The sequence below is a fragment of the Cololabis saira genome, chromosome 15 (genome assembly GCF_033807715.1).
Source record: "Cololabis saira isolate AMF1-May2022 chromosome 15, fColSai1.1, whole genome shotgun sequence".
Lineage (NCBI taxonomy): Eukaryota > Metazoa > Chordata > Actinopteri > Beloniformes > Belonidae > Cololabis > Cololabis saira.
In genome coordinates, this window is record NC_084601.1 from 24,733,544 (window position 1) to 25,021,901 (window position 288,358).

At 41.5% G+C, this 288,358-nt stretch overlaps 1 protein-coding gene across 3 annotated transcripts; it reads right to left on the minus strand.

Annotated features, from left to right (window-relative positions):
- Nucleotides 1-30,434: 30,434 nt before the first annotated feature.
- Nucleotides 30,435-149,196, minus strand: phf14 (PHD finger protein 14). Of its 3 annotated transcripts, none has more exons than XM_061741157.1 (18): nt 149,127-149,196; nt 147,374-147,490; nt 144,687-145,444; nt 141,417-141,549; nt 131,790-131,949; nt 129,565-129,676; nt 128,407-128,544; nt 127,553-127,699; nt 125,669-125,939; nt 122,208-122,314; nt 115,634-115,729; nt 109,188-109,294; nt 108,002-108,133; nt 106,882-107,032; nt 91,194-91,256; nt 88,847-88,968; nt 60,720-60,837; nt 30,435-31,104 (listed from the first exon to the last, which is right to left on the minus strand). In XM_061741157.1, coding segments are annotated over exons 1-18 (2,865 nt in total). In that variant the 5' UTR covers nt 149,128-149,196; the 3' UTR covers nt 30,435-30,972. The 3 variants fall into 3 exon arrangements, with proteins under 3 accessions (XP_061597141.1, XP_061597140.1, XP_061597142.1); XM_061741156.1 differs by having other exon boundaries at nt 106,870-107,032; XM_061741158.1 differs by lacking the exons at nt 30,435-31,104; nt 60,720-60,837 and adding an exon at nt 80,591-81,865 and having other exon boundaries at nt 106,870-107,032.
- Nucleotides 149,197-288,358: the final 139,162 nt, after the last annotated feature.

Consider the following 288,358-nt stretch of genomic DNA (forward strand, 5'->3'; position numbering starts at 1 on the left):
AGTTGTCCAGGTTCCAGACCATCATTCCTCCACCGCCGTGCTTGGCTGTGGGTCTGAGCTGTTTCTGCTGAAAAGCTGTGTTTGTCAGGCCGAGACTCAATGCAGGATTCAGATGCAGAGATATTAGATAACAAAAGACTTTTATTGAATTCACCGGAGACCTCGAACCGAGTGACAAACCAATGGCTATAAACAAAACTAGACACTATATACTCTGACTATAGAGAGAACAATAAACACTCCAAGAGGAGGGAAAACTAACGAATAAAAAGAAACAAATAAACACAAAACACTCCGTATGGAGGAAAAACCTGCCTATATAAAATAATTTGGCTACAAACACAAATCACTCTTAAAGAGGAAAAAACCAAGAAAGGAACTATGAATTTAAGCTAGGATATAAGTTAACAAACAAAAAACAAATCACTCTTTAACGAGGAACATACGGGTCACTATGGCGGTACTACGGCTGTGGACACGGACCAAGGCTCTGGTGCAGGACAAGGACGAAGACACTCTGGCACAAGACAAGGGGAACACAAACTATTTAAACACATGGAGGGAAATAGGGGACAGGTGGAAACACTTGGGGCAATCAGACTGAGACACATGAGGAAGGACAAGAGACCTGAAACGAGAGGAGAATTACTTTTCAAAATAAAACAGGAAATGATAGGACAGAACAAACCCAAGACAAGACAACCTCACCACGGTGTGACAGTGTTTGGTTTCCTCCAAACATGGTTCTGGACATCAAGACCAATCATCTCCACTTTGGTCTCATCTGTACAGAAGTCCCAGAGGTCTGCTGGTTTGATCAGATGCAGTTGTGCTTCTGTGTCCTTTTTAGACAAAACCTATCCAAAGAAGTCATTCTCGCTCAATCTTCTAATCGTGAACATTTAATGTCCTCAGGGAGCCTTGTAGGCTCTGAACTGGAGCTCCTGTTTTTTTTTGTTTATTTCTTTGAGCATTTGACAGTCTGACCTTGAAGAAAAATTAGCTGGGACGTCCACTGGTTGAAAGATTGACAGATCAAGTGTCACTGGAATGCTCCAGTTCAGCTACCAAAACATCTACTTTTATACACATCTCCTGATGAGTAGAAAATGATGACTAGGGCTGCATCTCAGATCAGAGGGGGTGCACATGCCTGGCACGTTATTCAACACTAAATTATGCATTTTCCCATAATTTCAAGCGGAATGATACTAGCAAAACAAAAATATTTAAAGTGTATTTCAAATGCTTTATTGCAGCAATATTGCTGCAGAACAAAGAAAATGCTACGTGTACTCTGGGCTACCTCCCCCATCAGACAATCTAGCAACATATGTTTCTTACCCCGAAAATAAAACATAAAAATTCAAACTAATTTTATCTATACAGCTGGTGTAACGCGGAACCATAAATCAGCCTTAACGTGTGCGCACTTGTCAGTTTTTTTTCTTCTTTTCAACTGAGGATGCAAACACATACCGTAGATGACCAAATAGTTGCCCGCGCGCAAATACGCGCCTGTGCTCTAATAACAGCCGGGGTCCGAGCCCATTTGGCATAATAAACGCCGGTTCAATTAAACGCCCGGGCGACTACCGGTAATAACCTGGTAATAACACTGTATTTGCATTGTATTGTGTACAGTATTGTTCATACTGCTCTGATCAGCTCTGTGTGTCGCCGTTACACAGACAAACTGTCTTTGTATATCAGAGCATGTGAGCGGAGTGAAGCGGCGAGGGGATTCTTTATTATTTTTTATTTTATTTTTTTATATATTAAAATCCCAAAATATCTGTACCGTTTCTGATTGGGTGTGTGAACTGCAAATCATTTTTAGACACAACAAAGAACACGTACCGCAAAAGTTGTGTCTCGGTGGAGGAACCCGGCGTCCAGCAAAATGAGAAGAGAAAAAAGAGTTCAGCAGACAGCGCACACACTGAAGGCTGATTTATGGTTCCGCGTTACACCAACGCAGAGCCTACGGCGTAGGGTACGCGGTGACCCGCACCATACGTGGAAATGCGCTCTTTTTTTTTGCTATTAAAACATGTTGTAATGTGAATTTGCAAAACTTAAACTACAAATAATAGTTTTTGACGTAACATCAGAGATTGTGCATGCTCTCTGTGAAAGGATGAGGCAAATCGGGTCGCAGCTGCTTCAGCTGTGATTCCTTCATGAGGAGCGACCAGGATTTCAAACACGCTTGATTTTCTTGCGAGCTCACGATTTGTGATCGGGAGCTCGTCGTGAGGTGTTGTGTTGTGTACAGTGTGTACAATTTTAGTTCCAGTGGTACTATGGTGATCTCATATGTTCTTTGTAAGTAATGGTCTGGTGCTGCTCATTGCAAAAATAAATTGTAGCCTGGTGCAAATACCCGCCTGGTTCTTATAAACGCCTGGGGTCCAAGTGGATTTAGCATATTAAACGCCCGGGCTACTAAATGGTCATCTACGGTAAACTGAGGGTGCAATGCATGCTTATGCACCCTCGTAGAACCAGGCCTGGGAGTACTTAGGATTGCCCGAAGGATTTGTTTTTGTTTTTTGCTAATTTTTTCTCACATAAATAATGGCTTGGTTAAAGTGAAAAAGACATTTGCATAACACCTTCAAAGTGGCTATTTTGGCACTAGAAATAAGGAATGAGCTACTGCATTGCCATTTTTGACAAATGAGCTGTCCAATATGAGCCGAATGAGCTTTTCTGTGGGGGGGGCTTTGAAGAAATGGGGGGTAGAAAGAAGCACTTCAGACGGAAGATAACAAGAAGTGCTGCAGCAGAGCTCAGACCGAGGAAGAAATGTTCTTTTGATCATTAAAGCATTTAAACGCATTCTGGTAGAGCCCTAAATTCAAATTACAAGCCGGTAAAGGCTGTAAAACGGCGCCTAAGACACATGCAGGGTCTGTGGAGCCAAACACACAGAAACATACAGTAAAGTTTCATCCTTTTTTCTATTTAAATGAGTTTATTCCCAGCGTGTCCACAGCTCTGTGAACTGAGTCTAATGTGTCAAATCTGTCAAATGTTCGGTACAATGCTGAAGGAGGCTTTTGTGACGGTGGGGGGAGTCAGCGCCAATCCGCCGTCTCCGGAGACGGCAGCCGCCGCCTGGACGGACCGTCACATTCAGCCCTTTTCTGTGTCCGTCTCATCTTCAGGCGTCCATTGTGGAGGCTGGACAGGCTGATCCCACCTCGGGAATCCAGCTGTCCTCCCTGCCTTGTCTGCATGTCAGGGATTTCATTGTCCTGACCTCCCCCCCCCCCAGTGCAGTCCCCCCTCTCTTGAATGCTACACTGATCATGGAAAAATAATCAACTGCCCTTTTGTTTTAGCCGCCGTTTCAACGCGAGTAAATAAACTTATGGTAATGAATCGTTATCGTGGACGGTTCAGACGGTGGGGGAGTGGTTTTCCTTCCAGCTGTATGAAGTCGTCCAGCTGGGGGGGGGCTCAAACCTGAAACCAGGGCCTGAAACAAGCTAACAGGGCTCCGCAACGTTCAAATGCTCAGGTGCTGCTGCTTCCGCTGTGTCCACCATCCGGCTACGTCCCTCCGGCTAGTCCAGTGTTAGCGTCGCTCCATTGGCTACCCGTAAAATTCAGAATCCAATTCAAAATTGTATTACTTGCGTATAAAGCCCAAAACAGCTTAGCTCTGCAATATTTGCAAGACCTGATAGTACCTTATGTTCCTAACAGAGCTCTCCGTTTTCAGAGTGCAGGTTTACTCGTAGTTCCTAGAGTATCTAATGCCCCTTTTGCACTAGTATCACTTCAGCTCGGTTCTACCCGTTTTGCGCTTTTGCATTAGGGCTGAGGCGGGCAGAGCCGCTCCAAGCCGATACCTTTTTCTGTAACCATTTCAGCGAGGTTCTATGCGGGCTGAGCAGGGACTATTTCTGGCGTCATCACCCTCCGTGCCACTAATTGGTCGGGAGGCGGGGCCGTCAAACGTTTGAATCAGGAAGCGGGAGTCAGCGCGAGGCGACTCGCGGCTCGCGCCGACACAAACAAAGGTGCTGCGCAATCGAGTACGTCACAGCAGATTCACCCCAACCCCCCCACTTCTCCCCCTGGCTGTGGAAAAACACACGTGTCGAGCCGCGCCGCGCCAAGCCAGGCTGAAGCGAGACTAGTGGAAAAGTGCCATAAATGTAGATTTGGAGGGCGGGTTTTCTGCTATCAAGAACCATTACTACGGAACCAACTTCCAATCTGGGTTAAAGAGGCTAACACCACCTCCACCTTTAAAACCAAACTTAAAACCTTTCTGTTTAGTAAACCTCTAGTTAGTGTTAGTAAACCTCTAGTTAGTGTAAACTCTAGTGTGTTAGAGTCAGTAGTCATAGCTGCATCTATAGAACAAGACAATAATAGTTAGTCTCAAACATAGCTTCGTTAAGTAAAAAATCCTTTCCAGTATGTTTTTATTTCTCACAAAGAGAGGTGAGAAGACAAGACATGATATTCCTTTATTGTCCCAGCATGGAGGAATACACACTGTCACAACAGCAGTACAACATAAGACAAACTATGATAGAAAGAAATAAAAAGTGCAGCATGCAAAATGTTATTAAAATACGAGAAAAATAACACACTCAACTATTTACAGTTCAAGCTACACAGTACTTGTTTATGGTAAAAGCAAAACTATACAACAGAATGAGCAAGTTTGAGCCAGGTGCTGCGCAGCTTAGCATCGGCCCTCGCTGACTTGATCATTAGCAGGTGAACAGAACTCTGTAGAACAGATGTTTTGGTAGTTTTCAGGTTTGGGCCACAGTAAGTTACCACAACCTAGCTAGTTTAGATTAGCGGAGCTCATGCTAATCTATGACACTGACTACTGTGACCTTTCACTGATTCTGGTTTAATCAGAAATGTCAAAAGGGAAACATAAATAGGCATTTATGGAGCTGGAGGAGCTGTCAAGAAGGGATAATCAAACTTTGACTGTAGACAGTTGTATCATTAAATACCGAATAGCCACATGACAGTTGATATATGAGCTGTATAAAGGCTGAATTATGGTTCTGCGTTAAACCTACGCCGTAGGGTACGTGGCCATGCGGGAGTCTCTCCGTAGCCTACGCCGTAGCCTGACGTGCACCTTCCAAAAAATGTAACTACGCGTCGAGGCGACGCAGACCCAACGCAGACCGAGAGGGCTGTGATTGGTTTGCTTGGTAGCAACGCTTTTCCCGTTCCGGTTCTCTCTCCGTCGCCATTGTTCACAGTGACCGGAAAAGCCGGAAGCTAAACAAAGAATCAACTAGAGACGACGATAACAATAAAATTGTTGTAATTCAGCCACATTGGAGGGTTTTCAAGCATGAATCGCCTTTTCTTTTCTCCGGAAAAGAACGCAACCCCCTAGCGCTCTGGGGGGGTATTGCACAGCGGCAAAATGGAGAGACGGAGAAGTCCGGAGGGTTCACGACGGCGTCACGGCAACGGCGTAGGCTCTGCGTTGGTTTAATGCAGAACCATAAATCAGCCTTAAAGGAGCATGAGGCAGGATTGAGGCAGGATTTATGAAAAAAATTTGTATACGTTTTAAGTTTTCTAGTAATAATGTCAGATGAAGCGTTCCAAACCAAAACGAATGAGCCCTCTAGTGTATCTCTCTGTTGCCTTGAACAGGCTGTGTGCTGCAAAATGTGCTGCAATTCGGACTCCGAATTTCCCGCGCTGGGCGGCGGATGTGACGTCACATGACGCTGCATGCGCGTTCTCCCCGTTGTCCCGTGCCGGCTTCACTGTTGGCTGCAGTACCCCCGACGGCCGTCGTGGCGAAGGGTGGCGCTAGAGAGTCTCATTTCTTAAAAGGAGCCTCATGCTCCTTTAAGTAGCCTACGCACAAATGTCAAAAAACATCTACGATCTGCAGCAACTTTGAAAAGGAAAAGAGGCCAATATTTCTCCTCAACCTTATGAAAGACTGATTAATTTCTTTAATTCTGGCCAACCTGTCTGAAACTGCTGAATTAACTATTGGAGGTACTTAGTATTGCCCACGGTATATGAAAGAGGGGGTACTACTTTTTGCTCACGACGGTAGATGATGTGGTTTATATTGAATCCACTTCCTCCTCAGCGCCACAGCTACCATGTGAACAGATTTATTAGCTTCTCTGGATGTTTGGGCCTGTGTAAGTGTCGTTGAAGGTTGCAGCCCTGAGTTACTGTTCGGAGGGTTTTCTTTAGTGAATGAGTGGGGTGACGACCCCCAAGAATGGCCTCATTTAAATGACGCTGCTCCGTAACGTGAGATTACACCGTGAGCTGTGTAGGACATGCTCACACTGCCCGAGAAGATAAAGATGAGAAAACGCTGGGAAATTACAGTGCAGCCCTCAGCTATCATCCCTCTGCAGAGCTGGAGGTGAGAGATAGAAGAGTAAAAACGCCAGGCAGAGAGGAACGACCTTTCATGATGTTCTACTGAGGCAGCAGGCCGAGCATCAGTATCTGTCCTCGCCGCCGCTCGGCTTCAGAGACTGTTTTCCCTCAATGTCAGCTCAATGAGACATCAGGGAAACAAAATTCCACTTCAGCCTCCCCGTGAGACAGCACCGCATCACCCTTTCACCTGAAGAATAGAGATTGAAACTCATTCTGACATTTCGTGGACTTATTTTAGAGAGAATGGGACCACCATCACATTATTACCGCCAGCTTTTTTAGTGTATCTTAGCCCCTGCTGACCAACGATGCTAACTAGCAGTAGCTTGCATTTGTTTTGAACCCGTCCATCCTTATTACAGATGTTGATAACCATGACTGCTACAGTGGGCTCCATCAAGTTTTCTCGTCTGACTTAATCAGGGAAGTCAAGATAATTTCAGTTGCAGTTCCTGGAGTGACCACTAGGGTACCAAACATGAGTCATCTGTGACTGCGATGTTAGCTGTTGCTATCTGTTTTTTCCGACAGACTGTGTATATATGTATATATATACATATATATATATATATATATATATATAAAATCACCTCTTCAGAGCAGCTTTTAATGTGTGATTTGTTTCTTATCCTTTATCTTATCTTATCTCTTATCTTTTTTATCCTGTAGTTTTTAATTTTAATTTTCTTGATCTCGATGTTTTATCTTTGTGTCTGTGAAGCGTCTTTGAGATCTTTTAAAAGTGCTCTATAAATAAAATTGATTATTATTATTATTATTAGGGCCCGAGCACTTACAGTGCAAAGGCCCTATTGTATCTGTAGGAATTTTTTATTTTTTTTCCTCGTTTTTTTTCCCTCCTTCTTCCGACAGAGTGAGGGCCTTTTTGCCCCCCTAAACGTGCCCCAAAAGTCACCAAATTTTGCATGCAAGCCAGGCCTGGCGAAAAATTTGATATTTAATGGTTTGCATTAATGGGCATGGCCTAATGGCTCAACAGCGCCCCCTAGAAAACTTTGTACCTCAAGCCCCACAATACGGTTTGACGTACATGCACGAAAATCGGTACACATCTGTATCATGTTGCAACTTAAAGAGAAGTCTCTTGGCGCCATGGCTGAAACCGAACAGGAAGTCGGCCATTTTGAATTAATCGTGTCATTTTGGCGCAATTTATGCCATTGCTTCGGCCGCTTCTTCGCCCGAACCGTAACTTGCACCCAGGTGTGTTATACATCAAAATGTGCGTCTCGATCCTGCGACGATGCGCATTACTTTTCTCAGTCAAAAGCGTTACCGTGGCGACGATAGACACCAAAAAGCGCGCCCCCCCTTCATCTGATTGGTCCATATTTGATAGTTCCTACTTTCTGCCATAACTTTTGAATGGTTTGACATAGAGAGTCGTGGGTGGTGTCATCGGACTTAGTTTTGAGTACTAGACCTTCATTGGCCCGAATTAGCCCCGCCCCTTCTTCTGGTTGGTCGATATCTGATAGTTCCTACTTTCTGCCATAACTTTTGAATGGTTTGATATAGACAGTCGTGGGTGGTGTCATCTGCTAAATGTCCAGGCCTGAAGAATCTACATGCAAGTCATACAAGCGCTTCCACTGCAGCACGCCTGATCGTGCACAAGGGTGCGAGGGCCTGTTCATCGCTGCTTGCAGCTTTAATTATATATTTGTGCTGTCAAGTGATTAAAAATGTTTTGCGATTAATTAATTAAGATTAATTAATCTAATCAATCTCTTTTTTAATTTCACCTAAAAGTGGCTGAGAAAATCCCTCAATTTGAGGTGTTTTTCCTTTGGATTCATACATTATTGTGGCAGATCAAAACATTGATATATAACAAAAAAAGTGGCTTTATAAAGTCATTTATTTATCTTTTTAACAGACTTGAACAGATCTTGAACAGATGCAGTCCTAGCTGTTTGGTAACATCATTACTGTGGTAACATTGTTGCTGCTAACGTGAGCTGCAGCTGCAGCTGCAGCTCACGACCGGGTGCTCTGCGTTTATCTGGCTAAACTTGAGCTGCTTTGGTGGTGAACAAAGTCCTTTCCACAAAGACACATATCACTGTACCTTTATCAAAGGTGCCGTCAGAGTGTTTTAGAAATGTAAATTCCCCGTTCACTGGACCGACAACTTTCACCTGCTCCTCCATTTTCAGTTCTCTTCTCCGCTACGCCCCCAGGCCTGTCCAGCTACGGTGGGAGCCTAGCAGCGTAGCTAACCACGCCCAAAAACAGGGACACAGTGGCGATTTTGGTCTGTAAATTTTGGTGGGGCCATGCTGGAAAATCTTATGCAATCGGTATCAAGTGAGAGAAGGGACCACAGCACCTTTGACCACAAAATTGCAGCTGAATAATGCCATCATCACACAAACAGTGCCAATCTAACGACATATATTATCATATCAATAGCGCTACCAAATGGGCAGTGTTCAACAGCTCATATCAAATACTCAAGATCGAAACAGCAACGTGACAACAATAAGAACACAATGCACAAGCACGACGGCGCACATACAATACACAGCAATTAATATACAAAGCCACCACACAGAGTATACCACAGCCAAACAGCCATTTCAGCACCACAGACAGGTAAACAGCTCCATCAGCGTCGGGGAGCCCACGTGAGGTTGTGTCGCCCCCACACCCACACCCACACATGTATCGCCAGTTGCACATTACACAAAGTCCACTATAATTCAAAGAATATAAGTACATGGTCAGTTCCACTATAAAAATCTGTTAGACTCACCGGAACTCACAAGGAAAGCAGTAGAGCGCCTTTTTTGACGAGCTCCCGGTTAACCTGAGTTTCCTTTTGAACCATTCCTTATTAAATGTCCTCGTTTTGTCTTTTCCGGCTGGACAAATGGTTAAATCATCCGGTCGATGTGGTCCCAAACGTTTTATTTCCAACTTCTGCTCAATTGATAAAGTGCTAAATCGCACACGCACCAAATAGTCAACTTCATTCATTTTGAAAGAATGAAACGTCACCTATCAATCAAAGTACGTAGCCGGCGTACGGTGTGCGTCGCCGCGTAACCTACGCCGTAGGTCTGCGTTGGTGTAACGCAGAACCATAAATCAGCCTTTATTCTGGCGCGGTTTGAAAAAGACAAGCGAGTGATTATGTACATTCACTGAGTGAATATTATGAAAGTAAAATATTTATTTCTCGCTAGAAATAGTTTTTTTTTTATTCAGTCCGCAAATGACGGCGAAAAGCATTCTGGGATATTCTGGGAACAGCCAATCACAGAGTGAGCTGTTTGACCGCCGGCCGACGCCGATTCAACATGTCTGCTTCAGTTCAGAGCATGGTTCAGAGCAGCCAATGAGAGGCGCTCTGGGGCCCTGAGCTCGCGGCCCCACTGTCGAAGCTAATGTGTGCGCTGTACACGCGCACGCGCGCGCAGCAGTTCACCAGTTAACAACATTACAGGCAGAGGGGACATCTCCGCTGTGCCCCACCGAGCGGAAACAGAGGGGCTGGATCAGGCAGGGCGAACTATTTACACACAGTTACACTACAAAAAGTGTCAGCAGATGAAATTAAGTTGCATCAAATGAAAACTGCGGACATTTCATTGGAGACAAATTTATTATGAACTTATGTTTAATGACACATAATCTTCCCCTGCGCAGCAGCGCACTCTGGTGGGGCCGTGCCCCACCGGCCCCTAATGCAAAGACGCCACTGCAGGGACATATACATGGTGTATACATATACAGTATACAGGGCCTAGCATAACATGGCCATAGATTAACAAATTAATATAAGAGAAAATACATGAAATATACGGGATTGTTTCTATTTTATTAGTTTTTTTTTTTGCACTTTCGGTACTTACTTAACCTTTTTTGTTTCAGGGTTTTGTTTGAGACTCGTTTTACAAAATTCAGGAATGATGTTACTTCCCTTTGGCTTTGATGCCTTCAGACGTGACCTCGCATGGCCGGAATCGAAACACAGCACAAACAGATGAGTGTGAAGTGAAGGAAACTGGTTTTATGAACGTACAGGGTACAAAGTTTAGTGGTGTTCCAATAAAGTTTCCAATAAACACCGACTTTGCAAAGTGATTTACAGTTTTAAATCAAACTAAAGATGACATAAAGAGTTATAGGTGATTCCAGCCAGCTCTAAAATGTACAATGAAAGGAAGGTAATAGGAGTTCTGTCTCTTGATGCAATGCGTTGGATTCCTTTGTAAGTTTTTATGAACTTGCATTTTCTAAATAACATTATATTGAAGTGGACCGTAACTAGATGGATTGTATTTAATTATAGTAAATTGACTACCTAGTCTACTTTCTTGGTAAAGAGCCCTGAGATGACTTCTGTGAATCGGTGTTAAATAAATGAAGTGAATGAATAGCTGTAGGGAGGGTGTTTCCTGTCCTCTGGTGACTCATCTGAAGGCATCTGCTCCATCTGCAGTCTTTAACGTGACGGATGCGCCGCACTGTCAGGCTGCAATTAACCAGAGCAAAGCTGCTGGCTGCACAAAGCTCAATCAGCGCGGAAAAACAGCTATTAACTTAGAGATAAATTGTTGTGTATCGAACACATTTTAACCACTAGGTGACTGTAATATCTGACTAAGACTGAAATAATGTAATAGCACTGTAAAATAAAGACTTGGCAATATGGCTCCTCATAGTGACGTTTTTAAATGAGTTTCAACGCAGGAGGGACAGAGTCTCCAGTCCAGCAGTCGTACAGAACAGAGTCGCTGCTCTTTAGGCAAAAAAACCTGCAGTCCTGAAAACGACCATCTTTGCAGCCGTAGGAAACAACTAAACCCGAACTGCACAAAAAACACTGGCCTGACCTGAGCTGCGTGCTTATCATGAACTCACAGAGCGACTGGAAATAACGTTTCCATCACAACAAGACAATCTTTACTGAACAGAGCTGTCAGAGCAGAAAGAATACTGTTTCTTTCTGTTGTTTGTTTAACAGATCAGAATGAACTGAGAAAATACTGAAATATATATTAAAATATACAGTATATACCGTCACAGTAAAGAGCTAAGTAGCACCGTAGTAACTAGTCTTTTGTTGTTAGCTGTTCAGTATCTGATTGATGACCAGTGTTGTGAAAGTTCATACTTCTCATGAACTAGTTCAAAGTTCAGTTCACATAGTTTAAAAATGAATAGTTCACATTCATAGTTCACCATTTTCATTTTGAACTAGTTCAAATTCAATTCATTTCAATATTTTTAGGTGAGAAGTACGAATGAAATGCCACACTTTCCTAAAACTGTTCCCTATATACAATCATGTATTGTCCTGGTGACTTTTCAACTTTACTCAGAGGCTGTAAATTTCCAACAATGTAGTCCATTATCAGTTTGTCTACCTGTTGCTGAGAACCTGAAGGTGCAGCAGTGGGACTGGGGTCGTTTGGGGCGTTTGGGTCTTCTTGGTCTTTCCTGATGACTTTTTTTGATTATCAAGGACAAGGATATTTTCTCACACTGGACAGATGCTTTAACTCCACATGACATTTCAAATGTGAAGTTGACGAGGCAGACGCTCTTCCTTGTTTTCTCAGTGCATGTGGACATAATTTTCACAGAAAGGTTAGATTTTTACCGTCGGACTCTTTGGGAGACGATTTGTAAAATTCCTGCAGGATCATAAGCGGATCATCATCTGACGGATCGCTGACGGTGCGTCCACAACGTCTCTCTCTGCACTGGTCATGTAAAGACTGCACCGGGCTCGGGCCTCGTTGCCATGGAGCTGGTGCCCGTTGCTATGCTAGTGTGTGCACTGCATTGTGGGTAATGTAGTGAGAAGTCGTCATCTCGTCGAGTATTTTGAATGTGCGCCGCCCGCTGGTGAAATGTATTCCGTAATAATTGGACCTAAATAGTGAAGCTGAAACTCACATAATCTGAACAGTTCAAACTCCAGTTCGTGATCTGCAGATCTGAACAAGTTCACGTTCAGCTTCTTTATTTGTAAATATGTTGCGTTCAGTTCAACGTTCTCACAGAAATGAATGCGTTCATTTGAACTCTTGATGGGTAGATAATGTTTAAACACATTTGTATTTGTTAGTTAAGCTTAAATGGCATGAACAAATATATTTAACATAATATCAAATTAAAGTATGACCATTTGTTGGATGAGAAGAGAAAACTTCATCACGAAGGATCGAATTAGCAGCGTTGTAGCTAACCTGTAAACTGTGAATTTAACAGTTTTAGCTTTCTTAAAATTAGGATGATGGCTAGCAAGTGTGAAAGTATGTTATTTGCTCATTAAGGTTTAACCTCACAGATCAAATATCAACCTTGTAAAACCACAAAAATGTTATTTTTGAGGGCAGACACTCTCAGCCGCTGAGGAAGCAACTCCAGCTAGCTCACACCTACAGTAGCTTAGGCTATATGTAGAATCACAGTTTTACTGGAGTCACCAGAACTACTATAACTGTAGCCTATAAAAACATTCTGTAGTATTGGTTAAGTTTTTAACATCATAACTCAAACACATTTAATCTATACTTACATCGAAACAGGTTTAATGTGACATTAAGTTATAAGCTTGCAAGTTTTTGGTATCGGCCTAAGAACAGAAACATCAGAGTAAGCATGGAACTAGCGTCGCGGCCGTCACAGCTTTTACTCCAGATTCCTGCTCATTTCCAGCCCCAGCTATGCAGCCATGCTCCATCTCTGACTAATTACTGACTCCTTGTGGTAAAATGACGTTGCCATAGTAGAATCATTGATCTTTGTTACTTCGATTTGTGGCTGCAAGTATATGGTGACGTTGTGATGAGTGGAAGCGTTGTCGTGGACTTAGAGGCATCAGCTGCTTCACGGGGTACAAGCCCCTAATTTCATTGCATTAATCTCCACTCTGTAGTCCTCAGTGTAGGACGGTAAAATATGAACAGGCAGTGCGTTGAAATCGATGGTGTATATCAGTGCGTACCCCCCCAGCCCACCCCTGTACTGGTCGTGGTTGCTTGTTAACGAACAGCAGAGCGGCTGGACATACGGCCGGGAGAGGCAACATAAGCAATGTGTGTGTCCTTGGAGGATGAAGAGGAATGGCAGCAGCAGGTCTGCCGTGCTCAGCATCCATATCTCTCAGATGGATGTTTTATGTGACGCGGGGAAATGATGTGGCTGACCCGCCGCCATGAGCCTCTGCCCTCGCACAAATTCACTTTACCTCTGTGGGTTTAATACGCCGTCCCGCTCACACTCTCCAGTTCACTTACACATAGTATAGTCAGTTCACAGAGCCTAACATCGTGATTTTTCAATCTGTTAAAGAGACAGTATTGTGTCAATCAGACACTTATCAATGAGTCGTTCTGCACCACATCAGATAGAGCCAATAGAGGTGCAGTACATCTGCCGTGAAATTAGCACATTGTGTCAAACTGCATCCCCAAAACAGCAAAAGCTGGGAAGGTACCAATAAAAAATGACTCACCAAATTTTTAATTGACTTTGACTTGTATTACTTTACTACGGAAGAGTATTAGGGTCAGGCAGGAGAAAAATAAAAACAATATTTTAGAGGAGGAAGATTTTTTTTCATTATGTACTTCGATAAAAAGTCGAAATGTCAAGAAAAAAGTCGAAATGTTGAGAAAAAAGTCAAAATTTCGTGAATAAAGTTGAAATGTTGAGAAAAAAGGCGAAATTTCAAATTTATTCTTGAAATTGTACTTCAATATTAATCACGGCATTTTTCTCGACATTTTGACTTTTTTCTCGAAGTGCATAAAGATGCATAGCCCTAATACTCTTCCGTAAGTATTTAATATCTGTCCAGAAATCAGGATTCTGGGGCGCTTGATAGTGCAGTAGGTTGAGTGGACGCCATTTATAGAGGCTATTGCCCTCGTGCAGGCTGTGCAGGTTCAAGTCCTGTCCTGATGCTCTTTCAATAAAGGCCACTAGTGCCACAAAAACTTTCAAAGAAATTGGTATTCTTGATCCTTTTGAACACACAGCAGAGACCTGTTTCATGAAGGAACCTCTGTATGGCAGGGCTAACGCTGGTGAAACCCTGTCTGTGAACAACGCTGATTAGAGGTTGCGCATGTCCACGGTTTATGCAAACGTCAGTTACTGTATGCAAACGTCAGTTACTGTATGCAAACGTCAAGTTACTCTATGCAAACGTCAAGTTGCTATATGCAAACGTCAGTTACTCTATGCAAACGTCAGTTACTCTATGCAAACGTCAAGTTGCTCTATGCAAACGTCAGTTACTCTATGCAAACGTCAAGTTGCTCTATGCAAACGTCAGTTGCTCTATGCAAACGTCAAGTTACTCTATGCAAACGTCAAGTTGCTCTATGCAAACGTCAGTTGCTCTATGCAAACGTCAGTTACTCTATGCAAACGTCAGTTACTCTATGCAAACGTCAATTACTCTATGCAAACGTTAGTTGCTCTATGCAAACGTCAGTTACTCTATGCAAACGTCAGTTACTCTATGCAAACGTCAAGTTGCTCTATGCAAACGTCAGTTACTCTATGAAAACGTCAGTTGCTCTATGCAAACGTCAGTTACTCTATGCAAACGTCAGTTGCTCTATGCAAACGTCAGTTACTCTATGCAAACGTCAGTTACTCTATGCAAACGTCAGTTACTCTATGCAAACGTCAGTTACTCTATGCAAACGTCAGTTACTCTATGCAAACGTCAGTTACTCTATGCAAACGTCAGTTACTCTATGCAAACGTCAAGTTGCTCTATGCAAACGTCAGTTACTCTATGCAAACGTCAAGTTACTCTATGCAAACGTCAGTTACTCTATGCAAACGTCAGTTACTCTATGCAAACGTCAGTTGCTCTATGCAAACGTCAGTTGCTCTATGCAAACGTCAGTTACTCTATGCAAACGTCAGTTACTCTATGCAAACGTCAGTTGCTCTATGCAAACGTCAGTTGCTCTATGCAAACGTCAGTTACTCTATGCAAACGTCAGTTACTCTATGAAAACGTCAGTTACTCTATGCAAACGTCAGTTACTCTATGCAAACGTCAAGTTGCTCTATGCAAACGTCAGTTAATCTATGCAAACGTCAGTTACTCTATGCAAACGTCAGTTACTCTATGCAAACGTCAGTTACTCTATGCAAACGTCAGTTACTCTATGCAAACGTCAGTTACTCTATGCAAACGTCAGTTACTCTATGCAAACGTCAGTTGCTCTATGCAAACGTCAAGTTACTCTATGCAAACGTCAGTTACTCTATGCAAACGTCAAGTTACTCTATGCAAACGTCAGTTACTCTATGCAAACGTCAGTTACTCTATGCAAACGTCAAGTTACTCTATGCAAACGTCAGTTACTCTATGCAAACGTCAAGTTACTCTATGCAAACGTCAGTTGCTCTATGCAAACGTCAGTTACTCTATGCAAACGTCAAGTTGCTCTATGCAAACGTCAGTTGCTCTATGCAAACGTCAGTTGCTCTATGCAAACGTCAAGTTGCTCTATGCAAACGTCAAGTTGCTCTATGCAAACGTCAAGTTGCTCTATGCAAACGTCAGTTACTCTATGCAAACGTCAGTTACTCTATGCAAACGTCAAGTTGCTCTATGCAAACGTCAGTTGCTCTATGCAAACGTCAGTTACTCTATGCAAACGTCAGTTGCTGCTCTATGCAAACGTCAGTTACTCTATGCAAACGTCAGTTACTCTATGCAAACGTCAGTTACTCTATGCAAACGTCAGTTGCTCTATGCAAACGTCAGTTGCTCTATGCAAACGTCAGTTGCTGCTCTATGCAAACGTCAAGTTGCTCTATGCAAACGTCAGTTGCTGCTCTATGCAAACGTCAGTTACTCTATGCAAACGTCAGTTACTCTATGCAAACGTCAGTTGCTCTATGCAAACGTCAGTTGCTCTATGCAAACGTCAGTTACTCTATGCAAACGTCAGTTGCTCTATGCAAACGTCAGTTACTGCTCTATGCAAACGTCAGTTACTCTATGCAAACGTCAGTTGCTCTATGCAAACGTCAGTTGCTCTATGCAAACGTCAGTTGCTCTATGCAAACGTCAGTTGCTCTATGCAAACGTCAGTTGCTCTATGCAAACGTCAGTTACTCTATGCAAACGTCAGTTGCTCTATGCAAACGTCAGTTACTCACTGCAAACGTCAGTTGCTCTATGCAAACGTCAGTTGCTGCTCTATGCAAACGTCAGTTACTCTATGCAAACGTCAGTTGCTCTATGCAAACGTCAGTTGCTCTATGCAAACGTCAGTTGCTCTATGCAAACGTCAGTTGCTGCTCTATGCAAACGTCAGTTACTCTATGCAAACGTCAGTTGCTCTATGCAAACGTCAGTTGCTCTATGCAAACGTCAGTTGCTGCTCTATGCAAACGTCAGTTGCTGCTCTATGCAAACGTCAGTTGCTCTATGCAAACGTCAGTTGCTCTATGCAAACGTCAGTTGCTCTATGCAAACGTCAGTTGCTCTATGCAAACGTCAGTTGCTCTATGCAAACGTCAGTTGCTCTATGCAAACGTCAGTTACTCTATGCAAACGTCAGTTGCTCTATGCAAACGTCAGTTACTCTATGCAAACGTCAGTTGCTCTATGTAAACGTCAGTTACTCTATGCAAACGTCAGTTGCTCTATCCAGGGGTGTCGGACTCCAGTCCTCGAGGGCCACAATCCTGCATGTTTTAGATGTCTCCCTGCATCAACACACCTGATTCAAATTAATGGTTGTCACCAGCTTGTCATCAAGGTCTGGACAGCTCTGTTGGTGACACAGCTACTTTTATAACGGTGTGCTGAAGCAGGGAAACATCTGAAACATGCAGGAATGCAGCCCTCGAGGACTGGAGTCCGACACCCCTGGTTTAGAGGGTATGCATTGATGTCACTTCCCCACTGGACCACGCCCCCTTACTGAGTGGCAAAACTTCAGCAAAAATGGCTGCAACTAGTGGAAAAGACGGGATAACAGCTGATTATCAGCTTAAATTAAAGGCAGTTGGACTTGACAGTGACCAGTACAGTTACCCCAAGAACCAGTGGTCCATGGACATTAATATTTGGCCACGAATCCAGTTTCCTGATATTTATATGTACTTAATTTCTACGCCGGGGAAATACACGAAGCACACACCACTTTATGATTTGACTGTTTAACGTGAGCTACCCAACAATCCAACATTATCTCATACAAAATGGGAACCTCAAATCCACGTTTCGGTGCCTGGAATCCAGTTGTTTCTACGAATTGCAGCGATCCATTTGTCTCTCTTAAGCTTATTTTTCGTCAGTCTGTAAAACAATAACTCCGATTTCTTGCTAAATCTATGAGTACAGTCGATCACACAACAACTCTTTCCCATTTTAGATGTTTTCGAGTTGCTCAAACTGAAAGTTTACGCTGCAATTCAGTCTTTCTACCACTCAGTGGACGTAATCCGCTGTGAAGTCGCATCTGTGACGTCATGTGCATTCCCTCTATTGACTGAACAACCATTTTCGTCCCATCATGAACTTAGCAACAGAACTTCCAACGCAGCAGCAGATAATGTGAACGCCACATAATTCTCCGCTCTCTTATCCGGCCTTCGGTAAGAACTCTGGCGGCTGAGGTATTATGGTGTTACTGGATGTGGGATGATAACTTTCAGAAGGAGACGATTCTCGGTTGAGGCGTGCTGGTGGATGATGTCTGTATGAATTACACCGTCCATAAAACTGTAATAGGAAGGACAATCAGCAGCTTGTATCTGTGCAGCCTTGCAGAGTATTTACCTTTTTATGTGGGTGTAAATTTGATGTGATGTGCCAAGGACACGCTTCTCACCAGATATCTTCCCTTTTTGTTCGCCTCAAAGGTAAAACTTACACCATGAACAGAAGAACAAAGCTCTGGGTCAGACCGGGCGATCTCCGAGGTTCATTATTTGATTAAAACAGCGGACTTAAAGATACTTTGTGTTTATATAACCTAAAACGTTGTTACTCGACATAATCCATGGCTCATGTGATATGAAAACTTCAGACATGAGACCAGATCGGTTGTTACTTGAAACAGTTTTTTGTTTAAAAATGACAGGAAATCATCATCGTAAGAGGTAATAACGCTTTTTTAAGCGGTTTGCCACTTAATTGCACACTGAAATTACAATAGAAAGCGTATTTTTAAACCAATGTTAACTTTGAAAGAAAATTAGAACCAAAAATGTTAACTCTGTTTTAGCAATTTGAAGTAATGTAGCTTCAGTCTTGTTTCAGCTAGCATGCTAAAGGTCAACATTAGCTTCAGCATTCCAGAGCAGATATAATATCATTTATGCTAAAACCAGAGATATGATTTTCATATTAATGTTATGTCTACAGAACAGGAGTCTCAGGAACACGGTTCTTTCTGAAGGGGTTAGTTTTATCCATTCATCATAATTTCTTTTTTTTTCTTGGCCCACTCTGAAACTCTTTGTCAATATGTAATATCCTATTCTGATAAGGTTTAAAGGATTTACGTGATAGCTGATATGGCTGTCCTCAACCCCCTCAACGTTCAAAGAGTGGAGTGTTGCGTTAAAACTAACAGGTACTTGAAAATGCCTTCAGAAGTGCAGAACTTTTTCAGCTCTGCAGATAAAGGAGCTCATATAAAAAAAAGTAGAGGCATCTATAATAATCCTGCAGAGGCAGAGCCCATATCTCCAGCTCTGCTCATATTTAAAGGTCATTGGTGGTTTTACAAGTGGAGGTAATGGCGTTCCTAGATTTCCATGAATTGGCTGATCTGTCACCGAAAGCTTGTTTATGAGCAGTTTCTTCCTTTCTGCGCTTCTCTGCGACCACGCTGCTCATTTCAGCTGCCATAAAATACACAATTGCTCCAATTCATCACTGCATTAGTGAAACGGTGACAGAGCCCTCCGAGCTGCCGCCTGATCGCTGATCCAGGTGCAGCCCTGAGCTATTATTGTATTATCAGATCCAGAGTGTCATCTGGAGGCTTTATACTCTTCCACTGGCTTTAGTCCATCGATAATGATGATAATGTGTTACAGAAGCTGCTGCAAAACGCCGTTCCACCTTCTTACACTGGGAAAATTCTTGACCATGAACTGCTAAAAGGTAAGAAAACGATGTGAAAACCGACGTCAACCTGAAAAATACAGGAAGTGCAGTTCCTCTACTGACCACCAGGGTGTGGATTCAGACCTGCAATGTAATTTCCCAGCGTTTTCTCATCTTTATCTTCTCGGGCAGTGTGAGCATGTCCTACACAGCTCACGGTGTAAATCGTAACACAACGTGCTTTAATTTTATGTTGTAAAACGATTAGCCAGTTACCTTGCAACAGCTAACGCACCAGTCTTGTCTCGGTTGTCAGAAAAAAACATTAGTGATAGGCAGAGGTGGGTAGTAAACAGTTACATTTACTCCGTTACATTTACTTGAGTAAGTTTTGGGAAATTTTGTACTTTTAGGAGTAGTTTTGAATCACTATACTTTTTACTTTTACTTGAGTAGATTTGTGAAGAAGAAACTGTTACTCTTACTCCGCTACATTAGGCTACGTTGAGCTTGTTACTTTTCTTTTATCCCTTTTATCCGCGTACGCGTCAATCTCATGACATCACTGAGTGATTCTTTGGGAACATTTTTTGTTTTTGCATGTTTTCACACATATACAGTACACATGTACATACTTGAATTTTCTTTAAAATTATTTTAATTTAAGCTATTTTTTATTAATTTTAATTGATTTTATTATTTTATTGATTTAATATGCCTGAAGATGATTATTTTGTACTTTTGTCTGTTTGAATGGTTGTGTTAAAAAAATAAATCAGACGTTACTCAACAGTTACTCAGTACTTAGTAGTTTTTTCACCAAGTACTTTTTTACTTTTACTCAAGTCATTATTTGAATGACTACCTTTTACTTCTACTTGAGTCATATTATTCTGAAGTAACAGTACTTTTACTTGAGTACAATTTTTGGCTACTCTACCCACCTCTGGTGATAGGTAAGTAAGAACAGTTAGTCATTAAAATGTCTAACCAGGACTATTGCTTTGTCATCCTGACCTGACTATGTTTGTAGCTACAGGCCAGACTGTGTACGAGGCCCACCCCGGGAATCCTCACTGATTATATACTAGTTATGTATATATATATATATATATATGTATATATATATATACATATATATATATATATATATATATATATATATATATATATATATATATATATATATATGTATATGTATATATATATATATAAATAACTGTATATAGTTATACAGAGTGGACTAGTTATCTAGCAGAAGAATTCTAGCTGCTAAGTAGCTACAAATGTCTGGATGTCTGCATCTGCACTTGTCTCATATTCACATATAGGTGACAAGTTAAACCTAGTAAATATTTGACTGTTTTATCTCCTAACTCAAACATCTGATCTAAGCAAGGCGGCTAACGACCCTAACAAAGGAAGGGGAAGCTTCTTTTGACTTTCAGCTCTGCTTTCTTGCTCTCTGCTTTCTGTAATCTATCTTTCCACTTTTTTTCAAGATCAGACTTCTTTCAGATTTTACTGTTTGCTTTACAAATGTTAGCTGCTCCAGAGTGGGGCTAGATAGCTACCGCTGAACTGTGCAGTGTTTATACAAGTTAATGAAACATTTCTGTCCTCATATTTTTGGCAAGTAGGCAGAAATGAGCCGAGGGTTTGCAGCAGCTGTCCCCAATTTCAAAGATAGTTAAAACTGCAGTTACATTTGGGTAATTATGACACTATAATGTTCAAACTACATTTAATAAAAATACCGTTGGCTGGCCTCTTATTGGACGGGATAATCCTAAGTACGTCCTTACTGTTTCAGCAGGACTTGGGAGGATGATGCTGATCATGATCATTGACTAGCTGATCGTCAGCAGGAGTACAGACCTCTATAAAAGCACATGTTTAGGCTGTTTGCTAGTCTGGAGCATTTAGGCGTGTGTTAACACAAGGCCAAGAGGAAAAGACCTTAGACGTCTTGTAGAAGCAAAAGTTGCTGTACATAAAACAGTAAAGGGTTATAATTAGGGTTGCCACCTTTCAGAAATAGAAATAAGGGACCCCCTTATTTCAGCAGCGCAGGAGCCAAAAAAAAGCCCCAAAACTTCTAAACTGAATAAAAATGTGTTTATTTTATATGAAAAAACAAAATGCTTTGATTTAAAGTTTAAAGTGCTTTAATAGCATTGAACTTGCATGACTGTACAGACAGACAACCATATAGCAGCTGAAATATCCTCCTATGCTACGTATGTCCACATCAGCCCAGATGTAACATAGCCTACAGGTGAAGAATATGTTGTAAAAGTTAATTTATTTCAATAATTCAACTAGAATATGGTGTAAAAGTTAATTTATTTCAATAATTCAACTAGATTATGGTGTAAAAGTTAATTTATTTCAATAATTCAACTAGAATATGGTGTAAAAGTTAATTTATTTCAATAATTCAACTAGAATATAGTGTAAACGTTAACTTATTTCAATAATTCAACTAGAATATGGTGTAAAAGTTAATTTACTTCAACAATTCAACTAGAATATGGTGTAAAAGTTAATTTATTTCAATAATTCAACTAGAATATGGTGTAAAGGTTAATTTATTTCAATAATTCAACTAGAATATGGTGTAAAAGTTAATGAAAATACGGTACAAATCGTGTCCCGTGTTAGTTCAATACTGGACGCAACATTTTTTTCTCAAATAAAGGACAATTCCGTATTTTACGGGACGGGTGGCAACCCTAGTTATAATAACAATTTCCAAACTTTCTGGAATTCACTATCCTCATTCTACGATGAGAAAGGTTATTGACAAGCGGAAAACTTCAAAACAGCTGCCAGTCTTCCCAGGAATGGACCCCCACAGAGTTTGAACATGGAAGCCTCACTGAGGTTCACTAAACTGCATGTGAACAGACCAGCAGACGTCCGGACCAACGTCCTCTGGACACTTGAGACCAACGTGGGATTGTGGTCCAAATGTCCAGAACCATGTTTGGAGAAAAAAAACAAAGAGCATTTTTAACATATCATACCCTCTGTCAAACACGGCGGTGGAGGAGTGATGAGATGGGGTTGCTTCGGGGTATGGTGAAAAAAAAACACTTTTGAGGTTTTATTTCCATAATGCTTGTTATATTTTCACACAAAGAGGCGCATTAACTGTTGGGCAAGGATGTAAGTGATTTAGTTTTGAAAAATAATTGTCTTTGAACAATGTTTTTGTTCCGTCCATCTTTTCTGTTTGCAAATATGTCCACATTTTCCAGTTTGGTCCATGAATCAAATAAACCACCCAGCTGTAGTAAACATGTTGGTGCCTTCAGGGCTTGTTCAGATTCATGCTGAGGTTACTCAATCTCACTTAAGTCTTGTCCTACCAGTCTGTCTGAGCTCTCTTATCAACTATCCGTAGCGTTGTGGCTCTCCACGACCTGCCACAGATAAAAAATCTGTTTACTGTAAATTGCACCCAATTCCCTCTCAGATACCATCTGCTGCCCAAACTCACTCCTCTCATGGCTGCTAAAAATAGACTTCCTGATTGGCTCCTGAGGAGACGAGGGTCCATATCAGCCTGGAAACCCCCAGCGCCTTTTCAGTCCACTTCATTACTTATGACTATTGTCATCTCCTTCAGTGCACCAGTCTGCTTCATATCAGGTAAAGGAGGTGTATCTACTCAGCATTTATCCAAGATATTTAATCTTTCTGTTATTCTTGTTAACGCTGAAGCCGCGGCTCTTCAACAACAAAGATAAAACATCCATAACGTGACACAAAAATGCTACAATGGCTGCTTTTACATGGGAAGTAGCAAATCTGATTCATATCTGATTCATTCTCATATCCGATTTTCAGGGCTGACTGTCCACACTGTTTTTAGCAAATGTCCATATCGGATCTGGCTCTGTTCAGACTGGGCCACATCATTGACTGATCTGACGGGTTGCCGTAGCAACGACGTCGGAGCGGAGGCGTCACCAAGCGCGTGTATTGCGTGAAGTCATGTAATTGCGACATCAAAAACAATAACAATATGGAGCCAGCTCACATGCTGTTCCATACCTGTAAAGCTGGGCATACACTGTGCAATATTTTAAATCGTTTGAGACTGCCCCATCTCACTCTAATCCTCCCGTCGGACCTCTGTTACTGGAACTCGAGGCTGGTTTTGGGGCAGGGGTGAGCTGTGTCCACCCAAACGTGCGTCCTGCCCACCCGATCAAAGGTTATGGGGATCCTTTATTTTTTTATAATTTTATTTTTTTATATATATAAAAAAATTCCAAAATATCTGTACCGTTTCTGATTGGGTCGGCACTGCACATCATTTTTAGACATAACAATGAACGCATACCGCAAAGTTGTGTCTCGGCGGAGGAACCCGGCGTCACAGCAAAATGAGAAACAGAGAAAGGTGTTCAGAACAAAACCACCAGCAAACTAACAAACCAACCAACAAAGCTCAGACTTAACAAAACGAACCATCAATGAACAACTGGCAGCCTGGCTCTTTAACCTCCTCCTGATGAGCTGACGGGCTGCAGGTTCAGGCTCACAGCACGACTGAAGGCTGATTTATGGTTCCGCGTTACACCAACGCAGACCTACGGCGTAAGGTACGCGGCGACCCGCACTGTACGTGGAAATGCAGTCTTTTTTCTGCTATTAAAACATGACTTGTAATGTGAATTTGCAACACTTAAACTACAAATAATAGTTTTTGACGTGACATCAGAGATTGTACATGCTCTCTGTGAAAGGATGAGTAGCTCCACAACTGGAAATGGGCGGGTGGTTTGGAGCGTCTGGGACAGTCATATCCGATCTGAGTGTTTGGAGCTGTTCAGACTGACACGCATCTGCCCAAATGAGATATGGATCGGATATGAAACTACCTCCCGGAGGTGGTTTCCATCTGGTTTGCAAAAATCGGATCTCATGTGGTTTGGGACTGTTCAGACTTCAAAAGAGTCATCCAGTTTCAATCTGGATGGGCTAAAAATCGGATATTGGCTGGCAGTCTGAACGCGGCCTTATACACTCATTCCGCTTTAAATTAATTCCGGTCTTTCTGCGCTGCTCGTTCCCTTGCCTGTCGCCATGACGCTTATATTCCGCTTTGGGCTTGTTTTCCAAACAAAGTTTCAAGATGGCAGCACGCAGTAAACAGTGGTCAAGAGCAGAGACGATTTATTTAATAAATAGCTTGGAGGACCTGAAAATAATTAAAAGAACAGATGGCAGGAACCAAAAATTGTGAGCTTTTCAAGGTTGTAGCGGCTAAGTTTGTTTTTCTTCCGGTAGACGTAACTTCCGGTCCGCCCCCCTATCCAATCAGAACCTTCCCAACCCACAGACCTTAAGCGGAATTGGATAAAGCCCATCAAACGTGTTTTCCATGTAAACCTCAATTTGTAATTACTATTTCCATGCAAACTCGAAGGAAAATAGTTTAATTCTGAATTATTTAATTCGGAATAATTAATTCCGAATTAAAAAACATCATGTAACCGTGGCCAGTACAAGTTTTATCAGAGGGACAACATCTTTCAAAGGCAGCGTAGAAGTACCGAAGGTTGCAGTGACGGAACCCCCGCTAGGAACTAACGCTAAAGCATCCACCCACCTGGTCACCTGGCTGGACTACAGGAAGCCTCAGCCTCAGGTTCACCAGCTGCTCTCTGTTTCAGATGTTGACGTCTGAGAAGAAGGTTAAGTTAGTGAGCATCATGCGTTATCAGTTGGGCGGAGTAGGCTCCTGACAGGATGGCAACGATCAACGCGCAGGAAACCCGTCGATTTCATCACGGGCGGTTGGTCCGTCCCTCCTGACACTCTGGTTTAATGTCTTCTGATATCAGCGCAGATTTTTATTTATTAATTTATTAAATAAATAAATAAATAAATAAATAAATAAATAATTTATTTATTTATTTATTTATTCATTTATTACGGATCTCGATTTGTCCTCACTGCAGTAAAGACTATTCTTCCTGGGGTCCAACATTACACACATAAAACAATAAAATACAATCCTTACAATTAAAACATAACTAAATCTAAACAAAAATTATCCAGTATGTAATGGAATTCAACCCTTATTGTTGAAACCAGCCAGAATCAAACAACAAAAAATATTCCATTTTACACACTCAGAATTTCAGAATAAACCAAGAATTTCAGCATAAACCAACTAACTAAAACTGACTTCCTTGCTAAGTACTGCTTTTCTTGATTTATTTTTGAATCTAGCTTTATTAGGTGACCCACAGATAAGACACTTCATCATCACACAAAGCATGATGGGGAAAAAACAGCTTCAATTGCAGAAAGATCAAGTTAGCCTTCAGCTACGCGTCACACTCATGGATTTATTGTATTAACTGGATACCGGACCGGAAAAATGGCTGCCGTTCATTTCAATGGAAGTTGCTCGCCCAGCGCATACTCTGAAAAAGTTCCTGACTTCCGGGTTTACTTCCGCGTTGTGGGGCCCATAGAGCATGCGCAGTTGAGTCACCTCCCATGATGCTCTGGGGCCTCCCATCATGCCCCGGGGCAATTTAATTTAATTTAATTTATTTTATTTAATAGGGACAATGCAGGTTTACATGTGATCACATTCACTCATTACAAACAAGCCAATGTGACTGATGTTCTGCATACAGAGATTATAGCTATTGCTAGTTTCCATCTCCTGTCCCTAGTTAGGCTTTTAGTAAAAGAAAACGAAAGAAAGGAGAAAAAGAATACAAAAATACATTACATTTTCAACATGCAAAGCTATATCCTATTTACAATTCTCAGCTTGCAAGAAAGCACCCTATTAGCGGTTACAGGTGATTAAAAATGCGTACATTTCGGCCGCACGGTGGCGCAGTGGGTTAAGCAGCGGGCCATATACTGAGGCTACAGTCCTCCTCCTGCAGCGGTCGCGGGTTCGAATCCAGCCCGCGCACCTTTGCTGCGTGTCTCCCCCGTTCTCTCTCTGTACCCCTTTCCAGTCTGCATCTCCAATAAAGGGCCACTAGAGCCCAAAAAAACCTTAAAAAAAAAAAAAGCGTACATTTCTGATTTTGCTTCACCCAGTCTTTGACATTTTTAGTAAAAACCTTAAAATCTTGAGTTGTTTTTATCTCAGTTGGCAGTGTGTTCCACATTTGAGAGCCCTTTATAGAGAACGCTGACTGCCCAAAGGAGGTCTTACGGCGTTCAACCTTACAGTTACCACTTGTTGTTCCCCTGGTGATCCTACCACTATTCTGCCTGCTAACTAACTTACATAAAACATCTGGTGCTAGGTTCTGTAGACACTTAAATGAGAACGAGTATTAATATAATATGTATTAATATAATATATGAATTAATGTATATTATTGCATATATTATTAATGTATTAATATTATATAATATGTATTAATATAATACATCCACGGAGTGCACGGACACAGCCGTGACGTCACGCCCAGAAAGAAACTTTTCTTTGACTTTTCTGGCCGTTATAAAACATTTTTGACGGATATAAAGTCCATGACTTAAAATATAGAATACAAAGATTAGTAATTGCCGGTGATTACACCTGGAGGTGTCCTGTGAACAGTTGTAGAGGCTTCTCTTTTACTATTGCGGTCTATGGGAAAAAAGCTTTCTGGGCCCCATGGGATTTTTTGTTGCAGTACCGCGGTTGGCCACTGGAAAAAATCGGCCTGCCTTCTGAGTGCCAGACCCGGGGGCCCGGTCACACTACAGTTGCTAACGGTGTGAGGTTAAAGGTTAAACCTCAGCAATCCATCCAGTCTGTTAGATCTGATCACATCCACGGGGTTCACATACTTTCTCCCGCCACTGTGTGTGATGAGCATCGCGGGTCCTCAGCGGAGACAGAGAGGCTGTAAAATGTGTGCGATTAAGACGGACAAATGAAGCGGGACCGGCGTCGTTAGAAGCGTGCGCGCCGTGTGTGATGTCGAGGGTTTCACAGAGATGTAAAGACACAACAAAGTCGGCGGTGTTCCGTTTGTAGCTGGCTGTTAAGCACCGCTCCACGCTCCGAGTGCTCGCCGCCTCATCAGAGGCTGTTTAGTATTCCGGGGATGTAAATAGGACTTTGGCGGGGCGCTGGGTGGCGGAGCGGGCCACTCCGCCATTAATGCGCCCATCGCTGTTATAATACGCCTAATGACATCGCTCTCAGACGGCATGCTGGGAGCTGGACCGCAGGGAGCCCGGCTCCGACGCCTGCAGGCTCCAACGCATCCCGTCATCAATTCCACATGTCTTTTCAGTGAAATCTGAAGCCCCCAGATAATGTCTTTCACGGTTCAGCGCTCTTCCAGGGTTCCCTTCCTGCCAGGCCTTGAAATGGGCAAATTAATAGTTCCTTTGAAACAAATTGGAATTACACCCCTCGATGCCTTAATGTCAGAATGTGAGCGCTTTGACGTCCTCGCTCTGACTGTTGATGGAAAATGAAGATCTGTTTTTGGGGAGGGGGGTGGTGCAGGATACCCCCCCCCCCCTCCCGGCTCAGCATGGGCCGCTGCAGATCTGAACCATCCGAGGAAACGCAAGCAGGAAAAGGTTTCATCTTAGGAGTTAAATGGGAAACCCCTCAGCCGGTGGAGGACGGTGGGACGTTTTCTAACTTCAAAGGAGTTTCAATAAAGATCCAAATATGGTTTAATGTAGAAATTAGGTATCAAAAAACACATTTCCACAACGCTCATGGTAAGAGGCAGTTAAAACTTCCCCCACCTTTCTTTTGCTCTCCAGCTCCAGTATCAGATCTTCAGCCCCGCTGGATTTAGGGTCTTCTGGGATTAAACCCGAGTCAAACTCTGGTTTAAAATAAAAGAAGTTAGAAAAGCTACATGTCCTCTACTGACCACTAGGGTCTGGATCCAACAGCCAGTCAATCTGCACTGACTTTCCTGTTAAAATGTTCAACTTTAGATCAGAGACAAACATATTATCAGTTTGGTACAAAAACACTTGTGATCTCCAGATAGATTTCACATCCATGACAAGTGTACGGGGGGTTTATGTGGCTCATCAGGTAAACTTATACAAAACAATAACTGTGTGTAACTCTACTGTCAACTCGAGGCAGCAGGATCTGGGAGGTGCTGGCCGACCAGCGCCGGGTGGATCTTCTGAGCGTGTTTGGGCTTCGGGTCGACCAGGAAGATGTCCGGGCGCCCCAGCGGCAGGTTGTTTCAGTGATGTTATAGTGCTTTTCCATTCGTACTTACTCATCCCGACTCGCCTCGATTTGGTTCTTTCCCACTAAGGGTCTAACGTGCCGAGTAGATACTTTTCTGTTACTAATCTGCCGAGGTTCTAAGCGGCTGAGTCGGCTGTATCTGACATCATCACACTACAGGCCACCGATTGGTCGGGGGGTTGGAGTCAGACGTCTGAGTCAGGATGTGACATCGGCGAAAGAGCGACTCTGACGGCTTCTTGTTCATTTTATTCAACATCAATGGCAGCACAAAAGTCTGTTTCATGATCCAACTCTGAGGTGCAGATGTTCATAAACCTGGTGGCTGAGGAGAGAATTAAAAAGGGATGTAGACGGGTAAGAAATGACCAGATCTACCAGGAGCTCTGTCACTTCATAGCTGCTCGTGGCTCCCAGCTGACTTGTCAGCAGCGCCGAGACAAACTAACAAAAATTTAAAAGCGTCGCCGCTTGAAGCTTCTCTCACTCTCGTTTTTTAACTTGATATCAAACACAAGCCACAGACCCAGCAGCACATATATCATCTCCTCCAGGTTCTACATCTTTAGTGTTGTTGTCTTCTTCATTTAGATCACACAATCAAATACGTCACAGCAGCTTCACTCCAACCTCCTACTTCTGCTCCAGGTGCTGAATTGTTATGGAAAAGAAACGAGGCTGAGTTGAGTCGAGCCGATGTGGGGTTGTTGCATCAGTCTTCATCATCCATTCCTGCATTCCTCCCCTGATTCCTCTGGATCAGACTTGGGTTTCCAGGAGAAGGCACTAATGTGAGCAGAAGGAAGTGGCTCCACACACCCCTGGACAGAAACCACCCAGAGAGTCATGTGATGTGGGCGGAGCTACCACCAGACTGGTTCAACAATGGCGGGGCAGATGTTCTTGACATCATACGATCAGTTTAGTAGTAAAAACCTGTTGAGCGAAGGTTTTAGTAGTATATGGAAGAGTATCAGGGCCAGGCAGGAGAAAAATAAAAATAATATTTTAGAGGAGGAAGATTTTTATTTCATTTTGCACTTCGGGAAAAAAGTCGAAATGTCGAGAAAAAAGTCCAAATTCCATGAATAAAGTGAATTGGCTTTACGATATTGATTTGAAACACATATCACACATATGCAGTTGCATAACTTCAGAAACGTACCCTTAACGTTCCACTCCAAGGATGTAAGTTAGTTAGTTAGTTAGTTACGGCTGCTGCTGCATAGCTGTCAGTCGCTCTGCTAACTGGATTTGATGGGCCAGAGGAGACATTTCCACTTTATTCACCAAATTGTATTTCAATTTTATTCTCGAAATTTTGACTTTATTCAACAAATTTCGACTTTATTCTTGAAATTGTATTTCAACATTAATCTCGACATTTCGACTCTTTTCTCGAAATTGTATTTCAACATTTATCTCGACATTTCAACTTTTTTCTCGAAGTGCCAGATAAAAAAAAAATCTTCCCCTCTCAAATATTTTTTCTCCTGCATGGCCCTAATACTCTTCCGTAGTAGTAATTCTGCAGCCATCTGGGTTATTTTAAATGGTCGCTCCGGGACGCTCCGGTATGATCATCACATAAGGTCCGGGAGGAGATGTCTGAGAAGGGAAGGAGCTCCTGACACCAGTCAGGCTAAGCTGATACCGTCTCTGAAGAATTTCAAATCCAATAAAATTAACAATCACTGTGGATGTTTTTTTTTATTTGTATTTTCTGTACTGTACCATCTTCTTCTCATTGAGGGTTTTACATGTTTCAACACAAGAACAAAGCAAAATACTGTCACTGTGAAAAATTAAGTGTGAAAAGAGTTAAAGAGTTAAGTAAGAAGATAATATACGATACAAAAATAAAACATTCCAGTCAAATATTGAGTAAAATATATTTAAAATGAGAGGAAATAATTTCATTAGTGATGACGGACAGGTATGGATGTTCTCCCGGGAGAAGAAGAAGAAGGGCTCTGTGCTTCATCTTGTAAATAGTTGTGATCATTAGTGTATGAAAATAGATTACATGGAAAAGTTTGTCAATGAAACACGTCCATCTGCCCTCCACCGTCAGTAAAAAATACAAACTCATTTCAATAGTGTTTTCTAAAATACTCCTCCGGCGGCTAAACTGTTTGGGGTGAAATCTAGCTGCTGGCTGCGTACGAACTTTGGGAGTCTTGTGGAAAGTTCTGGAGCCCGAACGGAAAAGGCAAAAGCAGCGGTCTGGACTGACGTCCTAGTTTGGGATCTCCTGCTCTGCCACTTCCTCTTTGATGGAGGCGTCCTCCTCCCGGTGCTGCTCCTCCTCCTCCTCCTCTTCTTCATCCTCCTCCTCCCCCTCCCCCTCCTCCTCCTCCTCGTCGTCCTCCTGAAAACAGAAAACACACTTAACTTCAGTGTTCGCGCCCAATGCTGGTCCCCAATGCTGGAGAACAAGTTGCAGTCGTCTGCAAACGCCAGCAGCACTTTTTATTATGTAGAAACGATTAATTTTTTTTTAATCGCGATTAATCGCATGTTGTCCATAGTTTACTCGCGATTAATCGCATATTAATCGCACACTTATTCACACATTTTTTGCTGTTCTAAATTACCTTAAGGTATTTTTTTATGCTTTTAATACTGTTAACAACATGAGAAAGGGCAAATATGCTGCTTTATGCCAATGTTTAATCAACTTTGCACAAAAAAAAGCTTTTGACCTGAATGTAACATTCCTTCATAAATATAAACACAATGTAGTCCCCAACTTTACACTTGTAAAGACTAACTTAAGATTCCTTGTTTTTTTTAGGCAGCTCAATGTAAAACAATGAACCATATGTATCACAAACATTGTACAATAAGTGCATTGGTCAGTTAAATTTTCCATGTGATTATGTCTAACCTAAGGCTCAAATAAAGGTTGTCTGCTTTTGACCGGGGGGGGGTGCGCTCTCTGCATCGGTCGTGTGTTTGGCTGCAAGTGGTATTTGAGACTCGACGTACTTCGATGGTAATTCATTTCAAATCGACAGTACATGCAAATAACTTTAGTCTGGTCCAGGGAACCATCTGGCAAAAGTTTCTTTTCATTCTCCATCTTCGCTTTTCCAAAAAGTTCACGCAGTAATCCACCATACTTTTCCCCAAGCTATGGGTGCCGACAACTGCCAGAAATTATATAATGCGCGTTTTTTTTTTTTCATTTATCCTGCACGTTAATTGTGCGTTAAAAAAATTGTCGGCATTAAGAGGACGTTAATTTAACGCGTTAACTTTGACAGCCGTAATTATTATACAAGGCTTCAAATTGCGGGGATCAGCACCGCCCCACTGCGACTCGAGTAATTGATCTGAACGGGAGAAAATGAAATATGATTATGAAAAAATATAAATATGAAAAAGTACAGTAAGACAAATAGTGTCTGGCTTGTATTCCACTGCTCTTCTGATGCTGCTGCATCCCGACTTGCTCTGTAGCGTCTCTTTCTCCTAAAGCCTGCGGTGCAGGTGTGTATTTTCCAGAGAAGAACATAGTTATGGGTCGTTGTTGTCACTCTTTTTTCTTCTGGGCAAAAGGATTCTTATAAACCGACATGCCACCATTGATTATATCTGAAACTGTAATGAACGATTCATCAAAGGCTCCCGTTCTTGAGCTGCTGCTGAAGCTCATTGGCCGTTCTCAGCATCGTTGCTAAGCAACCAACGTTATTGACACAGGAAGTGAAGAAGCGCGGAGACTGTTTAGCCAATCAGAATGTAGAACACGATGCAAAATGCAAATCCATGAAGCAGCGAGACGTGAAAGGTGAACCGCGTTATAGCCAGGGTTTACTGTATAGAGGTCCACTCAGTGTTGTCCAGGTGCTACAGCTAAAAAACTGCCCAAATCATCACCCTTCCACCACCGTGTTTCTGCTGATGTGGTTCTTCTGAGGTTGCTCTTTAGAACCACCATGGATGGACGGGAGGCTCCGTCCCCAGACGACCCCACCACGCAGGAAAACAAACATGGTTTCAGTTTAAAGCCGGCAGGTTTGGAAACCCCGTTAAAAACAACCCTATGAACCGCAGGGAGAAGGCACCGGCACACACACTGAAAATGACAGTGGTGAGAGCGGCAGCAGTGATTAACCAGCTCTGACAGGTACAATTACCCCTCTCTCCAGAGGTTAATGGACACATCTCCACACCAGAGTCACCAGGTTAGGATCTGAGCTCCCCATGAATCCTCCTCCGCGTCCGAGCAGACGACGGCTGATTCTCTGACAGTTCACCAAAGCTGGAGCCCCTAAACTCACTCAAACCTAATATTTTATTTCCTTAACTCCGTACAGATTGGGCCTGTTTTTGAGGCGCCTGAAGTGACGTTCCTGGTCTGAACCGAGCACATCTCAGGAACAAAAACGTATATCTGCATAAATATTGCATCAAAATAAAGCTAAACACATCAGATGTGCCAGTAAATGTTTGAAGTCTTGCCAGAGCTGTTGTGGGTTTGATTGTGTCAGCTGACCTCATCAGTCAGAGTGCTAGCGTCTCCATGTGCAAGCAGCTCGATGGAGTTGGATGATTGACAGGTCTAGAAACACTTTACAGCCGATACCATTTATGGACAGTTCACGTATTCACATCAACTTAAACAATGCAGATTTCTAAAATGACCACTCGGCCGACGTGTTTGAGATGTTGGTAATAAAATGATTTTAATGTGAGCTAGGGCTGGGCGATATATCGAGTATGTTCGATGTCATATTTCCGAAAGTAAGTGAAAGTGATGCAAAGTAAAGGAGGAGAGGATGAAACATTGCAGTCCCTACACCTACAATAGTCTTGATATAAAGGTGCTCTAAAGGGCCTCCTGCTCAGAGCAGCTCATCCAGGTAAAACCAGGACCAGAAGATGTTCTTAGCAGATGTTCTTTAGACGGGGAGTCAGAGATGCAACGTGCACTTTCTGTTTTGAAATGACAATTTTTATGTTTGTGCCACTCACTGCTTAGTAACTGTTTAATAAATACAGTTTTGGTAAATTTGACTTAGTTGTGATTTCCCCCTTTTTGCATGAAAGTTTAAAATGAGCATATATGAATGCATTATGAACAAGAATGTTTTAATGTAGACATATAGAATCATCATACTGGTGTGATTGTAGGCATCAAAGTGTTGCCTTGTGTTCCCTAGTGTGAGCTCTGCTAGCACTCATGGCACTAGCTCAAAGCTAGCTGAGCGCAGCTGTTGGGCCATCTAGAGCAGTGATTCCCAACCTGTGGGCCGCGGCCCTCCAGGGGGCCGCGGAAGGTATTGCAAGTGGGCCGCCAAATCATTTCCAAAAAAGTATGATTTTTGTGGAGAATAAGGTTTTAAATGTTAAAACTCAGTTATGTTTAAAATGATATTAAAAATGTTTAAATATTATGTTCATTATTTTGTTTTGTTTTCCTTCAAGTATTAGACATGTGACAAGCAAATGAGCGATAGGAACTTTTGTTGTTATCGGTCGGACCACTTTGCAGCGGGACTGCATTGCACTTGACTTATTTACGTTTGATGCCGATACCTGAAACTGGAGTATAAAGATGGATAGCTGGCTAGCAACAGGGAGAATTCAGAAGTTCGGAAGTGGGCCGCGAACATTTTTGAGACATAAAAGTGGTCCCTGAGTTGGAAAAGGTTGGGAACCACTGATCTAGAGGGTTTATGTGGCGAACGTTGCTCCTCTGTAACAGATGGAGCAGCTCGGTCTACAGCTAGAGCCTAGTTCATGTTAACCTATGATATTACTGACAGTTAAGTTTCTTTCATTCTAATCTAATCTGTCCATCAATCCTTGTTTCTTGTTACAGAATAAAAATCTGAAAAATGAACGACCATTTGATGCGAGACAGGTGACTCCTGCAGTCCGGCTACGTAGCTCAGTGAGGCCCTTTGAGGACTAAACTAGCAGCTAGCTGTACATGTGATGGAGGTTAGTGTAATATGTTAGCATGAGCTAAGCAATGCTAAAAGGAATAGACTGATCATGCTGAACCCTGGACATGTCTGCTGCACTCAGTTGGTACAAAAAACAAACAAATAAGATGCTAAGTAGCAAAGCTAATAGTGAAGTGTCAACATTTTAGCTTCTGGTTTGAAGGTAATGGGGAAACAGGAAAACCTGCAGTTCCTCTACTGACCACCAGGGTCCAGATCCAGACCTGCAGGACTATCCTGATGGTGGGAACAGTTTCACTGAGGATGTGTAATATCAATTAGCATCTAAGGTTAGCATAAGCTCAGCCAGGCAAGTGAAAATGTCAAACTTTGATTGACATAAGGTGGGTGTATCCCAGCTGTTTGTTTTGACATTTGCAATGTGGCGCCGAACAGAACGAGCGAAAAGAAGCTTCAAAATGTTCCCAAGCCTCTGGATGATGTCATGGTGGGTTTAGCTGGGGCGGAGAAAGTGGAGTGGTTACTTTTGTTTTCCTAAATAATACTTCCTGCAAAGATCGTCCTTCACAGCTGGCACTGGGGACGCATCTTTATTTATTCTTTGTCTGCTCTCTAATTTAAAAAAAATTGTTTTTGAAAGGACAAACTTAATTCACCAACAGATTTAATCTAATAGTGGACTCCTGGGTTTATTTGCCGTCAACAGTTTTTAAAACAAAGGCTAATTCATCTTCAGAAAACGTGATTCCCCAATCATTTGGTCTTAAGAGCCCAGAGAATGTAATTATAACTAGAAAATGATCTGCTCAATAACTTTGTTGAGAGCAGCAATATTTCATTTCAAGCTGTTCAGGACATTTAAGTAGAGAAAAACATCAAAGCAAAAATAAATAAATAAAGAACAACCATTCCATTTTAAAGGAAAGCGAGACTCTTTATTGAAGTTGGTTTTGGTCTTTTCATTGTTTTCTCAGTGCCATCTTTACTGACAGTGATGAGCTCAGTGCTTCTGAACAAACAAACCCGGACCTACCGGAGCAAATACCGAGGATAACAGCTCCGTGCATCAAGGACGCTGTTAACTCTAAACAAACAACATTACTTTTACTTTGATACAACGTTTATTCAAAAACACCTTGTACCTGCTGATATGAGCTTATTTAAAAATAAAATGTGCCCCTGAATCCCCCACTATAGATGAATGGATAGGAATAATATATAAAATATATACGGAAAAGTTGTCATTCTCTCTAAAAATGGAGAAGGAGAAATGTTACCAGATGTGGTCTAAGTGGACTGAGCACATAAAACCTATTAGGTCTGACTTTTGCTAACTTGACAAAAATAAGGAGCGGGATCAAAATGTGTTTTGTAATATGATATATTGATATAGTCTACAGCACAATCTTTACTCATTCTGCTTTGTGCGTAATTTTCTGTATTTAATATTTAAGATGAGAAGTAGGGAGGCCCCAATACCATTTTTTTCACGCTGAGTACGAGTATGAGTATTTTAATTTGTGTACTTGCCAATACCGAGTACTGATACGATACTTTTACCACAAAAATAACTAGGCTAAAAATGCAATGAAAAATGCAATGAATTGGACAGGTTTAATTTGCAACAGATAAATTCAATAAAAATAAATAAAATGAGTAGAATAACTATTTTAAACAAAACTCAGTCGGCTGGGCTTTCCTCCGCGACCCGGCCATGCGCAGTGCCCACAGCCCGCTGAGTCCCAACACGGCCCGTGGGTCGTCTCTTTCCATTGTCTGTCTCTTTTGCAGAACCTGAGCTAATGTTGGCTGTTGTGTTCTTGCAGTAGCATTAGCAAACTCCTTATACTCAGCTTTATGATGCGTCTTGAGATGTTTTATCAAGTTGCTGGTATTAAACAATGTATTCTCCTTTCCTCCTCTTGACACCTTAGCAGCACGTAGCTTGCAGTCTGCCTTGCTTCTGTCGTCGTCCCTTATTTTGAAATATGTCCACACTGCTGACATCCCACTGCATTAATTGGCGCCATCTTGACTGAAACGTCGCTGCCAGTCTCACTCATGGGTATCACTCTCTTCTCATCACCACGCTAAGCTTAGCCGACTACCGGCTAACCGGAACAGCTGGCTGAGCAGCGGCGGCTCGGCGGCTGCTCCGCCACCAGGCTGCACACTCACCCAGGCAGCCTCGGGGCGGCTCAACATCTCCCCCTAGAGTCACTAATCAGTAACTACAACAACAATGAAGTGGTATCGGTGCGTGGTATCTGAGAATTTTTGCGAGTACGAGTACGAGTATATGAGAGCAGTATCGGCCCCGATACCGATACCAGTATTGGTATCGGGGCATCCCTAATGAGAAGCTTTCCATGTTCCATGTAAATATTTTACAAAGAAAATTCTAGGAAGAGCCAGGAGGCAAATTGGACATCAAAAGTTCTAAAAAATGTCATGCCAATGTTATGTTAACTTACTTGAAGTGATTTTGACGCTATATAAACCTGCATCTGTGAAATCAAGCCTTTTCCAAATAAAAGATAAAAGATAAAAATAAAAAAAAAATAAATAAATAAAATGCGGCATTTACGCAGGAATCTAACGAAGGCCTCGTTGGCGGGGTTCACCGAAGGTCAGCGTACTAGCTTCCTTCTTGAATGTGACTGCAGATAAAGTGGATGTGTGGAGCTTCCTCAGAGTCCAGACAGTTCCTCACTCAGGGTGCTGATGGATCATCAGACCAGCAGAACCTTGTCAGGGCTTCTGGACCCGTCTTGATATGCGGTCTCTCCTCAGGAAAAATGTCCTGCGTGGTTCTTTAGCTCTGGATACTTTCTGGTGCCGGTCCACAGGGCTGACATAAATCTGGGAGTGGGTCGACGCCTCATGAACTCCCCCCTCGCACACACTTGTGCCATCTACCAAATCTCAGAGACAAGGCGCCAATTTTCCAATTATCAGTGGCGCCATCCGTTATGGAAGAGCCGCTCAGGTCTTAGATGGGAAAGTGGAGGGGAGGAGGGGCCGGCCCATGCTAACTATCTCAGAGAGCCTCCCCGGCCCCCTCCTGGACTGATTTAGTGATTGTTTCTGGGTGAAGGGGTGGTATGTGCTCTTTCTCCCCACCCCTCCAACCCCTGAACCACCTCCTGTTCCTGTTTCTGCCCGAGGGAAGCAGCGCGGCGGTGCCTCACTGGTGGCGGCATCATCCTGCAGGCCGGCAACTGGCAGAGCTGTGCACAACCCCCCGCGCCTTCATTAATGAAACACTTCATTTAACTGACATTTCTAGTTTCAGTAAAGCCACACTTGAAGATGCATTTCAGAAGGTTACAATGGCCACAGGATAACAGCCGATTATGGGCTTAAATTAAAGCCAGTTGGACTTGACAGTGACCCGTACAGTTACCAGAAGTGGTCAAACCAGTGGTCCATGTACATTAATATTTGGCCACGAATCCAGTTTCCTGATATTTATATGTACTTAATTTCTACGCCGGGGAAATACACGAAGGTTGAAGATGCTTGAAGGCTTACAAAAGTCTTGACGCTTGGTCCTACTTCAAGGCAGGATTTGTTGGTGAAATTAAAGTGATGAGGACACCGAACTTTATGATTTGACCGTTTAACGTTAGCTACCCAAAAATCCAACATTACCTGATACAAAATGGGAACCGCAAATCCATGTTTCGATGACTGGAATCCAGTTGTTTCTGCGAATTGCAGCGATCCATTTGTCTCTCTTAAGCTTATTTTTCGGCAGTCTGTAAAACGATAACTCTGATTTCTTGATAAATCTATGAGTACAGTCGATTGCACAACAGCTCTTTCCCATTTTAGATTTACGCTGCCACTCAGTCTTTCTGCCACTCAGTCTTTCTGCCACTCAGTCTTTCTGCCACTCAGTGAGCGTAACCCGCTGTGAAGTCGCATCTGTGACGTCATGAGCATTCCCTCTATAGAGGGCATAGTTCACATACTTACCACTCACACACACACATGCACATAAGTACACCTCCCCCACCTTCCCCTCCCAACACAGTGAACCAGGTTGAAGCGCTGCGCCAGGAGGCTATGGCGATTACTCAGGTGGCCTGTGCCGGGAACTCCCCCCCACCTCCACATAGGCTAGTATGATGTTGTTAAATTGATGAGTATGTTGCTTTTCTCTGTGCTGAGGTGTTTTTCTGCACCTTCATGCCGTGTCTTTACCCAGTGTCATCCTATCTATCGCTGAAGGAAACATCTATTGGAGTTCATTATTTTTATTTTTTCATCTTTTTTGCTCCAGTTTTTTAAAATAAAGTAAAAAAGTCATATGTTGTTGTAAATTCAAGGTTTTATTTCCCAATACTACAACAAAAATGGACAAAAAAAAAGGATGAATTGAGGGGGTAAAAACTTCTACAGGACTGTATCTCAGGTTGTGTTGTCTTTATAATTGCTAGTCTGGGCTGATTTCTCTCCTTTTTTTAGTGATCAAATGTTTTTATTTATATTTTTTTATTATAAACGGTGGCATCCACAATGATGTCAAACAAACATTATACACATTTTTCACCCCCTTCCAAACCCACCCCTCAGACCTAAGCATTCAATGAAAACAATTAATAATTAATAATAATGAAAACAGAAAAAAGATAATACAACAATAAAAAACAAACAAAAAAGGACAAAATAAAACAAAGGCAAAACATAATAATATCAAAAACTGGACAAGGATAGCTGCAACAAGGTAGTCTATATCAATTTTAAATACATCTTTCAAGTTTGGCTTTAATTTGATCTGCTGCCATAAACCAAAATAAAATATTTAGTTGTTTTGCATTATGTATTCGGGCTGTAGATATTTCCAGATAGATAATATCAAGAAAAGTCAAATACCAATGGGAGATGTCAAAGCCTGATTTAGGGTTCTGCGTTAAACCAAAGCAGAGCCTCCCCACGGTGGGGAGCTTTGCATGAGCGACACCCTACAGAGATTTGTTTGGTGGAAAGGAAAGCGAGGGATGCTTCCCCTCTGAAGAGCCTTCAGGAGCTGAAGTGCTCTGACATGGTGGGGGATCTCCGTCCTTCTGGGGGGAGGGAGGAGGACCGGGAGGTTTGTCTCCACGCTCCATAGGCTGACAGCCCCCTCTGGCACCAACATATACATATATGATAATGAAATGCCACGTCTTTCACTGGAACTGAGCTTTTAAAGGGCAGCAGCAGATGGGCGTCCATCTTGTGTGATGCAGAAAAAGAGGAAGCGGGGGAAAGTCCTTGCTCATCATAAAGTTACTCACTCATTGGCCACGGTTACATGATGTTTTTTAATTTGGAATTCATTATTCAGAATTAAATAATTCAGAATTAAACTATTTTCCTTCGAGTTTACATGGAAATAGTAATTCCGAATAGAGGTTTACATGGAAAACACGTTTGATCGGCTTTATATATTAATAAAGTTTAAATTTTGAGAATAAAGCAGAAATTTCAACTTTATTCACGAAATTTTGACTTTTTTCTCGATATTTCGACTTTTTTCCTGAAATTGTACTTCAACATTCATTTCGACATTTTAACTTTTTTCCTCGACATTTCGACTTTTTTCTCGAAGTGCATGATGAAAAAAAGGAACTTCTTCCTCTAAAATATTATTTTTATTTTTCTCCTGCCTGGCCCTAATTCTCTTCCGTACTTCATCCGTTGTCTAGGAAAAAAACTGAAATTTGTAATTATTTTCGGGTGACCTTGTCACTTGGACGGCCCTAATGGTGACGTGGCTCCTGTAGATCCAAGTACAAGTGCGGCATATAAAAGAAACAACTCTGACTATAACGTACACCAGTCGACGTACTTCAGTGCTCATTACTATCTTTATCAGGTTGGTACAGTCCTCAGAATAATTAGAAGTTAATTAGTGTGAGCGATTATCATGTTTCTGCTTTCATTATATTTATTTATGAGTGTCTGACTCTGCAGAATATGACAGAAGAGGCTCAACACTGTTGTTCCTCCTGACCTTTCATGGGTTTTCTCCTCTAACAGCATCGTTAGCCTGCATACACCAAAAAACAATAATCCTCATTACTGTGTTAGCTTTACAGAGGCAACATTATTCATTTATTTCCTCGTGAGTTCAAGACGTGACTTTTTTTTTCTCTGTAGCCTTGAATATAGCAGTTGTGGGGAGCACATCTACAATTCTAACTTGCTAGCTGCTAGTGTACCTTAACATTTATCAGCACCACATGTCTTGTGGTGTTGCAATCTTCCTAAAGGAAATAATTCACAGATTTATTAAATAAATCGCTCTATCAAATTATTTCATGTTGTAATGTTCAGGATTGTTTCTAACTAGTGAACATTGCTGCTTTCACCATGATCTTCAATCTTCATATAGACATTAATAAAAGTCATGCTGTTGCACATCCGTTTTCCTCTTCCTTGTTGGAGTAGTAATAGTAGTGATAGCAGTAATAGGCGTGCTTCTAGCAAGTGAATACGTCTCTATTTCCGAGCAACTAGTGCTACCAGCAACTTCCTGACTCATTTTTTAATCTTTCTAATTGAGTTTTTAGTTGGAACAGACACATTCGCAACAGGTGAATGTGAGCGCTTTAGCACCTTGATAATAAGTAAATAAGTAAACTAAAGGTTAAAAAAAAAAAAAAAAAAAAACCCATTTGAATTGGAGCTTTGTCACATAACTGAAATGCACTGATTACCAACACTGATGGAGAATGAAAAAATAATTAGTATTTGGTCCGTTTTTAAAACTCCGCTTCATCACTGCTGTGGTTTAAAAACTCTCCCATGTACATTCATCTAGTCGCAGCTCAGCTGCTACGCTGATAATCACATAAATTCACAATTTCTAAATGCTGAGTACAGCATCTTGAAGTTATTTGCAGAGCAGTAAAGCATGAATGTGCAGTAAAGATTCTTCCTGTTGTGTTTAAACTAGTGTCATACATCAGTGTTAGCCGAGTCTCACACGTCAACATCACAAATTCGTCAACAAATCACTCTAATTACCTTAAACGCTCCGAGCCCCTCTTTAGAAGTACTTCATAATGATCATAATTTCTTTGTTATGTAGTAAATATCGACCATCTGTGTGTACTGTTACCATGCTAACTAGGTATATTAGCAGCAGTGACACTTAACGTATAATGAAAACATTAAAATATGTACTCATGAAGTTTTATTGTTAGTTTAGTCTTTATGTACCTATAGGCCATTATTGCTGTCATTAACAGTGTTTCTCTGTGTTAGTATTAAAGCAAATATCAACGAACCAATCAACAGAGTGATTTATAATGTCCTGAGGCTCCTGAGCATTCTAAATATCAAATTCTACTTTGGCCAAAAAAAAGGACAAAAAAGACTAGCATGGTAGTATAAAAGGACCATACACTCAAAAAACTGTACAACAAAAAAATTAGTGACCTCGTCTGTTTCTTGATTCCCTAGAATACAAGTACGGACTTGCGTTCTTGGGAAGTCCGTAATTGGCAAGGAGGAGTCAGGAGAAGGTACTACGGAGAACAGGCTAACACTATTGCTCCATGCATGTAACATCTACAATGTCTTGCTTATAAAGCAAACACCCTCAACTCTAAGGGTGCTTTCACACCTGTCCCGTTTGGAGCAGTTGTTCCGAAACAGGGAGCGTTTCCCCCTAAAGATCGGTTCGTTTGGTATATGTGAACACAGCAATCGCGCTCGGCTGCGGGACAAAACAAGCGAGCCGAGATCTCCTAGGAGAGGTGGTCTCGGCTCGCTTCCATTCCCGACCTGGAGCGGTTCGTTTGTAGTGAGAACTTAATCCACACAGCAACCGACACAACTCACTCATAAGCTGCTTTCACATAAAAAAGAGACTTGGTTTGTGCCGCCTCCACTGCCGGGTAGGGGGCGCAGAGCCTCCACCCCCTTCTCTCCTATTGGACGCGCCGAGATGCCTTCACAGCGCGGCACGGTGAAATAAAAAAATTTTCAATTCGGGCAGGCGCCGCTGAGCTCGGCAGGAGAGCGGTCTGCTCTTGCACCGTGGCAGCACATACACAATGAATGGGATCGGCGGAGGCGGTCTGCGCTTTTCGCCCTCTATGTTAAAGGGGTTATAACCATTGTTGTTTTTCCCGGGGTACGGAAGAGGAAACACCTTCTGCGTTCATTTCTGACCAATGAGAGAACAGTTGGTTCACGCATGGCATTTGTTAACAGCTTTGAACCGCTACAGACGGTTGCCTTGTGAACACAAACGCCACAAATGAAAAACGAAACAACTGTATCTATTTCGCCCCTGAATCGGAACAAAACAAATGGGCCACAGGTCTGAAAATACCCTAAGATATAAGATAACTCAGAAATTGTGACTTCATAAATTTGGACATTTACAAACTCAGACTGTAATTCTGTAAAATGGAGATCTCAGAAATTGCGACTTCATAAAATTGCAAATTAGAGATTAAGCCAAAACTGTGACTTTAAAAACTCAAACATTTGTGAGAAAGTTAGAGTTGTATACGGTGGGCGTGTTCCTGTCAGCTTCCAGTCAAAATGGCAGCAGTACGAAGAAAAAGAGGCTTTACAACTGCTCTTCAGAAAGCAGTGGGTCACATGACTAATGCTCCGTCCATTGTTGTTGCACTCTATGATCTGTATCGTCATTAACCAGAAATGGCTCCACTTTCAATCTGTAAATCCCTCCTTCCTGTCCTCAAGTCAGACGACCTCCTCCCTGACTGGGTTCTGATGGAGGTTTCTTCCCATTAAAAGGGAGTTTCTTCTTCCCAGTGTCGCCGTGTGCATGCTCACGATGGTTAAATGAAGAAAAGTGGAGATATATTGCAGCCTGTTGGGTTCTTTAGGAAGACTGCTGATGTTTTACATGACTTATTATGTGAGGTTGAATTGGATTTAATTAGACAGCAATGAACTTGTTTATTTTTCCGTCTAAATTGCATTTAGATGGCTTTTGTCGGGACCTGGAGCCATACAAATAAATGGAATTGAATTGAAACTCACATTTGCTGTGCTGGTAGAAGTGTGTGTGTGTGTGTGTGTGTGTGTGTGTGTGTGTGTGTGTGTGTGTGTGTGTGTGTGTGTGTGTGTGTGTGTGTGTGTGTGTGTGTGTGTGTGTGTGTGTGTGTGTGTGTGTGTGTGTGTGTTCAGCGTGAGGGCGGCCATCTTGTTGCTATTCGAGGGCCGCGGCGGCCGCGGCGGCTGCTGTGGGTCATAAACAGCGGCTTCATTAGCCTGTTCAGGCGGCGCGTTACTCGCTACATTTAACCACCTCCGTCCTCCGAACCTTCGCTCCTCAGCACCGCAAACCAGCCACCAGAGAGAACAATTAAATTTGATGACTGCTCATATTTGCAATTCCCATTTCATTTATTACAAAGGGCAATGTTTAATGTCCTTTTTCCCCCAGAAACAAATTTCCATTTTAGTGAGGCATGACTGATACTGAAATGAACTTACCAGGCGACGCCTAATTTAATCAGAGGTAAAATGCACAAGCAGGTTTTCTTTTTACTGCCTTGTCAGATGAGCAGAGAAACCTCCTGGAGGAGGTTCGGTGGGAGCAGGAGGACTTCTCCAACCGCAGTCTGAATCAGAGCTCTCTGTCCACCAAACCATAAAACCCCTTGTAAATTTTTATTTACTGACCTGAAACCTATGATGGATTATCCGGAGGACCTACATGAAAAAAATAAACTACTTTAAAAAAAAAAAATAAATAAAGTTGTAATGTAATGTAAAATAAGGTTGTACCATAATTTGGCAGAAAAACTCTGAATGAATGAACTTTCTTTCAGATTCTCTTCAAACTCTGAAAGATGAAGTATTTGTGAATCATCATCAAAGTGAACAAACAGATTAACGGTCCTTGCTTTATCACTTCTTACAGCTTTATAACACTTACAACTGGTCACTTGTAATGTTAAAACCTTTTTCCTTCATAAAACTACAAATTCGTTTTCATATTATTACTATTATATTTTCTTAAAATGACACCTTTTTATCATAAAACGTTTTCATCAAAAATTACAGATACATTTAGTTTATATTATCAAGGCTTTTTTGTAACACACATTTTTTTAACTACTTTTTTCTTATAACAGAACTTTATTCAAAGTTAAAATTTGATTCTTATGAAATTAGAATTGTCAGGAAAATCCTGAAATTGTTTGTTTTAAATGAAATGATAAATTCAAAAATTATCTTCTCCTGGAATCATAGCTATTTTCTTAGATTACTACATTTTCCAGTAATATCATGAATTATTTTTAATTTCAATTTTAATTTGTCTTAGCCTGTGCGTCTTTCTTGGTCCCAATATTAAATATTTTGTAAAATCTGACATACAAAAAACAAACATAACTCTTTCAAATTCGTATTACCTTAATTGTTTTGTCAGTTTAAACTTTAGATCTTGAGATAGTAGATATGCTGGTTTGTGGTGTTGAAGTAATATGGAAAAAAAGCATTAGTCATATTATTATCAGTCTGTATCTTGTATTTACTGGCTAAATTAAAATATGAAAGACTTAAAACAAAGATGCCTAGTCTTTGGAAGAAAATTTTATATTAAATGTATATAATATTGTGTAAGTATTAAAATCATCCAGAATGTTTCATTGGGGGAAAAAAAAAAAAAAATCGCAACTACAGTAGATTATTTTCCAAAATGGTTCAAAATGGCACCTAAGCTGCCAAAAGCACAGCCGGCTCATTATGTGAATCTTTTGTGATTTCGATAAAGTTTATGGCAAACTTATGCAGAAAACAAGTGTCTGGGATCACCAAACTCACCAACAACAACCCTTCATTTGAGGCAAATTATTCAAAAACTGGATGCTTGAAAATGTTCTTATTTGTAAAAACACCTCTCTGAGGAATCTTGGAAGCATCTGCGACGCCCCTTGGATAACTAGCATACTGATTATCTAGAAGTGCCAGCAACCAACCTGTCTGAGCTACAACCAATGAGAGAGCGAGGAGCGGTCAACTGTGGTTTGTTTACAAAACTAGAAGTTAGTAGAGTTCATTATGAATATTTATTGAGGGAAAGTGTCATTTCTCCATCCAGAATGCCATTAGGATACGGCATAGTTTGTGCCCACGCAGCAGGAGTCGGGGACTCGTGGAAATGTTGCTTTAACGAAGGCTTGTTCTGCTGTTTCTCACTCTTCCAAACAGTTTCTGACCATAAAACAACGAGAGGTCTGACAAAAGGGCCGCCTGGATGTTAAGAGGGCTGTTAGAATAGCGCCGCGGCCAGAGAAATGGACTCGTCAGGCACCTGGGGACCCCGGCAGCCATCGCACACTCCTGTTTACTCCACAAATTGGCCCCTGAGAGGCCCCTGTTGTCTGTGGCGCCTAGTTAAAGTGATTGAGGTGACTCCTGGCCATTGATTTTCCCCTTCATCTCCGGCGTCCCGCCAGGCCACCGCTGACCAGCCCCTCTCGCGGGCCGGCGGCTTAATTTCACCTTTAAATCACATTAAACTGTGGTTACACTTTGGCCAAAGGACAAGCGTCTTTGAGGAGGTTATCATACTTTCTTACGCTCGAGTAAAAGCTTCAAGTATCGGTTATTGACTGTAATCTCCCCGGTGCATCCTGACGAGGCCTGTTTTTGAGATTCTTCCTGGAAATGACATGAACCTAGAATGACTAGATCTCAGCAGCTGAAAGTATGAATAAATTTGGCATGAAAATAAATAAAACATGTCAGGTTACAGCAGAAGTGAAAAATGAAGAATACTTATTACCAGGGAGTTTTTAAGGGTTTTTGGAGAGGAACATTTTAAAAGGATTTTCCAGGTTATTCAGGTAGAAATCATGCAATAAAACTTGGTTAATTTGACATATATGTAACCAAATGTATTAATTCCTTTCAAAAATAACTATTTTGGCTTTGTTTGCATCAGCAGAGCAGTTGCTGAGCTATGGGTGTTTGTTCAAGCCATATCTCAGTAACGTCTGGATGGATTTGAATGAACTGCGTCTGAAATCCCATACTTCCACCCTAATGAGTAGCAAAAACAGTATGTGGGATTTTTTAGTGCGTCTGAAACATTAGTACGTACACAATAGTATGCACTATCCATACTCATTCTAGAGAAATGTATTAGTCTGGATTGATGGATACTAGCTAAGCAGAAACTTCTCACAATGCAATGCAGCGGTGTTTGGTTGCTAAGTGCTGCGCAGATACTTAGCAACCAACAAAAATGGAGGATAACGTTACCAAGCAAAGCTGCAGCAGCAGCTCCACCACCATCACACTACAATTCAAATGTGAGGAATTAGGTGTGATTTCTCTTTGGTTTCCATAAGATATTAACCAGATGAGTTCATCATTTATCACTTTATTGTGTGGATAGATTTATTTGCAAAGTTTACGAATGTGCTAGCTACAGGCAGCCAAGGATAGCTGGTGCTAATATTATTGTTTTATGGCATAACGTTGATGTTAAGTGAGAGGGGGTAGGGTAACACAACTATCGTATCCAATCAATTTAAGAGCCTTCTTCTTCGGTTTCTCGTTAGAAGTTGAAGAAGTAAGAATAAAACCACACAGCGCAGGAGAAATGTCATCTTGTTTGGGCCAGGATCAACGGGAAAGAGCGGAGCGCTGCTACTGCTGCTGTGACAGGAGTTGTTACCATGGTAACAACTCCCCCTCCCAACGGCAGGAAGTGCCGTGTGGCTCTGAGTAGTACGTCTGAATTAATGCATACTACTGATATTCACTCAAAAGTGTGCCGAACTAAAGTATACTTTTTGAGTATATACTGTTTTGTATGGACTTCTTTACAAAATCTTGACAGCCAATAGAATCAACAAATACAGGCTGTGAAAGAAAGGAAAGAACTGAACAAACTCTGTGATGTGGCTTATGTTTCTAAAGCGTGATTCTGTTTTTCAGACATGAGCGGGAGGCTGACTCTGCCCATCCCGTTAGTCCAAAAATAGTTGACACCCCAGTGAGCCACCTTTTAGTCAGAATAAGAACGGTTATGCTCTGTTAATTTGTTTTTACAGCTTAGAAGTCAAGTTAAAAGAAAGTGCATGGTAGCTTAAGTGTTGACAGTTAGCTGTCATAGTATGAAGCTGTCACTCATGAAACTTTATATAATTCTATTATAACTTTATATTCATTCTTGTACAGTTATCGTGGATTTGAAATCTATTCATGGAGACCAAAACAGTTTTTTTTTTATGTTCCAGACTGTAAATATGTTTATTTCTGCTGTAAATTTGGACAGCAGAAAACAAAGGTTTCCTGTTGAACTTCAATCTGCATTTGTGGATAGAACTGTGGTTGTAGTTTTTATTTTACGCAATTTTACTTCCACAACCCGCACCATCAATCAGAAGCTTCATGGCTGACCTGTGAAAGACTGTAATTAAGTCAGCCTAATTAACTTAATGAAGTGTCTCACTCTGCTGCGTTTGCTATATGGAGTAAATTGAAAGAAAAATAGGCATCATTACTCATCAGCTGCTCTGCTCTTTTGAGAGAGACCCGAGGAAAGATGCTCATCCTGTAGGGTTTATCTCAGTGGAAAATTCTAACCTTTAGCCTGATTTTATTTTCTCTTGAAGCATTGTTCAATAGGGGTCTGCCTGGTTTAATCAGCGTCATTGGTGCATTTAGAGAATGAAGATAAATCACAGAGTCCGATTTGAATTTGCTGTCCTCTACATTTTCTTATCTGTGTTCAAGTTTAAAGCTCCACAGACTAACAGTACAGGATGACCTCTCCACCTAAAAACTGACCACAGTTGAAGAAAAACAAAAAGAGAAAAAAACAAATCAAATATCACAACTTATGACCCAGCTCTGAATCTACTACCCAAAACAGTTATATTTGACAGGACTTAACGCATTTGGTAACATATAGGTTGCAAAAACGAGTGGTGAGAATCATTCGCCTCTTCGCCTCTAAAGGTGCGGGTATGGTTCTGCGTCACACACACGCAGAGCACACGGCGCACCGGTGACGCCGTCACGAATTGTTCAGAGTTCTCCGTCTCTCCATTTGGTCGCGGTGCAGTACCCCCCGCGGCCACTAGTTAGCGATCTTTTTCTGAATGGTTTATCCGACTTTTTCCGGTCACAGTAAATCAAAGAAATAAGGACAACTATTGTGCAAAAAACAAAAACAAAAAAAAATCACACATAAACGAAGAAAAAAGCCCTGGAAGTTCACTACTGATTCAAACCGGAAACCGGAAATGCTTCGCTTTCAAACGAACCAATCACAGCCCACTCGGTCTGCGTGTGGTCGGCGTCTCCTCGACGCGTAGTTACAATTTTCGGGAGGTGCACGTCACTGACGGCGCATGTGACGGCGTGTCCTCTGCGTGTACAAAAACCACACGCCGTAGACACGGCGTCGTTTTGACGCAGAAGCATAATTCAGCCTTAAGAAGTCACTCGTTACCTTTGTTTTGTAAATTTGGCATCCTTAATATCTATCAGATTAATTACCTCCAAATTGCTCAATTTGTATATGGTTCTTGAAATAAAACTCTTCCTAACTTTTTTCACGATTTCTTTTCCCCCGAATAATGAATTTCATAACTATTCAACCCGTAAAGGATCCCAGCTTCGGCCCCCACAATCGCAAACTATTACATTTAAACTTAAGATCTCTTACAGAGGTTCCAGGATATGGAATTCACTTCCTCCCCACCTCGTCAAACTTTCTCATGAATTATTTAAAGAATCTGTGAAACATATTTTGCTATATCAATAGCTTAATAATATGATGTCAACTTCTACTTACTCACATTTGTCTTTTTTCCTCATTTTTATACAGTATTGTACTTTTTTCTTTCTTTCCTTTGTCTTTTCTATTTTTTGGATATGTACTTTTTTCTTTTCTTTTCTTTGTGTGTGTGTGCGAGTGTGCAGTGTGTGAGCGTGCTGTGCGCGGGGGTGTATGTGTGTGTGTGTGCTGTGTATGATATGCATTTATGTCCATGATTATGTCCATTTTTATGCTCATTTAAGGAAGTCCTCTTGTCAAGCCCCTAGAGGGTTTTTTGGACTTCCTTGTCTATTTTTTTTTTTATGGTAATTATATTACTGACTTTTTAATATGTGCTAAATAAATAAATAAAAAGAAAAATGTCATGAGTGTTTATGGTTACGACAGTTTTACAGCACTACGGTAAGTGTGACGTCAGCATAGGCATCAAGGAGGAACTGGATACACGTGTGTATTGGATGTAATAATAATAATAATAATAATAATAATGTCTGCTGCAGTTGGGCTAAATAAACAAGAGTTTTGCAAAGATTGAAGACTCGTCAATGATTGTAAATCATTACAATATATATGAAGTAAAAGCAGTTTAACTCCCAGTCCAGGACTTTACTATGCCAGAAGTGACATGGATTTATTCAGATATGACAAACTTACATTGCAGGGTTCAACTGAGCCAATTCAGATGTTTTCCTTCAACGTGGCACAGATTGGATACAACCAGTGGACGTGTTAACAACAACCAAAAAAACCCTCATGGACCATTCTCAGATTGGTTTCAGGCCTCATCCATAGGTGTAACTGTTCATTGGCCGTCTAAGTGGATGGATCAGATTTTCCTCATTAATGTGAATCATTAGGGGTGTAATGGCTTCTCCTAAAGCCATTCACTTTAACTCAACCAACTGACAGCTTCATATAAATGCTCACGTCTGGTGTACTGAAGACACGTGTCACCAGCAGGTCCATGTTTGACACCTGGTATGTCACGTGTGTTCATCGAGGTCAGAGCCTGTTTTTCTTCTATTGGCACTTTTCCACTAGTACCTACTCGGCTCATTCCAACTCGGCCTGGTTTCTTTTCCATAACAATCAGCACCTGGAGCAGAAGTAGGAGGGTTGGAGTGAAGCTGCTGTGACGTATTTGATTGTGTATCTAAACGATGAAGACAACACTAAAGATCTAGAACCTGGAGGAGATGATGTATGTGCTGCTGGGTCTGTGACTTGTGTTCAATATCAAGTTAAAAAATGAGAGTGAGAGAAGCTTCAAGCGGCAACACTTTTTAAAACAATTTTGTTTGTCTCAGCACTGCTAAAAAGTCAGCTGGGAGCCGTGAGCAGCTATGAAGTGACAGAGCACCTGGTAGATCTGGTCGTTCCTTATCACTCGTCTAGATCCCTTTTTAATTCTCTCCTCAGCCACCAGGTTTATGAACATCTGCACCTCAGAGTTGGATCATGAAACAGACTTTTGCTGCCGTTGTCTGTAGAATAAAATGAACAAGAAGCCGCCGTCAGAGTCGCTCTTTCGCTGATTTCCGCCTCCTGATTCAGAAGTCTGACTCCAACCCCCCGACCAATCGGTGGCCTGTAGTGTGATGACGTCAGATACAGCCGACTCAGCAGCTTAGAACCTCGGCAGAGTAGAAACAGAAAAGTATCTACTCAGCACGTTAGACCCCTAGTGGAAAAGTGCCAAACCGAGTCGAGTCGGGCTGAGTAGGTACTAGTGGAAAAGCGCCATAAGCTGCCAGGAGCCCAGTTCATCTGCCTCATGAGGTCATTTCCTCAGCATTTAACCAGTTTAGATGCAGATATCAGATATGTATCACCTTCAAAAGATGATATGAAAAGAAACGTCTAAATTAGTTGTCAAAAGCAACAGCTTCTCTGTGTCAAAACATCCAATTTGTAAAGTCCCTCTAAGTATTTGTCTTCAGAAACCTCTAAAAACTCTCTGTTCCAAACCAGGAAAACTAAACTTGGTACAACATTCTGAGACGTGCTGGAATGGATTTCAAGAGTGTTTAGATTTTCATTTACATTTTACACAGCTTCACAACTTCTGAACTGGTGTCGTACTTTAAGCCATCAAGAGGAACTGAAGTTCTGAGCGCCTGCAGCCTCCAACTTCACTGTTAGCAACGCTCTGAGCCGAGCTGAAGAATCAGTGAAGTTCAAACACAGACGCTTCTCTGAGTGGGAGGAGGCCGACGGCGCTGCTGGGGTCCAACTTTTATGGACCTAATTTCAACCGTTCCAGACCTTTTGATGACAGCGAGTGTGAGAGAGCAGCTAAAACAGTGTATCCCACACAAGTTCCATGTCGACTACTTTAAACACTGTTCTAGCAACTTTAAGAGCTTTTGGCGATTCGAACCTTTTATCAAAATCTCCTAGTTGGATTTGCCGTGAAGCCCAGCATGCTGGCAGCTCTGCGAGGGTGTAAATAAAGCCTTAAACAATCGCCTCCTGGCACGCCAGCAAGGCTGAATTTAAAGGCCATCTGTATATTACGGCAAGACTGTCACTTTATTGCTGAAATCAATTTAGTGAGGACCTGGAGCGAGAGGGAAGTGGCCTTGGTCGAAGGGGGTTTATCTAAGCTGAGCAGGCTGGGAGAAACATTGCCACTGTAATGAACTCGAGGGTGTCCAATAAAGCCTTTTATTTCTTCTTCCAACAACAGAAACACGAGGCAGCGACGTTCGCCCTCTTCTGCGGTGCCATAAAGCAGCGGCTCCTTTGTAATTACAACTGCAGCACAAATACTTCAACAACACCAGCAAGTCAGAGCCACAAATCACCATCAGAAACATATAGTGCTTTTAAAACAACCTGTGACACCAGACGCTGTTGACGTTGACCTTTAACACCGAGAGAGACGTCCAGACGGACGGCAGGAAGCATAGATGACGTCATGTCAGGTCGGGGGTCTCCAGCTGAGCAAGGCCGACTCCACCCAACCGAGGTTCATCCAGAGCTGAGTGAACGGAAGAAACGAGCCTGGAAGTTCCTTAGGACCCGTCCACCTGCCACCACAAGCTAGCCGTTTCATCTTAGCTTGGCTTGTCCAACTCATGATGCTAACTAACGCCGGCTGACCTTTCACCCCCGAACCCCTCCGGTCCAGCCCAGAGTTCACCAGTCATTTTATCTTTAAAACAAGAGCGACTATGCTGTAGTACCACTTAAACTCAGTTCACTAAAGCTTGGAGCTTTTCCACTAGTACCTACTCAGCGCGACTCGACTCACCACGCCCCCGTTTTTTGCGCTTTACCAGGGGTCTAACGTGCCGAGTAGATACTTTTCTCTAACTATTCTGCCGAGGTTCTAAGCGGCTGAGTCGGCTGTATCTGACGTCATCACACTACAGGCCACCGATTGGTCGGGGGGTTGGAGTCAGACGTCTGAGTCAGGAGAGTGGCTCACGGCTTCCTCATTTTATCCGACAGGCAATGGCAGAGCAAAAGTCTGTTTCTGATCCAACTCTGAGGTGCAGATGTTCATAAACCTGGTGGCTGAGGAGAGAATTAAAAAAGGATCTAGACAGGCGATAAGGAACGACCAGATCCACCAGGAGCTCTGTCACTTCATAGCTGCTCGTGGCTCCAGCTGACTTTTCAGCAGCGCCGAGACAAACAAACAAAAAAAGTGTCGCCGCTTGAAGTTTCTCTCATTTTTTAACTGGATATGGAACACAAGTCACAGACCCAGCAGCACATATATCATCTCCTCCAGGTTCTACATCTTTAGTGTTGTTGTCTTCTTCGTTTAGATACACAATCAAATACGTCACAGCAGCTTCGCTCCAACCCGCCCACTTCTGATCTTGGTATTGAAAAGAAACGAGAACAAGGCGAGTCGCGTCGGGCTAAGTAGGTACTAGTGTAAAAGCGCCAGTTGTGTAGCTCCATGAATACTGTAGACTCAGTAGGGAACATATCAGAGCCGGGCCGGGGGGGGCGGGGCATATGACCGGGCCCTTTGCAGCTGCTGAGTCCCTATTATCATCGCTACAGCCGACAGACGGAAGGAAATAAGCTAGGCGGCCGGGCTACTATATCAACAATTTACCACAAACTCCCATTTTCTTGCTGCCAGTGTGTGTCTGTGATTGTTCTAACTGTAGCTACCTGTAAACCTGCTCCCTGACCATGATGCAGCTTCTGGCGGCCCAGACCCGGGGATGAATCGCTGCTAACGTCAGGTTCATCTCCCAAAGGAGGAGGATTAGGGCCAACAAAATATGCGTGTAGCTTGGGCAGTGTAGCTGTTGACAAGTGATCAATGGTGACGTTGATAGATGGCTGTTGATGACCAACGATTTTACCCAAAATACATTTGGACCCTCACTTGCAATTTTTGTTTTAATGTTAACTGTGAGTGTGAAAATTTCAGCACAACATATTATACGGCTTATAAGGCTTTATACCTAATATGAACCAAGTGGTGCCACAAAAAACAACAAAAAACTAGCGGGCCCCGGGCCGGGGGAGTACCGCCCCCCCAGCCGCCCCTGAACCCCCGCCCGTGCGTAGACTTCAATACAGCTGTCACTCAAAAGCCACACCCCTAACTATCCAAACATTTATGGCTTGATGAGATGCGGAAAGATTCACCTCTGTACAGGTGTAGTTGATGTGGAGTCTGTCTATGGAGATGAAAACCGTTTGTCTGTAAACATGTTTTGTATTTCTGCTGTAAACTTTTGAACACGGCGGTCAGGGGACATCCACTCCCCGTTAGTGCCAGACCCTCGTGGTCAGTAGAACAACTTCCCCACTGGACCAGCCCCCTTACTCACACTGAGTGGCAAAAATGGCTGCAACTAGTGAAGAAGACGGGATAACCGCCGATTATCGGCTTAAATTAAAGGCAGTTGGACTTGACAGTGACCCGTACAGTTACCCCAAGAACCAGTGGTCCATGGACATTAATATTTGGCCATGAATCGAGTTTCCTGATATTTATATGTACTTAATTTCTACGCCGGGGAAATACACGAAGCAAAGCTTGAAGGCTTACAAAAGTCTTGACGCTTGGTCCTACTTCAAGGCAGGATTTGTTGGCGAAATTAAAGTGATGAGGACACCGAACTTTATGATTGGACGGTTTAACGTTAGCTACCCAAAAATCCAACATTACCTGATACAAAATGGGAACCGCAAATCCACGTTTCGGTGCCTGGAATCCAGTTGTTTCTGTGAATTTGCAGCGATCCATTTGTCTCTCTTAAACTTATTTTTGGGCAGTCTGTAAAACAATAACTCAGATTTCTTGCTAAATCTATGAGCACAGTCGATCGTACAACAGCTCTTTCCCATTTTAGATGTTTTCCAGTTGCTCAAACTGAAAGTTTACGCTGCCACTCAGTCTTTCTGCCACTCAGTCTTTCTGCCACTCAGTCTTTCTGCCACTCAGTGGGCGTAACCCGCTGTGAAGTTGCATCTGTGACGTTATGCGCATTCCCTCTATACTACTTCAAACATTTCAATCCAGATCCAGGTCTGGACTTTGACCCGGGTCATTCCTAAGCCTTGATCCCTCTGATGCAGATTTGCTGATGTTTGACCCAATTGGACAAATCTTTTTGTCATCCCTCCACCTCCGTCGTCAGGTTTGACGTTTACCTTCCTTTAGTTCGTGAGAATGTGCTGCCGCAGTAAGTTAAGCTGATTTTGACCGGAAGCCCCGAGTCACGTCTGGTGGGCGGAGCTACTGGAACTGTATCCAACCGTCTCCGGCTGCATTCAGCTGCAGTCATTCTGCAGATCCTCATTTCAGACCTTTTTCCTTCCCCCCTCCGCTCAGTCTAAAATTTATTGATCTCTTTATTGATCTTGTTTCATTGGGTCAGTAAATGTTTGCATAAGTATTTGAATAATCATATAACTATATTGGTGAGCTCTCATTGTAATTCACTGTATTTTGTTAATATTCATACTTTATTGTTTTTTTTACAGTTTTACAAAAGGCCCAGTAAACTTCCTGGAATAAAATCATCCGTCTGCTGGAGTTTTCGAGAGAGTTTATGCTGAGTGGAAGTATGAGACCACCACATCTGTGCCCCCCCACCGCTGCTCCTCCAAAACCCCCCAGCCCACTCCCTACCCCACCAAATCCACCAACTCCCCTCCCTGCTTTGATGTGGAATCTTTTCTAAGTCTACTGCTTATGTCTTACTCTCTCAGCATTGTGTTAACAGACAACAATGCCTTTACATGGAAGAGAACCAAAAGAGGTGCTACTAACTATTGGACGGCTGCACATCCTCAGCTGTGAGCTCTTACGAGTGACTTCCTGTAGAAGCAGACGAATCTCCAACGCACAGATCAGGTAATATTCTGCACTTAATGCTGGCATTTAAGAAACACCCCCCACAGGCAGAGCCGTCGCACGGCTTGGCATTTAAAAGCAGATAATAAGACTTTCCTTAAATACAGCTCTCATCTCCGAGAGCTTTTTAGATGCCCTGAGTGGAGTCAATTATCTCCCCACACTTGCTATTACCGAGACTCTCTGAGCACCTTGAGCCTTAAAAGGTTTGGACATCAGGCTTTCTCAAAAATGTCACATTCCTAACAGCCTCTCAAATTGCAGTCCCTGCAATATTACAAAATGGCGTACACGTGTTTTTTCTTCCTTTATCATTTGTTACTTAAACATGCCTCTTCCGTTTGACGGATGGACTCACAGAAAAACCCCTCACAACGGGCAGACGGGAGTCACACACAAACCGCATTGTTAGCATCTCAAGAGATCATTTAACAAGCCTCTGAACATTTATTAAACATAGTTTACTATGGGAGGAGGAAGGTTTATACGTATTTGTCACTAACGAGGCTGAAGTGTGAGATTCCTGTTGGAAAATAACAAGCCTAATTTGAAATGTGTATATTTCAGCAACCACAAGGTGTCTTTGAATAAATGTACTTGTGGAAATAAAGCTCAGCCCTGGGAGACTACAGCAGACGGGAAACATTAAGTGAACATAGGACCTGAGAGCGTTTCAGAGAGGTTTCTGGAGAGTACAAACACCCACAAGCCACTAAATATCTCAATGCAATGCCAAGAAGGTAAGACATCATGAGTGGACTTAGAGAAGCAAACATATCATTATGGAAAGGGTTATGAAGCCATTTTTAAACTATTTGGACTTCACAAATCTACTTCACTCCAGGTACTACCCAAACAAAACAATCAATCCTCAGTAGCTCGGCTTTTATACGTTCCTGCCGCTAAAGCGAACCGTCCGAAACCTTAAAAAATGTCCTTGGTTTGATCACAGAGAACTCAGTGGGTCTTTGTCTCCTAACGGTTGTCCTTACACCGTTACAATCTACTGAAACTAAGCTTTCAACTGGTAGCGGGTGAGTGTTTGGTGCATGTAGCACCTGGCCACTGGTTTTAGTTAGGTGGGGGATATCACATTCTAGTCTTTTTACATTATTTGATTAGATACAATATGTTAAACCGGAGTATTTTTTAGTTTTACTGCCTTGAAATTGTTCTCCCTTGAGTTCTCATTTGAATGTCCCTGTGAACTGGTGCCACACACGCAAACTGAATTCAACTGTCCACTCAGCGGCTTGGTGTTGACTCGTGTTCTGTTCGGGTGGAAATGGTCTTTACAGCCCTGACTCACATCAGCCCTGAATGCAGGCATTGTGACGTAGAATTGTCAAATTGGTTTGATTCACCGTACGGATTGTTACAGATTACTTTTGTAATACTGTATTTGACCCGGTCTTTGTACGTTTTGACCGTATAGAAACGTAATTCTTGCCATTGTAAGAATGAGATGTGTTCCTGCTGTACTCTACTGCCCTTACTTTTTAACAACTTGTGCTTTTTATTATTTTACCTCTTTTCTTATCATTTTATTTGTTATTTACTGTTTAATTGTGTCTTGCTACTTTTAATGTTGATGTAAAGCACTTTGAATTACCTTGTGTTGAATTGTGCAATACAAATAAATTTACCTTGCCTTTACAGGACTTTAAAGCGTTTTCCTGTTTGTTCGGTTGCCATGGTTTGAGTGATCTCTGTGTTCCTCGTTATGAACATGTTAGCAGAGAAAACGCTGTTCTGATGTCAGCAGTGAAAGGTCGTCTTGCTCTGGGGCAGAGACACCTGAAGGCTGGAGGCTCTTCAGTCTGATGTAAACGAGAGAGAGGAAGGAGGAGGAGGAGAGCAGCTTCATCAGGACCAAATACCCAGGAGACAACCAGAAACATTTAATCTGAGCGGATGGAGAAGCAAAATGAGCAGGAGAGTTGGGGAAGGTAGAAGCAAGTTAGCAGTACTTAAATCTGTCATTATGATTATATCATTCAAAAGTTAAAGTGAGTATAAAACTGTTAAGCCTGAATTATGGTTCTTTAGTCGCCGTCGCCGTGACACCGTCGTGAACCCTTCGGACTTCTCCGTCACTCACCCGCCCCGCGACCGCTAGTTAGCGATCTTTTTACTGAATGGTTTATCCAACTTTTTCCGGTCACAGTAAATCAAAGAGATAAGGACAATTATTGTGCAAAAAACCAAAACCAAAACAATCACACATACACGAAGAAAAGAGCGCTGAAAGTTCACGACTGCTTCAAACCAGAAACCGGAAATGCGTTGCTTCCAAGCGAAGAAGTAGGAGGTTGGAGTGAAGCTGCTGTGATGTATTTGTAAATATGTGTGATCTAAACGAAGAAGACAACAACACTTAAGATGTAGAACCTAGAGGAGATGATATATGTACTGCTGGGTCTGTGGCTTGTGTTCGATATCAAGTTAAAAAATGAGAGAGAGAGAGAGAGAGAGAAGAGAGAGAGAAGCGGCAACGCTTTTTTTTTTGTTTGTTTGTCTCGGCGCTGCTGAAAAGTCAGCTGGGAGCCGCGAGCAGCTATGAAGTGACAGAGCTCCTGGTAGATCTGGTCGTTCCTTATCGCCCGTCTACATCCCTTTTTTAATTCTCTCCTCAGCCACCAGGTTTATGAACATCTGCACCTCGGAGTTGGATCATGAAACAGACTTTTTGCTGCCATTGCCTGTCGAATAAAATGAACAAGAAGCTCTTTCGCTGATTTCTGCCTCCTGAGAAGTCGATATTTTAGTTTTTCATCATCTTTGCTTTTTTCTTTGCTTTGAAAGAATCAGGGGGAGCAGGGGACCAAAGTGTGATTTCTCTCACACTTTGGTCCCCACAAGGACTAGTGGTCCCAACAACAACGTCAGTGCAAAAAACAAGTCCACACGACGGGACAAAAACCAGATCTCTCTCACACACAATCAAAGCTTCAAGGAAAGATAACACGAGCAAGAGCAGTTGTAAATGAGAGCGTATCTTCAGCATTTCCACGGTCTGTGATGCAGATACTCTCTAATTTCTGCAAATCAATGTCTTTAAGTGGAACGGAAATCATGGTCTGAAGAGAATATTTAGATATTTAAATTAAGTCTCTTCTGCAAATACTAACGGATACTTTGTGTCAAAATGCAGCTAGGATGATTTAGGTCCCAGTGTTTAGTTCCCACCATGATGGGCACCGAACAGCCAACAGAGACTCCAGGTGACAACAGATGAGTCCTTGTCCATTTCCTTGTGGATGGAAACCCTCTGTCCAACCAGGCTGTAATCTCCTGGGGTCCTTGATGGATTGATCACCAGCAGGTGTGCAGACCTCTATGAAAGCAGATGTTTGGCTGTGTTCTTGTCTGCAGCATTCAGTTGTGTGCTAACCGCTGTGTTCTTAGAGAAGGAAATGTTGCTGCCAATCAATCTGTAAAGGGTCATTGATAAAACTCCCAAGCAATTTTTATTTCAACACTCTCCAGTGAGAAAGATAATTCACAAGTGGAAAACACTTGAGACAGTTGTTAGTTATTCGAGGAGTCCCAGGGAGTTTGCCTCAAGAGCAACCCAAGAGCCCCACCTCTCCTGTGGAGGTGGATTCTGTGTCCACATGAACACCGGTTGGTGAACAAACCTTTAAACATAACAAACTGTTATGTTTATGTAATAATTGCTGGGGGGGTCATGTTCTTGTGTCTTGAAAGATCCTAGAGACAACTTATAAGCTAACTCTAAATGTAAAGAAATCTAACTTTATGATCTTCTGCAACAAAAATAAACCTTATGAAAAAGAAGAAGCTAAAATATGAATTAACGGAACTGAAATCCTTCAAGTGTCTCACACACAACATTTCTGGGTGTTGTTTTGGATGAAGGTCTAAATTGGAATAATTATATTAATCAAGTTTGCAAAAGATCAATGAAAATGCTTGGCATACTGAAAAAGGTTTGTCCCTTGATCCATCCCTCTGCTCACTTGACTGTATTATAGTTTCCTATTTCCATATATGAATTACTGCAATATTGTCTGGTCTGCAACTTATCCAACTTTTCTCAACAAATTACTGATAATCCAAAACAGATTTTTAAGAGCGATCCCTCAGTCTGGTAGACACGAACCATCTGCACCTCTTTTTATGAAATATTCACTGCTCATGCTTGTTTCTCACTCATGCTTGTTTGTGCATAAGTTTATCAATAGAAAACAAGATCTTCCTGTCACTTTCCAGCAGTTTTTTACTTTTTCATCTGATTTTAATTCATATCCAACTAGACACAGTGGCAATCTTCATTTACCCTTCTGTCGAACATCTGGTCATCAATTTAATATTACATTTAGATCCAAAACTCTGGAATGACTTGAATGTGTTGCGGAAGTCAATGTTATCTTTTACCTCCTTCAGAAAGTTATTAAAAAAACATCTTATTCTGTCTTAACCTTCAATGTCTTTATCTTTAATGTAATCCAGACCTTGTATCCATGTTCTCTTTTACCTTTATATTTAAAACATTTTTTAATCTGTTGTACATTATCTTTGTTATTTCATCACAGTTGTTGATGGGAGTGGAGCTCTGTACAAGCCCTTCGGGCTTCGTTCCCTCCATGCACTGTTTTTAAACAGAAATTGTGCTAAATATATAAATGAAAAAAATAAATGGAAAAAATGAACTTCTGTTGTAATAGACGCTATATAAATAAAATTGAATTGAATTGAAAACTGTACAATGGTGAATAGCCAGTGCTGATGCTGCTCGAATCGAATCAAATCGTTTTTTTCTAATCCTAAGTATTGGAATCGATTCTTGACATTTGAATCGATCGCCAACCCTAGCCTGAATATTTGATGCAATTAAATAAAGATTTAATTAAGAAAATCTGGTCCTGAATACCGAGGAGAAAGAAACAAGCCATGTGTAAAGGAAAGCCTCTGACCTTGGATGAAGACGTGTCACACTCCTGGCAGATCCAGCCGTACCCCGTCTGCTTGGGAGATTTCTTCAGCGGGGGGTCCAGACATCCGAAGTGATAGCAGAGCTGGCACTCGTCACACCTGAAGACCAGAGAGGGAGAACACGACATAAATAAAGCTGCTGCCTTCCTTTAGCCATGAGAGCAGCTCAGGAGCGAAGACAGATGATGGCATGACTGGCTGTCACTGATCAGCCTTCATTAATGCCCTTGTAATCACTCCACTCCCTTGACCTCGGACAGCCGTTGACTGTCCAGCGGTTTTTGTGAGCAGCCAGATAAAAACGAGCCTTGTTAGTGTCAGATAAATGCTTGTTAGACATCCAGAGGCAGGATTTATTTGCCATCCTCAGAGGACACACTAAAGAACCTGAACTGACTGTTGATCCCCAGAAGGTCCTAATCTTCATAAATCTGCACATAACCGTTATCCAAGAGCAGTTTTTTGTACACTTGGAAATCATTTATGGTGAACACAAATGGGAATTAAAGCTTAATTCACGGCACTCCTTCCATCATGCTTGACTATTGCGTTGATATTTTCATGTTGCTAAGCTAAATAATGCTGAGTGTTCTTCTTGAATATAACCAACTTTTGTTTCATCAGTCTATAGAGGTTATGCATTGACGTCACTTCCCCACTGGACCAGCCCCCTTACTCGCACAGTGGCAAAACATCAGGAAAAATGGCTGCAACTAGTGGAGAAGACGGGATAACAGCCGATTATCGGCTTAAATTAAAGGCAGTTGGACTTGACAGTGACCCGTACAGTTACCCCAAAAACGAGTGGTCCATGGACATTAATATTTGGCCACAAATCGAGTTTCCTGATATCTATAAGTACTTAATTTCTACGCCAGGGAAATACACGAAGCAAAGCTTGAAGGCTTACAAAAGTCTTGATGCTTGGTCCTACTTCAAGGCAGGATTTTTTGTAGAAATTAAAGTGATGAGGACACCGAACTTTATGATTTGACCGATTAACGTTAGCTACCCAAAAATCCATCATTACCTGATACAAAATGGGAACCACAAATCCACGTTTCGGTGCCTGGAATCCAGTTGTTTCTGCGAATTGCAACGATCCATTTGTCTCTCTTAAGCTTATTTTTTGGCAGTCTGTAAAACAATAACTCCGGTTTCTTGATAAATCTATGAGTACAGTCGATCGCACAACAGCTCTTTCCCATTTTAGATGTTTTCCAGTTGCTCAAACTGAAAGTTTACGCTTCCACTCAGTCTTTCTGCCACTCAGTGGGCGTAATCCGCTGTGAAGTCGCATCTGTGACGTCATGCGCATTCCCTCTATTGGACATTGTCTCTGCAACATTGCAGACTCCCAAGGTCATTTTTTCAAACTTTGTCTTCTGCTGTGCTGTTCTGCTGTGGACATACTGCTTGTTAAATGTCCTCCGTGTTGTGGACACATCAAGTCCATCCATCGATCCTTCACCTTCTCTACATTGGTGACCATCAGAGCTCTCACAATGGGCTTCTAGATCACTTTTCAGTAACCTATGGGTAACTTAACATAAGTGTTTATCCAATTGTCTTGATACAATGTATGGATATTTCATATTTTGTCCCATTAACTCCATAGCTTATGTTGATAAACATCCATTTTTTGCATTTTAGACAACGCACTCAGTTAAAAGGTTTTCTGGTAAAGAGGAGACTAAGCAATGATGAGTTTCAGATGGTATTTTGTTCCATTTGTCCTTTAAACAAGTCTTTTTATCTGTGGTTTATAGCACAGTAGCCATCCCTTCTAAAAAGCATATGTGATACAATTGGCAAGATAAATCAAGATAAACCAAAGAGTGTTGGGAACATAAGTCAGAGTGCCAAAGAGTGTTGGGAACATAAGTCAGAGTGTCATCTGCATATTAAGGTTCTTTCTGCTCTTCTAAACAAGATGATGCTGACCGGGAGTGTGTAGAATTAAAGAAGCAGAGGTCTTCATACAGAGCCATGTGGTACTCCTCAGCTAGTGCAGTACATGGTTCCACTATGTCCAGAGACGTCCCCTCAACACTAAGTTAACACAGTGTAACGGTTACCGAAGGTAAGTTTATAGATTATGTTTATTGAACCAGTATCAGTAAGGTCTAGGAACGACTGAAGAGCCTGAAAACCTGTGTCAGCAGAATTACCACACACACACACACACACACAACAGAATGGTTTGAATTCAATGTATTGTTCACAAAGTAATAAAGATGAGTTTACAAACCCTGCCTACCTAAGCCGGCTTCCTAGTGTGCACAAATGCACAATAAATGGGCCCATAAAAATAAATAAAATAAAATAGAGCTTCCTTCAAAATAAAGAGTTCAATGTCCAATGCGTACTGCTCCTTTAGGGAAAGAAGCAAAGGTCTTCTTGTGTATGAGTGTGTGTTCTTTGATGTCTGTGTTCGAACTACCCGGGTAGATTTTGAGTGTTAGTCTTATCTGTCTGTTAATGAAAAAGGAATTGACGAGGCTGTGCTCTGCAGATGGATCCTGCGGCTGGCCACACCGCGTTGCTGGTTCCTCCACAGTCAATCCTCAATTCAAACTGGCTCGCCACTGAATATAAAGTTCAGATCCCGATCGACTCGGTCTGGGTAAAAAAACCAATCGGAGCTAAGGCCTGCTAACAGAGGCTCTCCATTCCAGCTGAATCCTCACACAATGTAACACCCGGGAGTTCTCAGTTGGTAAGCTGTGTGCTCTTGGCAATGACTTCTGCCGAAAAGAGAGTGAACACAGGCTGCGCGGTTTACTCATAGCGGACGCGCCACCTTCTGGTCGGCCATGGAACTGCACCGTTCCACAACATTAACTTCTGAAACCCAGGTGGGTTACAACAGCATATTAGCTCATGTTACACTTCCCCCTTTTCTTTTACACACTGAAATTCCCCCTGATTCTTTCAACTGCCAAATGGTTTAGTACACTGTATAAGGAGAAATATTCAAATCCTCCCAATCTGTCTCTGAAGAAGATTCTTTAAACATTTGAATGATTTTCTGGCACATATGTTGATAAAGTGTGCTACTTTCTATTATCATGGTTGTGCAATTGACTAATGTTCAGCTCCTCTCATTGGCCTCAGTGAGGGAGACGACTCGACTCGTTTGACCTCACGTTATCTGATTTTCATTGGAGAATGTGAATCTCCCCCATTGATTAAGACATAATTGGCTCTAATTGTGAAGTGTGTGTGTGTTTACAACTCATGGGGAGGTTATTGGCGGGAGTCGACCTCCTAAATGATTGTATTTCAGTTACAGGTCAATCACATCTTGTTATACAAGACTTGTGCTTTTAATGTATTTTATTCCACGTCAATATAATACACTGACGCTTTAGCTTACTAGTTTGCTGTGAATCTGCTGTATTGACTCTCCTGATGATGACTGTAGTTTGATATTTCTCTTTAACAACAATCTAAGCCAACAGTTAATGGACGGCTTTTGCATGTAAATGCAATGACACAGACTTCATAAATGAATAAGGATAATGGCTGAAAAACACACACCGAGCTCCCGGGCTGCTGTGTCCACGCTGCCTAGAAACGCACGTGTAGCCAAGAGCAGACAAGGTCATCTCAAAGTGTTCATGCATCGCTCAGTCCACAGTTAGGTTAACAGTCTAGAAGTGGTTCAGGTCTGTGGACCTCCAGCCAAGATGAGTCAACGTGACCAAGACAACACAGAATGTGTTCTCTACGGTATTAGGAGTATTAGGGCCAGACAGGAGAAAAATATTTGTGAGGGGAAGATTTTTTTTTTTTTGTGCACTTCGAGAAGAAAGTCTAAATGTTGAGAAAAAAGTCAAAAAAAGTTGAAATCTTGTGAATAAAGTCGAAATTTCGCCTTTTTTCTCAACATTTCAACTTCAACATGAAATTTTGACTTTATTCTTGAAATTGTATTTCAACATTAATCCTGACATTTCAACTTTTTTCTCGAAATTGTACTTCAACATTAATCTCAACATTTCGACTTTTTCTCGACATTTCAACTTTTTTCTCATAATGAAAAACAAAAATCTTCTATTCTATCTATTTTTATTTTTATCCTGCCTGACCCTAATACTCTTCTGTAGTTCTCCATGTTTTATTGCGAATAACAATGATCGTCTGGCTGCTGGAAATAAAATGCTACACGGTCAAATATATTTGATTAGTGGTTTAAAACTTTAACTAAGAGCACAACAGAAATGGTTTATACAGCAGCGGTAAATTATTATTATTATACTGTAAATGTGAGAAACAACATGTATTTACACAAACTGTATATAGATTGGTATAATATTATTTTAATATCATAAAATTCTAGAATTATTATATATATAAGTACCACCAGCTGTGCTTGTTTCGCCCATGTGAGTCTGGATTAACTCGGCTTGAGCGGAGTCAGGAGATGTTTTACTGCCATTAGTTCAAAATAAACTAATACTTTTCATCAAATGGTAAAATGTCCAAACATGGTATTTTTTCTGTGTTGTGGAGTAAAGTATGGGTTTATGAGATTTACAGATTATTGTTTCAGAGAGAGTTCCAACATGTTTCTGATTTGGGCTGTAAAACTGAACTGAAGTGACACCAGAGGAGCAAATATTATCACTGGGAATGATGGTCCAAGCTCCAATAAACCAGTCAGGCTGATGCCAGACAACAACACACAGGGGTGACTCTGTTTAGACCGACTGTAATGAGTCTCTAGTCGGTGTGATATTACACAGCGCTGCCCTTTGGCACCAGTCCGACAATACCTGGGAAACTGCTGCCATAATCCAGTGAGGTATTTAGAAATTAAGTGCAGCAGATTCAGTGAAAGCAGAGTAAAATTTTAATTGGCACGGATAATTGGCATCTTATGAGTTGTAGGGGTATAACCCGACAGCTGCTGCACATTAGCACAAACACACCGCTTTCACACACACATAAACGGTGCGCGCGACGGCTGAGCAGGCATATCTGCCTCAGAAACTAAGGGAGTTTAAAGTGCCCTCCAGCCGCCGGCTGAATAAAAGACAAATGACCAAAGTGTGTGTGCTCCGCTAATGAGCTCGCTCCTATTGTTGCGTTCAAATTGATTTTTACATGAGTCTCCAACTCGGGCAGAAATGAAGGACCAAAGTGTTCTGTTTCCCCGCTGGAGACACTTGAAAAGCTTCCAGATTCACAGGAGGACTTGTTTTATTGGACTACGGCGAACACCAGTCCCTGATCACCTTCCCCCCATCTCTGCCAAGCATCCAGGGCAACATCTCTGCATTTACCCCCTCCTAACAAGACTTATCTTCGAGGTTACTGGTTCCAACTAATTTTAGACAATAAATATTCATTTAATCAGGCCCTAATAATTAAATTAAAAATGACTCCTTCAGACAAAATCCTCCACTTTTAAAGCGCATATCTGTTCATGTAGTTAAAACACAACGCTGTAGAAATCCATTTTACAACATCACACCACTTATTTAACCAAGACTGACTTTCATTTTGTACAACAGAGAGTTTTTAAAGATGTTTATAGAGAGGAATGTTTAGATGGATTTTCCAAGTTGGCCATTTTGGTCCATTTCTTGTTTTACAAATGTTTTTCATCTAACAAACTGTAAAACTGGCTTTATTTATCATAAATATCATTAAATGTATTCATTCTTTTCTATGTTTTGTACGTTTTGACCGTATAGAAACGTAATTCTTGTCAGTTGTGTGAAATAAGACCTGGAAACAGGCATTGTGGCATAGAATTGTCAAATTGGTTTAATTCACCGTACGAATTGTTACAGATTACTTTTGTAATACTGTATTTGACCCGGTCTTTGTACGTTTTGACCGTATAGAAACGTAATTCTTGCCATTGTAAGAATGAGATGTGTACCTGCTGTACTCTACTGCCCAACTTGTGCTTTTTATTATTTTACCTCTTTTCTTATCATTTTATTTCATTTTATTTGTTATTCTCATATCTCAGGAATGGTCAGATAGATCTGGATGATTGACAGGATCAATATAATCAGCAGAATTGATGGACAGCTCATTCATTCACATAACTTCAGACACTGTCCAATCAGAGCAAAGCAAAGAAGACGGTGACTCTGTAGTCGTCCATCGCAAACAGAACAGACCAAAGAGATTAAAAACTATTGTGAATTGTCACAGATGCTTGTAATGACATGAATCTGGTGGATTCTGGTGAATTCAGAGCTGGGCTGTCGAAAGTGAAGTTTTTTTTGTTTTTGTTCTTTAGCAGCTAGCTCAGTGAGTTGTAGTTCTTCCAGCGCTGAAATCCTAAAAGTTGCGCCCTCCCTCCTCCACCCTAGTTACAGTTCAGGTAGAGCATTGTTTTACACACGCACGCACGCACGCACGCACGCACGCACGCACGCACGCACGCACGCACGCACGCACGCACGCACGCACGCACGCACGCACGCACGCACGCACGCACGCACGCACGCACGCACGCACGCACGCACGCACGCACGCACGCACGCACGCACGCACGCACGCACGCACCTACATGCTCACTCCACAGTTTTGGGGGACAGATAATCGCAGTAGCCTAACTTTATATTCAGCCTCAGGGACCTGAAATGGTTGCTGTTTGTGTCTCTGCCTGTTCTCATGTCTGTTTGTTTTTTCTCTTACAGATCTCCAAGGCTTGTGTGCTCGTTGTGCGTTTCCCTGTTTTTCGCGTTTTAGACTAGCAGCGGATGTAAAGAAAAAAGAAAGAAAAAAAAAATCCTAAAAGTTCTCCCATCTGGTGCAGAAAGAAAAATTTTGGTTTGTATTCATGGGTCTGTTTTTTTTTTTACACATCAAAACACATTAGCAACGATGAATAACTGACAAAATCAAAGTAGTGGAACGGTAAAAACTGCATTCACACGAAGTCTTTCACTTGCAAAAGTCACTGTGAAGCAAGTATTGATGGAAAACACGAGCATCTGAAAAAAATGTGATTGGTGCGAATGTTACAAACCATAATCCCACTTTCTGTTGCCAAAAAATGTATCGTCACTTGGGTCTAAACTTGGTTTAAGTGCTGAAAGGACAAGCTCATGTGCGTGATGCATGTAACGACTGCATGTAACAGGTGGTTCAGTTTCCTCATAAAACAACCTTTTTACCAGGGAAAAAGGAAAAACAAAAATAAGCAACTATAGAAATAGTGTCCAGCGGCTAGGTGTAAATCTAATGTAGGTGTTTCCTTCACCTGCTCTGGAGACCAGAGTTTTCACTCAACACAGATCAAGTTTTCATCAAAATCTCTCGTAATGTAACTCTTAAACGCCGGGGGAGATGATCGCAGTGGCAAAGCTGACATTTTTATTGAAAAAGCCACAGTTTGACACCAAGTTTTAGGGTATTTAGAGCCTTAGTCAGATAGATTACTGCTCTTTACGCCAGCAGAGCAACCTGGGCTGTCACTCAGAACTTGTCACCATAGAAACCCTGAGCTGTCACTCAGAGTTCAAAGCTCAACACCAGCTCCTTTCTTACAGAGTTTATCTACACACAATTTGACAGATTCACTTGTTTGAGCTGGCTACCTGGTGCTTTCCAAAGAAAACTAGTAAAAACGTTTCACGATTTCCACCTCCTGAAACTCCTGAAACAATGTCCCTGAAAAGATGAGACCAAAGTGGAGATTTCTGGTTGAAAACCAAGTTTTTGAGAAAATCAAACATCTGCATTTCAGCAGCAACACCTCCTAGCCACTGACAAGCATGGTGGTGGAGGGATGATGGTCGTGGCTTGTTTTGCAGCCGCAGAACGTTTAGGCTTCAGTTTACTTATATTCTATCAGCATTTTGGCAGAAATCTCTCATACCAAGTGTCAGGCACGGTCAGAGGTGGACAGAGTACTCGACCCCAGTACTTGAGTAAGAGTACAAATACTACTGGTCAAAATTTACTCCGTTACAAGTAAAAGTAGCTCAGTCAAAATATTACTCGAGTAAGAGTAGAAAAGTACTTGCTTTTAAAGGTACTTAAGTATCCAAAAGTAAATGCTTTTAAATTTACTTTAAGTAAAAGTAAGAGTAAGAGTAAGAGTAAATTTCTTATTTTCCACATCAGTAAATTACTATATTTTTTCTAAATTAATTTAAGGATCTTTTAACTCTTGTTTCTTGATACTTTGGCGGTATCGTTTTGAGGAGGCTTGACGTATTTCCGCTTTACGTACATCCCAGTGGAGAGCGTGCACTGTGATAGGTCTCCTCCTTTGACAAAAACAGCTTGTGTCCAATAGGATTTTAGGGAAGAAGAAAAAAGAGCAGACCTGAAAGTAACGAGTACTTTTCAGCCTTCCTAGAAATTTACTCGAGTAAAAGTAAAAATATTTGTCTTGGAAATGTATTCAAGTAAGAGTAATAAGTACCAAAGAAATCTAATACTCAAGTAAAGTACAAATCCTCTGGATATGTACTTAAGTACAGTACTCAAGTAAATTTACTCCGTTACTGTCCACCACTGGGCACGGTGGTGGGGGTGTAATGATTTGGGGTTGCTTTACAGTCATGGTACCACAACATCTTTGGCTTCAACTCTGTTAAAATAATCATGTCAATAAAAGTGGTGTTCTAATCCATCTACGGTTGTATTTGCCTAATGCTAAAACCCACTGCGATCAGATGATGTTTATGACGCCTTTAAACACAAAAACAGTTGGACCTCCTTCTGCATGTGGCTGTAAAACTATCCATAATACTGTACATGCCTTGAGGTGGAAACACAAGCAAAGTCAGGACGTTCTGCTCTAAACTCAGGGCGTTGCTTTAGTGTGCTCTCCTACCCTTGAAGTGGGTTTTATATGGTTTTAGTAACAGTCAGCAATGAACAACATGGACACAGATCCAGGATTCGGTTGGTTACATTACAGTGAAATTATCAGCCTTCTGCAGAGCCCAGTCAATCTGGACCTTCATTGGCTGCTGAGCATCAAGTAGCCGGGTTGTTGTGGCCGTCGGCGGCCACGACCAGCTGTTATCTGCTCCAGCAATGCCCTCACCCACCCAGACACCGCAAGGTCCTTGATGTTATCAAGCAATTTGGCTGTGCTTTAATCATTGGAAAAAAAGTGAGCCCCCCACCACCCCCACCCTTTGTACTTTGGAGGCAGACAGAATCCAATCACTCATACGAGAGGTTATTGATTGATGTAATCTTATTGGAGGTGAGGTGTTGGAGGGGACATGACAGATTGCTTTTGTCTGCTACATGTGTTGCTCTCAGTTGGCAATTCATGTCCTCTTTCATCTGCCGTTAAATCTGAGTGAAGTTCTTAAACGGCTCCCTCCTCTCTGGACACCGGGAGGATGACGCTCCGCAACAATCGGACCACGAGTCTGAGATGGCTCCATCTGAATTCACACATCTGGTAGAAAGTGCTGTCACATTCCTGAGCACATCTACTAACCAGGAAGCGTCCAGGGGTCTCCATACAGAGCCCCCCCCCCCCCGCCCCTCCAAGTCACCGGGGAGCCCTCAGATACAGGATTCATGAAGAAATAGCCTGTCCTCATTTGTGGCCAATAGGCCGACAAATGAGATTATACCGCGGTCTGTGTGAATACTCGATTCTGATTGGCTGGCAGGTGTACATTAAAAGTGATAATCTACACCTAGAAAACAAGTTCGGTCAAATTGCCTGATATCTTTAATATTATTGCGCTGGATCAACTGCCAGGTGGTAACCACGGCAACGGAGATTCAGAGAAGAAGAGCTGGCTACCGCAAGACAGCGACATGAGGGATTTTGTCATTTCTTTTAATTTATTTGGTGAATTTAACAATTTTAAATATATTTACTGTTTACTGTTTGACCCTCACGTGTTACCAAGGAAACTGAGTTATGGCTTGTTAAAAAACTTTTTAACTTACCAGGTTCCAACGGCTGCAGACGAGAGATTAAATAGTCCGCTCAGCCGCTCAGCTGTGGCTTGTTATAAAACTAATGATTTCAACTGAAAACACATTAAAGCATGAATAACTTATTTAATATTTATGTTTTTTGGAAAGTGACCTTGGTATAAGCGGGATAATGCCCTTCGAGGTGTACATTAACATAAATATATGGACTTCGTGGAGGCAAACCGTTATTTAACCCGCGTCGTCCTTACATTTCTGATAATGTACACCTCGTCGGGCATTATCCCTTACTTATTTTAACTAAATCAAACATCTACCTGAACAACTATATTTGGTGTGGTGTGTGTTAGTCGTGTGGTGTGTGTTAGTGGTGTGTGTTAGTCGTGTGGTGTGTGTTAGTGGTGTGTGTTAGTCGTGTGGTGTGTGTTAGTGGTGTGTGTTAGTCGTGTGGTGTGTATTAGTGGTGTGTGTTAGTGGTGTGGTGTGTATTAGTGGTGTGTGTTAGTGGTGTGGTGTGTATTAGTGGTGTGTGTTAGTGGTGTGGTGTGTATTAGTGGTGTGTGTTAGTGGTGTGGTGTGTATTAGTGGTGTGTGTTAGTGGTGTGGTGTGTATTAGTGGTGTGTGTTAGTGGTGTGGTGTGTATTAGTGGTGTGTGTTAGTGGTGTGGTGTGTATTAGTGGTGTGTATTAATGGTGTGGTGTGTATTAGTGGTGTGTGTTAGTGGTGTGGTGTGTATTAGTGGTGTGTATTAATGGTGTGGTGTGTATTAGTGGTGTGTGTTAGTGGTGTGGTGTGTATTAGTGGTGTGTATTAATGGTGTGGTGTGTATTAGTGGTGTGTGTTAGTGGTGTGGTGTGTATTAGTGGTGTGTGTTAGTGGTGTGGTGTGTATTAGTGGTGTGTGTTAGTGGTGTGGTGTGTGTTAGTGGTGTGGTGTGTATTAGTGGTGTGTGTTAGTGGTGTGGTGTGTGTTAGTCGTGTGGTGTGTGTTAGTGGTGTGTATTAGTGGTGAGGTGTGTGTTAGTGGTGTGGTGTGTGTTAGTGGTGTGTATTAGTGGTGAGGTGTGTGTTAGTGGTGTGGTGTGTGTTAGTGGTGTGTGTTAGTGGTGTGGTGTGTATTAGTGGTGTAGTGTGTGTTAGTCGGGTGCAGTGGTGTGTATTAGTGATGTGTATTAGTGGTGTGGTGTGTGTTAGTGGTGTGTATTAGTGGTGTGCAGTGGTGTGTGTAGATAAGTGGATGATGTTTTTTACAAGTACTCTGATTTGTTCAAGAGCTGAAACGGTCAAGCGTTTAGGACAAAACAAAGGCCATGTTTGGAACCACATATGAGGTTCCATACAGTGAGAACTGCATGCTGGTCCAGCAGTCATCGTCAGTGCAGTCTCCAGTGAATGTGAATGATTTTCATGAAATATCGACGGGTCCATGGACGGGTCCGTAAAGGCACGTGGAAAGAATGCACCAAATTTAAAAGCAACTGGCCGATGGAGGCCACGATTATTCTTGGTTTTGCCTCTAGTCTTACTTCCGCTTTTCTACTTAATAAATAATTTAAATAACAATCTGAATTGAACAGCACAGATAAAAAGTCATGAAAAGTCCTGGTCCTTGAAGGCTCTATGAACAATGTTTTCTGATGTACAAAGTTCAAATCTCAAGAAAAGCCCTCAATAGATCATTCTGACATTCCTTCACCGTTTGACAAATTTGATAATTTTAGAAAATCACTGAAGACATAAGGAGGTTGGTTTGTTGGGGACGGTCGGCCCCCTGACTTCTGCATGGTCTCAGGACCAGCTTTTAATGGTTTGGGTTTGCGGCCGCAAAAACTTGAAACAAGGCAGTGAATTTATCACAAGTGGGCAGTGCAATTACCCTGGGAGTGTCCACGTGACGGAAATCAATACAACACAAAGCTCTAAAGCATCGACTCCATCCATGACAAAGTGCACCAGAGAAAGGAGTGGATTATTGGACTTTGTGAGCCTCCTACTTTTTGATCTACTGTTGGGCCGCCGAAACATTATAAAAGAGTCATTGTTTTACAAGACGGGATGTAATGAATGACTGCTGAAGCTGCACCTATGGATAAGTCAGAGCAGCTACTTTTATGAGCTGATCCGGACACTATTCATGCAGCGGCACAAAGGACAGGAGTGATTTGTTCACCCCTCACGCCTCTAAATGGCTGCAGTTGCACATTTCCCCTGCAGGGGGCTCCAGTAACCTGGATACCGAGCCGCCGTGGCCTGAGGCATCTAACCCACAGATTGTTCAAACGTCCACCAAAGAGCTAATCAATTAAGCTATAAGGCAGCCGTAAAGTTTTAGGGCTCATGTTCAGGGAGTAACGATAAAGAATTGACTATTTGAGGGGGGGGTGGAAGGAAAATCGTGAACCCCTGGGAGTGTTCAGGCAGAATCAGCGGGATAAGGAGGCAGGGGAAGCGGCTCGGTGGTAATAGATTTTAGCTGCTTGGCCACTCATCCCACACAGCTCCGACTCTCCCGTTTTCTGTTTTAATGGGGAAGGGGAGGCGGCGGAGGTGGGAGGACAGTGGGGTGAAGTCAGCAAAAACAAAATGCCGCCATTAAATCATCTCCCCCAGATCTGGTGTCAGAGCAGTAATGGGAAACGCACTCATCATCCCAAAGGTTACTGCCTTCCAGAAACCTCCGCAGGAGCTCCTCTCCCTCTTCCTCCAGCCTCCGCCTGGGACTTTTCCTGGACCCCGAACCTTAATCCAGCGGGACGGAGTTGATCTCACATGTGCTGCAGAGCAACTCAGCCTCCGCACTGAAACACCAAACCTTCTGTTCAAGAGAGCCACATCTGACAGACGCGCTGGAGTCCTTCCATGTAGTCTCACAACAAGGGATGGCAGTATGAGGAATACCGCCTGAAAATAAGAACCAAAAAAAAAAACAATTGCTCTAAAAGAAACGCATCAGTGTTTTGTTTGAAGTAAGTTTGATTTCACAAATATTCAAGATTACAGAAACTTTCAGCTATAATGAATCTTTTCCTAAAGTATGGATGAGTATTAGGGCCAGGCAGGAGAAAAATAAAAATATTATTTTAGACCAGGAAGATTTTTTTTTTTATTATGCACTTTGAGAAAAAAGTCAAAATGTTGAGAAGAAAGTCAAAATGTTGAGAAAAAAGTCGAAATGTTGAGAATAATGTTGAAGTACAATTTTGAGAAAAAAGTTGAAATGTTGAGAAAAAAGGCGACATTTCGACTTTTTTCTCGAAATTGTATTTCAACATTAATCTCGACATTTCAACTTTTTTCTCAACATTTTGCCTTTTTTCTCGAATTGCACAATAAAAAAAAATCTTCCCCTCTCAAATATTTTTTCTCCTGTATGGCCCTAATACTCTTGCGTACTAAAGCACCCTACATGTGAGACTCCTTCTCGAAAACGACATATCTAAATCAATGTGATCTCAGCAACTGCAGGGAGTTAAAAGAAATGAGTCAAGCTACAGATAACGTGAGATTATATATGTAAAATTGTAACTAGTCCAGAGTAAATCCAGATGTAATACAGGAAAATTCCTGAATCTCCCACAGTCAGAGGTTACGTCTCTTTAAATCAGACCTAAAAACATTACTGTTTACTGAAGCGTACTCTTAAATTAAATACTTACCTGCTGTACTCTACTGCCCTTATTTGTAACAACTTGTGCTTATTATTTTACCTCTTTTCTTATCATTTTATTTATTTTATTTGTTATTTACTGTTCAATTGTGTCTTGCCGCTTTTAATGTAGATGTAAAGCACTTTGAATGACCTTGTGTTGAATTGTGCTATACAAATAAACTTGCCTTGCCTTTTGGACCTAAACCTGAGGCCCTGTTTCCACGTAGCAAAAATGGTGGTGTTTTTATGCGTTTTGGCCGTTCGTTTAGATGAAAAAGAAGCTCAAAGTCACTAAAAATGATAATTTCTGAAAACTCCGGCCAAGGTGGAGATTTGCAAAAAACCCCACCTTCACGTTTACTTGTAAACAGAGGGAAACAGACATTTAGGCTTCAGAACGTCACATTATGAGACAGAAACGTCACCAGCGTCATGTTTGCGACCTGTGTTTACAATTTGTTTGGCCCTCGTCAATATTTTCTTGTATTTTACTTGTTTTATATTCTAACGTCACACTTAAAAGTAACTCCACTTCTCTGTCACTCCAAACGAAAGCCTCTCGAAGTAACTGGAAGTTACTCGTGTCATTTGTTGATCTTTTTTTCCAGGATTCTGATTGGCTAGCATGACTTTATGCTTCTCTACACTGCCCCCTGTAGGTTTGGCTGCTCATATCACCCCTTAACAGCGTATTTATGCAGGTTCGTGTAAATGATGGTATTTTTCAAAACGTAGAGGGGGAAATATCCGTTTTTGTAAATATCCGGCTATGTGTAAACGTGGCCTGAGTTTCAATTAGTGAATTTCTAAAGACGAATGCGAATATGTTGCGCATTTAGAGCATACCTGCCAACACTCCCGATTTAAGCGGGAGTCTCCCGATTTTCAACCATTTCTCCCGCCCTGCTCCCGATTTGTAATATCTCCCGCTTATCTCCCGATTTTAAAGTGAAATGAGTCAATGGTGTTTCGCGTGTCGGGGTTCCTGCATGGATGTATTATATTAACGGGTTCCTGACAAACCTGGCAACCCAACCCAAAAGCACTGCCTACGTCCAAGCTCCGCCCCATGGAGCCGCCAATACGTCAACGTCGCCGCCATATTGGATGTGGCAAGACTGCGCTGTAAACTAATACAAGTGAATGGACTTATTTTCATAAAGCGCCTTTCTACAAAGAAATTTACGTTTTACATCTCATTTATTCATTCACACACGCACTAATATACTTGGGAAACAGCTAGGCACCAAATATAATATGTTTAATTTTCTCAGATGGCAAAAATAAGAACTTTATCGATCCCACAGTAATTCATGTTATATCAGCTATAGAGAACAAGGTAGTGCCGAAAAACAATATATCCCCCTCACAAAAACAAGAAAAATAGAGAAACATATTCTCTCATCAGCAAAGCATTACATAAACATATTTTAAAAAGTTCAAGTTACAAAATAACATATTTGAACCATTTTTCAGATTTTTTCAGTTATTTTATTGTTTGGAAAATGGTTAAAATATGTTATTTTGTTATTTGAAAATTTGAAAATTTGTTTTGTTTGAGAAAATGCTTTGAAAAAAAGCTGAGGGAAGAGTTGGTGGAGTATCAAGTCATAGCAAGCAAGGATCTCCCACAGGAAGAGAGAGTTGAAGGTTCTGGGTTCTTCTAGGGAAAGAGGAGAGCTTTACAAATCTGACATCACTGGTGAAGGCAATGGTCTGCATCCCTCACAGCAATGCCAGCTCAGAGAGGTCATTCGGCATGGTGAAAAAGATCCTCACAGAAAACACAATGAGTATGGATAATTCTACTCTTTGCGCACTCCTTTCTTGCTAGATTAACCATACCAGCCCTGGTCACAAGTGTGTACCCTCCAAGAAAGTGATTGAAGCTGCAAAGTCTGACACCTACAATTACAACAGGTCCTTGGGTGACAAAGGGAACCTGGAAAATTCTACAAATATTGTATTTTATTGTTATTAATAGGCTACTAAACTTATTTGGCTCCAAGAAGGCTGTAGAATCATTTTGGGAGGTACATTTTAGCACATTTCATTGTAGCTATGGATTTAAAGCTCATTAAAAGTCGCCTTGTTTATATCAGGGCGGGGATGTTGTGAGTGGAGCATTCCAACCGCTACCCCAGAAAATCTCCCTCTTTTTCACAGCCCAATGTTGGCAGGTATGATTTAGAGACACACCTCGAACACACATTTTATTTCTGGGATGGTGCAGAAATGCCTCAGCGCTCTCCTGGGCCTTTCTGCTAAGCCTGCAGCCCTCATGACCTGAACCCTTATAGGCAGATGAGAGTGAAGGAACGGATAGATGGATGGAAGCTAGTCACATCTGTATCATCAAGCTCTTTCAGGTATCAAACTATAAAACTAGTTTTATTCGATATAGTGTGCACCAACAAACACAGAGGGAACAGTAGCTCCTTTAAATCAGGCCTAAAAACATTGCTGTTTACTGAAGCGTACTCTACTGCCCTTTTTAACAACTTGTGCTTTTTAATATTCTACTTCTTTTCTTATCATTTTATTTCATTTTATTTGTTATTTAAGCGTACTATTAAATTGAATACTTTTGGATTTTTGAAAAATGTGCAAAGTTATGGATAAGCCCTGAATGCAGGCATTGTTTAACATAGAATTGTCAAATTGGTCTGATTCACCGCACGAATCGGCACAGATTACTTTTGTAATACTGTATTGACCCGGTCTTTGTACGTTTTGACCGTATAGAAACCGCCCCTTGAAAAACTGAATCGTCCCGTATTTATAAACTAAAGTACGTGTCCCCGAGCTTTACTGTGAGAGTCAAAAAATAGTCAGAAATTGCCAATGGAAAATGGCATTGAGCTGTTAAGTTCATAAGTTATTTTTTTTTCTGTTTTACTACAACTGTAGCCTACAGTCATGGCCTTTGAGGCACAAATATGTTTATAAGTTTTCTACAGACTTTCTGTTTGCACTTTTGTTATTGCATTAAAAATGTGCACTAATACAGAAAGGATGTTCTGCTTTCTTTCTATTGTTTTATATTAATTTATACAATTATAAGTTAAGCAGGACAGGTTTCTGTTTACGAAAGATACTTATTTTATTCAGTTAATTTTGTTATTTTGTATTAAAGTGAATTGCTGGATGATAATTTGTTATCCATGTGTTGATGGCATTCAAAAATATGCATCGCATTCAATTCAGGTTCGAGTCAGTTAAAAAAATTTCACTCACAAAAAAAAGGGGCTAAAAATCTTCACCAGGCCAGGAAGGGTGTGTGGCAAAACTGGTTATTGCAAAACTGTAATGGAAACGCTTTTACTTTTCTTTTTAATGCAAATAAGTGTAATGGTAATGCAACACAACCAGTATTTTTGTTTACCTTGGGAGGTGGGGAAAAGAGGCAATCATATTTAAAGCCTCTCCAGAAAGCAGCTTTTACGTACAGGACCTTTACCGTAAAGGGGGAAAGGCTCCGCCGAGAGGAGCCATTATGACTACGTTTACATGCAGTTCAAATTGGGGTTATGGTCAATATTCCGGTTACTGAAACATTCGGAATTATCTGTTTACATGCGTGAGAAAACAGGGTTATCCCTGTATACATGGTAATTAATCATTCAGGATATCTGGATCAAACCAGCGACGCACGGAGAACGTGATGACGCAATTCCCCTCATTTCCGCTTCTTCTTCCTGTATCCAAATCCAAAACCACAACAATAACCAGCATGTTTTTGACGTCTTCCAGTCAAGCGTCTTCCAGCGGGGCTTGATCTGGTCTGGCGTTCGTACAAATCCTGCTTCGCGCAACCTTTCGCTCACCTTTTTGTAAATCTCGCTATCCCGGTACTTCCTCCTGTCTATGCCAAAATGTTCATATCTTTCATTACATTTATGAAGTGATTAGTCTCCTCCTGGTCTCACGTTTCTCCATGTTTATAAGAACGTCCTGGACTCAAAAGACCAAGCTTCCTTGCAAAAAGAACATGCGCAGAAAACAAATTCCTGTTCCTTTTGATGGGGATATCCCGTTAGGCTATACATGACCAAATATTCGGGTTAGAAAAGTAACCGAGGGGTCATTTTCGGGTTTTTAAAAACCGGAATATCCGATTAGAAAAGGGTTATTGACTGCATGTAAACGAAGTCAGTATATATGGGCCCCATGTTTCCAAGATGCTGGAAAGAAAGAAAAGTCAAACTGCATTTTGTTATTTTTGTTTTCCATTTTGTTCAGACCTTTTGTGATTTGGGGTAGTAAAAAAAAAAGAACCTTGAACGTGGCGGCAGATACATTTGAGACTTTAATCTGAGTGGGTTGAGAAGCTGCCTCCGCAAAACAAGAGGGCCACTTCTCAGGTGATAAATCACTGATGACAGAGGGCATTACACGCACAAACGGACCGCCGCTGCCACGTCTTCGCAACAATTAATTAGCTGTCTGACACTCATTTATCACCACAGCAATCAGGTGAAAAAAAAAAAAAATCAAGACTTTATTAAAGCTCTGCTTAATTTCTAAGAGGCCAGAAAGGGAGATACTTCACATACACGACAGCAGCAACATTCACGTTGTTGCTTCATAGTACAGCACACAATAATCAGTTCATGGCAAACACAGTAACAAAAAAATGAAACTCCATTCACAAGCTTATGATGTAGTAAACAATGTTGGCACAAAACAGAAAATAAATACTGTACAATTGGTCAGCTACCTGGCATTCACATTACTATCAGATCACTTGTGTGCAGGTTTTATTTACACCAACAGATCTGGGGGAGCAGACGGAGTCATGCGCCGACGGGGAATGATGGCGAAGGACTGCAGGGTGTTTGATGACGTGTCATTTCTGACACTGGAAAGAAAAAAAGCTGTGAACTCTGTGGGTTTTCTGCTCCCAAAAGCATGCGGACGGCAGCCTGGAGTGACATGCAAGGTCAAGAAGTGACGCCTGTCTGGCACCCTGACGGAGCAGGAGGACAGGGGGCCGTCGGGGACCGGTACAAAAACCTGGACTTCCTTCGGAGGATGTCAGTTCACTTGTCACTTGGAGATGGAGGAAGGGGTTTTAATGATTCACAGCACGGAAGACGATCTACGACTGCTAACTACGCTAGTTCCCTGTTACTACGGACGCTTTACGCTAGGATCATAGCATTGTTCCACTTCTACACTTGTTACATACAGAACTTTTGATACGCAACGCCTCCGTCTTTTTACAATATTGGACTAAACACACAACAGACCTCAGACAGCCTTAGTTGGGTGTGCAAACTTACAAAAGAAAAGACGACTCTGTGGAGCGGCCAATTCAACTGCCGCTGCAGGATATGAACGAAGAACTGAACACAGACAAACACGCTAGTTTCCTGTGACTACGCTCGCTTAGTTTACACCGCTGCCCCTCTCATCTTCAGGCTTTGAGGCATTTGAGATTAAAAAAACCTACCAGTTACTGATTTTTAAAGAAAAAAAAAAAATCAGTATCTACATTTTCTAAAAAAAATAAATACATAAAAGGAGTCAGTTTAACGGCGACTTTAGGATGTGCAGGAGGAATGAATTTAAATGTTTCACAACACCAAAGAAAAATGGACTACTACTGCTACGACGACGGCTACGACTAACTATGCTAGTTTCCTTTGAGTACAGATGCTTTATGATAGCAAACTTTATGTTATACATTCATTATACCAGACAGTTTTTGTCACAAACACACAGGCAGTAACACTTCTGCCCTTCTGACAGTCACGGAGGCGACCGCGATGGAGGATCAACCAACATGAGCTCATTGTATCTTCAGATGAAGTTATGGACCAAAACTAGTAGTTTCATTTTAACATGCAGTCTGAAAACTTCCATCAACTTTATACCAACTACAGTGTCAAAATGACCCAGAACAACCAATCAGAAAGCAAATCTGTGCAACTAGATGAGTTTCGAGACAACTTCAGGTTTGTTTTTCAGCATGAGACCACATCATCAGCATGTAGTGACAGAAATGTCGTCTACATTGGCTCAAAACATTCCGTTTGAACAGTTGTGTTAACAGAAAGTGTAATCCTACCAAAAATGTTTTATATCAAAACTGCACCAGTGTGGATATGACCAGGTTTGTTTCTCTTTCTCACATATTTGCAAATTTATCTCACAAATAATGAATTTCTTACAAGTCAGTCAGAATGTTTTCCCAAGTTATATTGTGTACTTCGAATTACTTTACTAATGCTTTTTCTCACAAATTTTCCAATTTATAAACTTTCTTCAATAAAAATTACATATTAATATAAGCAAGCTTATCAAATAAGAATTTAATATTTTTTTCCCTTGTAAATCCTTTTGGTCATAAGGTAAGAATTATTGATTTTTTGACTCAATTTTTACCTTTATACTTTTTTTTTTAATTATTGATTTTGAGGCTTGTGTTTTTCAATTTTTCCTGCAAATTTGGGAGATTAGAAAATTATAATTGCACAACAGTTTCATAATTTTATCCTAGCGTTTCATAATAGGTCAAATAACGATCAACTTTATACATAAAGTGAGAATTTATGTTTTTATTAAAAATTTGTGAGGTGATTAAGTAAACCTTCTTAGTGTTTTCTCACAAAGTTGCAAGTTTATAAGTCAAAACTTAGGAAATGTTTCTCTTGCAAAGTTGTGACCGAGTTAGAATGTTGCGTTTTTATCAAATCCAAATTTTTGTTTTGAATGCATATTTTCCACTTTGATTAAGCCTGAATTTCAGATTTTTTTTGCTTTAAAATTATGAACTTATAAAGTCAAAACTTTTTAGAATTTTATTTTTGAACTTTTTAGAATTTATGAAGCCAGAATTTCAAAGTTTTTCCTTGAATATTTGCAAAATTATCAAATGAAAATTCTTCTGTTTTTTGTTTTGCTTAAAAATGTGTGAGTTTAGTATTTGTGTAGCTGGTATTAGCATACAGTTTGAAAACAGCCAGTGTTGGTCAGCCAGATTTGAACGCCATCTCAAAAGTCTCATGTAATTGTTCCTTTCCCAGCACAACAGGTCATCCTCCGCGGTACTTGGGTTGTTGTTGGTATACACAACAAGGAAATCTGGTAAATTCTTCAAAACAGTACCATGTCTTCAAGGAAATCAGAACACTAAGAAAGTAACAATCACATAGGTCTTCCAAGATCCGACCAGTTCTTGTAAAGCTTAACTTGTTGTCTTTAAAATATTCATGAACCTATAGAGATGTGGTGGTTACCAAACTTGTCTTGATGCCTCTGTAGTGACAAAAATGACTAAATACTGTTATCATGTAAAACAAGTCCAAGGCCCAACTCTAACCAAAACATATCGGTTTCAAAGAGACTTTGGGTGATCCTGGATTTAGATCCAGGCGGTTCGGCTCTAGTATTGTCGAGCAGCTGCTGGGTTGGTTCAGATCAGAGGTGGTTGCCAAGTGAGGTGACCATCTTGTTCTTCGGCCCCGACTCAAGTTCCGCTCTTCAAATGACTCAATTTGCCTCTCTGTGTCTCTAAGCCAACGGTCATCGGTCCCCAGATTTTATGGGAGGTGAGGTGGCTGCCCCGGCTTTCACAACCTGTGCAATGCAAAGATAGAAAGAGTCAGGGCAGCACACCTCAAACCCCCGACCAGAAAGCTTTCAGACTCTACAACTGCCCCCGGAGCATGCCTTATAAACTTTCATTTGATAAATACTAATTCACTCAGGGGATTAACTTAATCTGAGCTTAATCTGGATACAGTATGTTTTTCAGACCAGTTCAATATTTCTGCATAGATATATAAACAAAAATGGTGTGGGGGAGCTTATTTTACAGAAATTATGATTTTTATAAACTCATACCTTTGCAGGAACATTTATAGGATTGTTTAGTAAGACAATTGGAAAAAAAAATGTTATAAAAGTAAAATTGTCTAAATTTCAAAAAGTTGATACTATAATTTACTTTAAACTTGAAAATAAAAATAGCATAAATGTATCAGTTCATGAGGTAATAATCCCCTCCTTAAACTGCCACCCCTTCCTTGTGGTGGAGGGGTTTGTGTTGCCCGAATGATCCTAGGAGCTATGTCGCCCCTGGTAGGGTCTCCCATGGCAACCAGGTCCTGGGTGACGGGCCAGACTAAGAGCGGTTCATAAGCCAGACATGGTTAAAAAGAAATCAGGGGCCGTTACGTCGCCCGGATTGGCGTCACCGTGGCCCCTCCCTGGAGCCAGGCCTGGGGTCGGGGCTCGAAGGGAAGCACCTGGTGGCCGGGTCTTTGCCCGTGGGACCCGGCCAGGCTCAGCTCGAAACAGCAACGTGGGCCCGCTTTCAAGTAGGCCCACCACTCGCAGGAAGGTCCATGGCAGGCCGGTGCCATGTGGTCTGGGTAGCAGTCGTGGCGGGATGCCTCGACGACCCTATCCCTGGACAAAAACCCTCTCAGCAGGGACATGGAATGTCACCTCGCTGGGGGGGAAGGAGCCGGAGCTTGTGCAGGAGGTTGAAAGATACCGACTAGAGATAGTCGGGCTCACCTACACACATAGCTTGGCCTCTGGAACCCAGCTCCTTGAAGGGGGCTGGACCCTCCACTACTCTGGAGTTGCCCAGGGTGAGAGGCGGCGGGCTGGTGTGGGCTTGTTTCTAGCCCCTAAGCTCAGTCGCCATGTGTTGGAGTTTACCCCGGTGAACGAGAAAGTCGCTTCCCTGTGCCCTCGGGTCAGGAAAAAGTCTCTTGTTTGTGCCTACGGGCCAAACAGCAGTATGAGTACCTGGGAGGACTACTTGATGGTGCTCCACCTGGAGACTCCATTGTTCTACTGGGGGACTTCAACGCTCACGTGGGCAATGACAGCGATACCTGGAGAGGCGTGATTAGGAGGAATTGCCTCACCGATCTGAACCTGAGTGGTGCTCTGTTGTTGGACTTCTGTGCCAGTCACAGTTTGTCCACAACGAACACTATGTTCAAGCATAAGGCTGTCCATCAGTGCATGTGGCACCAGGACACCCTAGGCCGGAGGTAAATGATCATCGTTTCAGCTGATCTTTGGCCGCATGTCTTGGACACTCGGGTGAAGAGAGGGGCTGAGCTGTCAACAGATCACCACCTGGTGGTGAGTTGGATGCGCTGGCGGAGGAGGAAGTTGGACAGACCGGGCAGACCCAAACGTATTGTGAGGGTCTGTTGGGAACGTCTGGCTGAGCCCTCTGTCAGGGACGTCTGCAACTCTAACCCCCGAGAGAACTTCTCACAGATTCCGAGGGAGGCTGGGGACATTGAGTCCGAGTGGACCATGTTCACTGCCTCCATTTTCAACGGGGAGTTGTGGACGCAAAGCCTCTGGTGTCTGTTGTGGCGGCAACCCCTCAACCCGTTGGTGGACACCAGAAGTAAGGGATGCTGTCAGGCTGAAGATGGAGTCCTACCGGGCCATGTTGGCCTGTGAGACTCCTGACGCAGTAGATAGGTACCGGCAGGCCAAGCGAGCCATGGCTCGGGCAGTCCTGGAGGCAAAAACTCAGGCAAACTGTACAGCGCCTCAGAAAAGAGAAGCAGTACTGGGGACATCGTCGGACGGTGGAAGGAATACTTCGATGATCTCCTCAACCCGACTAACATGCCTTCCATTGAGGAAGCAGAGATTGTGGACACTGGGATGTACTCGTCCATCACCCAAGCCGAGGTCACTGAGGTGGTTCGTAAGCTCCTCGTGGCAGGGCACCAGGGGTGGATGAGATCTGCCCTGACTACCTCATATCTCTGGATGTCGTAGGGCTGTCTTGGTTGACACGCCTCTGCAACATTGCATGGAAGAAGGGGACGGTGCCGATGGAGTGGCAAACCGGGGTGGTGGTCCCTCTTTTTAAAAAGGGTGACCGGGGAGTGTGTTCCAACTATAGGGGGATCACACTTCTCAGCCTCCCCGGGAAAGTCTACGCCAGGGTACTGGAGAGGAGAATACGGCCTATAGTTGAACCTCGGAATTCAGGCGGAACAATGCGGTTTAATTTGCCCAACCAGTCCACATGTGTTTTGTGGATCTTGAGAAGGCATTTGACCGCGTCCCTCGTGCCATTCTGTGGGGGTTCTCAGTGAGTATGGGGTCCAGGGCCCTCTATTAAGGGCTGTCCGGTCTCTGTATGATCGGAGCAGCAGTCTGGTTCGCATTGCCGGCAGTAGGTCAGACTTGTTCCCGGTGCATGTTGCACTTCGGCAGGGCTATCCTTTGTCACCGGTCCTGTTCATAATTTTTATGGACAGGATTTCTAGGCACAGCCAGGGGCCAGAGGGGATCCGGTTTGGGAACCACAGGATTTCATCTCTGCTTTTTGCAGATGATGTTGTCCAGTTGGCTTCATCGAACCGGGACCTTCAGCATGTGCTGGGGCGGTTTCAAGCCGAGTGCAACGCGGCAGGGATGAGAATCAGCACCTCCAAAACCAAGGCCATGGTTCTCCACCGGGACAGGGTGGCGTGCCTTCTCCAGGTGGGTGGAGAAGTCCTGCCTCAGGTGGAGGAGTTCAAGTATCTCGGGGTCTTGTTCACGAGTGAGGGAAAGATGGAGCGTGAGATTGACAGATGGATCGGTGCAGCGTCCGCAGTTATGCAGTCGGTGTACCGGACCGTCATGGTGAAGAGCTGAGTTGAAAGGCGAAGCTCTCTATTTACCGGTCAATCTACGCACCTACCCTCACCTATGGTCATGAACTTTGGGTAACGACTGAAAGGATAAGATCGCGGATACAAGCGGCCGAAATGAGTTTCCTCCGCAGGGTGGCTGGACGCTCCCTTAGAGATAGGGTGAGGAGTTTGGTCACCTGGGAGGAGCTCGGAGTCGAGCTACTGCTCCTTCACATTGAGAGGAGAGTCAGCTGAGGTGGCTTGGGCATCTGTATCGGATGCCTCCTGGGCGCCTCCCTAGGGAGGTGTTCCAGGTATATCGCACCGGGAGGAGACCCCGGGGAAAACCCAGGACACGCTGGGGAGACTATGACTCTCGGCTGGCCCTGGGAACGCCTCGGACTCCCCTGGAAGAGCTGGAGGAAGTGTCTGGGGTGAGGGAAGTCTGGGCATCCCTGTTGAGACTGCTGCCCCCGCGACCCGGTAACAGATCCGAAGAAAATGGATGGATGGATGGAAAAACTGAAATATGGAGTTCCTTTCTCGCAAAGTGAATTTATAAAGTCAGTTCTTGATTTAAAATTTGACTTCATAAAGATGGAAAATTTACTTTCGTATTATTATATAATAATAAATTAATAATAATAATTATATAATATTATGTTCCCCTCCACGACAGATAAGGGGGCCTCCGCTTTAGATGCTCCAACATCGCTGTTTTAAAAGTTTTAAAAGCCATGTATACATCTTAGCCGAGCTGTAGTCGAACCAAACTGAAGCTTATGAGATGGAGCTATTAGTGCCAGATAATGCGTCCTAATTCGAGTTATTCCGGCATGTATACCAAAACACGCTCAGCCGAGCTAGCGACTGCACCGGGACTCCCCTTTCCGGAAGTGACGACACCGCTAAACCAGAATATCAACAAAGTAGGAGAAGAAAAAGACGAACAGCAAAGAAGGAACCAGAAGAACGCCAACGCAAAAGTGCGTGTGGCGCCACCTAGCATCACGGAGTCGGACGCACCTCACTCAATAATCGATTGTCTTCTCGCGCATGTATACTTGGATTTCTCTGAAAGTCCAGTTTAATCCTTAGCTAGATTGTTGCCAATAGCTTGATTTAGATGTGCACGTAACCGCACTGACTGACGGGGCTGATTTGAAGTTTTTGGGGTGTTTTCCTGCAAATATCAGTTTCTACAATCAAATCTTTTTCTTCCCACCGAAAATTGTACGTGTATAAAATCAGAATTGTGTTTTCTGAAACATTTGTTAATTTATACTTTTTTTTCATGAAGGTGTGTAAATGAATGGAGTCAATCGTTTTGAGTTTTCTTCTTCACAAATGTATGCAAAGGTTTACTAAAGTGTGCGAGGGAAAAGCAAAGTAAGAGTAATGCAGAAATTTAGTAAACCAATGAAAAATTTTTCCACAGGAACACAAATACACTGGGATTGTTAAATCAAAAGCATTTTACTCTAAATTGAATGAGCAATAAGGCAAATGTAACACAATAATCAGGGCTGCACATAAGTGGGCCGTCAGAGCGCATGCGCCGTCAAAATCCACAGTGCGGGAGCCGAAAGTATCATGAGGCAAAACTTTTATGTAAGCTTACATAAAACATAAATATTGTATGTGAAACAACACAAAAATTATTGCAAAATTTTTAAGGGGATGCCAAAAAGTTAAAGAAAAGCAATGGAAACATTTTAAGAGAGGTAACGCAAAAGCATTATGAAAGAACATAAACATGTCATGAAGGGTGATGGAAAAGTATTGCAAAGTTCAGCTGAGGCAGCACTAAAGTATCCGGACAGAACTCAAATATTTACTATGAAGGAATTCAAAAACAGTGCAACGTATCAAAAAAAATGGTCAGACGTATTGCAGAAGTTTAATGCATGTCAGCACAAACATCCAATGAGACGTCATGTATTGCAAGGGAAATTCCTACGCGGGGGAACGTAAGTTTTGAGGAAAAAACTATCAAACTATCATGAAAGGATTAGAGATGAACATACAAAATAGAAATGTGAAAAAACACCACAATGTATTGCAAGGAAATGAAAAGAAGTCATGTTTGGTTACGACGTATTGGAAGAAATTGGAAGGTATTTAAAGGCATTGCCAAAATGTGTTCAAGGTGACAAAATATTATGATAGAACACAAAAATGTGTTCCAAGGTAATGTAAAAGTTTAATGTGAGAGAAACAAATATTGTGAGGTAAAGATGTCATGCTTACATGTGAGGTTTACAAGGTAATTAACAGTACTGTAAGAACAGAAAAATGTAAGAGCAGGTTAACACAAAGAGGGACATCTCAAACGTACTGTGGGGGAAGGGAAAATAATTGATTGCTAATGAAAATTTCCATAACTTCCATAACAAAAATGTTATGTTACTGTGGAAATCGAATGTCCACCGTATTTTGATGTAATACAATTGTTTTGAATCCAAAGTAGCGCAAAAATATTGTGAGGGAATGTTAAAAAAAAAAGCAAAAATAATGCATCCAAAGTAATATGGCATAAATAAAAAATATTGCGAGTTCACGCAAAAATTCAATGTGGGGTAACGAAAAAGTACTCCAAGCAAACGTAAACATTTAATACAAGGAAACCAAAACTATTCAATAAAAATGTGATGCTTATTCAAAATGACTGCAAGGTTACTAACAATAATTTGAGAGAACAAAAAAAATAACATCAATTTAACGCATAAGAACTTACAAAATTTACTGTGAGGGAAAGCAAAAGCATTGTGTGAGAATTTATTCCCAAATTTCCACCACGGTCTCTTCCCCCGGTCACTAAAGGTCTCTGGAGGCTGTGGTGAGCATTAAGAAACTTCATCTGTGTTGTTTTTTACTAGATGTGTTTATTTCCAGTGACAGAACATTTACAGTCACAGAAAACAGCAAAGGTATAAAGTGAGTGCGAGTATGGAAGAATATTAGGGCCAGGCAGGCGAAAAATAAAAATAATATTTTAGAGGAGGAAGATTTCTTTTTTCATTATACACTTCGAGAAATAAGTCGAAATGTCGAGAAAAAAGTGAAATGTCGAGATTAATGTTGAAGTACAATTTCGAGAAAAAAGCCAAAATGTATTTCCACTTTATTCTCGAAATTTCGACTTTAGAAAAAGAAAAAGAGAAAGAGAAAAAAGTCAAAATGTTGAGAAAAAAGTAAGAATGTCGAGAAAAAAGTAAAAATTTTGTGAATGAAGTTGAAATGTCGAGAAAAAAGGCGAAATTTCAACTTTATTCACAAAACTTCGACTTTATTCTTGAAATTGTATTTCAACATTAATCTCAACATTTCAACTTTTTTCTCAACATTGACTTTTTTCTTGAAGTGCACAATAAAAAAAATTTCTTCCCCTCTGAAATATTTTTTCTCCTGCATGGCCCTAATACTCTTCCATAGTGTGAGGGATTGCAACAATGTTTAACGAGAAGAAAAAAAAAAGAAAAGAAGAACCACAGCAAAGTGAGCAGATGGAGTTGTAGTTAACATTCCCCATGGTGCTCATTTTCACTGTTATTTAGGATAGATTATTAAAAGAGTACCGCGCTGACAACGGCCGCTGGTTATGCTGAATCTTAAACTACTGATCTGGTTGTGGTTAGATTGAGACGTTTTTAGGCTCCTGTTCAGCTACAGGCCTGATGATTGCAGCAGTTTCTTTTTTAACCCAAAAACACTGCAATACCACTGAAGAGTTGTGTTTATTGGACAGCTGACACATGAAACCCCAGGAAAGGGGAGGATTAATTGTGGTATTCATTACACTCTAATCAACTGAGCAAATGCATGTGGCAGGTCGATATCGGGGTCCCGGGGAAAGCGGACCCTTGGCCTCCTGGACTCTAATGAAGACTGAATTTTCATCATCTCAAGCAGGCACACACACACGCACACGCACACACAGCCTCACCTGACGAGGTTCTCGTTGTCGCCCGGCCCTTTACACGTCGTACACTCCGTCCTCGTGTCGTCGGCTTTGGGTTTTTTCTGCACTGCAGACTGCCGCTGTCTGCGTTCCCGTGGCAGCGGTTCCTATGGAAACACGGCGGATTAGAACTCCGTTTTCACTCCCCGCTTCTGCAATTTACCTGAGATTTTGTTCAGTAAACAATGACACAGAGAATGATGTCATGTACTGCTGGATGTATCTCACTTCAGACGGACCATATGAGCTTTAAAACACTCGTGTCAAATTTGAATCCTGCTATTTTTACTGGAAAAACATTTTTAAAAGGACTTCATCAGTCTCTAACGGGGGGGGCTACTCTTCATTACAGTTGCCTCAGTTCACTGAGGTTTATATTTCACTCAGGTTCGGGTCTGGACTTCCAGAACCTGGATCTTTCTTGTTTCCTTGTCATTCTGATTGTCAGAAAGTGCCAGGTCATGTTCCTTCCTCTCCACTGGGAGGAGGCACCCAGTGGTGGCTCACGGTATCTATATAGAGGGAATGCGCATGACGTCACAGATGCGACTTCACAGCGGGTTACGCCCACTGAGTGGCAGAAAGACTGAGTGGCAGCGTAGACTTTCAGTTTGAGCAACTGGAAAATATCTAAAATGGGAAAGAGCTGTTGTGCGATCGACTGTACTCATAGATTTAGCAAGAAATCGGAGTTATCGTTTTACAGACTGCTGAAAAATAAGCTTAAGAGAGACAAATGGATCGCTGCAATTCGCAGAAACAACTGGATTCCAGGCACCGAAACGTGGATTTGTGGTTCCCATTTTGTATCAGGTAATGTTGGATTTTTGGGGAGCTAACGTTAAACGGTCAAATCATAAAGTTCGGTGTCCTCATCACTTTAATTTCTACAACAAATCCTGGCTTGAAGTCGGACCAAGCATCAAGACTTTAGTATGCCTTCAAGCTTTGCTTCGTGTATTTCCCTGGCGTAGAAATTAAGTAAATATAAATATCAGGAAACTGGATTCGTGGCCAAATATTAATGTCCATGGACCACTGGTTCTTGGGGTAACTGTCCGGTAATTTAAGCCCATAATCGGCTGTTATCCCGTCTTCTCCACTAGTTGCAGTCATTTTTGCTGATGTTTTGCCACCAGTGTGAGTAAGGGGACTGGTCCAGCGGGGAAGTGACATCAAGGCAGACCCTCTATTGGTACCTCCCCCCTATAAATAGAGGCCTGAAGATGAAGATGACTTCCTCCTCTTTGTCTCCAAGCACTCACACCTTGACTGAGTGTTTGCAGGTGTCTGCCATGTGTCTTTTGGTTTGACCTCCAATGTAAGTATTTTCTTTATATTCTTTTAGTTAAAGTGTCTCTGATATGAAGAATAGATAGATTTGATCCAATGAGTTAAATGGTATTGAGAATCATGTGTTTGGTTATTGGAGAGATTTGTGGTAATTTAATATGTATTCAACATGCTTTAAAGAGTGAATTCATGATTTATTTGTCAATATAATGTAATTTGTTATTTTCTTTATTTAGAACCACGGCAATAATCCTGTGAATTTAAATAAATTGGATGATTGATTGATTGCAATCCTGTTTCCTGGTGGTTTTGTGGCTCCAGTCAGAACACTAATATTGATTTCATGTTTGGGATCAATGTCCTGTCACATGACCCAACTGCCCAAGTCCTGTGACCGGAAACAACCCCAGACCATCACACCTCCACCACTGTGCTTGACAGTGTTTGAAGCGTTTCTGCTTGGTTTGGTTTGGTTTTCAGGTCTCATCTGGTCCTAGAACCTCGGTGCAGAAGTCGGGTGAAGTTCTGTGAACCTCATTTGCGCCTCCATGTTCTTTTTAAACAGAACAGGTTTTTTCCTGGAACTTTCCCCCCAAAAACATACTTGTTCAACTGATCCTGTGCTGATCCTGTCATGGACTTCAACATTTATGGTGCTCAGGGAGGCTTGCAGACTCTGAGATGGAGCTATTGAGCAACTCTTGGTGTAGCTTTGCTGGGACATCCTGTCCTAGGAAGACTTGAAAGGCTTGAAACAAGGCCCTTGACTTCCTCTTCTTTTGTTCTTGGTGTTTCACGCTCCATCCAGAAGGCATCCTTGGTTTTCAGGAGCCTCCTGGATGGAACCTCTCCGGCCTTGTTTCAAGATTTCACAACTCTTCTCCACATGTTTGTATTTTAGTGAGAATAAAGAGTAAGAGAATTCATACTGAGATGTTTCTAAAACATGACAGAATGTTGGAAACTTGAAAGAGTCCAAAACTCACACAAACGATCAGGACAAGTTTAGAAGTTTTCATCAGCAGGAAGAAACACAGACCTCGACTTTGTCTTTACTGTCTTCAGAGATGGGAACTCTCTTCCTCTTCTGACCTCTGGTTCTCTGTGAAGCAAGAACATTTTCACTTTTAAAAAGCAGTAAACAAAAAGCAGAGCCTTATGTCAACTTTGACATGATACAGAGACGACATCTTTAGACTTAGATCCATCAGTACTTCAGATCTTCAGAAGAACAAACTGATACCATTAAGTATAACGCATAACTTAAAAGTCTGAATTAAGAGGTGACTGGTCAGTAGGGAGTGCTATAAACAGATGGGAAGTTAAGGTTTATGCTCCTATCGTGGCATGCTGAGTGATGACAGATGGTTTAGGTCAGTGGTTCCCAACCTTTTCCAACTCAGGGACCACTTTTATGTTTCAAAAATGTTCGTGGCCCACCTCCAAACTTTTTAATTCTCCCTGTTGCTAGCCAGCTATCCATCTTTATACTCCAGTTTCAGGTATCAGCATCAAACGTAAATAAGTCAAGTGCAATGCAGTCCCGCTGCAAAGTGGTCCAACCGATAACAAAAGTTCCTATCGCTCATTTGCTTGTAACATGTCTAATACTTGAAGGAAAACAAAACAAAATAATGAAAATAATATTTAAACATCTTTAATATAATTTAAACATAACTGAGTTTTAACATTTAAAACATTATTCTGTATATTTTTATATAATTATATCCCCCCCACAAAAATCATACTTTTTTGGAAATGATTTGGCGGCCCACTTGCAATACCTCCGTGGCCCACCAGGGGGCCGCGGCCCACAGGTTGGGAATCACTGGTTTAGGTCATTACTTTTTTGCTTCTATAGTTAAAAGCCAGAAAAAGTACCAAAAGTGACAGATCCATGCCATCAAACCTTCTGGCATCCTTCTGCTGAGTAGCCAGAACCAGGGTATGGTGATCCATCCGTTTATTGGAGTGCAGACCGTTTAAAAAGAGCAGGAAAGAGGCTTGAGTGATGTCAGCTGCAGGTTTCTGAAGAGCAACTCTGAAGCTCATGTTCTGAGCTTGCTGCCATCATGGCAGGATCTGACTCCACCTAAGCTGGTTGGAACATGCACAACCACCACAGCCTAGCTGTTTAAGCTTGATTATGCTATGATTTTTTTAAATGTTTAAATTCGGGGGACATCCTTTTCTCAAATGCTGCTATTGAAACATCTAAAATAAGGTTCCAACGAAGCTCCACCAGAGCTACCTGGCAGCTGGAGTAGTATGCCCCGATATCGATACTGGTCTCATATACTCGTACTCGCAAAAATTCTCCGATACCACGCACTGATACCCCTTCATTGTTGTTGTAGTTACTGATTAGTGACTCTAGGGGGAGATGTTGAGCTGTAGTCAGCGTGGTGATGAGAAGAGAGTGATACCCATGAGTGAGACTGGCAGCGCCGTTTCAGGCAAGATAGCGACAATTAATGCAGCGGGATGTCAGCAGTGTGGACATGTTTCAAAATAAGGGACAACGACAGAAGCAAGGCAGACTGCAAGCTACGTGCTGCTAAGGTGTCAAGAGGAGGAAAGGAGAATACGTTGTTTAATACCAGCAACTTGATAAAACATCTCAAGACGCATCATAAAGCTGAGTATACAGAGTTTGCTAATGCTACTGCAAGACCACAAAAGCCAACATTAGCTCAGGTTCTGCAAAAGCGACAGACAATGGCAAGAGACGACCCACGGACCATTAAAATAATGAGGCTCTAACCCGTTTTATAGCGCTGGATGACCAGCCACTGTCAGTGGGAGAAGACGAAGGATTTCTCTTCTCGACGCACTCGAGCCGTGATATGATGTTTCATTGATATGTTATACGTTTGATATTTTCTTAAATGTGAAGACAGTGCCAGTGTGGAGACTTTTTATTTACACAGAAAGATTATTTTTTGTTTAAAATAGTTATTCTACTCATTTTATTTATTTTTATTGAATGTATCTGTTGCAAATAAAACCTGTCTTCCAATTCATTGCATTTTTCATTGCATTTTTAGCCTAGTTATTTTTGTGGTAGAAGTATCTTATCGGTACTCGGTATCGGCAAGTACACAAATTAAAATACTCGGTGTGAAAAAAATGGTATCGGGGCATCCCTAAGCTGGATCCCTAAGTTCAGTCGGAGACTTGTCCTGGCAGACGGAGCTAGTTGACCGTTGGCTAGCGGTCTAGTTAAGGTGATCCAGGCCGTGGATCCTGCAGGTAGCAGTTTTCCCCCGGGGCTCAGATCGTGTTATTCTCAAAACAACAATGACTTCGCTCTGTTAGGTCTTAATTCACATCTCAGAAATCTAATAAACTAAAAATGCTAAATGCAAAAGCATGACTGAGGCGACAGAAGAAGCTGTTAAAATATTGGTCCTAAAAATGAGGGAAAATAAAACTGTCTTGTGAAATGTTCAGGTATGTGGTCGTTTCGGTGGCATTTAGTTGATATTTCCATGAAAATGAAAATGCTGCTCACATACTGTCAATTCTCCAAGGGGAACAACAGAACACTTAAAAACAATAGACATAACATTAAAATTCAACCGGGAGGACAACATTTCTTAAAACAAAACAAAAAAACCCTACAAAAATCACAAATCACGCTGATGTTCACAGCTGTAATTCTGCTCAGCCCGGTGAGTCCAAGCAGATAATAAGATGTCATCAAAAAATATGTGTTTAGTGTCTAAAGTGTAAAATGTAACGTCCCCTTGAGCCGATGTGAGCCAAACTCAATAATGGAGGGATGAACTATTCTGGGGCTATTTGCTCAATTTCCGCAATGTTTAGGAGTATTCATTTATAGGCCATCATGATGAAAAATTCTTGAACAATTTTGATTCAAAAATGTATTTAAGCGATAGCCATCAAGATACTCTTTCACCTGTTTCTTGTGAAGTCAGAGTTCAAAGTTAATGAAACTCAAAACTGCCAATCAGGATAAAATTCCTCAAACACAACACATTTGGGGAAATCTCATCTGTTTTCATCAATATTTATTAGAGATATTTCATAAAGATGAAAACACCCTAAGCGAGTGGGGCCTAGTTCCACATGTCCTGGGATGTTCTGTCCGTTACGTGCAGACAGCACTGATGAGAGGTTCTCTAAAGAACTGGGCTTTGTGCAGAAACAGCCTGGTGTTCTGTCGATGTCTGCTAATATAGTCAGATTTCATTCATGTGGCAGCGGTGATGAAGTCATTCAGTCATAGGTCTGTGATCCCTCAGTAGGAAGGCTACAATTCTTTTATTGTTATTTTACAATACGAAATCGCCACACAGGTTGCACTGATTTACTATGGAAGAGTATTAGGGCCATGCAGGAGAAAGAATATTTGAGAGGGGAAGATTTTTTTTTATTGTGCACTTCAAGAAAAGTCGAAATGTCGAGAAAAAAGTTGAAATCTCGAGATTAATGTTGAAATACAATTTCAAGAATAAAGTTGAAATTTCACCTTTTTTCTCAACATTTCAACTTTTTTCTCGACATTTCTACTTTTTTGTCAAAGTTGTACTTCAACATTAATCTCGACATTTCAGCTTTTTTCTCAATATTTTGACTTTTTCTCGAAGTGCATAATGAAAAAAAAATCTTCCTCCTCTAAAATATTATTTTTATTTTTCTCCTGCCTGGCCCCAATACTCTTCCGTAGATTCACTGCCAGCAGTGGAGACAAACAAGGACAACATGGGGATATTTTGCCTTTGCCTTTTCAATGATGGTAAGATGGGAAATGTTTGCGAATTGTGGCAACGCCACCTGTTTAAAGTAGCAATGCTCTGTCCAGCAGGTTTACCAGAGCTAATGCCGTTTAGGCTGCCAGACACATCCACTTTTAGTTATATCCAGAGGTATCGACATACTTCCTCTTCGGGCCACAGAGGCATCTACATTTATTGTAAAGGGAGCAAACAGGCTCCAGATCCATCCGGTCACCGCTGTGATCTTTAGACTCCAGAGGAAGGGAACAGATGTGAGGCCTCATCTCCGTGAGTCACTCTAGGACACAACACAAGGAGTGGGAGCTGCTTCCAGAAGGCCGTCCATCTGGAGAACACTGCAGACCCAAGAGAACAGAGGAACCAGCGCAAGACAACCCCACTGACGCTCCAGAAACAAAGACGCTTGGGCAGAGCATTCAGGTGGGTGTTATAACGCCATGCCAAAGGGGAAAGTAGAGATGCACCGATCAGGATTTTGAGGGCTGATCACGATCACCAAAATCAGTATCTGCAGATTCCGATATTGTCGATCACCGATCACAGCGTGAAATCCATAGTCAATAGTGTTGTCTCATGTACACAACATGAGAATGAGAAAGTATCATGAATTGTGTGTTTTATTGCAGGTTGAGGCAATGTGCAATATTTCACCCTCTAGAGACTCTTAGAGACGACTTGGACTCAGCTCACAAAGAGTAAGTGTAGATTACTAGCTTCAGCTTTCCTGTGGTAATAATAATGTACATCAACAGCAGACTTGTCACTCTCAAAAAGTTGATACAAGTTATAAACTATAAACCTTAGTTTTCCTGTGGAAAGAAGAATTAAATCTTAAAATAAAAATTAATTATGAAATATTAAGCTTTGTGAAAGCTTTAGCAGCAGCATCCGCCGCGTATGAGGAAACTCTTGTGAGTGAAACTCTTCACACTAGAACTCCAAATGTCACTCGTGAAGCGACTGACACGACTGTCGTCCTGCATGAGGCTTTGGATGTGACTGTATATAGTTTGGTAAAACTCCGGCGGACATTCATCAGTGAAATATTTACGACGTGGCAGGGTGTACTGCGGATCCGAGCAGCTAAAGACGTGTTTAAACCCGATGTCTTCTACAACGACAAACGGCTGATGGTCAAGGCTTATGAATCCATTGCCTTAGGATGTAGTTCTTTATTTTTCGGCTGATGAGCAAAGCATATGAATTACCGTATTTTCTGGACTATAAGCCGCACCCGCATATAAGCCGCATCTGCTCTATTTTTAAAAAAATAATAAAAAAAAAGATATACAAGCCACACCTGCATACAAGCCGCATCCGCTTTATTTACTACATGTACGGAACGATTTTGAACTGTAAATGATGTACATGTTTGTACCTAAATAGATCCTTTCCTAACAGTGTCTTTTAACACGGCAGCAACTTTGCAACTTTGCAACTTTGCTTCTACCTACTTCTATCTGTTAAAGAAGAAGTAGGGTATTCTTCTTTGCATTTATTTTTTCTTAGTTTTGATTGTAATTCCGGTTAGAGCGCCCCGAGCGGTGGAAGAAAAATCCACAGAATAGCCGCACCTTTGTATAAGCCTCATGGTTGAAAACCTATGAAAAAAGTAGCGGCTTATAGTCCAGAAAATACGGTAATTACCTTACGATATAGTTCTTTATTTTTCTTGCTGTCGTTTATAGGTCCTTGTTACGTTCAGCTGAGTTAGCGGCGTTGCTCCTTTTCTTTCTCTGCGTTAGCGGCAGCCAACTTTGGCAACTCAATATACTCCTTCCTGTGAAAAACTTTCAAATGTCTTATCAGCTTCGTTGTGTTGGAATTATTTTGTAACATTCCTCCTCAGTGTATTTTCTTTGTACACACTTTGCAAATTGCAAATTTGTTGTCCTTTTCAGACATTGTAAAACTCCCGTACCGGCGACGCCATTTTCAGCGTTGATTTCAGTGTTGTTTTGTAGAGACGGCCACGCCCCCTTAGGACACCTCGGTCTGAGATGTGCGAACGCACGCGCTGGCGGCGGTTTGTTGTTGTTAACATAATCTGATCGGCTTTGGACTATTATTTTGCGATCTCCAATCAAAACTGATAGGGCTATTATCGGGCCGATACCGATCGGCTGCCGATCGATCGGTGCATCTCTAGGCGAAAGACATCAGAAACGACTGCTTCACATGGGTCTGGAGTGGATTATGACAAAGTTCTGCAGCGAGAAACCGTTCACCAGTGGAAAACATTCAGGACAGTTGTCAATCAGGTCAGACCGAAACGCTCAGAGAAACACAAACCCCCCCAGATTGTCTGTCACTCTCGACATTGTGTTAACACACAGGAGAATGCTCCAAACCAGGGAGCTGCCAGAAGAGGGGGGACTAACGTTTGGACATGGCTGAACACGTCCTCTCACATCGCTCTGCTTGAACAGTGTCTGAGCTGCTGCTGGGAAAAATTAGACAACATATTTAAACAGATTGTGAAAACAATTCCATCTGTTGCTATGGTGCACCAGCCATCGGCAGATGGAGCAGGAATCATTACAAAATGCCAAGAAAGTCAGCAGTGGGCTCATTCATGACAGGGTTGTCCTGCTACTGTCCCCCCGAAATCAAGAGGTCCGATGGTTCTCCGAGTCTTACGGAAGAGTATCAGGGCCAGGCAGGAGAAAAATAAAAATAATATTTTAGAGGAACATTTTTTTTCATAATGCACTTCGAGAAAAAAGTCGAAATGTTGAGATTAATGTTGAAGTACAATTTCGAGAAAAAAGTCAAAATGTCGAGAAAAAAGTCAAACATTTCGTCTTTTTTCTCGAAATTGTATTTCAACATTAATCTCAACATTTCGACTTTTTTCTCGACATTTTGACTTTTTTCCTCGAAGTGCACAATTAAAAAAAAAAATCTTCCCCTCTCAAATATTTTTTTCCTGCCTGGCCCTGATACTCTTCCGTAGAGTCTGGATTCATTGGGTCTGAAATCAAACGACGGTGTGTATCTGAGGCTGGAGGGAGCTGAAGGAGGTAATCTCAGGCTCTGCTCAGGTGAGGAAATGAAAACTGCAGGCAGTTTTCACGTCCCACGCTGAATCAATCTTTTAATTAAGAACATGAGTGCATCTTTAACGAGCATGAATCATTTCACAGAGGATTAGAGAGTAACAGAGCAGAGCGGCGCTGGTAACCAGACATATTAACTTAACATCATTTTCTGCTGATTAATTACATGTGTTCATCGGGGTTTAATGTTGGCACAGAGCTGATTTAGAAACAGCAGGAATCAACTTCCTGCTGGCTAAAGCAGTTTATTTTCACCTTTGTTGAACTCTTAAACACCGACATATTTCTACTAAAGTTGTTCAAAGAATAACAAACCTACGTGGAGTCAGTCCACTAGAACCTACTCAGCTCGACTCCACTCGGTTTGGTTCTTTCCCACTAGGGGTCTAACGTGCCAAGTAGATACTTTTCTGTAACTATTCTGCCGAGGTTCTAAGTGGCTGAGTCGGCTGAATCTGACATCATCACACTGCAGGCAGTGGCGGAGCGTGGGTCTCAGTACAGGGGGCGGAGCATTCTCCATGGGCCCTTATGATAGTCATTTTAACGTTCAACAACACCTCATCCTACCCATCAAACTACATTTATTCTCACTTTTATTGAGCCAAGCAAGCCCATAGGCCTATGCTGCAGAAAGCAGAGTAAAGTCACACAAACTTGTTCAGAAGAACACACACACACACACACACACACACACACACACACACACACACACACACATAGGCCTGACAGCTGTCAATCACACGGTGCTGCAAACTCAGATAGTGACGGACTGACTCAGTTCCATCTTTGATACAGCTTAAATACAAAAAAAACATAACTGGTCTAAAATTACATTTAGATAGATATAGACACAGCGGTCTATAGCATCATTTCTGAGCTTTATAACAGAGAATAGACTCGGCGGTCTAGTTGACAACAACACAAAGCTCATTCAAATAGGCAGGTGGTCAAGAATACCACAACATTCTGATAAAGAAATTATTTATGAAGGTTACACTGACTCACCAATGGCACTCTTCCATAACCCTTGGCCCGAACAAAATAATCCATGTAACGTGGAAAACAGGGTAACATTCAAAACTTTGTACATGCTTAGTCCTCTTTTAAAGTTTAGCGCTCATCCCCTTCACGGCAGCAAACTTGCCGAGTCGGCAAATTGGCTGTAACTGTTAAGACTGATTTATGGTTCCGCGTTACACCAACGCAGAGCCTACGGCGTAGGGTGCGCGTCGCGGCGTACCCTACGCCGTACCTTGCGGCAAGGCTCTGCGCCGATTTAACGCGGAACCATAAATCAGGCTTTACAGCCAATCAGCGTTGGCTCACAGCCCCGATGCGTTCAGGACAGTTGTAAAGTAGGAATTAACCTACACTGGCCACACAATGCGGCCAGTGATCACCGACTTTTCAGAGAAATTGTGTTAAATAATGTTTATGTTTTAACTTATCTTATGATATGATACTTACCACTTAATACTTGTAAAATTACAGTTTTTCTTCTTGTGATCTAAGACGTATTTTTTCCCTGTTGTAGTAAACTTGATTTTTGCAACAATAAAACAATTGTGAAAGATGTTCAGACACAAGCACGACACGGTGGAGAGCAACGAGGCGTAGAACGAGATAATTAACACGACTTACAGCAGACATGAGTGTGTACAAAGACAGCAGATGGATGTAAACTCCACTTTAACTGAGGCGGCTTTTCTCAATCTTTCCTGATCAATCTTCATTATCGGCCAAAATGTGTGCTCTCCAGATAGAATGATCAACTTATTACAATCAATTTAACTCTTGAATCGGATATTATTTCCACTAACACAGTCCTGTTGCAGAAGGTATTGGGTCTTAACCAATAATAAACACTCTACTGCGGCTTGTGAACAGCCTGACGGGTCTTCAGTGTCGACCTTCCTGCTGATTGGCTGACTGCAGTTCCTCCAGCTGATTGATTGATCCCACCTGACATATTTCCCTTCCTTTCTGGCAAACTTCAATCATTTATTAATATATATTCATTTTTTCATTTCAGGCATTCTAAAAATTGTCAAATGTAATTGCAAAGGCAATGTAGTGGTAGTGAGGATTTATAACATCATCTCCGAGAGTTGAGATCATTAGATCAGTGAAACAATGATCGGAACCTTAACTTCTTCCGTTTTGTCCCCTGATGGATTAAACTGCAGACTCATAGTCTGGATGTCTGGATACATTATTTCAAATCACACTGGTACTGGATTAACACTCACTTATTTGCTGTATTGGAAGGTAAAAAGGTTTCAAAACATCTCTAAAATAAAGTATTATACTTCTACACTGCTGCCTGAAGGTCTGGCATCATTTTAACCAGGTTCGAGTCTGGATTCTTTTCTCTTTCAGCTTCATTCTCTTTTTGATGTGGATTTTCTGCTGCACGTTGTATCCTTTCACTTGCTTTTCTGGGAAGACGGACAACTGTCCTTCAGTGTTTTCTACTTATGAATAATCTAGCTTGGTGTAGATTGTCAAATTCTTTGAAACCTTTATTTTCTTAAATTGGAGTATAACTGGCTGCTACGGTAAATTTGGGAAATTATGGGGCCCATTCCTTCATTTCGTTTAGAAGACGGATCTCCAGCTCACCCCTGACTGATGTGACTGGAGCAGCTTAGAGACCTGCAGATATGTTATTTCTGTTGTGATGAGGGCTGGATGCCGCTTCTTTAACTTGGGATGTCTGTTGCTATCTCTATTGCAATTCACTATTACCTGACTGATGTGCCTTTTTTTTTATATTTAAAATTTAATTAATAATTCTCATTACAATTCTTTATTTATTTTTTGTAATTGTCTATTTCCGTTGTAGTTTTATTTTTTTATTTATCTATCTAATTATTTTATTGTGGTTCTAGTTTTATATAAATTCTTCGGGTATGCTGAAATACTCAAGTGACCACTGTCTTTTTCTGTTGTTTTTCCTAAAAGAAAAATGTATGCTTAACTCTCTGTAAATGTTTTAATATAATTGTATACATCTTCAAAACCCAACAAAAAAAAGTTGGAAAAAAAAGAATTCTTTGAAACCCTTTTCTACGACCGAGTATAAGGGCCAAACTGAAACAAAAAAAATTGGAAATTACGAGAATAAAGTCATAATATTATGAGAATAAAGTCATAAAATCACGAGAATAAAGTCATAATATTATGAGAATAAAGTCGTAATATTACGAGAATAAAGTCGTAATTTATGAGAATTCTAACAGGAAGAGCACATACGTCTTTAGTGGAAGAGGAGCTGTCTGGTATAGTATAGTATAGTATAGTATAGTATATAGATGGTGCTAAATTAACGTGGCTGTTTCACTCACGGGATACAAGATTCACGCAATTATAATTCTGGCTCCCTGCTGCTGTGGGCTGAACGGTGTCTTCCTGCTCACAGTTGCCCCTGGTGGTTGTTTGGCTACACTGCAGCCTCTGGTGACCCCCCTCTCCTCCCCCCTCGAACAAGAGACGTGATTCTCACATGAGATCTTGTGAGAATCATGCGTGAGTGGCTTCGCATGGAACTTTAACCATCTGTAGTATAGTAGTGGTCGACTGCAAGGCTATCGGTGGTTCCATCTGCTGCCATTCAAAGAGGTTTTGTTGTTTCTCAGGAAACAATGAGGATGATCATGAAGTTTTTCGACTTCCACAAAAGATGTAATTTCTTCCAAGTCTGTGTGGTTCCTTCTTCGTAATAGACGTAGCCGTTTGCACAATTGTTTTAAAGTCCTGTAAAGTATTAAAGTTATACTGATAATAATTCGATTCTGATGTGCCAAAAGATTAAGTATTTCCTTATTTGTGAAACCGATACCAAAATATAACTTCACAAGATGCTCAATATTCCTCATTTTAACACAGGGAGAAGATGCTCTTCCTGTTAGAGTTCTCATAAATTACCACTTTATTCTGGTAATATTACAACTTTATTCTGGTAATATTATGACTTTATTCTCATAAATTACGACTTTATTCTGGTAATATTACGACTTTATTCTGGTAATATTACGACTTCATTCTCATAAATTACGACTTTATTCTCATAAATTACGACTTTATTCTCGTAATATTACGACTTTATTCTCATAAATTACGACTTTATTCTCGTAATATTACGACTTTATTCTCGTAATCTTACGACTTTATTCTCATAATATTGTGACTTTATTCTCGTAATTTCCAATTTTTTTTTGTCTTAGTTTGGCCCTAATACTCCGTCCTACTTTTCAGACGGATGTGCAGCAATTGTCAATTTTCTTGGACCATTGCTGATGTCTTTCCTTTTTGGCATTGTATTAACACACACCTAAAGTAGCAAACTGCCTAAACATCTGCCGATGAAGGGATCAGATACCAGAAGTATCTGCCGGAACGTACGTTCTTAAATCCTATGGCGGCAGTGAAAGGGAACTTAGGATTCCTTTTCTTTCTGCAATAATTAATGGTTAAATAAATAATGCCATGAAGTCCCACACACACACAGACACACACAGACACACACTCCGCTGCCTCGCAGGCCAGCGGGCGGCCGATTAGCCGGTCCTGATAAATTGAAACATGGCTTTAGAGAAGTGCGAGCACTTGGGCGCTCCGGTAAAAGCATTAAAAATGCAAAGCAGTAGCCTTTTAGCTGCTGCCATGGCGCGCCTTGCATTTGAAGATAAATGCCGAAGTGAAGTGCCTTGCCCAAACGGCAGAGGCTGTGAGGAAAATCAGACGGCTGCTTAATCCCTGAGAGCTCCGGCGGGGTCCTCGGCACGTGTCAGAGGCCCCGCGTTTACCCAGACTGCCGCTGGGCTGAGCACTCCACTGATTCCCTGAAAGAGTTCAGGGGAAGTGGACCAGAAACTCTGCCTCCTCTCTGCTCCTTTCTGGGGTTTTAACAGAAACTGAAGTCAGAGGAAGCTGAACTTTCCAGGTAAAGAGAGCTGACGTTGGAAAAGAGAAGGGAAGGGAGGAATCCCGACACATGGTCCTCCTCCGAGCCGTCAGATGTACATCTCAAGTGTTTTCTGAGGCACCGGAGAGAGAGAGAGAGCGTGGAGACTCATGGCGCTTTTCCACCAGCACCTACTCGGCTCATCTCAACTCGGCCAAGTTTCTTTTCCACAACAATTCAGCACCTGGAGCAGAAGTAGGACGTTGGAGCGAAGCTGCTGTGACGTATTTGATTGTGTGATCTAAACAAAGAAGACAACAACACTAAAGATGTAGAACCTGGAGGAGATGATATATGTGCTGCTGGGTCTGTGGCTTGTGTTGGATATCAAGTTAAAAAAATGAGGGTGAGAGAAGCTTCAAGTGGCGATGGTTTTTAATTTTGTTTGTTTGTCTCGGCGCTGCTGAAAAGACAGCTGGAGCCGTGAGCAGCTATGAAGTGACAGAGCTCCTGGTAGATCTGGTCGTTCCTTATCGCCCGTCTAGATCCCTTTTAATTCTCTCCTCAGCACCAGGTTTATGAACATCTGCACCTCAGAGTTGGATCACCAAACAGACTTTTGTGCGGAGAAAAAGTGGATTAAAATGAACAAGAAGCCGTCAGATACCCCTTTTACACCAAGCTGGTTCCAGGGCTGGTGCTAGAGCTGGTTCGCGGTTGGTTCTAAGTAAGAACCGTTTGCTTTTACACAAGCCTGCAGCTGGCCAGAGAGCCACGTCATCACGTCACCACTCCCCCTCGTTTTCATCCCTACCCTGATCAGGAAGCAGAGAGCCAAAAGCTGTTTTAATTTCAGCTGTAGCGCTGTTAATATGGCACTTTATTAAGTTTTAATATTTTTTCAGGTAAAGTAACCTTTAAGATCCCCAACCTGGGCTCAGTTTATCCAAATAACGCCTGTTAAAGGAGCTTGAGGCTCCTTTTAAGAAATGAGACTCTCTAGCGCCACCCTTCACCACGACGGCCGTCGGGGTTACTGCAGCCAACAGTGAAGCCGGCACGGGAGAACGGGGAGAACGTGCATGCAGCGTCATGTGACGTCACATCCGCAGCCCAGCGCGGGAAATTCGGGCCCGAATTGCAGCACATTTTGCAGCACACAGCCTGTTCAAGGCAACGGAGAGATACACTAGAGGGCTCACTCTTTTGGGTTTGGAACGCTTCACCTGACATTATTACTAGAAAACTTAAAATGTATACAGATTTTTTTCATAAATCCTGCCACAATCCGGCCTCAAGCTCCTTTAAGAAATTTGCTCTGAAAATTTCTGAATTTCTGGCTGACTGCCGGCTCCGGAGCTGATTTATGGTTCCGCGTTAAATCGACGCGTAACCTACGCCGTAGGCTCTGCGTCGATCGTCACACCATATGAGGAAGCCGACAGTTAAAAGCTGTTTTAATTCCTGCTGTAGCGCTGTTAATATGGCACTTTATTAAGTTTTAATATTTTTTTCAGGCGTAAAAGTAACCTTTAAGATCCCCTACCTGGGCTCAGTTTATCCAAATAACGCCTGTTAAGAAATTTGACTCGAGAGCCGGCAGCCCCGGGGGACAGGAGCTCCTCTCCTCAGGAGCTCCTCTCCTCCTACGTAACCTACGGCATAGGTTACGTAACATACGCCGTAGGCTCTGCGTTGTAACGCGGAACCAGAACCGCGGATTGGGAGGCGTCCCCGCGGGCCGGGAATTTTTATTAAATAAATGTATTGAGCGTTGAAGACGGCGGTTAAGTTAGCAGACTCTTTTATTATTACATCCATTTATTTAATAAAAATTCCCGGCCCGCGGGGACGGGCTGGGAGCGGGCTCGGACACGAGGCTGCGCTCCATCTGCGGGCACGGAGCCTGCCGACGTTACTGTTGATGGATTGTACCGTTGACCACTGCTGCTTCTGTTTTACATCCATTATTAAATAAATGGATGTAATAATAAAAGAGTCTGCTAACTTAACCGCCGTCTTCAACGCTCCGTTGTTTAAAAACGGCGCTCTTCCGTGTTTATTCTGCTTTGGTTGTTCAGTAACACCGTCCCCAGCCCCCGACGTAAAGCAGTTCTAACGCTGGCCCAGCAAAGAGTTGGGGCTGGTGTAGCACCAGTTTTGAGAGCCAGGAGCCGGTGCTTAGGCTGTGTAAAACCAAAGAACTGGTGCTAAGTCTGGCTCTAGCCCAGAACCAGCCCTGGAACCAGCTTGGTGTAAAAGGGGTAAGAGTCATCTCTTTCTCTCATTTCCGCCTCCTGACTCAGACGTCTGACTCCAACCCCCCGACCAATCGGTGGCCTGTAGTGTGATGACGTCAGATACAGCCGACTCCGCCGCTTAGAACCTCGGCAGAGTAGTTACAGAAAAGTATCTACTCTGCACGTTAGACCCCTAGTGGGAAAGAACCAAACTGAGCCAAGTCGAGTCGGGCTGAGTAGGTACTAGTGGAAAAGCGCCATAAGATGCTCCAGCTTCCGTTTTTCGTCAAAAGTTTTAAAAAGTTGGTCAGTTGGTCAGTGCCACTGAAGAATCGTTAGCACACCAAGTTACACATTTTGATGTGTAACTTGTAAAGAAAAACTTGTAGAAAGGACAGCGAACTTCCTACCAACAGTTGGTACCGAGGTTTGTTAAATGTGGATGATGAAATCACAAGATATGGGTCAAAAAGTGAGTCCCAAACTAACGTGATTGGCGTGTGACTGTCTGAGGGGGAATAGTCAGCATGGTCAGAGACTACCGTATTGGCCCGAATATAAGACGTGTTTTTTGCATTGAAATAAGACAAAAAAGTGGGGGTCGTCTTCCATTCGGGGTCTAGACATTATATCCATTCACAACGCTCGATGGCGCCTGATATCTGTAAAGCGAATGCTGAACTTAACTCCCCAGGCCACGCAAACCCCTGTCACAAAAAAGAAAAAGAAAAAATAGCGGTAAGAAAGAAAACAGAAGAAAATAAGAGAAAAGATAACAGAAAATGGTACGGAAGAGAATTAATGGAAGGAAGATTATTTGGAGGAAGATTTTTTTTTTCATTATGCACTTTGAGAAAAAAGTCGAAAAGTCAAGAAAAAAGTCGAAATGTCGAGATTAATGTTGAAGTACAATTTCGAGAAAAAAGTCGAAATGTTGAAAAAAGGCTAAATTTCAACTATTTTTTCTTGCCACTGTTTGGCTTAAGGTTTTTCTCCCACTAGGGGAGTTTTTACCTGCCATTGTTTATGTTATGTTTATGTAAAAATTGCTCGGGGATCATGTTCTGGGTCTCTGGAAAGATCCTAGAGACAACTTTTGTTGTATTAGACGCTATATAAATAAAATTGAATTGAATTGAAATTGTATTTCAACATTAATCTCGACATTTCAACTTTTTTCTCCACATTTCAACTTTTTTCTCGAAGTACACAATAAAAAAAAATCTTCCCCTCTCAAATATTTTTTCTCCTGCATGGCCCTAATACTCTTCTGTAAAATGGAGAAACGTAGCGACAATCTGGAGAAAAGTGGGTGGAAGATCGGCAGGTAAACCGGCAGCTGAGGAGAAGTTATGATACAAACTTCAAAATGATGATTTGAATGAGGCAAAATAACAGGCTTTTTCTCTCGAATATATTGTTGTAATCATTTGTTTCAGATGTACTGTCATTATTTTCTGTATAAAAATTGAATTTGGTGTTCAAAAAGTATTTTTTCAAACTTGAGTCTTGAAAAAGAGGGGGCCGTCTTCTAATCCGGGTCGTCTTATATTCGGGCCAATACGGTACAGTCTGTTCCAACGGCAGTAACGTTCCCAGGAGGGAGTCGTTGAGAGCAGTCGGACTTGTTTCGGCTCTAACCACCTTCTATCTGGTCGTCCATGTTGCGGTCAGATACGACCCGAGCATTAAACATTAAGCTGTGCACCAGGAGCCGCTAGCGGCGCTGAGCTCAAGTACACACCGTGCCTCTCACTTGCTGCTTCTTGGGCTCCGGCGACATCTCCTGCGGGATGAACTTGATGGGTCCTTTGATCTGCCTTCTAGACCTCTTGGTGCCATCAGGCAGCGTTTCCATGGCGATGTTGGCTTCGTCGCTGCTCGCCTGGTCACACTCGGAGCATTGCCTGAGAACGACAAAGAAACTGTTGCTGATTTTCGTATTACTGACTGAAATGTTTGTCTTGAAGAAAAGAAAGAATCAAAAACTGAACATCATCCAGCTGATCAGACATGAAGAATCCTCCAATAGAGGGTCTGCATTGACGTCACTTCCCCACTGGACCAGCCCCCTTACTCACACTGAGTGGCAAAACATCAGCAGAAATGGCTGCAACTAGTGGAGAAGACGGGATAACAGCCGATTATCGGCTTAAACTAAAGGCAGTTGGACTTGACAGTGACCCGTACAGTTACCCCAAGAACCAGTGGTCCATGGACATTAATATTTGGCCATGAATCCAGTTTCCTGATATTTATATGTACTTCATTTCTACGCCGGGGAAATACACGAAGCAAAGCTTGAAGGCATACAAACGTCTTGACGCTTGGTCCTACTTCAAGGCAGGATTTGTTGTAGAAATTAAAGTAATGAGGACACCGAACTTTATGATTTGACCGTTTAACTTTGGGTGCCCAAACAAAATGGGAACCTCAAATCCACGTTTCGGTGCCTGGAATCCAGTTGTTTCTGCGAATTGCAGCGATACATTTGTCTCTCTTAAGTTTATTTTTCAGCAGTCTGTAAAACGATAACTCAGATTTCTTGCTAAATCTATCAGTACAGTCGATCGCACAACAGCTCTTTCCCATTTTAGATGTTTTCCAGTTGCTCAAACTGAAAGTTTACGCTGCCACTCAGTCTTTCTGCCACTCAGTGGGCGTAACCCGCTGTGAAGTTGCATCTGTGACGTCATGAGGATTTCCTCTATACCCTGTTTACGGCTTCTTTTTCATTGTTCTGTCCAAACAGGGTTACGGACCACATCCTGACAGGATGAGTGAAGACTAACTGAAGTGCGACCCCCCAGCTCCTGGTGGACCGGTGTCCCCCTCCTCCAGGAGAAGGGGGGGCGTGTGAGGAGCGTTAGTCTCACCAGTAGCTGTTCTTGGTCTTCTTGGGCATCCGGCTGAGCGGCGGCTCCAGGCAGCCCAGGTGGTAGTACAGCTTACACGTGTCACACAGCACCAGCAGGTGCTGGTCCTGGTTCTTCTTACAGATGCCACAGCTGCAGGACAGTGGGAGAAATTTCTCAAGGTTTCTAGGTGTCATTCTGGACAAGAATTTGTGTTGGAAATCACATATACAGCATACAAGGGTAAAAATATCAAAAACAATAGCTCTGTTACACAAAGTAAAAGATTCACTGGATAACAAGGCATTGTATATTTTATACAACACATATATGACCTATTGCATTGAAGTATGGGGAAATGCTTGCAAAAAATATACTCGGTTTATTTTCATTTTACAAAAAAAAGATTAATAGAAAACAATATAGCCATCCTTCAAATCCATTATTCCTTCAGTTAAAACTTTTGAAATTTCTTGAATTCGTGGACCACAGAATTCTGCAAATGATGTGGAAAGCTCATAAGAAAATGTTGCCAATCAATATACAAAAAAAAATTGAAAAAAGAGAAAATAAGTATAACTTAAAAGGAACAGAGATCTTTAAAAAAACAAAATTCAAGACAAAATTAATGGAACGTTGTGTTTCTGTAAAAGGTATCAGTTTATGGAACAATCTGGATAAAGAAGCCAAAGAATGCAAATCAAAAATTACATTTAAAAGAATAATAAAAGCCAGTTTGATGAAGAAATATCATGATAATTGCTAAGTTAGGTGGGTTTTCTTTTTTTTCTCTCTCTTTTTAGCACCAGTGTCATATTTTTTTCTTTGAATCATAAAAGAATACGACTATCTGTGTTTCGAAATTAGCTATTTTGTGTTATTTTATAACTTTGTTGTAGTTTTGTTTTTGTTTGTTTGTTTTTTTAAATTACGTTTATTGGAAAGTGTTTTTTTTTTATTTGCATTTTTTCATTTTTTATTATTACATTAATTGAAATTGGATTTGTTAGGAAAAAGGGACATATAAAATAAGCTTAGTCTCCTTTCTGTTCCCTTTCATTCAAGGAAAGAGATTTGTTGTAATTATATTGAACTGTTTTTTTTTTTTAATGAATGAAACAAAGAATAAAAATGAAATGAGACGTTATGGAGGGTATCCCTCGATGGGGGGGGGGGGGGGGTCCGAGTGTCCGTCAGAGGTGTTCACCTGTAGAGGATGGCTGGCAGGCTGGACGGCTTCCCCGGCGTTCCTCCCTCCTTCTTGCTGGGCTTCCTCTCCTTTGGCGCTTTCAGAATCGCTGGAGTGTTTAATTTCTACGGGGAAAAACGCCAAATTGAACAAAAGCCGCCACGCAGCGTCAAATGGAAATAAAACCTGGACAGAAGAATTTATTTTTTTAACCTGATTTTTTCCCCCATTTTCCCTCCAGTACTCGTACCTAAGTCAGTCCTGGGCATTGCTCCCTCTACCCCCCCGGGAGGCCTAACTGAGCTCAGGTCTCCTTCTTAACCTGAGGAGTGAGCAGCTTCTTTTCACCAGACAGGGTGGGGTTTCTCTGGCCGGACGTAGGATCACGTTATTCTGGCCAGATCCTCCCCCGTCTGGCGTCCCGGCTGGCCAGAGGGGGCAGTTTTCAGCCCACGACTGATGCATGTTTTTGTGAGGGAAGCTCACATTAGTACGGAAGAGTATTAGGGCCAGGCAGGAGAAAAAATAAAAATAATATTTTAGAGGAGGAAGATTTTTTTTCATTATGCACTTCGAGAAAAATGTTGAAATGTCGAGATTAATGTTTAAGTACAATTTCAAGAAAAATGTCGAGATTAATGTTGAAGTACAACTTTGAGAAAAAAGTCCAAATTTCGTGAATAAAGTTGAAATGTTGAGGAAAAAAGGCGAAGTTTCAACTTTATTCACGAAATTTGGACTTTGGACTCTTTCTCTTTCTTTCTGTACTAGAAGTGCATAATGAAAAAAAAATCTTTCTCCTCTAAAATATTATTTTTATTTTGTTCCTGTCTGGCCCTAATACTCTTCCGTAGCACGTGGCTTTGTCTTACAGATGTAATTAAGAGTGACATGACACGTGGTTCTGTGGTGCTTAGCAACTCTGATCCCCTAAACAATGCCAGCCAAAGCTGTAAACTTACAAAACACCAAAGTTGTGTGAGACGACACAAAAAAGAGGAAACGTGTCATGTGAGGCAGGTGCAAGACGGCGGTGGATAGTCGTTCATTCTCATCTGAATCTCAGCGACGGTGCTGCCATGAAGGTTAATTAGAAAATTTATCTCTCAGGACGGAGTCTGTCACCAAACAGACAAGGTTTTCCCGGAGGACGCTCTAATCGGAGCAGGCCTGCTCCACCTGCGGTGTTGGGGCGGCCCTGCAGGGAGGCCTGATAGATGGGGGGTCAGGTGACCCCGCGCCAGGCCCGGGTGAGGCTATCTCCTCAAGCTGAACGGAGAAAACCACAGGAGAGGGTCTCTTCTGCCGATATGGAGCGGCTGCCGTCGTGTTTATCAGACGGATGAAGTTTGCAGGAGCAGATTAGGAATGTTGACGAGGAGCGGTCGAGTAAAGAGGCTTTCAGCCGTCTGGCTTCCCGGCAGATGGCTTTATCTTCAGGGAAAACTCAGGGAATCAGAAGAATGCAGGTACACACTGTACAGAAGAGTATTAGGGCCATGCAGGAGAAAAAATATTTGAGAGGGGAAGATTTTTTTTTATTGTGCACTTCGAGAAAAATGTTGAAATGTTGAGATTAATGTTGAAATATAATTTCAAGAATAAAGTTGAAATTTTGACTTTTTTCTCAACATTTTGACTTTTTTCTCGAAGTGCATAATGAAAAAAAATATTTTTATTTTTTTCCTGGCTGGCCCTAATACTCTTCCGTACACACTGAGCATGCTCTGTGGTTCAGAATATTTTCACCATTGTAAAGTAAAATACTGAATATGAAGCAGTTTGGGGAGGTACAGACTTTTCGTTTTAGTAGCTTTGTCCGCTTTGTCAAAAACCGCAGACATTTGTCAGTTTTCTGGTTTGGAACATTTGCATCTGTGTTAACACAATGCCAAGCTCCACCAACAACCGTGTTTGGATTAATCGGGGCTCGCCGCGTTAGTTCTGGCCCATATTCAGAGACACAGTAGCAACACACTCGTCAGGAACCTGTGCATGACGTCCAGTTCTTCTTATGGCGCTTTTCCACTAGCACCTACTCAGCCGACTCGCCTCGCCTTGGTTCTTTCCCACTAGGGGTCTAAAGTGCAGAGTAGATACTTTTTCTGTTTCTACTCTGCTGAGGTTCTAAGCGGCTGAGTCGGCCCTGGATCTGACGTCATCACACTACAGGCCACCGATTGGTCGGGGGGTTGGAGTCAGACGTCTGAGTCAGGAGGCGGAAATCAGAGAAAGAGCGACTCTGACGGCTTCTTGTTCATTTTATTCGACAGTCAATGGCAGCAAAAGTCTGTTTGATGATCAAACTCTGAGGTGCAGATGTTCATAAACCTGGTGGCTGAGGAGAGAATTAAAAAGGGATGTAGACGGGCGATAAGGAACGACCAGATCTACCAGGAGCTCTGTCACTTCATAGCTGCTCACGGCTCCAGCTGACTTTTCAGCAGCGCCGAGACAAACAAACAAACAAAAAAAAAGGTGTTGCCGCTTGAAGCTTCTCTCACTCTCATTTTTTAACTTGATATCAAAACACAAGCCACAGACCCAGCAGCACATATATCATCTCCTCCAGGTTGTACATCTTTAGTGTTGTTGTCTTCTATGTTTAGATCACACAATCAAATACGTCACAGCAGCTTCGCTCCAACCTCCTACTTCTGCTCCAGGTGCTGAATTGTTATGGAAAAGAAACCAGGCCAAGTTGAGTTGAGCCGAGTAGGTCCTAGTGGAAAAGCACCATTAGACCACATCTAGGTCAGTGGCGAAAAAAAAATGTCAAAAAATAAGTGTTCAAATATGTAAGTTGTGTTTACATTTCATTGAATCAGCCTCTTATCACAGGTCACAGACGCGACTTTCTTCTCATTCATTCCTGCAGCTTCACAGTAACAGTGCAGAAGCTAAGCGTCTATGGGAAGCTGGAGTGGGTTGTTCCACTGCAGCCAAACAGACCGTCATTGGGCAAATGCTCGGTTTTGTCCCGCCCATCGGAAGCTCAGCTTCTCTGGGGGTCTATGGGGCAGTGGGCGTGGCCTCGGCTGGCCTGGAAGCTGCGCTTCTGCATGATGATTGGATGAACTGTCTGAGGCTTAATCCCTTTCTGATTGACAGCGAAATGAGCGAATCAGCGATCTTGAGATATAAACACTGCCGGAGAAGTTTTGTAGCTTCATTCCGTCATTCCGAGTTGATCTGGAGAGTTTGGAAATCCTCGTAGTGACTTTTGTCTTTGTTAAAACGATAAGCGACACACTCAGCAACTTGTTTCTGGTGTTTGGAGACTGCACTGGTGTTATTGGAGACTCTGTTGCTCTACAGTTATTGTCCCCGTAGAGCAGCGGGTGCTGCTGTGAGCCGCTCCACCGTTGCAAAGCATTCACAGCCGGAACGGAGGGTAGAATTCACACACAAATAAACTGACTCAATTTATGATGTAGGGCGAAAATGAGCTTCCCCTCCTTAAAAGACCAGCAGCCGCCACTGGTCTAGGTGGATCTGCAGAGTTCTGGTTCCAGTTAGCCTCCGGTGGATTCTCAATCAGCCCTGGGTTGTTTGTTACGGACGGAAACTGCTGCCGTCCAGCAGCACTTGGGAAATGTCTCATGAGTGAAGTTGACAGGAGTGTTAAAACTTCCGGAACAAAAGCGCAGCCTGAACTGGATGACTGATGACGGTCCCAGCTGGGGACATCAATTATTGCTGCAGATGCAAAGGCAGGATGACAAATAGAAGACGAAAATGTGGCAGATAGATGACACAAAAGCATGCAGCGCCTTGACTGATGTTACTACTTATACTGTTCGTGTTCATAATTAGGTGATTTATGCCGGTCATTGCAGAATCACTGCCAGTCTCCCACATAGCCGTCCTTTATGGAACCATATTAACGTCGTTTGGCCATTTATCTACAGTGCTCCTTCTCCCGGAGACTGCACTTTTAATTTAGTGTTTTATGGATTTAACTCGAATTATTTCATACACATAATGTAAAACCTTCAGAGAGAAGGCCTTTCTTTGGTTCCGTCATGGATAAAAGACTCAGGTCAAGAGCCAAGTTCCTCCATGCAGAAAAAAGAAGCGTTAGCTGCAATAAAACTGTTTGGTTATTTAAAATGGCTTGATAAGTATCGGCTTTTTTAAGACAACAGAAAATTAATTTAGCACGTTTACAAGTGATCTAATCTCTGCTATCAACAGACACAAACATGTTCCAGTTATGACACAGTGCTGACTTTCGTTATTTGCCTTGTCAACAACAGAAGTCATATTGGTGAGAGCAGACAAAGTAGTGACACCAGTTCAGATGAGTTGACCACACCTGATATTCCTGACATTTAGCACCACAATAAAAAAAACTAAACATCTTCTCAACCTTGTTCTCCTTGATCTCCTTGATCTTTGCATGTTTTGCAGAGAAAGACGTGCCAGCGGTATGAGAAATGATCTCAGACTGTCCAAGAAGAACTGGACAACTCTTCTGCCGAGTCACTGGCAGGTTTCACAGAGTTCGGCTAGAAGCCCGGGTTTTGAGGTGGACAAAGCCACATCAGCTTGACTTCACTTCTCCAACTTCGTTTGATCCAAAAATGGGGAAGTGAAACACCTCTGTTACCAAAACACAGCTATTACAGCTTGGCCTAGCTCATGCTAACCTATGACACTAACTAACGAGACCTTGCATTCATTCTGACCCAATCTGTCCATCTGTCCTCATTTCTGATGTTGGTACCACCACCAACATCCAAAACTGGAGCTGACACAGCGGTCTGCTAGGGTGACTGGGCGCTAGAGTAAACTAGAGATGCACCGATCGATCGGCAACCGATCGGGATCGGCCCGATAACGCCCCTATCGGTTTTGATCGGTGTTTCTCAAAATAATAGTTCGAAACTGGCCGATCCGGATACGTTTACAACAACAACCTGCTGCCAGCGCGTGCGTTCCCAGATCTCAGACCCAGGTGTCCTGAGGAGGCGTCACCAGTATGGGAATTTTACAATGTCCGAATAGGACAACAAATTTGCAAAGTGTGAGCAAAGGAGATACCCCGAGGAGGAATGTTACAAAATAATTTCAACACAACGAAGCTGATAAGACATTTGAAAGTTTCTGACATCAAGGACGATATTGAGTTGTCAAGGTTGGCTGCTGCTAACGCAGAGGAAGAACAGGAGGTGCAGCAACGCCGCTAACTCTGCTGTAACAGAGACCTATAAACGACAGCAAGAAAAATAAAGAACTACATCCTAAGGCAATGGATTCATAAGCCTTGACCATCAGCCGTTTGTCGTTGTAGAAGACATGGGGTTTAAACGCGTCGTTAGCAGCTTGGATCCACAGTACGCCTTGCCGAGTCGTAATTATTTCACTGATGAATGTCCGCCGGAGTTTTACCAAACTATGTACAGTCACGTCCAAAGCCTCATGCAGGACGACAGTCGTGTCAGTCGCTTCACCAGTGACATTAGGAGTTCTAGTGTGGAGCGTTTCCTCACACACGGCGGATGCTTTCGCTAAAGCTTTCACAAAGCTTAGTAATTCAGAATTAATTTTTTATTTTAAGATTGAATTCCTCTTTCCACAGGAAAACTAAGGTTTATAGTTTACAACTTGTATCAACTTTTAGAGAGTGACATGTCTGCTGTTGTCTGTGTTGCTGCACATGTTGTACATAATTATTACCACAGGAAAGCTGAAGCTGGTAATCTACACTAACTCTTTGTGAGCCGAGTCTAAGTCGTCTCTAAAGGGCTGAGTATGGTTCTGCGTCACACACACGCAGAGCACACGGCGCACCCGTGACACCGTCACGAACTGTTCAGACTTCTCCGTCTCTCCATTTGGTCGCGGTGCAGTACCCCCCGCGGCCACTAGTTAGCGATCTTTTTCTGAATGGTTTATCCGACTTTTTCCGGTCACAGTAAATCAAAGAAATAAGGACAACTATTGTGCAAAAAACAAAAACAAAAAAAATCACACATAAACGAAGAAAAAAGCCCTGGAAGTTCACTACTGCTTCAAACCGGAAACCGGAAATGCTTCGCTTTCAAACGAACCAATCACAGCCCTCTCGGTCTGCGTGTGGACGGCGTCTCCTCGACGCGTAGTTACAATTTTCGGGAGGTGCACGTCACTGACGGCGCATGTGACGGCGTGTCCTCTGCGTGTACAAAAACCACACGCCGTAGACACGGCGTCGTTTCGACGCAGAAGTATAATTCAGCCTTAAGAGTCTCTAGGGTGAAATATTGCAAATCAGCCTAAAATAAAACAGTCAATTCATGATACTTTCTCATCTCCTAATTTTTAGACCTAATAATACAATGTCAGTGTTGAGTACATGAGAAAACAATATTTACGAATTTAATGGATTTCACGCTGTGACCTGCAATATCAGGCAGATACTGATCGCCGGTGCATCTCTAGAGTAAACCGGGCTAAAGAGGCGGTGGGGTTGGTGGTACCTGTCCCAGGATTCCCCCCAGCAGAGTCCACATGGCCTGGCCTTCACCCCGCAGCTCTCCGTTCACGTTCAGCAGCTCCTCCAGGAACTCGCAGAGCTGCAGGAAATGGAAAAAGACATTGTATGAAATCACATATGAACATGAAATTAAAAAAAACTAACAGCTTGTGGGTTTAGGTCACGGTCTTGAGTTTAGATCTCATCATGTCTGAAACTGACTCACAGAACCAGGTCAAGACACCACCAGCATATAGAACTCCACACGTTTCACGACGTTCGTTTTAGGGAAACTTACCAACGAGTCAGGCTGAATCGACCTTTTGCCCTTTGTTTTTATTTGTTATGCACATCAAAACTTACTCAAAAATGGCCAACTCATGCTTTGTACAATTTTGTGCTTTGAATTCTGATCTTAAAAAAATCAGAATTCAAAAAATTATTTCTGCAAACATTTTTTGCATAAATCTCAAGTTTTAAATCTCAAAACATTAGCACTTCTTAAAGTATAAATTTGTTCCCCCCCCTAAATAATTCATTTCTATTTAGGGATTAATACAGTATTTTGGAATATGAATTTTAATATCTGCAAGTTCATAAAAATTTGAATTTAAGGATTTGGTTCCTAAAAGTCTATAAGAATTTCAAATTTATGAATATTTTCTCCATTTTCATGTAAAAGTAAGAACTCTCAAACTTGAGAATTTACTCTGAAAAGTCTGAAATACTAAGATTTATCTTGAAATATATTGAGTCTATAAAGTCTCTGTTGTTGAGAAAAACATTTTTAAATCAAATCAAGCAAATTTTGAATATTTTTCTTAAAAATATGCATATTTAAGAAGTCACTGTTTTTATATTCATCACCTTTAACTTGTGAGTTTATTAAACAAGAATTTCTTATTGAACATCTTCAACTGTTGTACCTTTTGATTTCTTTTTGTTTAAAAAGTATTTATGACTTCATAAATTTAAGAGAAACTGGCCTGTGGAAATTTGCTGATTTAAAGGTTCAGCATATCTTCACTTTCTTGCAAATTTATGGAATCAGAATTTATGAAATTTTCCTCCTAAATGTGTAAGTTAACAGTGTTAGAATGTCATTTTCTTTTGTTAAATTTGCACTTTAGAACTTTATTAGCACAGGAATGTGCACATTTCTGGTTTAAAGGTTTTTTCTCAAAGAATTAAGTTACCATTTGTCTTTTTACTTCAAAATCTGCAACGTTAGAAACTCAAAAATGGATAGAATTAATAAAAAATACATTTTTTTAAGTCATATGTCCAAATTTGTTGTCACGTTGTGAACTTGAAAATACAGACCTTCGAAGTTCTTGGCAAAATTTTAATTAGCAAGTTTATAAAGTCTGAAAATGTTTTTTGTATATTGACCAGTTTAAAACCTCAAATTTAAAAAATCAAAAATAAGGTAAAACAGTCAAAACGTTTTTGTTTTTTTAAGGAAGTTTGTAAATTAAGAATTACTGAATTATAAACTCAGAAATGTGTTTTATTGTACATTTTCATTTTATCTTTTAAAGAAAGATCAAATTTGAGTTAATCCAATTCAATAATCGCAGATCAATAATCACAGGGTTTTTTTTTTTTTATAAAATGTCACCCTTCCCTATGTTATTTATTTTGTTTATTTATTTGTGAAATGGCCCTGATACACTACCGTAATGACTGGATCTTGTTTTTAGGACATGGTGGACCAGATTTTAGAAAAACAGCTACTAGCAGAAACTGATAAAACACAAATCGGTTATTATTTATTAACCAGAACTTTTCTTGACGGCCTTTATTTTTTTGCAGGTTTTTAAAAATGTCACCAAGACTTTTTATGTGGTTTTTCTTGCTCAAAGATCAAGAACCAGGAAGCTCTGCCTTCATTTTAGGTTTACTTTAGTAGCCAGATAACAAAGATAGCAGTAAAGCCAAAGAACAGATCTCTTTTGTTTAGCTCGTCCTGGTCTCAAATACTACGGAAGAGTATTAGGGCCAGGCAGGAGAAAGAATATTTGAGAGGGGAAGAATTTTTTTTATCTGGCACTTTCAGAAAAAAGTCGAAATGTCGAGAATAATGTTGAAATACAATTTTGAGAAAAAGGTCGAAATGTCGAGATTAATGGTGAAATACAATGACAAGAATAAAGTCGAAATTTCGTGAATAAAGTCGAAATTTAGAGAATAAAGTTGAAATACAATTTGGTGAATAAAGTGGAAATGTCTCCTCTGGCCCATCAAATCCAGTTAGCAGACTGACTGACAGCTATGCAGCAGCAGCCGTAACTAACTAACTAACTTACATCCTTGGAGTGTAACGTTAAGGGTACGTTTCTGAAGTTATGCAACTGCATATGTGTGATAAGTTCATTTGATATGTTAATGTGATACGAAATTTTGAAATTTTTTCTCAACATTTCGACTTTTTTCTCAAAAATTTGACTTTTTTTCTCGAAATTGTACTTAAACATTAATCTCGACATTTCAACTTTTTTCCCGACATTTCAACTTTTTTCTCGAAGTGCACAATGAAAGAAAAATCTTCCTCCTCTAAAATATTATTTTTATTTTTCATCTGCCTGTCACTAATAAACTTCCGTACAAATACGCTGCTGCGCATAAAGCTGGAAGATTTTTTCTTAAATACTTCTTTTTATATTGCTCTTTTAAGATACAATCATTTCATGACAGGATGTAAAAATGACAACTTTATGGGCAACAGTGTAGCTTGTATCAGAGTAAAGCAGAGTTGTCCATGAGTTCCTCCTCCGAGGTTTTTCTCCGAGGCAGGAGCCAGAAAAGCCCGACTCAGCAGCACAATTAGCAGCCAGCCCATTAATAACGCTCAGCACACGTCCCACGGCTGTACGCAACATTAACTCCCTGACTCCTGCTCTGCCGTTGTCTTCCTCATGTTGACAGATGGAGCAACAACACTTTACAAAAAGGTCACATGTTTGAGAAGAGAGCAAGAAATATAATCATATTAAAATGTTAATACCCCTATGTTCATCTCTCAGTGTATAAATAAAATAAAAATCATCTGATCACTATTATGTCAATGTGTTTCTGGACATTAAGACCAAACATCTCCACTTTGGTCTCATACTGTATGTCCACAGGTACGGAAGAGTATTAGGGCCATGCAGGAGAAAAAATATTTGAGAGGGGAAGATTTTTTTTTATTGTGCACTTTGAGAAAAAAGTCAAAATGACGAGAAAAAAGTCAAAATGACGAGAAAAAAGTCAAAATTTTGCCTTTCTTCTCAACATTTCAACTTTATTCACGAAATGTTGACTTTTTTCTCGACATTTTGACTTTTTTCTCGAAATTGTACTAAAATATTATTTTTATTTTTCTCCTGCCTGGCCCTAATACTCTTCCGTACCACAGGACATCGTTCCAGAATGATCTTGTTATGTTTTTACACAGAGAGGAAAATCATCATGTTTCAACCTTTAATTTTAGTTTTTAAAAACGGCCTTTTCCTGCTACGATATCAACTTGTGTTGAGCTACGACTAAGCAACCTTCTTTGGACATTTTTGTGGACCTTCACCAGTTGGAGACACGAACTCCGAGTTACCGAGGAAACAATACATCAAACAAAAGACATGTAATTTAATCATCATTGGACCGTTTCTATGTTTTAAATTGTAAACCCACATTTCTGGACAGTCACTGAAGGCCACAGTTGAGAGACATGAGCTAGCGGGATATTTTGTGTCCTCTACAGTGTCTTAGCCGGATCACTTCAGGGTTCCTGGGCTGCGATCAGAAAAGAACCCCTCAAAGGTCCTAGTCCTCCTGGGAGCTCCCCGGCACCACCTAGCAACGCAGCCCCCCGCAGAAGCCCCCCCAGCATGGACACGTGCTGACTCTAACATTTCTGTCCCAGCTCTGCAGCTCACAGCCTCCAACAGCCTCCAACATTACAAGCAGCACCAGAAATAGTTGGGACAACGTTGAGAATCCCCAAACTTCTGGTTCTTAAAGTAAATTTCTGTTTTATCGTTATCAGAGTCTAGAGCAGGTCAGCCTTGTCGTCTGTAAATGTGTTACATAAATAACATTTGATCTTGACCTTGGGGGTGCCCCGATGAGAACCTTCACATTCAAAGTCTCGTCTCGAGTTTCTCCGTTTGGTCCGGCGGGATGTAAAAAGATCAGAAATTAACAAAACTCGGAAATGAGAATTGTTACAATATTTTTTTGGAAACATGGAGGTTTTTTTAAATTCCATCCATAGGGGCACTGCAGCTCTACGGAAGAGTATTAGGGCCAGGCAGGAGAAAAATAAAAATGTCCTATATTTTAGGAGGAAGATTTTTTTTTTCATTATGCACTTCGAGAAAAAAGTCGAAATGTCGAGAAAAAAGTCGAAATGTCGAGATTAATGTTGAAGTACAATTTCGAGAAAAAAGTTGAAATGTTGAGAAAAAAGTCAAAATGTCGAGAAAAAAGTCGAAATGTCGAGATTAAAGTTATTCTATGCAACTTCTGAGAGCTAGCAAGATTTGAAAGTGGCGCCTCCTCTAAGCCCCGCCCCCCCCCGCCCCCACACAAGAGCGCTCCGTCCAAAGCCACGCCCCCACAAACACGAACGCGCATACGATTATTAAACATTTTGGACAGCACATTTACAGCAAAACTACCCCATGTCTCATTCACCTGTAAGCAAGGCCGGTTTTAGGGGGGGGGGGCAGGGGGGGGCTGTGCCCACCCAAACGTGCATCCTGCCCACCGGCGTCTCCATCCCGGAGAGCGCCGGTGCGGCTGGCGGAGCGCTGCGGTGACGTGCAGGCTCTAGAGCCACGGCTACGGCGTACCCTACGGCGTACCCTACGGCGTACCCTACGGCGTAGCTGTGGCAACAGAGCCTGCACGGCACCGCAGCGCTCCGCCAGCCGTGCCGTGCACCGGTGCTCTCCGCTCTCGCCGTGATGGAGACGCCTCCATCCCCACGGACCCCCATACAGCTTCCGAGCCGGAGCTGCTGCGGCTCTTCACGGCTGCGGCGGCTCTTCGTGTCCCCGCTGGCGGCTGCTGCAGGAGCTGCTGCTGGGCAGAGAGTCCTGGGCTCCGTGGCAGAGGGGAGGGAGGGGGGTTACACTGGGACACTGTGAGCCCAGGAGGAGCCGTGGGAAGTGGACACGGGGGGGGGGGGGTCTGGAAGCGAGTGCGCGCATGGGACAGGGTGGGGGGGCGTGGTTTAAAATGAAGGCATCTGATTGGTTCTTTCCCTTCCTGGACCTGGACCAATCCGTATCATTCGGACTGAATGGGCGGGGCTTAGAGGTGCCTCTTTCAAAATTGCTTGCTAGCTCTTCCACATCAGGGAGAATACCTTTAATGTTGAAGTACAATTTCGAGAAAAAAGTCGAAATGTCGAAGATTAATGTTGAAATACAATTTCGAGAAAAAAGTCAAAATGTTGAGAAAAAATTTCAAAATTTCAACTTTATTCTTGAAATTATATTTCAACATTAATCTCAACATTTCCACTTTTTCCTCGAAGTACACAATGAAAAAAAAATCTTCCCCTCTAAAATATTTTTTCTCCTGCATGGCCCTAATACTCTTCCGTAGCAACTCAGACGTCAGCAACGCGTGACTGCCCCGAGATCTAAATCTGAAATTTGGAGAACTTATTCAAAACTCCAACGGCAGGATGCTGCTTAACTTTTCACTAGTTGTCCAAGCGTTCATGCGACTGACTCGACTGTACCGACATGAAGACAGGACTACCTAAATCTGACGGCTGGCCTGTGAAGGCCGGTGGGGAAAATGCTTTGCCTCATGTCTCGTATCTATGGAGCCAAACGTGAATGTTCTATTTGCCTCCGATTCCCTTGAAGCTCTGCGATCCAAGCCACATATTTCCCTCATTAACATTTTTCTGGCATATTTTTGGTTGCAGTCCACATGAACTCTTTGAGCTTTCTCTCGTGAAGCAATAAACCAAAGGTAATGAGAGTTGTGCCGACAACCAGTCGGTTACACTGCTCTGTAGAATCTCATCAAATCTGGTTAAATGTTGTTCAAAGGGAAGTCAAAATCTGAAATGTGGTGTGCTGAGAGGGTTGAACAGTTCCCAGGACAGTTCCCAGGACAGTTCCCAGGAGTGTTCCCAGCAGATAAATCACTCACTAGGTGGGTTTCCAGCTGGGAATCTGTCAGGACTCTGTCAGGACTTTTTCCTGCTTTTTTTTTCAACTTGTTTTTATTGTAGCACTTTGAGATTTGCTTCAAATATAAAGTACGTTATAAATAAAATGTGTTATTGTTATTATTATTATTATTATTATTATTATTATTATTATTATTATTATTATTACTACAATGCCTCAGGTGGTCGCCACCTTGTCTTCCTTTTCTTACAGGCCCAACTGTTTCTGATTTGAGGTCATATATCTGATTTTATGTTCCGAGGAATGTTTTATCGAGGTTAACATCTTATACAATTTAAAAATAACTGCTAGAAACATGCTCAGACGATTATTTCCTCTGGTTCAGCTCGTGTCCAGACCTGGCCTCTGAACCTGCCCTCCGAAGGACCGGCCGCTCCTCACCTTGTTGTACTCCACATGCAGCTTGTCCTGCTCGCTCTCCAGTTTGTCTTTGAGGTTCTTCTGCTCGGAGATGTTGTCCTGGATCTGGATCATTCGCATGTTCCGCTCTGAATAACAATGGCACAAAAATCAATGCTGTGATCACAATCTATGTACAGGAAAACGCAGACGGGCGAGAGCACTGATGGATGATAAGATCAATGAAAAAGTCCTTTTAACTTTCTGGAAATTATAGCTACAAACACAATTAAAAGTTGGTAGTACCACCTCTTTCACTATTGAGTAAGAACAACCTCAGACGAACAACAACGTCGAAGTTTTAATCACATTTCCATTAACGAAATGGAATACAATGCCAAGAGGGAAAGACATCAGCGATGGTCTTATCTGAGGAATAAAACTGCATCTGAACAAACCACAGGATTCTGCAACGATGTCCTGTGGACAGATGAGACCAAAGAGGACGTCTGGCCTCAAGTCCAGCACCCTGTTGGTAGAACTAAAGACAGAGCCGGCCCAAGGCATAAGTGAAATAAGCAGCTGCTTAGGGCCCCGTGACCACTAGGAGGCCCCCAAGAGTTAAAAAAATAAATAAAATAAAAAAATACAATTATTTTTTTATGTGTGAGTGATGATTCTACGGAAGAGTATTAGGGCCAGGCAGGAGAAAAATAAAAATAATATTTTAGAGGAGGAAGATTTTTTTTTTTTATTGTGCACTTCGAGAAAAAAGTGGAATGTCGAGATTAATGTTGAAGTACAATTTCGAGAAAAAAGTCGAAATGTATTTCCACTTGATTCTCGAAATTTCAACTTTATTCACGAAATTGTATTTCAATATTAATCTCAACATTTCGACTTTTTACTCGAAATTGTATTTCAACATTAATCTCGACATTAAGTGCATAATATAAAAAAAATCTTACTCTTCATACTCTTCCGTATGATTCATACATTATCAAAGGTATGTTATTGTACAAAAACACAATAATTAATATTATTACATAAACAATATTATGTTAACAGACTAGAGTAGATACTGCCTCTCGGCTCCAGAGCTCCACTGGTCATGTGTTCATTCAACCCTGCATCGTGGACGGCACTTTGCATCTGAGGAGTAGGTTGAAGGCCCACCATGTCGCAAAAACTGACTTTCCACCTCTGTTCATTTACATCATTATTTAAGTATTTGTTTGATTTTATTTGTTTATTCTATTGAATAATGTCTGTTTTTGTACATTTGAATGTATTCTTATATGGAAAACATATTGGCGAGGTACAGTTTATCTAAGTTGAGTGATTTTAATTATAGTTCTAGTTTTTGTAGTACTTTGTTGTTGCACTTAATTGTTGTTGTTCCACTGCAAATTGTTGTTGCATATTGCTGTTGCAGTTTATTTAAAAACAAAAATAAAGTAGATAATGTGTTTACAGTAAATGGTTTATAAATGATCTATTTGCTTATTTTGTTTCTTTTAGTAGGCCTACACTGTATATGACACTCAGTATCACACTTAGTACTATATCACTTTAAATATTAAGTGTAAATCAACCCCAGGTAGCTGAATTTGCTACCATTTCAGATTAAAAACCATGGATGGGTAAAAACATGCCCCCTTTCCAATCAGAACCCTTCCCAACCCCCAGACGTTAAGAGGAATTGGATAAAGCCGATCAAACGCATTTTCCATGTAAACTTCAATTCGGAATTACTATTTCCATGTAAACTTGAAGGAAAATAGTTTAATTCTGAATTATTTAATTCGTAATAATTCATTCCGAATTAAAAAACATAATGTAACCGTGTCCAATAATCAGTATTATTGGCAGTAATAGAGGGCCCCAAAATTACATTTTGCTTGGGGCCCCACGGAGGCTTGGGCCGGCCCTGACTAAACACCTAGAGCTCATTATCAGGCAGGGTGGTGGAGGGGTGATGGTTTGAGTTTTTAGTGATCTCCATCAAAGCAGCACCTCTCAGAATAACTGAAGAATAAAATAATCAAGGTTTTTGAATACCCTAACCCAAAATAGGTAACAACATTCACTTGGACCTAGAGAATCACAATTACATGCCTACACATCTGAAAAAATGCTGTATTGCTTCAGATGCATATCAATAAATGACAATACATGAAGCAAAACACAAGTTTGTAAAATATACAGATAAGTATCACATCTTAAGCTTTCACTCGAGCAGCTCTGAAGGAGAGGAGATAAAAATGAGTAAAAGAAAGAAGGCTACAGTTCTGAAAACTAGACCATCCAAACGGTGGATCTCCTCCTGCAGACAGAAACCACCAACTGGTCCCGGCTATGGTGCGGTCACTCAAAAGGAATCAGAACCAAGGACAGGGTCCAGAAGGATGGGATTTACTGCTATGCTTCACTTCTCACCACCATTGTCAGAAAATTGGGCTCAAACATTTGCAACTGTTCCACTCATTATAGAAATCTCTGCTTTTAACCGTGAAGAAAAGATCAGGACTTTGATAAGGTTCCTGTAGCAGAACAGCTCCCTCTGGAAGTGGCTAAGCTCAAAAAGCTGGTTTATTTATTTAGAATGAACTCATTTTTTTATTTTGTATTTTAAAAAGGCCCCCGTGTACAATAAGTCTACAAATAACTACCACACAAGGACCTCTTAACTTTTACAGCCTTTAAAAGCTGCAAGAAAAAGTGTATACTGCTCTCACCTCATACCACGTCTACGGAAGATTATTAGGGCCAGGCAGGAGAAAAATAAAAATAACATTTTAGAGGAGGAAGATTTTTTTTTCATTATGCACTTCTAGAAAAAAGTCGAAATGTCGAGAAAAAAGTCAAAATGTCGAGGTTAATATTGAAGTACAATTTCGAGAAAAAAGTTGAACTGTTGAGAATAATGTTGAAATACAATTTCAAGAAGTCGTAATTTCACCTTTTTTCTCAACATTTCAACTTTATTCACGAAATTTCGCCTTTTTTCTCAACATTTCGACTTTTTTCTCGAAATTGACACAAAGGCTTCTTCTGTTGTTCTGTTTGATAATTCCGCCACACAATGTTTCTGAAAGCAGTTCTATCAGCATTCTGGGAGGTGATTGGTCCTTACAGTCATCATAAACTGCCAATACTTGCTGTTGAATCTCAATATAATACTAGTATTAATATGCTGCATAACTACACAGTTATAAAATTCATGCAACAGCTCAAAAAACAGTTTTAAAATCACTAACCCAAATTGATATCGGAATCGAATCTGATCGAATCAAATCCTGATAATCGATTCTGAATCTTAAGAATCGGAATCGAATCGATTCTTGACATTTGAATCATCCCCAGCCCTAGTGAAAACCTTTCCAGATTGTAAACCCACTCTCAAACTTGAGTTACGTCAGAGTGCGTAGTTTGAGTTCAGCTCTTTTTCCCCTTCACATCAACTCACACGACTCAACACATTAGCAGTTTGTTCTTTTTACCCAGGTAGTAGTTGACAAAGTCGGCTGTGAGGGCGGGCTGCTTGTGTTTCCTGCGGCCGTCCATGCTGGCGTTGGCGTCCGAAGTGTCCACGGGGAAAATGTCCGTGCTGATGCCCATAAGCTCTGCTTTCCTCATCAACTTCCTGATGGCTGAGGCACTGGAGGTCAGAGGCCGCGGCAGCTTCTCCCGGGGAACCCAGGCCTGAGGCCGCGTGTTCCTGGACAGCTCTGCTTTGGCGCGGTACTGCTGCAGGCGGGTCGTGATCCGGGCCTGGACACCAAACACGGCAACATGGGATTCGTTAGTAACTTTATAGTCAGACGAAAGCTTATATTATCCTTTTCCAGATGTGAATGTGGTGTCAACATCTCAGGATGGACCGTCACACAGCACAAGACAAGCACAAGACTTGCTCTCAGAACTTTTCTTTGCCAAAAATAAAGACAAACTATGAAAGAACGGTGATGTACAGAGCTAAGTCTGCATGGAACCCACTTCCCAAACACTTTAAGTAAACTATTAACATACAAGAATTAAATTGTTAGTAAAGAAACATCTCTTGAATAGATACATATAAAACGTATTTAATTATTATTAAATAAATAAAGAAATAATGTCGATAGTATATTGGTATGTGTGTGAAATTGTTATTTGTGCAAACTATGATAACTATACGTTGTTTGAATTTGTCGATGTTATAAAATGTGTGAATATGTATTGTTTTTATTTATATCTAAATGTTAAACGGAATTACTTTTTATTTCTTCTTTTCTGTTTTTCCTTTCTTTTTTTTAATATGCTACCTCTTTAGGTTTGCTTTTAATTTTTTGTTGTAATGTACTGTGAATTATGTGTCGGACCCCAGGAAGAATATCTGCAGTTTTACTGTAGCTAATGGGAATCCAGATAAAACTATAAACACGGTGAAAACATGTTGCATTGTCCTAACTGAGGAGTCCCACAAGGCTCTGTGTGAGGAACTCTCCTTTTTTAAGTCGACATGGTCACACTCTGTTATCTTCCGTTAAATTACACAAATGTCCGTTTATATGCAGATGATCCAAGTGCCTGATCAATAATGCAGACCTTTTTTTTAAAGAAATTAGAATCAGAACAAGTTTATGGTCAAGTAGGTTTGCACTTACAAGGAATTGGACTTGGTATAGTTGATGCAGACAATATAGATATATATCCAGAATCTAGATATTTGAAAGGACACTTTATAGATGAATCAATATTCAACATGTTCCCACAAAAGACACCAAAAAACATTGGAAAAGTAAAGTTGTTGCCACTTTTAGGGCATTCCTTCTCAAAATGTGTAAATGGGTTTCTGTCATTGAGGATATTAAGTAATGAACTTTTAGTTTTCTTTTATTGAACACACAAGGGAGGCCGTCATCTGAGCAGAAAGGAAGCTCTACATAGCCGGACTACAACTACTTGGCTCCAACTCACTGCTAAAAAAAAAGAAAAGACATGTTTGTCTTACGGTAATCCCTGTCTAATGAAGCATCGTTAACTTAATATTAAACTAAGCCATTTTTACAAGATTTATTTTAAGAGGAATATTCAGACACTTTCCAAATTAGTCATTTTGACACCAGTGTTATTGAGGTTTTTAGATTATAAAACTGGCTTTCTAAACATATCAGTTCCTTTCAAATAGAACTGTTTTGGTTTTGTTTGCATTAGTTGACCTCTTCAGTACGATTGTTATCACCCCCACGTGGAACAGTTGCTGGGCTGTGCAAAGCCATATCTTAGGAATGACTCAATGAATTTGACTGATCTGCCTCTGTGGAATCTTTCTAATCCCAGCTAGATGTGTAGTTGGGACTTTTGTCCACAGCTGATGTAGTAACAGTGACGTATAAACACACCTGAGCCTCGGGGGTGAGCTGCTTCTCTCTTTCCTGCAGAGAGACCTTACAATAAGACTGTAGCGCCAGGTAATTCTTCCTCTTCCACTTCCTGTCAAAGCGGTCTGCATGCTGCTTGCAGTACGCAAAAAATGGATCGGCGATATCCTGGAGAGACACATACACGTGCATGAACAGGTCAATTAACGAGTAGAAGAGAAAAACCACCCCCCCCAAATGTGTTGTTTGACGTCATTATTTAAAAATATTGAGGTACAGAGAAATTCACCCCGCCAACAGTCTGAATGGATGTGAAATGTAGCTATGGATAACAAAACAGTTTTTTACAGAAGAGTATTAGGGCCAGGCAGGAGAAAAATAAAAATAATATTTTAGAGGAGGAAGATTTTTTTTTTCATTATGCACTTCGAGAAAAAAGTCGAAATGTCAAGAAAAAAGTCAAAATGCCGAGAAAAAAGGCGTAATGTTGAAAAAAAGTCGAAATGTCGAGAAAAAAGTCAAAATTTCATGAATAAAGTTGAAATGTTCAGAAAAAAAGGCGAAATTTTGACTTTATTCACGAAATTTAGTCTTTATTCTTGAAATTGTATTTCAACATTAATCTCGACAAATTCAACTTTTTTCTCGACAAATTAAACTTTTTTTCTCGAGGTGCACAATAAAAAAAAATCTTCCCCTCTCAAATATTTTTTCTCCTGCATGACCCTAATACTCTTCCGTAGGTTCTCCAGTGGTCATCTAAGTAATTTCACATTGTTGCATTTCTGTTTTGGCTTCATTTTTCAGGCGGACGTGGCTCCGTGGGTAACTCCTCTGGTCCCTGTTACCAGCATCGTTCCGGTTGCCGGGGTTACCTCCTCGGCTGCAGCCTCAGACAGAAGACCTTCCCTCTGAGCACAGGTGACGTGGAAGTAGGAGCGACACATTCCCGCGTCGCAGCTGATGCAGACCCCGGTCCTGGCGAAGCGGGCGTCTTCGCAGAAGCTGCACTCCTGCATGGAACAGAGACACCACAAGTATACGGATCAGTAAACGTTTCAGGCAGCGCCGAGCGAGGTCCCAGCACATTCTCGTCCACCCCAGCCCACAGTTGAGCTACATCATTTAATTTCATCTTAACCAGTTATTTGTTCAACCTGATTCGGGTAAAACCACTGGACATCATGAGTTTCAATGACCAGACATCCTTTATCAGTAACAACTGGTTCAGGTCCATAAACTCCAGATATTAACCCTTTTCAAAGCGTCTCTTGTTCTGAACTGGGTTGGGACGTACTGGCAGGGTTTGGTCTTCACCCACTGCTCGCTAGGGATGGGAATTGATAAGATTTTTACGATTCCAATTCCATTTTCGATTCTGCTTCACGATCCGGTTCTTTATCGATTCCCTTATTGATTCTCATTTAAAAAAAAAAAGGGACAACAATGAAGCAAATGGAGCTAATATGATAGGCAGCGTTCGTTAGTTAATTAGTTACCTGCAGTATTATTAGCCAAGGACATCCTAACGTTGCTGCTGCTGCTGCTGGGTTAAGAATTACTGGCGTTAGTCTGGAGCGGATCGAAAACGCAACATTCATTGATTAATTGCATGCTGTGTTGCACAAATGTTTTTGTATGTTGGTAATATTTCCTCCCTTTGACGAAATATTTACTTGGCAAGTATTGCAAGTTGCCCTGCTGTCGTCTTTTTTACTGAAATGTAACCAGACTTTGAGGATTTGTATATCTTAGGTGCCATGCTCACTATTCATGGCAGTATTCAGTGATGACGTCATTCGTGCCCATCAAAAAGGGACTTGTTGGCAAAATTTGCAGACGATTCCAAGGTATTGAAAAACTGGGAACCGGTTCTGAACAAGAACCGGTTCTCAATTCCTATCCCTACTACTCGCCCATGTCATTCAGAAGGTTTAGCTGTGAGTGTGTGTGTGTGTGTGTCTGCAGGAGTGAAGCACATCCCTGAATCTCCCAGGACCCAAGCTGCTTCACAAAGTAAAACATCAACTTGCCTTGGCTCCGTATTTGGAATAATTCATTTCTGTGAGCGTCACCGGTCGCAGCTTATCGATGTCTCCAAACGCGACTCCAGGAACGTACAGAGCACAGACCACATGCACCCATCTGAAAACAAAAGCACCACACAACATGTCAGTGAAAAAGCTGCCACATTAAATGGAGAGTCACGTTCTAAAGTTGTCACATCCTCTTGGAATCATGTGCTTTTGGTGTGTAATTTGTGGAGGTATTGAATAGATAAAACTTGTTTTGTTTTTCTCCTCCTTCCCCCCCACATTCTTGAATGATCTGAAGACAGACACCAATACTATCATATCATTATCCATTATTATTTCATTCTCCACCCAACTGAGAATCATGCTATTTTTCTTCTGTATGGAGCTTTTATGTTTATAGTCTCTCTCCCAGATTGTAGAGTTCTTTGTAGTTTTTATTTTTCCTTTTCTTATCTCTTAATATGTTTACTTAAAATGAAAAAACTGGATGGTGGGTAAGAATATTACTGCTTTTACTTTGTGATATACACTGCCATACTTACATAAACAATTAAAAAGTGTGTCAGAAAGACTGAGTGGCAGCGTAAACTTTCAGATTGAGCAACTGGAAAACATCTTAAATGGGAAAGAGCTGTTGTGCGATCGACTGTACTCATAGATTTAGCAAGAAATCGGAGTTATCGTTTTACACACTGATGAAAAATAAGCTTAAGAGAGACAAATGGATCACTACAATTCACAGAAACAACTGGATTCCAGGCACCAAAACGTGGATTTGCGGTTCCCATTTTGTGTCAGGTAATGCTGGATTTTTGGGTAGGTAACGTTTAACGGACAAATCATAAAGTTCTGTGTCCTCATCACTTTAATTTCTACAACAAATCCTGCCTTGAAGTAGGACCAAGCGTTAAAGGAGCATGAGGCAGGATTTATGAAAAAAATTAGTATACGTTTGAAGTTTTCTAGTAATAATGTCAGATGAAGCGTTCCAAAACAAAACGAATGAGCCCTCTAGTGTATCTCTCCGTTGCCTTGAACAGGCTGTGTGCTGCAAAATGTGCTGCAATTCGGACTCCGAATTTCCCGCGCTGGGCTGCGGATGTGAAGTCACATGACGCTGCATGCACGTTCTCCCCGTTCTCCCGTGCCGGCTTCACTGTTGGCTGCAGTACCCCCGACGGCCGTCGTGGCGAAGGGTGGCGCTAGAGAGTCTCATTTCTTAAAAGGAGCCTCATGCTCCTTTAAGACTTTTGTATGCCTTCAAGCTTTGCTTCGTGTATTTCCTCGGCGTAAAAATGAAGTACATATAAATATCAGGAAACTGGATTCGTGGTCAAATATTAATGTCCATGGACCACTGGTTCTTGGGGTAACTGTACGGGTCACTGTCAAGTCCAACTGCCTTTAATTTAAGCCTATAATCGGCTGTTATCCCGTCTTCTCCACTAGTTGCAGCCATTTTTGCCACTCAGTGTGAGTAAGGGGGCTGGTCCAGTGGGGAAGTGACGTCAATGAATGCAGATTGCAGACCCTCTATAGGTGGCAGCATTGTAAGAAATGTCGCATGTTGCTGTATGAGCTTGTATTTAGCGAATACAAAGGTTTCACAGAAGGAGAATTAATTTCTGGACATGCCTGGACTCATTTCTGTGTGTTTACTTGGACCGACGTGGTGAAACTGATTTAAATCTACGCCTGTGGTTTGTTTAAGTGCTTAATAGAAGGAAATGCTGCAGACAATAAGAAACTTGTGAAAGTGGGGACTTCAGAGGGAAATTAAGTCACAGATTAATGCAGCTGCAGATTCTGGCAACAGTTCAGTGTGACACAATTTCAAATGCTGACTTTAGGGAAAGGAATCCGAAGTCCAATATAAAGATATCCATCTCTAGCAAGCAGCCGCTTCACAGTTTAATTTGCTGTGTTTTTCATGCTCTAGTGAAGTAGTAAATTCGGCTGCAGCTTGGCTGAGGAGCGCTATCAGTGATAACGTGGCTCAAGTCTCCATGCTTCACATCACACACTCTTTTCTCTTACTTCTTTTCCTCCTCTATCTCTTCTCTCTCCTCCATCTCCCCCTCTCATTCTTCTCTCTCTTTCTCCCCCTAAATCCAGCTTCCTTTTCTGCTCAGCAGTGAATATACAGTATGAACGGTTCAGCCGGGCGTCGGCTTGGCTCTCGTTTGTTTCCCATCAGAAACTCGAATGTCAGAAACGCTCACCTGCCAGCGTCCGTCTCCTTGAAGATGCCATCTTGGTTGGGGCACAGCTCGCAGCTGGGGGACACGCCGTTCTTGCAGGCGTCGCAGAACCAAGGCTCGGTGGAGTTCTCGGAGGCCGAGCTCATGATGGAGTCGCTCTCGCCGTCCACGCCGTAGCAGCCTGGAATCACACAAAAATGAGAGAAAATGGGACCAAACGCCTCATGGTAAACCTTTCTGACGTATCCGAGCTCGTGGACTCTGGGATGGACCGTCACACGGCGGAAATGTCTTGCAGTCCATCCCATCCCTTAGCTGAACACGAAACCCGAGACATTAATGTCAGCAGAAATCACTTTCGTGAAGGAACTACTGTATGGCAGGAATAGTTTTCTTATGGTGCTTTTCCTGTTTTGAAAAATCGATTTTCCGATTCTAAATCGATTCTCATATTAATTCCTAAAAATCGATTCGTATGTCCAAAGATCGATTTCTTCTCATCATTACATTACAACTTTTGGTATTTTTTTTGTTTATGCCCAAAAAAGGAATGTTTTGTTGGACACAATGTTTTTGCCTTTAAATATCTTTAAAAGTATGAAAAAGTGTTCAGTTATAGTTGCATAAATTGTCTATATTTCATTACTTTATATACTGTTTTGGGGTTACATGGAAAAAATTTAAACGGAATGTTTTAAAAACTAAAATCTGTTTGGTAATTCTGTCCCACGATGTTTCTGACAGCAATTATATCAGCATTCTGGGAGCTGATTGGTCCTTACAGCATCATTAGCTGCCAATACTTGCTGTTGAATCTCAATATAATACTAGTATTAATATGTTGCTACACAGTCATATAATTCATGCAACAGCTCAAAAAACAGTTTTAATAACACTAACGCACAACAATATCGGAATCGAATCGGATCAAATCTTGATAATCGATTCTTAATCTTAAGAATTGGGATCGAGTCTTGACATTTGAATCGATCCCCAACCCTGGTTTCCACTAGTACCTTCTCAGCCCGACTTGACTCGCCTCCACTCAGTTTGGTTATTTACTGATGCTGAAAAAGTACAAAAGTGCAAATGGAGGGATACAAAACCATTTTCTAATATCGTTTTACAACTGCTTCCAGATCAGTTGCTTCTCTAAAACCACTGCTGATGTCTTTCCCTCTTGGAATTGTGTAAATGCCGGCCCGAATTCTCCAGTGCAGCAAACAGTTCAGCAGTCTGGCTTGTTGTTCTCTTAGTTTTCAGTAAAGGTGGATGATGTCAGTGTCCCAGCAGAAGCAGACCCCCCTGCATCTTCAGACCAGGACCATTTCTTCACCTCCCTCTTTTACAGATTCAGAGTTCATTGGTTAAGTCTTTTTTTTCTTTCAAATATAAATTTGGATTCAAGTATTTCTCTCAGTGCAGTAAACTCTGCCAAGCTCGTCATTTCTGACAAGGATAATCTTTCCCTCAGGGATTTTGAAGCTATCCTGTAGTCATCACTTTTTGTCAGCTTAGCTCATATTAGCCAGCAACCGGCGGCTTAACTGTCTGAGCTTAGCATCGCAGTTCAAAAGGTACAGCGCAGATCTGTGGCACCGTTCAGCCATAAGTACGTTAGAGCGGCATGGTGGTTCCTCGCAACCCTCAGGTCCAGGTGCAAAGGCCAGCCAGGAGAGACGGAGCAGCCGGCGACTGGCTGAGGAGGGAAGGTGGTCCGGCTCTGGTCCGGCACTGGCAACTTTATTTCAGACACTGAGCAAAACTACACAAATAATAATAATAAACAGGAAACAGCGATGCGAGTAATTCCGGATTCGGGATCTTGTAGATCCGCCTTCAGCAGCGATAAGTCGAGGTTCTGGTTTCTTGTGTGACTTCAGCATCTCACTGCAAAAACGTAAAATCTTAACAAGAATATTTGTCTTATTTCTAGTTAAAATGTCTCATTTTTAGTAAAAAAAAATCTCATTACACTTAAAACAAGACTCATCACTGGAAAAAAACAACAATTTTCACCTCTTTCAAGTAGATTTTCACTTAAAATAAGTAGAAAAATCTGCCAGTGAAACAAGATTTTTTTGCTTGTAATGAGAAGATAAATCTTGTCCCACTGGCAGATTTTTCTACTTATTTCAAGTGAAAATTTACTTGAAAAAGGTGAAAATTGTCAAATAACAAGTTATTTTTCTGGTAATGACTCTTGTTTTAAGTGTAATGAGATTTTTTTGACTAAAAATGAGACATTTTAACTAGAAATAAGACGAATGTTCCTGGTAAGATTTTGAGTTTTTGCAGCTCTCAAGATATTTTGGCCAGTTCTTCTTTTACATGTTTCTTCAGTTCATTGAGGTTTTTCAGGTTTGACTAGATATTTCAAAAACCTTGATTATTTCATTTTTCATCCCTTTTGAAGTAGATTTGTAGTGAAATGGCCCAAACTCAAGCCACCTTTAGTCAACTATTCTGGTCTACAGGAGTTCATGGTCTAAATCCCCGTACCACCGTGCCTCCACCGCCGTGCTTGTCAGTCCTGGACATGAACACCAACCATGTCCATGGGTTCAGAGATCTTGTGGTTTGTTCAGAGGCAGTTTTGTGCACGTCAGTCGTGTTTCCATGTTCTTCTTAAACAGATAAGGTCTTTTCCTCTTGGCATCATATTTAAGGGCGACATCATTATTCTGGAAATGAGTTTATTTGCCGTCTGCACCGTAGAGGTCTGTACACACGCTGATGATCCGCAACACCAGTCCGTAATCCAGTGGAAGCAGCGAGGGGCTACTTAGGGTTGCCCACATGATTTCTGTTTTGTGTTCAGGGATCCATTTTGTGAAAGAAATAATAATAATGTTGAAAAAGTGATATGTTTGTTTGTGGTTGAACTTGTCTAAGACTAAATACTGCTTTGGACTTCTGGGGCAGCTGTCTTCTGTTTGAAAAGTCAGGACGGCGGCAGTGGCAGCGGTGGCTTTATCTCACCCAGAAACTGCAGATATTGCCTCCGCAGTCAGAATTCACCATGACACACAACGAATGGTCTCTCAATCAGAAAAACACATGCGGCCATCAACAAAGTGCAGAGCTGAATAAACAAGCCGCTCTGCGTTTGATGGGCAGGCCAACTCTCCGGCGCGGCATCCAGCGACGGCTTCGCAGAACATCCAGATTTGATTTAGAGTCTTTCCTGCTGCTCCGAGAGCCTGAAGGCTGCTGGACTGAATTAGGAGCTGGAGTGTTATCTCCCCAGCAGCGGCGGAGGCTGATTGCTGCCCTCATTGGTGGTGAGGAGCACGTCTTCCTGGTGTAATAGCTGCCACAGAAGCTGCGTCGGCCAAGTAATTGTTTGGGGAACCTCAGAAAATTAAGAGGACAACATTAAAATGTGTTCACTTGGCTTCTTCTTCATTCTCTGGGGCTTATTTTTTCTCTTCCTTTCAAATCAAATGTTCAATTCGTGCCACCAGAGATTGACAGCTTTGGAGCAGACGGCAGAAGGACCACATTCTGCTTCCTTTGTTCAGAATACAGATTTGACTGAGCCGAGGCGGCTCCAGGTGACCAGTTAACCCAACAGCAGCAGAGATTCACCCATCAATGCATCAGTTTAATGGTGAACGAGCCGATAACTTCCATCCAAACATCCTCCAGACATCAATATCTGTAATCATCCGTTAGCTGTGCCTTTATTTTGAAATTCCCGTGTCACTTTATCATCGACCTGAACATCTCCAAACTACAGTTACAATACAGACTAGGGCTGGGGATCGATTCAAAGGTCAAGAATCGATTCGATTTGGATTCTTAAGATTCAGAATCGATTATCAAGATTTGATTCGATTCGATTCCGATATCGATTTGGGTTAGTGTTATTAAAACTGTTTTTTGAGCTGTTGCATGAATTATATGACTGTGTAGTTCTGCAACATATTAATACTAGTATTATATTGAGATTCAACAGCAAGTATTGGCAGCTAATGATGCTGTAAGGACCAACCAGCTCCCAGAATGCTGATATAACTGCTTTCAGAAACATTGTGTGGCAGAAATACCAAACAGATCCAGGGCAGCAAACAGAGATAGGGCCGTATGAAATCGGTTCTGTTTAAATTAAAATTATGCAATTATAACTGAAAGCTTGAATGTTTTCATACCTTTAAACATATTTAAAGGCAAAAATATGGCACCAGTTATTCTTGTGTCCAACAAAACATTCCTTTCTTGGGCATAAACAAAAAAAATACCAAAAGTTGTAATGTAATGATGAAGAAAAGTCCATCTTTAGATATAGGAATCGATTTAGAATCGGAAAACCGATTTTTTTCAACACAGGCCTAATACAGACATTGTGGTTATTATGAATAACATCGCCAAACTGTTGGAATGTCATGCATAGGTATTCAGAACAGAGCTTCTGAGTCCTCCCTTAGTTAGCCTGTATCGTGGCTGACTTAGCTTACGAGTGCCAACATTTTTGTTGGTTTAAAGCAACACTACGTAACTTTTCCACCTTAATATCATATTTCCAGAGTCATTGTGATGGTACATCAACTTACAACAGGTTTAATGACACCTCTGTCATGTTCTGGGGGGTCTGTATCACCTTCACTGGCACTATGTAACTTTGAGGAGCATGGTAGGAACCCTGCCACACTAAAAAACTACAATTTTTTACGGCTTTGACTGCTTTACGGCATACGTCACTTCCCCCTCCTTCCCGATTCGTAGTCGAGACGAAAATGGGCGGGGCTTGGAGCGAAGCTCCGCAGAAGCTGGTAACCCGTTGCTGTGTTGTGGCTGCAGCAGCTCCACACAACAGACGTGGGGAAAAGATCCTAATGGTTTAACTTTTCAACGGTTTCCTGCTCGGAGGCAGAACCACGGAGGCCGGCCAATTATCTGAGATAACAAATTAAAAGAGTAAAAGACTCGTCGGCTCGGTTGGATCGTGGCTGTAAAGAGTCCGACCAAACATAACGTTCCTCAGTAAACAAACCAACACGCACACAGACCGGGTCGGATCAAAACACGGGTTTATTAAACCACAAACAAACACTCACAGACCGGGGTCGGATCATTCAAACAGGTTTTATTCCCCACTTCGCCAGCTAAACGCAGTTGTTGGCCAGCTCTCTGCGGTGCGATTAATTTTGTTGAGGAAAAAATATTAACTATTTGATTTGTAGCTGCAGAGGAAAAAAATAATCTCACAAGGAAAAAAAAATATTGCTCACGCCTCGGAGCCTCTTCAAAGCAGTCAAAAAAAAAGAAAAGAAAAGTAAGAGTAATACAAAACATGTACTGTATGTTGTACTATTATACTAATTTATTGAAACACATGGCGAGTCAAACATTTACCAAAGCAGCTGCCAAACACTCCTAAACAAGGTAGCCTAAGACGTGGGTTGTGCAGAACTGCGGCAGTAAATCCTTCTAAAGAGTGGAGCTCCGATGAGGAGCTCCATTCTTTAGTAGGGATTTCATATGGATCCAGACCGTTAATAATCATTATTTTCTCCATATACCGCTCCCTGGCTTCCTTGTTTAAGGTATCCCGGTAAATTCCAGTTCCTTTCCAGCAGTTTAACATCTTTTTTTTTTGCGTTCCGTCTGTTCACTTAGTGAAACAGAAAAGCGTCCCGTCTTCTCTCATAACAAATGCACGCGACGGGACAGGAGTTTTCCGGCAGTACGCGCTGGTGCTCATGGGAAACGTAGTGTTCTTTCTGGTAAAACACTACCGCTTTTGTCCAAAAGATGCCGCCAAACTCAGAAAAGCTGAAAGTTACGTTGTGCTGCTTTAATGGTTGACGGATCTCAAAGGTAAACAGAATGGTTGTTTCCAGGCCTTCAGTTTTAGATTTATGATGAAAAACACTTTAGTCTACATCTACAGTCCTACTAAGTGAATTTAAATTCACAGAGGTCTTTAAAAAACAACAATCAAAATAGCATCTGTACGAAGGATAGTTGTCGCTGCCCAGACACTGGTGGCAGTACGACAACAACGATACGGCTACAGCAGCTGGCTGGACCTCTGGACAGAAACGGTTTTCATATTTATGACTCCATGTGTTCTTTTATACCAGTGCTCTCAAAGGAGAAAATAAAGGATGTTTATCCAAAAGAAAGAAATATGGAGCTTTCTTTTAACAAATACAAGGCTGTTGAGTGAGTTGATAAGAAGTGGACCTGAGGAGCTCTGCTCATTCCTGTCTTTGATCCTGTCCCCAGGTCCTTTTCACCCACCTTTCATGTGCATCTTGCTCTTGGGCTCAGAGGCAGCGATGGTGTTCGGACAGAGCAAGAGTACAAGAACAAAGACGGATGGATTCTCTTTTTGGGAGACAGTTTTTAGAGGTTTTCTTTGAGGAGGAAAGCTTAGACGGACTTTCCACATCGCCCTTTTTGTCACATGTAGTCATAGCTGTGTCGCTGTGCTTTTGCAGGTAACTTCCGTTTAACACTGGTTTGATGTGATATATGTGCCACTAAATGTATTAAAAGAATTAAAATAGAACAGTTTTGCGTTTTCTTGTGTCAGCGACCTCTTCAGCATCTAGAACCTCCATTTATATGCTGCCCCTGGGTCAAGTCATCAAGAAACACAACATCTTTCTGCGCTGCTTGTTCCCTCGCCCGCCTGTCGCCATGACGCTTATATTCCACGCTGGGCTTGTTTTCCAAACAAAGTTTCAAGATGGCAGCACGCAGTAAACGGTGGTCAAGAGCAGAGACAATTTATTTAATAAATAGCTTGGAGGATCTGGAAATAATTTAAAAAAACAGATGGCAGGAAACATAAAAATTGTGAGCTTTTCAAAGTTGTAGCGGCTAGGTTAAATGAAGGATATTTCGCAGATAGAGACGCCACCATGTGGTCCTCCATGTTGTTGCTAATCGAGTTAGTTTGTTTTCTTAAGGTAGACGTAAATACGTAAAGACGTCCGACCCCCCTATCCAATCAGAACCTTCCCAACCCCCAGACCTTAAGAGGAATTGGATAAAGCTGATCAAACGTGTTTTCCATGTAAACCTCAATTCGGAATTACTATTTCGTGTGTAACCGTGGCCAATATGAACAAAATAAGTCAAGCGTTGTGTTTGCAGTGAATGTCCAGCTAAATGTTAGCTGCAGACACCCGTCTCTGGTGTTTGTCAGGACCAGTTCAAGCCTTTTAAAAGGCCCAGAAAAATGAGCAGCATTTACGCCGAAGGACAGGAAGATAAGAGGTGGCTGCCGGAGCTCTTTCTGTCCCAAGCCTCCACTCTCAACCACTTTGTCTTCCTTCAGTGTCTTCTGATGGAGATTAAGAGTGTCTCAGAGGAGGAGAATATCAACCATCGTAATGAACAGGATAAATGTAAGATTTGCTCCTAACATCACAGCTGGTGACTCGTTCCCGCCCTCCTCTGCAGGCGTGTCACTGCCCACAACCTGGGGGGCGCTGCTGAGCAACGTCAGAAGGTTCATGTGCATCATGTGTACATTACAAACATGGTAACTAGTTAGAAACTTAATCAAGATCAACATTTAGAGGAGACCTATTAAAAAACACGTTTTTTCTTGCTTTAACATATATAAAGTGGTCCCCCCTCAGCCTGCCAACTCAGAGAAGGAGGAAAGCAACCAAATTCTGCAGTGTATGTACAGCCGCCCGGATGATCCTTCCAGTGTGATGTGGCTTCTACGAGCCGTTCAGATTCTGCTCCTGTCGTTACGTAACGAAAATGCGATTTACATAGGTTGGCCTCCGATGCGTGAAACCACGCCCACAACTAACTCCGCCGGCCGAAGCTTCCGCCATTTTTTCGTAGGGGTGTATCGCGTCATTCAGGCAGCCAATCAGCACAGAGCCTCATTATCATAGCCCCGCCCACTCAGAATCCCGCATAGATAATGAGGTTAGAGAATGGGATGTTAAAGACATGGCTCAGAGGCTGAATTTCTAATTTATTTAGCAAAAACAATCAAAAGCTTGTTTTTAAGACATTCAAGGCCTGTTTAAAATAGGTATTAGATGCCATAATAGGTCCCCTTTAAGTGAGAAAAGTGTCTGCCTGCATCATTAATGAAAAGCATGGAAAACCTTCTCACTGAGATCAATTTCTGAAATTCTTGCTCCAAACGACAAACATCACAAACTGCAAGGTGCTCAAAAACACTGGATGAAAAGAAACTTGTGTAACCCTAACACTAGAGATGCACCGATCGATTGGCAACCGATCGGTATCGGCCAATAATGCCCCTATTGGTTTTGACCGGCATTCTCAAAATAATAGTTCAAATCAGGCCGATCTGATGACGTTTACAACAACAACCCGCTGCCCGCGCATGTGCGTTCCCACATCTCAGACCCAGGTCTCCCAAGGGGATGTGACCGGCCTCGCTGTTATGGGAGTTTTACAATGTCAGAAAAGGACAAGAAATTTGCAGTTTGCAAAGTGTGAGCAAAGGAAATACCCTGAGGAGGAATGTTATAAAATCATTTCAACACAACGAAGCTGATAAGACATTTGAAAGTTTCTCACATAAAAGGAGTATATTGAGTTGCCAAAGTTGGCTGCCGCTAAGGCAGAGAAAGAAAAGGAACAACGCCGCTAACATAACAGAGATGCAATATATATCATATAAACGACAGCAAGAAAAATAAAGATCTACATCATAAGGTAATGAATTCATATGCTTTGCTCATCAGCCGCTTTCTGTTGTAGAAGACATCGGGTTTAAACACGTCTTTAGCAGCTTGGATCCCGGTACACGCGTCTGCGTCGTAAATATTTCACTGATAAATGACTGAGTTATACCAGAATATTTACAGTCACATCCAAAGCCTTACGCAGAACGACAGTCGTGTCAGTCGCTTCACGAGTGACATTAGGAGTTGTAGTCTGAAGAGTTTCACTCAAAAGAGCTTTCTCACACGTGGCGGATCTTATCGCTAAAGCTTTCACAAAGCTTAATAATTCATAATTAATTTTTATTTTAAGATTTCATTCCTCTTTCCACAAGAAAACTAATTTTACAACTTATAGTTTACAACTTGTATCAACTTTTAGAGAGTGACATGTCTGCTGTTGTCTGTGTTGCTGCACATGTTGTACATAATTATTACCACAGGAAAGCTGAAGCTAGTAAGCTAAACTTACTCTTTGTAAGCCGAGTCTAAGTCGTCTCTAGAGGGTGAAATATTGCTCATTGCCTCAGCCTGCAATAAAACAGACAATTCATGATACTTTCCTAATTATTACACCTTATAATACAATATCAGTGTTGTACATGAGAAAACACTATTGACGAATTTATGGATTTCACGCTGTGATCGGCAATATCGGGATTGGCAGATACTGATTTTGGAGATCGGCCCTCAAAATCCTGATCATTGTATCTCTAATGAAAGGTGGCTCTTTTGTGTCCTTAATTGGTCTCAAATATTGTAAAACTGTAAACACCAATGGATTCTACACCTTAGCAACAGTAACTGAGCAAAAATTGTTTGGCCAACACGTCTGGTTTCTTAAAATGTCTTTTTCAATCATAAGGCTTACTTTTATGGAAGTTACTGAACATGTGGGGTTTTTGTTCCTAAGTTGGTTCCAGCTTCTCTCACTGAAGCGCTGTGTTTTAGAAGTAGCTCTTTCTCTCACCTTCGTGTACGGTAACCCCACAGTTGTCGCACTGGATGATCTCGTCTGCGTCCTCGCTGTTGTCTCCCAGGCAGACGCAGCAGATGAGGATGTGCTGAGTGTTCCAGGTCTGGGAGCGGTCCAGCAGAGCGTCCTGGGGAACCCGGGGACACAACCACAGCAAAGCCACTTATCAATGCAACATCGGACCGTCCTGATCGCAGATCAAGTGAAGAGAATTTAGAAAATCCCGTAAACAATGCACATGCGTGCTAAGTGGATTACAGCAACGGCAGAGGCATTCCCTCTGAATCCCTGATATCTCAACATCTCACTGGATTATACGTGGACTTTGCTGCTCTTGTGTTCTGGTATCAGACTTCCAAACATAGGAAGTTACCAGTTAACAGACCAGCCGTCTGGTTTAGTAGAAGACAAGGACATTTAAGCACAAGATGCTGTTAGAGCCGATGTTTATTCTAGGCCTGTGTTGAAAAAAAATCAATTTTCCGATTCTAAACCGATTCTCATATTAATTCCTAAAAATGAATTTGTATGTCTAAAGATCCATTGTTTTTTTTCATCATTACATTACAACTTTTGGTATTTTTTTGTTTATGCCCCAAAAAGGAATGTTTTGAATAACTTTTTAACTGTTTTGTTTTTGCCTTTAAATATGTTTAAAGGTATGAAAACAAAGTTTTCAGTTATAATTGCATATATTGTCTATATTTCATTACTTTATATACTGTCTTGGGGTTACATTTGCATAAAATGCTAAAAATCAAAGTCTCAAAAATGTTTGTTTGTTGCTGCCCTGGATCTTTTTGATAATTCTGATCCACATGATGTTTCTGAAAGCAGTTATATCAGCATTCTGGGAGGTGATTGGTCCTTACAGCATCATTAGCTGCAATACTTGCTGTTAAATCTCAATATAATACTAGTATTAATATGTTGCAGAACTACACAGTCATATAATTCATGCAACAGCTGAAAAAACTGTTACTAACACTAACCCAAATTAATATCGGAATCGAATCAATTAAATCCTGATATTCGATTCTGAATCTTAAGAATCGGAATCGAATGGATTCTTGACATTTGAATCGATCCCCAGCCCTAGTTTATTCGCAGTTAAAGTCAAAATAATCAGGCCTTTTGTCTCAACTTTTCTATGAAAATGATCTCAACCAAAGAGTTAACAGTTTATTTGACTCCAAAAAAAAAACAAAAAAACCTAAATTAATATATATGACTAATCCGTTCAACTGAAACTAAGGAAGTGAACTAATATCCATTAACGTCCATCTTAAATTGTCCAAGTTTGCATCCGAAACAAACATATTTACAGCCCGATGCAAGAACAGTTCTGGTTGCTTTAACGGCATGTTCCATCCCTGGCAACTGTACGGTGGTGAATGTTGATATCCCTCACAGTTCAAACTATGGAAAGCCACAGGTTGATGCATAACTATGGGTGTAGTTTTTACAGTGGTAGTTTGTGGTGTCAATTGACAGACTCTCCCTTTAACTGCTGAGCCCTTTGGTTTTATTTAAGACTCTGAGCAGTGAATACGAATCTAAAAGGAGTGAAGTCATTCTTGTTTTGTGGCGCTGCAAAGTGTAAGTTTTCATATAAATTTACAAAAAATTTACAAAATGAAAAAATACAAACTGTATTAGAAGTTAAATATCTTGGATTGGTACTTGACCCCCAACTTGAATTCGATAAACATATAAAGAAAATCTCAAAAATAATACAAAGTAATTTAAACTGCTTTAAGTTACCAGGCCGCTCTGCTCTACATGCATGCTATGATTTTCTCAAACATCTCATACTGTATGACAGTTTGGGCTCAAACAGCTCCCACGGCCACCAAACACATCTGTTCTCTATATAATCAAACTTGAAAAATAATGGATAGAAAACCAGTCAGGTACCACCACTGCCACATCCTCAAAAAATATAACTTACTAAGCTTTGAAAGCTTTAGTGATTTATGTTTTCTTAAATTAATTTTTAAGTGTATAAACAACTTAGCACCTGAGCCACTTTGTCGATTTGTTGGGAGACAAAACAGCAACAGAGTCACCAGAACCTCCTCAAACCACAATTGCAAAATCCCGTTCTGCAGGACAACTTTGGGACAGTCAGCCTTCTCCTTTAAGAGCAGTAAACTCTGGAACTCACTGCCATCAGAAATAAAATCCATCTCAGAGTTTAACATATTCATCACCAAAACTAAAAACTGGTTCAAGAAAAATCTAAACTCTACTCATCTGTAAATAGTGTGTATATTTGTGTGGGAGAGTGAGTGAGGGAAGGTTTTATATCATGTAAATGCAATAATGCATTATTGAATTGTATGGTCTTTTTAATTAATGTGTATGAATTTTATATTGTACTGCAATGTTGTGGAAGAGCCCAACTGGGGACTGGAGTTGAGAATTAGCACTAGCTATAAACATGACATCAGCTGCAAGCTTGTATCTATGTTTGACTGCGTTGTCCCTGTCAAATAAATAAATAAATAAACACTGCTGGGACAGCCCTGGTGGGTGGAGCTCAGCTAAGCAGCCAGATAAAGAGAAACTCCACCCCGCCTCCAAAGAGGCCACACCAAAACAGCATGTGTGAACGTTAGCCCTCCCTTTTAGGTGAATCCAGATGATTTTTTCAACCATTTATCTGGTGTCATAAAACACCTTACACATTCATGAAGCAGGAGTGGGACTCACTAGGCCTGTGTTGAAAAGATCGATTTTCCAATTCTAAATCGATTCTCATTAATTCTTAAAGATCGATTCGTATGTCTAAAGATTGATTTTTTTTTCATCATTACATTACAACTTTTGTTATTTTTTTGTTTATGCCCAAAAAACAATGTTTTGTTGGACAGGCAAATAACTTGTGCCATGTTTTTGCCTTTAAATATGTTTAAAGGTATGAAAACATTTTCAGTTATAATTGCATACATTCTCTATATTTCATTACTTTATATACTGTCTGAAAAGACTGAAAATGGAAAAAACGAAACAGATTTCATACGTCTCTGTTTGCTGCCCTGGATCTGTTTGGTAATTCTGACCCACGATGTTTCTGAAAGCAGTTCTATCAGCATTCTGGGAGGTGATTGGTCCTTACAGCATCATTAGCTGCCAATACTTGCTGTTGAATCTCAATATAATACTAGTATTAATATGTTGCATAACTACAGTCATATAATTCATGCAACAGAATCGAATCGATTCTTGACATTAGAATCGATCCCCAGCCCTGGGACTCACCTCGTTGCCCTTTCCCTGAGACATGCTGTCATTGGTCAGTTCATCATCAAAGCCACTGCTGCTCTTCACCTTCTTCTTGGTCTTCTTCACCTCCTTATCACTATCACTAGTACTGTTGTTGTCATCTCCATCCTCCTTGTCATCATCGTCGTCGTCATCATCGTCATCATCATCGTCGTCATCGTCGTCTTCATCGTCCTCATCATCGTCGTCGTTCTCGTCTCCGTCTTCGTTGCTTCCGTTCCCTCGCTCCTCTTCCTCCGCGCCTCCCTTCTGAGGAGCTGCCTTGCCCTTCTTCTTCCCCGCCGTGGGACGCCAGTCGTTATCGTCCTCGCTGTCGTAGTCGTCCATCTCGTTCAGCTCTTCCATGGTGGTGAAGTCCAGCAGTGGCCGGTTCCTACGGAAGTTCCATTTCTTTGGCTCAACGAGGGACTCGTCGGCGTTCCCGTTGTCCTCCGCGGGGGTGGATGCAGACTCGGGTTCTACTGCTGAGGGGGGAGCCGGGTCTGGGGTCTTCTTGTTCTTGCGCTTGGTTTTAGACGAGGTGACCTGGGAGGAATCTTTGGAGGAGGAATCATCGGCCAGCGGCTTGTTCATCTTCTCTTCATCCTCAGTTACGTTGTCTTCAACAGCCGGGTCCTTAGCCTCCTCCTCAGCGCCGTCTTCTGCAGAGGCAGCGTTGTCAGAGTCACTTTCTGAACCAGCGGCACTGGCTTTGGACCCTTCGTCTTCACTACCATTGCCGGTTCCATCTGAGCCTGTCAGAGGACACAATAAGAGTCAATCATGGTCACAAAGGAACCCTGAAATGATTGGTTTCTAATCTGCAGTATGTCAACATTAGGGTTGTCCCGATCAGGATTTTTTAGCTCCCGATCCGACCCCGATCACTTAAGTTTGAGTATCCGCCGATCCCGATTTTTCCCGATCCGATCACTTTTTTTGGCTGCCGATACAATTCTGATACTTTTTCCTAATCAGATACATTTTGGCAATTAATTAAGTAAAAAAAAACAAAAACAGAGGACTAAAACTCAAATTGTCCCAAGTTTCTTTTATTGTCCATTCTCTCCAACATGGACATATATTTCTTTTCACTGACTGCATCATTGGATCAAAACAAAGTTTATCAGCACTGGTGCCATAAAAAGTATAAACATGAAATTGTAAACTAAAACAAAAAGTGCAGAATAGTGAAATAACAAAAATAAATACATTTAACTTCAAAAGAGGTAGTTTACCTACTAGGTTCAAAAGTTGAATGACATCCAGTCAAACTCAATCATTAAGATTCAATAAAATTAAAATACATTTAGGCTTAACCTTAGTGCAGAATTGTCAACAGCATGAAATGAATAGCAGCAGCTATTCATGGTTGTTAGCTGTTATAGTTTTGTCACTGTGATGTAATGATGTTACGCAGCGCGTAGGAACCAAGTGTGGTTGTTCAGAGACGGACCCTTTAGACAGTAACACCAGAGAGTCAATAAAGGATCAAAAGATGATTAATGAGTAACAGATAATAATTTACACAACACTACAGTCACTTTTCTCCAACAGCTTTTCTTTCTTTTTAAAACTTTCAAACCGAGCGTAGCCTAGCTGTTGTTAGCTTTCTGTTAGCCGCGCTTCTTTCCCCTCCAGCACAAACGTCACTTTCAGCCCGCCGGTTCCACCCAAAAGCAATATCTTATAATAAACACACATCAACTGTCTGTATTGTTAAATACAGTTGTTAAATACAATTATAAAACGATTTAATAATTAATATGTATTAAAAACATTAATAACTAAGTATGTCCCGATACTTTTTTGGCTGGTACCGATGTTTTGAAAATGACGTGATTGGGTGGCCGATGCGTCAATGGCGCTTTTCCACTAGTACCTACTCAACCCGACTTGACTCACCTCGGTTTTGCACTTTTCTACTAGGGGTCTAACGTGCTGAGTAGATACTTTTTCTGTATCTACTCTGCCGAGGTTCTAAGCGGCTGAGTCGGCTGCATCTGACGTCATTACACTACAGGCCCCCCGATTGGTCGGGGGGTTGGAGTCAGACGTCTGAGTAAAGAGGTGGAAATCAGAGAAAGAGCGACTCTGACGGCGGCTTCATTTTATTCAACAGGCAATGGCAGCGCAAGTCTGTTTGGTGATCCAACTCTGAGGTGCAGATGTTCATAAACCTGGTGGCTGAGGAGAGAATTAAAAAGGGATCTAGACGGGCGATAAGGAACGACCAGATCTACCAGGAGCTCTGTCACTTCATAGCTGCTCACGGCTCCCAGCTGACTTTTCAGCTAAGCTAAGAAAAATAAAAAAGCGTCCCCGCTTGAAGCTTCTTTCACTCGCATTTTTTAACTTGATATTGAACACAAGCCACAGACCCAGCAGCACATATATCATCTCCTCCAGGTTCTACATCTTTAGTGTTGTTGTCTTCTTGGTTTAGATCACACATTCAAATACAGGCCGAGTTGAGTCGGGCTGAGTAGGTGCTGGTGGGAAAGCGCCATAAGGCCACTGCTTCTATCTTTCCCTCTTGGCATTGTGTCAACACACAAAAAAAAAAGATTTTGTTCACAGTTGATAATAGTTCATAAGAAGTAAATGTGAATCAGGTCAAATAAAAATCAGGTTGAATGTTTAAAAATATAGCTCAAACTTGAAATGACAAAGATGGCATTTACCTGATGCTTCTCCCTCTCCCACTTCAAAGTCGCTGTCATCCGAGCTGTCGTAGTCCAAGGCGTCTAAAAGAGAAGCAGCAAGTGGCTTCACCTGCCGCCTCTTTAAGCTCCGGTCCACTGGCAAAGGAGAGATGGAAAACATCACAAGAAAACATCACAAGCCTGAGAAAAACCTGAAGATATGGTAGTTTAACAACAATCTCAACAGAATCCTAAACAACTACCAGAAAAAGTTCCATTCATTGAAAGAGCTGAATTTAAAAAAAATAAAAGACCTAAAGCCAATTTATGAATCTGAAGGCAGCAAATCCGACTGTGGCTGGATCGAGCTATGTCCTGTAAACCCGATACAAATCATTCAAATGGTAAATTGCTTTTGAGCCTCTGATCATATTTAGTCATAAAGGAAATAGTTGCATTGAAGTGGAAGGATGTTCAGAGTCCTAATTCCACTCAGTGGTTAAAAGAGATGTCGTCACACCTAGTATTGAAGCTTAAAAAAAACTCAAATATCCTATCTCAAAAAATTTGAATATTCTGGGAATCTTAATCTTAAACTGTAAGCCATAATCAGAAATATTAAAATAATAAAAGGCTTGCAATATTTCAGTTGATTTGTAATGAATCCAGAATGTATGACATTTTTTTTTTTTTTTTTTTTTTTTAAATTGCATTACAGAAAATAAAGAACTTTATCACAATATTCAAATTTTCTGAGACAGTCCTGTAATATTATAAAAAATATTAAGTTATATTAGGATATTATTATATGCTTTTATATACATATATTACTTTATACAAGTTTCCTACACATTTTTCAAGGTCAAATTCAAGCACTTTTCAAACACTTTCAAGGGTGATTTTCAAAATCTTCAAGCACCTTATCGCTGGGGTAAAATATCTACAGGAATATATATATTCATTATTATATTTTCCACTGTTTATCACAATTATGTACATTGTATCGTGCTGTAAACATCTAGTTATGTTTCATCTTACTGATTTTATTTATCCTTGTAATAACTAAACCATACAGTTTGATCCCAATTTTGTGAAAGACAAGAGTTCTAATTTCAAGCACTTTCAAGCACATAAACTAAAATTCAAGCACTTTTCAGGCCTTGAAAACACAACATTGAAATTCAAGCACTTTCAAGGATTTCGAGCACCCGTAGGAACCCTGGTTATATTATATCATGCTATATTATATCACTCTATATGATAATTATCTATTTTTCAAATTAATATTCCTAATGTATTTATTTACTTTCATTATATTATTTACACTCAAACATCTAGATACATATCATTGTAACTCGATGTTGTCTTTTGTTGTTGTGTGTCCTGTATGTTAATTAAATAAATGAATAAATGAACCCTCTCTTACAGCATATGTTTTTTGATCTGAACTCTGTCAGGCAGCTAACTGTTGTTAGCATTAGCTCCAGTCTTTCAACAGAAACTGCTGTATAAACCCGTAAACCTCCCCATTGGGAAGTGGGTATAATAATCTCTCTAGACAGCACGGTTCGTGTCACATTAGCGTCAGACTGAACCAGAAACAGCTCCCAAACCAACTGGGATTAGCATCATTAGCAACAACACATGCTAACGACAAAGCACTGCACAGCTGCTCGCTCACACTTTCACTTCCGACAGCTTTTAACTCGTTTTGCTGGTAAAGCCACTTACACAACACATAGGAAAAACCACCAGGAAAAGGGAAAGCGCTATTGCGGACCGGAAAACTCACTTTAAAGCTTCGTGTTTACTGAAAGGAGCGAGGGTCTCGTTCACGGCGGGGTCACGTGGTCAGCACCGAGTGACGTTTCACGCTCCGGATGTTGTTGCCATGGAGACGATACACAAGAAAGCAGGAATATACCACCAAATGTAGCCTGGAACATCATGGCTCATAAACATATGTGAATAAAAGGAAGAGTGCATTGAACACTTTTCCCAAAAGAATATTATTTTATGAAATAAAATGTTGGTGGGATTAATAATGTGAGATAGAGATGCCCAAGCCATGGGGCGTGGCTTGGGCATCTGTATCAGATGCCTCCTGGTCTGGACGCCTCCCTAGAGAGCTGTTCCAGACTGACTGTGTTCCAGTTGGAAAGTCAGAAAAACATAATAAGCTCACAGGAGCTTTACATTAAATTGTTCAGATGCCCACAAGCCATCAGCAACATCAGATGGATCAATTGTAATGGGAACAATTCTATAGAATGAAGCACATTCAAAGTACAGCAACACATCCACCGATAAAAAGTTATTTGTGTCTGTGATGTGTGTCTGACCTCATGTGAATAAAATATGACTGAAATATGAACTAATCCGTAAACTTGTTTAGTATTTACTTTATTGGTCTTAGTAGCCACCATATTGGATTCTAAACTTGGAGTAGGCGAGGTATAAATTTATTTGGAAGACCCATCCACCCATTTATAATATTGTTATATTATTTTATTCTTTATTTCATTCATTAAAAGAAGAACAAAACAGTTCAATAAAATTACAACAAATCTCTTTCCTTAAATGAAAGGGAACAGAAAGAAGACTAAGATTATTCTATCTCTCCCTTTTTCCTAAGAAATCATATTTCAATTAATGTAATAAGAAAAAAAAAAATGACAAATTACCCAATTTAAAAACACTTTCCAATAAACTACAAAAAAGTTATAAAATAACACAAAATAGCATCTGTCAAAGACAGATAGTCGTATCCTTTTTTGATTCAAAGAAAAAAAATATGACAATGGTGCTAAAAAGAGAGAGAGAAAAAAGAGAACCCACTTAACTTAACAATTATCATGATATTTCTTCATCAAACTGGCTTTTATTATTCTTTTTAATATAATGTTTGATTTGCATTATTTGCAAATAATGCAAACACTGTATCCAGATTGTTCCATCATATATAATTATTTTTTTAAATTATCTAAAATACGTCTCTCTTAAAAATGAGATCCCCTGTCTCAACGAGACTGTCCAAATAAATAAATATATTTTTCAATAGTGCTGGGCCAGCACAGGATCAGCCAGCGGTAGCTTCACACATATCCAATGTATTTGCAGGACGTCGTAGAGGGATGAACATCTTCAGCTCTGACTGGAGCATAGAGGAGATGCTGCTGGGCAGCCTTGAGATCGTGCTTTGGGACGGGGGAGTGGCCCAATGCACAGACCCCTCATTGAGAAATAGGTGAAAAGCATATGTGCTTTTGCATTAGTCTCCAAATAAGACAATAAGACTAGAAAAAAGTTGCTAGTTGCTTTTTGAAAAGAAAAAAAACATGTTTGCTAGAGATGTCTGAATACTTTTTAAACATAGAGATAAAGGTGCTAATTTGGAAACACAGTTGGGATGGTGCTCAGAGGCCTGCAGGGTTCCTCTCATCTTCCTCCAAACACAATAACAATCACAGTGATCAAATTGGTCTAATCCAGGGATGTCCAAAGTCGGTCCTCAAGGGCTGGTGTCCTGCATGTTTTAGTTGTTTCCCTGCATCATCACACCTGATTCTAATTAACGGTCATCACTACCTTGTCATCAAAGTCTGGATAGTTCTGTTGATGACCAAGCTCCTTGTATCACGGTTTGATAAAAAAAGGGACACATCTAAAACATGCAGGACACGGGCCCTCGAGGACAAACTTTGGACACCCCTGGTCTAATCAGACCAATTCAATTTCATTCAATTTTTTTTATATAGCGTCTATTACAACAGAAGTTGTCTCTAGGATCTTTCCTGAGAGCCAGAACATGACCCCCGAGCAATTATTGCATAAACATAACATAAACAATGGCAGGTAAAAACTCCCCTAGTGGGAGAAACACCTCAAGCCAAACAGTGGCCACAGGAAACATCTAAAAAAAACTGTGTAGCTACAAACTGTAATCTGACTTTCTAAGGTTGGTTTTGGAGCAATTGCATTTTCACTTCCTGTGAACAATAAAAATCATTTGAAATAAAGTGGCGAAAAGCTAAAAGTTAAAAGTGGCATGTTTTAGCATCATTTTATTGATTAATTGGCTTTAGTATCCCATTAACTTACAGTAACAAACAAAAAATGATATCACTATTATATAGTACAGAATTTATTTTTTTTTTTATTATTTTTATTAGGGGACAAGGCACAGCAGAACAGGAATCAATTACACATTACACAATTACACAGATCATCATTATGTATGTCAATCCACAATACATAGGATACATAGGATACATAGGATACCCGACACCATAAAAATACTGTGCATCTTGATGAAATGAGAAAAAGATATACAGTCTCCTAGGATGTTTTTCTTGATTTAAGAACAGAACATTACACAATTCAACGAAAATAATGAATAAATAACTGAAAATTGTAATATGATAATAAAGTAATATTTAAGTATTAAAGCTACACAGTATAAATTAAAAAATAGAAGAAAAAAAGGAAGTAAAAAAACAAAGCAAAATGAAAAAAAACCAAAACAAAGGAAAAGTAAACAAATAGATAAAAAGGAGGAAGAAAGAGAGAAAAGAGAGAAGAGAAGGCGGGGGGGTCCGTCAACCAGGGGGCAGGGACTGGAGAGAGTGGAAGAATGTAAGAAAGGGAAGCCACTTATACAATTTGTTGAGCTACCTTTCAGGGGGCAGGGACTGGAGAGAGTGGAAGAATGTAAGAAAGGGAAGCCACTTATACAATTTGTTGAGCTACCTTTCACTGAATATCTGATCTTTTCCAGCTTCAGAAAAGACATGGTATCATTGAGCCACTGAGTTCTAGAGGAGCCTTAGACCCCGTCCACACGTAGCCGGGTATTTTTAAAAACGAATATTTCCCTCCTCCGTTTATAAAAAAATTTGCATCCACACGTAACCGAAGATCTGCGTTTTCGACCACTTCATAAGCATTCTAACCTGTAGATCATCTGCAGCTCCCGGGGAAGCTGCACCTCCGCGTCTCTGCGGGCTCCGCGGCTCTGCGGGCTCTGCGGGCTCCGCGGCTCTGCGGGCTCTGCGGCTCCGCGTCTCTGCGGGCTCTGCGGAGCCGCGGGCCCTACACCTAGGGTGCGCGTCGCCGCGTACCCTACGGTGTAGGGTACGGCGGAGCCTCTGTGTCGGTGTAACGCAGTAAGTGGTGGTCAAGAGCAGAGACCATTTATTTAATAAATAGCTTTGAGAACAGATGCTGGATCATCTGTAGTAAACAAAAGGCGCACGTCAGAGCAGATTTGTTGTTGTTTTGGCGCATAATGTGACGTTCGAAAACGCAAATCTCCGGTTATGTGTGTCCACACGCATCTACATAAACGGAGTTTTCAAAAATCTTCACTTTGCCCGGAGTTTTTTTAAACCTTCGTTTATTTGCGTTTTCGTGTGGATGACAGGTCAAAACGGAGGAAAATATCTCCGGTTTAGCAGATATCCGCAGATATCCGGCTACGTGTGGACGGGGTCTTAGTCGACTTCCAGTGGAGAAGAAGGTGGCGTCTTGCCCAGAAAATGGTTTGTCTATCCTCTATCAAGTGCTCCCACAGACATCTCCAGTACCCACCCTAAAGATGGTAATAATACTACTACTACTACTACTACTACTACTACTACTACTAATAATAATAATAATAATAATAGAAATGGAATGAAAGGAATGGCATTAGCCCAGTTTAAATCATATTCATCCCAGTCTTCCTCACACGTCACAACTCGTCATTGTGCTCCACAGGCCTCTGTGCTTGGATCCGTACTTTTCACATTACACATGGCTTTGTTGGATGCTACTGTATTAGTAGACAGCACAAAGCTTGTCTTGAAAAAATGGATTCTCCGATTCTAAATCGATTATCACATTAATGCCTAAAAATTGAAAAAAAAATAAAAATTTTTGGCTCAATCATTTGATTTGACACCCCTGACAACTCTGAAGGGGGCAAACCTTTTTGGAGCAACACATTTATTTTCTAATATGAGTCTTTCCGTCGGTTCAGCCAATGGCTGGCCGCTATCACTTCCACATGCTATAAACCTAACCGAAGCAATTGGAAGTTTATTCTAACCCAGTGTCACTGCGGTAATTTTCGATGTAACCACAGAAACAGCATCTGAAATGGACTATTCCACTGCAAACATCTACCTCTATGGTAGCCACAGCTAACTTTGATTGACGTACGGTGGGTGTGTTCCTTTCAGCTTTCCAGGCAACTTGTCGACAGGCAGTACATGGAAAAAAAGGCCTTCAAAATCACTCTTCAGAGAGCGATGGATCAAGTGACCGATGCGTCGTCCATTGTATTTACCGTCTATGGTGTAAGCTAATGTTATTTAAGTATATAATTAGCATGAGCCGGACTATGCTGAAATAGTTAGGTAAGGGGAACTGAGGTAAGATGGGTGTTTTCCAACTTCATATAGCTGGGAGGGAATATGTCAAAAATCATAAAGATTGTGCACTTGGTGACAAGTTTTTGATATTTGGCATGGTGTTAGGTATGGACATAAGGTTTTCAAAAACCACAGCAAACAAATTGGGATGGCCCCCTAGTGGCTGGTTTGCAGAAAATTCAAATTCAAATTCAGTCCTAGATTATTGTTTATTGTCACTTTCTCTACTTGTTTTGGTGCTAGCAATTCAATTCTGAGATAGATTTCCTATTTCAAGGTCATGTTGAAGGTCAAATTTAATTTTCAAGGTCATTTTTTGCACAAAAAACTCCATATCTCTAGAATTAAGTCACATAGAAAGATTATATAGGGCTCTAGACCCCTATTTTCACCCCCAATGAATGCAATTTTCTGTTTATTGGACAGGTCACTATCACTGTGTCAATCTCATTGGGTGAGTGCAGTGGCATTCATTCAGGCTTAAAGCTAGGGTCTACGATTTTACATATTGTATATTTTTATCAAAATCATTTATAAGGTTGTTATTGCCCAATAGTGTTACCTATGAAATATGATTAGCAAAAAGAACCAAAAGAAAATATTTCTTCTATCTGCTGTAATCCTGCAAAGACCCGAACGGCGCCTATTGGTCAATCTGCTTGAATGTCAGTGATTGGACAGTCCTCACCCCCCCCCCCCCCCCCCCGCCTCCCAAAGTACGGCAACACGAAGGACATTTGAGTGTGATCTGATTTGTGATCTGATTTGAGAGAATCTTTGCCGAAGTGGCGCTTGTTTTTGGTCCTGCTGGCTCCCGTACCAGAGGGCGTGTGTCGGAGGCGGGAGCTTCATGTGAGGCAGAGCACGGGGAAGGGAGTTTGTGTGGGGAGTAGGTGTCTTTTTTTTTTTTTTAAACTCAAGATCATAGACCCTAGCTTTATGATGAACATAACCTCAGAACTAAGTCACAATGAAAGAATAGGATTTTATTAAAATAACACACACAAAAAACATCAGCTGTGCATATTTAAACTCACTTAAAATCTACAATGCCTGCCTCTATGGCCTTGTTTATTGGGCCCAGAGTATGAAATCAGAGCTACTTCACTCTTCATTATTAGTGTAGCCTCCCTCACACTTACAAAAGGTGGTACAGCGGAGTCCAGCTCTGTAGCATTTACAGTTTCCCTTACAGGAAACCACACAGCCACAGTGAAGGAGAAGTGCGCATCCCTTGCTGACATCTTCCAGATCTGTCCAATATGGCACCCACACTTTGGTTCTGGCATTCCATTCCCTACCCCAATCACATGGGTCTGGAATCTTAGGAGTTTTGGAGAGGGATTGCTTCCAGCTTGCCATGCTGGAATAAGGCGTGCTGGGTCGGGGGGATTGAATCCAGGGACTTGAGGCTATGGGTGAAAACAAGCTTCCTGGCTTTATTGACTGACTCTACACTGCAGTCCTTGCTATACATTAGAACAGTCCAGCGTTCGAGATGTCGCATATGCACTGATTCCAGTGTGACGCTGGTTGGGTCTTGGGTGATTTCAATGAGGGTGTTGGTGACTTAAGGAAAAGCTGTCCATGCATTCCATGTGTTTTTTTTTGCCAACTCAAAACATTGCTGATACAACGTTACACCCAGTGAATGCGTGGAAGAAGGGCAGTGCTTGGCATTTTTGAGGTCCCAGCATTTCTGAGATGTGGTGAATTGGAATATCTTTATATGCTTTTCCTGATCCAAAGCCAATCCACAGTTCTGAGAGGCCCGGCTCCTTGAACAGGTTGATGGCCAGCACCACTACATCACTATCTACTGTCTTTAGGTAAGCCTTGGAGCATGGATTCAATGTGCTCAAATACATAAACAAACAAAACAAACAAAAAGGCTTGTAGGTTCGTTGGTTTGTTGCTCAGGACAAGGTCAGCCTTTGTTGTGAGAAGGTGGTAGTCTGACCCAGCTGTGATCTCTTGAAGGTTCTGACTAAGGTACTGAAACAGTTGGTCTTTATTTTGACTGTCCTTGAGGAACTTCTGCCATTGAGCTCCCTTTGGCAGAGGCATCTTAGCAGACACTCATGTTCGACACCCTGCAGTCCCACCCCGCTTGACACGAGTTTGGGATTTGAGACTTGCCTCTATATATTTATTCCAGACCGCATCCACTCTTGTCGTTCTGTCAGTCATCAGGCTGCGCAAGTAGGGTAGCAAGTGCATTTGAGTGTACTCTCCAAACACTCTGGCACGCTGGGTCTTGATGATATGTATTACTGCTGCCATATCAAGCAACTACAGAAGCCTCTTTGGCTGATGGAGAGGGGCCAGGACCAGGCATTCCTGGTAGGCATCCACGAATATCTGACTTGGTTCCTGACCGGAGCTTGCCTTGATCAGACAAGGATGGAGGCTCACGCTGATTCTCGTGCTCAAAGAATTCATCGATGTCTAGATCAGGACGGGCTTGTAGGGACAAGAAGACCTTGGTGATTAGAGCTGCATTTGCCTTGGCAGAGCCCAGCTTGCTTGCAGGCCACCTCAAACTCATCAATGGCCCGTAGGAAACTAGGTTTCAAGAACTCGATGATCTCCTTCTCCTCTTGCTGACCATAGAGGCCTTTTATCCACTATCTTCCTTTAGAAATTTGATGCTGTGCTTCTGACTTTGATCAAGTGCCATTAATGTGAACTTCTTTTCACCACGTTGTACGACAAACTTGCCCTCCATGAAAGCCTCATGTACTGATGGGTGGGTATCTGGTAGACGTGCCATCTTTCAAGAAGACTGGCATCCAGCGGGCATAGTTTGTATGTCCAAAGGCCAATAACCATGGCCACAGATCCTCACAAGCTTTCAGGGTTAGTGGCCAATTGCCCACTCGCTGACCCGGATGAGGCGGCAGTTGATCATCAGGTAGTCTCTCACTATCAGCCAGTAAGAGATTGTTGGAGCACTACTCATAAGTCGATTCTCCCACATCTCCATGGTTTCATGAGGCCCATAGCCCTCTTGGCAGTATTCATCATATGCCTGTATTTTGAGTACATGTAGCCAGGCAAGAGTAAGCTGGTATGCATACCGTGTACGTTTGACATGCTTGCCACTTAGAAGAGATGCTGCAACACCAGTGTTGAAAATTTTGCGAGGGAAAACACCCGGTCCCAGCCAGACCCAGCCAACAGCTTACGCCCAGACTCTTGGGACATCATTTTGATGTGAAGGAAGCCCATGAAGCACACCATCTTTGATTCACCAACCTCATTAGGGAACTTCCACTTACATTTTCTCTGTTGGGCATACAGAGGACAGTCATCCGCTATGTCTGGAATCTGGCCAGGATTCACAAACTCTGTTGCCTTCATGACCACAAGCATTGAGGGTTTCTGCGCCCAATGCTTGACATTTTCATGGCTTTGGCCATGTGAGATGAACCCAGAGTAGATCACTGGTGTATCTTGAAGTGTTCCATCATTTTCTATCAGGACCTTGTGGACATGGTCTAGCCATGCTTTGTCAGGCACCCCTGCTCGGTTGTTTTAAGAAAAAGTTGGTCTGGGTGTTCCAACTAGAATTGATGAAAGCTTGATTTCCCCAGCATAGGCTATTCAGCTATATACGGCACAATGGCAAAGTCATCCGGAAGCTTGATAGTGGTGCCTTCAGAAGCTGAAGGCACCACTATCCCCCCCATGTTGTCACATGTCAGATGGTTAGTCAGGGATATAGCGGTGCCATGGAGCTCAAATCGACCACACTCGTCAATATTATCAACTCCACCAGTACTTGCTTTCGTTGTGGCTTTGTTCTGAAGTTGAGTTCATTTTAAGCCTGAACGATGGCCATAATGCTCACCCAATTAGATTATTGACACTACAGCGATAGTGACCTGTCCAATAAACAGAAAATGACATTTCTTGGGGTTGAAAATAGGGGTCTAGATCCCTATATAAGCTTTCTATGTGACTTAATTCTAGAGATATGGAGTTTTTATGTACAAAAAATGACCTTGAAAATTAAATTTGACCTTCAACATGACCTTGAAATAGGAAATCTATCTCAGAATTGAATTCCTAGCACCAAAACAAGTAGAGAAAGTGACAAGATACAACAATCTAGGACTAAGAGAAGCTGAGATATGACCTTTGGTCTTTTCAGCGGGAGCCATTTTGAATTTTCTGCAAACCGGCCACTAGGGGGCCGTCCTAATTTGTTTGCGGTGGTTTTTGAAAACCATATGTCCATACCTAACACCATGCCAAATATCAAAAACTTGTCACCAAGTGCACGATTTTCATGAATTCCCTCCCAGCTAATATTGCCCCTGCTAATCTGATTCAACCAGGAAGTGAACATAGTTTGCAGTTCCTCAACTGAACACTTTAGGCAGGTTCCAACAGTATGTTGATCCCCATCAACCTCTATCTTAAAATTAAAAACCAACAGAGACTAGAAATGTATACCGTATTTGGTCTTCAGGGCTGAGGCTGGGTTGTGAAGATTATATACAGAGCTGAGATCTTAAAAAAGCTTCTTACCACAGAAATCAGTCAGACTGATGATCCACAGGACAGAACATCGAGAGCAAGAGTAACATGTGACTTAAGAAATAAAAACATTACTGTATGGATGTGTATCACGACAAGTCAGGTTTAAAAGCTTATTTGCAAACGAGTGAGTGCATTGGATGTTATTTATGAATCTTGTGGTAAAATGAACCAACATGTCGGAGTGATCTACAGCTTCTCTCCTCCTCAGGATTTTGCATTTAAATTGAAATATTTATTCATTCCAGTGGTGTAAATAGTGTGACAACATCATCTTTCATGAGACTACCTTTACATTTCACTGTAGATCCGAGATAAGTGGATTGTATCTTGCTAGCGTCTTTTTCACATCTGTCTTAAACAAATGTGATGATTAAATTAGAAAATGTAGGTGGATAAAAATACCCTTTAACAATGTTAGGTTTAGACTCATTGAAAAAGGAGACAGTAAATGGAGCCTCAAATGGATAACATCTTTTTGCTGTCCTGGACAATCCTGAGTGTTCAAATGTCACCTAGAAACACTTCAACAATACAAGTTCCTCTCCTACCAAAATAGTCTGATTAATACAGAGCCAATAATATAACTATAGAGGGTAGGGTCTGCATTGACGTCACTTCCCCACTGGACCAGCCCCCTTACTCGCACTGAGTGGCAAAAACAGCTGCAACTAGTGGAGAAGACGGGATAACAGCCGATTATCAGCTTCAAGTAAAGGCAGTTGGACTTGACAGTGACCCGTACAGTTACCCCAAGAACCAGTGGTCCATGGACATTAATATTTGGCCACGAATCCAGTTTCCTGATATTTATATTTACTTAATTTCTACGCCGGGGAAATACACGAAGCAAAGCTTGAAGGCATACAAAAGTCTGGACACTTGGTCCTACTTCAAGGCAGGATTTGTTGGAGAAATTAAAGTGATGAGGAAACCGAACTCTATGATTTGACTGTTTAACGTTAGCTACCCATAAATCCAACATTACCTGATACGAAATGGGAACCGTAAATCCAGAGCCGCCGCAAGGGGTGTGCGAACCGTGCAACCGCACGGGGCCTCGCGCCCCAAGGGGCCTCGCGCTATGGGCCGTTTTTGAAAAAAAAAAAAAAAAAAAATTTTTTTTTTTTTTTTTCGTTTTTTGTTTTCGTTTTTTCCCTTATAAATATCAACAGTCACATTCCATTACAGACCTAAATGTGTACTAGTCTGTGCATATCAATAAAATATATGTGCAATGATGACGCGTGTCTGTTGTTCAATACAACTGATCAGACCAAGCGCATTGACACAAGCTGCTCTGATCCAGACGGGTGGAGTTGGAACAAACTGTCACACAATGTCGAGAGAACGAGACAGATTCAGGAAATTTCCATCAGGGGATGAAAAAAGAAAAAACTAAAGAAAATGGAGTTTAATGCCTCTCTGAAAGGCTCGTTTGATAAATTTGTCACAAAAATCACCAATCCGACCCAAAAAACCCAAAAATTTCGCGCGCGCTCGCTACGCTCACGCGCGAGGGCCCCCCCAAGCCATTTCGCACAGGGCCTCGCAAATCTCCCAGACGGCTCTGCGTAAATCCAACGTTTCGGTGCCTGAAATCCAGTTGTTTCTGTGAATTGCAGCGATCCATTTGTCTCTCTTAAAAGGAACCCTGGCTATTAAGACATGTAGGTCTTAAAAGATAAATGTTGGTATCAATTATAACAATGTGATATAAAAAACCTTTTTGATGTCTTCGTTTTTATAAAATTTTAAAATATAATTTAACATGTAGGTCGCCATTGTTGTTTACATTCTGGGTAGTGACGTCAGACGGTGGCTCCTGCTAACCCCCGTCCACTGTTTTGACACCCAGAAACAGATGAAAACACAGCTAAACAGGTGACGGCGCACCAGAAACACAGATCAAAACACAGCTAAACATTAAGGTGACGGCGCACCTACAAAAAAGTAAAAAAAAAAAAAAAAAAGTACAGCACCATAAAGCATGAACTATAAAAACACCATAAAACTCAGATAGACTAACAGACCACACGTTTCAACTAGCAGATAGCCGATGCTACAATAAAAACCCCAGCCAGATCTGGCGTCATTAAATTAAATAAAGATGTTCTTGCCTATTTGAAGCGAAGTCTGCGCCTCCCGTTTCGTCAAAGTCCCGGGCCAGTCCCCTCAGCCTCTGGTCTGTCATCACCCAGCACCGAAGCCGGTTTTAGGGGGGGGCAGGGGTGGGCTATGCCCACCCAAACGTGCATCTTGCCCACCGGCGTCTCCACCGGCGTCTCCATCCCGGCCAGAGCGGAGAGCGGATGGCGGTGCGCTGCAGGCTCTAAAGCCCCGCCTACGCCGGAGCCTAATGCACTGGTAAGATGCGCACGACATTGATAATTTTTCCAGATCTCCCGTGCATCACAGAACTTTGATCCAGTTTGCCTGAACCGAGACGTCTTATGGGCTCCCTCGTCAGCCTCCACGGCCGGGAGAGTGCTGCTCATCTATGTTTTAGATACCTGTCCCAGTTAAACTAACGTGGCTTATCTTCCCAGAGCCACCGCTCTACGTCATCGCCCCCAGAATGCATTGCGCAGGTAAAACATGGCGCCTCCCGCAGGTCAAAATATGTGATAAAGATAAAGATTTTTAAAGCAATTAGATTATTTTATGTGTTTCTAACAACATATTTTAGTATAAGAGAACAATTGTGGCTAATTAGGGACTACATGTCTTAATAGCCAGGGTTCCTTTTAAGCTTATTTTTCGGCAGTCTGTAAAACGATAACTCTGATTTCTTGCTAAATCTATGTATACAGTCGATCGAACAACAGCTCTTTCCCAGTTTAGATGTTTTTCAGTTGCTCAAACTGAAAGTTTACGCTGCCACTCAGTCTTTCTGCCACTCAGTGGACGAAACCCGCTGTGAAGTTATATATGTCAACTAACTGACAGACTAACCTAACCTAACTGTCAACATGCTAATCTGGTGGCAGCCTCCGTCATCTTCCTGCTCATTACCTGGAAAACTACCTGTTGTATTCTGGTTCATGACTGTTGTTTTTGACCCTCTAGGAAGTCTGCCTCCAGTCTACCTGCCGAGTGTGAGGAAAGCTGTCCTGCACCCCCGTCACCAGCCGGCCGGCCTGCCTGGATTCAGACCTGCAGGTCCCTGCCCCTCATTTAAACTTGGAGAGGAAACTAAAGCCCTGTTAAATAGAGTTCTAGATGTTTTTTCTCACTGTAAATAAATAAATCACTTCTATTTTACTTGCCAGCCTTCAGTCCTCTGTTGGATCCTCCCTGGAAATGCTCACTAACCTTAACAACCAGTTCAGTTGTAGATTCAACAATAACTTAGAGTTGTAGATACAGCTCTTGATTCTCTTGTTAACGGATAAATAACACTAATATATCTTTGTACCATTGACAATATATCTGTGCCCCTCCTCTCTCCATTGTTGATCCTCTCTTTCAGATCTTCCTTTTCCTGCTCTACCCGGCTGGTCTTACGACTATATTCTTGCAACATTATGACTTTATTCTCGTAATATTACGACTTTATTCTCATAATATTACGACTTTATTCTCGTAATATTACGACTTTATTCTCGTAATATAATGACTTTATTCTCGTAATATTACGACTTTATTCTCGTAATATTACGACTTTATTCTCGTAATATAATGACTTTATTCTCGTAATATTACGACTTTATTCTAGTAATATTACAACTTTATTCTTGTGATATTTTACAACTTTATTCTTGCAACATTATGACTTTATTCTCGTAATTTTACGACTTTATTCTCATAATATTATGACTTTATTCTCGTAACATTATGACTTTATTCTCGTAATTTTACGACTCGTAATTTCCAATTTTTTTTGTCTTAGTTTGGCCCTAATACTCCGTTGTAGATATGGCACAATTATAGTGTTATATAAAATATACAATGCCTTGTATGCTTGTCCAGTTCCTCTCATACATTCTGTGGTCCCACTGAACACTCCCGGAATAAACAAGGGATTATATATTTTTACACAAACTGAAGTCCAGTGTCCACTTGAGCAGCAGTATAATGTATGATGGGATGATTTCTGAGTACAAATAAAACCCGTCCAGTGTTGTGAGTGGAGTAGTTTGGTCCTTCTGACAGGCTGGACGGACTGCTGAGAAGAGGAGCCCTGCACCGGTTCAGAACCATTGATTGACTTTATGTCTCCCAGCAGGTTTCTTTAATAAAATAAGGTGTGGGGGGGTTGGTGGGTCCCCACATGACAGCAGGGCTCGCAAGGAAAAGCAGAAACATGAGCAATCTGTTGACACCTCAGGTGGACTTCCATTACATTCAGGCAAAGCAATTCTGCAGCGATAACGCTCCATCTCTTCCTGTCCGAGGAATGCTCTGCATTCCCAAAGCCTCCAGCATGAATACTGAATTACATTTATATTTACATTTATTCATTTAGGAGAGGCTTTTATCTAAAGTGAGCGGGGAAAAGCTTCAGTACAGCAAGAAACCCTGGCAGAAACATTATTTAACTCAATAAAAACGACAGCTCTATGGTCAGAGCAACATCTTGACTGTGTTTCCATTTTCAGAAAGTCACTTTTCAAAGTGGATTTGGCAGTTTTATTGGTTTGTGCCAAAAGGGACAGAAATCAGCAACAGTTTTAGAGAAGTGAGTGTTGCTGCGCATCGATCCGGAGAGGGTTATTAAACTATTGGGAGTTCAGTGTTCCACGGTGAGAAAGATTATTCACAAGCTGGTAATATTCAAGACGGCTGTCAAAAAACAAATGGGACCACAGCTGAGTTTTTTTGGCGTTCATATCCAGGATCATGTTTGGAGGAAACCAAAGCCAACATTTCAGCAGAAACACCTCACTGGCAAGAACAGCAGACCAAAACAATTGTTGTATCAGCTTGTAAATAGATTACTTTATATAATTTTATATTTATTTAAGTTGGACATTTTAAGAAATGATGATTGTCCATCCATCCATCCATCCATCCATCCATCCATCCATCCATCCATCCATCCATCCATCCATCCATCCATCCATCTTCTTCCGCTTATCCGTTCCCGGGTCGTGGGGGCAGCAGCCTCAGCAGAGATGCCCAGACTTCCTTCACCCAAGACACTTCGTCCAGCTCTTCCGGGGGGGAGTCCGAGACGTTCCCAGGCCAGCCAAGAGACATAGTCTCTCCAGCGTGTCCTGGGTCTTCCCCGGGGTCTCCTCCCGGTGGGACATGCCTGGAACACCTCCCTAGGGAGGCGTCCAGGAGGCAACCGGTACAGATGCCCAAGCCACCTCAGCTGACTCCTCTTGAGCTTGTCCTTTTGGTCACTACTCAAAGTTCATGACCATAGGTGAGGGTAGGGGCGTAGATTGACCGGTAAATCGAGAGCTTCGCCTTTCGACTCAGCTCCTTCTTCACCACGACGGTCCAGTACATCAACTGCATTACTGCGGACGCTGCACCGATCCGTCTGTCAATCTCACGCTCCATCTTTCCCTCACTCGTGAACAAGATCCCGAGATACTTGAACTCCTCCACCTGAGGCAGGACTTCTCCCCCCACCCGGAGAAGGCACGCCACCCTTTCCCGGTGGAGAACAATGGTCTCGGTTTTGGAGGTGCTGATTCTCATCCCTGCCGCGTCCCACTCGGCCTCAAACCGCCCCAGCACATGCTGAAGGTCCCGTTCCGATGAAGCCAACTGGACAACAACATCCGCAAAAAGCAGAGATGAAATGATGATTGCCACATCCAGAAGGGGAACTGCACTTTAACGTACTTCCATGTTTGCTCCAGTTTTGAAAACCCGGAGTCCCTTGAGCAAGGCAGCTACGGTTTAGGTGGGTGTGTTTGCTCCGCCCATTTCACCATTTTTGGATTAAATGCTGGATTCAGCTCCGAAGACGGACACCATCAGAACTGGGCCTCACAATCATTTTTCAGAACCTTCTGGAACCAACAATGAGACCGTAAACCCTGAGTACTTCTTACGGAAGAGTATTAGGGCCATGCAGGAGAAAAAATATTTGAGAGGGGAATTTTTTTTTATTGTGCACTTCGAGAAAAAAGTCGAAATGTCGAGAAAAAAGTCGAAATGTCGAGATTAATGTTGAAGTACAATTTTGAGAAAAAAGTTGAAATGTCGAGAAAGAAATTGAAATGTCGAGATTAATGTTGAAGTACAATTTTGAGAAAAAAGTTGAAATGTCGAGAAAAAAGTCAAAATGTCGAGAATAATGTTGAAATACAATTTCAAGAAGTCAAGTCTTGTCGAAATTTCGCCTTCTTTCTCAACATTTTGACTTTTTTCACAAAATTTTGACTTTTTTCTCAACATTTTAACTTTTTTCTCAAAATTGTATTTCAACATTTTTCTCGACTTTTTTCTCGACATTTCGACTTTTTTCTAGAAGTGCATAATGAAAAAAAAATATTCCTCCTCTAAAATATTATTTAAATTTTTCTCCTGCCTGGCCCTAATACCTTAGACTTTTGGCCCAAAGCTATAAAGTGTTTCAGAAAGAAGACTTTGAGGACGTGTTTTTCAACTGTCAGCATTAAGATAAATGTTCAGAAAACCCAGCGAACACACACTCATTGGTGCATGCAGAAATAAACAACGTGAGCATGGGTAAGGTTAATGGATGTCACGGGAAGCATCCGTTAACTCTGACACTCGACCGGCCCGGGAATTGACTTCTCAGCGGAGCAGCAGATCAAATGGCTTCCAGACAGGCGTTTGCTCTGCCACTTTGTATATTACGATGTTTCACTCATGTTCAAAGAGTATTTCATTACAGATATTCTCCACGCATTTGACAACTTGCAATTTCCCTTAAAAAGAAGAACTATTTATAAAACTTTCAGCCACTTTCTCCTTCAGACACGGCCTCCATTTCTCTGACGGATCGGCTGTCATATTGCGACAGAGCAGCGCTTCTTCCACTTCTTAGACATCTCCATGCTCTTGACTAGGAACCGGAAACTGTCATTTTTCTCCCTTATCGTGACACTGCTACTTCCAGCGTCCTCATAAAGTAAACAAACCGGCGGCAGGGCTCAATCATCGCACCTTCAGGAGCGTTTAGCCTTGGTGCGTAATGCAGCATCTAAGTTAATAAAGGTTACTTACCACCTCATCAGAACCGACAATTAACTCCATTCTCCTGAGGATACATGACTTATATGTTTATGAGCATCTATTTCAGTAACATCTGTACTTTTATTGGTGTAGTCGAGAGTTGAAATGTTCAACATTCTTTAGATCAACCATTATTCTTTATTTCATTCATTAAAAGAAAAACAAACCAGTTCAATATAATTACAACGCATCTCTCTCCTTGAATGAAAGGGAACAGAAAGAACACTAAGCTTATTTTATCTGTCCCTTTTTCCTAAGAAATCAAATTTCAATTAATGTAATAATAATAAACAAACAAAAACAAATGACAAATTACGCAATTTAAAATAAAAAACACTTTCCAATAAACGTAATTTAAAACAAACAAAAAAACAAAACCAAAACCACAACAAAGTTGTAAAATAACACAATATAGCTGTCGTCAAACACAGACAGTCGTATTCTTTTTTGATTCAAAGAAGAAAAATATGACAATGGTGCTAAAAAGAGAGAGAGGAAAAAAAAACCCACCCAACTTAACAATTATCATGATATTTCTTCATAAAACTGGCTTTTATTATTCTTTTAAATGTAAATGTAAACCTCAGATAAACAATAACATGTAATTTATTTTACAATTTTATTTATTTAATAAAAAAAAAGCCAAAAAGTCACATGAGCAACCCTAAGTACCCCCATGAGCTTTTATCTGCAGCTTTGGCAGCAATAACTTCACATTTGATGGTTGACTCAGAGGGTCAGGGGTCGGGGTGAAACCCTTAACTGCCCCACACGATGACCCTTCAACCTCTGATAAATAGTGCAGGATGTTAAGGGTAGAAAATCCACTTTGGTTGAAGAGACCCTTGTGGCACTTTTCCACTTGTACCTATTCGGCTCTACTCATCTCAGCTCGGCCTGGTTTCTTTTCCATAACAATTCAGCACCTGGAGCAGCAAATACCTGTGACGTATTTGATTGTGTGATCTAAACGAAGAAGACAACAACACTAAAGATGTAGAACCTGGAGGAGATGATATATGTGCTGCTGGGTCTGTGGCTTGTGTTCGATATCAAGTTAAAAATGAGAGTGAAAGAAGCTTCTTTTTTTTTTTTGTTTGTCTCGGCGCTGCTGAAAAGTCAGCTGGGAACCGCGAGCAGCTATGAAGTGACAGAGCTCCTGGTAGATCTTCTCGTTCCTTATCGCCCGTCTAGATCCCTTTTTTAATTCTCTCCTCAGCCACCAGGTTTATGAACATCTGCACCTCAGAGTTGGATCACCAAACAGAGTTCTGCGCTGCCATTGCCTGTTGAATAAAATGAAGAAGCCGCCGTCAGAGTCGCTCTTTCTCTGATTTCCACCTCCCGACTCAGACGTCTGACTCCAACAACCCCGACCAATCGGTGGCCTATAGAGTGATGATGTCAGATACAGCCGACTCAGCCGCTTAGAACCTCGGCAGAGTAGTTGCAGAAAAAGTATCTACTTGGCATGTTAGACCCCTAGTGGAAGAGGCGAGTGGGGCTGAGTAGGTACTAGTGGAAAAGCCCCATTGCAAGGACCTCTCACTGGTGCTTAAGGTGGTTGTGGCACACGTAATGAGTGCCCCCCCCAGCCCAGAATTCACCATTTGCTGGGGCCATGGATGTAAATCACAATGTGATGTGATTGGTCTGTCTTTGTAACATGCTGAAATAGCGTGCTTTTGGAACTGAGGTAAGATGAGCATGTTCCACCAAATTCTAGACCCAGGAGGGTCTTATGGCGCTTTTCCACTAGTACCTACTCAGCCCGACTCGATTCGCCTCTTCTCGACTCGATTCGACTCGACTCGCCTTGCCCCTCATTTCTTTTCAATACCCAGATCAGAAGTAGGAGGGTTAGAGTGAAGCTGCTGTGATATATTTGATTGTGAAACACAAACGAAGAAGTAAAGAGATGGAAAACATGGATGAGTTGATATATCTGCTGCTTGTTCTGTGGCATTTATCTGATATAAATTTAAAACAACGCCATTGTTCTTCGAAAAAAATGAACGAGTCGCTCTTGAAATTATGTCACATTCTGACTCAGACATCTGATTGGCCAACCGCCTGACCAATCAGTGGCCTGTAGTGTGATGACCTCAGATGCAGCCGACTCAGCCGCTTAGAATCTCGGCAGAGTAGTTATAGAAAAAGTATCTACTTGGTACGTTAGACCCCTAGTGGAAAGGCGCCAAACCGAGTCGAGGAGAGTCGAGTCGGGCTGAGTAGGTACTAGTGGAAAAGCGCCATTAGAGCGAAGGTTGTTCCACAGCCGCTAGCTCTGGCTGCGGATGAAAGGTGGCTTGGCCAGAGCAGCCCGATCAAGCCACCTTTGTCACTGTCTGAAGGCTGCAAGCCAGAGCTAGAGGTCATCTGGATGATGGGATGTTGGCTGCTAGCTCCAGACAGCTGGGCTCCAAGAGCACTCAGGCATTCAAGAGGGAACATCCAGTTTATCTCTTTGAAGTGACTGCCTTGACCTCCACATTCAAAACTAAGATGTAATGGAGCATAAATATTGATATTGAAAGATAAATTGTTTTGTTGTGCTGCTAATTTAACCAACGGACCACTGATACTAGTTTTGGTTGGACCTGGAAGGGTAAATGGATGAAGCTAAGCTGAATGGGAGGAGTAGTTTTGAAGCCTCTTTTTCTTCATACAGTGAGCCGTCATATTGTCGGGGAAAGCGACAGTAACACGGCCAGTGCATGTCCATCAGAGTTAGCTTTGTTCAGCTGAAACCCCCCCAAAAATTTGGAGCGCTGCCGTCAGACGTTGACAGCGGGATACACCGTTATTGGTTTGATGGCAAAATAAAAAATGGCGGTGACGTTTAGCCGATTTTGCGTTAATACAAACATGATTGCTTTGCTAAGCGCGGTTGCAGGACGATTCGAAAAGTGATAGGAAGTGTTACTTGAACCAGACTGTAAACGTGTATTTCTGCTGGACATTTTAACATGGGAGTCAGTGCAGATTGCCTCACTCCTGCAGCCAGCCTCTAGCGGCAGGTCAAGGAACTGCATTGAATCTTAGGGTGCTTTCACACCTGTCCCGTTTGGAGCAGTTGTTCTGAAACAGGGAGCGTTTCCCCCTAAAGATCGGTTTGTTTGGTATATGTGAACACAGCAATCGCGCTCGGATGTGGGACAAAACAAGCGAACCGAGATTGCCTAGGAGAGGTGGTCTCGGCTCACTTCCATTCCAGACCTGGAGCGGTTTGTTTGCAGTGAGAACATAATCCACACAGCAACCGACACAACTCACTCATAAGCTGCTTTCACATAGAGCGCGGTTTGCACCGCGCCCACCGCTGGGTAGGGCGCAGAGCCAGCGCAGAGCCTCCACCACCTTCTCTCCTATTGGACACAACGTTCTCTCTTCTCTCTTCTCCCTTCTCTGCTGTTGGACGCACCGAGATGTCCTCACAGTGCGGCACGGTGAAATTAAAAAATGTTCAATTTGGCAGGCAGACGTGGCGCAAACGCCGCGGCAGGCGCCCTGTTTCGCGCTGCCGAGCTCGCGGCAGAGCGGTCCGCTCTTGCGCCGCGGTAGCACATACACAATGAATGGGAAAGCCGGCGGCGGTCTGCACTTCTATGTAAAAAGAGCTATAACCATTGTTGTTTTTCCCGGGGTACAGAAGAGGAAACTCCTTCCGCGTTCATTTCTGACCAATGACAGAACAGTTGGTTCGCTCATGGCATTTGTTAACAGCTTTGAACCGCTACAGACGGTTGCCTTGTGAACACAAATGTCACAAACGAGAAACGAAACAACTGTATCGATTTAGCCCCTAAATTGGAACTTACTACATTTCCCGACCTCTGTGACATCATGCTGGTATTATAAACAAATCTCTCCAAAAAGAATCAGCCTGAACATCCTGAAAACGGAGTATTTTGTACACGGGAGTACTACATTATGTTTACTTTCTTTTTCGAGCTTCTGGCCATACCTGAGGTGACAATTCAGCATAAAAACACTGTATACGTGTCAATAGACACGAAAAAGCAAAACGTGACCACTTTAACATATTAACAGAATATATAGGTCTACAACTATTCTAATTCAACTGGGGTACAGTACAGTAACACAAATTATTAAAATGCCAGACACAGAAAATTGGTTTACCCCTGGCATTGGTATCTCTGAAATACACTGACTCAAGCCGGTTAGGCTCCTGGAAAGCTGTATTTGCAGGATTATCCAGACAATTTATTCAAAATGCAGAAGCCAGAGATCTAACATGGAAATATGAGCACATTTCTCCCAACCTGAAGTTAGAGCATCATGATTAGATATATGAGAATTCAGTTTAATCAAAAAGTGGTCTGTAATGAAAGTACACTTCATATTTATTTGACTTCCTTCATAAACATGAAAAAGATGACTGAAAATCATAAATCCAAGGCTAATTTATGTAATTTGTAAGTCCACCAGATGGTAGCAGCAGCTATGCATAATGTTGGAAAGTGCTAACATGTCATCTATGAGAAGAAGAAGATGCCAGTGGGCGCCGCGTGGTACACAGGAGTCTTGTTCATACACTGTATAAAACAATGGACGAAGAATAAGGTCATGTCACCCTTCGGTTTCTGAAGACCAGTTTTTGAAGCCTGTTTTTCTTCGTTGCCATGTCAATGAAAGTTAGCTTTGGAAACTGCCGAAAAATAAGCTTAAGAGACACAAATGGATCGCTGTAATTCACAGAAACAACTGGATTCCAGGCACCGAAACGTGGATTTGCGGTTCCCATTTTGTATCAGGTAATGTTGGATTTTTGGGTAGCTAATGTTAAACGGTCAAATCATAAAGTTCGGTGTCCTCATCACTTTAATTTCACCAACAAATCCTGCCTTGAAGTAGGACCAAGCATCAAGACTTTTGTATGCCTTCAAGCTTTGCTTCGTGTATTTCCCCGGCGTAGAAATTAAGTACATATAAATATCAGGAAACTGGATTCGTGGCCAAATATTAATGTCCATGGACCACTGGTTCTTGGGGTAACTGTACGGGTCGCTGTCATGTCCAACTGCCTTTAATTTAAGCCCATAATCAGCTGTTATCCCGTCTTCTCCACTAGTTGCAGCCATTTTTGCCACTCAGTGCGAGTAAGGGGGCGTGCTCCAGTGGGGGAGTGACATCAATGCATACCCTCTATTGTTCCCTTATGGTTTCAGTATTATGGACACCAAATGGGAAGTCTGTGTGGGTCATATACATACATATATATATATATATATATATATATATATATATATATATATATATGCACTAAAAAGGATAAAATTGTGTGGGAATCTGGAGAAAAACCCAATTAGATTGGACCCACATACATATGCTGGCAGGCTGCTACTGTCTTTCCCCATTGACATTGTCTTAATATAAGCCTGAATGTTCCAGAGCAAGAAACTGTCAAAACATCTGCTTTTATAGACCTTCACACCTGCTAACAATCAGTTCATCAAGAGCTGATGACTTGGGCCACGTTTACGCATAGCCTTGTATTTACAAAAACGGATATTTCCCCCTCTTGTTGTGGTTTGGTTTGCTAGGACCCAAATGCAGGAGAGAGGGAGGCCAGAGGCAGGAGTTCTCAAAAAACAAAGGATTTATTCCAACAAAAGGTTAAAACAAGGCGCTGCAGAGCAGGATCAAAAACACAAGGAACCGGGATCAAAAACTTGGAGCACATGGAGGAGGGAACAGTACGGACCGACAGGGAACCAAGGAATGACAAGACAAGATATACTGAAGGGATAACGAGACATGACGAGACACAGGTGCAGACACAATCAGGGCAGATGGGACACAGGCGGGGCAAGACAGAAACTGAAAGTCACAAACTGGGGGGAAGTGTCAAACCCTGACACCTCTACGTTTTGAAAAATACCATCATTTACACGAACCCGCATAAATACGCTGTGATGGTGCTATGAGCAGCCAAACCTACAGGGGGCAGTGTAGAGAAGCATAAAGTCATGCTAGACAATCGGAATCCTGGAAAAAAACATCCAACAAATGACACGAGTAACTTCCAGTTACTTCCAAGATGGAACGAGAGTCTTTCGTTTGGAGTGACAGAGAAGTGGAGTTACTTTTAAGTGTGACGTTAGAATATAAAACAAGTAAAATACAGGAAAATATTGACGGTGGCCAAACAAATTGTAAACACAGGTCGCACACATGACACTGGTGACGTTTCTGTCGCATAATGTGACGTTCTGAAGCCTAAATGTCTGTTTCCCTGTTTACGAGCAAAAGTGAAGACGGAGTTTTTGCAAATCTCCACTTTGGCCGGAGTTTTCAGAAATTATCCTTTTTGGTGACTTTGAGCTTTGTTTTCATCTAAACGAATGGCCAAAACGCATGAAAACACCTCCGTTTTTGCTACATGTAAACGGGGCATTGAAGTCCATGAGTGGAACTTTTAAATCTAAATGTAATTAGGATTCAAAAATTATGTTATGTTTTAAAAATGTGAAGATTTTCCTTTTAATGTTAAGACTAGAATCTGAGGAAGAAATGCAGCTGATGGCTACATAAGTATAGTAATAGAAATGAGTAGCAGGTGGGGGTTTGGGCTGGTGGACATTGTCTTCCTGGTAAATCTGGTCCCTCCAGCGGGACTCGTGTGAGCAGCGGCTTATCAGCTCCGACCAGAGTCGCCCTCGCCTCCCGACCACCTCCATCGCCTCAGAGGAAAATAAATTGCACCCATGCAGTTAATAAGAATAAAAAAATACATTGTGACAAAGTCACACAAGCATTACAAATTGCACATAAAACCTGGACTGGCGGGGGAGACTGGTTGGAGAGGTGAGAGTCTCTCAGAATCAGGCGGGAGTTTGAAATGCCTCTCATGAGGAACAGCTGAGGTGGTTCCTGACCTCCTGCAACAAGACAAACACATATTTATTTCTTCTGGGTGTCATGGTGCATATTGAATTCCTGGAAGGCAATTACATATTGAATGTTCTTTTGCTTCATTCAGCTCCTGGAGGGGAAAATCCATCTGTCGCACCCCGAGATTGTTGCAGAGAAATCATGTTTCCTCAAGCACTTGAACGAGACCATTTACATTGATATCAAAGCGAGAACAGCCGTCCTAGATAACGCTGCTACGGTAAATTAACTTCTGGTGACGCTGCACATGATGTAAATAAGAAAGGTGGTCCATTTCACACTTCTAAAAAAGAAAAAGATCTCAGTACTTACAGCTCCTGTTGGCAGGGCCTGCTCTGGCTTTTTGGGGACAAAGTTTAGTTTGATGAGGGAGATTGGAAACCTTTAGGAGAAAACAGGCTACATTGGTGAGGCTGGACCTGAAATTCAAGTTGAACTCACAAAAAAGTAACTTGAACTTCACTGAGGCTAACGCAGCTAGCTTGCTGGTGTATTAACACCATTTGGTTTGATTCACTGCACAAATCGACACAGATTACTTTTGTAATACTGTATTTGACCCGGTTTGATTACATCTATTTTTTTAACTTTTTTACCCTTTGTGTGTGTTTTGTGTACTGCTGCTGCACGAAGTGAATTTCATCATTGAGGGGGGAATAAAGGACAATCTAATCTAATCTAAAACTCCAACTATAACTGGCACAGAGGCAATTTAGTGCTTGCAATCAGGTGAAAAAACTTCTGACTGAAAATAATTTGGTACCAAAGGAATATCTAAGAAAGCCTTTGAGGAGCACAGATGGACATCTTGTCAACAAATGCGTGAGAAAAATCATGGAAATGTTTAAAAAAATGTCCCTTAAAGAAAAACTGCGACACATTTGCATATTTCGGCTTCTGTTTCACCTGAACAAGCCGACACGTGGTTAGTACATAACTATTTAACTTGACTTATCTTACGTTAGCTATTTTATATAAAGTAGTTTCATATGAAGTCATTCTGATGAAATCTGTGCATGTGGGATTGTCAGGAGCAGAGCTGGTGCTCCACAGGGGACTGTGCTAGCAGCACTTTTGTTCACACTGATGAAAGATCCTCGTGTTTGTTAGTCTGGTGCACCATAAGAAAACCAGTGAAAAGAATCAAATGTTTATCGCTTCCTACTTAAGATGTCAATCCAGATAACGGATGAGACCCATCAGTGTTAAAACATATTTCTCTTCATTTTCTTCACCTAAAGAAACACTATTTAACAGCCTAGTCATACAACAGGAGTTGTATACAAATAGAGAAAAACCACCAGTGTAGAATCTTATAGAAAAACAATTTCATAAAATCCTAACACTGACTTTAAATCTTTGAATACCACTCCAAGTCCTGTCACCTAAAGAACCTCTCTGCTGAAGCAGCTATTGTGCCTGGAATCAGGAGTACGGGGACCCAGGGGCGCCTCCAAAAATGTTTCATATATATATATATATATATATATATATATATATATATATATATATATATATATATAGCCGAAAAGCCGAAGCTCCAGCTCAAGCGAGTGGAGGCGAGCCGGGCTGAGTAGGTACTAGTGGAAAAAGCGCCATAAGCAAAAACAGGTACTGTAGCTAGGGGTACATCTCCACTCACAAGCCCGTTTTGAGACAACTCTCCCATAGTCTGGCATGAAATCCAGACTTCAGAACCCTGGAGGTGACGTCACAGAGGGTTTGTCCAGTTTTCTCTATACAGCCTATGTTTTGCGTTGGCTGCTAAAAGGAAAACCGTAGGTTTCCCACGAAGGACCCATTTTACTGAAAGGCTGGTTAAAAAATAACAAAAACAGCTTGTAATGCAAATAAATATCTTTGGTGTCGATACATCCTCTGTTGCCAGAAGAATCAGTCACCTCGGTCACAAGAGAATAACCCTGGAATCACATTGAAAGGGTCAAAAATCTCCTGTAGTCGGCAGGACTTTCAAGCTGCGCTGCAGAACTGGAGGGAACAAAGTGCATATAGTCTACATATATCTATATATAGCTGCACATCTTCAGTTTCCATTTTCACCAAGGATCACACTTTGGGAAGCCTTCTTTAGATTTCGGCGTTATTTCCGCGTAGATAAGAGTGAGTTTGATGCTCCTTAACAACTTTGGTCCTGGATCAACATCAACCATCAGAGCCGTTGGTCCCGGTGAAGCTGCAGTCTGTCTGCGGTGAACACTGACACACCGGGTCGGAGCGGATTTGGTCATAATGTTTAAACTGTGTTTTGTGATTAATAAGCACGGTTTTTATTATCATTATTATTATTATTATTTCGCGTTGGATCGATGTAGCAAATAAAATTGTTCGGACCATCCAGCTCCTCAGCCATCAGTTACGTGTTTCACATGAGCAGTTCAGGTAAAAACGGCAGTCAAATCAGCAATCAGTCTGTGATTGGACGCTGCCTCGGCGTCGCCGCTGCTCATTTGGATAAAGTTGAGATTTTTCAACTTCAAATTGACGCTCTGGATGCCTCCGAAGCCTCTCGCAGCGCGCTTCATAGAACCAACCAGACACCTATGACGCCTGTGGCGCTTTCAGTGTGAATCCAGGGTAAAGGGAGCATCCATGCTGTTAGCAGCACAACAGTTTGCACTTAACTGCACACTCCATCTGACGTTTCCAGACTTTTTTTTTTGTACAGTGTTTTCTTATCATTTCTCCCAGAAACTCCACCTTCATCTGGTCCTAACCCCTCCTGGGCGAGACCCTGAGGCTCAGCTAAACTTCTGCTGACTTCAGCTCCCTCAGACTGTGGAAATAAAGCCTTTGTTTTCCAGTGTGAGATCCTCGGCTTCAGCCGGCAGGATTAGCGAGGTTAATTCAGTGACTTGGCAGGGGATCACTTTGGTCTGGCTTGTCTCAGAGCCGCTCAACTGTGTCTTCTGTAGAAGTGCCTTCACAGTCAAAACACAGGGTGGTTGTTTCTAAAATGACACTCCGCCTGACATAAATAATGACGCCTAAAATCAAATATTGGAGGCAGCAGTTAGGGGCGGTACTGAGGTGCTGCTAATCTGCAGTCCTCGATCACTGATCATCAGCAGATGTGCAGACCTCTATAAAAGGAGTTTGGGAGTTTCCGGGTCTGGAGCATTTAGGAACCTGCCTACATAATGGCAAGAGGGAAAGAAATCAGCATTGGTTTAAAGAGGAAAATGTTACTACACATATGGCGCTTTTCCACTAGGACCTACTCGGCTCGACTCAACTCAGCCTGGTTTCTTTTCCATAACAATTCAGCACCTGGAGTAGAAGTAGGAGGTTGGAACGAAGCTGCTGTGACGTATTTGATTGTGTGATCTAAACTAAGAAGACAACAACACTAAAGATGTAGAACCTGGAGGAGATGATATATGTGCTGCTGGGACTGTGGCTTGTGTTCGATATCAAGTTAAAAAATGAGAGTGAGAGAAGCTTCAAGCAGCGACGCTTTTTGATTTTTGTTTGTTAGTTTGTCTCGGTGCTGCTGAAAAGTCAGCTGGGAGCCGCGAGCAGCTATGAAGTGACAGAGCTCCTGGTAGATCTGGTTGTTCTTTATCGCCCGTCTAGATCCCTTTTTAATTCTCTCCTCAGCCACCAGGTTTATGAACATCTGCACCTCAGAGTTGGATCACCAAACAGACTTTTGCTGCCATTGCTGGTCGAATAAAATGAACAAGAAACCGTGAGTCGCTCTTTCACTGATTTCCGCCTCCCGACTCAGATGTCTGAAGGCTGAATTATGGTACTGCGTTAAATCCATGCAGATTCTACGCCGTAGGGTACGTGGCCACGCGGGAGTCTCTCCGTAGCCTACGCCGTAGCCTGACATGCACCTCCCAAAAAATGTGACTACGCGTCGAGGCGACGCAGACCCAACGCAGACCGAGAGGGCTGTGATTGGTTTGCCTGGTAGCAACGCATGTCCGGTTCCGGTTCTCTCTCTCTCTCATTGTTCACTGTGACCGGAAAAGCCGGAAGCTAAACAAAGAACCAACTAGAGACGACGATAACAATAAAATTGTTGTGATTCAGCCACATTGGAGGGTTTTTGAGCATGAATTGCCTTTTCTTTTCTCCGGAAAAGAACGCAACCCCCTAGCGCTCTGGGGGGGTACTGCACCGTGGTGAAATGGAGAGACGGAGAAGTCCAAAGGGTTCACGACGACGTTACGGCAACGACGTATGCTCTGCGTTGGTTTAATGCAGAACCATAAATCAGGCTTAACTCCCAACCCCCTGAACAATCGGTGGCCTGTAGTGTGATGATGTCAGATACAGCCGACTCAGCCTCTTAGAACCTCGGCAGAGTAGTTACAGAAAAAGTATCTACTCGGCACGTTAGACCCCTAGTGGGAAAGAACCAAATTGAGGCCAGTCGAGTCGGGCTGAGTAGGTACTAGTGGAAAAGCGCCAATACTGTAAGTCTGGAGAGAGTTTTAAAATCGTTTCCGAGTTCAACATCTTACAGAGAGAAAGGTTATAATGCCCGAAAGGTTCTATAAAGTCCAGGTCCCGGCCGAGGACTGGGCCAAGAGGCTGGCCACCGGGACTTTCTGGCGGCTCCCTGAACCGTCTCATGGGTCAGGCTGGCCCAGAGCTCAGGTCCCATGAACCCTCTGCCCACCCTGTTCTGAGTTTTGTTTTTGTTACAGTTTTGTTTTGGCACAGATTACTTTAGTAATACTGTATTTGACCCGGTCTTTGTACGTTTTGATCGTATAGAAATGTAATTCTTGCCATTTTAAGAATGAGATGTGTACCTGCTGTACTCTACTGCCCTTACTTTTCAACAACTTGTGCTTTTTATTATTTTACCTCTTTTCTTATCATTTTATTTCATTTTATTTGTTATTCATGTTTTAATTATGTCTTGCCGCTTTTAATGTTGATGTAAAGCACTTTGAATTACCTTGTGTTGAATTGTGCTGTATAAATAAACTTGCCTTGCCTTGTTAGGAACATCTGGGTCATATGAGCCAGTCTCAACTAGAAACTTCAACAAGGAATATTTCAAGCGAAATTTTAAAGGGAAACAGGTTGTATTCCTCTTGAACCCAGTTGAGATGGACCATTTCTTCACTAGTGCTATTTATTTCCATCATAACTGTCAATAACCACAACATCAACACATTTCTATTGGTCGTATCTTTGCTGAATAATTGAATTGTCCTGGAATGATGCCCTTGTGGTTAATTTATTGAACTCCGCCATAATAGTAGGTGGTTTAGAAAATTCAATACAGCTCTGTCTCTCACAAATAACCGTCAATTCAGCGTTGTGATTGCTCTTTTATGAGACGGAGGAGCATTTTTCATATCAGTGTCTGTCATTCTCTCTTCAAACAGCCCGTCTCTCAGCGAGCTGAAGTGGCAGGAACACATATTTTTCCCGCTGCCTGACGTGACACATTTGTACCGCACACCTTCAGAGCACTCGAACACAACGCGCAGAGAGTCAAAGTGCACTCCGGCGACATTCATTTCCTTCTGATTACGTCTTTCTCGTGTCTGATTACTCCCAGACAGGGCGCTGCTCTGCTCATTTCAGAATACATCATCAACAATTTACAGGTCATTAGTTTTGTTTTGATCATATTTGTTTGAAAATGTCTTCCTGCATGGGAAGTGCTGGGGTTATTTACCCCATTTAGAGGTCCAAGAAACACCATGCAGCGTGTGTTATGTGGCATTCTGTGATTAATTTTCATGGGTTTTGGAAGAACTTTAAATTAACCCCTTCTGAACAAGGCCTATTTTTGAGATTCCTGCAAGAATATGACATACCTACTTTAAAATACGTGTATCTGAAGGTAAGGCAAGGTAATATTATTTCAATATCCCAAATCAACAACAGGGTGATTCACAGTGCTTTAAAATGCGTTAAAACATCAATTAAAAAGAATGGTTTAAAATTTAAACAAATAAAAAAAAATCAATAAAGTAAAACATAATAGAATTTACAGAACTCAGACATGAGGCCTCTAGAAGTTTAAAATATGATTTAGTTTTTAAACTACCAGTGTAGAAAATAGTTTAAAAGCAGAAATCAGTCAGACAGACATCAGTTAAAACCAATTAAAAAATGAGATGCAAGAAATAAAGGTTGCAGTGCATGATGGGAGATTACTGAAATGCAGCAGTAAATCAAAAAGAATTTCGACCTTGACTTAAAGCAATTGGGAGTTTCAACAGCTCCGATGCATTCTGGGAGTTGTTCCACAGGTGAGGAGCATAAAAGCTGTGTTTGGTTCTAACTCTGGGTACAGGGAGTAGGCATGACCCTGACGACCTGAGGGTTCTGGTTGGTTCAGAATGGACCAGATCAGTGATGTGTTTTGGTCCGAGAACATTCAGAGATTTATAAACCAGCAGCAAGATTTTAAACTCTATTCTGTGACAGACAGGAAGCCAGTGTAAATACTTAAGAACTGGAGTTACACTCACCGGCCACTTTATTAGGCACACCTGTCCAACTGCTCATTAATGCAAATGATCAGACAATCACATTGCAGCAACTCAAAGCATGTAGGAATGTAGAGATGGTCCAGATAATCTGCCGCAGTTCAAACCAGCATCAGAACGGGGAAGAAAGGTGATTTAAGGGACTTTAAAAGAATGTGGCGTGGTTGTTGGTGGCAGACAGTCTGGTCTGGGTATTTCAGAAACGGCTGATCTACTGGGATTTTCACGCACAACCATCTCTAGGGTTTACAGAGAATCGTCCGAAAAAGAGAAAATATCCAGTGAGCAGTTCTGTAGGCGCAAATGCCTTGTTGATGTCAGAGGTCAGAGGAGAACAGCTAGACTGGTTGGAGCTGATAGAAAGGCAACAGTAACTCAAATAACCACTCTTTACAACCGAGGTCTGCAGAAAAGCATCTCTGAACGTACAACACGTCCAATCTTGAGGCGGATGGGCTACAGCAGCAGAAGACCCCACCGGGTCACTCCTGTCAGCTAACTCAGGCTACAATTCAGGCTCACCAAAACGGGACAACAGAAGATTGGAAAAACGTTGCCTGATCTGATGAGTCTTGATTTCTGCTGCGACATTCGGATGGTGGGGTCAGGCAGCTGGTGGTGGTGTAATGGTGGGGGGGATAATCTCCTGGCACACTTTGGGCCCATTAGTACCAATTGAGCATCGTGTCAACACCACAGCCTACCTGACCATGTCAATCCCTTTATGACCACAGTGTAGCATCCTCTGATGCTACTCCCAGCAGGATAACATGTCATAAAGAATCATCTCAGACTGGTTTCTTGAACATATGATGAGTTCACTGTACTCAAATGGCCTCCACAGTCACCAGCTCTTAGTCCAACAGAGCACCTTTGGGATGTGGTGGAACGGGAGATTGGCATCATGGATGTGCAGCCAACAAATCTGCAACAACTGCGTTGCTATCATGTCAATATGGACCAAACTCTCTGAGGAATGCTTCCAGAACCTTGTTGAATCTATGCCATGAAGGATTAAGGCAGTTCTGAAGGCAAAACAGGGTCCAACCCGGTACTAGAAAGGTGTACTGGTGAGTGTATATAGTCCGCTCTCCTGGTCTTAGTGAGGACTCTGGTCTCCTGGTCTTAGTGAGGACTCGGCAGCAGCGTTCTGGACTAACTGCAGCTGGTTCATGGAGGTTCTAGGGAGACCCGTGAGACCAGCATTACAATAGTCTATTCTACTGAAGATACAGTAAAAGCTGGACCAGTTCTTTTAAGTCCTGCTGAGACATAAGTCCTTTAACCCTCCACATGTCCTTCAGGTGATAATAGGCTGACTTCATTACTGTCTTAATGTGTCTGTTAAAGTTCAGGTCTGAGTCCAGAACCACTCCCAGATTTCTGGTTTGGCTATTGGTTTGTAGCTTTACTGCTTGAAGCTGAGTGCTGACTTTTACTCTTTCTTCTTTGGCTCCAAAAACTTCTATTTCTGTTTTGTGTTCATTTAACTGAAGACAATTCTGGCATATCCATACTTTAATTTGATTAATACATTTGATCAATGTTTGAATTGGATTATAGTCTCCTGATGAGATGGTTATATAGATTTGTGTGTCATCTGCATAGTTATGGTAACATATTTTGTTCTTTTTCATAATTTGAGCGACTGGGAGCATATAGATGTTAAACAACAGAGGCCCCAGAACCTTGAGCAACTCCACATGTTATTTTTGTTATGTCAGATTTGTAGTTACCTAAAGACACAAAATAGTCCCTGTCTTTCAGATAGGACTCCAACCAGGCACGTGCTGTGCCAGAAAGTTCCAGCCAGGTCTGCAACCGAATCAAGATGTTCTGGTCAAATGTGTCGAATGCAGCACTGAGATCCAGTAAGACCAATATTGAAATGTTGCCACTATCCATATTGGAGTGGATGTAATTAAGGACCTTTACCTGAGTTGTCTCAGTGCTGTGGTGTGACCGAAAACCTGACTGGAAAACATCAAAACAGTTATTTAGTGTCAGTAGGTTGTACGGATACGGGATCGCTGTTCATGAGTGACCTGTCTAGAAAAGTAGCTTAATTACGGCTGTTTGTAGGGACTAAGGGAGGACACCTGAAAGCAGAAACGTATTTACAATGTTGAGAAGATCTGATGTCATACATTGTTCAACACTCTTATAAAACCCTGTCAGCAGAGTATCAAGGCAGCGCGTGGTGGAATTCGGGTGGTGTATGATGTCATCCAAGTTCTTATGGGTGACTGGACAGAATTGTGTCCTGCTTTCTCTCATTGGACACAAAGGTGCCACGTATCCTGCTCCTAGCATAGGAGCACTGACTGATTTACTGAATCTTGCCAGTAAAGAGAGAAGCAAACTCATTGCAAGAACCGTTGGACAGAAGTTAAGGGTCCACTGACTGAGGAGGATTTGTTAGCCTGTCAACGGTAGTGAACAAAGTTCATTATTGTTATTTTTGGCAATGATATTGGAAAAATATGACTGTCTTGCAGTCCTCCGCTCCATATTATAAATACTCAGTATATCTTAATAAATATCTGAACAACTAAGAGGTGTATTTGAATAAGTTGGTTTCAAAATGAAGTTACACATGTGAAATTACAGAAGAAGTCTAAAACTAAGTACAGTATATAAGAAGGTATGGAGTAGTGGGTAGGGTCAGTTGTGGAGTTAAAGAGGAGAACAAACCGACCTTGGAGCCGGCTGGAAAACGCCCACCTGATGTCAATCACAGTTAGGTATAATAGCTTAGCTCACTTTGCATAATGCAAACCTATTATGCTAATTCATGTTAATTTCCATTAATTATTGTGAAATACTGTATGTCCAAATGTCCTCATTTCACGTGTTCCTACTGAAACAACAGCTGAAACTAGTGCTGCCAGAGCTGAAATAAAAATAATCCAAAAATACTGTGATGAAGTATAACTCCTCCTCTTTTAAAACGATCTTGTAGCATTTAGTTACTTGGGATGCTTTTTAAATATAGGCTATGATAATGAGGCTATGATAATGAGGCACTGTGCTGATTGGCTGCCTGCTACGAAAAAATGGCGGAAGCTCCAGCCGGCGGAGTTAGTTGTGGGAGTGGTTTCATGCATCGGAGGCCAACCTATGTAAATCGCTCCTGTCGTTACGTAATGACGGGGGCAGAATCTGAACGGCTCGTAGAAGCCACATCACACTGGATGGCTCATCCGGGAGGCTGTACAGACACTGCAGAATTTGGTTGCTTTCCTCCTTTTCTGAGTTTGCAGTCTGAGGGGAGACCACTTTATATATGTTAAAGCAAGAGAAAACGTGTTTTTCATAATAGGTCCCCTTTAAGTTTACTGTCAAGTTCATGTCCTGAAAACCTGTTATCCAATCAGAATGGTCTGTCTCTATTAAGGCTCGGTTAGCTGCTCATTCATTGGTTAGGACTTCATGAATCCCAGGCGAAGGCCAAGCTATGTGTTTTGGTGTGGAGAGTGACGGGCAAATCGACCAATCACGGTTTGATTTCAAGTGGGCGGGAATAAAACAAAAGATCGTAGGCCTTCATGAAGTCCCAACATCAAATCTCTGCAGTGGAAAGAGCAGTTGAGAGACACTGATACTACACTGATACTACGAAAACTCTGTGTGACGACTTTGTTTTTGCATGAGTACCAACCTTTTTTTAATTCGGATTTGTGATTGGTCAGTCGTGTGACTTCCTCAACAGTCAAGCTCTTCAAAGGGTCCATTCCTTTTATCTTCAGTCCATGAGCTTCCCAATAATGCCCTCCTCAGGGAAAACTGTTATTATAATATCTTTTAATCCTGTATGTCCGTATGATAAATATAGACAGCCCACAGCAGGAATTTGTTTTCACAGAAATATTTCTGGGAATATTTATTTCAGCAAGCACGTTAGCTCCATCAACACTCATATAGTTAACTTTAAAGCACACTAAGTTTTACAAGCAACTCCTTCTTGAGGTCTTGGAGAAGACTGACCAGACTCAGATGCACTGTTGAGGATTGATTGATTGATTGATTGATTGATTGATTGATTGATTTGATTGATTTTGTACATGTAAAAAGACAACAATTAAAACAGAGGATAAGAAAACAAAAAAAATACAAAGAATTTCATCCTTTAACACTTAATATCTTAATTTACATGTGCATAAAGGAGTAGGAAGAAGTGTAAACCTATTTAATCCTACCCCCATTCACTAATCATTTATTAACAAGTATTTATAATAACTAACTATACTATAATTATACTCACACACTGTACTCACACACTTACCTATACATACATACACATAGTTGAGTATTTTTATATATTTGTACACACATGCCCATATAAATATTTATATAAATATACTTATTTACACCATACTATCTCTATATTAACTCAATCTGCTCTATATCTATCTACTGACACACATATTGTATACACCTACATACATACATACATACATACATACATACATACATACATACATACATACATACATACATACATACATACATACATACATACATACATACATACATACATACATACATACATACATACATACATACATACATACATACACACACACACATACATACATACATACATGCATGCATACATATACACATACACATACACACATACCTGTATATATACACATGCATACATACACACATACATAGCTGCTCATTTCTGTATATAAATATGAACAAATCTACCCGTTCACCCAATAGTGTTATATGCAGGCCCCTAAAGGCCGCTAAATGATCATGAAACCTCAAATGTATCTGGGACGGTCAGATTGATCTACTAGAAACGTGCCACTGTTTTCTCCCTCTCTGGAGCCTTCTGCTGAAGGAAGCAACGCTCCAGCTCCTCATTGTGGGACGATAGTCACGGGAGTTTGCCTCGGCCATAACCGTGGAACTGCAGTGGCGATAAACACGGCAGGACGAGGGAACGGGAGGGTTTCTGTGGCCATGAGGTGACGCATTCATACAATCAGCCTTGTTAGAGCCAGTCCAGCCTCAAGACGGCATTCAGTTTGATTTCTAACTGGCCTTTTTAGTGGGAGGGAGAACGGCCCCCATGTGACTCTGACATAAGTAATGAAATTACTCCCTGACTTCTCCAGGCAGTTAATTCATTTTGATTTGCTGTGTGTTTCCTTGGCCTCCTTCCTCATTAGTAATGATTAATCGCAGAGTAGACCGTTTGTGTCTGGGGGGTTCAATCTTTTTCTCTTTTACAGTGGCAAGAAAAATTAAGTGAACCCCCGGTATTGTGACATGAAAAACACATTTTTCTTGATTTTTTGTGTTTTGTTGGGTGTCTTGACATCAATTACACCCAAAAAACAACGAACTTTTAACATTCAGTGTATTGTGTGCTTTCTGGGATTTTCCACATAACTATGCAAAAACGGCGCACCTGGTTTGGTGGCGGGCCGTGACGTCAGGGCCCGCTAAATCACCGCCCCCTCCACCCAGCTCCCTGCCTCCTCTCCTCTCCAGCGCACCATAAAGGCTGATTTATGGTTCCGCGTTACACCGACGCAGAGCCTACGGCGTAAGGTTACGCGGCGACGCGCACCGTACGCTGAACCCTACGGCGTAGGCTCTGCGTCGATTTAACGCGGACCATAAATCAGGCTTAACACGGAGCTGTTTAGAGCCTCTTTTGTTCTTATCACCGGAGGAAAACTGCTAAGAAGACCCGCGGCCACTGACTGGACTTAAGATAAGGGGCCACTTTATTTACATGCCTTTATTTTTATGATTGTTTGCTGTGGTTCGCCCTGCTGCTTTTCCGTGCTTCGCCTGTCGCTCCCGGCTTAACTCTCCGACGCCGCTGTGAGCGTATGGCTGGAGGAGGAGGAGGTTTGGAGGAGGAGCGGAGCAATGATTGACAGGAAAGGGGGGAAAGGACGCGTTTTTCACGGCGCAAAAAAACACCATCATAAAAAGCCAGGAATAGAGTACTAGAGTGAAGTTTTTCTTGTTACACTCTTTTAGACACATTTGAGGGATGTGTGCCAAGACTTTTAATAGTGTTAAAAGCATGTTAAAAATGATGTCACAATACCTTTAACTGCTTTTCTGCATAAATCGCCATAAATACGATCAGATCTTCATCTAAGTTACAAAACATAAACAAATTCCTCATATCTATCGAACTCGACCAGTAAACATTCACAGCGCTGAACAAAAAAGTAAGTTAACGCAGAGAGCAATGACTCCAACTGAAGCTAATAACTAGAAGAATTCGTTTTGGGACCATGGGCCTCATGTACCAAAAACGTGCGTACGCCACTTACTACGCTCACAGTCGGGTGTTCAAAAAGTGGTTTGAACGTGGAAAGTTGCGCTCCTTCATGCACCCATCAAGTCTCTTATGCACTTTTCTGAGGTTTTGTCCGTTGGCGACACTCACTGGTGATGCAGTGAAGTGCAGAATATGAGGAAACGTAACGTCAACAATAAGTTCATGACCACACGTGAAGGACACGACAGTCCCCACATCACCAGATAAGTTACAGACAAGTGGAACTGCAACAATCTCACAATCAACAGAGCTACTCTCCCTCTACCTTCACTCCTTCATCCAGAGCTACACTCCCTCTACCTTCACTCCTTCATCCACAGCTACTCTCCCTCTACCTTCACTCCTTCATCCACAGCTACTCTCCCTCTACCTTCACTCCTTCATCCAGAGCTACACTCCCTCTACCTTCACTCCTTCATCCACAGCTACTCTCCCTCTACCTTCACTCCTTCATCCAGAGCTACACTCCCTCTACCCTCACTCCTTCATCCAGAGCTGCACTCCCTCTACCATCACTCCTTCATCCAGAGCTACACTCCCTCTACCTTCATGTATATATATATATATATATATATATATATATATATATATATATATATATATATATATATATATATATGAGCCCACACATTCATCAAGGTTAGCTAAATTAAATATGAAACTACACACTTATAATAGCAGTGGTGTGATAAGTAGGATAACATGTAATTTTATCATGTTTTGTCATGAATCACATTACATTCAGTTAGAAAACTCTAGGATGGCATTTAGACAGCATGTTTATGTTCTCATGTTTATATATATATATATATATATATATATATATATATATATGTATATATATATATATATATATATATATGTATATATGGCAGTCTGAACAAGGCCAAATATAGATGCAGGTTCAGGTTCGGGTAAACAGGCAGGAGATACAGGTGGTCAGGAACGCAGACAAACAGGACAACAAATGCAGGGTTTTCTAACAGAGCGAGCAATAGGCAGGCAGAGAGAGAGAGAGTGAAAAGTAATCCCACGACTTCTGTTTTCCTTAGTTCGCTCGTTTGAGCAGGAGTATGCTGCACACCAGCCCGGCATCCTGATAAGTGACCGTTGTCGTAAGCTTGACGTTCACCACTCCAAGATGGCGGCGCTATTTCTCGTGTTCCAGGAGCCAATGCTCAGTCTAGTGTTCTATATGTCTATGGAACGACCTACCAAACACTGTCTGATCTGCAGGTCTGTACCTACTTTTAAGAGCAAGCTAAATACTCAGATCTTTAAGGAGCACTTCTGCATCTAGTAAACTTCTCTGCTCATGAGAATTAGTTAGAAGATTTGTCGTTAGCATGACTCAGCACTGAGTAAGCTGCATGCACTTATGGCAAGATGATCGCATGATGGTGTCTTTTTAGACGTAGCTTCCTTGGATAAAGGGACTGTTGTGTTGGGCGGAAAGGGAACAAAATACATACATAAATACGTAAACTATCGGCATGGAAGCACCCGTGTCCAACTGGACTCTCAGTCTGACCAGTATTTATCCAGCTGGATAAAAGCGTCTGCTAAATGACAGTAGTAACTTATTATTATTAGGCTATTATTACATATCTTCAATTTCCATCTCAATTCTTAAGTTAAAAACCTTTATATAAAGGGCCAAAAAAGGTGAAACAAAAAAGATTTCTGAATCAAACATTAAAGAAATGCTGGCATGAAATGCTAAAATGAAATGGAATATTACTTTGACAATTCCCAAACAGAAACCCCATGATTACCAGAGCACCATTTACCGGGGCACATGCAATTTGAGAGGCTGGTAAGGGTCAATATATAACTTGGTATGATAAATATTATCAATACATAACAAACTGCAGAGCAGGAGAAGGCCAGCTCCTGCTCTGTCCAGCTGGCAGGAGGCAGGAGGCAGGAGGGTCCCCCCTTATGATCCAAGTCCTGGTCCAGGATTCTTCCCTCCTAAAGGGGAGTTTTTATTGCCACTGTTTGGTTAAGGTTTTTCTCCCACTAGGGGAGTTTTTACCTGCCATTGTTTATGTTATGTTTATGTAATAATTGCTCGGGGGTCATGTTCTGGTCTCTGGAAAGATCCTAGAGACAAGTTCTGTTGTAATAGACGCTATATAAATAAAATTGAATTGAATTGAACATAAACAGTATACTTTATGCATGTATACCATCATTTTATAACAATAACAATGCTTAAATTACATACTATATAAAGGAATTAAACATGAAAATGCTAGTGTTAAAAGGTAAAAAATGCTAGCATTAAATTACAAAATGACATTTGTTTTTGCTACAACAGCGAAATTAAATGACTGAAGGCAAGTAAATAACTTTTAAAATACATATGTAAAAAAGGACAAATGTGAGCCATAAAAGCTTAAACACCATTGTTAAAAGAAAACACCTCTTTTTTTAAAGTGTTTTCACAATTAAGGTTTATAAATGTTCAGGTCATGTACCTAACCATTTATGAACTGAACACGAGTTTCTTTAAACATCTCAGCAATAAATATATATTTATATATATATATATATATATATATATATATATATATATGGGAAGTTATAATCCTTTACATTAATTGCACATTTGGTAAGCTAAACCACTCGCCTAAAAGATTATGTTTTAAAATTAAAGTATAATTAAATATGAAAGTATGTGTATGTTACATGCTTATATACTAATGTGTTCACAATGAATTCTAAAAAAACTACATGACAAAAAAAATATACTACTCCTAGAAAACAGAAAAAAACTAAAAAGCTAGTATTTTCAAACATAAACACTGGTGTTAAATGTTAAAGAATTAGTATTAAATGCCAAATGTCTAGCCTGCAATGCTTAAAAAGTACAATGTTAAAATGTGAAGAAGCTAGTGCCCCAAATGCTTCTAGGCCAATAACTTACATTCTAAAATGCCAGTGTTAATATTGTGACCATAAAAGCTAAAATGCTAGCAATAAATCCTTAAATGATAGCATTCAATGCTAATCTGCTAACAAGTTGAACCTAAAACACTAGTCTAAGGTGACAGAACATGAACCAGCCCATCATCATGTCTTCTCTCAGTGGAAAGAAGTTTATATCAGTGAATTCTGCAGTGATTTTAATTTTTTCTTGGTGACGAATGTTTGAACGAGAAATTAATTAAAATTCAAACTACGAGATCAACTGAGTTAGAAAGCAAAGTCAGAAAGAGAATGAAATAAACATGCTTTCTAACTCTGATAACAGGCTTGGCCAGATCTGGGAAGTGATTGTCCAACCTCCTCTCCTCCCATCATTCCCACTTCTGGGGGTCTCTTCCAAATGAAAGCAGGGGGAGACGAGGGGGAGGCTTGCGAAGAAGAGGAAGTTATCACCAAATTGCCATATCTACAAAGCTCTCCCAGCACGCTGCAGATTTCCCCCCCTTTAATCTGACACATACAGCCTCACGGCCGCTAAAACCCTGCAAGGCGCCACGAAGCTCGGCATCCTGGGATGAAAAAGCGCCAGAGCCAAGAGAGAGGGAAGGATTGACGCAGGAACAGGAAAAGAAAAGATAGGCAGACAGAAAAGAGAGTGTTTTATTTGTTCTTTGGAGCAAACATCCAGCCGGCTTTATAAAGGGAGTTAAATGGTGGAGGTTAATTGAAAAATGAGATAAACAAAGGCTGCAGAAAGCAAAAGGAAAGATTGTAGCTGGCAGCTCAGGCGGGCCACCACTGAACGTTCAGACTGTGCAACCCTGATAAAAAAGCACAGTTAATTGTCTCACAATTTCTTCCACTTAATTTCAATCCAATTAGAGAAAAGAAAAATGTGAGGAACTGTCTTCCTCCTTTCACCGGTGTGTACACGCCGCACCTCCGTGGAAAATAACATTAACCGGTGGATCTTCCTGCGGACAAGACAAAAGCTGCATGAACACTGTGTCCTCTGAAATCTTCTGAAATGCTCAAGTTTTAAGCCGAGTGAAGTTCAGCTCATTTGGTGACTAATAACTCTTATGTGGATAAATGCGGGCACCATATGGGGGCTGGTGTGTCACGTTTTAACGTCAAAGAGGATCACGAGTGCTGTGTTTAGGGTGAAGACCCCTGTCTGAAAGAACTGCGAGAGAAATGTCAAAGCACTTAAAGGTGAGCAACTGTCCTATGAGATCACAGCGGTAAATGTTCCGCAAACCGTCTTAAAATAACACGATGAAGTTCAGAGGCAAGGAAAACCTCTTAAAGTGACTTGCTTTTTTACATTAATTCACCATAAAATGTGAGCTCGTCTTCATTTAAGTAGCAATGACAGGCAAACACAATCTACTCAAGCGGATGTTGGTTGAAAAAAAAACTTTTTTTCAATTCATTTTACTTACAAACAAAATAAAATGTGTTCATCGTAGTGGATCTTTGTACCACATACATTATCAAACGTTGCCAAACAACAGCATTAGTTTTGTCACTGTACCATTATTCAACAAAATAAAGCCAAAAATGACAATAAAAAAGAAACCCAAGCTGACATAATTTGGGCAATACTAAGTAGTGACTTGCAGCCATATCCTGCTCATCGTCAGCCCTTCATGAACTGATCCTCTGCAGTAGTTCTGAAAGCAGATGTTTTGGCAGTTTGCTGCATTCATGTGTGTTAACACAATATCAAGAGGGAAAGAAATCTGCAGTGATGTTTGAGGAGCAGTTGTTGCAGCAATTCAATCTGGAATGGATCATTTCCAAGCAATTTGGAGCTCAATGTTCTGCAGAACTGGAGGAAGAAAACTGCATCTGAGCAAACCAGCAGACTTCTGGACAGATGAAACCAAGGATGAGTGACTGGTCTCAATGTCCACAACCATGTTTAAAGAAAACCAAATACATAATTCAACAGAAACACCTCATACCCACTGACAAGCACGGTGGAGGAGGGCTGATGGTCTGAGGCTTAATGCAGTCACAGGACCTGGACACCTTGCAGTCACTGAGTGGACCATGAACTCCTCTGTATTATGTTATATTTCAGTCAGTGTCACCACGTTTTGTTGACATGTACTGTAGGTTTATATCTCAGTATCATTCATGAGTTTTTTCATAATTCTTCAGTAAAAGGTTGAATTTTGGTGAATTGTTTTAACCATTACACAAGAATTTGCTGTTTATAATCTGTGCAGAGAAGCATTTCAATGGCTCAGTCTGTGTCAATGGCTGTAACAATGTATGGCTGTAACTCAGCCATGCATTGTTTAATCTGGCCCAAATTCGGTCCATGTTTGCAGTCCAAGTCTTATTTCTCAGTGTGAGAAATGCAATATGTGGCGTGAGAGCGTGTGAACTCAGGCTCAATGCATAACACTTTGAGAGCCCTGTTATTTCATTTGCAGTCATTTTCTTGGTTTTTTCTTCTTGTTCAGACTGGATGGGTGGAGTCACGTGATTAAACACACACACACACACTGTACACTGTCTTAAAGGAGAAAGAAAATAGCCTATTAGTACACACAGTCAAAATAATCGATAAGATGTTTATTTTCTTTTTTTTCCAATCAAAACACAGAATTTACCAACATGGGCGTCAGTCATCACAGTGAATGTATGTATCTAATGTTTTGGTTTATCGCTCAGGCCTACACCAAATCAAAAAAACTGGTTTAAAATGGTTTAATTCCATATCAAGAGACTCACTATAACACTCACGTGTGCAAATATTTGGTAAACATGGAGGCATCAGTCTGCTAAAGCTAATCTGAAACCGGGTCATGAGACAGGCCAACAATCTTAAACAGCAGAATGGGGGAAAAATAAAAGAACCAAGATTTTAGAACGACCTAATCAAAGTGTAGGTCCGAATCTTAACCTGATGAAAATATACCTCAATGAGTGCGTTTACATGGGAAGTTTAATTCCTCTTTAATTCAGAATTAAAATTAAATCCGATTTAAAACGAATAAAAATTACCATGTAAACACCTAATTCCGCATGAAAATGGCCATTCCGAATTAAACTTAATTCCAAAGTAAGTGGCTGGTTTATTCTGATTTTAAATCCCAATAGAATAATTCTGTGATCATGTATACACTCATTCTGCTTTAAATTAATTCCGGTCTTTCTGCGCTGCTCGTTCCCTTGCCCGTCTGTCGCCATGACGCTTATATTCCACGCTGGGCTTGTTTTTGAAACAAAGACTCAAGATGGCAGCACGCAGTAAACGGTGGTCAAGAGCAGAGACCATTTATTTAATAAATAGCTTGGAGGACCTGGAAATAAAAGAACAGATGGCAAGAAACATAAAAATTGTGAGCTTTTCAAAGTTGTAGCGGCTAAGTTTGTTTTTCTTCCGGTAGACGTAATTTCCGGTCCGCCCCCCTATCCAATCAGAACCCTTCCCAACCCCCAGACCTTAAGCGGAATTGGATAAAGCCGATCAAACGTGTTTTCCATGTAAACCTCAATTCCGAATTACTATTTCCATGTACACTCGAAGGAAAAAAGTTTAATTCGGAATTATTAATTCCGAATTAAAAAACATAATGTAACCGTGGCCAATGTGACAAAGATCAAAGGACCTAAATCACACAGGAAACCACTACTTCAAGTTATTGCTGGTTGTCCCGGCCGACACGAGCCGGTCACAGTGTTCCGTCTACTCAAGATTATCTTTGGGACACCAAAATGTTTCTCAAAAATTAAATTATAAAGAAAGTGTCTTAATTTGAGCTTTGAGACAGACTTTAAAGATTCATGGCCAACGCAGGCGGAGGTGTGATTAGCATATGTTTCCAGCTTCCAGTGTGAATCTTAGGGGGGATACATACATTAGAGTTGTCCCATTAGTGGCCCAGCAGAACACCTGATTTATGTCCTCTGTTGCCATCACCTGACAGGGACATTAGTGTTACAAATGGCGACAGGTGACGCTGTCAGGACCATCAGTCTCTAGATGACGCTCTGCCAAAATGATGTGGAAGGAGCAGGCGGCGAGGATTATGGGTAACGCCAGAGTCGGAGCGACACCATTTGCCTTCGGAGCACCAGGTGGAAGATTTCCTCGTCAGCAGAAGAGGAAAAGCACTTTTGCAGCAAGACAAATGACATTTCAATAATCGTGAATGGTTTGAAAGTGTCCCTCTCTCTCCTGCAGAACTCAATTACGCTGATAAAGGCAACTAATAAAAGTTCACTGGTTACAAATGATGACAAGATTCATCACATCAGAGGAGTTTATGACTTTTTCATGGCCTATTATACTCTCTGATTGCTATGACTTGGTAATAAATACAGTTGACATCATGTATATTATTGTTAAAGTACTGTTTTAAGATGAAGGCATTTATATGCCAAAAAGTCAGTGAGAAAACATAACTGATGGTTCACAAATCACTGAAATAAGACACGAGGCTTCAAACTCTACCCATCATGTCAAGTTTGATCACTTAACTTTAGGAACTTTGGGAGATTAAAGTCATAAAACAAAGCTCTTTGGCATGCTGTGGACGCTACTCACCGACCTGTAAAGAAGCCATAGCACTCTAGAAATCCACTCAGCAGCTCATTTAATGGGCCAAGATTGATTTTCAAATTATGTAACATTGAGTGTCGGAGAGGTTTATTAGAGGGATTGTTCAGAAAGACTTCCATTTTGGCTCATTTATGCATAAATCCCTCACATCTGAAGTTGTGTTGATGAATTACTTGATTTGTGGTCGTATTAAGGATTTATTTAGTCTCCCAGAAACCAGGGACCAGACCCAGCTCTTTAAGTGCGGGAGTTTATCTTAGCCAGTCAGGAACCGGTTCTCTTTGTTGTGGTGTATCTGGCTCCTGGTCCTTAGCCTCAGTGCTAACAGCTCCGTAGTGACAAAAGCACAATAAGAATCCATAATTCATCCATTCAGATTCAGATTCAGACGACTTTATTAATCCCTTTGGGAGGTTCCCTTGGAGAGATTGACAGTGTATTGACATTGTTACGAAATTGATTTTCCTTTTGTGTAACAGAGGGTTTTACAGAGATTTCTGAAGAAAATGGTTTAAACAGATTTTCCAAATTGGTCATTTTGGCACATTTAGCCTGTGGTTTAAGGTTTTTTCAGAAACCAAAATGCGAGACTTCCATTCAAATATAACTGTTTTGGTTTGGTTGTACCAGCTGGCCTCTTCAGCGTGTGCACTGGAACCCACATGTAGAACAGTTGCTGAGTTGTGGGTGTCTGAGCAGGGCACCCTCTCAGGATTCACTCTTCAAATTAGGATGGCTGACACCGTGGTGAGGTTGTCTTGTCTTGGGTTTGTTCTGTCCTCTCATTTCCTGTTTTATTTTGAAAAATAATTCTCCTCTCGTTTCAGGTCCCTTGCCCTTCCTCATGTGTCTCAGTCTGATTGGCCTAAGTGTTTCCACCTGTCCCCTATTTCCCTCCATGTGTTTAGTCTGTGTTCCCCTTGTCTTGTGCCAGAGTGTCTTCGTCCTTGTCCTGCACCAGAGCCTTGGTCCGTGTCCACAGCCGTAGTAATCGCCATAGTGACCCGTATGTTCCTCGTGACGACTGATTTTTTTTGTTTGTAAACTTTCTACCATAGTTTAGATTCATAGCCCTTTGTTTATTCCTTGTTAAAGAGTGATTTTTTTGTTTTTTTGTTTGTTTGTTAACTTATATCCTAGCTTAGATTCATAGTTCTTGGTTTATTATGGCATTTAATGTATATTTTAAACAGGCCTTGAATGTCTTAAAAACAATCTAAAGCTTGTTTTTTCTACATAAATCAGAAATTCAGCCTGTGGGCCCTGTCTCTAGTTTTACCGCTTCTAACCCTTTTTTCTGTGCTTCATTCTAAGGGGGGGCGAGGCTATGATAATGAGGCTCTGTGCTGATTGGCTGCCTGAATGACGTGTAGGAGGGGAGGAGAAAAAAAACCTCGCTCCGGGGAGAAGAGCCGGCTGCGTACACAAAGCGTGTCCCATGCGAGAAGCTTCTGCGACAAAATAAATTCCATTGCTTTATTTTTTTTGTATTGGACTGTCCTAACTGGCTGCGAGTTTAACGGTTTCAGTGTGGACAGAGAGCGTCCGATGTCACGCAGCTCGACGCGATAGTCGGACGCTCGCATTCAATTACACGCTGTAAACGGATCTTAAAGCCTGATTTACGGTTCTGCTTTAAATCGACGCGTACCCTAAATCATAAACCATAAATCAGCCTTTAGTCACCTCGTCTTCACACAGGAAGATTTAATTTAATTCTAAACAGGTACACCACAGTTATTTACTCAGATTCCTCAAGACAAATGAATCATGTTAACTGTAAAGAAATCACAACACTGAATTTTCACAAATGGCAACTTTATTGTTAAAAAATAAGAACATAAGTTGTATATAAATAACATTTATGCACTATTGCTGGCTCAAGGAAGGACCGTGCATTTCTTCTGAAGGTGTCGTTGAACAGCTTCAGGTGCATTGCTTAGAAGATCTGAAGCCATAAACAGAAGAAAAATGTTTTTAAGGTACTAATAGAGCCCCCGGGGCCCGGTACTCCTCACCGGTCCGGTCCGGGGCTCCGGAGCTAAGCTAAATACTTAGCCCATGCAAAGATCATACTCATAGACAAATATAAATAACTTAAAAAAATAACGTCACTTACCGCTGACTCGTGTGCAGTTGCTGGGTCCGTGCTGTGGGAACTGATCCTTTTATGAGGGTAAATGTCGATGCAAAACCTCATTTTTACTGTCCCCTCGCTGTGGAAGCAGTCACCACTTCTGAACAATGGCGGAGCTCCAGCCGGCGGAGTTAGTTGTGAGCGTGGTTTCAGCAGCGGAGGCCAAACCTCTGCGCCTATGGTGACGTCACCATAGGCGCAGAATCCGAACGGCTCGTAGAAACCACATGACACTGGAAGATTTAGCAGGGCGGGGGTACAGACCTTGCAGATTTTCATGGGATTTCATCTTCCCAATGTTGGCAGGGTGAGGGGAGACCACTTTATATGTGTTAAAACAAGAAAAAACGTGTTTTTCATATTAGGTCCCCTTTAAGAGTGATTTGTGTTTGTAGCCAAATTATTTTATATAGGGAGGTTTTTCCTCCATACGGAGCGTTTTGTGTTTATTTCTTTTATTTTTCCCTCCTCCTGGAGTGTTTATTGTTCTCTCTAAAGTCAGAGTATAGTGACTAGTTTTGTTTATAGCCATTTGTTTTTCACTCGGTCCGAGGTCTCCAGTGAATTCAATAAAAGCCTTTTGTTATCTAATATCTCTGCATCTGAATCCTGCTTTGAGCTGCGGCCTGACAGAATCAGAGGACAGTTCACAAATTCACCTCACTTCAGGTATTATCCAAACAGAATGAAGAAAAAACTGGAAGTTTACTACAGATGGTCCCAAATGATTTGGATTTGTTAGACTTAGGATCACATGACCTGCATAGAGTTTTTGATAGAAATATGATTCATGATGGTGAAAGACCCAAAATAAGACCACATTAATAGTTGGGCTGCAGAATGTGTTTTTTTTTTTTTATCTCAATTTGCCCACTTTTAGGAAATGTCATCCAGCTCTTGTGGTCTCTTGTCCCTAAAAGAGCTACCGAGTTCTTGAAAATGGCACACGGGCAAATTTGTAGGCATCCTTCCATTAAAAAAAGAAAAACCCACAATGGTCACTGAAATAACTTCAAACTGTTAAAAGTAATGCTGAATAATAACTTAAAGGGATTGTGACATGAAAAACAAATTTTTCTTGATTTTTTTGTGTTTTGTTGGGTGTCTTGACATCAATTACACCCAAAAAACAACGAACTTTTAACATTCAGTGTATTGTGTGCTTTCTGGGATTTTCCGCATAACTGTGCAAAAACGGCGCATGTGGTTTGGTGGCGGATCGTTACGTAACGATCCGCTAAATCACCGCCCCCTCCACCCAGCTCCCTGCCTCCGCTCCTCTCCAGCGCACCATAAAGGCTGATTTATGGTTCAGCGTTACACCGACGCAGAGCCTACGGCGTAGGGTTACGCGGCGACGCGCAACATACGCTGAACCCTACGGCGTAGGCTCTGCGTCGATTTAACGCGGAACCATAAATGAGGCTTAACACGGAGCTGTTTAGAGGCTCTTTTGTTCTAATCACCGGAGGAAAACTGCTAAGACCCGCGGCCACTGACTGGACTTAAGATAAGGGGACAGTGCTGCTTGCATGCCTTTATTTTTATGATTGTTTGCTGTGGTTCGCCCTCCTGCTTTTCCGTGCATGCTTCGCCTGTCGCTCCCGGCTTAAAACTCTCCGACGCCGCTGTGAGCGTATGGCTGGAGGAGGAGGTTTGGAGGAGGAGCGGAGCAATGATAGACAGGAAAGGGGGGAAAGGAAGCATTTTTCACGGCGCAAAAAAACACTGTAATAAAAAGCCAGGAAAAGAGTACTAGAGTGAAGTTTTTCTTGTTACACTCTTTTAGACACATTTGAGGGATGTTGGCCAAGACTTTTAATAGTGTTAAAAGCATGTTAAAAATGATGTCACAATACCTTTAAAGAACATTGGAAAAATGAACATCAGGCATTGATTTTGAATTGTGGTTTAACAGAATCATAAAAAAACTACTTAATCTAACCTGGACAAAAATGATGAACCTTCAAAGCGATTGATACAAAAGGTTGTCGTACAACCTTTTGAGTCAATCGCTTCAATCATGTGATACTGTAAGTCTAACTTGTGATAAGTGTAACTCACAAAGAACTTTCTGCAGGTGGATCCGGGAGACCCAGCTGGTCTCCAGCAGGAGGTCCCCCCTTATGATCCAGGTCCTGGTCCAGGTTTCTTCCCTCCTAAAGGGGAGTTTTTCTTGCCACTGTTTGGTTTAAGGTTTATCTCCCACTAGGGGAGTTTTTACCTGCCATTGTTTATGTAATAATTGCTCTGGGGTTTATGTTCTGGTCTCTGGAAAGATAGAGACAACTTCTGTTGTAATAGACGCTATATAAATAAAATTTAATTGAATGGAACATAAACAGTATATTTTAGATGCATGTATGCCATAATTATATAACAATAACAATGCTTAAATTACATACTATATAGAGGAATTAAACATAAAAATGTGTTTTTGATACAACAGCAAAATTAAGTGACTGAAGGCAAGTAAATAAAATTTAAAATACAAATGTGAAAAATGACAAATATGAGCCTTAAAAGCTTAAACACTATTGTTAAAAGAAAACACCTCTTTTTTAAGTGTTTTCACGATTAAGGTTTATAAATGTTCAGGCCATGTACTAACCATTTATGAACTGAACATGAATTACTTCAAACATCTCCGTAATATGTATATATATATAATGTGTGTATAAAAACAAGATGTCGACTTGAAGAAGATGGATGAAAACATCATAGTTTTGGACAAATAATTGTAACCGCTGTCTACTCAAGTTGTGAAAATAGTCAATAAAAGACAAATGCAGCAGATGATCATCCAGATAATGATTCAGAGGCAAAACCCTTATGTGATGCATTATGACTAAGTAATGTTGTAGCACAACTAGATCATATTTATGAGGCCAAAACCAGGGTTTTATTGTGAAGCACTGTGGGATTTTTTATTCGTCAGTGTTTCAGGTGACTTTTTTTGGGGGGGGGGTTCTTTTTTTTAAAATTTCAATGCAATTCAATTAAATTCAGGTTTATTTATAGCGTGTTAAATCAGGATAAATGTCATCTTAAGGCAGTTCAAGAATACAATTCAACTCATTCCAGAATAGTCCAATTAATGCGGAAGAGTATTAGGGCCAGGCAGGAGAAAAATAAAAATAATATTTTAGAGGAGGAAGATTCTTTTTTTTAATTTTATTCTCGAAATTTCGACTTTATTCACAAAATTTCGACTTTATTTTTGAAAATTGTATTTCAACATTAATCTTGACCTTTCGACTTTTTTCTCTAAATTTTATTTCAACATTACCGTAATCACGACGTTTTTACTTTTTTCTCAGCTGGTTGGGAGGACACCACACCAACAAGAACAGATCAGCTGCTGGGAAGTAGGAACACAGGTTACTAACAGCTGTAAGGACATTTTTATGTCGAAATACTTAAAGTAAGCATGGCAAGAACATGAAAACTGAACAGCAGCACAACAACGCACATAACCACGGTTGAATGACATCGTGAATGAATAAACAAAGTAAACAGACACAAACAGGTACCAGTGTTGCTTTACATGATTGCATAAAAAAGAAATGATTTTATCCACCATTTTCCCCCTATTAAATTCTTATTTATGAATTTAGGTTGGAGCAGGACCCAAACGCAGGAGATGAAGCACCAAAAGTGTGCAATCAAAAGTCTTTTAGTTAAACAAGAAGGCTTTACAACCTGGAGAACTCGGAAAAACCCACGGACCCAGGAATAATCCCAGTCAGGAGACAACAGTACAGACTAGCAAACAGGACGGGGAAGACAAGATAATACATACAGAGACACTCCTAGGGGTTGACGAGACACAGGTCAAACCACCAGGCAGGTCTGGGCAGGGGAATGAAATAGGTCAATACAAACTGAGTAAAGACTTTCAAAGTAAAACAGGAACTAATCAAAATTAATACCATGACATTATGATTATCTGAAGCATTTTTGCGCATAGCTACACAACAGTATTATTAAACGTTAATTACATATCTCAAGACAACGATGCAGCCTGGCGACATGATCCAAAAACCTGTAGGCTATATGGATAGATAGCATCTCTGCAGCTAGATAGCTAAATGGTATTAAAGTAAGTAGATAACATCTTAGACAGCATACAAAGAACTGGACAATCACCCTGTGATGTCGTCACAGGTTTCCTGAAAAACAACCGAAAACTTGATATAAAATTGATATTGATATTGATATAAAACTTAGCTATGATGCTAACTCGCATCACTTTTCGCCACCTAGTGGTAAGTACAGGAACAACAGTATCTATCTATCTATCTATCTATCTATCTATCTATCTATCTATCTATCTATCTATCTATCTATCTATCTATCTATCTATCTATCTATCTATCTATCTATCTATCTATCTATCTATCTATCTATCTATCTATCTATCTATCTATCTATCTATCTATCTATCTATCTATCTATCTAAGCTGCGCTGATAAACTCGACTCACACTTTGTAAGACTCGGAGAAAGACAAACAGACAGAAATTGAAGAGGACGGGATGTAGCGGCTTATAGGGGAGGGGGTTGTTTGCAGAGAATGAAAGAGAGCGGGAGAGAAAGAAAAATGAGAGGGGGAGAGAGAGAATCAAACGCTGGCTGAATTGGGCCCAAATATCCAAGGTTAATTTTGTGAGAAAGCTGCAGTGCCCAGATAAGACCATCCCTGCAAATGAGTTCTGCCTGCCTGGATTACAGCTAAATTTATGCAGCTTTCCTTATCCTTTCACAAGCTCCTGTGAAGTGGCATAATTAACTTGCGCACATGAAATGTGCACATTTTCTGCTTGGTGGAAACATTCCTCATTTCATTGCTTTGATTTTTTTTCTTTCCCTCTCTTTTTTCAATGATTCAAGAAACTACAAAAAAAATGCTATTTCTTTAAGTCTGGAGATTTTTCATTGTAATGGTTCAAGATGAGTCTTTCTCTTCCTAATAATGGTAATTATTCAACAGCAAAACTCAGCTGTTGTTAGTTTCTGCTTAAATGCAGAAAATAAACAAATGCAGCAGTCCCATCATCATCCGCCAGCTCCGCGGCAGGAAACTTTACTCTTCGAGAAGCGCTGCGCAGTATCTCTGAACTTGACTGTGAATAGCAACCTAACAAAGCATACTCGTCTTTATTTTAAAGATAAAATGATTAGTTGTAGTGGCCTGGAAGCATCTGGGGCTGAAGGAGATCAAATCCGTCCATTTTAAGTTATCATCATAAGTTAACGTTGGCTAAACTGAGCTAAAGTAGCTATTCTGTTGATCACTGAAGTGAGTTGAACAATGTTTTGTTTGTCCTGCCCATTTTCCCATTTTGAGATGGACAGGAAGTTGCATGGAGTCAGCTCCTGCCAAGATGTTGTCAACTAGAGCTCAGAAACCCACAGGTGACGCCTTAGAAGTGTTTGTCCAGTTCGGATCTTATGCTATTATTCTTTAAAGATAAAAACAAGAAAAAACTATGTTCTCCCCTCCCTTAATTTGTTTACCTTTAGTCGATATATATATCTCACTAAGGGTGCTTTCACACCTGTCCCGTTTGGAGCAGTTGTTCCGAAACAGGGAGCGCTTCCCCCTAAATATCGGTTCGTTTGGTATATATGAACACATATATCGCTTCCATTCCAGACCTGGGGCCTCATGTACTAAGAGTGCGTGGATTTCAACGTGAAACCGTGCATGGAATTTACACATACGCAAAAAAAAATTCAGATGTACAAAACTGTGCGTACGCCCAAAATCCACGCAGGTTGCTCTGTACATACCAATCAGCGTGGATTTGAGTGCACATGCGGGAGCACAAAACTCCGCCCTGTCTCCTCCCTCAAATACATATGTTTGAATATGATAATGAAGATAATCATCCATTAAAAAACGCTCATCTTAACAAGAAATTCACAAAAACAGGTAAAACAAATTAAAAAAAAACATCGGCTGTGAACTGGAGATAGTCCTGTCAAAAGTTGAGGCCTGGAAAAAATAATTTATTTGGGGCATTTCCTCCAATTTAAGCTGCATTGCATTATGGGTAATGTTGTTCTTTGCTTTGTGTTGTGTTCCGTGAAGAATTGTGGTTTTGTGAATGTTTATGGGCAGCGTTAGTGCTTCATTATCCTCTCCTTTTTTTGTTTGTATTTTAAGAACCGACACCAGAACTTAAGTTGGTGGATGAAAAATGGCTCCTCGTTCTGCTTTATTGTCACGCGTATTATATACTGACGATTAAGCCAACGTACATCTGTATTGAGTCTTACACATTTTGGATGTCCGCGATCACCTCTCTCATAAGTATAACAATGTGAACAGTATACATTTATATTTAAAACAGCAGAAATAAAGACAACTTGTGCCAACGGGATTATAGAGGTGCAAACGTGAGAAATAAAGAGCAAAGTCGCTGTAACTCGGAGTGTTGCATCTGCAGGATGAGAGACTGGTCTAGATCCCGGTCCATCACCGGAGAAACACTTTCTGGATCCTGCAGCACCTGCAGCCGACCCCATATCAGACTCTGAAAGTTGCCTAAACATTCAACAAAAACTTTATTCATCATTGCTGAATCACATCAGTTCGTACCAACCAACCTTTCCGTGACATCTTAGTTTCATTTTAAAAGACAACTTTACAGAATCGGTTTTTCGCTGCAAAATTTATTTTAATGTTTTCCTGTCCAGACACAGTTATGGGATGTTTTAGGATCTGGCTTTTATCTTGAGTAGTCGCCCCCTAGGGTCGTCATGGTGACAGAGATGTCCGACCTGTCAGCAGCTCCAGCTGAAAGCATTATGTTGGTCCGAACCGGAGCAGCTGGTCCAGTTCAGGGCAGAGATCCCTAAGGATCCTCTTGGTGACCTAAACCAGCTGATGGTCCAGTCTTAGTCCTGGACCAGCAGATCGTTGTGATCTGATGCATCAGCAGGTTCCTCTAATGAAGCCAAAGCTGCCATCGGGATTTGCTGGTTCCATCGTTGAGCTCCTGCCTTTAGTTGTATGTTCAGATCATGTGGTTGATTGTGAGATTGTTGCAGCTCCACTCTTGTGTAAATTATCTGGTGATGTGGGGACTGTCGTGTCCTTCACGTGGTGGTGAACTTATTGTTGACGTCACGTTTCCTCATATTCTGCAGTTCACTGCATCACCAGTGAGTGTCGCCAACGGACAAAACCTCAGAAAAGTGCATACGCCAGCCTTGGTGTGTGCGTGAAAGACTACGACTTTCTACGTTCTAATCATTCTTTGTATATCCGACCGTGAGCGTAGAAAGTGGCGTACGCATGTTTTTTGTGCGCCGCAAATTTTGTACATGAGGCCCCTGGAGCGGTTCGTTTGCAGTGAGAACATAATCGACACAGCAACCGACACAACTCACTCATAACTCGCTTACAATGCTCCATAGTTGTTGTTTTTCCCAGGGTACGGAAGAGGAAACTCCTTCCGTGTTCATTTCTGACCAATGACAGAACAGTTGGTTTGCGCATGGCATTTGTTAACAGCTTTGAACCGCTACAGACGGTTACCTTGTGGACACAAACGAAAAACGAAACAACTGTCTATTTAGCCCCTGAATCGGAACAAAACAAACGGGCCACAGGTCTGAAAGCACCCTAAATGTATTAGTTTAGGGTTCAGAATGAACATTAGCACCCCGATGTGGAACGGTGGCTGAACTGTGGGTGTTCCGACATGGCTGGTTTGGGTGATTGACACCTCTGTGGAGTCTCCACAGCCAGCGGAGTTGGTGAGCAGTTGATAAACCCACATTATCCAAGCATTATCCAATCAAAAGGATCAAAAGAGCAACTCCTTCCAGAGATGACGACGCAGTTTGCTTTCTTGTATAAGGCTCTACAACGAAAAACAATGATCTGAGAGATGAAATGGTTTTCATGTATCATGGTTTTGGGATTACATGAATCTGGCAGAATAGGATTGTCAAGGTGAAACCAAATTTAAGCTTGAATTCGTTGTTTTCAAGTTGTTTCAGTTGTTTTGTTGTTGTTTTTTGATTGCTAAGAGAGTGAGTTTTTGTCTCAGAGTGATCGTCTTTACACTCAAAGGCGGAGCTAGAGGGGAGGCCGGTGTAGCACTGGACGCCCCTGAAATCTGATTGGTCCCCCCAAGTGCCACCCGAGATGATTGACATATCAGGGCACCGCGCACGTCTTGTCGAAAAGAGTCAGTTGCTTTTTGAAATCAGTGACTCCTGGCTGCTATGCCCCTCCTGTACAGTAGTTGGCGCTGTGTACCACAAAGAGTCGTAATCCATCTTATTAGGAGGACAAGAAGAATCGCCATAGAAGAAGAGGAAGATTTGAATTAGAGTGCCTGGAGCCAAATTTGAACTTAAAAACAGCTAAGAGATTGACAAAATAAAAAGAGGAAGAGGAGGAGACCTTGATGGACAGTGAAGTCCTCAGTCACTTTTTAAAATCACTTTTGTGTTCAGATAGGAGTTCAGATCGTTTTGCTACAAGTCATGGGTATCAAGCTAACGTTAACGTTACATCTCATGGCGTCTACAGATTACCACTGTCAGTTTCCAACGGCCGCTCCACTACATCTCCTCTACATTTAAGTTGGGTTGCCGCTTATATTTAGTGATTTTAACTTGTAATGCACTTTACATTCAATTAATCTCAAAGTGCTACACTTAGGGCCCGATTTACTAAAGGTTTGCGTGTGTTAAAACATGTGCAAACTTGACAGCACTCGCAAACCAAAGTGCCAGCTGATCTACTAACAGCGTGCAAAGAGGATTGCGTCTCTGAAATGCGCTAAATTGCACACGCAATTCAGTTAGTACTTTTGCCCTGATGAATAATCAATATGGGGCGTAACCGCCAGAGAGCGCTAAATACTGGGAGGGGAAGATGCAAATATGTCCATTTACCACGCGCAATGAGATTTACCAAGCCTGAAAGTTTTTGCGCGTATTGTGATTGCGTCTGTATTTAATACGTTTGAAAGGAAGGTGCTAATCTGCTGCTGCCGTTATTGTGGCAAGGAGGCGACATCCAAAATCAAAGAATACGCAGAGAGAGAGTCTTTATTCTGCTGCATGCTATTTTAAAAATGGTTGCACAAGTTTTATTAAAGGCCACTTTTTCTTTAGTTCTCCGCCTTATATCTTGCCACCTTCTTTTAATGTGCCCCCCTCCACTCGCCCACAAGCAGGCCAAGCCTTTGTGCAAAACTTTGTATTTTATTGATTATTTATCTTATTGAACGTGAAATCATCCTTCGTAAATTACATTTAATTAAAACCCGTGCTTATTAATCACAAAACACAGGTTAAACATCATGACCAAATCCGCTCCGACCCGCTGTGTCAGGATCAGCGCAGACAGACTGCAGCTTCCCCTGAATTATGGTTCTGCGTTAAATCGACGGCCATATGATGGTCCCGTCTGTCACATATTTACTGTCAGTGTTTGCTATATAATATATAATATTTGCAATATACTGTGGACATCTGAATAAATACTTAACTCATAAATAGATTGAATCAAAGCGCTCTCCAGCTCTGTGTCTGATGTCTTTTTCTCCTCAGATCATGCCGAGCACCGCGGGGTCACGTAAACCCGACCAATTCAATATTAAAATCAAATTCGGTCCTGTGGCCCGTTTTTCTATTTCGTATTTTTGATGTGTGCCTAAAATTGAAATATGAAAAACCAGACGTTTTTCCGTTTTTTGTGTTACCAACTGCATTTATTCTATCGCAGGTTTTCTCCGATATTGCGTTTCTTTTGGTAATGTTTAAATTTCTTTGCTGTAGTTCATGAATGTGTTTATTTGCCTCTTCCACTAATATCTCTAACTCCAACTCGTCAAATTTCATTTTGCGCTTGTGACTTGTGACTGTGCTTTCCATCCAGACTCTCCATGGCGCAGATCTGCGCTCGCAAACCTTAACACGCAACACCTCATTTAAATACTGCTGTTTGCACCTGTTATCAATTGCGCACGCAATCTTTGTTGATCACCTGCAAACCACACGCAAACAGCACGCGCAAACTTTTTCAGTGCACACGCAATTTAGTACTCTTTATTTAGGATCTTAGTAAATCGGGCCCTTAGACCATTATTCATTCATACACATCCTCACCGGTGGTGGTAGCTACGTTTGTAGCCACAGCTGCCCTGCAGACTGACGGAAGCGTGGCTGCCATATCCACCAAACGGCCCCTCCGACCACCACCAAACATTCATACACATTCAAACACATTCACACGGGGCAAGGTGTCTTGCCCAAGGACACTACGGACGGAGCGGGATTCGCCAACCTTCCGATCATTGGACGACCCGCTCTACCTCCTGAGCTACTGCCGCCCCATCTCATATTTACGTTTTTCTGTCTGTGAGTAACTGTGTGTGTGTGTGTGTGTGTGTGTGTGTGTGTGTGTGTGTTTTTTTTACATTTCGTACAGTGTGAATAAACTTAAATTTATATATACACAAATCTCTGGGCGAAAAGAGCAAGTCTGGTGTCTGATTGGAACACGCCCACCTCAGTAACCACATGGTCTGTATGTTAGCATAGCTTAGCTCATGCTAACATAGTGTTAGTTAGGAAATAGATTAGCATGAGCCAAATTAAGCTAAAGTGTATTACTAGTTTTTCAGCCAGCTCCTAGTGGTCATTAGAGGAACTGCAGTGTGAAATACAGCTGTTGTAATTATAGACATCTGGAGCGTTATGAAATCTAAGAAAATAAACATACAGCAACAAATATCAAGGTAATGCCAGGTAGGATTATTTTTCCTGTCTGTTTTTCATAAGTCATGATATTTCAAACTCTATGAACACATTCAACAGAGATTCCTGCTAACTTATTCAGACCCTGAGAAATCCTTGAATCTTCAAAGCACATGCAGTTGAAATGCAAATATGTTAAGCTGCACTTCAGGACAGGAAGATATACTCTGCTTTACAAAGGTTTTATTTTCTTTTACCCCCAACCCTCCCTCGACACACACCGATGGCAAAGAACTTCCCCTCTTTTACAAAAAAAAGTCAAGAAAACATGATTCATGTCATTAAACCAGCTGACGCCCACTTTGAGGAATTTAGTGTCCTTTGATTTAAACGTACACATCTTTACCACATGATGGAGGTATTGGGGCGTTGAATTACTTATTTTCTGAAGAAAACTCTTAAGATTGGAAATTTGATTGTAATACCCAACTATCAGAAGTGTCAAGTCACTTTTACATCCGGACCAAAATCCTGGAACTCAGACAGGAACCAACTACTGGAAATTAAACCTGCTAAAAGGTGGATCTAAAAGATGTCCAAAGATAGGGATACTTAGGATTGCCCATATTGTTTTTTTTTTTTTTTTTTATGGATTGTTTTGTTGTCTTTATAGATTAAAGGAAGGGGTACTAAGTTCCACTCATGACGTTAAACATGGGTCTTAACTTAAAATAAATAAATAAATAAATGTAACCATGGCTTTAAGAAGATTATGTTCTTACAGGAGAGGTATTGGGATAATGTGTTTTTGTTTGTTTATGTTTTGAAGAACCATCTGAGGTTCAGCTTTTTAGTTTCTCAACTCATGTTCTCAATTCCTGTTTTTTTTTTCATGGTTCTTCTGTCCAAAACCAGCTGGACACGTTCTGGATGCCCTCAGATAATTTCTAACCAGTAAAACATAGTCACTTAGTAACTTTCATCAGTTTTGTAACAGTGTCAGAAAAGTGACGTAAGGAAAGAAAAGATATGAGTTCTGTCTTTAAACAATGCTGCCAAATTATTATTAAGCATATCAGGGCCTGAGCCCATGATTACCCAACCTGATCTCACAAAAATCTGTGAAATGCCCACGACCTCTTACCACTATTTTCCGTGGTACCAACACGGAAAGTGGTATAATTCCGTGTGTGCACCACGGATATTGTACCATGCAAAGTCAATGGGATCCGTGGTCGTGATATATACACGGATTATGACATTATTATTATTTATATATTATTCTTTGTTATAGTGGCTAAATTATGCGTTTTGGTCGCGCAAGGTAGTGTTTGTTACTGTCAGTTTGTAAAAACATGTTTTTAACGCTGTTTAGCAGTGTTTTATTGAGGTTTTAATAGGAACACCTCGGATATTGTACTATGCAAATTCAATGGGATCCGTGGTCGTGATATATACACGGATTATGACATTATTATTATTATTTATATATTATTCTTTGTTATAGTGGCTAGATTATGTGTTTTTGTCGCACAAGGTATTGTCTTTTACTGTCAGTTTGTAAAAGCATGTTTTTAACGCTGTTTTAGCAGTGTTTTATTGAGGTTTTAATGGGAGCACCACGGATATAGTACTATGCAAAGTCAATGGGTTCCGTGGTCGTGATATATACACGGATTATGACATTATTATTATTTATGGGTTTGCATGGTACAATATCCGTGGTGCACACACAGAATTATACCACTTTCCGTGTTGGTACCACGGCAAATAGTGGTAAGAGGTCGTGGGCATTTCACAGATTTTTGTGAGATCAGGTTGCAACCTGCGATTACCTGTTAGTGTAGCATGGAAACCAGAAATCAACCTGTAACTCCAAGTTGGTAGTTACAGAAGTGAAGCTAGTAGATTACCTGTTACCGTAGGTAACAGGCTGAAAGGGAAAAAGAGGCTATGGAGGGTCTGCATTGACGTCACTTCACCACTGGACCAGCCCCCTTACTCGCACTGAGTGGCAAAACATCAGCAAAAACAGCTGCAACTAGTGGAGAAGACGGAATAACAGCAGATTATTGGCTCAAATTAAAGGCAGTTGGACTTGACAGTGACCCGTACAGTTACCCCAAGAACCAATAGTCCATGGACATTAATATTTGGCCACAAATCCAGTTTCCTGATATTTATATGTACTGTACATTCCTACGCCGAGGAAATACACAAAGCAAAGCTTGAAGGCACACAAATTTTTGTAGAAATTAAAGTGATGAGGACACCGAACTTTATGATTTGTTTAGCGTTTAACGTTAGCTACCCAAAAATCCAACATTACCTGATACAAAATGGGAACCTCAAATCCAAGTTTCGATGCCTGGAATCCAGTTGTTTCTGCGGATTGCAGCGATCCATTTGTCTCTCTTAAGCTTATTTTTTGGCAGTCTGTAAAACTATAACTCCGATTTCCTGCTAAATCTATGAGTACAGTCGATCACACAACAGCTCTTTCCAATTTTAGATGTTTTCCAGTGCTCAAACTGAAAGTTTACGCTGCCACTCAGTCTTTCTGCCACTCAGTGGGCGAAACCCGCTGTGAAGTCGCATCTGTGACGTCATGCGCATTCGCTCTATAGGGAAAGTACTAGCCTAGCTGTTAGTGTAGCTAATGTCAAGCACAGTGGTTGAGATGTAATGATTTGGGCTTAACTAGCACCAACAGGCCTGGACGCTACATGTTCTTGCTGATAAAGGTATCTACGAGCTGTTGAATTATGGGTAGGGTTGCCACCTTTCAGAAATAGAAATAAGGGACGCCCTGATTTCAGCAGCGCAGGAGCCAAAAAAAAAGCCCCAAAACTTCTAAACTGAATAAAAATGTGTTTATTTTATATAAAAAAACTAAATGCTTTGATTTAAAGTTTAAAGGGCTTTAATAGCATTGAACTTGCATGACTGTACAGACAGACAACCATACTAGCAACTGAAATATCCTCCTATGCTATGTATGTCCACATCAGCCCAGATGTGTAATATAGCTACAGGTGAAGAATATGGTGTAAAAGTTAATTTATTTCAATATTTCAACTAGAATATGGTGTAAAAGTTAATTTATTTCAATAATTCAACTAGAATATGGTGTAAAAGTTAATTTATTTCAATAATTCAACTAGAATATGGTGTAAAAGTTAATTTATTTCAATAATTCAACTAGAATATGGTGTAAAAGTTAATGAAAATACGGTACAAATCGTGTCCCGTATTAGTTCAATACGGGACGCAACATTTCTTTCTCAAATAAAGGACAATTCCGTATTTTACGGGACGGGTGGCAACCCTAATTATGGGGGTACTCAGTATTGCCCAATATAGTATTGATCTTTTAAAAAATATATATTTTGCCTAATTTCTGCTTTTATCTGAGATTAAATTAGACTAATATGAAGATCCACAAGGATCAGGTGAATTTTAATTACAGGAAGTACTGATTTCAGCGAAATGTTGTGAATTCCCGCTTTAACTAACGTTAAACTGTAAGGGGCTCACAAACTCACAGACACAAACCCAGCTGCTTCGTCCTCCATCACTGGTAAAAACATAATTAGTGCATCTGCTCATTATCAGCAAGGCTGGACTGAAATTAATTTCCACCATTTCACAAATGAATAAGAGGGAATGGATTTTGTTGATATGGACGGATAAAAGGAACGCTGACAAAGGAGCTGATTTCCGTTCCTAATTCACGGTTCCGGATCGCCGAGAAAGGAGCATCCAGCAGACAAACGCCAGCAGCTTCTATCAAATAACTTTACCAGAAACTTTTCAGTCATCTGATTTGGACATTGAAGTTGGACATTTACCAAACTGCTGGAATTCATCAACCCTTTTTTTATCTTATGTGATGATCTCTTCTTGTATCGACGTTCCACCAGACAGAAAAGCGCTTTTCAAACTTCCAATCGCTTCCATTGTGATTATTTCCTGCGTAATCCAGCAATTTTCCCAATCCGGATTATCTCGTGTCCCCGGTGATGAAGAGAAGCAAAATAAAGTCAAATTTCATTTACACAATCCAGGGCACAAATAATCATTCAGAGATGATTTATGAAACTGGTTCATGTCTAAACATTCACCCCGACAATCGTACAGACATGTCCTGAACTGACATGTTCTAAAATAATCAAATTCTTTGACATAGTGGAATTCCAAACAGCACAATTCATGTATAAAGCTAGGAACAACTTATTACCATCTCACTTACAGGAAATGTTTTATGATAGAGGGGTGGTATAATTTAAGGGGTAGTCTAAATTTGAGGACTCGTAGAACACGAACAACAATGAAAAGATTTTCTTTATCAGTCAGTGGAGTTAAACTATGGAACAGAATAGATTCAGAATTAAAATAATGTCCAAACATTAACCAGTTTACAAACAAATATAAAAACATGATTTTCACAAGTTTTCACAAATTTTCACAAAGAGGAAGGGGTTTAGCGGCCTTTAGGGGCGTGATATAACACTCTTGGGTGAATGGGTAGATTTGTTTATATTTATGTACAGAAATGGGCAGCTATGTAGGTGTATGTATGTATGTGTACATATATGTGTATGTATGTATATATATGTATGTAGGTATGGGTGTATGTGTATGTATATACTGTATGTGTGTATGCGTGTTAATATGTATATATATATATATATATATAGAGAGAGAGAGAGAGAGAGAGAGAGAGAGAGAGAGAGAGAGAGAGAGAGAGAGAGAGAGAGAGAGAGAGAGAGAGCAGATGGAGTTAATATAGAGATACTATGGTGTAAATAAGTATATTTATATAAATATTTATATGGGCATAAAATACTCAACTATGTGTATGTATGTATAGGTAAGTGTGTGAGTATAATTATAATATAGTTAGTTATAATAAATACTTGTTAATAAATGATTAGTGAATGGGGTTAGGATTAAATAAATTTACACTTCTTCCTACTCCTTTTTGCACATGTAAATTAAGATATTAAGTGTTAAAGGATGAAATTCTCTTCGTTGTTTTTTTTTGTTTGTTTTGTTTTCTTATCTTCTCTTTTAATTGTTGTCTTTTACATGTACAAAATCAATCAATCAATCAATCAATCAATCAATCAATCAATCAATCAATCAATCAATCAATCAATCAATCAATCAATCAATCAATCAATCAATCAATCAATCAATCAAAGTCAGCGCCCATCTTTTGAATCGTTCACTTCCCCAATGGGACCAGTAGGGGTTATCTTCTTTTAACCAGGTTGTGGCATGGTGAAAAAAGTCATAGCTTTTCCTCCTCGGTTTGCCTAACTCTACTTTCTTTTCTCTTGTTTTTCACAACTCTACTCTACTTTAAAGCTGAACGTGAACGTGGACAGTCTGCAGACGTGAAGATGTTGCTGCTGCAGTCACAATGAGGCCGTGACGGTTTTCCAACTTCCACATTTGACAAAAACGTCTCTGTTATTAAAACGACTGAGCGGAGCTTCAGTCTGCTGCAATCAGGGCTTTGATTGCAGTGCAGAGAGGGTGTACGACGGTGACTTAATCAGACTTTTCTATGTTTTCACTTCTAAAGAATATCAGAACAATGAGGGTGAAATCACGCAGCCTTCCCGCCTTTAATGAGGTCAAATCGTGGACTGTAGTTCAGCAGTCGTCAGGACGGCGTTTCCTCTGCGGAGACTGGATGAAGAGGCCAGGAAGTGCTTCTGTGGCGCCACCTAGAGGCTTCTGTAGCTGCTGAAGTCCCGTTGTGGAGCCTCCGGTGATCTTCTTCATGGCCGAGGTGACTGATATGGCGCTTTTCCACCAGCACCTACTCGGCTCTACTCATCTCAACTCGGCCTGGTTTCTTTTTCATAACAATTTAGCACCTGGAGCAGAAGTAGGAGGTTGGAGCGAAGCTGCTGTGATGTATGTTGTATTTATTGTGTGATCTAAACGAAGAAGACAACAACACTAAAGAGTTAGAACCTGGAGGAGATGATATATGTGCTGCTGGGTCTGTGGCTTGTGTTTGATATTAAGTTAAAAAATGAGAGTGAGAGAAGCTTCAAGCGGCGATGCTTTTTAATTTTGTTTGTTTGTTTCAGCGCTGCTGAAAAGTAAGTTGGGAGCCGCGAGCAGCTAGTGACAGAGCTCCTGGTAGATCTGGTCGTTCCTTATCGCCCGTCTAGATCCCTTTTTAATTCTCTCCTCAGCCACCAGGTTTATGAACATCTGCACCTCAGAGTAGGATCAGGAAACAGATTTCTGCTGTCATTGCCTGTCGAATAAAATGAACAAGAATCCGCCGTCAGAGTCTCTCTTTCACTGATTTCCACCTCCTGACTCAGACGTCTGACTCCAACCCCCTAACCAATCAGTGGCCTGTAGTATGATGACGTAGATTCAGCCGCTTAGAACCTCAGCAGAGTAGATACAGAAAAAGTATCTAGTCGGCACGTTAGACCCCTAGAGGGAAAGAACCAAACCGAGGAGAGTCGAGTCGGGCTTAGTAGGTACTAGTGGAAAAGCGCCAGTCTTTGTGCTTGGCAAAACACATGCTATGCTATGATGCTAACTCGCATTACTTGACCCAGACGAATGGGAGGAGTCAACAAACCTGGAGGCTGTCTGGAGGATGCCCACATCTGTCCGGGTCACCAGACACAAGAGGAGACCTCCAGCCTTTGAACCTGATAACAAGCAACTTGAATAGCATTAGCAACCACGACTGAACAGATTCAGTCTCACGGCATCATCATTAGCTGCATAAACCTTCAACTTTAGTCTCACAAAATAATTATTTTATTCTCAAATTTTCTCTTCTATGGAAGAGTATTAGGACCAAGCGGGTAAAATAAAAATAATCCATTGTGCACTTTAAGAAAAAAGTCGAAATGTCGAGAAAAAAGTCGAAATGTCGAGATTAATGTTGAAGTACAATTTTGGGAAAAAAGTCGAAATTTCAAGAAAAAAGTAAAAATTTCGTGAATAAAGTTGAAATGTTGAGAGAAAAGGCGAATTTTCGACTTTATTCTTGAAATTGTATTTCAACATTAATCTCGACATTCCAACTTTTTTCATGACATTCAGACTTTTTCCCGAAGTGCACAATAAAAAAAAATCTTCCCCTCTCAAATATTTTTTCTCCTGCATGGCCCTAATACTCTTCCGTACGTTTCATCCAAGTATATTTACAGCTTAATTTTTGTAATATTAGAGCTTTATTGCTGCATGTTATCATCATTGTTTTATCACTTTATTCCCACTAATGTACTTTTCACTCATTTTTCCTTAGTTTTTCGTAAAAGAAAAGCGAAGCCCTGAATTTGTGATAGAGGTAGCGCAGCTGGGGGTCGGTGTTTCCATTGAACAGCGTAACATTCAGATGATGATTCAGAGGTAAAGCCCTGATGTAATGTATAATGATTAAGTAGCGTTACAGCACAACTACATTGTGTTAATGAGGCCAAAACCAGCTGGAAACTAGATTGATGACTTTAGCTCCACTGACTATGTCACATCCAGCTGCCAGAGACGTGGAACTGGAAAAAATCCGTTTCCATTACACTTTTGCCATGAACTGGATTATCGACACGTCTAAAAAAACATGTAGTGAAAGCATCAAATGGTTTTTGCAATATTATATTTCAAATTAGAGCCGTTTCCATACCAGGGTTTCTTTTTTGACATTTGGGTAGTGAGCAAATCGAGGGGTGATGGAAACCCGATTTATGACTGTATTTTCATCAGGTTAAGACTTAAGTGATAGTGAAAATAAACTTGAGTAAACTTAAGTCGTTGATTAGTTCACAACTGAGTCGTAAACTAGTCATTAACTTCGAAAATATACAATTTTATTCTCAAATCTTTACAACTCGATCCATGTAAATTTACAACTCAAGTCTTGTCATAATATAACTTTATTTCAGCAAGTTTTACAACTTTATTCTTTTTGACTTTACTGCCATTACAGTATTTATCTTCCAACATATATTTTAAATTATATTTAATCTCACGAATTGAATTTACTTGTGCAGTATTTTGACTTTATTCCTGCAAATGCTCAATTATACTCTTATTTATTGTCATATTCCTGCAACTGTTTGATTTTACGATTACATGACTTTATTCTCACAAATAAACAACTTTACTCTTGCAAATGTATAACATTAATCTTATAATGTGAAGACTTTAGGTCCAGAAATGTACAACTTTATTTTTATCAATTTTGCTACTTATTTCAAATAAATGTATTACTTAATTCCCATGATATTACAGTGATATTGACCTTACTATCTCACTAATTTCTGACTTCAATATTTTAACTCTGCAACTTCTTTTCTGCAAATTTACAAGTTTATTTTCACAATCTCAAATTTACAGCTTCAGTCTTGCTAATTTGTGAATTTTTATTTTTACAATTTCCAACTTTATTGTCATTAACTTAAACCAAAAAGAAGAGAAAAAATAGAACAAGAAAAAAAGGGGAAATTCACAACATCAGTCATGTATATTTACAACCTAGTTTTGGTAATATTATAATTGCAGTAACTGAATGGTGTAAGACTCCAGCAGCAGCATCTAACACTGATGTCACTGTCCCTGTGAAGAGTGAGGAGGTGATTTTTTAAAATTTTGTATTTATTTACATCAAAGAGTGCTTGGCCATGTTGTCAGAAACATCTCAAAAGGATCCTACAGTGATTATAAATGATAAAGCATAATTTATTTAGCAACAATAGCAGAGCTGAGTGCATGCAAGATGAAGAAGTCCTCCAGGGATGGCCTCGTCTCTTTATTTTCATTTTCCTGTTGTCTGGAAGAGAACAGGACTCCCGGAGGATCCTTCTATCACCGCCTACAAGCATTTTTTTTCCCAACCAGCCTCCAAATACAGCAACAGCTTGTAGGTAATTGATCAGGCAAGTGAACTGTAAAATATTCATTTTCTACTTCAACAGCCAGATAAATCTCTGGGGAGGGTTTGGGGACGACACCGGTGGAAATATTGCTTATGCACCGGGAGGTGGGGAGCTGCGGCTGCACGATGGCGAGGGTCAGATAAGGGGGGGAGGCTTCGGCGGGTTCGGGGTGTAGCTGCCAGCGATGGCCAGTCAAGCAATTCCCAGCTTGGCTTTAGACCAGGGAGCGAAATCCCCCCGTACAGCCCCGGATTTCATGCTGCAGAGCCGAGGCTGCCGGGTCTGCAACCTCCACGGATTGGAGGCTAAAGAGCTGAATCCTTCTCCGCTCCGCCCTGACCTGTTTTCATGTTGTGTTTTTTTTTGTTTCAGACACAAACGTGGCTGCGATGGTGACCCCTCCGTTTTCCCTGTTTATTGAAAACATTTTCCTTTTATTTCTCCATGGAAAACACCATCGAGGCAGTGAGAGGAAAACAATCCCTGAACGGGTCAAAATGTCAACGTGAAAAGACAAGTTACTTTAAAATGTTAATGTTTTTTTTTTAACCTTTTGACTTTTGATTGTACATTTGTTTGTTTTTAATATCAAAACATAGTAGAAATCTTAAACTTAATCTTAAAAATCGTATGTATTTTGTTTCATTCTCTAAATCCTAAATGCACTAGTTTTTAAAAGCTACATTTTTTTTTCTTGTGAAAAGGGTAGGCATCATAAGCGTAGGCTTCAGTCTACACCTTTTGGTCCTTGGTTTTTAGTTAAAATTATATATATATACTGTATATATACCAAAAAATTATATTTTTTTGTATTACACTGATGATTTAAACCTGTACTTTGGGTTATTTGTGTTGTGGACACTGAAAGGACCAATCTCAGATAAACAACAACGAATTACACGTTTCAAGATGACATGTAAAATAGTATCCTGCTTCTTCCTGTTTATTGACCAATAGGAGCTGCACATTTGCGTAATGAGGCAGAAATACATAAGGTAAAGTAAAAAGAGGAGACGATGGAATGTAAAAACAAGGAATGGATATATAAGGAAAAGGAAAAAAATAAAATAAAATTGTGCTTTTATTTCCAATGCCAGTTTTGGTCCTCTGGAAGCACGACTGTAACTACATGGGTCCCAAATGGGTTTGATTGATTGATTGACTGGTTGATTGATTGATTGATTGATTGATTGATTGATTGATTGCTTTGATTTATTTTGTACATGTAAAAAGACAACAAATTAAAAGAGAAGATAAGAATAAAATAAAATAATAAATAAAAAAGAAAAAAAGAAAAAAAAAGACAAAGAATTTCATCCTTTAACAGTTATTATCTTAATTTACATGTGCAAAAAGGAGTAGGAAGAAGTGTAACCTTATTTAATCCTACCCCCATTCACTAATCATTTATTAACAAGTCTATATACACACATATACACATACATATTCACACACATACACACATATATACATATACATACACATACACCCATACTTACATACATATATATACTGTACATACATACATACCTACATACATATATATACTGTACATACATATATATACTGTACATACATACATACCTACATACATATTGTACATACATACATACATACATACATACATTAGGGTTGCCACCCGTCCCGTAAAATACGGAATTGTCCTTTATTTGAGAAAAAAATGTTGCGTCCCGTATTGAACTAATACGGGACGCGATTTGTCCCGTATTTTCATTAACTTTTACACCATATTCTAGTTGAATTATTGAAATAAATTAACCTTTACACCAAATTCTAGTTGAATTATTGAAATAAGTAACTTTTACACCATATTCTAGTTGAATTATTGAAATAAATTTACTTTTACACCATATTCTGGTTGAATTATTGAAATAAATTAACCTTTTACACCATATTCTAGTTGAATTATTGAAATAAATTAACTTTTACACCATATTCTAGTTGAATTATTGAAATAAATTAACTTTTACACCAAATTCTAGTTGAATTATTGAAATAAGTAACTTTTACACCATATTCTAGTTGAATTATTGAAATAAATTTACTTTTACACCATATTCTGGTTGAATTATTGAAATAAATTAACCTTTTACACCATATTCTAGTTGAATTATTGAAATAAGTAACTTTTACACCATATTCTAGTTGAATTATTGAAATAAATTAACTTTTACACCATATTCTAGTTGAATTATTGAAATAAATTAACTTTTACACCATATTCTAGTTGAATTATTGAAATAAATTAACTTTTACACCATATTCTTCACCTGTAGGCTATATTATACATCGGGGCTGATGTGGACATACGTAGCATAGGAGGCTATTTCAGTTATGGTATGGTTGTCTGTCTGTACAGTCATGCAAGTTCAATGCTATTAAAGCACTTTAAACTTTAAATCAAAGCATTTTGTTTTTTCATATAAAATAAACACATTTTTATTCAGTTTAGAAGTCCCTTATTTCTATTTCTGAAAGGTGGCAACCCTAACATACATACATACATACATACATACATACATACATACATACATACATACATACATACATACATACATACATACATACATACATACATACATACATACATACATACATACATACATACATACATACATACATGTTTTTATATTTGTTTTTAAACTGGTTAATGTTTGGACATTGTTGGGTTAAAAGCGGACAACAAAAATGGGTCCCAGGTGCGTTCGACTGCAGGTTCCATGGCAGTGCTACCTGCGTGGGCCCAGGTGGAGAGTCATTTTATACAACTCCTTGTAAGGCCCATAATACTCAAACCATTTAGGACCTATGTCATTTCCTCCCTTCAGGGCAGGCCCAGCCAGACTCTTTACCAAACAGCACACTTTTAACCCAGCTACGCTAACAGGTCAGATGCAGTTTAATGAGCTCAGTTGTGTGTCAATCAGAACTAAATACATTACATACCAGTCAATCTGAGCAGATATTACCAAGTCAAATATATTTTGGACATGGTGGTGTTAACGATTAACTAATACAAAATGTTTTTGGACGGCAACTAGCCAGCCAGTACATCAGACGTGCTTGAATGTGAGCTGCTAGCACATTGTTAGCCTTTTGTTGCACGTTCGGCATATATATGTGCTTCTGCTATCAAATTCAAAATGAGCTGTGAACTGTTAAAATGTCTCACTTTGAACATTTATATATTTTCTGTGTTATATCCATTCATCCATTTTCAATAGAGGGAATGCGCATGACGTCACAGATACGACTTCACAGCGGGTTACGCCCACTGAGTGGCAGAAAGACTGAGTGGCAGAAAGACTGAGTGGCAGCGTAAACCTTCAGTTTGAGCAACTGGAAAACATCTAAAATGGGAAAGAGCTGTTGTGCGACCGACTGTACTCATAGATTTAGCAAGAAATCAGAGTTATAGTTTTACAGACTGCCGAAAAATAAGCTTAAGAGAGACAAATGGATCGCTGCAATTCGTAGAGACAACTGGATTCCAGGCACCGAAACGTGGATTTGCGGATCCCATTTTGTATCAGGTAATGTTGGATTTTTGGGTCGCTAACGTTAAACGGTCAAATCATAAAGTTTGGTGTCCTCATCACTTTAATTTCTACAACAAATCCTGCCTTGAAGTAGGACCAAGCGTCAAGACTTTTGTATGCCTTAAAGCTTTGCTTCGTGTATTTCCCCGGCGTAGAAATCAACTACATATAAATATCAGGAAACTGGATTCGTGGCCAAATATTAATGTCCATGGACCACTGGTCCTTGGGGTAACTGTACGGGTCACTGTCAAGTCCAACTGCCTTTAATTTAAGCCCATAATCGGCTGTTATCCCGTTTTCTCCACTAGTTGCAGCCATTTCTGCTGATGTTTTACCACTCAGTGTGAGTAAGGGGGTCAATGCATACCCTCTATACCCACTTTATCCTTTGCAGGGTCACGGGGGTCTGCTGGAGTCTATCCCAGCTCATTACAGACGAGAGGCAGGGGTCCACCCTGGACAGGTCGCCAGTCCATCGCATTTTTATTATATTGTTAACAAAATATACATGTTTTAGAAAAATTGCATGAGTGACTAATATGCATGCAAATATAGTTGTTGAGTGTAAACGTTACTTTCACCTTGAGTAACTCAACACGACTGTCATCTCTCAGGACAAGAATATGATGTTCTTTAATATGCACAAACCCTTCAGACCCTCAGGTTTAATACTGTTCGTATAGCTTTGTGTAATCCACTGCAGATGATCACTGTTGGGCTCATCCAATCCTGCGCCGAACAGACAGCAGTAAACAATGACGAGATTACATTTATATTGCAATATTCAACAGTTGAGATTAGATGTAATCCCATGATCCCATGGTTCATCAATTCTCTCTGTAGGCTTACCTCCATCTTTACAGGGAATATATATATGTGTGTGTGTGTGTGTGTGTGTGTGTGTGTGTGTGTGTGTGTGTGTGTGTGTGTGTGTGTGTGTGTGTATCTGTGTGTTAGTTCTTGTGTACAGTACACCATGAGGACATTGACCTAATTAGTGACCTTGTCGGGACCACAACCAGTCCTCATGAGGCTCAATGTAATTTCTCAGGTCCTGGCTCGGTTTAGATCCATGGTGTGAACGAGATTTGTTTAAGATTAGAGTCGGACGTTTGGTCTGGATTTAGAAAATGACTGGAAGACAATTATGTGTGAAGGGTGGGGCAGGTTGCTTTATAGATTTTCAGATATTATCCTTTAAGAAGGCAGTCATGTACAAAAGTTAGTGACCCCTGTTTTAATCCTGAGATGTTTTTTTTTCTTTGTGTGTGTGTTTGTGTGTGTGTCTGTCTGAGTGTAAAAACATAATTTAAAAAAGCATCTAATCCCTGTAGATTCAAGTATTAGGCAAGTACATTCTCAAATAAACAACATATAGCGTTATTTCACTGTGTCATTTTACAAAACTGAAGGCAAAAATAATAAAAAAAGAATATTTAATATGGCAAATCCTAAGTACCGATTCATCAGGATGTATTAAATGTATATAAAAACAGATGTCTTGAGCATACTGTGACTACTGTACGTTTACATGCAGTCAGAATTGGGGTTAAGGTCAATATTCCAGTTACTGAAACATTGGGAATAATCTGTTTCCATGCATGAGCAAACAGGGTTATCCCTGTATACATGGTGATTAATCATTTGGGATATCTGGATCATACCAGCGACGCACGGAGAACGTCATGACGCAATTCCCGTCATTTCCGCTTCTTCTTCCTGTATCCAAAACAACAACAATAACAGCAGCACGGCGGATAATAAACAGCCCAGTAGAAGTCGTTTGTTTCTCTGCCCTGTAGTTCGCCTTTTTCAGCGTCTTCCAGCGGAGCTTGATCTGGTCTGGTGTTTGTACAAATCCTGCTTCGCGCAACTTTTCGCTCACCTTTTTGTAAATCTCGCTATCCCCATACTTTCTACCATCTGCAAATGCCAAAATGTTCATATCCTTCATTACATTTATGAAGTGATTAGTCTCCTCCTGGTCTTGCGTTTCTCCGTGTTTATAAGAACTTCCTGGACTCAAAAGACCAAGATTCCTTGCGAAAAGAACATGTGCAGAAAACAAATTCCTGTTCCTTTTGATGGGGATATCCCGTTAGGCGAATACATGACCAAATATTCGGGTTAGAAAAGGAGTAACCCAGGGCTCATATTCGGGTACCGGAATATGGGCAATTTCTTGTTATTCAAAGGGGTTATTGGTGTTTACATGGCTGTGCGCAACCGGGTTATTGTTAATATTCCGGTTAGAAAAGGGTTATTGACTGCATGTAAACGTAGTCATTGTGTGTTCTCACAATGCAAAGAGGGGAAGGAATCAGCAATGGTCTTAGAGAAGCAATCATTGCTGCAGATCAGACTGGAAAGGGTTTTAAAACTACTTCTCAAACTATTTGGACATCAATAAGGACGCGCCAAAAAGTGCAGCTGCATGAATGACAACTAGGGTTTGGCTCCAAAAGGTCAATATCCATTGGTTCCCAACTTTGCAGCATGAATAACCACTTTTGCAATCTCGCACCCTGGTGCAAGACAATTGTCAGTTTTCCCAGGAGTGAACATCCCACAAATTTACCCCAAAGTTAAACCAAGGCCTACATCCCACAGCCTTCGGATGTCCCCTGCAGTAGTTTGTAAGTTTTTGCTGCTACGAGGTGGATCTACAACTACAGGGACATGGAGGTACTTGGGATTGCCCAAATTATTATTATTAATTTTTTCTTAGCTCATTTTTTTTAAATGAAATAGACTATCATGATGCATGAAATGATATGTTGTGGTTTTTGTGGGGTTATATTCTGTGATACGGAGAGCCATTAGATGATTTTCATTATGTATTTACACATACGCACGAACACAAAGAATTTAAAGAGACATATCCATGTATGGTCATCACAGATGATGAATTCTGAAGAAGGAATTGCAAGATTAAAAAAAAGGCCTGGATTTAATTCCGCTGAGTTTAATTATTTTTCTAACTGCTTCAGCGAGGTTTTTGAGAGTAGTTATCTGTAATGACTAATATTTCATATTTATGAAGCATCTGCATGATAAAGATAAGGTATTCAATTAACAGAGCCATAAAAACTCCATGTTATTTAATATTAATCATTCGGCATATTGGTCTGATTTTTAGCTACTTCATAACAAACACGCTGCTTTTGTCCTCCGATGAGGTGGGCATTTTCTGCATTTTGTCGTCTTTGAAGTGACTAAAAAAGTGTTTAGTAAAGCACTTCATGTGCAATAGAAATAACAAGCATGAGTTCATTTGAGGCTGCCCTGATATATTTGCACCAAACTATGTAAAATCTTTTTATTTGATAAATATGTTACTAAATCTTTGGCTGCAACCCCATGGCCGTATCTCAGCAATGGCTTCACAGATGATTGACACCTCGATGGAATTGGCACAGTTGTGATGCTAAAGTATAAAAGAACAGAAATTTGTACCAGCATGCATTGTGCTCAAGTGGAGAAAAGAAAGAAGAACAAGTATGTAGCTATTTAACTATTGATTGAACTTTGAAATTGGTTTTATCACACTTAAAATGCTGAGTATTTGTTCATAACCCTGTTGTCACTGAAGTAAAAATGTATCTAACAGCTAAACGACAACACGATGACACACTGAAGTGGTGCGTATACCAGATTGTGTGAGTTCCTCCAGTCTCACGCCAGTCTGGTGGTCAGGATTTATTATTCATTCTAAATTAAAGGAAATATAGTTTAACTGGCATCCTGTCCAGGGTCAGCTCCAGCAGATCCTCGTGACCCTAAATTGGTGACTTTTGGGGCACGTTTAGGGAGGCAAAAAGGCCCTCATTTCGTCGGAAAAATAAAAACAAGAAAAAAAAAAATTCCTACAGATACCATAGGGCTAATAATTTGGAGACCGGATACCGAAACCAGCCTCCCTTCTTCACAAATGAAGGTTTAGTAGAAAGACAACCCATGAAATGGACCCCTCTCCTGGTCCAGAAACACCACAGCTGACCTAAAACAGCCCAGTACCATCTCCACTGCTACAAGCCCTTAAGAAGAATAATCTGTGTGACAGACCGCTGGTGGCCTTCCGCCGCTCTGATATAGAGACTACTTTACCATCCTGCCTCACAGTGTGGTCTGCAGGCTGCTCAGCAGCTGATAAAACAGAACTACAGACGGTAATCAACACAGAACAGAAAATCGTTGCCTGAACTCTTCCCCCGCTCTGCCAGTCCAGAGTTAAGAAGATTGTTGGGGATTCGTCTTACCCTGGACATCACCTCGACGACCTTCTGTCCTTGGGAAAGAGATACAGCTCAATAAAACCACCAACTACCAGACTTCCCCAAACCTCTCTCAATCAAAACATGCAATCATTGTGTATTATAGTAATAGTCATTTTTTAATCTGCAAAGGAGAATGGGGCTGAGTGTTCTTGTATATGGATTCCTTTTAAACGCCGCTGCTGCAGGCGATTGCAATTTAGTTCTATCCTGAATCCAATGATAACAAAGGTCTATCTATCAATGACTGGACTGGCACTTTGTATTAACCTCAGCATAATGAGCTACCAGTTAAAGAACAAAACAACAAAAACAAAAAGATTCACTCTCTACAGCCCAGCACTGCATTCAGACTTGTCTTTGATGTTTTGCTATCATAAATCATATTTCCAGTTCAGTCACATAATCTTAGGTTTCTGTGTCAAATCAAAATAGATTTTATTGTCTAGGATTGTTTTTGCCACACAAGATGAGATACCTGGCAAACAACTTGGAAAGCATGCCGTCTTTCCTTCATCGTCAGTGTATAATTCCTGAGTTTGTGAGCTGCCCATCAATCCTATTGGCTGTTGAGATTCCACAGAGGTGTTTAATCACCCAAATCTGTCAAGCTGTTCCTAGGATGTGTCCTTGCACAAACACTCACAGTTCAGTAACTGCTGAGGTTGTCAATAGATAAAAAAACCCAAAAGTGACATTTTCAAAACAATAATAATAAAACAATTTCAAAACACCAGTTGTCATGTCATGTAATAGTCATGTAATACTGAGTCTCGGTGACAAATCAAACCCATTTTTGATCTCATAGACTATATCTGTTAGCACCAGAAGCAGGCAAAAGCTTCTTTCTCGTATTTTCCTTGTTCAAAGTGAATAATGCCTGAAGTGGTGTGGACTTATATACTGTCCTTCATTTCTATTGGTTGTGAAGATTCAATAAAGTTGTCAGTTAGTCAAAACTACTGAGCCGTTCCTGAAATATGGCCTTGCTCAAACACCCACAGCGCAACAACTGTTCTACATTGGGAAACTAGCACACATACAGTAGAGTTCATATACATGGTACAGTACAGACCAAAAGTTTGGACACACTTTCTCATTCAAAAAAATGGGGAAGTGTGTCAAAACTTTTGGTCTGTACTGTATATATATATATATACCGTATTTTCGCGACCATAAGGCGCACATATATATATATATTTTTTTTTAAATGTGCCGGGTGCCTTATGAAACGGTGCGCCGTGTCTATTACCTGAATTACGGTAATGTAAGGCCGGCCACCATGAGAACGGTAAAAACAGAAGGGGGCGGGTGAAGCCCCCGTGAGTTGCGACGTGAATGAGACCATCCACTGAGCTGTTTAATGCGAAACAGAAGATGAAAACTTTTAAGGATTTGCTTGATGTGTAAAGTGAAATAAAATACAATCAAACTAAGTTTTGCTCCCGCTCTATTTAAATAAGCACACTTGTGTGTGTGTGTTCTGCAGCGCGTGTGTGTTTTGCATGTCGGGAAAGAGGATGCACCTGCCGTGGGGTTGCGGGTCCGATCGCTGCATCCCTGGGGCAGATCCGGCTGAAATGCCGGTGATCTTTCCCCGGGAGCCCCTGCTACCAGTGCAGGCGGGCTCCTCCGGTCCCGGCCGATCGGAACCGGTCACTTTCCCCGGTTGAAGCCGCGGTGATGCGCGCTGCTGCAGCCCGACTTCCTGGTTCCCCAAGCGGGGTCCGATCGACCTGGTTCCCGCCCGCTTTGCGAGCAGGGATTTCTGGGGTACGTCCCAGGTCGGACCAGCTTCACCCTCCGAGATTTCCAGCCAAATCTGTCGGTTACAAACCCGGTACCGGATCCCGACATGCGCGTGTGTGTGTTTGCGGCGCGAAACACACATTCTCATTTATGTGGTGCTTGCCTGCCACGCTGATTCCAGGTCTGGAAATTCAGACTGGCGCAGCTGAATTAGCGGAGCGGAGCTCCTGTCGGATACAACCCGGTACCAGCGCAGGGGACGCGGGACGCGGGACGCTGTGCTGCTGTGTGGTGAGAACAGAACTAGGCATAACGTAGCGAGGCTCGAGGTGTTGAATTAAGCGTTGAAATCCCACATTACTCACTACTGAAAAGGTTTGGTCATCAAGCACAATAAACTGCGCAATCTTTTCTGCGGACCGCTCAGCTCCGCGCAAGAGCAGCCTGCCGCGCCTGTCTTGCAGAATTGATTATTTTTTATTTCACCGCACCGCGCTGTGATGCGGCGGTGGGCGAGGCGCAAACCGCACTCTACGTGAAAGCAGCGTGAGGCTTGTGCTTCACACGTTTTGCACTCTGCCTTTCATGTTTTTTCATTCTTTACTTTAAAGCCACACCGCTGCTCCCACTCACTCCCCGTTGTTGTTAACACATGATCTCCCCTCTCCTTTCTTCCTCACGCGTGAGAAGCAAGTGCTGGATGGAAAAGCTGGAGCGGACCTTTGGAATGGAGTGCTAGTATCGTAGCGTTATAGTACCAGTAGTGCCAGTTATAGTACCAGTTGTAGTACCAGTATTACCAGTTATAGTGCCAGTTATAGTACCGGTAGTACCAGTAGTACCAGTTATAGTAACAGTAGTACCAGTTATAGTAACAGTAGTACCAGTTGTAGTACCAGTAGTACCAGTTATGGCCCTTTTTGACTAGTACCTACTCAGCGCGCCCCGGCTTGGGGCGGCTCGTCACGCCTCGTCCCGCCTCCACTCACTTTGTCCTTTTTTGTTTTTCCACAGCCAGGTGAGAAGTGGGCGGGTTGGGGTGAAGCCGCTGTGACGTACTCGATTGCGCAACCCCTTTGTTTGTGTCGGTGCTGATGAGAAATCAGCTGGGAGCCACGAGCGGTTGAGAAGAAACAGAGTGCCTGGTAGATCTGGTCGTTCCTTATCGCCCGTCTAGATCCCTTTTTAATTCTCTCCTCAGCCACCAGGTTTATGAACATCTGCACCTCAGAGTTGGATCACCAAACAGACTTCTGCGCTGTCATTTCCTTTTGAATAAAATAAAGAAGCTTCCGTCAGAGTCACTCTTTCGCTGATTTCCACTTCCTGACTCAGACATCTGACTCCAACCCCCCGACCAATCAGTGGCATGTAGTGTGATGACGTCGGATACAGCCCGACTCAGCGGCTTAGAACCTCGGCAGAGTAGTTACAGAAAAGTATTTACTCGGCACGTTAGACCCCTAGTGGGAAAGAGCAAAGCCGAGGCGAGGCGAGTCGAGTCGGGCTGAGTAGGTACTAGTGGAAAAGCGCCATTTGACTTCAGTTTAAACTGGTGTTGGGCGTCGCCCATATGCCCATGTGAACTCTGAACTTATAAAATGTATGAACATTTTGTGAATGTGTATATTCAACTTTGAGACTGCTCAGCAGAAAATCGGCTGTAATGTGCCTCCTAAAATGGCCACCTTGTCATGAACTACAACCCCCAGCATGCCTTGCGTGGGGGGGGCGGCGCCTACAAGCGTCGCGCATCCAATCGCAACGAGGCACTGATGACGTCACCGCAGCGCGCGTAGGATCAAAACGCTGCGCTGCTCCTTTTCCTGCCTCTTTTTCCTTCATTCAACTGGTGGGTCAGCACGTCTTTTTGGCTCCGGGCCGAGAGGGACCACGACCTTCCCCCCCCCCAAAGGGGGGAGGGTAAGAGGAGAGATCTGCCGCGTGCTCCAGCCGCAGGATCCGAGGATCCACGGCGCGGACCGCGGCGCGGCATCCCCCTCTCCCTTTTTCCTCTCTTCTCCACTTCATCTCATCCGAGCTGGATCTTTTGGCTCCGACTGAAGCCCCCCTCCCCGCTCCGTTGGACCTGCGGTCCCCGGGAGGCTCCGACCTCTCAGTAAACTCTGTCCTCTTTAAGTTTTGCAGATCCGAGCTCCCGACGCCCACGCGCTCCCGGCAATCAGATCGGGACACAGCTGCGACTGAACGCTCCGACTGAAGCCCCCCTCCCCGCTCCGAGCCCCTGTCTGCTAACCGCGCAGGGATCGGGACGGACGTCCGGCGTCTCGCCCGGTTGTGAGCTTTCCCGGGGCCTGGACAGCCGTGCGTCGGCGACCGGCGAGCAGGGAAGCACGGCAGGAGAGACCGGTCCCCCCGCCGCACCTAGGAATGCGTGTGAGCCTCCGTTGGTCCGGAACCACGGCCCGGCACAAGGCGGCCCCGCCGCTGTCTAATCCGTTTCAGGGGAAGGGACGGCCCCAGTCGACAAAACCCGCAGGCACCCGATCCGGATCCCAGAGGAGATGTGAGCCCGTGAGCAGTGATCAGTAGGACTAAGAGCCGTTCAGAACTGTGTGTGAGGTTTTGAGACCTGGGTTATCAGTAACTTAAGAGCGTTTTCAGAGCTAAATCTGTGTTCAGAGCTGAGATTACATTATCACCATGACTGTTGTCATTAATTTGTAGTCACTACTTTCTGCTAGTCATTCATGTTTTAAAGCGCAGTTTCGCCAGTTGATCACGGTTTAAACACCGGGATCACCATCCGTTCTAATTGCACGTGGCGTGGTTGCAGTCCCGCCATCTTTAAATACTGCAGCCATCTTTCACCCACGTTGTTGAACCGTACATGTTCGTTGATACCATGTTTATTATTGCTTTGATTTCCTTTTTTATTCCATGCATTTAACTTTCATTTCATTTTTATCGATTGTCGTTTTTCTAGTTAGTTAATGGTTTTATAATAATGTCGTGTGCCATCAGGATTTATTCGGGGTGTTACGTTACCATCTTTTGACACCTATATGTAAATAAATTCTGATTGATTTTTAATGAGTGGTTGTTGTTATTTCATGCAGGATTTGGTCACAAACTGATTGTTTGAGCAGAGCCAGAGCTCGAATTGCACTCCTTCAATTGTTATTCTGTAAGTGATAGTAAGATTTACTGTTATGCAGGATAATCCTAATCATCTGAGACTGATTTTCTGCTGTGAAGTTATCATTTTTCCCTGGATTAAGGGGTGGTGCCCCTACGAGAATTATTATCATTTTGGTAATTCAATTTGATAAATAGTCAACTTTATTAATTATTAATAATTCTTTAATATAATTATCATTAGCCTTCGATAACTGACCAGCTTAGCTACCTGAGTGGCACAACACTGGTGAGACCATTACCCTACAGAGATGCTATGGAATGACCTCAAGAAGGCTGTTCACACCAGACATCCTGCAAAGCCCATCACACCAAGATCATCCCGGTGGTGAAGAATGGCGGAGGGAGCATGACTTGTGGTTGAGACACCATTCTGACTAAGTATAGTCTAGTATTCCTTATGAATGTTGTGTAACTCTGATCCAGAGACAATGAAAGAGCGTGTTGAAGTAGTAGTTGCTAAAGGATAATGTGTAACCAGACTATATTTGTTTGTTGGTGTGATTATATGATGGTCAGGTCATATTTGCTGGGATCCCAAGGGGTTCACATACTTTATATGCCACTGTAGTCAGCGTGAAGGCCACCAGAAACTGAAATTATCAGTGCTGCAAATACCTAAAACTGAGTGATGCCTTACCGTCTCTAACTACAGCCTTTATCTACAATATTTTCGGCTGTGACCTGTGATAGTGAGGCTTAACAAAAGCTCTCCAATGTCACAGAGACCCCCGCAGGAAAATCTCTTACAACCTACAAGATTACATGACTTCTTATTATGTGTTATGAAAGAAAAACACTCATACGGTCAGGAATATCAGAAAAGCAGAGAGTGGAGATGTGATACCTCTCCTCTGTGACTCAATATGGACATTCAATATGGACTTGTTTTCATTCAAGTGTAATTATGTGAATGAAAAGAGGTGAGTTAACAGAGAAAAGCAGAGAGACGCAGCACAACCAAAAGACTGAACAAGTAGGGTTTTGTCAGGAAGGTTTCTCAGGAGAAAAAGAACATTGAAGCATGACTGAGATTCATACAACTGCATCTGAACAAACCAGTAGACTTCTGGCACAATTTCCTCAGGACAGAGGAGATCTTTGGTCTTAGTGTCCAGAACCAGGTTTGGAGAAAAACCAAACAGCATTTTAGCAGAGACAACGCTGTCAAGCACGGTGGTGGCGGGATGATGGTCTGGGCTTGCTTTGCCGCTACAAGACCTAAACAGCTTGAAGTATGGACCCTGAACTCCTCTGTATAGCAGAGGATACAGAGTCATACCTGACAAGTTTGATCTGAGAGAACATACTTCTCAGGACAGTAGAATGCAGGTCTGTCTTTCTGGTACTGGAATAGTAGCATGTGTTTTTTTTTGTCTGTTTTGTGACACTAGTGGCGTATTGAGAAAGTAGGTAGACAGGAAACGGGTGGGGGGGAACATTTCAGCCTCACCAGGCTCAGTTTTAACTCCACCAGACCACATTTCAGCTGCACTGGGCTCCATTTCGGCTCCACCAGACCTCATTTCAGCTCCACCAGTCCTCATTTCAGCTCCAACAGCCCTCATTTCAGCTCCACCAGTCCTCATTTCAGCTCCAACAGACCTTGTTTCAGTGCCACCACCGGTTCTTGTTTCAGCTCCACAAGTCCTCATTTCAGCTCCACCGGATCTCATTTCAGCTCCAACAGACCTCATTTCAGCTCCAACAGCCCTCATTTCCTCTGCACCAGGCACAGTTTTAATTCCACCAGACCTCATTTCATCTCCACCGGAGTTCATTTCAGCTCCACCAAACCTCATTTCAGTTTTTGTTCATCTCCACCACCAGTCCCTGTTCAGCTCCACCACTCTTTGTTCATTTCCACCAGTCCTTTCTTCAACTCAACCAGTTTTTGTTTCAGATGTCGTTTTAATGTGACTCTGTAATATCATGGTTAGCACAAGCACTGCTAAGCTAAATAACTACTTGAACTAAAGTGCGCATGTCCCAGTCAGTTTAAACGCTGCTCGTTGTTCTGTTTAGCCAATTTTCAAATTAATCAGTTTGGAAGTTAGCCAAGACGATTTCACCCTGAGTCTCAAACCTTTAGACTTTGAACCAACTCTTTGTAAAAGGTTTGGGTGACATCACAGAGATTTTGTCCTGATATTATTATACAGACTATGTTCACAACCATGTGAGAGAAAGACACAGGCATACAAGAAAGTCCTATTTCAAGTTTTAGCTGATGAATCTCCAAGCTGCCAAATAATGAATAATCACCTTCATGATTTTTATCTTTATGACAAAAGTATGTTCTTGCTCATCTGAGGTTTTTTTTCTGAGTGATTATGTTTCAGACAGTCGTCCATCAGTGTGACAACACTGTATAAGCAAAAAATGTATAGACTACTTAATTAATATTGCCGTTTATCGCTGTAGAACTACGTCAGTAGAGATGCGGGGCAAATTCATGATGGCAGAGGTAAAAACTGCAGATTAATCTGTAGTGTAGTGTACAGTTGTGAAAACGACAAAGAGAGAGATGATCGATTTGAGGATTTTGTGTTTTTCTATGCACGAGACGAGTAAGGCACAGCGTACGTGAGAGAAGGGACAACTGGTGAAACACAGTCAGAATCTCATTATCTAAATCTGAAAACTAGCTGATAAAACCAGCTGAAAACAGCAAAACAGCCTGGTGAGCTCTCTCTGTCTGCGCTCAGACGACTAAATGATGCCTTTGAGCCTCTTTGTGGTAGATGGAAGCTGAATGCTCCATCAACGGCGGCACGCTGGAAACCAGCTAGCAGTCCTGGAATCTAGATAAACGCAGAAGAGGCTCCGGTCGCCGTCAACAGGCACATTCACGCTCAGACAATAGCGCTCTGATCAGAACAATGATTATGCAGGCCCTCTTCCATCCTGTCATTTGCTGCCCACTTTCTCCGTTCCTATCATTTTAATTAATTCTGTGATATTTCCAAAGTCTGAGCTGTATAGACCCCTAATGAGAAACCTAATCAAAAGACACACAAGCCAGGTAATTTGAGTCTCTGCTGGCATGATAAGTTGCACTTTCAGCCACTTCCTCCATCCCCAATTATTTGTTTTTCTTCTTCATATGCAGCGTCGCCGATTTTGGTCACCGACAGTACAAAAACAGTGGTGCATTTCATATCTCTTTTATCATATTCATTTATTTTAAGGTAAAAAGCTTTTTGTCTTCACTTTTTGCACTGGTATTTTCGTGTGTACTGATAGCTATCTCATTGACTTTAATCAGCCATCCATCAATGTGACAATGCTCCGAGAATAAAGGTTTTCAGGCGCTAGTTAATTAATCTGTCCGCTCCTGGCTGCTTGCATTGCTCAATCATGGAGTAAATAAAGGCAGTCAAGAATGTAATTGTTTGTTTTCTGTGCAGAGTTTGGAAAAATGCACTTTTTCATTTCAAGGAGCTGTGAAAGTTGGCCTTTTCACTTTAATTTAATAAAGGTATCCCTTAAAGTAAATGAGGCGGAGGGCTACACAAATGTCACATTTCAAATCAGCCTGGTTTTGCTCTTGCAGAAGTCAGCAGCTGCCGTCTCGTCTTTGTTTTTCTCTCACAAATGAGAAAATTGCACTGCAGTCTACCCACCTACCATCCATCCATCCATCCATCCATCCATCCATCCATCCATCCATCCATCCATCCATCCATCCATCCATCCATCCATCCATCCATCCATCCATCCATCCATCCATCCATCCATCTTCAACAACCAACTCTAAATACAGTTTACTAGTTATTTTAGGTTTGTTAGAAAATTACCACAAATATTTTGGACTTCTAAACTAGTAGTTGTATATTTTTCTATGATTATTTAGTCAGTTAATAAGTCCCTTTCAAAGAATACAGCCATGTTTCCATGACACTTTTTTGCAAAAGAAAATCAGATCTCGGAAAGTTTGATGGTGCTGCGGGGGTCAACGGTGTTTCCATTGATCGCTGTTTTCAGAAAAAGGGCTACTTGTCCTTCGAGACTTATCTTCAAAACAACGAAAAAGAAAATCTCAACACTGAAGACGATGGACAAAAACATCTTTAGTCTTTGAAAAATTGATACGGAAGCGTATGCTGCCACTCCAGAAAAATAAAAAAATATCAGTATCAAGTTATAACGTGAAAAGTTTATTGTTACAACAATAAAGTAACGTAATTAAGTAAAACAAATTATATCTTCTGTCAAAGAGCACAGTTCTGTTTCATTCCCTCCTGACTGCCAGTGGCAGTAAACAGAGTGGATATGTCTCCTCGCGCTCCGCGCAGGTCGAGATTTAATAACAACAATGTCACGTGAGTGACGTGTAGGCTACCTGTGCGTCTATAAATACCGCCCGGTAGCCTACATCCGGCCTCTTGAATCTTCTCGCTGTTAACCTGATGTACTTCGCGGGTTAATCGCTCCATAGATCCGTGTTTCGGATCTATATTTTTTTCTGCAGGTTCGGGGAGGTAAGCTCAACTCTGGTTGGTGGTGTTTGACAGCCTGCCTGTGACTCTTGGTCGGAGCGCACGTTGTGCCCTCTAAGGCTGTGGTTGTCAAACCATCTTACCTCTCCCTTTTTCTGTCTGGAGGATTTGAGCGCCAGTGTCTCGGGCTGGCTCGCTCCCCAGCCACACAAACGGTCTTGAATTGTTTGTGCTGAGCTGATTCCTCCACATGCTAGATGTCCCAGCCGCGTTCAGTGGTCAGCCCACTGCTCTCGTCTGTTGGTTCCTAGCCTGGCTTGGTAAGTATTTTTTACTTAAGCTTTAAAAAAAAAAATTAAAAAAAAAAAAAAAAAAATATATATATATATATATATATATATATATATATATATATATATATATATATATATAAATTAAAAAAAAAAAAAAAAAAAAAAAAAAATATATATATATATATATATATATATATGTATATTAAAAAAAAAAAAAAAATATATATATATATATATATATATATATATATATATATATATATATATATATATATATATATATATATATATAAAAAAAAACTGAGGCCAGAGGTTCCGGACACTGCTGATGACATCCAGGGTCCTCGCACATATCGAGGCTCTGGGCATGTCGGTGAATTGGGAGAAGAGCTTGTTGCATCCTACGCAGGAGACCACCTTCATTGGCCTGTCGATTCCTTATCGATGCAGGCACGCCTTACTGCAGAGCGGGCGGAGCGGATTCAGGACCTGCTACGGTCCTTCCGCCTTGGGATGAGGTTGCCCGTCCACACATGGCTCCGACTGCTGGGGATGCTGTCGGCGGCCTCGGCTGTGACACCTCTGGGGCTGCTGCACCTGCGCCCCCTGCAGATGTGGTTCAACAGCCTCCAGATGGACCCTCGCCTTCACAGGTGGGTCAAGGTCAAGGTTACACGCCAGTGCCTTATTCATCTCCACCGGTGGCGGGACAGCACCTTTCTATTGCATGGTGTTCCTCTCGGCTCAGTCCCGTCGAGGCGAGAGGTGGTGACAACAGATGCCTCACCTCAGGGTTGGGGTGCGGTATGGCAGAAAAGGTCAGTCCCGGGGGTTTGGGGCCCTCTGTGGCGGGGACGGCACATCAATGTCCTAGAACTCCGGACTGTCTACTTGGCGCTGAGGCACTTCTTGCCCTTTCTCAGGGGCAAGCATGTCCTCGTCCGGACAGACAACACTTCAACAGTGTTTCGTGTCAACCACCAGGGGGGAACCAGGTCGCTGGACTCCTTGAACGAGGCCCGGAGATTGTGGATGTGGGCTCATCCTCAATTGGCCTCCTTGAGGGCAATACACCTCCCTGGCAGAGCCAACGTGGTGGCGGATTCCCTCTCACGCCGGCGGCTGCCCCCAGGGGACTGGCGGTTGCACCTCCAGGTTGTGCGAATGATTTGGGATCAATACGGGGAAGCCCGTGTGGATCTGTTCGCCTCGGAGTGTACGACTCATTGTCCACTATGGTTCTCTTTGGCGGAGACCAGTGCCCCGCTCGGGATGGACACTCTCGCCAACACTTGGCCGAGAGGCCTCCTTTATGCGTTCCCTCCGATTCCCCTGGTGATGCCCACGCTTCACAGGGTGAGATTATCGGGTCACAGGGTCCTCCTGGTGGCGCCCAAGTGGCCCTCGAGGATTTGGTTCTCCACGCTCCTCAGCCTGTTGGACGGGGAGCCTTGGCAGCTCCCAGTACGGTCTGACCTCCTGTCCCAGCTGGGCGGGGAGGTATGGCATCCCTCTCCGAGCCTCCTTCAACTCTGGGCCTGGCCGTTGAGAGGGGAGGGTCATTCTTGACGCACCTTGAGCCCTCAGTATGTGAGACCTTGCAGAATGCTAGAGCTCCTTCCACAAGAAGGGTGTATTCGCATTGCGGGACCGCTTTCTCCTCCTGGTGCAGGGACGGGGGTTTTGACCCGATCTCCTGTCCGTTACAAATTGTACTGCGGTACCTGCAGTATCTGTTTGAGGCTGGCCGGGCGGCCTCGACCTTGAAGGTGCACGTAGCGGCTATTTCTGTCCACCATGGCCACATCGATGGTAGACCAGTTGGTGCGCATTACTGGGTGGGACAGTTTCTGCCGGGTGCCAGGAGACGGCGCCCCCCCAGAGTGCAGCGTGCAGCGGCATGGGACCTGCCGCCGGTCCTGCAGGCCTTGGGCAAGGCGCCCTTTGAGCCTATGGCAGGGGGGTCCTTGGGGACAACGTCATGGAAGACCGCCTTTCTGTTGGCTGTTGTCTGCCAAGCGTGTGTGCGAGCTCCACGCCCTTTCAGTCAGTCCTACGTGCCTTCGGTGGAAGGTGGACGGCTCAGGAGTGACCCTGTGGCCAAATGTCGCTTTCCTGCCAAAGGTGTTACTTTCCAGCGTTCCTGAGTCTGTCGGTTTCTGCCTGCCTGCCACTTTGCCTGATTCCCGGTTTTTGGATTTTTGCCTGCCCCTTTGGATTTGTCTGCCTGATCTGCCTGTCTGCCCGGGTTTTGACTTCCTACCTTTGACCTGATTAAAGCCCCTTGGACTCTGATACTCTGTTTAGTGTTGTGCTTTTGGGTTCTCTGTCTTTTGAGCCGTGACAGTACAATCTGGCCAAAAGCATGAACCCAGCCGACCCAAATCCATATCCAGTGCAGCAAGTCTTCTCAGGCTGCTTGCGTCATGAGGAGGAACTCACCAATGTTGCCGGAGGTCTTCAGGAGTTTGCCGCTCGTCAGGACCGGAGTTTAAACGCCATCTGGGAACAGATGAATCGTCTTTTCTTGTCGGCCTGGGCCCCAGCACCTGAGGCTCGGCTTCCGCCTCCAGAGCGATACTCCGGAGATCCAGGAACATGCCGGCCGTTCCTCACTCAGTGCTCTCTCCTCTCCGAGCTCCAGCCGTCTTCCAATCCGTCGGAGAGGGCCCGGGTGGCCTTCATCATTTCCCAGCTCACCGGGAGAGCCAGGGACTGGGGAACCGCGGAGTGGGAGAGGCAATCCCCGATCTGCTCCTCAGTGAAACTTTTTTCTGATGAACTGAAGAAAGTTTTTGATCATGTTACACCGGGGAGAGAGGCGGCTCGTGGACTGCTCACCCTGGCTCAGGGTGGACGAAGTGTGGCTGATTATTCTATTGAGTTTCGCACCATAGCCGCCGAAAGTAAGTGGAATGCTGATTCACTCTATGATGCGTTTTATCATGGTCTCTCTGATATTATTAAAGATGAGCTGGCAGCCATCCTCCCATCGGCCTGGACGCCCTGATCGCTCTCGCCATTCTGGTGGATGGACGCCTCAGGGAGAGGAAGAGGGAGAGAGCCCAGTCTGATGTCCTCCGGGGTTACCCTCACCGGCCTGCCGCAGTTCCTGTTCAGCTCCGCCTTCCGCTTCCAATGCTTCGTATGATTCTCCGGAGCCCATGCAGTTGGGGCAGACTCATCTCTCCTTGGCAGAACACCAGCGCCGCCTGCGGGAAAACAGGTGCATGTACTGTGGCCAGGTCAGACATTTTGTGGCCTCCTGCCAGTAAAAAGGGGAGGTTCACCAGTAATTCAGGGGGTGCTGGTGAGCTGTACCTTCGAGTCTGAAATGCCCTCTCGGCCTTTGATCCATGGACAAGTAACTGTGACTGGTCAGACTCACGTGGTGACGGTTTTCATTGACTCCGGTGCCGACGCCAATTTTATGGAGAGTATGGTCAACATAATTATTTTACTAGGTTAATATCACATACATAAATGCAAATGGAATAACAGCAAACCCTCCATTGTACATCTGAAAAATGAATGTAAACTGTACTTAGCGTCTCTTAAACTGATGTGTGAAAAAAACAATATTGCCAAAAGCTTATATGAAATGATGTCTTTGTTTCTTAATTTTTACCCCCCCAAATATTGAATATCTGAAGATAATTGATTGTTTTCTTTCATTTGCCTTTTGTTGTAAACCCTACAGAATTTTGTTCAATAAAGTTTGAAAAGAAAAAAAACCTCCTGTTGTTGCTACCATATATGGTCAATTAGAGGCGTTTCTGAATGCAAATGACCCTAACCGTGCACGAGCACGGCAGTTAAGAACAGGTGGGATTTATCATCACTGATGTGCGTACGACCGGTGTCCGCACGTTTGATAAATTCTGATTTTTTTGTACTTACACGCATTCTAAATTTCATTCCTAGGATAGAATTTAGAACTTTTCTATGAACGGTTGATAAATGAGGCCCCTGGTTTCCATGGTCATCAGTTCCCCTTTATATACCGGCCCATTTCCACATGCCAGCTGCCAGATTGTCTAGTGTTCATGCCTAGCTTTCCAGCGTTCCTGAGTCTGTCTGTTTCTGCCTGCCTGCCACTTTGCCTGATTCACGGTTTTTGGATTTTTGCCTGCCCCTTTGGATTTGTCTGCCTGATCTGCCTGTCTGCCCGATTTTTGACTCTTGCCTACGTTTGACCTGATTAAAGCCTCTTGGACTCTGATACTCTGTTTGGTGTTGTGCTTTTGGGTTCTCTGTCTTTTGAGCCATCACAGTACCAATCAAAACTGTGTAGTACATTTACCCCTTCTTTGTGGAAGACGAATGATTCAAAATGTGTGTATTTTTCTGTTTCAGTTACAACTGAACGATATTCTGAGTGTGAATGAGTTGAATAATGTTCAACTTACTGGACTGTTTTGTTTCGCTTTATATATATATATTTGATCATACCGTATGTAATATGTATAAAATTAGGCAATGCTCCTAATGGTCTGCAAAATACAGTAAGCACATTGCTGTTCCCTCAGTTATCAAAGTCAGAAGGGGAAAAGAAACCCTTCTGATGTCCTCTTTTCACTTGAGATGAATCTTCTCCAGACAGTACTGATCAATGATAGACCAACGTCAAATTAAATAACTGGCCCTGAGAGGCTCTATGGGTGATATTGTCTGACATAAAAGCTCAAATTTCAAGAAACGCAACATTCTGACACTTCTGCAAATCTGGTTGTTTTTTTTTATTTTTTATTTTGTTCCTTAAAGGGATATAAGGTGGCTCTGATTATTCCTGCCTTCACTTTCCAAACACTTTTAATTATAAAGTGCTCTGCTGCATTACTTTCCAGGCCCTGTCCTCTCCACATATCTCTCGCCATCCTTAACGAGGCAGGAAATTGAAATAAGGAGACAGAATCAGCGGCGAAGCTGGTGGAGGGTGAGCTGCCGACCATAATTACCCAAAGTGCTATTCAAATAGCTCCACCTCACTGTATAGATGTTTAAGAATACCAGTGCTGTCTAATGTGCTCTTGCAGCTCCATCAGCGATGTTCCTATCCACTGGTCAAATTCAGACACACACTTTTACAGCTCACACACAATGGCTGCTTAATAGCCAGCTTCTTAAACACACTGCATCAAACTCTGCATGCAGGGAAGCTGACTTTTATAGCCCACAGACTTCCCAGTGAATCTTTCAAAGAGGATTTCTCTGATTTTCAAAGGGATTTTTTCTGAATTCATCCATTGCTTTCATTCCTGTAACAAAACCAGAAACCTTATGGGAAGTGGACAAACCATCTGTGATGTCACAGCTGCATGGCTCTGTGTTGGTAAGAACTGACCTAAGCCTGGCACCCTGGGGTGCCTAGCAGGAGGGATGATTTCAAACACCACCTTGAGGGAATGCTGTCAGTCAAATGTTGGCCAAAAAAAACTGAGATACCTCAGTTACCTTATACGGGCCACATTCAGGCCAAATATTCTTTGCGCTCTGTAGGTATCTTTTTTTTTTTTGTCTGCATATATATTAATGGTTAATACCAAGATGGTAGAAACCTAAGACATATATATATGTATTTTTAATATATAATATATACCATATATATTTTAATATATCATATATACTACGGAGTGAAACTGTGGAACAGCCTGAGCATGGAGCTAAAAAAAAGTCAAAACATATCACAATTTTAAAAAAGATACAAAGAAACTTTTTATTCAAAATACAGATGCGAATAAACATGTAGATATGAACACTTATTAATATATGTAGATATATAGATGTATATTATGGATATAGAAATGTTATATGTAGGTATGTATATGGATATATTGAGTTGTATTATACGTACGATATTTCTGTATCGATATCTATATTAATATATACTGATTTATAGTTATATATATATATGTCGATATATAGATTTATAGTAATTTCTATGTATATAATTGGAGGTAAATATATGAACCAGTATATATAGCATATTTACTCTTATATAGTTAGTGAGGGGTGACATCCGCTGCAAGTCTGAAACGAGATAAACACAGGGAAACGCACAACGAGCACACAAGCCTTGGAGATCTGACACGAACAAACAGACACGAGAACAGGCAGAGACACAAGCAGCAACCATTTCAGGTCCCTGAGACTGAATCAAAGCTAGACTACTGCGATTATCTGTCCCCCAAAACAGCGGAGTGAGTATGTAGGTGAGTGAGCAGGTGTGTATGTGTAACTGTGGGTGTACTGTAGGTATCTTTAAGCTACTATCATACCCACACCTGACCCGTTGTTTGAAGTCTTTGGATGAACTCTTAAAATAATGTTCCATGTTCTTTATTATCCTTAAATTAGACATTTAAGATACACTTCTGAATTAAATCAACTCACAAAGTATGTTTGAAATACTACAAGAAGTTTGTCTTCATGCATTTTTCAATGAATTCTCTTTGAAAGTGTCGTAGAATGAAACAGCTATTGAAATATGCTTTATTTATTGAAGACGTAACTGATATTATCCAGGTTTGTTGCTTTAGTTGCTACCAGAAACTCAAGATTCTTCAATGGAGCAGCTTTTCTGAGAGCATTGGAGATCAAACACCTGCAGCCGAAGTACAGAGCATTTCAGGTGTTTGAAGTACTCCAGGGAAGGTGGCTGATCTGAAATTACAATAACATCATCGTCAAGGTACTGTATGAGCCGACCAGCACACAGAGCTTGAACAAGAGCGCCAGATTGTGGTCATAACCATGGACCTGTAAAATATAAAGCTACAACTGAACCGGTATTGAGAACAAGGACATAGATGTGTATTGACAATAAAGGTATAGAAATGGTTGGTGGTTCAGGTTCTACAGGTTGGTTGCGAGTTCAAAATATCATTTAGAAATCTGGTCACTTTTATTGGAAAAAAAGACAAAACACCTTGATGATTATCAGAGACGGAGTTTCTACATAACTGTTGTGATTAAATCATTTTGGGTAATGTTATCAGAGTTAAAAGTGTTATTGCTTTGATTAATCTCAGAACAAGTGTAGACATTGTTGCTTATCTTGTGGACATTAAGTTGGCAGTTTAATCCAAAACAGACATTTAGCTCTGTTTTCTTTGGATTTAGGAAATTAAAGAAAATAAACAATGTTGGCCATCGTCTCTTAATTACTGAAATCGGTATTAAAACTATCCCAGACACATCATTTTAAAATTCTTTTAGCACAAACTCCATAAAACTGATAAGAGCTCAAAAACTCAGTATTTTCCTGTGGTGCTGAAAACTACAGATGTCTGAATTCTGGTTCCTTTGGAACTGATACTCAACAGTCATTGGCCCGCATTGGGTCTTAGTCATGGCAGCGTTTGGTCATCTAAGTCTCTGGTCATCTCTGGTCATCTGAATCTTAGCAGGAGGATTCCACCCACCTTTGGGAAATCAAAAAATGGAAAAATGTGCAGTGCTAACCAAAGTCTCAACTGCTTGGACAAGCCAGTCATTTTAGCTTAGCTCTCCTTAGCTTAGTTTTTATGTCAACTTTCATTATTAATTAATTAGTTAATTTCATAAATATGGTTGAATCTGTCACTGAGGTTTGTAAGTACAATTACAAATGCAACACGTTTTTTCAAAGGTTTTTGTGGAACTAGTGGACTTCATTGAGGAGGGGGGGAATTGCAGTATAGAGCGACAAGCCGGGATTCAAACCAGGACTACAGCCTCTAAAAATGGCGCCCGCTCAACCCACTGAGCTATCCAGGCACCAACGCGTAAACTCTTTTTAAAATAGAAATATTTATGCTGATTTTAGCTCACAGGTCAAAATTAAGGGATGTTAAAAAGTGCTGAGCAGATGAAGTGGTAGGCTGGACTGCAGCTGGACTGAAGCTGATCTGCACCTGGTCTGCAGCTGGACTGTTGCTGATCTGCAGCTGGACTGCAGCTGATCTGCAGCTGATCTGCAGCTGGACTGCAGCTGGACTGCAGCTGGACTGCTTCTAGCTAGTTGACGGCCTTTAGCCTGCGTGAACATCTTGAAGTATGAATGAGTAGCTGGATATATTTTTACCCAAAAATTCAATGCAATATAGTGCTGTCAAGCGATTAAAAAAATGCAGCGATTTATTAATTAAGACCTGTAATTAATTCATCAATCTATTTAATCACTTTTTTAATCTCACCTAAAAATAGTTTTGAAAAGCCCTCAACTTGAGGTATTTTCCATTTATTACATTACATTATTGTGGCAGATCAAAACATTGATAGCCTATATAACAAAAAAGTGGCTTTATAAAGTCATCTATTTAGTTCTTTAACAGACTTAAAACAGATGCAGTCCTAGCTGTTTACACCCACTTGGCAAAAACATTCGCCAGCCTCTCGGTCGCGGTGCTCTCTTCGAGTTTAGTTTGGGGAAGAGCTTGCTGTGGCAACATCGTTGCTGTGGCAACATCGTTGCTGCTAACGTTAGCTACACTCACGACCGGGTGCTCTGCGTTTATGTGGCTAAATTTGAGCTGCTTCAGTGGTGAGCGAAGTCCTTTATCAAAGGTGCTGTCGGGGCATTTTAAAAATGTAAACTCCCCATTCACTGGGCCGACAACTTTCACATGCTCCTCCATTTTCACCTCTCCGCTGCTACCCCGCTCCCATGCCTGTCCAGCTACAACAGTTTATGCTAACCACACCCACACACAGGGACAGCCAATCAGTGTCCACTTCAAGGTGGGAATGATCATTGTTTTCCACCCCTAACAACTTAGAGATTGAAAGTTAGAGATTGAAAAATAGGTTAAGCGATTAAAAAACAAAACAGGCTAAATATGCCTGTAATAAATAAATTGCAATTAATGCGCTAATTTGACAACCCAAGCAGTATAGTTGTCATGGCTTTAAAGTCTAGCTATTGAGATTAATACCCTTTTCTGCTGTAAAGTTGGAAGTTTCTACTCATTCCTGGAGTCAGCCTCGAGTGTTGATTTCTGCAGCTGTAGCCTATATATCGGCGCGTCTGCACTGGTGTCAGTTTAGCACGTTGCATTTTACACAGGGTTTCGATGTTTTTCTGAATTGGGGTTGAGAGATTTTCAAACCTTTCTGGTGTTTCTTGTTCGCTACTGAAGATGCAGCCGTGAGAGAAAGCAGCTAGAACAGCAAGAGGCTGTAAGCTGTGAGAGCGTCTTTGATTCGCCGTATCTCCTCATATTTGGCTGGGAGGGTGGGATGGAAATGGCAGCAGGAAGTGGAAGCTGTCCACTCGCATCTGTGGAGGGCACACACACTAAACAGCAGCTGGTTATCGGAGGCTGGCCTGCCAGTGGAAAAGCAAATCTCAGATATCACTTTCAATAGTTCCAGCAGCGAGTGTGATGTAGAGGAGCTGAATGTAGTCTCCTCTCTGTTGAGGAGACGTTGTCCTCAGAGGAGAAGCAACAGAAGAAACCTTTGTGTGTGTCCTCATCTAAATGTGTCTGTGAATAACTCTCAATACACTCTTTTCAGACTCTCTGCAGTGTAAGAAGCTACCTCTGACAACTTTACATTTATCAACATGAGACCCGCTTTTCTCAATTCATGGAAAAGCTATAGCTTTTTTTTTTTTCTTCAAATAGCCACAGATTTCTTATCTTCAATCACAGTTTCTGCTGGTTTCCAAAGCTCTTGAAGGACAGTTATTAATATTTTAAAATATTTATTATAATAACTAATCAAAGAGGTACGGAAGAGTATTAGAGCCATGCAGGAGAAAAAATATTTGAGAGGGGAAGATTCTTTTTTATTGTGCACTTCGAGAAAAAAGTCAAAATGTCGAGATTAATGTTGAAATACAATTTCAAGAATAAAGTCGAAATTTCGACTATTCATGAAATTTTCGAGAATATAGTTGAAATACCAACTTTATTCGCAAAATTTTGACTTTTTTCTCAACACATTTTTTTCGAAATTGTACTTCAACATTAATCTCGACATTTTGACTTTTTTCTCAACATTTCGACTTTTTTCTCAAAATTGTACTTCAACATTCTCCACATTTCGACTTTTTTCTCAACATTTCGACTTTTTTCTCGAAATTGTACTTCAACATTAATCTCGACATTTCAACTTTTTTCTCGAAGTGCACAATAAAAAAAAATCTTCCCCTCTCAAATATTTTTTCTCCTGCATGGCCCTGATACTCTTCCGTAAAGAGGGAACCAACAAGGGTCTACATCTGGTTTCGGAGACTACCACTAACCCTGCGTTCAGACTGAAAGCGTCACGGGCATCATAGGCAGCCGGCTGCAGTTAATTTTCTATGAAAACGCGTGTCGAGAGGCAGCGGGAGGCAGCGTCTAATCACAGACCGGGATTCCCGAAGCAAGAAGCCTCAATGCAGATTGTACTTTCGTGTACACACAAACGTATACTCATTCACATGCGTACAGGAGCAGAGACGTGCACTAACAAACTTATTTTATCAGGACTTAATATATTTTATCCAGCAAACTGACATTTTTGCTGATTTGACTGCCGTTTTTACCTAAACTGATCACGTGAAACACGTATCTTATGGGTGAGGAGCTGGATAGTCCCAACGATTTTATTTGCTACATTGATCCAACGCAAAATAATTAAAAACCGTGCTTATTAATCACAAAACACAGGTTAAACATCATGACCAAATCCGCTCCGACCCGGTGTGTTGTGGTCAGCGCAGACAGACTGCGGCGAAGCCTGAATTATGGGCCACTTTAAATCGACGGCGTAGTGTTCGCGGCGACGCGAACCCTACGCCGTCGGCTCTGTGTTGGTGTGATCACTGGGAGCAAGGGCTCGCTGGCGGTTGATGTTGATCTGCGGACCAAACTTGTTAAGGAGCATCAAACTCACTCTTATCTACGCGGAAATAACGCTAAAATATAAAGAAGGCGTCCCAAAGTGTGATCTATGGTGAAATAGGAAACTGAAGATGTGCACACTATATGTGTAGGCTATAGACACTGTTCCCTCGACTTCTGCAGCACATCTTTAGCCCCGCCCACTGCAGGTGTCGACAGTACATGCTGCTTTCAGTGTGAATGCACCAAGCAGCGAGATGCTGGCGTCGGGAGATTTTTGACGCTTTCAGTGTGAACGCAGGGTAAGGTGTAAATGCCAACTTATGCAGTTCTTCTACTGACTACTAAGGGCCGTGTCCAAAAGTGAGTCAATCTACATTAACGTCCATTAATGTCCATATTTACAGGGTTTCCAGATAACTGCCCTGGGGTGTTCATACCCCTGTTTAGTTCATGTGTGCAGACTTCCAGCCTGCAGGTAGGACTCTCCTTATGTTTTCATGTGGTTCAAGCACAACCCTGCTGAAAGTGGATCTACAAGACGTTGGATCATGGGGTACTTGTTATTGACCATATTTACATATACTGTAATTCAATTTGTGGTCTCATTTTTGTTACATAAATAATCCCTGAGGTTGTATTCTCCCAGTGCCACGACCATCGAGCTGATTTTTATTTTGAATAAACATGAAAAAAAAAAAGTAATTCCACTTTAAACACATAATTTAATGTTTCTGTTTTAGTTCAAACAACAAGGACACAAAGCTGGATGACGGCTGTGAGCCACGATGGACATGACATCCTCTTCAGCGTCCAGAAAGCAAAGTCATCCAGATGTTTGATCCTCCGGGCTTGGTGGGCAGGGCTGGACAGTGACGCTCTGCCAAACACAAAGGAAGACCTCCCCACTTTGAGATCTTTACAGAAAGCTGGGATGGTTTGGCTGCTCGCTGCGCCCACCCTGCCAGATGGAGGGCTAATCTCAGCAGCAGCATGCAGCCTGAGCCCCACGTCAGCCCCATCTTTGTGGACAGAACGCAGGAAGCTGAGCCCTGTCTTAAATGTACTGGACTGTCGCGGCGCTGTGTTTGCAAACTCCATCTGTCTTCCTGGCTCTTGGATCCTTTTCAGAGTTTAAAATCGCTGCACGTCCTGGTTTTTGTCACTCTGTTGTTTACTGCATTCAGACATTACAGAAATCCACAGAGAAAATCTGCAAAAAACTTGTCCTGCAGCCAGCAGAAAGAGGAAAAATCGTAAATATCAGAAGTGTTCTTCTGAGTTGCAGGAGATAAGAGGGACAATGGCATCAATGTGGAACGCTCTGGAATTCTGTCCCTGATGAGATTAGAACGCCGAGAGGGAGACGTGATAATCAAAACAACATTTTGAACAAGAAATTTATGTTTTAGGTTTTCAACAATAGAAAAAATTACAGAGGGTGGTTATTAACAATTATTTTTTTTGTGATCAAATTTATTTTTCTTTTTTTATTATAAACGGTGGCATCCACAATGATGTCACACAAAGATTATACACATATTTTCACCCCCTTCCAAACCCACCCCTCAGACCTAATCATTCGATGAAAACAATTAATAATTAATAATAAGGAAAACAGAAAAAAAGATAATACAACAATAAAAAAACAAGCAAACAAACAAAGAAAAAAGGACAAAATAAAACAAAGGCAAAACATAATATCAAAAACTGGACAAGAATAGCTGCAACAAGGTAGACTATATCAATTTTAAATACATTTTTCAAGTTTGGCTTTAATTTGATCTGCTGCCATATACCAAAATAAAAAATGTTGTTGTTTTGCATTATGGATTCGGACTGTAGATATTTCCAGATATATAATATCAAGAAAAGTCAGATACCAATGGGAGATGTTAAGCGTGTGTGGTGGTTTCCATCTTACTGCAATAATCTTTTTTGCTGCTGTTAGGCCAGCAAGCAAAATTCGTTTTTGACATAGTGAAGCATTAATTGTGGATAAAGTATTTAAAATAAATGTTTGAGGGTTTACTGAAAAAATGACAGAGGATGGTTAATAACATTTATTAACACTGGTCACGGAGGAAAATGAAGAAAAGTCAATGGTAGAGTGATAAAAACAAAGGTATGTGAACCCCATACCATTGGTGATGGGCTTTGATTGGACCACTCCAGAAGGTGGATTTTCTTTTTCCGAAGTCATTTACGTTCAGTCATTGTCCAGTTTCCACTGAGGACACAAACCTGACCTTCTCTATGGAGTATCGGTCCATTTTGTATATTTATAATATATATAATGTTAATTGTATAAGTTCGGTTTCAATTCCTCTTTGCTGACTGTTCTCGGTCAGTGCAGAGTTATTTAAAAAATGGACCGATCTATAAGCCAATTGGCACAAGTTATAACGTTAAATCATTAAAAGACATATTTTTCTCAACATTATATCTCAAATTAGTTTTGTTTGTTTGTCTTCATAGTCTAGTACTAATTAGCTAACTTAAGCCAACTTTTAATGCTAGTAGCTAGGGATGGGAATCGAGAACTGGTTCTTGTTGAGAACCGGTTCCCAGTGTTTCAATTCCTTGGAATAGTTTGCCTTTTTTGCAAACGATTCCCTTATTGATTCCAGTGGGCGCGAATGACGTCACCTCGCACGTTGCGTAGTTACGCAACTTGCGCATTTGTGCCCAGCAGGAAAACATGGGGACAGAGCGGCATAAACGCTCAAAAGTTTGGTTACATTTTACCAAAAAGGATGACAACAGGGCGACTTGCAATACTTGCAATGTGGACATTTCAACAAAGGGAGCAGACTGTTAGGGCTCGGCCGGCTGGGTTTCCTCCGTAACACGGTCGCGCTGGGAGCGCGGAGTCGGCCGTGTGCTTGGCCACGAGGACGAGCCGGGCGCGCTCCTGACACAGGTGCAGCGCATCAGCTCATCTATGGGAGAAGTTAAAGAGCAGTCTACCGCTAGCTTCTCCTTTTCATCAAGGCAGGGAAGAGTATGACCCAGGCCCAAATAGATGAATGACACCGAGCAGTGACTAAGTTTGTGGTGTTGAACATGTTACTGGACATTCTTGTGTAATTGCCACAGAATAATTTGTTGTATTTATTTCTACAGAAGCATATTTATTTTATTATTATTTTATATTAAATACATATTTTATATTACACATAATTTTGTGGGGACCCCCTGGCACACCATCGAGGAGCCCAAGGCTGGGGGCGTCTTAAGACCTTACTTGTATTTTTTTGTTCAAAGATATAAAACAAAGTTGATGCTAATCGACCTGTTTGTTCTCCTTTTTTCCAAATGAGAATCGATAAAGAATCAAATCGTTAAACAGAATCAAAAATGGAATCGGAATTGGAAAATTCGTATCAATTCCCATCCCTACTAGTAGCTAATGCAAGCACTAACTGGCATGTCGTTAGCTTGTAAGCTAAAGCAGTAGGCTATATCTTTACGTCCATAAACTGTATATTATTTAAAACAGTACAATTTCATGAAATAAATAACTAAATAAAAATAAATAAATGTTGGATGGGTTATTTACTTTACCTGTGATGGTGCTTCCCCTGCGTCACCAGCGGTGTCCATGGGTGCACTGTTGCCAGCCATCCTCGGCCATCCCACCACAGCATCCCAACCAGGTTCAGGTCTGGACTTGGACTGATATTTCTGATAGTCCTCACTCTTTTACTTTGTTTTTAACTATTTCTAATTAGTTTGCTGGTGTGCCAAACCCCAAACCATGACCCCTACACCATCGTGTTACTCAGTAGTCCCAGCCGCTACTGCTTATGTAGAGAGGGATTAACTAGAATGGATCCAGCTGGTCCAGCCTTCTGATGCTATCGCCTGAACCGCTGCTCGCCGCCCTACAGTGACGCCAAACCACAACCCACCACCACAGGACATCAAGACCGAACATTTCTACTTTTGTCTCATGTGTCCAAAGGACATGTACCAGAGGTCTGCAGGTTTGTTCAGATGCAGTTTTGTGAACCTCAGTTGTGCTTCCATGTTCTTTTTAGACAGAAGAGGTTTCCTCCTGGAAACTCCTCCAAACAAACTGCACTGCTTCAGTGTTCTTCCAGTTAGGCTGTTGTGGCAGGTCGGGTGTTGCTCTGCTCCACCTCTTCCCACTCAATCGGAATCACGGGTGCTTGATTGCACATTGGCATCACCTGTTTAAGCACTGCGCTCCTGCAGGGCGCATTCTCTCCCTGGCTTTGAACTGGAAAGGCTCTGTGTCGGCGTGCTCCAGTTGTTTGGCGTGCTCTGTTCGCTTGGTGTTGGCGTGATTATTGTTTGGTCGTTCGCAAGGTAAGTGTGGGTGTGTCAACGTTGTGCAACGTTATGGCACATTAGGGTTTAACAACCGCCGTGATTATTGTTATTCTCAGTGTTGGCCGTGTCAGTTGGGTTGCAGCTGGAGGAAGTGTGGTGTCCCCTCTCTGCTGTTTTGCAGACTGGGACTGGATCGAGAGTTTTAAAGCTCTCTTTATCAGTAAGCATGCTCTCTTTTTTATTAATTTTTGTTAGCTATAGTAGCCCTGTGCTAACAGCTGTTGCCCTCTGCTCTGTCCTGCTGTAGCTGCGGAATCTGCAGCAGTTTTGTCTCTCCTCCTGCGCTCCAAGGATGCACTGCACAGCTTATTGCTGACCATCACGGCCATCTAAGTTAAACATCCGCGGCCTCCAGCCTTGGTGCAGCCGCTCCGTTTTCACTCTGTCTTCCACGCCATTGTTTTAATTCTGGTTGCAGCTATCCACGCAGCATCAGACTGAAGCCCCACTGCAATTGCTGTGTTGTTTCTTTGTTTGTTGGTTTATTGGTTTATTTCTTTTGTTTATTTTTTGGTTAATTATTCATTTGGTTTCCGGTTCCTCCTTGGGCCAGCTGTTTAAAGCATTTTTCTTTCTGTTTTATTTATTTTCTTTTGTTGAGTCGCATCTGGTTATGTTTTAGTTTTTGGTTATATTTCTGATTTTGCTATTTAGCTATGGGTTGCCACCCATAACTGAGTTACTATTTAAGTATTTGTATTTACTTTAAAACAATTAATTTGTATTCTTTATGTTGGTGTGCATGTGGGTGAATTTTGTGTGGGAGTGTTTTAGAATAGGCCATTTTAAATATTTGTATAACCCAACCCTCGAGTGTCACTTCCCCTAATTTTGTTTCTTTTTCCCCTGGACAGGAGCTGGGTAGTGCGTGACAGACTCCCTGGTGGTGGTCCCCATCTCACATCCCTTAAGTTGCTGTGGCACGTGGTGGTTTGGTTTGTAGTATTGTGTGTGTTAAGTTTCTTTACTCTGTCCGCCTCCCTGAGCGTGGCCCTGTTCCCCCTTTTTTTTGTTTATTTCCCCCTTAGCCTACAGTGGTTTTAGCAGACACTCGGGTTGCAGAGAACATGTTCATTTTAGTAAAACATTGTTAAATAAAAATAATTCATATATTTTTGGAAGTCCGTCTCATGTCCTCTTTTACTTGGTGTAACGGATCTGTGTGACCTCATAGTAGACCCAGTACCGAGTCGAGTTTATTTCCTGGGGTGCAATTCCTCAGGTGGCGTTGTTGGACAACTTCTCCCTCTGCACTACGCCTCGCTACACTGTCATGGACTTTAACCTCTCACATGCTCAGTGAGGCCTGCATGCTCTGTGATGTAGAGCTTGGGTTAACCTTCAAGTAAATTTGTTGGGACGTTCGTTCCTGTGAAGCTTGACGAAGGCCTTAAATGTAAATAATCTTTCTCCATTTAGTTTGGAAATGGTTTTTATAAACCCTTTCTAGAATGATGTGCTGCAGCAGTTTCTCTTCTGAGACCCTCAGTGATGTATGTTCCTCTTTGCATAGTGTTGACACACAGTTGAATGCTGTTGTAAAAGATCACATCACATTGTATGGTGAACTGAGAAAGAAAACAAGTTAAATCCAAGCAGTTCACATATTTTCTTTCTGATGTCAGAGGCAGGGTTGTCTTACTGTATGATGATGATCACTTTAGGCCTAAAATGCAGGCTCTGAAGCAGAGAGTCTTTTTTGTGTTATTATCCCCTTTAACTGCAAACAAAGGAAGGACACCAAGGAAAATAAAGAAGAAAGATACTTAGACATAAGAAGGGCAAAGGGAACGATGCGGTCAAAATTGCTGATGGTGTGCAGCTGTTATCAGCGCGCGTCAGGCTGACAGTGTTGTACGTCTGTACGACCGCGAAGATATCCTCAGATTTTATGAGCTTGATGTATGAGTGTTGCAGACTCCATTTCAACTGATACTTTCATCTTATCAAGCAGCCTGTAGGACGGTCTTTCAAGGGTAGAGGTGGCACAGAGTGCTCTTTATTCTGACAAGATGCCGGCCCAGCATGATGCCTCTTTGAGTCCAGTGGTCGGTAGGAATGACTTAATCATCAAGCCTTGATGAGGTGATCCTCAGCAGGTGTGCAGACTTCTATGAAAGGAGGTTTTGGAAGTGCCCAGATGTGTGTTGACATAATGCTAAGAGGGGAAGACATCAACCCTGATCTTACTGGAGCAACTGTTAGTGAACATCAGTCTGGAAAGGTTTATAAAACCATTTCTGTTATGAAACGGTTGTTGTCGGACCCAGATGTAGGAGAGCAGGAGGCAGGAGTTCTCAAAAACAATGATTTATTAACAAAAAGCGCTGCTTAACAGGATGCAAAAAACTAGAGCAGTCTTCAACCCTGGTCCTCGAGATCTACGGTTCTGCATATTTTAGATGCTACCCTGCTTCAGCACACCGTGATACAAGGAGCTGTGTCATCAACAGAACTGTCCAGACCTTGATGACAAGCTAATGAGAAGGAAGCAGTGGTAATTCCAATTAGGAAGCCTGGGAAAGATCCTTGTAAACCATCAAGCTACAGGCCGATTGCATTAACTTCCAATGTGCAAGATTATGGAAAGGTTACAGAAAGATTAACTTACTACCTTGAGAAGAGAGGTTTGCTGACGAGCTGTCAAAGTGGTTTTAGAAAAGGTAGGAGTACTATGGATGCAGTAGTAAGACTTGAAAATGAGATTAGAAGGGCACAAGCAAATAAAGAATCAGTAGTGGTAGTCTTTTTTGATATTGAAAAAGCCTGATATGATGTGGAGAGAAGGTTTGATGATCAAATTACATGGGATGGGAGTTGGAGGGAGAACCTTTAACTGGATAAAGAATTTTTTATTTAACAGGAAATTACAGGTCCGAATAGGATGTGAGATGTCGAACAAATATATGGTTGGGAATGGGACTCCGCAAGGAAGTGTTATTAGTCCTCTACTGTTCATAATCATGATGATGTTTTTTCAAATTTTCCATCAGATATTGGTACTTCACTTTTTGCTGATGATGGGGCACTCAGGAAGGAATTTGGAGTATATAGTGAGTAAAGTTCAATCAGCAATTGATGGGGTAACAGAGTGGGGGTTGGATTGGGGATGTCGATTTTCTGTGGAAAAAACTCAGTCAGTTATTTTCACCAGGAAAAGAAGGGTGGAAGAGAAGCTATATATGTATGGAAAAGAGCTGGAACGAGTTGGATCATTTAAATATTTGGGAGTGATATTTGACTCTAAATTGATGTGGGTAGACCACATAAAGAAAGTAGAGGACAAATGTAAAAAAGTAATAAATGTCTTGAGGTGTTTGACAGGAAGGGAATGGGGGGCAAGTTGTGCTTCGTTAAAGACAATCTATGTAGCTATGATAAGATCAGTTATTGACTATGGTTACACTGTTTATGGATCAGCAGCAGCGTCCCTTTTTAAAAAGGTGGATATAATTCAAGCGAAGGCACTACGGATATGCAGTGGGGCTTTTAGAACAACTCCAGTATGTGCACTACAAGTAGAACTGGAAGAAATGCCATTAGCATTAAGAAGAAAACAGTTGAAGAGCAATTATTGGGCATCGTTACAGGGACATGGTGAGTCTCACCCTATAAAAAGAGTTTTAAAGGAGTGCTGGGAGTTTGGAAAATGTAAGAAAGATAACTTTGGTAGGGTGGGGAATGACATTGCTAAAGAGCTTGGTGTCGGGGAGATGAAGTTAAGTCCAACTGTGGTATATCCATTAATGCCCCCATGGAGGATGATATGGCCATATGTAGACTGGCATTTGTTGGACTTAAAGGGAAAGAGACAAGAGGTTGATCTGCATCAACTCAATATTTAAAAAACAGAGTACAGTGATTTTATTGAAATATATACAGATGGAGCTAAACAACCGGAGACTGGAGTGACTGGTTTTGGAGTAGTTGTTCCTTCAAAGAGTATAGAAATGAATAGAAGAACTTCAGACCATTTAGCAGTCTACACAGTAGAGATGCTGGGTGTGCTTATTGCTTTAAAATGGGTGGAAAAGATTAAAGTTCAAAAAGTAGTCATTTGTACAGATTCAACTGCAGTTCTAGCGAGTATGAGATCGTCTCATTCAAAGAGTCGTCAAGGTCTGCTGTATGAGGTCCTTCAGTCAGCCACAAGATCAGTTTTAAAGGGAAGTGACATTAAGTTTTTATGGGTCCCTGCTCATGTTGGAGTTAAGGGAAATGAGATGGCAGACAAGATGGCCAAGAAGGCAATACAGAAAACGGTGGTAGAAATGAATGTGAATATTAGCAAGTCTGAAGTTAAAAGTGTGATCTGGGAAAAAGTGAATTTAATGTGGCAAGAAAAATGGAGCAACGAGGTCAAAGGAAGGCATCTATATAATATTCAAGAGAGCACTAGAATTAAAAGGGTGGGTAGTGGGAAAAGAAGAGAAGAAATAGTATTGACAAGGCTAAGATTAGGGCATAGTGCCCTAAACAAAAACTTGAAGATTATAGGGAAACATCAGAATGGTTTATGTGAAGATTGTCAAGAAGATGAGACAATAGAGCATGTTTTACTGAGTTGTAGGAAATATGAGATGGAAAGGGAGACTATGAACAATAAATTGAGAGAATTGGGAGAACAGGAATTTAATATTAAAAGTCTGTTAGGAATGCAGAATAGAAAACATGTGAAAGCATTAATTGAGTTTCTAAGAGACACAGAATTATTTGAAAGAATATAGTAAAACAAAGAATGAGTGTATGAATCAGTTTCAGTAGTCTGGACCATGAAAATGATGAAGAGGGCGGTAATGCACCGGAAAAAACTGGATGCCAACCGCCAATAAACCTCAAGAAGAAGAAGAAGACAAGCTAATGAGGACCGTTAATTAGAATCAGGTGTGCTGAGGCCAGGAAACATCCAAAACAGTAGATCTTGAGGACCAGGGTTGGTGACCACTGAATTAGAGCTTAAAACAAGAATCAAAAACTACAAAAACCGGGTTTGGGAAAAACAGGAGGACACAGTACGGACCAGCAGGGAGCAGGGGAAAGACAAGACCAGATATACACAGGAGGGTTAACGAGACACAGGTGCAGACAATCAGGGCAGATGGGAAACAGGAAAGTCAAACAAGAACTCAAACACAAAGACACTATACGGTCTGCGTCCGAAATCGCATACTTCCACCCTAATGAGTATGCAAGATTTTTTAGTGTGTCCGAAACATTAGAACGTACTCAATAGTATGCGCTATCCATACTCATTCCGGAGAATTTTTTTAGTGTGGATTGATGGACACTAGCTGAGCAGAAACTTCCCACAATGCAATGCAGTGGCGTTTGGTTTGCCTAGTGATACGTATAAGTCATAAGTATAATATTAATTATAATAATATTATTATATGATATTAATATTATAATATTCGTATATAATAATATTATATAATGTCATCTTGTTTCGGCCAGAATAAACGGGAAAGAGCGGAACACTGCTACTGCTGCTGTGACAGGTTACCATGGTAACAACTCCCCCCCCTCCCTACGGCAGGGAGTGACGTGTGCGCTCTTAACAGTACGTGCAAATTAATGCATACTACTGATATTTACTCAAAAGTGTGCCGAACTTAAGTATACTTTTTAGTATATACTTTTTAGTATGGCATTTCGGACGCACCGACGGGCTTCAAAATAAAACAGGAAGTAACAAACCATAACAGCCCACACAGTTGTCAGACGTTTTTGACGGTACATTAGCATAACAGCCTCTCACCTCAGTGTTTTGCTGGTGTTGTACATGTCCTTCACCATGTAGACAAAAGCCCTGTCAGGGCCTGACACCGGCTGCTATTCTCTATCTAACGAGGACTCTTGCACTTCCAGGACCTTAGCAACTCTAAATGATTCCTGACCTTCCTCAGACAGGTGATGGGCAGGCCGACCTGAAGGCTGCGAGGGGCTGTTGTACTGGGGGTAATTAAGGAACCTCCATCCAACATGCTTTGTTCTAAACCTGGGTCCATTACACAAGTACTCTGACCAGAAATTCATTTTTCGCCTCCTTATAATCTGAAGACAAACAATCCTACTTCAAAAGAGAGCAATACGATACATTCATAAGGCTGGATATCGAGATCACACTAACTCACTATTCTTACAGTCTAAAGTAGTAAAACTCATGGATCTAGTGGCATTTCAATCTGCACAAGTAATGTTTAAAGCAAAAAATCATTCGCTACCGGATAACATTCAGAAGTTATCCATTGGGAGGAAAGGGGGTTATAATTTAAGGGGAAACCTAAACTTCAAATCTTTATTCATGCATACAACAAAAAGTTTTTGCGTATCAGTTTGTGGAATTAAACTGTGGAATGGTTTGAATTTGGAGTTAAAAGAATGTACAAACATAAAACAATTTAAGAAGAAATATAAAGAAATGGTTTATTTGAGGTATAAAAGTGAAGACTGTGTTTAAAGATGTAAATTGTATGTCTATATACTTCAATATACGTATTATATTTATATCATAGTTATATTATATTTATGATAGAGCTTACATCTTGTATTAAACAGGTTATTTATGTAAAAATTATATCTATTTATACAAATTAGTGTAGGCTATAGTATAAAAAATAAATACAGACATATAATTTATGTTTAGTTGTGGAAAGGGGGCTGGATTAAATAAATGTATACTTCCTCCCACTCCTTTTCGAACATGTAACTTGAAATATGTGTTTTGATGTTGGTTTTTTTCTTTATGTGGTGGAATGCCTACCTGTATTATTTTTCTTGTCTTTTTTCTTGTTTTTTTTACATGTTTGAAATAAACGAAAACTAAACTAAACTAATCAAACTGCGTCTCATAAACATCATTTTGAATATTTGTATTCACATCGTTTTCTCATGAATTTGTTTTAATTCCCTATGTTCACCCCTGGGAAGACTGACAACTGTCTTTCATGTTTTCCACTTAAGAATAATATTTGTAATATTGTTGTAATATTTATTAGTATTATTATTATTATTATTATGTATAGTATATTATATTATTATTAGTATAGGTATCGGATAGGTGAATGGATGAATGAATGGGATGCCTGGGTCTGGGGCCCTCCGTTGTCGGGCCTGCGCGGGTGTCGCCTTGTTGGGGGTTTCCCTCTCTCCGGGCCCGTCTCCGGTCCCCCCCGCTGCCTCTACGGCGGGGCGCCCCTCTGGTCTTGGAGGGCCACTTTCGTGGGGGACGGGTGCGCCTGCCCGCGTCGGCGGCCGGGGCGGCTCTGTCTCTCCGGGCAGGCTGGCCCCCTGCCGGGTGGGGGTCGTTGGCCTGAAGGGTGAGGGCCTCCTGGCCGCGTGTCCGGCCCGGACCGGGTGGCCGGGGATTGCCTGGGTCGCGGTCCGCCGCCGCGGGATCCCTGGCTGCTTCTTTCCGTGCCGTGGGGGCCCCGCCCGCGGGCCCCCTCGGCCGCCGCCGGGTGGGGGGGGGGCCTCGCAGGCGGTGGGTTGCCTCCCTCCTACTTCTCCCCTCTGTGGGGTTTGCCGGTGGCCTGGGTTCCGGGCTCTTCCTTGTCGGCCTCTGGTCTCGCGGGTGGCGGGGTCGCTCCCCCCCCTCCCCCACTATAGATACACTTCAGGTGGAGCTTTGTTTGGTTTATTACACACACACACACACACACACACACACACACACACACACACACACACACACACACACACACACACACATACACACATATAGTCATTTAGTCACATGCACACACACACACGCACACACACACACACACACACACACACACACACACACACACACACGCATGATCATATACATACACACACACACACATAGACATACACACTGGCTTGTTCACCTGCATGCTGGCTCTCTAGTTTTTGGGTTTAGGTAGCGGTAGTGATAGCTTAGCTCAGACTGCGATCAGATCTCAAGATTTAGGTCGATTGCTGTTCGTGTTTTGGTTGGCTCCGTGCCGGTTTCGTGCTTTGTTTGTGGTTTTTTGTTGCAGATTTCCAGTGCTTGACGTGTGTCTCCGTGTGTTCCTGCTTCCTGGATTGGCAGTGGATGTCGTCACCCCCCCCCCCCACCCCCTCGCCCCCCCCCAAAAAAAACAAACAAAAAAAAAAAAAAAAAACACTGGGTTTGTATGTGTATATTTATGTATGTGTACGCATATGTGTGCGTATATATATGTATATATTACATATAGTAATAATGCACATATATACACTTTTGGTTTCTACCGTCATGGTATCAATCAATAATATGTGTGCAGACAAGGTAAAAAAAAAAAAATAATAATAATATTTGTCATGGTTGAGTGACAGCTTTGGAAATGCTTTAATAACACACTTCTGATTGATTGGCATCAGCACTTGCTCTGAAACTGGATGGGATCGAAGAGATGGCGACCGCCTCCAGAATGGAAAAGACCACGATGCATCTGGTGTCATGGGTACGGAAGAGTATTAGGGCCAGGCAGGAGAAACATTTTTTTTTTTCATTATGCACTTCAAGAAAAAAGTTGAAATGTCGAGAATAAAGTTGAAGTACAATTTCAAGAAAAAAATCGAAAATGTCGAGAAAAAAGTCGAAATGTCGAGAATAATGTTTAAGTACAATTTCGAAAAAAAAGTCGAAATGTTGAAAAAAAAGTCAAAATTTCGCAAATAAAGTCAACCTTCTGTGACTATAACAACAACGTACAGAATACAAGAATTGACTTTACGATATTGATTTGAAACACATATCACACATATGCAGTGGTGGACAGTAACGGAGTAAATTTACTTGAGTACTGTACTTAAGTACATATCCAGAGGATTTGTACTTTACTTGAGTATTAGATTTCTTTGGTACTTATTACTCTTACTTGAATACATTTCCAAGACAAATATTTTTACTTTTACTCGAGTAAATTTCTAGGAAGGCTGAAAAGTACTCGGTACTTTCAGATCTGCTCTTTTTTCTTCTTCCCTAAAATCCTATTGGACACAAGCTGTTTTTGTCAAAGGAGGAGACCTATCACAGTGCACGCTCTCCACTGGGATGTACGTGAAGCCGAAATACGTCAAGCCTCCTCAAAACGATACCGCCAAAGTAGCCTGCAACAATTAATTTAGAAAAAATATAGTAATTTACTGAGGTGGAAAATAAGAAATTTACTCTTACTCTTACTCATACTTTTACTTAAAGTAAATTTAAAAGCATTTACTTTTGGATACTTAAGTACCTTTAAAAGCAAGTACTTTTCTACTCTTACTCGAGTAATATTTTGACTGAGCTACTTTTACTTGTAACGGAGTAAATTTTGACCAGTAGTATTTGTACTCTTACTCAAGTACTGGGGTCGAGTACTCTGTCCACCTCTGCACATATGTTACTATGCATAACCTCAGAAAAGTACCCTTAACGTTCCACTCCAAGGATGTAAGTTAGTGAGTTGGTTACAGCTGCTGCTGCATAGCTGTCAGTCTTGAAATTTCGACTTTATTCATGAAATTTCGACTTTAATCTCAAAATTGTATTTCAACATTAATCTCGACATTTCAATTTTTTTCTCGATATTTCAACTTTTTTCTCGAAGTGCACAATAAGAAAAAAATCTCAAATATTTTCTCCTGCATGGTCCTAATACTCTTCCGTACATGGGAGAGGATAGGGAGGAGTAAAGTCAGCCCCTAGTGGTTGTTAAAGGAGCTGTTCTTCCTGGTTCGCTTCAAAGAGGAAAAACAGATGTTGATGAAAAACTCTCATTGTAGCTTTCTAAATTATTCGTTTTTTCCATCCAAAAATTCAACTATTAAGTTGAACTGCTTTGTTTGTGGAGAAATATGGATTTCACTTTACCCAAGATTAGGGATACTTAAGACTTTTGCAATGTAAAGGGATGTTTTATATTTAAGAAAATACATAGTTAAAATAAAATAAATAGAGACCTATTGTTGGAATAAATAAAAAAGAAAGAAATCTTACATAAATTTGATCAAACAATTAATCAGCAGATAAGAAGTTGTCATAATCTCGACGGATGTCTCCCAGTCCAGGTCCAAAGATGTGTTAGATGATTCCCTGCTCCAACATACAGTACCTGGCTCCAATAAACATATTTAAATCCCTCAAAGGGGGCAACGATTATTGATGATTAAAAAAAAAAAATGAATAAGTGATAACTAACTTTGCACTGGTTATAAGCACTGGAAGTTTTACACTTGTAAATGCTGTAATCTTGGGTCTGTTAAGTTTCTATATCAAATGGATTCAGATAAACCTTGTTGATGCTGAGATGTACTCATTTAAATCTTTAAAATAGTTATTGTTGTAAACGGTCTAATAATCAGTGTTAGCGGAAAGGTTAACAGTCATTCACAGACTCATAGACCTTGACGATCCATTGATGGTGATAAATGAATTTGAATCAGGTATGTTGGAGCAGGGAAACAGTTGGTCTGTTGACGGAGGTAAAAGGACGTCAGGTGACCGCAGCTAGGTTCCTGAACCGTACCCCTGGAATGGGTCTGCATTAGCCCCGGTTCCAGGTTACTGAATCCTCAGATTGAGTCCTTAACAGTTCAAAGAAACATGTCTCCTTTGTATCGAAAATACATGAGAATCCTTCAAAATTCACTGTTGTACATCTGGTGTTTGAGTATATAAGCAGAGAGTCGGGTGACACCTAAGTTCACAACCTGAAAATGAATCTACTCTTTGTTTTCCAATAGCTTAAACACCAAATTCATAAAATATATAGGTGTATTCTTAACGACAGCTAATAAACGACTTGACTGCATGTAGAAATTAGAGATTTATTAAAAGAAATTAAAATCTGAGGAGTGTCTGAAACTGTTAAATCTAAAGTTCAGAGACTATAAAAGAACTGGATGAACCTACCAGCCTCTGAAAACTGGTCTTGAAGGCCACTTTTGGACCAATAGAAAATACAGGGACATGATGTCACTGTTTAATAAGAAAAATACAAATAAATTGAATTAGTTTTCAGATTTTTGTTACTTTTTTGTCCTCTAATGATCTGAAAGGATATAAAAGGACTACTGATGTGCACACTGCCTCAGCAGATGCAAAAGGAGAAGAGTTCACCTGCTCTGCAATTGCCTTTTTTTGCTATAAATATCTAAATATTGATCCAGTTTTATAAAAGCAGAGGCCATGAACCCTCCCCTGCCAGAGGGTTGTATATAGACTGTTATAATATTAAATGGATGCAGAAACCGCTTAATTCTATAAGGTTCATAGACATTTTCTTGAAACTGTTGATGTAAAATATGAATCTTTTAGTAATACTGCCCTTTACCAATACCATTATACCATGATCCTGTATCGTTCTGACTCAATAACAGTTTAATATAATACCATACCATTTACTTCATGCGAAAAAAAACAAGTGCTCATTTTGATTCAATAAAAGATCAAGGCCATTTGATCAGAGGCGACAGATTACAATACTGCTGAAAATTGAAAACTAAGGACAGATAAACCATTTCATATGACAGTATCTTTGGTTTAGAATACCTCTGCTTCTTCTACACTACATTCACGTATAGCTCCTGGTGTCATGACTTGGTTTGTAAATAAAGCGGCCCTCTGAGGTGTGTGTTTCTAACCTGTGATTTATTCATAACGAATGCTCAACATTTTATCCTTTCAGGGCTTTGATGCGAGGCTCCATTTGTTTATCAAAAGCTGATAGAAAAAGGCGTAATTCATCCTGGAATGAAGCCGCTCATTGCAGTCAGTGAACATGAAAATTGGATTCAGGTAGATAAGTCAATCTGTGGCTCGGATCCTTTTACTGCTGACCTGACAGAGTCGGAGCGTGGAGGAGGAGGAGGGGAAAAAACGCTGCTCCAGCGTTTCACTGTGATTCTGAGGCAGAAATGTTTGTTTACTTCACTTTAACACACGCACACGCACACGCACACACACACACACACACACACACACACACACACACACACACACACACACACACACACGCACTACATCTACTTAATACTTTGTTTAATATCCAGTAGTTCTTGTGAATGTTTTAGCAGTTTTCCAGTCAGAAGTGTTGCTGCACATCTGTCTGGAAAGACTTATGAAACCACTTCCAGATTATTTGAAGGTCAGTGAAAAAAATGATTCGTAAATGACAACATTTAAGACAATTGTCAATCTTCCAAGGAGTGGAGATTTACCCTGAGTTCAGACCATGTGCTGCTAAGAGAATTACAAAAGAAACCATGAGCTACATTCTCAGAGATTTGGATATAGTTTGCAGTGTTCTTCAACAAGTGTTAGATGAATATAGATGCATGTTTTTGATCATGCTTCTATATAGAGGGAATGCGCATGACATCACAGATGCCACTTCACAGCGGGTTACGCCCACTGAGTGGCAGAAAGACTGAGTGGCAGCGTATAGACTTTCAGTTTGAGCAACTTGAAAACATCTAAAATGGGAAAGAGCTGTTGTGCGATCGACTGTACTCATAGATTTAGCAAGAAATTTGAGTTGTTGTCTTACAGACTGATGAAAAATAAGCTTAAGAGAGACAAATGGATCGCTGCAATTCACAGAAACAACTGGATTCCAGGCACTGAAACGTGGATTTGCAGTTCCCATTTTGTATCAGATAATGTTGGATTTTTGGGTAGCTAACGTTAAACCGTCAAATCATAAAGTTTGGTGTCCTCATCACTTTAATTTCACCAACAAATCCTGCCTTGAAGTAGGACTAAGCGTCAAGACTTTTGTATGCCTTCAAGCTTTGCTTCGTATTTCCCCGGCATAGAAATTAAGTACATATAAATATCAGGAAACTGGATTCGTGGCCAAATATTAATGTCCATGGACCATGGGTTCTTGGGGTAACTGTACAGGTCACTGTCAAGTCCAACTGTCTTTAATTTAAGCCGATAATCGGCTGTTATCCCGACTTCTCCACCAGTTGCAGATGTTTTTGCCACTCAGTGCGAGTAAGGGGCCATGGTCCAGTGGGAAAGTGCCGTCAATGCATTCAACCACACTGAGTGGTCCTCAAGCCCATCATGAAGAATAACCCAACAAGAACCGTTTTGTCACCCAGGGCCCCACCCTGGAGCCAGGCCTGGGGCTGGGGCTTGAAGGCGAGCCAGGGGCCAGGTCTTGGTCTGGGACCAGGCTGGGCTCAGCTCAAACCAGCGGCATGGGCCAGCTTTCCAGTAGACTCAGCACCTGCAGGAAGGTCCATGAGGGGCCGGTGAATATACTTTGTGTAACGCCATGTGTTGGAGTTTACGCCGGTGAAAGAGAGGGTTGCTTCCTTGCACCTTCAGGTCAGGGATAGGTCTCTTGCTGTTGTTTTTGCCTAGGGGCCGAACAGCAGTACGGAGTACCCGGCCTTCTCGGAGTCCCTGGGAGGAGTACTTGATGGTGTTCCAACTGGGGACTCGATTGTTCTACTGGGGGACTTCAACGCTCACGTGGGCAATGACAGTGATACTTGGAGAGGCATAATTGGCCTCCCCGATCTTAACCCGAGCGGTGCTTTGTTGTTGGACTTCTGTGCTAGTCTCAGCTTGTCCATGACGAACACCATGTTCAAACATAAGGGTGTCCATCAGTGCACGTGGCACCAGGACACCCTAGGCCGGAGGTCAATGATCGACTTGTTGTCGTTTCATCTGACCTTCGGCCGCATGTCTTGGACACTCGGGTGAAGAGAGGGGCTGAGCTGTCAACTGATCACCACCTGGTGGTGAGTTGGATGCGCTGACGGAGGAGGAGGCTGGACAGACCGGGCAGACCCAAACGGATTGTGAGGGTCTGTTGGGAACGTCTGACTGAGCCCTCTGTCAGGGACGTCTTCAACTCTCATCTCCGAGAGAACTTCTCACAAATTCGGAGGGAGACATTGAGTCAGAGTGGACCATGTTCTCTGCCTCCATTGTCGACACGGCTCGAAGTTGTGGACGCAAAGTCTCTGGTGCCTGTTGTGGCGGCAATCCTAGAACCCGGTGGTGGACACTGGAAGTAAGGGATGCCGTCAGACTGTCCTACCAGGCCATGCTAGCCTGTGAGACTCCTGATGCAGTAGATAGGTACCGGCAGGCCAGCAAGCCGCAGCCCAGCTGGTCCTGGGGCTAAAAACTCAGGTCTGGGAGGAGTTTGGTGAGGCCATGGAGGAAGACTTTCGGTTAGCTTCAAATAAATTTTGGCAAACCGTCCGGTGCCTCAGAAAGGGGATGCACTACTCTGCCAACACCGTTTACAGTGCAGGTGGGGAGCTATTTCCCTCGACTGAGGACATGGTCGGACGGTGCAAGGAATACTACGAGGATCTCCTCAACCCACTGACACGCCTTCCACTGAGACTGTGGACTCTGGGATGTACTCTTCCATCACCCAAAGCTGAAGTCATTGAGGTAGTTTGGTAGTTTGCAAGCTCCTCAGTGACAAGGCACTGGGGATGGATGAGATACCTCAAATTTCTGGATGTTGTTGGGCTGTCTTGGCTGACATGCCTTTACTGATTTGCAGCAGGCCTAGGACAGTGCCACTGGAGTGGCAAGCTGGGGTGGTGTTCCCTCTTTTTAAAAAGGGAGACCAGACAATGGGTTCCAGAAACGAGTGAAAACTACATTTTCTCATATTAGAGTCGCCAAAAGTCTTGAATAAGACCTGAAAAAGTTGCCAGATTTGTTCCTACTTGCTTTTTTTGAAAAAATATAGTTGCTTGACAGGTCTCACAATTAAAAGGTTGGGAACACTTATGTCAAATATTTCTAACATAAGATGGTCAATAGACCATCTAGAACACTACCCAGCTGTAAAGTTAACTACTGAATCCCTCTTTTACTTAACTACATAACTACTGACATCTAGTGGTGACAGGCAGTCTCATTAGTAAAATGATAATCAATTGACCTATAATTAACTACCCCCCCCCCCCCCCCAAAAAAAAAAATCTATTTAAACTAAATGTCTCGTAGCAAATCCAGGTGGTCTGAGAGAATGAACAATGGAGTTTATTTTATTTCATTTTCTAAATCCAAACAAAACAGAGCTAAATGTCTCCTTTGGATTAAATTGCCAATTTAACATCTAGAATATCAAAAAGGATGTCTTCATTTGTTCTCCGATAAATCAGAGCAACTAAGCCTTTAATTCTGTTTATGTCACCTAAACTTATATAATAAGAAATATTAGAAATACAGACTTTGTCTGTGATAAATTGGCTTGTGCACGCTAGCATCATGAGTTTATTCCAGATAATCTTTGAGCACCAAATGAAAGGTTATACATTTGAATCTGCTATTAGGTGGGTAATTGTAGTTCAGAACTCACGGAGAATGTTCGTTAACAAAAGGTGTTTTCAGTTGCTATTGTAAAACAATACAACGTTGATAGACTGACCACGTTAGCAATGAGGCAGCGGGACTCATTGATAGGTCAGACCAGGATTTGAATGTATTGCTGCATTTCCATGACACTTTTGTGCAAAAGAAAATCAGATATCTGAAAATTCGATGGAGGTAGCGCTGCAGGGGGTTGCTGTTTTCATTGATCGCTGTTTTTCGAATAAGCCTAATTGTCCACGTATCTTGTCCTGCGAGACTTAGTGTAATTTCCTTTACACAATTTTTTGATGTTTAGTTTTGCGCAAATTTAGGGATAATGGAAATGTGCCGTATGATTTTTAACATGTGTACTTAGTACGGAATGCATTTGGGATCTGAGAAGTTTCATCGGTGGGCAGTGGAGGTTCTCATGGGCTATGAGGGGGTTTAACATCATATCCTTTGCTTTTTGACCATCCAAAAAATTTGATTTAAAAAGGTGTTACTAACTTTCATATTCTCTGGTTCCAGAACAAAAATGTAATGAGATAATTCGGCTACAGAATCTTCACAGAGCCCCGACTGGACAAAAATGGTTTCCATTAAATTCTCTTTTCCCTGAGAAATTAGCATGTGTTCAGCATTGTTCAGTAAAGTGATTTCACGTCCCCATCTTTCAGCGTTGGAGGGGAGGCTGAGCTCTGAAAGGCCACTTTGCACTGAGAATAGCTCGAATGTTGGAAAAGGAATTAAAAATGGTGGGTAATGGCCTCGAGAAAATTACAGGCAACATGAGACCTTCTCTTTGTTCTGCTTCCCCGGAGCTTTGACTGACAGCTCCGTTGTTGCCGTCCACCTGCCAACAGAGACTGTTTTTGCTCCACTTCCACTGAGACTATCTGTGACAAAACCATTTCTTTGGGCAGGACAGATGTACCATTCACATCCTAAATGAGCAGCTGAGTTTCATTTTGTCACCATTGTGACGAGTCTTGGTATCCATGGATAGGTGAAGTTACAAAGATGCCAGTTCAGCTAATACGGTGTATCACCTTTGTAAGCTCCCTCATGGGAGTAGAAGGGAAAAAGGCCCATGAATAAACCATTTAATAAAAATGAATGCACTCTTTAACACAGCCGGAAATGAAGTAAATCTCATAAGTCCCATAAAAGGGAGTATGAAGCCATCTCAAAACAAAATCAACACTCTTGGACATGTCCAAACTAGAGACATATGGTGAGTTCTATTGCATATGCAGTCTGAGTGAATAAACTATCATATTTTCTGATATTATTGCTAAAAACGACAATAATGCATGCACATTGTTCACTACCGTTGACAGACTAACAAATCCTCCTGAGTCAGTGGAGCCTGAACTTCTACCCACCAGTTCCTTCCTGCAATACATCATACATCACCTGAACTCCACCAATTACAGCCATGATACTCTGCTAACAAAAGAGCATCAAGAACGTTTTTTTTTTTTTTTTTAAACCAGAGGGGATCCCACCAGGAAAAGTTTGAGAACTACGGAAGAGTATTAGGGCCAGGCAGAAGAAAAATAAAAATAATATTTTTGAGGAGAAAGATTTTTTTTTTCATTATGCACTTCGAGAAAAAAGTCGAAATGTTGCAAAAAAGTCGAAATGTCGAGATTAATGTTGAAGTACAATTTCGAGAAAAAATACAGAATACAAGAATTGGCTTTACGATATTGATTTGAAACACATATCACACATATGCAGTTGCATAACTTCAGAAAATGTACCCTTAACGTTACACTCCAAGGATGTAAGTTAGTTAGTTAGTTACGGCTGCTGCTGCATAGCTGTCAGTCACTCTCCTAACTTTCTTTGACTAAGAATTTAGTTCCTGTCGTTTAATGTTGTGTTGAACATGAAAATGATAAGATGTGGCTCCAGTCTCAAGTCTTTTAGTGCTAAGGGGGTACTTTCAGTTTGCTGAATTACCTCAGGAAGTGAAAACAATTGCAATTCCTCTGAGGACCACTAGTTTATGGAACCAAAAGTGAGTTCACCTCCATTGACCTACATGTTGAAATATCCAACTTTACGTTTTCTATATCTAGAGTTCATATCAATGACTGTATGGAGGTGAATTTTTCATTATCTTCATCACATAAAATTATTTACAACCACAGATGTATACATAATAACAGGTTTGTTTGTTTGTTTTATTTAGGATCCCCATTAGCATTAGCAACAGCATTAGCTATTCTTCTAGGTGTAGTCTTTTGATTGATGACTGGCTATTACATGACACTGTCTTGACTTGACTTCTGAGCTGTGAATAGAGACATAATAATCATTTTTATTTTAAGAATGATTTGGCTAGTTTTGTTTTTAATTTTCGAAAAGAACCCCTTTGACTGGTTCTGGATTGGTCTAGATAAGTATACAGTAAGCCTAATTTGTGACTCAGAACAGCGATATATGGTAGTGAGAGAATGCTATGAGGCTGTTTACGGCACAAGGCACCATGTTCAAGTGCACAGGATCATAGAATTTTACAGGATTTATACGGATTAGACAATATCCCAAAAAATACATTTAGATCAGTCCACAACCATTAGAAAGACATCATCAAAACCAGTGGGGAACCTTCAAGGCCTTTTACGCTTTCAGAGAAGGCCTAAAAAAAAGAAATAATAATAAATGTAATAATAATAATAATTAAAGCTGCAAGCAGCGATGAACAGGCCCTCGCTCGTGCAATTTTCACCAATAAAAGTCAAGGACTCAAAACTAAGTCTGATGACACCATCCCATGACTCTTTATGTGAAACCATTCAAAAGTGATGGCAGAAAAATAGGAACTATCAAATATCGACCAATCAGAAGAAGGGGCGGGGCTAATTTGCACCAATTATGTTCAAAGACTCAAAACCGAGTCAGATGACACCACCCACGACTCTTTATGTCAAACCATTCAAAGACTATGGCAGAAAGTAGGGACTATCAAATATTGACCAATCAGATGAAGGGGGGGTGTGCTTTTTGGCGTCTAGCGTCACCACGGTAACACTTTTGACTGAGAAAAGTAATGCCCATCATCGTAGGATCGAGATGCACATTTTGATGTATAACACACCTTGGTGCACTTTACGGTTCGGGCCGCATTAATGGCCGAAGAAATGGCATAAATTACACGATTAATTAAAAATGGCCGACTTCCTGTTCGGTTTCGGCCATGGCGCCAAGAGACTGTTCTTTAACTTGCGACATGATACAGGTTTGTACCGATTTTCGTGCATGTATGTCAAACCGTATTGTGGGGCTTGAGGCACGAAGTTTTCTAGGGTGCGCTTTTGAGCCATTAGGCCACACCCATTAATGCAAACCATTAAATATCAAATCTGCCATCTTATGACTGCTGCAATAAATGCACTCTAAGATAAATTAGCTAATTTAGCACCTTTTAAACCCCCCAACACATCCAAGTGAGGTGGTCTGAGGACTTTGGGACGACCACTACGAGTCTACGCTCGATCTGAACGGATCCAGAGACTGTGTCTTCAGTACGAATGGCTAGAATCACAGCCAGGATATTGAGGATAATGTGGCTGTCTGCTGTTGCACTTTTTCCTGTCACAAGCTTTTAAAAACCCGTTTACAACAAGCAGTTGGCTGGAACACTTTCTGTTTGTGGGACGCCGTCCCCCCAATAGAACCCTTCCCGCTGCCGGCGTAAAGAAGCGCATTTAACATAATGAAATGTAGGAAACAATCAGTGGGAACTGTGGTGGAATGACTTGCGACACCGGGGGATATTTTCCGCTCGGAAACAGTCTTATGTGGTTTATACTCACATCTACTCTCATAACTGCATGAATGGAAGCAGGACAGTCATGCAGATGCTACCCGTCCAGAACGTTTTCCTTCTCCGTCCTCACACTCAACAAGACACACACACACACACACACACACACACACACACACACACACACACACACACACACACACACACACACACACACACACACACACACACACACACACACACACACACACACACACACACACAACCTAACAAATGAGCTTTATTTACATTTTCAAAGCTTGCTCAGTCATCTGCTCGTTCCTTTGTGTTGTTCTCCTCTATATCTTTCGGTCATTACCTTTCTTTAACAAAAATAAAAAAGCCAAATGCTAAACATAGCGAGCGCAGTGCTCAGTTTGGTAGCTTGTAGAACACTTTTAGCACAAGTTGGTTTGAGTAGTGGTTTTCTGGATGACTATCAGTCAGTCACCTGGTTGTGGAGGAATTTTGGTCAGTATTTACTTTTTTGAATCATTGCAGAAGCACACAAATGTGCGGTTGCAGCTCCAAACAGTTTAGGTGTCCATAGCCAGATTTCACATCCGAGATAAATGTTCAAGGATGAAATCTTTTTGTATATCATCTGAAAAAACATCATTACATTATACCCCACAAATAATTAGATGTGGGCTGTTTGAAGTGACAGCTGCATTAGAGTGTACAGTCTCATCACTTTAGCTTACTATATGTGAACTTTCAGTAAACTTTGAAATTTTTGAGCTGTGAAATGAGACCTAAGCGGAAATCACCATTCCCTTATTAGAGATATCAGGGAGTTTTGTGGAAGTAAAAGTAATGTTGGACTGTTAATCACCGACTCTGGGTTGGAGGGTGAAGCGGGTTTGGCTAGAGTTGGCACAACTGCTTTCAGATATTGTTTTGGTTGGGATGTCTGAAACGAGGATGGATGGACAGATTTGATCTGAATTAATATAGCAATAGCTAGCATCATCGGTTAGCGTGATCCCAGCCACACTAAGATAGCTGTGGTAACTGAGTTGAGGCAGGATTGATTTAGCCAACTGCCAGGCTTGTTCGGTTCACCCATTTGTCTGTTTTTGTTTCATGTGATGGCGCCCAGTGCTTTCAAAAATGGCTCTTCAGAGAACAGAGGGGTTGAGCAGTTATTACACCTTCTGCAGTCCCACCACAATATTTCAGTCAGGTTCAGGTCTGGACTTTGAACGGGGGCCTCATGTACAAACAATGCGTGGATTTCAACGTGAATCCGTGCGTGGAATTCTTGCGTACGCAAAAAAAAATTTAGATGTTCAAAACTGTGCGTACGCCCAAATCCATGCACGTTTCTTTGAACATCACAATCAATGTGGATTTGAGCACACATTTCAACTTTTTTCTCCAAGTGCACAATAAAAAAAATCTTCCCCTCTCAAATATTTGTTCTCCTGCATGGCCCTAATACTCCAGCCTTCTGTCCCCGACCACGAGTTTGCCTGCCTGCTTTCCGTTCCTTGCTGGTTGGTACTTGGCCGGTTCCTGCTCCACCAAGAGACCCACCTGATCATCTTCTCCTCTCCAGCCAACACTCTCTGGGAACGTATCAATCTCTGACCTGCTATAACCTGCCAAATAAAGACTGTTTAAATACAAGAACCTGGTTAATTTGTGCTGAAATTGGGTTCACTCCGTACCCGTTACAGCTATGAGATGTTTCTGTTGACACTGGGACATTAAGACCAAACAAATCCACTATGGTCTCACTTGTCCATGGGACATTGTTTCAGAATGCTGGTGGTTTGTTCAGCTTTGGATTTAGGGAACTAGGGATATCAATTGATGTAATTTTCTAACTGGATGAATCAAAAGATGTTCAGTAGATGTTAGTAACCTTGCGATTAATCACAATTAATTGCACAATTAACTTTTTAAATGTTCCGTTTACCTTAAAAAGATATTTTTCAAATTGCTATGATACAGGAGCAGACAATTATGTTCCCTTAAAAAAAAAAAATTGTTGTGTTATATGTCAAAAACATGTCCTGAAAGTCTAGAGAGAGCAAACTTTGGTCCAACAAGCAACAACTGATGTTGGTGTGAGTCATTCTATCACAAAATAATGTCCATTTAAACACCCCCTATTTTAAGCTGTTTTAAAGCAACATATTTACAGCCTGGTTCAAAAATCCTGATTTTATAGAGGTCTACACACCACACCTGCTGATGATAATGAATGAATGAATTGATAATGAATTTACCCTCTTAAATCCTGTGATAAAGGGATACTTATGATTAACCACTTGACCCCATTTTTTCCCCCCTACTTGGTCCATTTTTGCTAAATAGTTTGGAAACAGCCATACCATTAGTGTCCAAACGTTCAACTGCTACTATACACGTGCTACAAAAAGAACAAATACCTTTATTAGTGTTTCCACATCAACTTGAAGGTTACGTAGACTGAATAAATAACTTGTTAAACTGCTGAAATGTGGCTTACCTTTTATTTCCCTCACTCGCTCTCCACATAAGTGCGCCGTACTCAATTTCCAGCTTCAGTGAGAACGAAGAAAGATAGGGGGGGAGAAAATTGGAAGTTTGGTTTAAAATGCAGACAGAGCCGGCGTTCCGCTCGGCGGCCTGTAAAATCTCCCCGTGACACACTTTGCATGGCAGAATAGGAGCTTGTAATAGAATTTCCCCCACCAAGGAGGTTAATTACCACCCTCCCAACCCCCCAAAACCACCTCTAGCACCACTGTTGCTGCAAAATAAAACAAAATAAAGCCCCCGTGACAGCTATCAATCACAGGCGCCATCTCACCTTTAAGATTTATTTTGAGGTTAACGTCTGCTGTACTGCCACATTATGGAACCTGGTCTTGAGGGTCCGCCAAAGGGGTTGGCGGGGTCCTTTGAGACCGTCAGCCAAAATGATTGACATGACAGCTGATGGAAAAGAGGAGAAAAAGAAGAGAGACCAGGATGTCCATCAAAGTCCATGGAGGGCTGAGACCCCACAGACTGCAAAATAGACATTCTGCAACAAAAACAGCGAAAAAATCTACTTTCTTCAGCCCAGCTCTGAATTCAGTCTTACCTTTGGTGGACAGGCCTTTTTGTGTCAGTGGTACAATAGTAGGACTACCAAGAACTACCCTGAGCCAAAAAACAATATTTATTTATTCTGATTGGATGAAGCCTGAAGTGATGTACGGAAGAGTATTAGGGCCAGGCAGGAGAAAAATAAAAATAATATTTTAGAGGAAGAAGATTTTTTCTTCATTATGCACTTCGAGCAAAAATGTCGAAATGTCGAGATTAATGTTGAAATGTCGAGAATAATGTTGAAGTACAATTTGGAAAAAAAAAGTCGAAATGTTGAGAAAAAAGTACAAATTTTGTGAATAAAGTTGAAATGTTGAGAAAAAAGGCGAAATTTCATAACTTTCATAACTCAGTTGCATAACTTCAGAAACATACCCTTAACGTTACACTCCAAGGATGTAAGTTAGTTAGTTAGTTACGGCTGCTGCTGCATAGCTGTCAGTCGCTCTTCTAACTGGATTTGATGGGCCAGAGGAGACATTTCCACTTTATTCACGAAATTGTATTTCAACTTTATTCTCGAAATGTCGACTTTATTCACGAAATTTCGACTTTATTCTTGAAATTGTATTTCCACATTAATCTCGACATTTCAAGTTTTTTCTCGAAATTGTATTTCAACATTATTCTCGACATTTTGACTTTTTTCTCGACATTTCGTCCTTTTTCTGTTGCAAAAAGGTTTTTGCTGCTCACATGAGGTGATTTTTCTGGCAGGAATATTTTATAAAACTGCAAAATGAAAACCCCTGTTTCACATTTACATATCACATGACGTAGCACCAACAAGTCTTGTTGTCTTTTCTGTGGGAAGTTGTGTCATTACATAGCAGGTCAACAATAGCAATTAGTGCCTCACATAACTCATCAAAAGTTGGAGAGTCATCCAATATCATCAGTGATATCAGTAAGTCTTGTCCCCTTAGCTACTGTTGCTAATATATCATCATTGTTTACAGTTTTACAGTGGTGACTCTCTCAAGATGTTTTACATCTCTTGGACAAGGAAAATATCCCTTTTCTGGGATATTCAGTATCATTCAAATGAGAATAAAATACGTCATGGAGGGATATGTAGTTAAATTTTAAAATAGATCTGGTTGTTGAGGTGAAACTGGAGATAAAGGTTTACAGAAACATCTTTCTGTTATCATGATCACAGATGACAACATCCAGAATCAACACTGGAGGGAATGGATTAAATCCTCTCTGGATACCTGGACTCAGTATTACAAGTACCACACACATTGATTGATTGATTGGCTTGTTTATTTTAACATAAACTCCCCAAAACAGATGAGAGTTCAAGATCTTCCAGTGTTTTTCTGTGGAGCTGGAAACTTCCGATGTCTGAGTTCTGGTCCCTGGGGAACTGATAGACAACAACCATTGGCTCATCTGTATTTGAGGGGCGGGTCTTACTGATGATCAGTTGATTAAGGCCAGCCGACTATATTATATGTGTTTTTCACCTCTAGGTGTCAGTATTGAGTCAGAGGTCTGCATTAGCTTGTGGACAGTGACCTTTCTGAAATTACTCAAATGTGGCCAGCTCCATGTATAAGATCCTTCGCTGGAGACATCTAAAGGCTGAATTATGATTATGCGTTAAATCAACGCAGAGCCTACGCTGTAGGGTACGCGGCTACGCGGGAGGCTCTCCGTAGCCTACGCCGTAGCCTGACGTGCACCTCCCAACGCAGACCGAGAGGGCTGTGATTGGTTTGCTTGGTAGCAACGCATTTCCGGTTCCAGTTCCTGAAGCAGTAGTGAACGTTCGGCGCTCTTTACTTTGTGTGTGTGTGATTTTTTTTGTCTTTTTGGTTTTTAACTGGAAGCTAAACAGAGTATCAACTAGCGCTCTGGGTGGGTATTGCACCGCGGCAAAATGGAGTGACTGAAAAGTCCCAAGGGTTCACGACGGCGTCACGGCAATGGTGTAGGCTCTGCGTTGGTTTAACGCAGAACCATAATTCAGCCTTAAGTCTTATTGAGTAAAAAATATTTTTGACTGAATGAACCTGCAAAAATTAAAAAGGTTCTGGTAATCCATCACCATTGTTCTCAGGAGAGCTCATCACGAGAAGAGAAGACATAACTTTGTGGCATAACATTACTTAGTGAAAATGGATCCCCTTTGTCAGTTGAGCTGGATTGATATTTTCAAATAGCTCTTTGTGCCAAGACTGTAATGCAAATACAGGTAGCAGAACAAGCAAACATCTCTGTTCATTAGTCCTCAATACAGAAGTCATGGAACATAGCTGTGTCCGAAATCCCATACTTCCACCCTAATGAGTAGCAAAAACAGCATGTGAGATTTTTTAGTGCGCCTGAAACATTAGTACGTACACAATAGTATCCATACTCATTCCGATGTATTAGTATGGATTGATGGAGACTAGCTAAGCAGAAACTTCCCACAATGCAATGCAGCAGTGTTTGGTTGCCAAGTGCAGTGCAGATACTTAGCAACCAACAAAAATGGAGGATAACGTTACTGGTACCAAGCAAAGCTGCAGCAGCAGCTCCACCACCATCACGCTACAATTCAAATGTGAGGAATTAGGTGTGATTTCGCTTTGGTTTCCATAAGATACTAACCAGATTAGTTCATCATTTATCACATTATTGTGTGGGTAGCGCGGTGGGTAGCGGAGCGGTGCGCTGCTACTGCAACTCCCCCTCCCAACGGCAGGAAGTGCCGTGTGGCTCTGAGTAGTACGTCCGAATTAATGCATACTACTGATATTTCCTCAAAGGTGTGCCGAACTTAAATATACTTTTTGAGAATATACTGTTTATTATGGCATTTCGGACGTACCGCATGTGTCCATCCCAGAACTCCATGGAGGCCAAACATTTGCGAACCAGAGATATCAGCTACTTTAACTCCAAGCATGGGCGCAATTTCCACCGGGGACAGGGGGGACATGCCCCCCCCACTTTTCAAAATCATGTATTTGTCCCCCCCACTTTTTATAGTTTAAAAACTAACGGTAGGCTCAGCCTGTAATTGCGAATCATCAAGACACCCTGTGCGAAGGTACTGACGGCCCGGCAGCCCCGCTCCCCTCCCTCCTCCCCTCTGCCCTCAGTGCTGCTCAAGGCTGATTTATGGTTCCGCGTTAAATCGACGCAGAGCCTACCGCGTACGTAACGCAGCGACGCACACACTAGGCCGTAGGGTTACGGCGTAGGTTCTGCGTCGATTTAACGCGGAACCATAAATCAGCCTTCACAGACAGACAGCCAGAACGCGGCGCAGAAATGAAGAGGAGCCGGCAGCTCAGTTTAAAATCAATTTTTGCAGCGGGACAAAAAAGCAGCAGCACTGCTGTGTTGCAGGTAGGCTGTGCAGAGATGAGTAGCCAAATATTACTCAACATTACTTTATATTACCTTATATGCTATTGTCGCTAGCTAGCTAAGATGTTAAATATAAAAATAGTGAGTGAGTGAAAGAGAGAGAACCAACACTTAAATCCCCCCCCCCCCCCACACACACACACACACACACACACACACACACACACACACACACACACACACACACACACACACACACACACGCACACACACACACACACACACACACACACACACACACACAGAGAGCTTGAAGGTGACAACAGACTGCCAGGTAAAGGCTATTAGTATTGTTACTTTAGAACAATATTACTCCAGTAAAAGTAAAAAGGACTTTGCATTAAAAATACTCTTAAAAGCCCAATTTATCCAAAACCTTACTCTAGCAAATGTAACTGAGTACTACCCACCTCTGGTTATGTGTGTAGTGTGTTGTGAGTATGGAAAGCACATTTTCCCTCTGCTGTTACTTCACTAACTGTAATGTCGGACTTACACCACAGGCTCAAACTCAGAGAGGCAGGGGAAAGCAGCAGCACTGTAGTGCAGGTAGGTTAATATGTTGTAAATGGTTTGGTGATTTTGGTTTGTTAATAAAGAAAGGAAGGAATGAACATGATCTATTTTCATATTTCATAGGAGAAATATGTGGAGACAGGCGCAAGTGAAGAAGTGCAGGCAGGAACCCAAACATGTTAGCCCAAAAGTGATTGTAGAACAGCATCGCAAAAAAACCTTAAGATCAAGAGAAGTGGTACTGTGAATTTCCTTGGCTCCATTATAAACAAGGAGGAGTCAATGGAATCCTATGTTTTTTTCTGTGCCCAAGCTTTTGAAAATGAAAAATCAAGCCTGGCCAAGAATGCAGATCCAGCATTTTCCCAAAAGGGGCAAAAAAAAAAAAGTTAAAGTGTCTAAAAAAGTAAATGCATACTAAAATTGTTTCATTGTTGGCATTCACACACACATAGTCTTACAAAGCCACACTGCACATCCACGCTTCAGCTACATGCACAAATTTACCGTTCCTACTTGTGCCCCCCCCACCTCTGAAACTAAAGTTTCGCCCTTGACTCCAAGGGTTCATTTACTTTTTTCTCCAGTATTGTGAATGGTTTTTGCGTTTTCAGCTTAAATTTGTTGTGTTTGTCTGTTATTATGGCTTCGATGAAGATCACATCACATTTTTATAGCTAACCATAAATTGCATCTATGATCCTTTAACCATCATAGAAAAGGAAATGCAGTGTAAAACTCAACTGGCCCACTAGCTTAAGTGAAATAACCACAGAATTAGCACACTTTTGAGCAGCTGTGGTACTGAACAAGTCGGTGTCTGTCTCAATGTGGATGTTGACGTCAACGGCTCAAGCGGAGCTGCTCGGCTGGACAGATAGGGAGCAGCTGTGAGTAATTGTTTTGCTCAGCTGCTGAGGCTCATCCTGGCCTTTTATAGATAAGCTGGAGTAAATCTTCCTTGATGACTTGGGAGAACAGAGGAGGAGATGGAAACAGAGGAGAGCAAACACCAGTCCATGCCTGGCCTGTGTTTGAACTGTCCCTTCAACACCCATAGCTGAAAATGGTTTTTTAGATTAAATGGAAGAAAGGAAATATAAGTGGGAACTATTCACTTTCCTCTACATGCAAGAAATGTCAGCATCATATTAACAGCAATTTGTGTCAGTGTCAAAAATGAGAAGGGGATATCAGAGGGAAGATCCTTGATAATACAAGTAGATGAATATTCTATTTAAAATACAGCAAAAAACTGAAAAAACTGACATCATTGCTCAGTTCACATTTCTTCGACTTCCTTGAAAGAAATCTGAATGTGGAAAGTTTCCAAGTAAAATGTTGGTGTTCAATTCCTACTTATATGGACTTTCAAAGAAACATATTTGATGAATACTCAAATGTTGATTAATAACAGACGTATGAAGTCAAAAAGTTTCCATCAGTTGTTTTCCTCGGTTCTTTTTAAATTCTGTTGTGAGTTTCATTGTTTTACTTACTGTATGTGGTTTCAGGGGTTGTGCTTTGTTTTTAGCATTTGGCTATCGGAGCTACTGTTTAACAAACATGTGGCCTGAATCATATTTTTCTTGAACAGTAGGCTACCAAGAGTTTGCAACTTAGCTTTGGATTATCACATTACTAAACCACAATATTTTGCAGCAATTTCACTGAGATTTATCATAGGCTATGGCTAACTGAGCTCATGGTTTGCCATCTAAACCACAGCATTCTGGATTGTTGCTGAGTAGCAAATATACAACATGTTATGTTTGCACTGCTGGTGAGCATGTTAGCATAACCTTTGCTTTAACACTGTGGTACCTAAATCACATCGATTTGCATCATTTGCACTGAGTGTTAGCAGGTGGGTAACGTAGCAGTGGTCTATCACATTAGGTTTAATGGCCCCTATATCAAAAAAGAATCTTTAAAAAATGAATTAAATACCGTCACCGTGAAATACCGCGGTATACTGTACCAACAAAGTCATTGCACCATACTGTAAAATCCCACACCGTTACATCCCTACCAAACACCACCAAAAATGTAAAGGCCTTTTGGAAACGCCTGCAGATTGATGTCTGCTTTAGAGGTGATATACCATTTCACAGATCTCTGGGAGAAATCTGGTGGCATGCATAGAATTACAATTACCATGCTAACGAAATCATTAATGGATCTCCAATATGTCTGATTGGTAAATTAAGGCCAGAGGACGAGGGTGACAACAACATAAAGTGTCTTTTTTGTCTCTTTAAAGCCTTCATTGGTGAAGCCACCGTCCCTCAGGGTGCTGTCCAAGGCCAACCGATGGCTCATTATCCTGCGCTGAAAACTGCAGCCATCTCGAACAGAATTTCAATTACGCACTTCTGAAAACACTCAGATTAAAGACGTCATGAAAGGCCATTTACTGCAATCAAGCCAACTGATTATCTTTTCATGTATTTTTTATAAAAACTGCACTCTAAATGCACTGAATCCTCTTTTCTGCGACTCAAACTGGTCCCTTTGTTCTCTGATCCAGCTTTTTCATTTTTCTTTCAAAGTCATAAAATGAAATGAAGGAGGAAACATTTACTTGAAACAAAAAGAACCTCAATCTAACTCTGCGGAGGTCTTCATCTTTGAGAAACCATGACACATCTCCCATGGAGTTATTTTTGCAGAAAACTGAAAATCCATCCAAGTCATTTAGACTTTTAATGCTTTACTTATTATCGAAGCATATAACGATTTTTCTTTGAAAAGGTAAGTAATCAAAGAAAAAGTGGACATACAGGATTATATTTCTTAAATTGTTTGATTAACAATTCGTTCATGTCGACTCCCGTCTGCTATAATTACTTGCAGTTATACATTGCACATTATTCATGCAAGGTACGACTGTAAGTATATAAAACTGTTAAAGTCGTGGACTTCTACGGAAAATTTGAATAAAAGATCTTGCTTCCTGGGTTAGCAGTGGATGCAAAGTAGAAAAAGTGATAACAGCTAGCGATTGACTGTGGCAGCTAACAATCAAAGCTCCATGTGACTAAGTATATTTGTGGCTTTATATTATTTAAAGGGGACCTATTATGAAAAACACGTTTTTTTTTTTGCTTTAACATATAAAGTGGTCTCCCCTCAGCCTGCCAACTCAGAGAAGGAGGAAAGCAACCAAATTCTGCAGTGTCTGTACAGCCGCCCGGATGAGCCGTCCAGTGTGATGTGGTTTCTACGAGCCGTTCAGATTCTGCTCCCGTCGTTAAGAAAATGCGATTTACATCGGTTCGCCTCCAATGCGTGAAACCACGCCCACAACTAACTCGGCCGGCCGGAGCTTCCACCATTTTTTTGTAGCGGTGTATCGCGTCATTCAGGCAGCCAATCAGCACAGAACCTCATTATCATAGCCTCCCCGCCCACTCAGAATCCCGCATAAATAATGAGGTTAGAGAATGGGAAGTAAAGACATGGCTCAGAGACTGAATTTCTAATTTATTTAGCAAAAACAATCAAAAGCTTGTTTTTAATACATTCAAGGCCTGTTTAAAATAGGTATTATATGCCATAATAGGTCCCCTTTAAGTTGAAAACACAAAACATTTATGGTTTCTTGCGCCTTTTTCAAACAAAGCTATTAAACTTTTCTAATTTTGAAACGTCTTTTTCCTCGTACTCTGCTGCATGTCGTCCACGGAAAACAATGTTGTGTTTAGTAAGATGGAGCCCTGATCAACTGCAACTAGCTGTCAGTCTAATAAACTCAACCTGAACGTGAACTTGTTCAGGACACAGGAGATACTTTTGATCATCGTTATTGTTCTCTTTACAGAACAACTTCCCAAGCCCAAATCATGATGCTCCCTCCCCAATGCTTCACCACTGGGATGGTGTTTTCATGTTGGTAAGCTGGGTGTTTATTTGCTCTACAGTATATGTAGGGCTAAATGTTCTTCCTGCACAAATCCATCCATCATTTTATCAGGATTATCAGGATGCAAACGTTTGGCCTCCATGGAGTTCTGGGACATGTTCCATGACTTCTGTATGGCGGACTAATGAACAGAGATCTTTGCTTGTTCTGCTACCTGTATTTGCATCATAGTCTTGGCCACAAAGAGCTATTTGAAAATATCAATCCAGCTCAACTGACAAAGGGGATCCATTTTCACTAAGTAATGTTATGCCACAAAGTTATGTCTTCTCTTCTCGTGATGAGCTCTCCTGAGAACAATGGTGATGGATTACCAGAACCTCTTTAATTTTTGCAGGTTCATTCAGTCAAAATCATTTTTAGTCAATAAAGACGTAGATGTCTCCAGCGAAGGATCTTATACATGGAGCTGGCCACATTTGAGTAATTTCAGGAAGGTCACTGTCCACAAGTTAATGCAGATTTCTGACTCAATACTGACACCTTGAGGTGAAAAACAGTCACATTAGTAACATAGTCAGTTATGGCACTTTTCCACTAGCACCTACTCGGCTCTACTCATCTCAGCTCGGCTCGACTCAACGCGGCCAAGTTTCTTTTCCATAACATTTCAACACCAGGAGCAGAAGTAGGAGGTTGGAGTGAAGCTGCTGTGACGTATTTGATTGTGTGATCTAAACGAAGAAGACAACAACACTAAAGATGTAGAACCTGGAGGAGATGATAGATGTGCTGCTGTGTCTGTGGCTTGTTCGATACCAAGTTAAAAAATGAGAGTGAGAGAAGCTTCAAGCGGCAACACTTTTTAATTTTTTGTTTGTTCGTCTCGGCGCTGCTGAATAGTCAGCTGGAGCAGCGAGCAGCTATGAAGTGACAGAGCTCCTGGTAGATCTGGTCATTCCTTATCGCCCGTCTAGATCCCTTTTTAATTCTCTCCTCAGCCACCAGGTTTATGAACATCTGCACCTCAGAGTTGGATCACCAAACAGACTTTTGCGATGCCATTGTCGGTCGAATAAAATGAACAAGAAGCCGTCAGAGTCGCTCTTTCGCTGATTTCCGCCTCCTGACTCAGACGTCTGACTCCCAACCCCCTGACCAATCGGTGGCGTGTATCAGACTAGATACAGAAAAAGTATCTACTTGGCACGCCTCGACCCCTAGTGGGAAAGCACCAAACCGAGTAGAGGCAAGTCGAGTCGGGCTGAGTAGGTACTAGTGCAGAGGTAGGCAATTCCGGTCCTTGAGGGCCGGTGTCCTGCATGTTTTAGATGTTTCCCTGCTTTAACACACCTGATTCTAATTAATCATCGTCATCAGCTTGTCATCCAGGGCTGCACAATTCTGTTAATGACACAGGTACTTTTATCACGGTGTGCTGAAGCAGGGTAACATCTAAGACATGCAGGACACCGGCCCTCGAGGACCGGAATTGCCTACCCCTGCACTAGTGGAAAAGCACCATTAGTGGGCACCATAGACTGTACAAAACAATGAATGATGCATTAGGTCATGTGACCAATTGGTTTCTAAAGACCGCTTTTGACAAATAGGTGGTTGCTTCGCGAAGGGTGGCATGACGAGTACGGATGAGGAAGTCATAACAGCTAGCGATTGGCTGAACCGACTGCTAATCAATCATATATAAAACACGCGTGTTGCTTGATATAAAGTCTCCTGGCGTGGTACAAAATACATTCACACAGTTGTCATGGATGTGAAATCAAAGTATTGAGACCAAAATAGTTTTTTGAACCAGGCTGTAAATATGTTTATTTCTGCTCTAAAGTTGGACATTTTAACATGGAGGTCGGTGAAGATTGACTCATTTCTGCCAGACTCTGCCGGCCAGTCGAGGAACTGCAACAAAACTTACTTCCACATGAGCGCCAGTTCAGAAGTAAGATTATTGGCACTAGGTGTTATCAATTGACAATCAGTATGACCTTTCCCTCAAATGCAATGGTTGTTGAGCATGCTTTCGAACAATTTAACATGGAGGCAAGAAGAGATGTACTCATCGGTTCTTCCTGCCCCTATTGGTCAGTAGAGGAACTGCAGCTTTTCATGGTGCTGGCTCCAACTAAGTGGCCGGCTGGCATCTCCCATGGAACAGTGGGGACGATGTCAGAGAGGGATTGTTCACTCCTTTTTTAAAAGATGTTTTAATGAAGATTATGATTGTGAATAAAACATGGATTTTTGTGATTGGTAAAACACTGCATTCTGTTTTTAACTGCTGTTTTGACACAGTTTTCCAACTTTTTTTGGAACTGAATTTTTAATAACTTAAATTAACTAAATGTTCCACCCATTGCACGAGCTGCCTGCTGGAACAGGTGGCACATACGGTGACTCTCAAAACGGAGTCAGAGGCCTCTCTCACTTTGAAAAGTTTAAAAGAGGCTGCCCATTCCTTGAAATCCTACTTGGTGGGAGAAACGGGAGCTGGAGGTGTTAATTTCATGGGTTAGGTCTTAAATTGAGCTCTGCAGGTTTTTTTTCCTGAGTAGATTAAAAGAAGGTCTCGCTGTCCTCAGGTAAGGCGGCTCTCTCTCTCTCTACCCTCTGACTCATCATTTATTGATTAATTCCATCGCTTCTTGACCCCGACTAACCTTTCCAAGATTTACTGCCCAGTGGTTTTTAAGAAACAAACGTGTTTACAGGCAGAAGTGAAGTACATAGGGTTGACTCGGAGGGAGGGATCAGCCCCCGAGAGCAACAAAAAGCCTGTGATGTGGGTTCAACCCGCGGCACGTTTGTGGATTGCATACAGTTAGAGGATTATCTTCATCCTGAGGCTAAAATGGATTTCATTACTCACGTCTCTCGGTTTGAGTATGGGCTGCTTTTAGAAATCAATGAAAAACAGCAGAAGTGGAACTGATGTTTCCATCGAATCATTAACAGCATCAAATATCAGATATCAGACAATATGTTTAAAAAAAAAAAAATATGTAATTTGATCACAATGGGCTTTTGTAGTGGGCAAATCCATGGTCGAGAACCATGTTTTCAGAAAATTAAAACACAGCAGAATCACCTCATACCCACTGTCAAGCCCAGTGGTGGAGGGATGATGGTTTGGGTTTGTTTTGAAGCCACAAGACCTGGACACCTTGTAGTCATTAAGTAAGTCATTAAGCCTTTAACTCCTCTGTGTACCAGAGGAGATTTTAATTGTATTGTATTATTCTTTTTCACAAAACCATAGAATTAAAAGAGGAGGAAGAACACAAACGTTTGCTGATGACAGTGTTCTGTAATGAAAAGGACTGATAAATATTGTATCTGTTCTTTAGGATGGAAGTCTAATTAAACAAACTTGTTCAGAAAAGTTGCAAAGTGAAAACAGGAAGCATGCCTTTCAATGGACATTTTTGCTGGGTGATAACTCCTAATTAAATGTTCTCATTGAGACTTCATTTCAGAGCGGCGGAGAGCAGCGTTCGCTCTGTAATTGAGTCAGAAAAGTGCAGTCGCTACACTGAGCTGGCCTGCCTTTTTAAAGAATAATGGTGTCATTTGCTCGGCGTCCATTAACAAGGCATGCAGTTTTATTAATCCCTTAACTTGGTTTCTTGTATTTTCCCTAATTAATTCCATTTTGTTTTCTCTAGCTAAGGGAGCCTCTGCAAATTAATGAAGTGGAACAAAAATGTTGTCAAGATGCTGATGTGCTGCATCTACATGGGGTGAAATTTCTGTCATTAGATATAAATGCCTGATGACTCGTCTCTTTTCCCCCCCTGCTGCTGGTGTCGGCATCCTTTGCCTGAAGGCTTCATTCTGTGTGTATAATTGATTAGACCTGCAAAGAAGTCAAATAACTGTTGAGGAAAAAAAATAATGAACAAAGATGCTGTAGTGACACGTGTTTAACCACCCATAGAGCCAAACTATGCTCATTAAATGTAGGTCCTATAGCGCAAAACTGGGGTTCTGCTGGAGGGAATAGGACAAAAGTTATAAATGAAACTAAATCTTGCCTTATTTCATCATTCCAAGCTAAATTATAGGAATAATATTGAGATGTCATCACCTTTGATATCCATTGCATGGTTCAGTGTTGGCTAACACCATTCTCTAAAAAAATTTTAAATGAGACTGTAAAAGGGTGTAAAATGTCACATATTATCACAGGAGTCTGAACATTGACCAAGAATCACACAGTCAGTACGTTTACATGCACTAACAGAAAGTCGAATTGTTGCCTTAATCTGACTGAATTCTGACTGAATTTTTAAAAGCCATGTTTACACCTTAGCCGGGCTGTAGCCGACCCCAACTGAAGCTCTTGAGATCAAACTTTTAGTGCCAGATAATATTCCATATCCAAGTTATTCCGTATACACAACCCTCGCTCCCCCTTCTTGAAGTGACAACACCGTGAAAGCCAGAATATCAACACTAGGAAAAGAAGACCAACAAAGAACTAACCAGAATAACTCCAACGCAAAAGTGCGTGTGGCGCCACCTAGCATCGTGGAGTCGAACGCACCTCACTCAGTAATTGATGGTCTTTTCACGCATGTATACTGGGATTTATCTCAAAGTCTGGTTTAATCCTTAGCTAGATTGTTGCCAATAGCTTAATTTAGATGTGCATGTTACCGCACTGAGTGCATTATGATAAGACAGACAAAGATAATCTGAGTACAAATTCTGCTTTTAAATGATGACTTCATTTATTAAGACTCTTCATATCCCATGTGAGAAAGCAATTGCCCCCTAAACCTGATAAGTGGTTGTTTCACTCAACTGCAGTCAAGTGTTTGCAATAACTTGTGGGTTTTTAACATCACATTCCTCTGTGGAGGAACGTTGTTTCTGCCCTTCTTTGCAGAGTTGTTTTGGTTCAGTCACATTGGACGGTTCTCCTAAGCTTGATATCCAGATGTCTGATCTATTGGGTTAGGGTTTTCCAACATGAAAGACCTGTTTAAGGTTACGCTACAGCATGTCAATCAGATTAAAGACATTTTGACAAGGCCAACCCAAAACATTTTTTTTTGAGTCATTTAGAAGTGAACTTGCTGGTGTTATTCAGATCATTGTCCTGCTGCAGAACCAAAGTGCACTTGAGCTTCATCTCACAATATGATGACCAGATGTTCTGCTTCAAGATTTCCTGGTAGAGAGCAGAATTCATGTTTCCATCAATTACAGCAAGTCATCCCGGTCCTGAAGCAGGAAGCAACCACAACCCATCACACCACCAACCATCACACCATAAATCAGACCATCAACATCAAATAAGTTTGACTCTGGGTTACACTTGAAATGTTGTGGTTTTTCTAGCATCATATTTAACCAGAGCTACATTAGTTACATGCTAGAGGACACTGGAGCTGACCTATCAGTGAGGTGGTACCAAACTGTAATGGCAAACGACTGAGCCCGAGGCTAGTAGAGTCAAACTGAGTTGAGTTGAAAACCCTATAATGGAAAAGATGCAATAGTTTAACACATTTTTGGCATAACCTCTACTGTATAAAACAGAGAGTTCAGGATCTGCCAACGTTTTTCTAAGGAGCTGAAAGCAGCAGGTGTCTGAACTCTGGTCCCTGGATAACTGATACTGGGGAACAATTGACTCCCATCTAATTCTCATGGATTTCAAACTGAGTACCATTATGCTTCCTTCTTCTTCTTGTCTTACAGCAGTTGTCATCCAGTTTAGATCAGAGTTACAGTCTATAGGGTTGTTTAAAAAAAAACAACAAAACCTTTCTATATCAAAACCTATATTCAAGCTCTAAATAAAAACCCTTGACTCCCTTAAAAATGCAATAGTATCCTGACCTGTACTCTGCTCTCCACTAAAATACCTTTAGGTCAGAATTCCTGCATCACTAATTTATCAAGGATTCTCATTCATCTTCCTGCTGCTTCCTTCTGAGAATGATGTTCTCCTGATTCCTCATCCTGACTTCCTTCACACTTCCCCATGATTCCCAACTGTTTTTCAGTGCATAGTGGCCATACCTAAATATTTTTAAAACAACTTCTTCTCTCCTGGATCCAGTACCTACCCTAGTACCTCTGAGCGTTGTCTAAATCTGATATACTGTAGAAGTAAAGTTGCATGATGTTTTTCTGGCAATCCCCTGTAAAATTGTCCAAACTAGGGATGCCGATACTGCTCTCATATACTTGTACTCGCAAAAATTCTCCGATACCCAGCACCGATACCACTTCATTGTTGTTGTAGTTACTGATTTGTGACTCTAGGGGGAGATGTTGAGCCGCAGTTAGCGTGGTTGTGAGAAGAGAGTGATGCCCGTGAGTGAGACTGGCAGCGCCGTTTCAGGCAAGATAGCGACAATTAATGCAAGTGGGATTTCAGCAGTGTGGACATATTTCAAAATAAGGGACAACGACAGAAGCAAGACAGACTGCAAGCTACGTGCTGCTAAGGTGTCAAGAGGAGGAAAGGAGAATACGTTGTTTAATACTGTAATGTATAATGTATACAGAGTTTGCTAATGCTACTGCAAGACCACAACAGCAAACATTAGCTCAGGTTCTGCAAAAGAGACAGACAATGGCAAGAGACGACCCCCGGGCCGTTAAAATAACGGAGGCTCTTCAGATTCAGATTCAGATTCAGAAAACTTTATTAATCCCCGAGGGGCAATTGCAGGACAACTGAGCAGCAAGACGTTGAAAATCATATAAAATAATAAAGTAGAATAAAAATGAACCATTATCTAGCGCTGGATGACCAGCCACTGTCAGTTGTAGAAGACGAAGGATTTCCCCCGTCTTCTCGACGCACTCGAGCCGCGATATGATGTTTCATTGATATGTTATATGTTTGATATTTTCTTAAATGTGAAGACAGTATTTTTTGTTTAAAATAGTTATTCTACTCATTTTATTTATTTTTATTGAATGTATCTTTTGCAAATAAAACCTGTCTTCCAATTCATTGCATTTTTCATTGTATTTTTAGCCCAGTTATTTTTGTTTAGTATCGTATCGATACTCGGTATCGGCAAGTACACAAATTAAAATACGTGTACTCGTACTCGTACGTAAATGGTATCGGGGCATCCCTAGTCCAAACCTGACCATACAGTAGTGCTGCCCAAACCCATCAAATGACCAACACCAGAAACATTATACAAACAAAGAAGTGGCGTCGTACTTGAGTCGCCTGCAGCAGGATGTGGAGCCATAATTGCATAAATGCTGATGTCTTTCCCTCTTTCCAGACCAGCAAACTGCCAAAACATCTGCTATTATAGAAGACTGCAGCACACCTGCTGATGATCAGTTCATCAAGGGGCTGATGATTAACAGCATGTGGCTGAAGACTACACTCATAGATCCTGTGGAAGCAGTAAAGTAGTACTTCGTATTAACATATGACTTTTTCTTTTAGTCGTGTTATACCTGTTTAAACAGAACACAAGATGAAAAAGTCAGGTGGAAAAAAAGAATCTTGTTCTCAAAGGACTTTCATGATGCTAACTATGCTGTGCAAACGAGTCTGGAAAGGCCCCCGCCTGGAGAGCTGGGGCATCAATGGCAATTAATGCGCACTGTGCCTCAGACAAAGGGGCTAATGAGTTTTTTATATACATGCAGGTGAGTAAGAGCTGAGTTGCTGAAGCCCTTAATGAACCCATGACAGCCTAATTAGCCATAATTTACAATTCTGGGATTCTAATCAGAGCGCCTGAAATGCTGCCACACATCTAAGTACGAACAAGTCTTTTTAGATGCTCCAATCAGCTGCTTTGATTGATGACATTCCAGTCCGTCTCTCCCACCTTCTCTCTGTGTCTGGATTGTCACCACAGACTGCAATAAAGAGAATGGACAGCCCCCCTCTGATGACACCTCCAGCTTTCTGAGGAAAACTCTGCTTATATATTTTTATTTCATATTTTTATGTGGAAAAGTACTGCTGGAGCTCCAACCAGCTCTGAATGGATGCTTGACAAGCGGACCGCAGTCAGAACCAGCTGCCCTGCACTAGCTGAGCGTCTTTAGCACCCCTGGGGAGCTCATTCGGGGTTCCTTCCTAGCAGAGCTCAGTCCTGATGCAGCTCAGGTCCAGCAGAAGACTCGACTTTGGTTCTTTCCCACTAGGGGTCTAACGTGCAGAGTAGATACTTTCCTGTATCTCCTCTGCCGAGGTTCTAAGCAGAGGTGTCAAAAGTATTCACATTTATTACTCAGGTAGAAGTATAGATACTAGAGTTTAAAAATACTCCTGTAGACGTTGAAGTATCAACTCAAGTTTTTTACTCAAATAAAAGTATAAAAGTACTGGTTTCAAAACTAATTAAAGTATAAAAGTAAAAGTAATGTAAGGAGGAAAAAAAGCCATTAAGGTCAAAAGCCATTGAAAATGAATGCATCTTAGTATAATGTAAATATATTAAAGAACCATATTTGTGTACTATTGAGCATTAACATGTGTTTCAGAGAGCAGGAGATATGATGAGTAGTTGCCTATAAGTATTGTAATGGTGCAAAAAGTCAAACTTCAGAGGCATGTTATCATTTATCCTAACCTTTATTGGAATGTACATCCAAGTTTAGTTGCAGGAATCTGAGGGAACGGATGTAAGAACAAAACTGGACCAGAACATCATTCATTGTGCTACAACCACAACCAAATTCACTTTATCCGGATGGCGCAATTTAACGGGATAGTTTTTTTTTTAAAGACCGAAATGAAATAGAGTAACGAGGCTGTTTTTAAAATGTAAGGAGTAAAAAGTACAGATAATTGCGTGAAAATGTAAGGAGTAAAAGTAAAAAGTCGTCTGAAAAATAATTACTCCAGTGAAGTATAGATAACCAAAATTTCTACTTAAGTAAGGTAACAAAGTATTTGTACTTCGTTACTTGACACCTCTGGTTCTAAGCGGCTGAGTCGGCTGTATCTGACATCATCTCACTACAGGCCACCGATTGGTCGGGGGGTTGGAGTCAGACGTCCGAGTCAGGATGTGGAAATCAGCGAAAGAGCGACTCTGACGGCGGCTTCTTGTTCATTTTATTCGACAGGCAATGGCAGCACAAAAGTCTGTTTGGTGATCCAACTCTGAGGTGCAGATGTTCATAAACCTGGTGGCTGAGGAGAGAATTAAAAAGGGATGTAGACGGGCGAAAAGGAACGACCAGATCTACCAGGAGCTCTGTCTCTTCATAGCTGCTCACGGCTCCAGCTGACTTTTCAGCAGCGCAGAGACAAACTAAATTAAAAAAAAAGCGTAGCTGCTTGAAGCTTCTCTCATTCTCATTTTTTAACTTGATATCGAACACAAGCCACAGACTCAGCAGCACATATATCATCTCCTCCAGGTTCTACATCTTTAGTGTTGTTGTCTTCTTTGTTTAGATCACACAATCAAATACGTCACAGCAGCTTCGGTCCAACCTCCTACTTCTGAAACGAAGGCAAGGCGAGTCGAGTTGAGACGATGCGTGATACTCTACCGTATATTACTCATAAGTTTAGTTCATTTAAATTGCTAAATAGTTAAAGTGATGACAGCTAGCCATTGTATTTAACAGCATACAATATAACTGTTACTCAAAAACACTCCTAATTTTGCATTAATGTGTTTTTATATATCACAAAACTACAGGTGTCATGCATGTGGAGGACAGCCATGGAGACCAAACTGATTTTTGTACTTGGTTATAAATCTGTTTATTTCTGCTCTAAAGGCGAATATTTCAACGTGGAAATAAATGGAGAATGACTTGCTTTTGGAGACATCCCCTAGTGGTCATTTGAGGAGCTGCAACTTCCCCTACCCTCACACTGGAGTCAGCTTTGAAAACTGAATGCTGCTTCTTGGGGACACGCAGAAATGGAAGAGGACAGCTTTGGTACGATCATCAAGCATGATCTTCAGCAGTAGATGGTCAGTTATTTCATGCTGTTGAGAGGGGGGAGAGCAGCTGTTGGTAGTCCAAGGAGGGTTCAGCAGGACCAACCTGTAGTGGCAGTAGAGAAGGAATCATAAGAGAAAATCAGAGCTCCAACACACCAGAGGGAAGACTCTATATTCTGCTCGGTCTGTTCCACCGGTCCATTGGACAGACAATGGCCACGGTTACATGATGTTTTTTAATTCGGAATTAATTATTCCGCATTAAACTATTTTCCTTTGAGTTTACATGGAAATAGTAATTCCGAATTGAGGTTTACATGGAAAACACGTTTGATCGGCTTTATCCAATTCTGCTTAAGGTCTGGGAAGGGAAGGGTTCTGATTGGATAGGGAGGCGGACCGGAAGTTACGTCTACCGGAAATGACGCCAACCGGAAGAAAAACAAACTTAAAGGTCATAGCTGCTACAACTTTGAAAAGCTCACAATTTTTATGTTTCCTGCCATCTGTGCTTGTAATTATTTCCAGGTCCTCCAAGCTATTTATTAAATAAATCGTCTCTGCTCTTGACCACCGTTTACTGCGTGCTGCCATCTTGAAACTTTGTTTCGAAAGCGCAGCGCAGAATATAAGCGTCATCGCGACAGACGGGCAAGGGAAAGACCGGAATTAATTTAAAGCGGAATGAGTGTATACATGATCGTGGAATTATTCTATTGGGATTTAAAATCGGAATAAACCAGCCACTTCGGAAATTAAGTTTAATTCGGAATAGTCATTTACATTCGGAATTAGGTGTTTACATGGTAATTTTTACTCATTTTAAATTGGATTTAATTTAAATTCTGAATTAAAGAGGAATTAAACTTCCCATGTAAACGCACTGAATAGAACAGGCTCAGCTTTGGCCCCCAGAACCTTCATCTGAAACCCCATCTGACACAATCAAGAAAAAGAAACGAGTGTTGGCCTGTTTTGAGATGTGAAGAAGTGGGTGATGAAGTGAGCTGCCTTGGAGAAATGGTCAGGCACCATCAACACCACCTCTGAACAGAGGGTTGTGGCACTGAAGACGTTCAGGATCTGGCAGGGAAGGTGTCCAGCTTTTTAAATGACAATAAATGTAAAATCACTCTTCCACTTCCAACAGACTGTATTACAGATGCAACTTCAACTAAACTTCAACATGATCATGGTCCAATCCCCAAAAACAACAAGTACACAGATTTGTTTACAACTGAACACAAATTAATTCTGGGGGACATTTGGACTATTCATTTCGTCTTCAAAGCTTGTGACCGGCAAA

Excerpts from the sequence above, each read along its gene's own strand:
- phf14 (XM_061741156.1), bottom strand. Across the intron at positions 125,940-127,552 it reads AGCTCACCCCCGAGGCTCAG|GCCCGGATCACGACCCGCCT; the intron begins GTGTGTTTATAC and ends TTTGGTGTCCAG. Across the intron at positions 107,033-108,001 it reads AAGACCAAGAACAGCTACTG|GCAATGCTCCGAGTGTGACC; the intron begins GTGAGACTAACG and ends TGTCGTTCTCAG.